We start from the raw sequence: 213,772 nt of genomic DNA, 5'->3' as shown, positions 1-213,772 counted from the left end.
TAAATGGCTCTAAGTTCAGCGTTCAATTCCCACGGCAGTCTGTAAGGAGTTTGTATATTTTCCCCGTGACAGTGTGGGTTTCCTCTGTGTGTTTGATTGACCATGACTGTTCTTGGCAAATTTTTCTACAGAGTGGTTTACCATTGCCACCTTCTGGACAGTGTCTTTACAAGACGGGTGACCCCAGCCATTATCAATACTCTTCAGAGATCATCTGCCTGGCGTCAGTGGTCGCAGAACCAGCATTTGTGATATGACCATCCACTGCCTGCTCCCATGGCTTCTCGTGACCCTGCTCGGAGGAGGAGTGACTGCAAGTGCTACACCTTGTCCAAGGGCGACCTGCAGACCAGCAGAGGGAAGGAGCACCTTACACCTCCTTTGGTAGAGACATTTCTCCACACTGCCAGCTTAATAAACCAATACCAAAAATTACTGTCTTCCCACAGAACTTTTGCTTTCATCTGTCTATCTTCTCATTTCCTCAGAAACAATAGTTAATAAATTCTGATTGGGGGGTCAGGGGGGCTACACCTTGCCCAAGGGTGACCTGCAGACTAGCGGAGAGAAGGAGTGCCTTACACCTCCTTTGGTAGAGATGCATCTCCAGCCCTCCACCCCAACTCGTTTTGATGTACATGTGACAAATAAAGCTAATCTCTCTTAATTATAAGTTTGAGGAAAGTGTCTCTCACCTCGTCCCGACAGAATGGAAAATCATTGATTGATTTACATGATTACTTCGAGGTTGCTGCTGTCAACATAAATTGCAACAGCAGTGAGGCTAGTGACCAGTTAATGTTTACTTTAGTGTCGGATATGAAGGTTGACTGTCGGCTAAGGTACTGGGAGAACACCTCCTCCCTCACTACATTCAGGGCCCTAAACAGTGCTCCCAGGTGAGGCGACATTTCACCTGTGAGTTTGTTGGGGTCATATACTGTCTCCGGTGCTCCCGATGTGGCCTCCTGTATATTGCTGAGACCCGACGTAGATTGGGAGACCACTTCGCCGAGCACCTACCAGAAGAAGCGGGATCTCCCAGTGGCCACCCATTTTAATTTCACTTCCCGTTCCCATTCTGATATGTCCATCCACGGCCTCCTCCACCATCATGATGAGGCCACATTTAGGTTGGAGGAACAACACCTTATACACCTCCAACTTGATGGCATGAACATTGAATTCTCAAACTTCTGGTATATGCCCCCCACTTCACCATTTCCCATCCCCCTTTCCCTTCTTCACCTATCTCCTTGTCTGCCCATTGCCTCCCTCTGGTGCTCTTCCCCCCTTTTTCTTTCTTCCGTGGCCTCCTGTCTCTTTCACCAATCAACTTCCCAGCTCTTTACTTCATCCCTCCCCCTCCAGGTTTCTCCTATCACCTTGTGTTTCTCTCTCCCCTCCCCCCAGCTTTTAAATCTACACCTCTACTCCTTTAAACACTTCTTTTCTCCAGTCCTGCCGAAGGGTTTCAGCCCAAAACGTCAGCTGTAGTCTTTTCTATAGATGCTGCCTGGACTGCGGAGCTCCTCCAGCACCTTGTGTGTGTTGTACTGGGAGATTTCTGTTTTCTGATTAATATTACCGTCAGATTTTTAATGTTCATCTGAAGGAGGTACCTGCAGCAGTGTAGTAATTTCTCTGTATAAGATGGAATCTGACAATCAAGAGTCATATGGTGAGGACTGAGCATTGTGGGCTGAATTGCTTGTCAACTGCTGGACTGTTCTACACTCATAGTCACTTCATTAGGTACACTGTACACCAGCTCGTTGATGCAAATATTCAATCAGTCAATCATGTGGCAGCAAATCAACGCGTGAAGGCATTCAGGCATGGTCGAGAGATGCAGTTGTGATCAGATCAAATGTCAGAATGGGGAAGAAATGTAATCTAAATGACTTTGACTGTTGGTGCCAGATGGGGGGAGTTTGAGTATCTGAGAAACTGCTGGTCTCCTGAGATTTTCACACACTACAATCTTCAGAGCAGGAGATCCCAACATGGGGTCCACGGACCCCTCAGTTAATGGTAGGGAATAATAATAAGAAAGGTTGGGAACCCCTGCTCTAGAGTTTACACAGAATGGTGTGAAAAATATCCAGTGAATGGAAGTTCTGTGGGCAAAATCGCCTTGTTGATGAGAGTGGTCAGAAGAGAAATGGCCTCTCTGGTTCAAGATGACAGGAAGGTGACAGTAACTCAAATAATCACGTGTTACAGCAGCGATGTGCAAAAGAGCACCTCTGAACACACAGCACGTCGCGCCTTGACGCGGATGGGCTGCGGCAGCAGAAGACCATGAGCACACACTGAGAGGCTGTATTATTAGGCACAGTACAGGAGGTACCTGATACAGTGGGCACTGAGTGTGTGTTCTATGAAACCAGACCACATGCCTTTGACATCTTACTGCAGATGGGATGTGCCGTAACTGAGCTTCGCGTTTGTCACTCGATTGTAATTAAATTAATGTGACGTGCAGAGAGAGTGATTTACTGGGGAAGTGGATCTCACATTTAACAGTAATATAACCTGTTCATATTAATGGTTTGTAGGGGCAGAGGTCACGTAGGTGTATTTTATAGGGATGTGTCTGTTTGATGGACAGGTTAATGGGTTTCAAGACAAGCTGAAGTGGGGAGATGTGACCCTGAAGACACACAGTCAACGTTTTAGGAATAGTTTCTTTCCTTCTGCCATCAGATTTCTGACTAGTCCGTGCACCCATGAAAACAACCTCACTCTTCCTCTTTTGCACTATTTATTAATACACATTTATTATATTTATAATAATTTGTTATGCTGCATTGTACTGCCGGCACAAAACAAGGCCCTTCTCCCCCGAGCACTGCCACTTGCCACTTACACTCCACACCTCATATCTACACCGACACACTCCTCTCCACAGACCCTCAGAGTCCTTCACCCCCCATACACTGCCTCTCGATACTTACACTCCACACCTCATATCTACACCGACACACTCCTCTCCACAGACCCTCAGAGTCCTTCACCCCCCATACACTGCCTCTCGATACTTACACTCCACACCTCATATCTACACCGACACACTCCTCTCCACAGACCCTCAGAGTCCTTCACCCCCCCATACACTGCCTCTCGATACTTACACTCCACACCTCATATCTACACCGACACACTCCTCTCCACAGACCCTCAGAGTCCTTCACCCCCCATACACTGCCTCTCGACACTTACACTCCACACCTCATATCTACACCGACACACTCCTCTCCACAGACCCTCAGAGTCCTTCACCCTCCCCCCATACACTGCCTCTCGACACTTACACTCCACACCTTATATCTACACCGACACACCCCTCTCCACAGACCCTCAGAGTCCTTCACCCCCCCATACACTGCCTCTCGACACTTACACTCCTCACCTCATATCTACACCGACACACTCCTCTCCACAGACCCTCAGAGTCCTTCACCCTCCCCCCATATACTGCCTCTCGACACTTACACTCCACACCTCATATCTACACCGACACACTCCTCTCCACAGACCCTCAGAGCCCTTCACCCCCCCCATACACTGCCTCTTGACACTTACACTCCACACCTCATACTTACACCGACACAGTTACTGTGTTTTCACGTGCCTTGCTGCTACCTGGAAAAGCTCCTCTTCCTGGTTTCCTGTCAGTCACCTTGTGTTCAGAAACTCCTGCACCTGGTGTCACTCTATTGAGATACAACACAGAACAGGCCCTTCCAGCCCAGTCGCCCAGCAACCCCTGATTTAACCCTAGCCTAATCACAGGACAATTTACAATGACCAATTAACCACCTTCGGACTGTGGGAGGAAACCAGAGCACCCGGAGGAAACCCACGTGGGGAGAACGTTTAATCTCTGTACAGGCAGTGGCAGGAATCGAACCCTGGTTGCGGGTACCGTGAAGTATTACGCTAACCACTGTGCTACCGTGCCACCCTTATGTATGTGCAATCCGACTAAACTAATCTTATCTATATATCTATGACCAAGATTCTGTTACGCCGCTGGCGTTTAGGGCAGCAATGAAGGTCCTCCATCTCTGGCGGTGCTCAGGGTTTCCTTCATGGTGTCAGTAGCTCATTCTTCACTACCTCCGGTTTGGTCGCCAGCTGCTTGACCATGGTTTTCGGTCGGGCACCGGACGCTTGGTCGAGTGGTCGGCGACTTGGGCTGGCTCCCTCACCGGACTTAGTCTGGTGAGGAGGGTGTGAGGACACCCAGCAGGACTGAAAAAAACAAGACCTGACAAAGGGCAGATGAGCTCCTTGTGAGCCGACGGCCATCTTCCGTGGAAGAGATTAAAGCGTCACCACGTATCTACGAATCGTATGCTATGCACCTAGTTGGAAGAGATATGATGAACTCGGGTGCTGCACCGTGTGCCTGGACCTGCTCAAGGCCTCTGCCTAAGGGAGGGCCCAGCTTGAAGAAGTGGTCGCTGCTGGAGGCCGACACAGTCTCGGGCTCGAGTTTGACGGGGGCCGCGGCAGGCAGTGCCAAGGCGGCCAGTGAGAACAAACTGGAGGAGAGGCTGTACTCGGTGCTGTCGCAAGATCGAAGAAGATGGAGGTGCGTAGCCGCCAACCCCACTGACTGACTGACTGACTAGTGTCAATCATGTAAATTTTGGGTGGAGACTCAGGAATACCATAACACTCAGATGTAGAAGGATTCGTCATTGCTGGAGTCTGACCTCTAACCTTTGACCTGTTTGGCATGGGTGACCCTACCCAAGAGCCAAAGTACAAGGCCTGGACTCCAGCCAACATGGCTCTTTGGGTCACTGAGGCACAAAAGCCTCCAAACCATGACAATGTTGTGGTCCTCGTGGAGGTTATATGACTGCACTCTCAGCAGCTACTTGTACATTGTGGTTTATAGTATTGCTTTTATATTTATACTTATTGTTTTTATGCTGCATCAGATCCAGAGTAACAATCATTTTTTGTTCTCCTTTACACCGATGTGCATACAACACAGAACACAGAACAGTACAGCACAGGAACAGGCCATTCGGCCCACAATGTTGTGCTGAACCAGCTAAAAAGCAAATCAAAAACACCCAAACACTAACCCCTCCTACCTACACCATGTCCACACCCCTCCATTTTCCTTACATTAATGTGCCTATCCAAACACCTCTTAAATACCTCTATTGAATTTGCCTCTACCACTGTACCAGGCAGCCACCACTCTCACTGTAAAAAACTTCACCTTCACATCCCCCTTGAACCTACCCCCTCTCACCTTCAATGCAAGCCCTCTGGTATTAGACACATCAACCCCGGGAAACGGATACTCTCTGTCCACCCTATCCATGCCTCTCATAATCTTGTAAACCTCTCATCCGATCTCCCCTCGGCCTTTGATGCTCCAGAGAAGACAACCCAAGTTTTTTTGAGCCTCCTTTGATAGTACGTGCCCTCTAAACCAGGCAGCAGCCTGATGAAACTCTTCTGCTCCCTCTCCAAAGCCTCTGAAGCCTCAGCATCCTTCCTACAGTGGGCTAACCAGAACTGTGCGCAATACTCCAGACGTGGCCCAACCAGAGTTTTATAAAATTATACCGAAGAATAACAACAAACTTCAGTCTTGAATCTTGAATTTCACTACTTACGTCAGTGACAATACACCTGATTCTGAATTTTACTGCACAGGAGGGGGATTTATTATAAATCACATTGGGAACAGAATTCTGAAATGTATGGTGTCCAGTAAGAGTTACCTATGGACAGAATTCCCAGGGATAAAGACTTCACAGAAGTCCAAGATGAATCCTGAAATTGTACTGGTGGCCTTAATTAGCAGCCAAAGTTCAAGACAAATTTATTATCAAAGTAGAGCACATATACTATATACAGCCATGAGATTCATTTTCCTGTAGGTAGCCACAGGAAAGTAAAGAAATACGACAGAATCCATTAAAAACACACACATAACAAAGGCGGGGTCTCGAAAGGTGAGTCTATGGGCTGTGGAGTTGGTTCAGCACTAGGTGAGTGAAGTTATCCTTGCCGGTCCAGGACCTGATGGTTGCAGGGCAATAAATATTCCCGGAGCTGATGGTGTGGGACCCAACTCTCCTGCACCTCCTGCCTGCCGCTCGTAGTGAGAAGGGAGGGAAACAGGTCAAACGCAGGCAGACAGGCCGGGCTCGGGCGGGAGGTCCTGGCTGGCACAGAGTAGTGGGGCTGAACACTGGTTTGTTTTCTGCTCTCGGGCCCAGACACTTTAATCTGGTTTGAAGTCCACTCCAGCGCTCTCTCTTCTGGCAATGGCCGACCTTCATCCACCTCAGGGTGTCATGTCGGCATACCTGAGAGTATGGACAATCACGATCGTCTAGAATATTGATTAAAGTTCTGTTTCCACTATATTGCTGCGTTAGGAAAACCCCTCCCATGATGGTACTTTCCACCACGTCACAGGGCTGGAGGGGAAGCAAGTTACCTTCCCTCAGGAGGAACTGCCTGAGTAAAAAGTTCCTCCTGATGGTTTTATTTATTCAAATATGAGTCCAGAGAGTGAATTTCTCAAGATTCAAGATTGTTTAATGGCATTTCCAGCACACAAGTCTAAGGAAAAATGAAATAATTGTTACCCTGGATCCGATGCAGCACAAAAAATATACAATAAGGTAAAGAACACAGTAATAATAAAAAGACAATATAAATACATTAGTTCATATACATGGATATTTCATGTCCATGAAATGACACTAGCCGCAGGAGTGTCTGTACATAAAGTGACTGGCAGGAAATGATAAAGTAGTGTAGGCTGGGGGTGTGGAGGGGTGGGTTAGTGGGTGGAGGTGTTGATCAGCCTTACTGCTTGGGGAAAGTAACCGTTTCTGAGTCTGGTGGTCCTGGCGTGGATGCCACGTAGCCTCCTCTCTGATGGGAGTGGGACAAACAGTCTATGAGCAGGGTGGGTGGGACCCTTCATGATGTTACCAGACCTCCTCTGGCAGCTTTCTGTATAGATGCCCTTGACAGCGGGCAGTCTGGTGCCAGTGATGCGCTGGGCAGTTTTGACCACTGAGCGGTCAAATACCTGTAGGACATTTGGCCGTGGAGTGAATCCTGACAAACCAGATCACCTGGAGGAACTCAGTGGGTCAGTCAGCATCTGTGGTGGGAAATGGACAGTTACCGATTCCCTTCATCTCGATGACGATGAAGGAGCAGGGTCTCAACCTGAAACCTCGGCCATCAGCTTCCCGCCACAGATGCTGCCTGACCCACTGAGTTCCTCCCGCAGTTGCTCCGGATTCCAGCATCTGTGGTCTCTCACGTCTCCTGTCTGAGGACGCGGGATGGGGTGAGGATGTCACTCACTGGAACGCAGAGCACCACCGTTCTGCTCTGCCCAGCTCAGAGGCATTGATGCAAATTGCAACATCGCAACCTGGATGAGAGGCGCAGAGATCGAACCAAACTTGGCATCTCTAAGTCTGACCAACCTGTTTCAACTCAAGAGATTCCGCAGATGCTGGAAATCCAGAGTAGCACACACACACACAACACTGGAGGAACTCAGCAGGACAGGCAGCATCTACGAGGAGGAATAGAGCTGATGTTTCAGGCCGAGACCCTTAATCAGAACTGGGGAGGAAGAAGGTGAGGGAGGGGGAATATTTTTCTCTAAGTAACTTTGGGCAAGGTGTTAAAGTGTGAGAATGTTAAAGTGTGAGAGATACAGTAAGAAATTGGAATACTTTGGGGTAGAGTGCAGAATTTGAGGGCTTGTAACGGAATTTCAGTTGGAAAGAAAGATAACGCATGAGATATGGAGAAAAGGTAGGAGACTGGGGTTAATTGGATGGCTCCTTTAAAGGGCAGACACGAAGATTACAGGCCGAATGGCCTTTGTATAAATATGAACACTGGATTCAAACACTTAAGTTCAAAGTTCAAAGTAAAATTTATTATCAGAGCACATACATGTCACCACATACAGCTCTGAGATTCTTTTTCCTGTGGGCATACTGAGCAAACCTATAGAACAGTAACTGTAAACAGGATCAGTGAACAACAAACTGTGCAAATGCCAATATAAATAAATAGCAATAAATAACGGGTATGAAAAAAAAACAAGATAAAGAGTAAGACAGTCGGTTATGGGAACACCAGAAATAGAACGTGTATAGTTATCTCCTTTTGTTCAAGAGCCTGATGGTTGAGGGTTAGTAACTTAGGGTCTAAACTGCGAGTAAGCAAGATAGCACGCCAGGCTGGAGATACTGTAAAGCCAGCCCGGCGAGCCGCAGGTAGGTAATGCAGAACACTCTAGGTGGAGTAACATATGGAAATATTACAAGCAGAGGTGTATGTTACCGTTTCGAAGCCAATGAGACAAGCGGATGAGTGTCACATGGGCCACCCCGCGAGTGGAGAACAAAGTAACGGAATGTGCTTGACTGTCACCAGCGCGCTGGGCTCTCTGCGCTGCTGCGGTTTTAACGCAGCGCGACTCAACCGCGAAGATTTCATGGACTGAAGCCAGGGAGGCAAGTTTCTAACAGCAACTGGTCGCCGGGGAGAGAAGGGTGTCCTCCACATCGGACCGTCCTGGAAGAGAAGGAGGCAGCAACAGATACGGGCGCGTAAGAGGCAGGGGAAGAAAAAATGTTTTCTCGGAAGAAAAGGGAATTGATCAAAACGCCTTCAATATCTATGAAAAACAGAACAGGAAGTCCCGTGTCGCACTGCACATCTGTAAGTCGCAAGCATCCTCCCTACTTCACCCGAATGTATTCAAATGATCTCTGGGTTGATTGCAAAATCCTCCGCACTTGCAATTTTGGCTGACAGGGCGAGGTTGCGTGGAAAGCAAAGAATTGACGAATTTGGCTGTGCCCTCTCCACTCTTAAGTTACAGAAAGAAAAGTAATGCCACGTTAGGCAAGACGTTGAGTTTTTCGACCTGTGAGCTTGTATGCGGGGGGTGGGGGCAGGTTTGGGAGAAGGATGCTGAACAAGAGGAGCGCTGGGAAAACGAGTTACAGTCCCTACACCATAGCACTGAGGGGCAAGAAAGCAAGGTCAAAAGCGGGTCTGGATGCACTACCCAACCGCCCAAAGGTATGGCTCACGGTAGGTAGAAGGAACTTGGGAAGTTAAACTCTTTATTCAGAGAGTTTAGTAACATTTTCATTCTTGCTTAATTCTTGGTAATAGATGTTGGCGGTGAACCGATGGATGGGTGTGCGATAATCTCAAATGGACAGCATTGCTGGGATATTATCGTGTCCTGATAAAGGGTCTTGGCCCGAAACGTCGACTCTGTATTCCTCTCCATAGACGCTGCCTGACTTGTTGAGTTCCTCCAGCATTTTGTGCGTGTTACTCTGGATTTCCAGCATCTCCAGAGCGTCTAATGTTTATATTAATTATCGTGCACTTTTACTTGGGGAAAAGGTTTTGCAATAGTTTAGCATCCGTGGCCTGGTTTGTTCACAGTTCCGACTACTGACACAATTCTACTACGAAGTGTGTAAACATCCCTTCCGGGAGTCCGTTTTTTTTCCGGTAGCAGTCAATTGTACAATCAACATATTCAATTTTAAGCCGCTTCTACCTACTGATGCGTTAAACAGTGTATTCGGCTAAAGGCACATCGGCGTGTGACCCTGGCAGGTCAACGTTGTCCCTACCTCAAAGAGACCGGTGATAGCGAGTCATGTCGTCGTTCTTTAAATAGACGTTTTATTTTGCATTTAGCAGCGATTTGCAAAGCTGGACAGAGGCTTTAAAATGCACACGTGTAGACGGTGGGCTAACTAGTTGGGAAAAAAAGCTAGTTGAAAAGTTGGTTCGATAACAAGAAATGCTCCCAGATCTAGGCCTGGGGACTAGCTTTCCACAGATGCCGCCTGATCTGTTGTGGGTTTCGGCAATTCTTGTTTATTTTTATCAAAATTGACATTTTTGAATTATAACGCACTGAATAAGATACAAAGTTCAAAGCAAATTTATTATCAAAGTACATATATGTCGTCATATACAACCCCGGGATTGATTTTCTTGCGAGCCCGGTGCTTTACAGTATCAGCAACACAGGTTCGATTCCCACCGTTGTCTGTAAGGAATTTGTACGTTCTTCCCGTGACCGCGTGGGTTTCCTTCGTGTGCCTAGTTTCCTCCCACAGTCCAAAGACCCACCGGTTCGAAGGATAGTTGGTCACTGTTAATTATCCCGTGATTAAGCTCGGATTAAATCAAGGGATTGCTGGGATGCGCGGCTGGCAGGCCAGAAGGCCCTATTCCACACCGTTTCTCAATAAATAAATAATTCACTAATTTAATGTGTATATTAAAATAGAAACTTCATATTGTTTCCATTTATGTCTTTAAGTTGATACACCAGCACCCACATATACTGTATGTGTGTGTGTGTGTGTGTGTGTGTGTGTGTGTGTATGTATATATATACATACACACACACTGTATAATAGATAGTATATAATATATAATGCTTAATATGTAATATATAGTATGCAACATATAAATTCATGAAAATGTAAGAAGACAAGTGTGGAATTTATTGTGTGAAAGACTGTCATCTGTCTATCTTAGGTTTTAAGATTGTGAATGAAATATTGTCTAAGGTTTTATTAATTTCACAAGAAGTTTGTAAGCCTGGAGTTTGTAGTGTGAGAGTGTGTCATCTGTCAATCACTTGTCTATCTTTGACTGTAAGATAGTGAATTGCCTAAAGTTTTAGTCATTTCAGATGAAGTTTGTAAGGCCTTGTTTTTTTACAGTTGTGCTGAATTTGGTTGGGTGTAGTTTCATCAAAGATGCAACCTCAGAAGTACTGTGGGTTTGCTTTGAGCGAAGCTTGTCAGTCACACTCTTAGCATTAGCTGCATTGACTAGTTCTCTTGGGAAGGCAGTTTTGTTAAGAGTTGTTGCAGTGAGGATATTTCCACTTCTGGAAGAGAAGAGAACACAGACTCCTCAAAATAAGATAGCTAGAACACAGGACGTTACACTACAGACCCTTCAGCCCACAATGTTGTGCTGACCCTTTAACCTACTCCAAGATCAATCTAACCCATCCCTCCTGCGTAGCCCTCCAGTTCCCAAGAAATCCAGCACAGGAATAATTTTACCCAAAGGGGGACTTAAGTGTAGAGCTCATGGGCGTGGAGAATCATTGATGGATGTGATGTATCCAAGCGGGGGTTGATCAAGCCTCTACAGGGGAATGGAAGAGTGGCCCATTCTAGGCAGAGGTGAGGAGGATGGGAGGAGGCACCTGTGGAGCATTGATCTGGCAGATGCACGTTGCCCTGAATGACTTATTTCTGCTTACCTTATGTAATCCTTCGCAATCCCGTGATGTTACTCAGGTTTAATGGGGTGGTCTTGAGCTGTCTCAAGGACTACATCATATTTTTAAAGCATGGCAAAGTCTTGATATTAGCATGTGGCTTGTGATAGCAAGGTGCTTCACCACACAGGAAGTGAGATCTGTTGAGCAGAGCAAGTTTGATAAAACATCTTACACATAGGCACAGTCAACACTATTTAAGGAAATGTGGCTGTCACAACTATTTCCTTATCTTGAAATCACAAAGAAAAAGTAGTTAAATATGTGTTGGCAGGTTATAGGTGAAGCCAGGTGAGGGAGGAGGTAGGTGGGTGAAGTCTGAAATTGGGAGCTGATGGGTGGAAGCTGTACACTGTTGAAGAAGGAGGAATCTGGTAGGAGAGGAGAGTGTGCCAGTTCCATTCCTCCCCACCCACCCACCTACCCCCTCACCTGGTCTCACCTATCACCTTCCAGCTTGTATTTCTTCCCCTCCTCCCGTTGCCTTATTCTGACTTCCACTCTGTTCCTTTGCATTCCCAGTGAAGGGTGTCGGCCCAAAACGTCGACTTATTCCTCTCCATAGACGCTGCCTGACCTGCTGAGCTCCTTTAGTATTTTGTGTGTGTTACTCTGGATTTCCAGCATCTGAAGAATCTCTCATTTTTTAAAAAATGTATACGAAATTTTTCCAGCAAAATTTGGCCTTAGGAACAACTGCAGTATGAATTACATTTTCTTTCACGTCCTGTGGTATCAGACTTTCTTTTTGAGTGTACGTCTGCCTGTTTGTGGAGTCAGCTGCCTGTGACTCTGAGATGGGTCACTGGTGACGAGCTAAACGGCAGCAATACTCAGAGTCAGCAGGTGGGAATTGAAAACCCATGTCAGATTTGAGGACCCCACACCACCATCCAGGTCAGGCTCTCTTCTCGCTGCTGCCATCAGGGAGGAGGTACAGGAGCCTTGAATTCCACACTGCCATGTTCAGGAACAGTTATTACCCTTCAACCATCAGGCCCCTGAACCAGCGTGGAGAACTTCACTCACCTCAACACTGAACTGACTCCACAGCCTATGGACTCACTTTCAAGGACTCTACAGTCCATGTTCTCAGTACTAGTTATTCATCTGTCTGTCTATCTGTGTATTTATTTATTTTGGTACTTGCACAATTTTTTTGTTTGTCTCTGCGTAGTTTTTTCATCAAATCCGATACATTTCTTTGTATGGACTGTGAAAGTCTGCAAGAAATTGAATCGCAGGGCAGTGTATGGTGACATACTGTGTTTTTGGTGACTGTAGTAATTTTATGTATTGCACTGTGCTGCTGCCACCAAAAAAAACAAATTTCATGACATATGTGAGTGATGATAAACCTGATTCTGATCTGGGTCTCCATTGTAGACTGAAGGGGCAGAGAGATGGGGAGAGGAGCAGGAAGCACCAGACAGACATTCTGTAATGATCAATAAACAAATTGTTTGGAATCAAATCACCTTGCCTGGTGTCTCAGGACTGGGTGAGTCTGCACCTGCCCCACCCCTGCCCCTGTCACTACTCCTCTGCCACCTGTTCCCCCTCTACCATCTCTGTCCCCAACATCCTGTGCACCCACCAGAATTACAAACTTGCTTACTGCTCCACGTTGACAAATACAGTACCATGCAAAGGTTTTAGGCCGCCGAGCCATATGTGTGTGTGTGTGTGTGTGTGTGTGTGTGTGTGCACCTAAGACTTTTTCACTCACCTACTAAAGCCCATCAGCCCTGCTGTGGCATAGTCCGCCCCCAGCAGCTTGCCAGAGCCCTCTGTTCTGAGCCAATCCTTCAAGCTGTTCTCAGGTGCAGCCTATCTTCTAGGCAAAGAACAAACAAGAGAAAATCTGCAGATGCTGGAATTCCGAGCAACACACACACAAAATGCTGGAGGAACTCAGCAGGCCAGGCAGCATCTATGGAAAAGAGTACAGTCAACATTTCAGGCTGAAGCCCTTCAGCAGGACTGATCCTAATTCTTTCTAGAATGAGGTCTTAGCAGCTTCTGTTGGCGTTTCTGGATTTTTACAGGATGGGGTTGCTGGCTCCTTGTCCAACCTCTTCCTTTCACAGCTGGGCTTGGGACCATCCATGGTGCAGATGACACATACATACTTTGATCATAAATTTAATTTGAACTTTGGATTCACACCGATGGCAGATATTTGGACGGTCTGACTCTGTGTCATATAGTTTTGAAGTCTAGAACATTTCACATTGCTTTTGAAAACAGGAAAAGTGAAGCTGTCAGTAGGTCATTGCAACATGACATCTGTGGAAATGTGGAAAATGATACCACAGCTGTCAACTGGCAGAAGTATGAACATCAAAAGTATGCAGCATGCATTACAATAAGCAAACAAAGCTGAAACTGTAACTTAAAACATAAGATAAATTAGAAGAATGATCTGCAGCTGTCCTTTGCCTGAGTGGATGTGAGTGAACCTATCAGTCGTGGTTTTGAGCCCGATGAACTGGTGAGGTTTTAACGTCAATCTCTCTCTCTCTCTGCTTGGTTACATCATCTTAGGTTAAGTAACAATGAGCCATCAAAACTGGGGTCAGTGCCTACAGTTTGGAAAGGAGACAATGTTAAAAGCTTCATGGTTATCCAAAGAGTTTTAAAATGGACATTGGTGCATTCAATATAGGGATATGCTTGATAGCTCTCCAGTGGAAAGTCATTGGCCCAAAATATTAACCATTATGCAGATAAGACCATAAGATACAGGAGCCATCTGGCCCATCGAGTCTGTTCCATCATTCCATCCTTGCTGATTTATTATCCCTCTCAACCAACTTCTCCTGCCCTCTCCTTGTAACCTTTGAGGCCCTTACTAATCAATTTGGGCCTATCAACCTGGGCTTTAACTATCCCCAATGACTTGGCTCCACAACTGTCTGCGGCAATGAATTCCACAGATGCACCACCATCTGGCTGAAGAAATATCTGTTCTTAAGGAATGTTGTTCTGTTCTGAGGCTGTGCCTTTTATCCTAGACTCCACCACTATAGGAAACATCATTCTCAAAGGCCCATTCTAGGCCTTTGAATACTTGATAGGTTTCAATGAGATTCCCCCTTCATTCTTCTAAACTCCTGTGAGTACAGGCCCGAGATCCATCAAACGCTCTTCATACATTCCTGGGATGATTCTTGTGAACCTCCTCTGGACCCTGTCCAATGTCAGCACATCTTTTCTTAGATAAGGTGATAGTACCTGATCTGCTCAGTACTTCCAGTGCTTGCTGCTTTTTCCTTTGATTTCTAGTATCTGCCTGATATGATTTGCATTGGGTTTTTGTTACAAGACATGGTGGATACCAGAACACCACGGGTAAAGCCCTCCCCACCATTGAGCACGTCAATATGGAGCGCTGTAGCAGGAAAGCAGCATCCATCATCAGGGACCCCCACCACCCAGGACATGCTGCCTTCCTGCTGTTGCTATCAGAAAGAAGGCACAGGAGACTCAGGACTCACACCACCAGGTTCAGGAACAGTTATTACCCCTCGACCATCAGGCTCTTGAACCAGTAGGGATAACTTCATTCAACTTCACTTGCCCTGTCTCTGTCCCACAACCTATGAACTCACTTTGAAGGACTGGTGTTTTTGATATTTATTGCTTATTTATTTATTTATTATTATTATTTCTTTTTTCTTTTGTATTCCACAGTTTGTTGTCTTTTGCATGATGGTTGTTTGCCTGTCTTTTTGGGTGCAATCTTACATTGATTCTCCGATATACTGAGTATGCCCACAAGAAAATGAAGCTCAGGGTTGTATATGGTGACATATCTGTACTTTGATAATAAATTTACTTTGAACTTCAACATTTATTAGGTTCAGTGGAATCGTTTGCTCACTGGTTGTGAGACAATTTTGCTATTTTGTTATTTTAATTCTGTTGGCTTGGACCTACGTCATTCTGTCCTTATCTCTCTCTCTCTCTCTCTCTGCTCCATTCGTTTTCCAACTGAAGTTCCATGAAAATGTACATATTCAGAGTTGGTTGATACTGTTTCAAAGAGATTGCACTGAATTAGCTAAAAAAAAGCACACATTGTAACACAAAACTCTTCATAAGGTTTGAGGTTTACCAAGACCTTCAATGGCTTTTACTTTATCCTGAACAATTGTCAGCTTCTAAGCAGCCATATATGTTGGATGTTAATAATTTAACTGCCCAAGAAGCTGCCAGCTGCTGTCCGTAAGCCAGCTTGGGACGCTAATGTGTGTGAAACGATCTGGCTGACATTGACAATGACAATTAACCATCTTGCAATATTTTATGGGAGGTAGCACACACAAAATACTGGAGGAACTCGGCAGGCCAGGCAGCATCTATGGGAAGGAATAACAAGTCAACTCTTTCTATCGAGACCCTTCATCTGGACCAGAATTAGGCCTTTCCACCATCGAGTCTCACAGCCATTTGATCACAGCTGATTTATTTTCCCTCTCAACTCCATTCTCCTGCCTTCTCCCCATAACCTTTGATGTCCTGACAAATCAGAACCTGTCAAACTCCACTTTAAATACACCTGATGATGGCCTCCATAGCCGTCTGGGGCAATGAATTCACTACCCTCAGCCTAAAGAAATTCCTCCTCATCTCTGTTCTAAAGGGATGTCCTTGTATTCTGAGGCTGTTCCCTCTGGTCCTGGACTCTCCCACTACTGGAAGCATCCTCTCCAGCACTTTGTGTGTGTGTGTGTGTTGCTTTGGATTTCTAGCATCTGCAGATTTTCTTGTGTTTGTGGTTTTATGCTAATTATTTGTTTCTCACCTTGGCAGGTCAGATGTACCCACCACATATCTTGGTTCTAAGCATAATATTGAAAGCTTACCTGATTTTAAAAAATCAGCAAGATATAATTTGCTCTGACAGAAGTATTTTAGTAAAAGTCATAATTACAGTAAAAACTCTATAAGCAGAAATAGACTTCTAGTACTTTAATACTAACACTGCGACAAAAATTAGCCTAGAAGAGTTTAAGCTGCTTTACATCTGCCTTCCCCTTCTCCTCCATAATCTCTTTCAGTGTTGACAAAGGGCCAGTCAATTTTGTTGTGTTATTATTTTATACTTGACAGTGTAAACTTTGCAACTAACATTTCTCAAGTTTAAAAAAAAACTTTCGAACCGTTTGCTTATCTCAAAGTTGGTGTGGTTATTTCAAAGGACAAAAACGCAGAAGGTGACACCAGAAACCTAACTTTCATCAATCACACAACCTACACCCTGTGGCCACTTTACTCAGTACCTCCTGCATCTAATAACGTGATTACTGAGTGTATGTTTGTGGCCTTCTGCTGGTGTCGCTCATCCACTTCATGGTCCAATGCGTTGTGCATTCAGAGATGCTTTTCTGCACACCACTGTTGTAACGTGTGGTTATTTGTGTTACTGTCACCTTCCCGTCAGCTTGAACCAGTCTGGGCCATTCTCCTCTGACCTCTCTCGTTAACAAGGTGTTTTCACCCATAGAACAGCCGCCCACTGGATGTTTTTTGTTTCATGCACCATTACTTGTAAACTCTAGAGACTGTTGTGTGTGAAAATCCCAGATCAGTAGATTGAGATCTCAAACCACCCCATCTGGCACCAACAATTATTCCACAGTCAAAGTAATTTAGATCACATTTCTTCCCTGTTCTGAACAACAACTGAACCTCTTGACCATGTCTGCATGCTTTTATGCCAAGAATTGCTGCCATTTGATTGGCTGATTAGATATTTGCATTAACAAGCAGATGTACAGGTGTACCTAATAGAGTGGCCACTGAGTGTATCATGTGCACGGGCTGAAATATTAAATTGTCACACAGGGGATTAAATACTTTGTTGGGTATTGTCTACAGGTGCATTCTCTTCCTGTTTGCCTTCACTTTTAGTTGAGAAAAACATTCAAAGAAATACAACAGATTTACTTCCGAAGAATTATACTTTACAGGGGTCCCCAACCTTTTTTGCACTGCGGACCGGTTTAATATTGACGATATTCTTGCGGACCAGCTGACGGGGTGGGGGGGTGGTGGTGCGTGTTCAAGTTCAACAGTGAGCGTGACAGGGAATGAGGAAAGGTGCAGCTGACTCATCTCGCCAAGTCATATCGTTTCCTCGCAGCCCGGTAGCACATGCTTTGCGGCCCGGTGGTCGGGGACCACTGCTTTATTAGATTTGCGTATAATCCTAAGTAATGACTCGGTGAGTATCTGTCTGATTAGGATGGTGGTGAATATTGGTTGCTTGGGTTGAGGCATTTGATGTTATGGTATTCGCTGAACTTGGTAATTAGCTTGCAGGCGTCTCACCAGTCAGGGTGACATTGTCAGCGCGCAGTTGTTGCTGTTCTCTCTGGGAGTGCTCGCGTTTATATAGATCACCGCTTGCTTGCCTTGGTCCTGATTGGCTACCCCTTAAGTTCCCCTTTGAATTCTATTGGCTTGCGTTGCTTTGGCTCTTAGGGGTTCGTAGACAGCATCTATTTCGATATGTTTGTTTACAGAGTTATCGGAAGAGAACCGCGCTTCTAAAAACGTTAGTGCCTGCTTCGTGTTTGCCTGTGCCAGAACCTCTGTGGTGTCCTTCTCATTCGTCAGACACTGAGATCAGTGACAATGAGTCATGTCTCTGTACCTCCACTCTGCTTATTTTTTCCTCTATCCTGGAGTCCATGGACCCTTCGGTAAATGGTGGAGATCCACGGCATAAAAAAGGGTGGGAACCCCTGCTCGAGAGCATAATGGACAAGCAGATTGGTTAACATCAGTTAATATAATTAATGGTGTGGTGCCAAGAATGAATGTTTGGTTCAAAAAGGATTGGCTAATGTAAGAATAAATGATGTAATTGAACTAAAATTTATGACTGTACAGACCTGCATGCTATTATCCAGCCGATAAAGTGTAACTGCTGTTTTGGGGATATTCTTGATTGAGTTTGAGATGTGAGGAAACTTGATAGGGTATTTCCTTTGTAGATCAAATGAATTGTATAGATTTGTGTGAGTGCATGTTTTTACTCTCTTCTTGCACTACTGATTTAATTTACTTTTGAAGTATATATTTCTACTTATTATAATTTATAGTATTTTTATGTATTGCACGGTACTGCTGCTGCAAATGAACAAACTTCACGACATACAGTACTGTGCAAAAGTCTTAGGCACATATATAGCTGGGGTGCCTAGGACTTTTGGGCAGTACTGTATTTGTCAATGTGGAGGGAGCGCAGAGCGAGTTTGTAAATCTGCTGGGAGCAAAGGATGTTGGGAATGGCGAGGTTGGAGTGCCGCGGGAGGGGTGCGGGACAGCTGGTAGAAACGTGTCAGGGGCAGCGGGGGGGGGGCGTGCAGATGCAGACACACCCAGCCCTGAGATACCAGGAAAGCTCATTTGATTCCAAACAATAGGTTTATTGATCATTACGGTGCTTCCCGCTCCCTCCCTCTCCCTTCCCCTTTTCCCAACAATGATTCCCTTCTCCCTGTCCCCCCCTTCCCACTCTCAGTCCACAGTAGAGACCCAGACCAGAATCAGGTTTATCACAGACATCCCACCTCTCCCGGAAGTTCCGGGAGTCTCCCGCATATGAATAGCGGCTCCCTGATGCCCGCAAATTATATACAATATCACGGAAATCAATTTTTTTGAGAGCGAGGGTGCGCGCGAGAGAGAGAGAGCGTGAGAGAGAAAGCAAGCAAGAGCGTGAGAGAGCGCGCGAGCGAGAGAGAGAGCAGAGGGAGAGCGCGCGAGCGACCATGAGAGAGCGAGAGAGAGTGCGCCATGGCAGAGCGTTCCAAAAAAATATATAAAATGTACATCACCCCAGACTACCCTAAAGTGTACCCCTGCCTAATAGGGGTCAAAATAATGACAGTGTTGCTCGCTGCACTGTTTGCAACAGTGACTTTTTTATTGCCCATGAGAGAGAGGTGTAAGACTGTAAAAGACATGTTGAGGTGAGTTTAACAGGTGCCATTCATTCATTAGCATAGCTAACGTTATTTAAACTAGCTAAGGAGGTACTCTGTTGCAGACATCCCACCTCTCGCGGAAGTCTCCCGCAAATTGATGGTGCTACCTCCCTGAGATGAGTTTTTGCAGGGTGGGATGTCTGTTATCATCACTCACATATGTTATGACGTGTTTTTTTTGTGGCACAGTCCAATACATAAAATTACTACAGTACTGTGTAAAAGTCTTAGGCACACTAGTTATTTGTGCCTGAAACTTTTCCACCGTACTGTATGTCAGTGATAGTAAATCTGATTCTATTTCTGAAGCTGCTTCAGAGAATGGCCAGACGTTTATGGGAAATTGACGAGAGGACCGTTAAATGCAGAGGCTTTAGGGTGACTATTCCCCACCAGTTATGGCTGTCATGACACGGCACAATAGTGTGGTTCATCATCCTGCTTTGATGAATGAATCACGGAGCTGTAACAACATCGTAACAGGCCCTTCATAGAAACACAGAAAACCTACAGCACAATATACGCCCTTTGGCCCACAAAGCTGTACCCAACATGTCCTTACTTTAGAAATTATCTGGGGTTACCCATAGCCCTCTATTTTTCTAAGCTCTATGTATCGATCCAGGAGTCTCTTAAAAGACCCTATCATATCCGCCTCCACCACCATCACCGGCAGCCCATTCCACGCACTCACCACTCTCTGTGTAAAAAAATGGCCTCTGACGTCTCCTCTGTACCTGCTTCCAAGCACCATAAAACTGTGCCCTCTCGTGTTAGCCATTTCAGCCCTGGGGAAAAGCCTCTGACTATCCACACAACCAATGCCTCTTATCATCTTATAGATTTCCCCTAGGCTACTGATCAGTGTCCTTCACTGCAGAGAAAACAGTCCCATCTAATCTAATCTCTTCCCATGACTAAAGATCACAATCAGCTTTAATATCACTGGCATATGTCGTAAAATTTGTCATTTTGCAATGGCAGTACATATAATGCATATCAATAGAGAAAAAATATTACAGTAATCATATATAATTAAATAGGTACAGCAAAAAATAGAAACAAAAATAAGTAGTGTGATCATGTTCATGGGCTCAATGTCCATTCAGAAATCTGATGGCAGAGGGGAAGGTGCTGTTGCTGAATCGTTGAGTGTGTGCCTTCTGCACCTCCTCCCTGATGGTAGAAATGAGAAGAGGGCACGTCCTGGGAGATGGATGTCAGCGGGGATTGTGGTCTTTCAGTCCTCCTAACCAGGCAATATCCTGGAGAATCTCCTTTACACTCTTTCCAGCCAATCACACCCCAAATGCGAAAGGAGTGTTAGGAACTGATTATGCTTATTGGTTGTCATTCTATTTCTAAATTCTAACAAGAAATTCAAAAGCAAAATTAAATCTTATGCAATCTGTGCCTTTAAAATTGGGGCGACCAATGGCATATTGGTTAGCACAATGCTTTACAATACCTGAGACCCGGGTTCAGTTCCCAATGCAACCTGTACGTTCTCCCCAAGACTGCAGTGGTTTCTTCTGGGTGTTCCGGTTTCCTCCCACAGTCCAAAGACATACTAGTTGTTAGGTTATTGGTCATTGTAAATTATCCTGTGATTTTTAAATCGGGGAATAGCTGGGCAGCATGGCTCAAAGGGCTGGAAAGGCCTATTCCGCACTGTATCTCAATACATAAATAGAACAGATAATTAACTTCTTATTTATCTGGTGTTTTCAATGATATATAACATATTAAAATAAAGAGTAACATCTGTTACAACATTTTAAAGATTAGCTTTATATGTCACATGTAGCATACAGTAAAATGCCTTGTTGGTGTCAACCATCACCACAGTCTGAGGATGTGCTGGGGGCAGCCCGCAAGTGTTGTTCTGCTTTTGACGCCGACATTACGTGCCCACAACTTACTGAGCCTAACTCATCTGTCTTTGGAATGTGGGAGCACCTGGAGCAAACCCATGCACCTTACGGGCATAGGCTGGAATTGGACCCTAATCGCTGGCACTGTAAACGGTTGCACTAGCCGCTACACTACTGTGTTGACCCCATGTCTGTAAGTGGTGTGTATCGGTGTTTCTGTTTAAAGACTTGGTCGTGAAGCCAATCTATTCCCAATGCAGAGTGGTGTCCGAAGACATATCCTACATGTTAGGCACACTGCCTTATACGGTTGGTCTGAGGATCAGGGTGGCACTGGTGGTGCTCTTTTATATTGGCACACCTCTCTGTGCCTCCAGGTGGCATGGGGGTAGAAACTTTCTGGAATTCCTTGTACTGCCCAAACAGAACCACCTTTTTACAATGAGATTGCGGCCACTGATAGTTCATGCATCATCAAAGCCCCCCACCATCCATCTTGCTGTTGCCATCAGGAAGGAGGTACAGGAGCCTTAGATCCCACACCACCAGGTTCAGGAACAGTTATTACCCTTCAGCCATCAGTCTCCTGAACCAGCGTGGATAACTTCACTCACCTCAACTCCGAATTGATCCCATGACCTGGGGACTCACTTTCAAGGACTCTACAACTCATGTTCTCAGTATTGTTTATTTATTATTTACTATTATTATTATTTGTTTTGCTTTTTGTATCCGCACAGTTTGTCTTCTTTCGTACATTGGTTGTTTGTCAGCCTTTGAGTGTAGATTTTCATTGCTTCTGTTGTATCTCTTTATTCTACTGTGAATGCCACGGGAAAGTTAATCTCAGGATTAATTTGGGATGTGATGACATGTACATATGTTGATAATAAATTTACTTTGAACTTTAAATTTTGATAAAGAAGTTGTATGGATAAGTGTTGGTGAAGATTAAGTTGACTTCAAAGGGTTTGGTTGCTATTGCATTTTTGCATGCTTTCTATTTGTTTATTGAGATACAACTCAGAATTGGCCCTTCAGCCCTTTGAGCTGTGCTGCCCAGCAACTGCCTAATTTAACCCTAGTCTAATCACAGGACAGTTTGCAATGACCAATTAACCTATCAACTGGTACGTCTTTGGACTGTAGGAGGAAACCAGAACACCCGGAGGAAACCCACATGGTCACGGGGAGAACATACAAACCCCTCAGAGGCAGTGACAGGAATTGAACCTGGGTCGCCTGGACTGTAAAGCGTTGTGCTAACCACTAAACTACAGCATCACTGATATAATTGTGCACACACTCAGTGTGTAGCTTCCTGCTCTTTATATAACAGCAGAGAAGGGGTTGCCAAAGATCCCAATGGATAGAGAACTAGAGAAGCAGGAAAACTTTGGATAAGGTGGGGACAGTTCGTGAAGTGTGGGTTTGCATCAGGACCTGACTCTTGGAGTCTTGGTTTGTGCTTTATGATTTCCAGTGGTTTTGTGACTCCCTCCTATTACATTAACAGGAACTGCCTCGTAAAGATGCTGTTGAGGTACCGGCTTCCCAGGCCGGCTCCTTCTCGGAACTACCTGCCGGGAACTCCTCCTTGTCCAAGCTCAGCTCCAGCCCGAGTGCCGTCAACACCCTCAAGCGACCCACCACCCTGAGCAGACACTCCAGCGCCGCCGGTTTCTCGCTCAGCTCCCCTGGCGCGTGGGGGGCCACGAAAGGCTATAAGACCTCTGGAGGTGGCACTTCAGAAAGCAACGAGGGCCTCGAGGTGGAGGAGATCACGCAGCTACTGCGTGACGTGGCGTGGTTTGCTGAGGCATTGGAGAAACTGAAGGACATGGTCTTAGAAGGTGAGTGGAGATCTTTAGAAACTGTGGCCTGTCTTACCAGATCCTATGACTCTAAGTGATGAAGGTGTGATCGTTTTATTTCATACAGTTTCCTGTGGTGTATTGGAATCACATGGGAGAGGATTCAGGGAAGGTTCATGAGAATGATCTGGGGAATGAAAAGGTTAATGTATGACGAGTGTTTGCTGGCTCTGGGCCTGTACTCATGGGAATTTTGAAAAATGAAGGGAGATCTCATAGAAACCTATTGACTACTGAAAGGCCTAGATAGAATGGATGTGAAGAGGATGTTTCCTATAGTGAGAAGGTCCAGGACCAGAGAACCTAGCCTCAAAATAAAAGGGTATCCCTTTAAAACAGAAATGAGGAGGAATTTTTCTTCAGCCAGAGGGTGGTGAATCTGTGGAATTCATTGGCACAGACAGCTGTGGAGGCCGTCATCGGGTATATTTAAAGTGGAGGTTGATGGGTTCTTGATTAGTACGGACGTTACCGGTTACGGGGAGAAGACAGGGGAATGGGACTGAGAGGGATAATAAATCAGCCATGACAGAATGGTGGAGCAGACTTAATGGGCTGAATAGCCTAATCCTTCTCCTATGTCTGATGGTCTTATGGTAAGAGCTCGTATGCCTTATGGTCCTACGGTAAGTGCTGTGGAGGCCAAGTCATTGGCCAGCCATGATAGAATGGTGGAGAAGCCTCTGTGAGCTGAATAGCCTGATACTGCTACTATGTCTTATGATCTTATGGTAAGTGCTCCATTTCCTGCTTTTTGTACGATTTTTTTTTGCATGCATTTCACTTTTCAGACCTCCACTGTATTTTGATACATGTGACCAATAATAAACCAACGCCAATTTTCCACTAGCAGCCAAAAAGTTAACAAATTTCACGACATATGCCGGTGATAATAAACCCGATTCTGATTCTGAAAATGCACCTCTCTTTTGTATCTGATTCTTAGCGGAGAGAGACTGCAGAGTGTGTCACACATCAATAATCTTCTCTCTTTAACAAATCTCAAGAGGATGAAGCAAAAACTTGTTTATTTCAGTTTTTCCATCATGTACGACATGGAGTCATGAAACACATGTTTCTTTATATTAGAACGGATAGCTCTTCTGGTAGGACTGGTGGTCAAATGACCTAGAAATCAGAGGTCAAGGATCAGCTTTGCCATTTACGTTTATATTAAAGGACTGTGTGCATGTTAGCATGCTTTTTCTTGTGCTGCAAACGATTCGGAGTAAAAATTATTTTGTTCACCTTTACACTTGTAAACTGGAAATGAGTTTAAACAATCTTGAATCTTGAATGTATTGGGAATTTGCTGTGGTGTGTGCAACAAAAGAAAAACAACATTCAAAATGATAAAGAATTGTATAAAAATTGCAAACAGGAGACAATCTGCCGATGCTGGAAATCCAAAGCAACACACACAAAATACTGGAAGAACTCAGCAGGTCAGGCAGCATCTACGGAAAAGAGTAAACAGTTGATGTTTTGGGCTGAGACTCTTCTTCCTGAGTCCATTCGCACTCTGATTTTAAAATGTTCTCCCTATTTAGAAAATAGTCCCCCTCTTTATTCCTTCCACTAAAGGGCATGACCATGTAATTCCCTACTCTGTACAGTATTCTATCTGCCACTTCCTGTCGGCTTCAACTGGTCTGACCATTCTCCTCTAACCTCTCTCATTAACAAGGTATTTTCACCTACAGAACTACCACTCACTCGATGTTCTTGATTTTTACACCATTCTCTATAAACTCTACAGACTGTGTGCATGAAAATCCCAGGAGATCAGCAGTTTCTGAAATACTCAAACCACCCTATATGGCACCAACAGTTATCCCACGGTCAAAGTCACTTAGATCACATTTCTTCCCCATTCTGATGTTTGGTCTGAACAACAACTGGACCTCTTGGCCATGTCTGCATGCTTGTACGCATTGAATTGCTGCCACAGGATTGGCCGATTAGATATTTTCATTAACGAGCAGGTGTATAGGTGTATCTAATAAAGTGGTCACTGAGTATATCTCTCTCTATACCTCCTCACCATCTGAGATTTAGCTGGCAACAGTTGTGTCAAATTCCTTCCGCCACATATCAGTGATGTAACTGCCAAAAGAGAGTGAAATAACTGCAAATGGGGATGTTTTGGAATGGCAGTCATTGCCAAATGTGATACAGTGATATTGCAGTGAGCCCTAACTTTTGTAAACTTGTAGAAGCAAAATAAAATCAGTCAGTATTGACGCAAAACCTTCCCAAAATTCTGCTCCTTATCAACCTTCTGTACATACAGGAGATATTCGCATGGTGAATTGAGGAGGATAAGTTTTTAGATTGAAAAGCTATCCAGGCTTTTAATGTGAGGATGCTGTCATGTCAAAACACATACATCAATTCTCTGCTTATCCCTATTCAGTGAGAAATACAATATAACAGAATCTCTGTCTTGGATTAACATTTTTCAACTGTAAGAATACAGCAGACACGAAAATGTCCCAGAGATGAATTTTGGGGCACTCCATTGCATAATGACTACAATAAAAACACAAAATTTTGTTGATGTAGACGAGGTAGTGTGGAGGAGGCTTGATCCCAAAGCAGAGCATCGGAGATGATTCAGCGCCAAATGATAACTTTAATAATAGATTTCAAAATAACAAGTCACAAGGGGCCACAAAACAAGAGAGAATATTGCTTGAGGCCAGTCGGTTCAATGAGCGAACAAGGACTGTGGATGCGAACTGGGGTTAAATAGGCTGCAGGTGAGTGAAGAAGGGATGTGGATGAAAACTGGGGTTAAATAGGCTGCAGGAGAGTGAACAAGGGATGTGGATGAGAACTGGGGTTAAATAGGCTGCAGGTGAGTGAACAAGAACTGTAGATTAGAACTGGGGTTAAATAGGCTGCAGGTGAGTGAACAAGGACAGTGGATGAGAACTGGGGTTTAAATAGGCTGCAGGTGAGTGAAGAAGGGATGTGCATGAAAACTAGGGTTAAATAGGCTGCAGGAGAGTGAACAAGGGATGTGGATGAGAACTGGGGTTAAATAGGCTGCAGGTGAGTGAACAAGAACTGTAGATTAGAACTGGGGTTAAATAGGCTGCAGGAGAGCGAACAAAGCCTGTGGATGAGAACTGGGGTTTAAATAGGCTGCAGGTGACGAGTCTGGAATGAGCAGCAGGTGAATCCTATCAGCTGAGTGGAGACTCGGAGGTACCTGCATGTGCAGGCTGGGAGCAGGTCACACAGGTGATTCTCAGCAGATCAGACAGAGCCCATGGAGGGAAAGGCAGAGTTGCAGTTTCATGTTGTTGACCTTTAGAAGCAGGAAAGGTCAGAGAATGACTGCTGAGGAAAGGGGGTGAGGAGAAAATATCAGTGACAGAGTACAAGGTAGAAGAGAGTAACAGACAGAAGAGGACAGGCAAAGTGAAAGAGGATGGCAATGGGGCATGTAACAAAATAGCTGGGTGCTTGACAGAGTTGAAAAATAGAAATATTGGGATCAACACACATAAAATGCTGGAGGAACTCAGCAGGTCAGGAGAGGAGAGGAATAAACAGTTGATAGTTGAGGCTGAAACTCTTCTTCAGGGCTGGAAAGGAAGGGGAGAAGATAACAGAATAGCAGGGGAGGAGGATAAGCTAGAAAGTAATAGGTGACGCGAGGTGGGTGGTGGAAGGGGAGTGAAGTAAGAAGCTGGAAGGTTGATAGGTGGGAAAGGTAAAGGGCTGAAGAAGAAGGAATCTGATGGAGAGGAGAGTGGTCCATGGACAAAAGGGAAGGAGAGGCACCGGGGGAGGTGATAAACAACTAGGGTGAAGAGGTAAGAGGGGAGTCAGTTTGGGGGAAGGAAGAAGAGGGTAAGGGGATGGTCATTATCTGAACTCACCGCAGGAAAATACTGCAGATGCTGGAAATCCAAAATCAAGATAGAAATATGTTGAAAATGATGGTTATCTAAAATTGTTGAGCCCGTTGTTATGCCTGGAAGGTTCAAACGTGATTGCTTGAATGAGTAACTTCAGTAGAACGACAAAAAGGTCCCAGATGATGGGTGGCAAAGGTGGTGGTTGGCACGCTGGCCTTCACCTGTCAGAGCGTTGAGTGGACGTGTTGTCAGACTTATGTACAAGGCATTAGTGAGGACTCACCTGGAGTACTGTGCTCAGTTTTGTTATAGGAAAGAAGGCATTAAGTTGGAAAGAAGGCAAAGAACATTTACAAGAGCATTGCTTGAGGTTGGGCAGGCTAAGACTATATTTATTGAAGCACAGCGGTGAGCTTATAGAGGTGTATAAAGGTGCATAGAAGTGGGGTGGCCCTTGAGGTGTCGGAGTTCAGAGTTCAGTTCCGGTGTCCTCTGTAAGCAAGTTTGTACGTTCCTTCCCAACAGCGCATGGGCTTCCTCCGGGTGCTCCGGTTTCCTCCCACAGTCCAAAGACGTACCAGTTAGTAGGTTGATTGGTCGTTGTAAATTGTCCTGTGGTTAGTCTAACGTTATATTGGTGGGTTGCTGGGCAGCGTGGCTCGAAGGGCCTATTCCGTGCTGTATCACTAAATAAAATAAATTTTTTAAATGAATTCATCAGCGGCATAGAGAGGGAAATTGCACACAGCTTTTCTCCCACCAGGGAAAGGGAATCCAAGTCTGGAGGGCTTAGGTTTAAGGTGAAAGTGAATTCAAGGGGACAGCTTCACACAGTGAAGGTGTATATTGTATGAGTTGCTAGAGGAAGTGGTTGAGGCAGATACAATAACATGTAAAATGTACTTGTATAGGTACATGGATAGGAAAAGTTTAGAGAAATATGGGCTAAACTCTAGCAAATGGGATAGCTACACTTCACCCAAGGGTGACCTGCAGGCTAGCAGGGGGAAGGAGTGCCTTACACCTCCTTTGGTAAAGACCCATCTCCACCCCGCCACCCTAATAAACCAACACCAAAAATGAGTTTCTACCCACAGAAGTTTAGCTTTTGCCCATTTTCTCATTTCCTCAGAAACAATATTGAATAAATATCGTAAAGAGAAATTTGCAAACTGTTTCCGATGGCTTAGAATATGAACTGTACCATTTTGACATTTTGAACCAATTTTAAATTACCGGGCACTTAGGAGAAAACCTGTTCTTAGTTACAAGAGTGTTTCAAACAGTGATTTGTCTTACTAAAGCAGTGAAATTATGGCTTGTTACACAAACCATTGTGTAGACTCATAATCACACACTTCTGGGCTTTAACATGATGCTTGTTCTTAGCTTGTAGTCCAATGGTTTGTCTGTCACTAATATAACAGGATTTCAAACACTTAGCGAAACTATTTACCAGTCCCATGCCATTATAGGAGTAATTTATTTTCCACTGCACAGCAGACAGCTTCCTACCCAAAACTTGATGGTCCAGTAGTTACTTATGGAAGCTGAAGATGATAAAGAATCCTGTGTATTACGACTATGAGAGCTTATTAAAGTAAACCTTGCCCAGTTAATTTGAGAGTCTGCATGGACGCATTCCGGCAGACACACTGGCCTAAAATATCTGCTCCCAATGGAGACAGGGTGCCGTTTGGAGTGGGGAATTATGGCTGGAACTGCCACTGGACTCTGGTAACGCTGTCATGTTCACCCACGCTGTTGCCAAGAGTGTCGTTGGGCCGTACTTACTAACTACAGATTCATATTCACATTTATTTATGACATGTACATCAAAACACATAGAGAAATGCATCGTTTGTGTTAACAACCAACAAGTCCCAAGGATGTGTGGGGATTGGGGGTGGGAAGTAGCCCGTAAGCCAGAGAGTGGTGAATCTGTGGAATTTGTTGCCACAGGTGGCTATGGAGGACAAGTATTTATGTATATTTAAGGCAGCGGTTGATAGATTCTTGATTGGATGGGGTGTGAAGGGATAAAGGGAGATTGGGACTGAGAGGGAAAATGGATCGGCCATGATGAAATGGTGGAGCAGACTCGATGGGCCAAAAGGCCTAATTCTGCCCCAATATCTTATGGTCTTATGCTCATGCCCAGAATGCTCAGCAGAACACAACAAGCAAAGAAACAACAACAGCAAAACAAGCTCCGTTCTTCCCTCCCACCGACACACTCACGTAGACAGTCCTCCAGCCTCAGGATAGGCCTCTGGGCCTCTGGTGGAATCGTGGACAATGGGCACTTGTTGGGGATGTTGGGGTACTTTGACTGTGCATGTTGGGTGGCTCAGTTATCTCCCACCTCCAGCCTCTAGTGGACTTTATTTTATATGATTATGTTTTGTTTAGAGATGCAACATGGTTACAGGCCCTTCTAGCCCAACAGGCCCAGGCTGCTCAAAGTGACTAATTAACCTACTTACCTGTACGTCTTTGGGATGTGGGAGGAAAATGGAGCACCTGAGGATTACCACAGTCATGGCAAGAACGTACAAACTCATTACATGCAGCAGCGGGAATCGAACCTGGGTTGCTGTAAAGCGTTACCCTAACTGCCACGCTGCCATGCCATGACTCTGTCCTGAGAAGATTACAGTACAATTAAACCCTTCTGAGAAAGTTTGGATGGCTCCAAAGCACCAGACTTAAAACCGCACTCTGAAGCTTGCTAAAACAAGCTTTATCGTGTCTCCAAGTATTTTACACGCCTAAGTTTATTTCTATCTGTCTTCCAAACTTCCTACTCAGGTGGAGTGGCGTGTACCTCTCAGATCAAGGAAAGTGTTGGTGAAGGGGTGGCAGATGACTTTATCTGCCTAGATGGTCCTTTCACGGTGTTCGGAGCACACTACAACATCAGACTAGGGATTGTACTTGTTTTTCTTTGGCGGTAACCCATCTGCAGATCACGGGCATGCTGTTTCCTTTGAAACGTTTCTCAGTGGATCAGCATTTCTATAAATGGGGAGGGAAAATATACTTAAGCACTTTATCGTGTCTCCAAATATTTTACAAGCTATAAACAGGACTGTACACAGGAAGGAACAGCAGATAACATAAACACTGTTGTCCAATGTGATGAAATAGCAGAAGATGAAAAATAAAGAATGCTACTGCTCTTGTTGGATTCACCCTCAAGATTCCAACCACCTGAGCAGCAGCCAATCAAAGTCATAGAGCACTGGTTAGTGCCAAACTAGATGGGCCGAAGGGCTTGTTTCTGGTTGTAGTCCATGGCTGTTATTCTATTTAGTTCTTCATCAGGACACTAGATGCTTTTCCACCACCTATAAGGCAGGAACATGGAAGCGGATTTATGGGTTTGGTGAGTGGCACTGACTACAAATAAGCATGTTAATCACTTATTTACAGTAAAAAATTCGACCAACCATTCGAGTGCCCCCAAGTTACACAAACTACAAAATCAAATATTCGACAGACATGTACCTAGCTAAAAGTCTGCATGGAGCATACCTTCCCAGTGGTCCTGTGAAGCGTGCTCTGGGGACACAGGAAAAGAAAGAGACCAAGCCTACCACACGCACTCTTTTATACCCCCACCCGCTCCCTGCCCAAGGTGCCAGGAACCAGAAATTCGCGCCGTGGCACACAAGCCAACCAATGGGAAAGGTCGACTCCAGCCTCCAGTGGACTTACAGATTCAGGCAGCACCTATGGAGGGGATAAGCAGTCGACGCTTTGGGCCGAGACCCTCCCCACACCCCGAATTTCTCATTTTTACCTCCACCGCTGTCAATCTCAGAGTTTCTGTATCCCACGCTCCCCGTTTCTTACCTCTTACCCCTTGAACAAGAGAAGACCTCACTAAGGTCATTGCCTCCTGAACCATCACCAGCCTCACTGACACTGGAGATCTGCCAGGAACTGCCACCATTCTCACAGGTCCCGTACCTCATGCTGTTCATTTCTACCACACCCTCCCCCACTATGATCTTTCTCCTGAGGAAGATCGAGTCTCTGGGGTACTTGCTGAGAGATAGCAGCTCTGTTATCCCTACATCAATGAACCCCCTTCCCCAAACTCAAACATGCCTTCTTCATGCGACAGAAAATTTACTTATTATAGCAACATTGTAAAGAAATGTGTTTAATAATCCTAAATCTCCAACAACAGACCAGCACAAGGTCATAAACACAAGAGATTCTGCAGATGCTAGAAATCCTGAGGAACATACACAAGGTACTGGAGGAACCCAGGATGTCAGGCAGCTTCCGTGGAGGGGAATAAGCAGTCGATGTTTCGGGCTGAGACCCTTCATTGGAACTGGAAAGGAAGGGGGAAGAAGCTAGAATGAGGTTGGGTGAGGGCTGGAGAGAGAGGAAGGAGTACAAGCTGGCAGGTGATAGGTGAGACCAGATGAGGGAGGTAAGGGGGTGGGAAATAAGAAGCTGGAAGGTGATTGGTGGAAGTGGTAAAGGGCTGAAGAAGAAGGAATCTGATAGGAAAGCCAAAGGAACATAGAAGACAGGGAAGGAGGAGGGGCCCCAGAGGGGGGTGATCGGCAGGTGAGGAGAAGAGAAGGGGTGAGTGATGAACTAGAATGGGGAATGGAGAGAGAGGGAGGGTGGGAAGACAGAGTGAGCAACTGATTCAAACTTGATAGTGCGGAGGGTGACACTGTAGTTGGAAGGGTCAGGGGTTCAAGTTTTACTCCAGTTGAGAAACCTTCTTTAAATATCCTCAAAGTGCAGGGCTAAAGCGTGGAACGTGCATGCATTACGTCAGTCCTGGCAGCTGTAAGGATTTTGAAAATTCATCGAATCTTAGTCACAAACAAGTAATTTTTAAAACAGAAACTTACAAGGACAAAATTATGGGATTATCCGATCATCATTAAAGTAAGAGAATATTTGCTAGAAAAATTCAGAGGTAAATTTAAAAGTGTCTCCTCTCTCTCCTTCCCTTAAATTGTGTTTTTCTGCTTGTGTCTGAACTAACTTGCACAATGGTGACCTTCAGCTTCCTCTGTGAAGCTCTGTGGTATGCCACAATGAAACAGGAAATACTCTTTCATTTGCCCTGTCAGTAAGCCACACAATAACTGGTTCAGAAGCAAACACCTCATCTAAAATGGTCTCCAACTCCGAATGATATTTTGCATCTCCACGGCTGGGCTCCTGAATCCAGAGTGGTTTTCATCATAAAAGCAGAGTGGTCAGCGTAACAGCATTACAGCTCCAGTGATCTGCCTTCAATTCCCGCCGCTGCCTGTAATGAGTTTGTACGTTCCCCTTGTAACTGCCTGCATTTCCTCTGAATGCCCCAGTTTCCCCCTGCTTTCCAAAGACGTACCGGTTAGTAGGTTCATTGGTCACATGGGTGTAAAAGGATTGACTGTGCACGGTCAGTGCAAAAGTAACAGGGTAATTATTTACATGAGAAAGTCTGCGGATGCTGGAAATCCAAAGCAATACACACAAAATGCTGGGGGAACCCAGCAGGCCAGGCAGCATCTATGGAAATGAATAAATAGTCGATGTTTCAGGAATGAGACTCTTCGTCAGGACTGAGAAGAAAAGGGGGAAGATGTCAGAATAAAAAGGTGGGGGGGGAGGGCAAGGGGGAACGAGCTAGAGGGTGATAGGCGAAACATGGTGGGGAAGGTCAAGGACTGGAGAAGAAGGAATCTGATAGGAGAGTGGACTATAGGAGAAGGGGAGGAAGAGGGGAAGCAAGAAGAAGAAATAGGCAGGGGAGAAGAAGAAGTAAGAGGTCAGAGTAGGGAATGGAGGGGGAGGGGAAATCTGTGAGAAATCTATATTCATGCCATCAGGTTGGAGGCTACCCAGATGGAATATAAGGTGTTGTTCCTCCACTCTGAGGGTGGCCTCATTTGGCACAAGAGGAGGCTATGGACAGACATGTTGGAATGGGAATGGGAGATAGAAATATTTGGCCTGGGAAGTCCCGCTTGTGGTGGATGGCGCAGAGGTGCTCGATGAAGCGGTCCCCCAGTTTACGACGGGTCTCCCCAATGTAGGGGAGACAATTTCTTTCTTGGCTGTGACTTATTTTGCTGTAAGGTCATTGTCAGTGAATGTGTCGGTCAATTGGATGTTACAGTTGTTTATTCTAGCCCTCGCCGCCATCTTGAGGGCAATTAGGGGTTTGCACCAATTCCCTTTGGGAAAGATGAGATGAGGCGCCTTCCTGGAGCATGGCATTCTGGGAATGGAGCTGCTTCCTGAGAACTGTTGGGTAGAAAATCGCAGAACTTTGAACCTTTGATGAAAATGGAAAAATGCTGCATTTGCCAGCTGGGTTGGGGATGGGGTGGGGGGAGGTTTGCACAGTTGTCTGTTGCCCTTCCTGGTGGCAGCGAGTGCCTAGAATCTGGTGCTGCAAGGGCCTGCAGTGCGTTTGGATGTGTTTGATGCAGACTGTGGCCGTGGGCCTGTACCCGCTGGAGTTTAGAAGAATGGCTGGGGAGTGGAGATCATTGAAACACACACAAAATGCTGGAGGAGCTCGGCAGACCAGGCCGCATCTATGGAAAAAATAGATGCCCGAAACATCAGCTATACTTTTCTCCATAGATGCTGCCTGGCCTGCCAAGTTCCTCCTCCATTTTGTTTGTGTCTATTAAGTAAGTTGTTCATGCTTGTTTATCCTGTATTATTATACCCAGACGGTTATTATGGATTGCCCTATCTGTGATAATGGGTCAGTTGGAATATACTTCATGGGACTCGGACTCTAAAACTGGATAGGGCTTGTATGGTGTCTTTTACGAGTTTATATTTTGAAATATGATAATGATTATTATTACTACTACTAGCTTCAACATTCCTTTAAAAATGTACGAGAGAATTTGTGTAAAGCCAGATTTCTTTGAATCTGATCACCTATAATCTGGGGATCCCCTGTATTGGGGGGGAGTGGGGGGGCACAATAGTTAGTGGTTAGTGCATGCTATTACAGCTTGGAGTGTTGGAGTTCAAAATTCAACTCCGCTTCCTTCTGTAAGGAGTTTGTACGTCCTGCCGGTGAACAATAGACGATAGACAATAGGTGCAGGAGTAGGCCATTCGGCCCTTCGAGCCAGCACCGCCATTCACTGTGATCATGGCTGATCATCCACAATCAGTATCCAGTTCCTGCCTTATCCCCATAACCTTTGATTCCACTATCTTTAAGAGCTCTATCCATCTCTTTCTTGAAAGCATCCAGAGATTTGGCCTCCACTGCCTTCTGGGGCGGAGCATTCCATATATCCACCACTCTCTGGGTGAAAAAGTTTTTCCTCAACTCCGTTCTAAATGGCCTACCCCTTATTCTTAAACTGTGGCCTCTGGTTCTGGACTCACCCATCAGCGGGAACATGCATCCTGCCTCCAGCGTGTCCAATTCCTTAATAATCTTATATGTTTCAATCAGATCCCCTCTCATCCTTCTAAATTCCAGTGGGTTTCCACCAGGTGCTCCGATTTCCTCTCACAGGCCAAAGACGTACTGGTTACTAGGTTAATTAGTCATTGTAAATTGTCCTGTGATTAGGCTGGGGTTAAACTGATGGGTTGCTGGTTAGTGCGGCTCATTGCGCCGAAATTGGCTCTTCCATGCGGTACCTCTAAATAAATAAATAAAAGTATTTTAAATTCAAAGCTATTAACTTGCACAGGCATTCAAAGGGTATTTTAGCTACAGCCCTGAAGAGGGGTCAGCCTGAAACATTGTCTGATAATTCATTTCCATAGCTGCTGCCTGACCTGCTGAGTTCCTCCAGCGTTTTGTGTGCTGATTTAGCGGACAGTCATGGCAGATCTAACTGAGTGATTTCGTGCCATTGATACTCACCTTGTTAAACTTGATTTTTCAAATAGAGAGCAGGGGACTAAGCCAAAAAGCTGAAGTAGGATGTAAACAACAGAAATTCTGCAGATGCTGGAAATTCAAGCAACACACATCAAAGTTGCTGGTGAACGCAGCAGGCCAGGCAGCATCTCTAGGAAGAGGTACAGTCGACGTTTCGGGCTGAGACCCTTCGTCAGGACTAACTGAAGGAAAAGTTAGTAAGAGATTTGAAAGTGGGCCTTTCTCTCTTCTAGAATCCTCACTTTCAAATCTCTTACTAACTTTTCCTTCAGTTAGCCCTGACGAAGGGTCTCGGCCTGAAACGTCGACTGTACCTCTTCCTAGAGATGCTGCCTGGCCTGCTGCGTTCACCAGCAACTTTGATGAAATAGGATGTGGTCAGATTTAAGTAAACTTGGTTTTGGTATAAAGATTTGTACAAAGTGGAACGGCGAGGCGAGGAGCCTAAATGGTGTCATATCATTTGGATTTGTGCATACGGAATCCTCACAGATTAATTCAACGCCAGTTAAACATAGAAAAACATAGAAAATAGGTGCAGGAGTAGGCCATTTGGCCCTTCGAGCCTGCACCGCCATTTATTATGATCATGGCTGATCATCCAATTCAGAACCCTGCACCAGCCTTCCCTCCATACCCTCTGATCCCCCTAGCCACAAGGGCCATATCTAACTCCCTCTTAAATATAGCCAATGAACTGGCCTCAACTGTTTCCTGTGGCAGAGAATCCCACAGATTCACCACTCTCTGTGTGAAGAAGTTTTTCCTAATCTCAGTCCTAAAAGGCTTCGCCTTTATCCTCAAACCGTGACCCCTCGTTCTGGACTTCCCCAACATCAGGAACAATCTTCCTGCATCTAGCCTGTCCAATCCCTCTAGGATTGTATACTTTTCAATCAGATCCCCCCTCAATCTTCTAAATTCCAACGAGTACAAGCCTAGTTCATCCAGCCTTTCTTCATATGAAAGTCCTGCCATCCCAGGAATCAATCTGGTGAACCTTCTTTGTACTCCCTCTATGGCAAGGATGTCTTTCCTCAGATTAGGGGACCAAAACTGCACACAATACTCCAGGTGTGGTCTCACCAAGGCCTTGTACAACTGCAGTAGTACCTCCCTGCTCCTGTACTCGAATCCTCTTGCTATAAATGCCAGCATACCGTTCGCCTTTTTCACCGCCTGCTGTACCTGCATGCCCACTTTCAATGACTGGTGTATAATGACACCCAGGTCTCGTTGCACCTCCCCTTTTCCTAATCGGCCACCATTCAGATAATAATCTGTTTTCCTATTTTTGCCACCAAAGTGGATAACTTCACATTTATCCACATTAAATTGCATCTGCCATGAATTTGCCCACTCACCCAACCTATCCAAGTCACCCTACATCCTCTTAGCATCCTCCTCACAGCTAACACTGCCGCCCAGCTTCGTGTCATCCGCAAACTTGGAGATGCTGCATTTAATTCCCTCATCCAAGTCATTAATATATATTGTAAACAACTGGGGTCCCAGCACTGAGCCTTGCGGTACCCCACTAGTCACTGCCTGCCATTCTGAAAAGGTCCCGTTTATTCCCACTCTTTGCTTCCTGTCTGCTAACCAACTCTCTATCCACATCAATACCTTACCCCCAGTACCGTGTGCTTTAAGTTTGCACACTAATCTCCTGTGTGGGACCTTGTCAAAAGCCTTTTGAAAATCCAAATATACCACATCCACTGGTTCTCCCCTATCCACTCTACTAGTTACATCCTCAAAAAATTCTATGAGATTCGTCAGACATGATTTTCCTTTCACAAATCCATGCTGACTTTGTCCGATGATTTCACCGCCTTCCAAATGTGCTGTTATCACATCTTTGATAACTGACTCCAGCAGTTTCCCCACCACCGAAGTTAGGCTAACCGGTCTATAGTTCCCCGGTTTCTCTCTCCCTCCTTTTTTAAAAAGTGGGGTTACATTAGCCACCCTCCAATCCTCAGGAACTAGTCCAGAATCTAACGAGTTTTGAAAAATTATCACTAATGCATCCACTATTTCTTGGGCTACTTCCTTAAGCACTCTGGGATGCAGACCATCTGGCCCTGGGGATTTATCTGCCTTTAATCCCTTCAATTTACCTAACACCACTTCCCTACTAACATGTATTTCGCTCAGTTCCTCCATCTCACTGGACCCTCTGTCCCCTACTATTTCTGGAAGATTATTTATGTCCTCCTTAGTGAAGACAGAACCAAAGTAATTATTCAATTGGTCTGCCATGTCCTTGCTCTCCATAATCAATTCACCTGTTTCTGTCTGTAGGGGACCTACATTTGTCTTTACCAGTCTTTTCCTTTTTACATATCTATAAAAGCTTTTACAGTCAGTTTTTATGTTCCCTGCCAGTTTTCTCTCATTATCTTTTTTCCCCTTCCTAATTAAGCCCTTTGTCCTCCTCTGCTGAACTCTGAATTTCTCCCAGTCCTCAGGTGAGCCACTTTTTCTGGCTAATTTGTATGCTTCTTTGGAATTGATACTATCCCTAATTTCTCTTGTCAGCCACGGGTGCACTACCTTCCTTGATTTATTCTTTTGCCAAACTGGGATGAACAATTGTTGTAGTTCATCCATGCAATCCTTAAATGCTTGCCATTGCATATCCACCGTCAATCCTTTAAGTGTCATTTGCCAGTCTATCTTAGCTAATTCACGTCTCATACCTTCAAAGTTACCCCTCTTTAAGTTCAGAACCTTTGTTTCTGAATTAACTATGTCACTCTCCATCTTAATGAAGAATTCCACCATATTATGGTCACTCTTACCCAAGGGGCCTCTCACGACAAGATTGCTAATTAACCCTTCCTCATTGCTCAAAACCCAGTCTAGAATAGTCTGCTCTCTAGTTGGTTCCTCGACACGTTGGTTCAAAAAACCATCCCGCATACATTCCAAGAAATCCTCTCCCTCAGCGCCTTTACCAGTTTGGTTTACCCAATTTACATGAAGATTGAAGTCACCCATTATAACTGCTGTCGTAGATGCAGAAATCATTAAAAAAACCTTCAGATGCTGGAAATCTGAAGTTAAAATGTTTTAATTGCTCATAAAATTACCTTCGGTTCCCAAACGCAGTGATTCAAAAATAGAGGATCCTGGAAACATCTCAGTGGTTGGGAAAATCCCGATGGATCATCATGAAGTAACAGAATTTTAAGGCTCTGAGATTGGACTGATCAGACTTTGGTAAACTGCAGGATAAACTGTGGATATGAGTCTAATCTGTGGAGAAATTAATTCAGGTGGGATAATAAGGAAACATTACTCTCTGGCTACTGGTCACTGGAATAGTTCATTGTCACATGCACAGCCACATGTATGCACAGGTGCAATAAAAGAACTTGCAGCAACATCATAAGCCTCCAAGTTCAGACAACATCCTGATAGATCTTGGCTGCCCTCTTTCTTGTTGAATACCGTCGTTCCTGTAGCAGGATGAACAAAACTGTGCAATACTCCAAGTGAGGCCTCGCCAATGTCTTATATAAATCTAGCAGAACTTACTGACGCCTCTACTCAGTGCGTTGACTGATGAAGGCCAGCGCGCCAGCCTCTAGTCGCCAAAGGAATTCGGTTAAGTAACTTGAGTGAACTTGATTGAAGCCCATGGGAAGCCTGAATACTTGCTTAACTCCCGTGTATTAAGAACCGCAGAGCCTTTTTGAGTTTCCGGGATGAAATCTTTTGGCAGGTGCTCCTAATAAAGTCATAAGACGTAGGAGCAGAATGAGGCCATTTGGTCATGGATGATTTACTATCCCTTTCAACCCCATTCTCCTGTTTTCTCCCCATAACTTTTGGCACACTTACTAATCCACTTTAAGTATACCCAATGAGTTGGCCTCCACAGCATCTGGCAATGAATTCCACTGCTTCATTACCCTCTGGCTAAAGAAATTGCTCTTCATCTGTGTTCTTAAGTGATGTCCGTGTATTCTGAGGCTGTACCCTCTGATCCTAGACTGCCCCAATATTGGATATATTCTTCTCTCATTTACTCTATCTAGGCCTTTCAATATTCGATCGTTTTCAATGTCATTCCCCTGTCGTTCTTCTAAATTCCAGCAAGTGCAGGCCCAGAGCCATCAAATGTCCCTCATAAGTTAACCCTTTCATTCCTGGGATCATTATCCACTGGATCCTCTCTAACCATCTGAAAATTGTTGCGATGATAAGACTTCTCATTTAAGCACCGTGACTGGTTTAGGCCAGGGGATCCCAACCTTTTTTTTAATGCCATGGACCATTTCCATTAAGCCAGGAGTCTGTGGATCTCTGTGCCAATGACAATCATATCCGTTCCATATTAAGTGAACGGAGGTAAATGGGATATGATGTCAACAGACAGAACTGATATGGAGGCATCTGCAGATCCTAACATTGACAAGTACTGCTAGTATTCATTGGCTTTCAGGATGCAGAACTTTTAATAAACTAGTTTTTTTTAAGTATCCAAAGCAACAAATAATGTCCTTTCTTGTGCACAACTGCATGCTTCGTGAGTCATCAAGTCGTTAGAAGCTTATCTGACTAGATTAGTGTTAGATGCAACTTCCTGTTGGCCGTGTTATGCAGCAGACAAATACATTTCATCTGTTGCTGGTTTCTGGTCATGTCATTTGCTCTAAGTGCTATGATTAGAGAAACCAAAAAGTGGGATCTTACTTGCTCAGGTTTCATCTCTTATTCGCCCATACAGAGAATTTGTAGGAAATCTGTGTGGCGAAACTGCGCTGTTTTATTCACCTTGTTTTGTTTTCACTCTGAGTCAACGTACCAAGGAGCAAACTCCCACACTGCAGGTCTGCGAGGCCAGTCTTCATGTCTGAGCCTAAAATGTGATCGACACAGGCCATTTGCCATTGATATCAGCGAGGATAACCTCAGTCCAGGACTGGAAGTGGGTGAAATGTGGGTCAAGTCAAGCTTCTCTTCATTTAACTATATTCATGTATACTGCCAAACAAGACAACGTTTCTCCGGACCAGGGTGTAAAGCACAGTAGCACACATAACACACATATATCTTGGAAAAGTAAGAATTAAATCTACAAATGAATTATGCATAGATAAACAAAGTAAAATGCAAAAATTAAATATTGTAGGGTACAGTGCAAATTATTTGGGGACACTTTGGATGTGATGCGACAGGGAGTTCAGAAGCCTAATGGCCAGGGGGAAGAAGCTGTTTCCCATCCTGAACGTTCTTGTTTTTAAGCGTTGGAGTCTCCTGCCTGATGGTAGAAAGTCAAAGAGGATGCTGGATGGATGGATGGGATCCTTGATAATACTAAAGGCCCTGCGTAGGCTGCGCTCCTGATAAATCTCCCCAAAAGAGTAGGGAGAGCACTATGATCCTCTCAGTAGGTACTGGGCATTTGAAGCAGTAGTCGAAAAACTCAGAATTAATCTGCAGATGCTGGTGTCAAAGCAACATTCACAACACGCTGGAGGAACTCAGCAGGTCGGGCAGCATCTGTGGAAACAATCAGTCGACGTTTCGGGCCAGAACCCTTCATCAGGACTGTAGAGGGAAGGGGCAGAGGCCCTATAGAGAAGGTGGGGGGAGGGTGGGAAGGAGAAGGCTGGTAGGTTCAGGTGAAAAACCAGTAAGGGGAAAGATAAAGGGGTGGGGGAGGTGGTAGGCAGCTGGGGGAGGGGGCAGAGTGAAATAGGGATAGAGGGAGGGAAGGGGAGGGAACTACTGGAAGCTGGAGAATTCTATGTTCATACCAAGGGGCTGGAGACTACCTAGACGGTATATGAGGTGTTGCTCCTCCAACCTGAGTTTAGCCTCATCATGGCAGTAGAGGAGGCCATGTATGGACATATCTGAATGGGAATGGGAAGCAGAGTTGAAGTGGGTGGCAACCGGGAGAGCCCGTCTGTTTTGGCGGACGGAGCGGAGGTGCTCGACGAAGCGGTCCCCCAATCTGCGTCGGGTTTCACTGATGTAGAGGAGGCCGCACCGGGAGCACCAGATGCAATAGATGACCCCAACAGACTCACAAGTGAAGTGTTGCCTCGCTTGGAAGGACTGTTTGGGGCCCTGAATGGTGGCAAGAGAGGAGGTGTAGGGACAGGTGTAGCACTTGTCAAAAAACTCAACAGGTCATGCAGCATCTGTGAGGGAGAGAGACACTAAATCAATGTCTCAGGTCTCAGGCCAGTGATGCCCATACTGTAAAAGTAAGGAGTTCGTACGTTCTCCCTGTGACAGCGTGAGATTTCTCTGGGTAGCACAGCTTCCTCCCACATTCTGAAGATGTGTGGGTTAAGGTTAGTGATCTGCAGGCATGCCACATTGGCACTAGAAGCATGGTGACACGTCAAATCAAATCCTCACTGATTTGATCTGAGGCAAACATTAAATCTTTCAATGTATCTGTGACAAACAAAACTCATTTGGAAACTTCTTGTCTGATAAGCTGTGTCTCTGGCTTGCATTTCTGGGCACAAGAGGGCCAATATTCCTCTCAAAATCCTTGGGGTTTTGCGTGGAATCGTGGATGTTTGGAATGATAAGGGAGCTTTTCACCAATTCCAGGGCTGTGTATGAAGTCCTGCTGGAGGTGCCACAGGACAGAATATTCCTGCCCCAACAAGGGCCACAGATGGACACACACGAGAACAGGAGCACATGGAAAGCCATGCAGTCCTAGTATCCAGGATGCCGACGGGGCTCTTGAAGAGAATTAAACTTTAAAGACACATCAAGGGATATGGGGAAAAAGCCGGAAATTGGAACTAGATGGGTGAATAGTTTAGCTCATGGGGGAGCTGCGGAGCAGACTCGATGGGCCGAATGGCCTACTTCTGCTCCTTTGTCTTGTGATCTTGTGACATCTTGCCCATAAGAGAGAGATGTGAATCAATTTGTTCTGCCTGGCAAGACAGATATACAGTGGATTCCAATTAATTAGGACACATCAGGACCAGTACATTTTGGCCCAACTAAGCGGCTGCCCCAATTAGCCAAAGTTTCATGGAAATAGTTAAAATGCTATAAAAAAAAGACAAACTACCATTTAACTGAGTAACAAGGTATGTATTTAAATGGAATACTGAACAACTTAGAACACTACCAACACTACTGCAGTACTAAACTATGTACTGTATTAGTTTGTAATAGTTATCAGTGGAGGAATTCACCTTGTGTACATCGATGTGTTCTTTTGATTGACTATAAATGAACAAAATCAGCAGACACCAAGTGACATATTTTTCGGCTAGTGTCAAATCTTTTCATAGCAACTTGGTGAGGGTCTGAATTTTTTTTAAAAGTCAAGATGAATAAAAATCACTGCTTTTTGAATCATCATCCGTCAGCCCCACGAAACACAAACACATGCAACTGATGTTATTTAAAAACTGAGTGCGGGGTAGTGCCTAATGGCCACAAAATTGCATGTGTCTGATGCTGGTTAGAAACTGTTCAGCAACAGTCTCCTGTCTGAGTTAAGCAGCATAGTGTCCCAAATAAGCAATGAGAATCTGGGCTATTTTCTCCATTAGTTGTTGTTCTTTAAGATTTGTGCCAAATAAGCTGCTGCCCTGACTAACTTTTGGCTCAGTTGACCAGAGTCCACGATGTAAAATTTTTGAGTTTTGCTGATTGATGGTATACAGGGGAGTGATTGCAACCATTTTGATGGCCTCCCACACCAGAAGACTTTGAGATATTATCTGAGCTCCAGATGAAGGTATGGGGCAGTTGGACATCTGGAATCACTGATGCTGCACTCTCACTGAAGCTGAAAGAGATATCAGCCATGGCATCGGCAGTAGCTAACAATCTGGCTTCCCACCTCCTGTCCTGCTATCTCAACCACTGCCCTGGCTGATTTTGGCAAACTTAGCAGTCATGAACTTGGGCCATAGAACACAGAACATAGAATAGTACGGCACAGTACAGGCCCTTCGGCCCACAATGTTGTGCCAACCCTCAAACCCTGCCTCCCATCTTAAGTCCCCACCTTAAATTCCTCCATATGTCTAGTAGTCTCTTAAACTTCACTAGTGTATCTGCCTCCACCACTGACTCAGGCAGTGCATTCCACGCACCAACCACTCTCTGAGTAAAAAACCTTCCTCTAATATCCCCCTTGAACTTCCCACCCCCTACCTTAAAGCCATGTCCTCTTGTATTGAGCAGTGGTGCCCTGGGGAAGAGGCGCTGGCTGTCCACTCTATCTATTCCTCTTATTATCTTGTACACCTCCATCATGTCTCCTCATCTTTGTTTTAACTTTGCCTTCAGTAACTTCTTTAGCACCAGGACATTCTGGAGCTTGGAAGATTTTCATGTTGAGGTTAATATTCAATAAGTAGGTTGGATAATCTAACTTGCAGTTCTGACATAAGGAGAAATAGAAAATCAGCTGGTTTTTCTTCTCAGAGGCAATTGCAAATAAAGTAAGCTTCAGAGAGTCGTAAAGTTAGTCGGCTCCATCGTAGGTACAAGCCTTCATAGAGTCCAAGACATCTTCAGGGGGCAGTGTCCATCATAAAGGATCCCCACCACCCAAGAAATTCCCTCTTCACACTGTTACCATGAGGAAGGAGGTACAGGAGCCTGAAGGCTCACACTCGCTGATTCAGAAACAGCTTCTTCCCCTCTGCCATCAGATTTCTGAATGGACATTGAACCCATGAACACTATCTCACTACTTTTTATTTTTGTTTTTGCACTGCTTAATTAAACTATTTAATATACATACACATACTTTGTGTAATTTATAGTTTCTTAGTATGTATTATATTATCATGTATCGCATTGTACTGCTGCCGTAAAGTTAACAAATTTCACGACATATGCCGGTGATTTGAAACCTGACTCTGATTCTGAAATAATTAGAGGTCGAAATATTCTGTATGAATTAATTCTGTGTAATATGTGTTTGTAAGGTTTGCAGCTGGATAGCCCACTGTGTACAGTACTATCTTACGCACATATGTATACAGGTAGCTAGGGTGCCCAAGGTTTGAGGTCGATTTCCATCCCAGTGAGGCTAAACGACCCATCCCGACAACTAGCTCTGCCCATGCCTGGTTTTAATACTCATTTGTCTAGATATGTAGCCAACAGGGGCTACACTTCATTAGGAGTTTGAGAAGACGTGGTATGTGAGCAAAGGCGCTCACAAATTTCTTCAGATGGACCGTGGAGAGCACCCGAGGGACCGCAGCACAGGATCAGACAGAACTCCAGAAAGTTGCAAAAGTAGCCAATTCCGTCATGGGCACTAGCTTCCCCGGTACAAGAACACCTTCAAAAAACAATGCCTCAGAAAGGCGTCCACCATCATTGAGGAAGCCCATCACCCAGGACATGTCCTCTTCTCATTGCCGCAAATAAAGTTGCTGCAGTCAACATTTCAGGAATAGCTTCTGCCCCTCTGCTGTCCGATTTCTAAATGGACAGTGAACCAAGCCATGAACACTAGCTTACTATCATTTTCTTCTTTTTTTGCTCTCTTTTTGCACTACTTATCTAATTTATATTTATAAATATATTTATTATTGTAATTTATAGATTTTTATTATGTACTGCTGCCACAAAGCAACATATTTCATGCCATATGCCAGGGTTATTAAACCTGATTCTGGTTCTGAAATTCTGCTACATGTGAACATGAGCTACATTATCTCTAACGATCAGAATCAGGGTTTAAGTTAGATTATGGATCAAAGGTAAATTGGATACGAGTTAGAATTAGTGACCATCACATGTACATTTTCTGTCATATAACACTGACTCCTTGTGCAATTGGATCCAGAGGCAAAGGACGAGCTGGTTCAGCTCACTGCTCCCCAAGGTTTACTCAGCTCTGCACTGAACTGAGGCTGTAGCCTGCAACCAGGGGCTTCTGAATCGGCTGTAGACTCGCTTTTGTGAACTTCATTTCTTTTATGTTTGCCTGATTTGTCTGCGCATTGGGTGTTCGATGATCTTCTTTTATTTTAATGGGTTCTATTGGGTTTCTTTATTTAGTGGCTGCCTGTAAGGAGACGAATCTCAAGGTTGTATAAAGTATACATACTTTGATAATAAATAAACTTTGAACTGGATGTAATTTTGTGAAATTGGTGACTCAGTATATTAGAGGCAATAGTTTTCCATCTGATCCATTACTGTCTCTCTCTATATGCTTCAAAATTTCTACTTGTACATAATCCTTTAGCACATAGCACACAATTAGTTTTTTAAGTTTACGCGGTTTCTGTTTCAACAATGTTTTCTGACAGAGGATTCCATATCCTAATAACGTTTGTGGAAAGTTTTTTTTTCACAAAGTTATTTTGGGGCAGCACGGTCGTGTAGTAGTTAGTGTAACGCTATTACAGCGCTAGCATCTCGGTTCGATTCCCGCTGCTGTCAGCAAGGATTTTGTACAGTACGTGCTCCCCATGACAGCATGGGATTTTTCTGGGTGCTCCAGTTTCCTCCCATATTCTAAAGATGTATGGGTTAGTAGGCTAATTGGTCTCATAGGTGGAATTGGGCGGTGTGAACTTGTGGGTCTGTTACTGTGCTGAAACTTTAAATAAAAATAAAAATAACATTTCCAATCTGCTTCAACAATGCTTTGTGGCGTAAGATTCCGTATCCTCATAACTTCTGTGCAAAGTTTTTTTGAGTTTAAGGAATTACAATTTATTTCATCCCATTACCATTTTACCAACCATTCATTCACTACACTGATTTTTTCTAAGCTTCAAGGACTTTTATTAAAAGGTGGAAAGGTCAAAAGCCGGGGGTCGTAGAATTAAAGTAATTGGTAGAAGATGAAAGGAAAGATAAAGAAAGTAAATTTGCCCACAGAGAATTGAGTTGCTCCTTGCATTTAAAACCAGCGCATTGACATGCACCTGAAGAGACTTGACCCACAGGCCTGCAGACTAGAGTGGGTGGAGTGAGGCTGGGTAGCTTTTGGTTGGCCAACACAGGCATGTTGGGTCAAGTAGCCTTTTCCTGTGTCGTAAGCATTCTCTGATTTTGAAACGTAGCATGAGCAGGGGACAAGTACATTCCCTTCACCCGCACAAGGTTCTAGGAGTTACTCATTCAACTGTTACGTCTCGACTCAGCTATGAGTGCAGGTCCCCTCTCTTTCTGTCTCAGTGCTACCGTGGTGGGCACGACAAGCAGCTATTGACCACTTAGACCTCATTCCGTTAACCCTGTAACTTCCTATTAACCAGTCAAATATATTTATCTCCTGTAACTACTTGTGTAATGAAATGACAATGCTTAATTAAGTAACAGAATGTTCAGCAAGTGGACAACGCTACTCCATTGGATCAATTCATTACGAAACCTTGCATAAAATGAGACTAATTAGCACAAAGGACAGCCCTAGTGTAAGATTGTTTGTAAACTGTTTTTGAATGCGGATGACGGCACGGTAGTGTAGTGGTTAGCATAGCACTATTACAGACCCACCAACCCAGGTTGAATACTGTTGCTGTCTGTAAGGAGTTTGTACGTTCTCCCCATGGCCTTGTGGGTTTCCTCCGGGTGCTCTGGTTTCCTCCCACAGTCCAAATACGTACTGCTTAGGGTAAATGAGTAGCGACACTTGTGGGCAGCCCCCAGCACACCCTTGGATTGTGTTGGTCATTGATGCAAGTGATGCTTTTCAAAGGTTCAAAGGTGCACTTATTATCAAAGTTTACAACTTGAAATTCTTCTTCTCCGGGTAGCCATGAAACCAAGGAAGAAAAGAAAGGCAGCACCATCATCAACCCCCAAATCCCCCTTCCCCGTAAAAAAAGAACAAAATGGAACAGGTACATCGACCCTCAAATCCCTCCTGCCCACACAAAAAAACAAGGAAGATCGGGTGATATACCCGGGTGATATAGCACAAAATATAAAAAAAACTGTAAGACTGAAAAAAAAGTCTACAGTCCAAGTCCACATCCCAAATGCAGAAAACGCAGGCAACATTCTCCGGGACCGGCAGTAGACCTTTCACTCTCCGTTGCAGAGCCATGAAAAGACAGGCAGCCCGCGCTCACCCTCTACATTTGCCTCAATGCTTCAGTCTCCCTCATTGATTTACTTGGTGAACAATAATGGAAGCTTTAATCAGCAAAACTGAGTCAGAACAATGGCTTGCGCCCCATTCTGTGACCTTCCCGCCATGAAGTTCGTGCACGCTGTCTCTTGTCTCCCGGAATCTTCTCAGAGACTGCAGAGCACTGAAGCACCTGAACGATCTCCAAGCTTCCACATTCACCTTGATGTTTCAATCTCCCTCGTCGCTTTAATCAGCGAACAATGGATGATGTATGTTTCGGTGTACATGTGACAATTAAAGCTAATCTTTCTATAACATTTTTCTGACCTTTTGAGGAAGACAAGTCACCGACATTTGTATCCGAGATTAGAAACAGTAATCAGCACGAAATTTTCTGTCCCTTCCCTAGCCTGACCTACATGAGACATTGTAGAGTCCGAAGACAATGATAAGGACTCCCAGGGTCACTGATCTCAACTGTACTTTACTATTATTAACTGGCCCTTTGTGTTCAGGGTTGACCACGGATGTTGTGTCCTTGCTGTCGATGTGATACGCGAGCCAGGGCAGTACGATTTTGGAGAGCAGGCTGTTGCCCATGTAGCAGGCTCCCCCACTCCGCACAGCTGATGAACCCAAAGGAACGGCAGAGACCGAAACAGTTTGGCACTGGTGGCATCGCGGGAATTGCCGGTCAGCGTTGAACTCAACATAGGACTGCCTCAGGGACTCCAGCTCCAGATTTTTCCTCAGGGGTTTACTTCTAAAGCCTTTCTCATCAATGGGTGCAGCTGCAAGGCAGTGAAGGTTTGTGATCGGAGTTTTCCTTCTCCTGGGTGAGCTGCCAATCATGGCTGATGAACCCCTATCTTTCCGAATCGATTGGTTTCAAGGTGCCAGTAACCTGCCTTTGCCCCTTCTCCTGTCAGGAGAAACAGTCATGCTGGGCTTAGTAGCTAAGCACACGTGAAGGCTTGGAGCTGGCCTTGCTTGTCAGAGGCTATTTAAGACGCACACCATTGGGAGCATTAATTAGGTAGTGGGAGATTATCCCCACTACCACCCTCGGGTATGACAACCTTGAGGAACCACAATGGTTTAACGGTGAAATTGAGTTGGCGATTGGTGAGAAATCAAATTTGGGCGTCCTTCTCTTCAGCTAAAGCAAGACAAGTCCAATTGAGTTGAATGTCCAGTGTACAAGTATGGTGAGATTCAGGTACAGTCGTCAAACAGGCTTGGAGCAGCATCAGTAGAGACAACGCACCAGACATAAACTATACATAAATGAAACGAGACAGTGAGCAGAGAGACAAACACACTTGGCAAAAACAAGACAACAGTGCAAGAAGGAAGACTGAATCAGAGACGTCCAGGTAGTGCAAGAGGTGGTCCGTAGTGTTCTGTTGCTGAGGTAAGGTTAGGGTTATGCAGGTCAGATTAAGACCCTGATGGCTGGGGGAAATTTGTAAGCAAATTTGATCTAACCCAAGCAACACACATCAAAGTTGCTGGTGAACGCAGCAGGCCAGGCAGCATCTCTAGGAAGAGGTACAGTCGACTTTTCAGGCCGAGACCCTTCGTCAGGACTAACTCAGTTCTGACGAAGGGTCTCGGCCTGAAACGTCGACTGTACCTCTTCCTAGAGATGCTGCCTGGCCTGCTGTGTTCACCAGCAACTTTGATGTGTGTTGCTTGAATTTCCAGCATCTGCAGTATTCCTGTTGTTTGATCTAACCCAACCGTTTTTATGCCATGGACCCTTACCATTAACAGAGGTGTCCGTGGAGCCCAGATTGGGAACCCTGAACTTAAGCCCTCGCTCTCTCCTCTTGACACCCGTTTGACTTCACAAAGAGAAGGCGGGAAGCATTTGACTAGGTACCAGAGGGGAGGGACTTGGAGGGTGATGGACTGAAAGTGGGCAACTGGGACTATCAGGGAGAATGCTGTGGTTGGCATGGGCTAGATGGGCCAAAGGCCCTGTTTCCATTCTGTATTACTGTAGGACTATGACCTAAATCAATGCAGATGAGAACAGAAGACGAGCGGGTGTTCGGTGTGGCCTGCCTGTGCTTGACCAGATTCGCTCTCCTTGTTCACTGCTCTCGGAAAAAGGTGTCTGCATTTGACTGCTCGCTCTCTCTCTCTCTCAGTCTCTCTCTCGCTCTGTCTCGCGTGCACTCTCTCTCTCTCTCTCTCTCTGACTCTGTCTCTTTCGCTCTCACTCTCAGAGTTTTGGGTCTTGGGCAAAGCTTAATCAATGCATTTTGTGGATTGGACTCCGCAGTTCATGTTATGATGTGTTTCTGTTTTCTGGTCACTCCTTTTTACTTGCTATTTTGTGTAGTTGTGATCGAGGCAGACCGGCTCTGCGGCCTGCAGTCAATGAACGACGCAGAGCTAAATTGAACTGAACTGAACTAAAGTGCACATCCCTAGACTGTTCCCATGACTCTGCGGTTTGATGTTTTATGTTGTGGTTTTAGCTCATCATTTGCCATTTGCGCAATTTCTTCTTTTTTTTATGCGTTGGTTGGTGGATGTTTTCTTTGAACAAATTCCATGGTGTTGCTTTGTTTTGTGGCTGTCTGTAGGAAGACAAGTCTCAAGGTTGTATACTGTATACATACCTTGATAATAAATGCACTTTGAATCTTAATAGTTGTTCCCAATCCACTGCTGCCAAGTCCTAGTCCTCATGATTTAATAACTTCTAAACCATCTTGCTCGCTTTCCATAATTATGTTAAATCTCAGTGAATTATGGTCATAACCTTCTAAGTGTTTGCCAGATAATGCAATCCAGCTCTGCCATTGGGAGCTCAGTCCCCTTTCAGTAACTATTGCTGCAGGGATGGGCACGTACATCTGCCATGCTGAGCTTTGGTTGTTAACTTCAACTGCTAACACGTTGGGACATCACTTCGTTTGCACATGGAACGCGATATAGCAGGCTAGGAGAGGATCTGGTCGAGATGACAACACATCCTGTTTCTGCACTATTTTTGTTGTCACCATTTCCTGTTTACCCCTGGTAGAATGCCTCACGTCTGACCGTTGGCATTAAGAGTTTAAAGTTCCCGTTCAAATATAAACAAAATATTACTGGAGAGAACTCATGCTTTCCTCAATAAATTCAACACCTGAGAAGAAAATATTATCAATGCCAAATAGTTAATTCAGCTTCCGTCAACCAAAACAGGAAGTCACTCCCTTCCTTTCTAAATATTTATGTTGGTAATTACTTTAAATTGTGTTTAGAAAGATGATTGATGCCAGCAATACTGGACGGAGTACTTGCCTTCAGTACTTGCTGTCAGGATAAAATTCTTAAGCCTCGATGTGGAATTGATATGCTCACTTTATTGAGTACACCTGTGCTTCTGCTTATTAATGCAAATATTTAATCAGCCAATCCTGTGGCAGCAACTCAATGCATAAAAGCGTGCAGACATGGCCAATAGGTTTAGTTGTTGCTCAGATCAAACATCAGAATGGGGAAGAAATGTGATCTAAGTGACTTTGACCATGGAATGATGGTTGGTGCCAGATGGGGTGGTTTGAGTATCTAAGGAACTGCTGATCTCCTTGTGTTTTCATGCACAACAGTCTCTAGAGTTTACAGAGAATAGTGCAAGAAACAAAAATCATCCAGTGTGTGGCATTTCTGTGGGTGAAAACGCCTTGTTAATGAGAGAGGTCAGAGGAGAATGGACAGACTGGTTCAAGCTGATGGGAAGGTGACAGTAACTCAAATAACCACACGTTACAACAGTGGTGCGCAGAAGAGCATCTCTGAACGCACAACATGTCGAAGTTACATGTAGGGCTACAGCAGCGGAAGACCACAAACATACACTCAGTGGCCATTCTTTTAGGTACGGGATGTATAATACAGGTTTCTTTGGCATCCATGATTAAATTCAGAACACCAGAATTGACTTCAAAAAGCTTTTATATATCGAACATAGAACATAGAAATTTACAGCACATTACAGGCCCACAATGTTGTACTGACCATGTAACCTACTCTAGATACTGCCTAGAATTTCCCTAGTATTTTTCTCTCTATTTTTCTAAGCTCCATGTACCTATCTAAGAGGCTTCTAAAAGAACCTATTGTATCTGCTTCCACCACTGCTACCGGCAGTGCATTCCACACATCCACTACTCTCTGCGTGAAAAACTTACCCCTGACATCCCCTTGGTACCTGTTTCCAAGCACCTTAAAACTATGCCCTCTTGTGTTAGCTATTTCAGCCCTGGGGAAAAGCCTCTAGCTATCCACACAATCAATGCCTCTCATCATCTTGTACACCTCTATCAGGTCACCTCTCATCCTCCATTGCTCCAAGGGAAAAAGGCTGAGTATCATCTGTGTTAAGGACACAATTGAGTGTGTTGTCATGACCCTACCAGACTGCTATATTTTTTTAGAAAAATTGGTTGCTTTTCAGGTTTGTTTGTTTTTAGTGAGCTTGGGACAGCCAGTTGCGGTTAAACCAGTAAGTCGTCCTTTTGAGGCAGTATCTATAAATAAACAATATTCTAGCAAGGCACTTACTGCGGCAATGTAACTGAGCTCAAACGAGAACCATCGCCACTGTCAAAATAATTCTTAAACTCATTTAGAAATTATTAATTACTTTAATGATTAAGTAAATTATGTCAACTTGGAAGGAGGTTTTAATTTTTATTAGACTTTATCAATCTATACATTAATTTGGATATACACCTCATGTCAAGGAATCATTTGCCCTCAATTTCCCTCATTAATCTCCCAACTAGACAGTTTCTTATCACCACAGCGACCCGAGCCTCACCCGATCAGAGATACTTCCTTTGTTCCATCCATCCCTCCCTGCAAATTAAAACTAACTTTATTCTCAATTTTGATGAAGGTTCTTTGACCTCAGAATTTTCTGTCCACAGACCCTGAGTGTTTTCAGCATTTTCCTGTTCGTTAAATGTTGCATGTTAACTACTTCTGAATTTGCCTCACCGCTCAAAATTAATGATGTAAGTATTCTGGTACAGCAATTGTAAAGTTTTAATATGTAAGAACATTGACGGTTTATCACAGGGAATTGTCTAGGAAGAAAATATGTAAAGGTCGGTTTCTAGTACAGAGGCAGAATCCAGCTCCTTGGCCCAATGTCTTTATTAACAACCACTGGCTATAAATATCGGCAGATGCGAGAAACCCCACTTTATGCTCAGTGGCCATTTTATTTGTTACACCTGCTCGTTAATGCAAATATCTAATTAGCCAATCATGTGGCAGCAACTCAATGCATTAGCGAGCAGGTGTACAGGTGTTTCGTTGTATAACGTGGACATAATTATAAATGTTTGGGGAAGGATGGAGGACCTACATCAGATAGAATCTCTGAACAGTTGTCAACAGTTCCTCCTTCTCTCTTTGCGGGCAGTCAGTTTGTCTTTGCTTTTGAATTATTGCCATTGAATCTCCTGTATTTTTCTGATCTTTTTGCAACATCAAACTTGAAACATCTCTGACAGTGAAGTCATCTTTGAAAACTCTGGAACAGAATAACCTCTCGATTCCGAGGCAAGGCTCGTATCAGCTGGGCATTGTTTTATGTAAAGCAAAAGCCGTACAAAATGTCTGATGATTTATAAAAGGAAATAACCAGTCGTCTTGACTTCCTGTTCTTCTGAGGTCTAGAGTCTCCAGATAGAAATGCAGGAAGAAGGTGTTTGTTCCAACTCAGCTCATTAATTCTCAGACTGTAAAAACTATGGGGTAGAAAACTGTCCTTTGTGAACACCTTTGCTTACACAGTTGGTACCATTTACCGCAGTTGACTTTCCATGCAGCTAGTTTGGACTGGTACACTTCTTCCCTGCCTGCATGATATAAGATATTGATTCCTTGCTATTGATCGTAGATTTCAAATTCATTTATTTATCACCTGTGGATCAAAATATACATTGAAGTTCGGTGTTTGCACAACTTATGGATGTGTTGGGGGCAGCCTGTGAGTGTCTCCACCCATTCTGGCATCTGAGTAGCATGCCCACAATGCTCGGCAGAACAACGCTAGCAACAACTATGACAGCAGTAAAACAAGCCCCTTTCCTCCCGCTCACCCATCGACCCATTGCTTGTGCACACAGTCAGTCCTCCAATGCCAGGACAGGCAGCCACGAGTCCTCCGGGCCTCCAGCCTCCAAAGCACTCATGGACTCGCAGACATTGGTCCTCTGATTTCCCCAGTGGAATGGCGGAATTTTTTTTTGGGGTGGGGGTCTCCAGTGAAACCTATCGAATGTTGAAAGGCCTCAATACTCAATAGAGTGGATGTGGAGAGGATGTTTCCTATAGTGGGGGACTCTAGGACCAGCTGGCACTGCCTCAGAATAGAGGGGTGTCCATTTGAAACAGAGATGAGAGGAATTTCTTTATCCAGAGAGGGGGAATCTGTGGAATTTGTTGCCATAGGCAGCTATGAAGGCTGTCATTGGATATATTTAAGCCAGAAGTTGATAGGTTCTTGGTTAGTCAGGGCATGATGGGGAGAAGGCAGGAGATTGGGGCTGAGCGGGGAAATGGATCAGCCATGATGAAATGACAGAGCAGACTCGATGGGCCAAATGGCCTAATCCTGCTCCTATATCTTATGGTCTTATAAGATACTGCACAATGGAGGATTCTGAATAGATACTTCCAGAGATTAATCTGATTTTATACTGTATTCATTACATGAATTTGACTTTTCCTATTGGCTTAAAGATAAACCTACATCAGGGGTTCCCAATCTTTTTTATGACATGGACCAATACCATTAAGTTAGGGGTCGTGAACCCCAGGCTGGGAACCCCGATCCTGCACAGAGGTAAAATGCTGTTGGTGCGTATTGACATGATCAAAATAGGAATGATGATAACAAGACAGTGTTGTAGGTTAGAAAATTACTGTTATTTCCTAATAGGGCAGGTGGTGGTGTTGTGGGATGCTATAGACAGCTGTTTCACCCCAGGGTAAGATACGTGCTCCTTAATGCTAACTAAAGTTAGAACTGGAATGTTGTCGGACAGGGCAGGGAGAACTGACCTTGATGAAGCTAAGTAGGCAGTGCTGCCTTTCTGTCTGGGATGGGAATTACAAGGCATCTGACCACAAGACCCTAGAAAGGATTGTGAGGGCTGCTGAGATGATCCTCGGGGTCTCTCTCCACCCATCAGAGATACTTATCAGGCGCGCTCTGTGTGTGTGCAGGGCCCTTAGCATTGTCAATGATCCCTCCCATATTTCCCACAATTGCTTTGACCCCCTGCCATCAGGCAGGAGATACCGTGGTATTAGGACAAGGACTGTTAGGATAGTAAAGCTTTCTCCGCCCCCCCCCGGCCATGAGACTACTGAACTCCCTGTCACTGTCCACTTATAAAATGCTTATAGTGATATTTTTTAACTTGCGTTGTAAATGCACTTTATGCCGTATGTCAATTTTCTGGAATATAGTTTAATCTATTTGTGGTAATAGTACTTTATGTGCTAGGTGTGTGAGTTATATGTACTGTGTGATACACCTTGGTCCAGAGGGACGTTGTTTCGTTTGGTGGTGTACTTGTGTACTGTTAAGCTGGCTGGTGTAGTGGCATCTGCACCGGGGTGACTCATCCCGGGTTCGAATCCGGCCGGCTCCTTACACGCATTGCATCATGTGGTGTTGAGCGTTGAATCAGCAACTCGGCCTCGTAAACCAGGCAAAAGCTATGGAAACAGCAAGGTTGCTGCTTATGCACCAGTGAGACGCATTATGTAGCAGCTATACGGTTGAATTATTTGAACTCGAACTAAAATGCGTTCTAATTGCCAGACATTATGGAGTTTCAAAAGAGTAAAAACAAATTAACCAAAATAAAGTTTGGATGAAGAACACAAAAGCTTTCTAAGTTTGCCCGTTGATTATGAAACAGGTGCTGATCGTTTATTAGTCTCCAGCTCCTTCGCCATTTAGTCAGGAAATATCAATTATCAAGCAGGTAAAATAGAAAAAAAAAAAATACAAAGCAGGAAATAGTCCAATGTAATTATTGGGCAAGTTTACAGGGACTTGATGAGGGATATTAAGCAATGCCTCCTTCTGTAACTTGTACTTAATAGAGTAACTCTTTGTGAACTAGAACAATTTTAAGGCAATAATATTCAAGAACAAAGTCCAAAATCAAATATTCACTATTTCTGAAGTTGGGGTCTGTTAGAGTAATCTTGTTCATGTTAAGGGTGGTGGTTAAGGTAAGATAATGGTGATGTTTATTTCAGTCCTGTGACTGATTAATTCAGATGTCTGGTCTTGCAGTTGTTCTAATGCATTAAGTTGGATAATTTAGTTATTTATTTGTTTATTTATTGAGATACAGGTTCTGGCCCTTCAAACCGTGGCACCCAGCAACCCCTGATTTAATCCCAGCCTAATCACGGGACAATTTACAATGACCAGTTAACCTATCAACTGGTACGCCTTTGGAGGGAACCAGAGCACCCAGAGGAAACCCACACGGTCAAGGAGAGAACGTACAAACTCCTTACAGGCAGCAGCGGGAATTGAACCCAGGTCATCTGTACTACAGAGCGTTGTGCTAAACACCCTGAATAGGGGTTCCCAACCTGGGGTCCTCAGACCCCTTGGTTAATGGTAGGGGTCTATGGCATAAAAAAACATTGGGAACCCCTGCCTGAGAGGGTCTAAAGTTGAGGTGAGCAGGTTCTTAATGGTCAAGGTGTTTCTGTCCAAGTATTGTGACCTATAACAGAAGCCAAAAGTCATAACAGGTGCCCTGTCGTCATTGTCCCTGGGTGGTTTATATGAATCATGTGGAATGGAACAGCACAATGAGTCTAAAAAATGCCTATTTCCTGCAGTAATTCCTATTAATCAACAAAATCATATTTCTTTGCAAGGCAATAAGTTGCATTTTTGTGGTGGAGGCATCCATTATTCAGGAAAAGTAATGTGCCTCTGGTAGGAATTCTTATTGGATCCAGGAATGGAATTTTCCTCCCTTGTATAACAAATTAAGGTGGAATTCCGTCCCAGAGCCAGAAATTTGCGTAGTTGAATTGGTCCCAAGTCAGTGAAGCAGTTTGCTACTGAATTAGAAACAATAGCTGGATTTCTACATCACTCCCACAGCAGCTTCTGTGGTTAAAAGATGTTATCAGGTTTGGTAAGAGGAACATTCACCATTAATAGAGTGGACTGAAGAAGAGATGAGAAACTACAGTCCTGTGCAAAAGCTCTTTGCAAGAAGCCCATTATTGATTGTTGCCGGGTAGCAATTATGAAACTGTCTCTGTTTCTATTTCCTCTTATTCTTGTCGGTCTGACTATAGCAGGCGTTAGGCACCCTGACAGCAGGTAGATCAGCACAGCAGCCCTTTTCACTTCCCCTTGTCACAGGAAGTAAGTGCTCGGTGTTGTAAACTTGCTTCGAGCTAAATGTAAGGGTGTAGTGTTCTTTGCAGGCCACTTTAAAAAGAAAACTTTAATATAAAATGAGAGATGTTTACAGATTTAGATAGGAATTGCAGTAGCTCCTTACAAAAATAGAATATTCCTAGTCAGCTCTGCTGTCTTCCTTGAGGGAAAGCCTTTTTAAAGTTGTCATCTCCCTCGTACTATTAAAAATATTTTGCAGCATGGTAATATAGAGGCTTTCGCAACGGTTTACGGAACTAGCGACCCGCGTCCGCTTCCCACCGCTGTCTGTGAGGAATTTGTATGCTCTCCCCGTGACGGCGTGGGTTTCCTTTGGGGTTCCGGTTTCCTCCCTCATTCCAGAGACGTGTGGGTTAGTAGGTCAGTGGGTCACATATGTGTAATTGGGCATTGCAGGCTCATTGGGCCGGAAGGGCCTGTTGCCCTGCTGTATCTCTGAATTTTAATTTTTTTAAAATGTACCATTAGTGCCATTTCTGATTTGCAAGCCAGGTCTAATCTCAGAAGGTAAAATCAGTATTTATTTGGAGATACGTTACTGAATAGGCCAATCAGCCCTTCGAGCCAGGCCGCCCAGCAACCCCTGACAACCTCCGACTTAACTCAAAAGTTACTCACGGGACAATTTACAATGACCAGACAACATACTAATTGACGCATCTTTGGACTATGAGAGGAAACCAGAGCACCCAGACAAAACCCACCCATTCCACGGGGGGAACCTACGAACCCCATGCAGAGAATGCTGGGATTGAATTCAGAACTCCAACTCCCTGAGCTGCAATAGCGTCCTGCTAACCGCCATGTTGCCGCGGCGCCCATTTGGTGTGTGGATGATTAATCTAGTTATCAGAAATGTCTGAGGATATTATTTTAAAATTGGAAATAAATGGCTGACATCTCTGTCAAAATAATCATCGTCATCATGTCATGTCATATGACATCATCATCATGTGTCATGTCATGTGACATCATCATCATGTGCTATGTTGTATGACGTGGATCATCATGGTCTCATGATTGTTCTTGACAAATATTTCTACAGAAGTGGTTTGCCATAGACTTCTTCTGGGCAGTGTCTTTACAAGATGGGTGACCCCAGTCATTATCAACACTCTTCAGAGATTGTCTGCCTGGTATCAGTGGTCGCATAACCAGGACTTGTGATGTGCACCGGCTGCTCACACGACCACCCACCACCTGCTCCCATGGTTTTGCGTGACCCTGATCGATGGGGGGGTGGGGGGTTGTAGGGCCAGCGGAGGGAAGGAGAGCCTTACACCTCTTTTGGTGGAGACGTTTCCCCATCCCTCCACCCACCTCTCAGAAGAAGACAGTGATTGTACAGGAGGTTATAACAGTGTACTTCAGCATATAAATGAACAGCAGTAATAAGTGAAAGAGGCTTCAGTAACTTAATAAAATTCGATATTCGTTGAAGGGTTATAGGGTTTGCAGGATGAGTCAGCTTTTAATTGCCCATCCCGAGCTACTAAAGCTTCACTTGTCACATGTGAATCAAATCATCGGAACATACAGTGAAATGTGTCATTTTGTGTTAGAATCAAGTCCAAGGATGTGCTTGTACTTAATATGAATTTATATTTATATAAATATTCTAATAAATGTGAGCTCTGTTCATTAAATCATTATTCAGTACATTTTGTAAGGATTTAAAAAATTGCATATACTGGAAACTGGAATTAAAAATACAACATGCCTCAGAGCAGAGTTGCTCTGAAGACATTTGCGAAAGAGAAACGAGAGGATTGAAGGGAACAGGCTGCCATGCCAAGTACAGAGACCTGCAGTCATCTACAACTTCTAAATCCCTGGGTTTTTACAAATCTATTTTCTGATATCATAACAAGCCTGGAAATTATGATTAGTGATCCGGGCAGATGATCTTGACATTCCTGTGTCGGGTGGAGACACACATACTGAAGGATGTACAGTGTATTCCCAGTATTTTCTGTATTTAATTTAGATATCCGGTACTCCAGCTTTGGCGACACTTACTCCAGCCACAGTTCCAGTGGCTGAATTGAAAGTGTATCCTGACATCTCGCACGGGCCGGACCCTCCTCCCATCCACACAACCCCCCACCCTTCAAAACTGCATCATAATCTTTAACTAAACATCACATGTTCGTTTTAATTTCAGGCAACAGCTCAAGAAGGGAGCTCAACACAGCCTTCACAAGAGCACAGTATCGTCGCGGTTAGCGCAACGGCTTTCACTGCCAGCGATCAGTGATCGAGGTTCAATCCTCTCCAATTTCTGTGGGCAGTTTGTACATTCTCCCCTTCACCATGCTGGTTTCATAGAACGTTGAACGGGACAGCTCAGCACAGGCCCTTTGACCCTCGATGTTGTGCTAACCTTCTGACCTTTGCTAAGAGCAATTGAACTCTTCCTTTCCACATAGCCCTCCATTTTCCTATCATCCTCATGTCTGTCTAAGAGTTCCTTAAATGTCCCTTATGTACCTGTCTCAACTGGGGCATTCCATGCACCCACCACTCTGTATAAAACAAACTTGCCTCTGAAACCACCCCCCGCCATAGTTTCCTCCAATCACCTTTATATTTATATAAGTAGAAGCTGTCAGGGTAATCCACACCTTCACCACACCCCACTGCACGATCCCTCACCACCACGACATACACATCTCCTAGCATCACTTTATGTACATACAGTCAATCAATATATATACAAATCATGTTTTATAGGATTGCTTTTATACTTATAGTGGTTTTTTAGCTTTTTATTGTGCTCTTTATGCTTATTGTGTTTTTTTATATTGTGTCAGGTACGGAGTATAATTACATTGTACTCAAGACATGAAAGTACAGGATATGAGGATTGCAAAGGAAGATAGTACTTTAGAAATGTTCTCTCCATATCCCCTCTTCTACTCCCCACTCTGGCCTCTTAGCTCTTCTCACCTGCCTATCACCCCCCCCCCGGGTCCTCTCCTCCTTCCCTTTCTCCTATGGTCCACCCTCCTCTCCTGTCAGATTCCTTCTTCTCCATTCGTGTGCTGCAGAATGACAATAAACTATCTTGAATCCTCTGAAATTTGCAACCCTATGGCGTAACTTACTTACAGCAGTGTCACAGAACATAGCATCATACAGGCAGCATTCACAAGTGAAATGATCCGGTGTTTGGACGATTTAAGGTTGAAAAGGTCGGGGTGTTGGGGCCACATCCGCAACGTCTCCTTGGCTGTGTGCTGAACCGAGGCCGTGCCTCCGTATCTGTGGATGGATTCTCGTTCGTGAGCTTCAGTTCTGAATACAAATTAGCTTGCTTTTATTGTTTGCTTGATTTTTCTTTCTCTCTCTGCACATTGGGTGTTTGACAGTTTTTTTGATGGTTCCTTTGTTTCGTGGCTGCCTGTAAGGAGACGAATCTCAAGGTTGTTTAGTGTATACGTACTTTGATAATAAACATGCTTTGAACTTTGAAATTAAACGTAACTTATACACAATCTTGATGAGAAAAAAACACAATGAGAGCAAAAAAGTCAATTTTAATGCAAAGTGGTCATGGTGTTGCTAAGCTCTGGTAATTAGGATTGTGAGAATTGGTTCAAGAACTGAATAGCTCTTAATACTTGATAGCGAATGTGGTTGATTGTGAGATAGCAGTTGGCGATGGATGGGTGAAGAGGCAGAAATAATGGTACATGGAGGTTAATGCAATAAAGTATGTGGTAATGCATTCAGGGTGGGTAAACAAGGAAAGAAAAGACACAAAAATACAGGATATAAGGAGTGCAAAGGAAGATAGTACTTCAGAAATGTTCCCTCTTCTATTCCCCACTCTGGCCTCTTACCTCTTCTCACCTGCCTATCACTCCTCCCTGGGTACCCTCCCCCCCCCTTCCCTTTCTCCTATGGTCCACTCTCCTCTCCTATTAGATTCCTTCGTCTCCAGCCCTTGACCTTTCCCAACCACCTGTCATCTTGTAGCGAGCCTCATTCCCCTCCCCCCCCCACCTTTTTATTCTGGTGTCTTCCCCTTCCTTCTCAGTCCTGAAGAAGGGTCTCGGCCCGAAACGTCCTTAGATGCTGCTGACAGGCTGAGTTCCTCCAGCATTTTGTGGGTGTTGCTTTGGAAGTGTAGTCACTGTTTTAATGTGAGGGGAATTAAACAATCTAGATGCACGGTGGAGAGTATCCTAACTGTTTACATCATGGCCTGGTGTGGAAACGCCCAGGAATGGAAAACTCTACAGAGTGTGGTGGATATGCCCAGTCCTTCACAGGCAAAGCTCTCCTCACCACTGAGCACGTTTACATGAAGCGCTGTCGTAAGAATGCAGCATCCATCTTCAAGAACCCCCACCATCCAGGCCATGCTCTCTTCTCGCTACGACCGTCGGGGCAGGAGGTTCAGAAGCTTAGGTCCCAGATCACCAGGTTCAGAAACAGTTATTTGCCCTCAGTCATCTGGCTCCTGAGCCAACGTGGATAACTACACACTCCTCAACACTGAACTGCTTCCTCAACCTACAGACTCACTTTCAAGGACTCTACAACTCATGTTCTCAGTATTACTTACTTTTTATTTGCATAATTTGTCTTCTTTTGCACATTGGTTGCTTGTCAGCCTTTGTTTATGTATAGTTTTCCATAAATTCTATTGCATTTCTTTATTGTCCTGTAAATGCCTGCAAGAAAATGAATCTCAATGTAGGATATGGTGACTTTGACTACAAATCTACTATGACTTCTATTGAATGATCAATAGGCTGAATCAGTCCAATAGTACGAGCTCTTGGGTGTAGTCAGACTAGTCTGGAGACACAGGATTTGATGGATTGCCTTAATAATTACCTCCTTTAGCATCTGAGTATTTGCTTAAAGTCCCCCCTTTTGGAAGATTGTCAACTGGTTGGAATTATTCATAAATTGAGCATAGCCTGAGGAGGAACTAGGTTTGATCTGCCTTACTAATTCTTTCATTCTCTACTTAATATACACTAAGTAAAAGAATGTTATTCAAACAATTTTAGTGGATTACTATTTCTGACAGACTGAGGATTTATGGGACACTTTGTAGGTGATCTCAGCAGGCAATAAATAATGAAGTCTGGAAATTGTAATTCTTTAAATGAACTAGATGAAGTCAAGCTCCATTTAAAGCACAGTTGGATAATTAATTTACCAGTGTGGAACTGAGTTATGAGGATTAAATTATATCAGGGTCGGAGTTACTGGTATTATCTTGAGTTATGATAGGTATGCTGAGTTCCAAAACTGTAGAAACAGATGTCCCACTCCTGGCTATTATAGAGGGATGGCAGCAGTTCTCAATGTTCCCTTTTTGATAATGGTAATTATTCTTCCAAGATATTTCATGGAATATTAATATATGAGTTATCAAAGAAACTTTACATGTGCGAGTGTGTTGGCTCAAGTAGCCTCAGCTCCACCCTCTCCTCTAGTGTTGTGTGTGTGTGTGTGTGTGTGTGTGTGTGTGTGAGAAGAGATTACCGTGGGACCATGTGGGTTTAATTCTGAGTGAAGGAGCTTCCTCCCACATCCCAAAAAAATGTGCTGCTTGGGATTAACAGCCTGTAAAATACTCCTAGTGTATATGGTTGGTGTGAGAATCGAGAGTGGAGGAAGGGGGTTGTTTATGGATATGTGAGAGATAAGAGGGAAAATAAATGTGGGAATGCTTTAAGAGCTAGCATAGACTTGATGGGCCGAATGGCTCCCTTCCATGTCATAAGGCAATGTGAAATATAGATATGAAAAATCTGTGATAATGTATTGATCTAGGATATAGTATTCAAAGACCAGAAATATTGCATGAACAAACCTTTTAACCCAATTTATCCATGCCAACCAAGAGTCCCATCAACTAGTCCATTCTAATCAAGAGGCTCATCAAATTCATTCCAACCAAGAGACTCATCAACTAGTCTATGTCAACCAAGAGAATGCCATCAACTGGTCCATTCCAACCAAGAGACCCATCAACTAGTCCATTCCAACCAAGAGTTCCATCAACTAGTCTATTCCAACCAAGAGTCCCATCAACTGGTCCATTCCAACCAAGATACTCATCAACCAGTCCATTCCAACCAAGAGACTCATCAACTAGTCTGTGTCAACCAAGAGTCCCATCAACTAGTCCATTCCAACCAAGATACTCATCAACTGGTCCATTCCAACCAAGAGACTCATCAACTAGTCTGTGTCAACCAAGAGTCCCATCAACTAGTCTATTCCAACCAAGAGACTCATCAGCTGGTCCATTCCACCCAAGAGGCTAATTTAACTAGACGAAGAAGCTCATTTAAATGAGACCAAGAAGCTCATTTAAACTATTCCTATTTCGAGCCAAAGTAGATTTACTATCAATGTACATAAATATCATCGCATTCTACTTTGAGATTAATTTTCTTGCAGACATTTACAGAAACATAAAGGAATACAATTGAATTTATCAAAAATTATACATAAAGACAAACCGCCAGTGTGCTAAAGAAGACAATCTGTGCCGATACAAGACTAATACATACCTACATACAAAGTTAATATGGTTGGCATGGACTCAGTGGGCCAAAGGACATGATTTTCTGCTGCATGACTCTACTCTCAGTGGCCACTTTATTAGGTACACCTGTACACCTGCTTATTAATGCAAATATCTAATCAGCCAATCATACAGCAGCACTTCAATTCATAAAAGCATGCAGACACGGTCAAATGCTTCAGTTGTCATTCAGACCCAACATTAGAATGGTCTTTTTTTAATACCTTTCTGTTAGATTTTTCCTGGACCTTCTTAACAACATTCTTTTTGCTGCCAAACTCTTGATATTATTGGAATTGAAACAATATGTCCTCACTTTTGAAAGCGCCTTCCTTCCCTTAAAGAGTGATTGTTCACGGAGATCTGGAATTGAGAGCTATTATTAAATGATCCCCACCCCTACCACCACACCCTAATCTTGCTCCTCAGGTTAAGGGACACCTGTTGACATTCATGGGGAAGAAAACTTGGGGAGGTAAAGGAATCTTAAAAGTACCTATATTGGAGCTCTATAAGGTCATATGAATGGACTTTTTGAGACCAGTAAATTTCTAGCCAAAAGAGTTGGATGCTTTAAAATACCCATGGATATTCTGTGGGACCTTCAGCATGTATTCTATGGTGCCACCATTGCCTGGTCCAATTATCTGTTGGAAGTATCTGATAAGTATCTATTGAAGCATACTGAATATTGAAAGGCCTGGATAGAGTGGATGTGGAGAGGACATTTCCTATAATGGGAGAGTCTGGGGGCAGAGGGCACCGTCTCAGAATGGATGGGTTGAGAGGGAAAATAAATGAGCCATGATCTAACGGTGGAGCAGACTCGATGGGCAAAATGCCTAATTCTGCTGCTATCTTTTATGGTCTTATGATCTAAGTCTGGATTTCTACGTGATTTCCAGGAAACCAGGATCATAGGGCCAAATTGTAGCTGCCAAAAAAGATTAAAAATGGAAAATAGCCTTTGGTTTAAAGTAAATCATCGAGTTGTGCTCATGTTGAAAGCTCTGGAATTAACTGATTCCCCAGTGGCTCCTGCTGCTAGTTTACAAAGTGGAAGATCTATTCTAGTCCTTCCTTGGCCACTTGCATCCTTGAAAATGCATTTAAAGATCTGAAATGCTAATAGCAAAGAGACTTCTACACAATTTTTGTTTTTAAGCAGCGTTGCTGATCTCACGGGTCAGATGGAGGACAGTTGGCTTGTTTACTGAATGTATTCAGATTCAGATTTAATTAGCACATGTACCTCGAAGCATACAGCGACTTCTGTTTGTGCTAACAACCAACACACCCAAGGGTGCACCAGGGGCAGCCTGCAACTGTCGCCACACATTCTGGCGCCAATATAGCACACCCACAATGCTCGGCAGAACAACATGAAACACAACAAGCAACAAAACAACAACATCAAAACAAGCCCTGTTCCTCCCTCCCACCCTCTTACACAAAACGCCAGGCAAGTTAAATTTCCACCTTCACTGTAAGCACTGAGGTCACTGGGACTGTTTGGTATAGGAATGGAATTGGTTGCAGGTTGGACCTGACAGGATTTGCAAGAGCCCCAAATGGGATCTGATGACTTGTGGGAACTTTTGGAATATCCCTACAGATTTTGTAGTAAGGTCTGGTGTTGCCCCTTGATATCAGATGCACTTGCCTTGGTGAGATTTGAAACCCACCCAATGGGATCAGAAGGACCTAGGGGTGGTGTGATGATTTGAAAGAGGCTAAGTCACTGGGTATATTTAAAGTGGAGGTTGATAGGTTCTTGATTGGTAACAGCATCAAAGTTAACAGGGGGAAAGCCGGAGGATGTGGTTGAAAGGGATAGCAAATCAGCCATAATGAAATAGGGGAACAGACTCAATGGACCAAATAGCCCTAGTTCTGCTCCTATGTCTTATGGTCTTATGTGGGAGGTGACACAGGGTGCATAAATGCCTATTTACTACATGCTTAAATTCAGGATCTCCCGTAGTGCTTTACGGTTCTGACCACGAGCTGGTGTCACAACAGTTGCGCATTACTGTGAGTTCTGACAGATGATGAAATTTTCCCAGTTCCTGTATCAAACCTATCCCCCATTCCCGATATAGAATTATAGGCACCACCTCTTCATTTTCAGGATGTTAGCTCTGTGGTACAAGGTTTACAAAGTATGGAAAACAAAACTTGGCTACTTACATTACCCTAGTTTGATTTATTAGCCAAAGGAGACTGGTCAGGTCTTGAAGCTATAAATCAAATTTCACCACTGGTTGGTTAATTTTAAGCACTGAAAAGCTTGGTTTCTGAATGGCTAATTTAGAAATCCCCCAGCCCACCTTATCGTCATTTTAGAAATGCATTACTGTCTGCTGTAGTTAATGCTGTCTGTGAACCCGACCGTGACAATTCTTTTGACTGATATAAATCACTAGTATCTTCACTGTGGCTGTTGCCAACTTTTTTGATCCATATTTCAATCAGTAATTTGCAATAACAGCATACATTGAGACTGGTGGCTTCTGAACACTGAAAACTGTACCTACACCATTTCCTCTTCAACATATCTCATCCTGTTCATTGCATTTCCTGTAACAGACGTCTCGCAATTGAAGGTTGGCAGCAGACATTCATTTAGGTGTCCTGTTGAGTGGATACTTTTACAAAGACTGATTAGTAAAGATTTAAAAAGATTGATAACATTGATCCGATTAGTAAAGATTTAAAAAGATTGATAACATTGTTCAACTAGATTTAAAAATAACAATATTATTATTTTAAAGTTACATATACTTGGCCAATTTATAGGTACCTCTTGTACCTAGTAACGTGGCCACTGAGTATGTTTGTGATCTTCTGCTGCTGTGGCCCATCCACTTCACGGTTCGACGTGATGTCCATGAGGAAGAAGTGCGGTTTAAGTGATCTTGTCTGTGGAATGATTGTTGGTGCCAGACAGGGTGGTTTGAGTATCTCAGAAACTGCTGATCTCCTGGGATTTTTGCATACAACAGTCTCCAGAGCGTGCAGAGGTTGGTGTGAAAAACCAAAGCACGTCCAGTGTCCACTTCTGTCGCAAAAATGCCTTATTAATGAGAGGGGTCAGAGGAGAATGGCCAGACTGGTTCCAAGCTGACAGGATGGTAACAGCAACTCAAATGATGACATGTTACAACAGAGGTGTGCAGAAGAGCATCTCTGAATGCACAACACATTGAACCTTGGAATGGATGGGCTACAGCAACAGAAGACCATGAACGTACACTCAGTGACCATTTTAGTAGGTACTGGAGGTCGCTAATAAAGTGGCCACTGAGTGAGTAATATCATTATGAGGCTTAATACATTCAAGGGTTATGGTTCTGCACTCTCAAAGTAACCGTCACATTCAGAACAAGGACGAAAAGACTTTTTTTCTCCCGGGGGATAATGAATCTTTGGAATTCATTACCCAAGAGGTTTGTGGGTGTGCATTTGCCAAGAATATCCAATGCAGAGATGGATAAATTGCTGTATGTAAGAGAATGAAGAGCATTCACTCACTTCCTTATTTACAAGTCCCTCCACACGAGTGTTCCCTCCAATTTGTAACAACCAGTGTGCTGAAAAATCTTGTGCAGTGCAATCTTTTGTCCAGCGACAACTTGAGCTCACTGAATTTTTAAATGGAATACACAGAATACACACAGGTGACACCAGTTTCTGCAGTTTACATGAATATCTCTCTTAGGTGTACATTCCTGACCACATAAGCTTTCGGTGTAGCAGTTTCTACTGTTTCAGTAAGCCATTCTGCTTTAAATGAATTAGCAGTTCATTTGTGCTTCACATCCTTGCTTCTTTGGAATTTGACCTAGAGAATCAATAATTTCTTCAACAAAGATAAGCCATTTCTAAAATCTGCAGACAAATCATTGCAAACTCCATGTTGCCAACACTGCCTGCATCAGAAACTGGAAGAGGAAATGTGATTGTGTACAATTATGAAATTACTTAATATGCCAATGAGGTAGAGGGTGACAACTTTTTCTGCGTAGTTTAAATTCCTTTGTGCACTAGTAACAAAAGATATGTGCGTGCGCACACCAGAGAGGGAACGTTGCTCCACACCTCTAACTTGCTCCTCGTTGATATGTGTTCTTCCATTTCTGGTGTCTTGTCTCTTCACCAATTTAATTATCCACTCCTGTGATGGCCTTGTCTTTTGCTGCCAGGACCTTCAGCTCTGGAATCACTCCCTGATTCGCTCCTCAAAAAACAAAATTAAAGACCTGTTTGTTATCATATGTACAAGTGCAATGAAAAAACTTTCAGGTAGCACCATCACAGGCACATAACATCAGAGGCTCAACATGCACAAGAAAAATTTAAAGATAAATTGTACAAAATTATACAAGAAAGAACACAATTAGAACAAAAACAGCTAAGTAGTCAAAGTTTGACTAATACTTATGGTTCTATAGATGTGTGGTGGAGAGTAAGTTGACTGACTGCATCACAGCCTGGTATGGAAACACCAATGCCCTCGAATGGAAAATCCTACAAAAAGTAGTGGATATGGATCAGTCCATCACAATTAAAGTCCTCCCCGCCATTGAGCACATCTACACGGAGCGTTGTTGCAGGAGAGTAGCGTCCATCATTAGGGATCCCCACCACCCAGGTCATGCCCCCTTCTTGCTGGTGCCAGAAGTAGGTACAGGAGCCTGAGGACTCAAAGCACCAGGTTCAGGAACGGTTATTACCCCTCAACTATTCAGCTCTTGAACCAGAAAGGATAACCTCACTCAACTTCACTTGTCCCATCAGCAAACTGTTCCCGCAACCTATGGACTCACTTTCAAGGACTCTTCATCTCATATTCTCCATATTTATTGCTTATTTTATATTATTGTTATCATTATTTCTCTTTTGCTTTGTTTTTGTATTTGCAGTTTGTTGTCTTTTACACACTGGTTTCCACTGTATGCTATTTCATTGATTCTATTATGGTTATTGGATTTATTGAGTATGACTGCAAGAAAATGAATCTCAGGGTTGTACATGGTGACATATACTGTACATACTTTTATAAGAAATTTACTTTTAATACTGTGGTGGTTATTTCAAAAACTGAATTATTGAAGGGAGGTCCCATCACAAACAAGGGAAAATCTGCAGATGCTGGAAATCCAAGCAACACACATAAAGTGCTTAAGGAACTCTGTATGGAAAAGAGTATAGCTGATGTTTCGGGCCAAGACCCTTCGGCAGATCTGGAGAAAAATAGATGAGGAGGAGAGTATGCCCCCCACCTTTAACTCTACTCCTCGACTTTTTGTCTCCAGTTCTGCTGAAGGCTCTTGGCCTGAAACTTCGGCTGTTTACACTTTTCCTCAGCTGCTGCCTGGCCTGCTGAGTTCCTCCAGCATTTTGTGCGTGGTGAGGGGAAGTAACTGTTCTTGAACCTGGCGGTGTGGGCCGTCTGGCTTTTGTACCTCCTGCCCAATGGTAGCTGTGAGCAGATGGCACGACCCAGGTGGTGGAGATTTTTGATGTTGCTTTCTTGAGCAGCTCTTCATGTAGGTACTACTGATGGTGGGGAGGGAGGGATGCAGGCAGAATGGATTGAGCTGAGTTCACAACTCCCTGACCCTTGCGTTCCTGCACATCTGAATTACTATACCAGGCCATGATGCAACCAGTCAGAATACTTTCAACAGTACAAGTATAGAAGTTGTCAAAGTGTTTGGTGACGTGCCAAATCTCCTTAGCCTTTTCTCCTCTTGGAAGTACTTATTGTAAACTTACCACTTAGAGCAATGTTAACATCTTTAGTGGCTCAACACTGAATTTTTGTTTGGTGAGGTTCTTGTGAGATGCCATGGTGCCTTCGTTGAAGATTAGATTAGATTAGGGTATGAGGAGACGCAGTACTCTTTTATTGTTGTTTAGTAATGCATGCATTAAGAAATGATACAATGTTTTTCCAGAATGATATCACAGAAACACATGACAAACCGACTTAAAAACTGACAAAAACCACATAATTATAACATATAGTTACAACAGTGTAAAGCAATACCATAATTTGATAAGAACAGACCATGGCACGGTAAAAGTCTCAGAGTCTCTCAAAAGTCCCATCATCTCACGCAGACGGTGAACCTCCAGTGCCGCCAACTTGCCGATGCAACATCCCGGAAGCATCCGACCACAGTCCGACTCCGAGTCCGTCCGAAAACTCCGAGCCTCCGACCAGCTCTCTAACATCGAGCACCGAGCACCATCTCTGCCGAGCGCTTCGACCCCAGCCCTGGCAACAGGCGATAGGCAAAGCCGAGGATCTGGGCCCTTCCCCTCCGGAGGTTCTCGATCGCGCAGTAGCAGCGGCAGCGAAGCAGGCATTTCAGAAGTTACTTCAGGTGGTCCTCCGTGCCTCTCACGGCTGTCTCCATCAAATCAGGATTGTGCACGGCCCCCTAGTTAACACATTACAATATCATTCGGAACGGCCGCACGCGCTGCGTTACGCCACCATCTTCTCCTCCTCCCTACTGTACAAAGGGAAGCGTGGTTGTGATGGCTCTTCAGCCATGTTCATAGGTGGTCGTGAACAGCTGCTGGTGTCATTAGGTTTGCCAGGTTGTGGTTTACCGAGGGGGCTTCTGTAAGAGCTTGCTCTCAGTCTGGGGTTTACCAGCCTGATACGGTGGCCAGGCCTTTGCAAATAGATGTTTCAGTGCACTTAGCGTGAAGAAAGCGCAGCAGAGAAATATTCCCATGCTTTCCCTGCGGGAACATAATGCTTTGAACGGAAGGGTAAACGAGCATTCTGACAGAACCGCTGGGGATTTGGGAGATGAGCTGCTGACAGAATCAAAACTTCTCCATAAATGAAAGGAAGACTTTGTGACCCTGGAATTTTCAGCCTATTTTTTGGCTCCATATGTACGTAGAGCAAATGTTTTTGTTTCCATCCCAGTTTATCCTGGTGTACAGCAGTCGTCATGGAAATACTGCCAAAAAAAAAAAATCAGGTGGGAGATTAATAGAGGTGGCACCTCTCTGTAGTTCTTTTCTACTAGGAATTAGAAGGCTGTTGCAAAGACATGAGGTGAGAATCCCTTTCCTAGTGAACAGTTACATCATGCCATCCCATGGAGACGGAGTTGCCGAGGTCAGATCTCAGCCTGTGGGTTGTTAGTTGATCTCAGGCCAGGGGTGGGAGGGTTAAGGGAGGGGCACGATCACTGCCTGGGAAAGGCCGGTGCTGATTTATACCCTGGGAACCCTGTTGGAGAGTGGATGTGTGTGAGGAAAGAACAGCCCACTTGGGGAAGATGGTGCCAGGGTGTGACTTCCTGCAGATCCACTCGTTACTTTGATTATAATCATTTTTCTCTTTTAAATCCAAGTTCTCTGTGTCATTCTATCATTTTACCGTGTTCGACCTCAGTGCACTGTTGTAACGAATGATCGATGTGAACGACAAGCAAGACCACCTTTGCACTGTACCTCGGTACCTATGACGATAATAAAAAATTACCAATTTAACTAGTGGCATCACCCTATGGCATGGTGGGTCAGGAAAAAAGCTGCAGGAAGTAACGAACTCAGCCAGCCCCATCTCGGCCTCGAGCCTCCCCAGCATGGAAGACTCCATCAAAGGGCGATGCCTCTAAAAGGCGGCATCCATCATTAAGGACCCTCACCACCCAGAACATGCCCTCTTCTCATTGCTACCTTCAGTAGCCTGGAGACACGCTCAACATTTTAGGAAGAGCCATCAGATTTCTGAACAGACAATCAACTCTTGAATACTACCTCACTATTTTTGCTCTGTTTTTGCACTGCTTATTTAATTTGATTTATCTTGCAAGCATTCACAGTAGAATTTTAAAAAATACAATAGAATCAATGAAAAACTACATGTTAGCAAAGACTGATCAATGGCCAATGTGGAAAAGGAGACAACTTCAAATACAAAAAAAAATGTTATACTGAATAAATAAATGACACAGAGAACATGAGTTGTAAAGTCCTTGAAAGTGAGTCCATCAGTGAGGTGGTTGAAGTTATTCACACTGGTTTAGGAGCTTGATGGTTGATAGCTGTCCCTGAGCCTGAATCTGGAGATGGTGCACTCACAGGGCATGGTCCCCCTCATAGGAAGCAGCGACCAAGGGTCTCGGCCCGAAACGTCGACTGTACCTCTTCCTGGAGTTATCCACTCTGGTTCGGGAGCCTGAACCTGGTAGGGTGACAGCTAAGGCTCCCGGTACCTCCTTCCCAATAGCAGTAATGAGAAGAGGCATGGCCTGGATGATGGGGGTCTTCGGTGATGGATGCTCCCATAGTCAAAGAGCAATACAGCAGGTATTGGCCAAACAATCCACACCAACAACGGAGCCCACCCACCTAGTCCCAATATCGTGTATTAGTCCCTTATCCCACTAAGCCCCCTGTCCCCAAGATTGTCTTAAATAAGACCATAAGACCATGAGACACAGGAGCAGAATTAGCCCTCCTGGCCCATTGAGTCTGCTCTGCCCTTCCATCATGACTGTTTTATTATCCCTCTCAACCCCAGTCTCCTGTCTTCTCCCTGTAACCTTTGACACCCTGACTAATGAAGAACCTATTAACCTCCGCTTTAAATATACTTAATGACTTGGCAATGGGGGATTCACTGCAGTTTGGCTAAAGAAATTCCTTCACACTTCTGTTCGAAAGGAACACCCCTCTATCCTGAGTTTGTATCCTTTGGTCCTAGACTCACCCAGTATAGGAAACTATTGTACCTGCCTCAACTATGTCTTCTGTCAGCTCATTCCATATACTCACTATTTTGCTGTCTCTTTACACTACTTATTTATTATCTTATATTGCATATTGTAATTTATGGTAATTTTTATGTATTGCACTATTCTGCTGCCACAAAGCAACAAACTTCAAGGTTCATGGTATATTTATTATTAAAATATGTATGCAGAATACAACTCTGAGAGTCATCTTCTCCAGACAGCCATGAAGCAAAAGAAAACCATGAAAGCCGTTCGAGAAACGAAACATAAGCCCCACCCCCATGTGCAAAAGACAAAACATGCAAATGGCAGCGAGCATCAAAGACTCCCCTCTCCCCCACATGCAAACAGGTCATGACATATGTCAGTGATAATAAGCCTGATTTGGATTCGGATTTCCCACCTTCTGCGTGTAAAGAATGCCCTCCAGTCCCTTTTATTTGTTTCCCCCTCACCCTTAACTAATGCCCCTCCTAGTTACTTCTTTACATTTATCGTAGAACGTAACGGAATTTCTGAAAAGCAACAATTCATTCAACCATTTAAACTTCGGCACTCACTTAACCTTAGCTTGCAACCTGACATCAATTCTGCCCTGCAGGTTAACCTACATCAACAATTAGTAACACACAAAAATTGCTGGAGAAACTCAGCAGGTCAGGCAACATCTATGGAGAAGAATAAGCAGTCAACATTTTGGGCCGACCTCGGAGACAGCCACAACCTTGACATACAGTTTGGAGGCTTGCGTGCCTCAGTGACCCGGAGGGGTACGTTTGCTGGAGTTGGGGCTTCATGCTTTGGCTCTTGGTAGGGTCACGCATGCCAAACAGGTCAAAGGGTAGAGGCCAGTCTAAGGGTGGCCCACCGGTCCTCCAGGTTCGGGGGTTCAGCTCAGGGCTAACAACCCTGACTGGTAAAACAAAACTGTTAGGGAAACAGCAATGAAGAATCCTTCTACATCTGAGTGGTCAAGGACAGTCAGAGATGGAGGACTTTCATTGCTGTCCTAAATGCCAGCGGCGTAATGGGCAGTAAGTAATTTTGGGCTGAGACCTTTTATCAGGCAACAATTGGAGGCTTAAAGAAACACTTAAGTTAGTAAGAAGTATAATACTTTCACATCAAGAGTGTTGAATAATCTGTGCACATTGTGATATCCATGGCATGCATATCTCTGTCGTGTCAGACTGTGAAAGCACTGCCGTCCTGACGAAGGGTCTCGGCCCGAAACGTCGACTGTACCTCTTCCTAGAGATGCTGCCTGGCCTGCTGCGTTCACCAGCAACTTTGATGTGTGTTGCTTGAATTTCCAGCATCTGCAGAATGCCTCGTGTTTACGTGGATAACTCCACTCACTTTTACACTGAACTGATTCCACAAACTACGGACTCACGTCCAGCGATTCTACAACTCATTATTTACGATTTATTTGTTTTGTTTTTGTAGTTGCACAATTTGTCTTCTTTTGCTCATTGATTGTTTGTCAAGTCTTTGGGTATAGTTTTTCATTGAATTATTGTTTAGCTAGGAATGTCCACAAGAAAATGAATCGCAGGGTACTATATGCTGACATATACGTAACTTAATAATAACTTTACTTTGAGCTTTGAACTTTTGGTTGTAAGGAAATAAAATGGGATTTTGCAAGAATGTCATCTGGAGAGCCTGGAAGCCTCGGGACACAGGTGGTGCAAGTGGTCGTAAATGTGACACCATTTTGGCATTGACGGTTTGCGGTCCTTCACTAACCACTTCCTCAGTACGAGGTGGAGCTCCGCGCCAGGGCAGGCTGGCAGGGAGGGCAATCCGCGGCATGGATCTCAAAGCAAACAGGGCAAGAGAAGTCGTGGGAGGGAGGACGATCTCCAGAAATAATATTCCTATGGGAAAAGAAAAGGCAGTTTAAAAAAAGGAGTTGACTCTGGACTTTTGCCAAACATCAGGATTGGCCATTTCTGAGGTCTGATAGATTGGGTTGCACCTAAATGCTTGTAAATGCATGGCTGAACTCCACATGGTCTATTTATTTATTTTATAATTAAAGCCCAGAGTGAGCAATAAAAACACTCCTTCTTCCCATACTATTATAGAAGACTAGGTTAAACGCCGGGCAGCAGCACTCTGAGATCCTGCGATCAATCAGCTTCATTGATTTCATGATCCGAAAGTAAAAGCAATTTTGTTTTAGATATTTCAGAATCAGAATCAGGTTTAATTTCACCAGTGTGTACGGTAAACTATGTTGTTTTGCTGGAAATAATTCGGAAAATGTGTAGCTCAGGTGATTGATGGTTAGGTTGAGTTGTTCTCCAATCTTGGCAAGATCGGAGAACAAGTCAACCCAACCATGTTGCTTTATATATATAAAAAGATATAAAATAGTTAAATATGTAGTGCAAAAAAGTAGTGAGGTAGTGTTCATGGGCTCAGTGTCCATTCAAAATCCAGATGGCAGAGGGGAAGAAGCTGTTCCTGAATCATTGAATGTGTGCCTTCAGGCTCCTGTACCATATCAATGGTAACAAAGCCAAGGGGCCATATCCTGGTGATGGGGGGTCCTTAGTGATGGGCGTCACCTTTTAGAGGCACCGCTCCTTGGAGGTGTCCTGGATGCTGGGGGAGGCTAGTGCCCATGATAGAGCTGACTGAGTTCACAGCTTTCTGCAGCTTATCTCGATCCTGTCCAGTAGCCCTCCCACCTGCTGTCCATATCGTACTGCCCTGACTTGCATGCTGGCTAGCGCAGACAGATTGAACGCACCATCCATTGTGGACCTCGACCGACGGAGGCCTCATAGTGTGCATGACTGGGGGGGAGACTTCTTTTCTTTAAACCAGGAGAAGGTCAGATGCTAAGACAAGCCTGGCTGAGAGTTAACTACACTAACATGGGCCAGTAATCAAAGCTGGGCCTCTCCCTTCAGGAAACATGACTGAGATGTTTCGAGTATTCTTCTATTTCTTCAGCAACTTAGGTTTGCATCAATGTGCTGAAAATTGGGGGTAGGAGATGGGTGTTGGGGTGGTGGGGGGGTGCTGTTGGTGAACACATTCACATCCATCAAGAGGGAGAAGAGTAGGCCACAAACTTCATGACAATATATTTGGCAGTCATTGTTTTGGGGAAGACCACAATCTGACAAACCATCATCATCATCATGTGCCATGTGTATGACATGGGCGATCATGGTCTTTCTATCTGTCTTTAATCTGTCTTTCCATCTCTTCTTATTCCTTTCTGTAGCCATGACCATGATTGTTCATGGCAAATTTTCCTACCAAAATGGTTTGCTATTGTCTGCTTCTTGGCAGTGTCTTTACAAGTCGGGTGACCCTGGCCATTATCAATACTCTTCAGTGATTGTCCGCCTGGCATCAGTGGTCACCTAACCAGAACTTGTGATGTGCACCAGCTGCTCATACGACCATCCACCACCTGCCCCCATGGCTTTACGTGAACCCTGTAGCAGGTTCTACACCTTGTCCAAGGGTGACCTGGAGGCTAGCAGAGGGAAGGAGCAACATACACCTCCTTTGATAGAGACATATCTCCACCCCGCCAGTTTATTCTGTGAGTGCTTGCAAGAAAATCAGCTTCAGTACTTTGATAGTAAGTTTACTTTGAACTTTGAACTAAAGCCTTCATTTAATTCTACCATTAAAGGTAAATTATACAAGTTAATTTATTAATGTTTGATGAAGATGCTGATTCTTTTATGTTGCTTTGGTTTGATTTTTTCACAAAATATTATAAATAGCGTTTGACACTGGTGGTGAATTAAGGGGAAAAAGGACAGGATATGACTTTTCAGTGAACTGTGGCATAGAATCTTTGTTCTGCCTCCGACCAACCATCTCCTGGCCTATTCAGGCACATGAGAAATGCACAGTTTGTTTATCAGTGAAACAGTCCTATTTTTTAATACTTGTGGCTTAATATGCAAAGCTGCAGGTTATTTGGAAATCTGTGTCACCGACAGGCACCTTAACCAGGCGACGAGAAACAGGAGACGATCAATCGTAGTTTTGGCCTTAAAATTACTTTGCCATTGCTGTAGTTTCCCGAAGGCGTTCCAGTGTACTATCTGTTCTTTAGATGCTTTAGTTAGTGAGTTAATGTTGTACCACACTTTACAGCCTTTATGTCTGCCAAGGTTAAACATCCAAGCTGTCTTCTCCAGGAATGGATCTAAAACAATACGTCTAGACAGGATGTCTAGGCCCTTCTGGGCCCTGTGTTGCTGCCTTGTCCCATGTTAGTGATGTAGCACGAGGCCGGATTCACTGGATGACATCCAGCATTTTCCTCTTAAAGCTTCGGGCGTCATTAGGTTGACGAGAAGCGTGAGACTTTCTAGACCAGTATCTCAGCAGAGACTGGGTGCATTTCAGGAGTATCCTGGTCTGGAGTTGCACACTGCACAGTGACCCCTTCAGGGGAAACTGCCCCCTTCACCTCTGACACCCAGCTTTGAACAGTGGCGGGAAGCAAACAACTGGAGCAACTCGGCGGGTCAGGCAGCGCCGATAGAAGGAAATGGATAGTGAGCATTCTAGATCACGGCTCTTCATCTGGACTAACAGAATGGAGGGGAGATAATCAGTGTAAGGAGGTGAGGGGAACGGGTAGGGCAAGAGCAGGCAAACAGTAGGTGGATTCAGTGAGGGGGGTTGATAGGCAGATGGGAGAGAGAAAGGTAATTCAAGATTCAAGATTGTTTAATGTCATTTCCAGTACACAAGTGTAAAGGAGAATGAAATCATTGTTACTCTGGATCCACTACAACACAATAAGATAAAAAAACACAAACTTTGGATGAGTTGCCTGGAGTTCTCCCTGAGGACCTGTTTTGCTCAGTTGTCAGACAGCTTGTTGGTGTGATAAGAATGACAGTAGCCAAGAACCTGGAGACAACCACCATGAGTGGGATTATATTAAATCATGTGTCATGTGGGAGAGAAGAAAGGAAACAGAGACAAAGGTAAAGATTTGACCGGGGAGATGTTATCTTTGTGTTAGAAATCGTGACTTGTTAAAATTTAATTCCTTTATCACTTGAATTATATTTAAGGCCCATTGTGATTTTAGATTAGTTGAAAACTTTTTCAACGTGGTTCCAATCGCAGAGTCATCAAGTCATATAGCATAAAAAAGGCCATTCAGCCCAACTTGACCATGCTGGCCAAGATTCCCATCTAAGCTCATCTCTTTTGCCTATATTTGGCCCAAGTCCCTTGAAACCTTTCCTATCTATGTGCCTGTCCAAATGCCTTTTCAATGTTGTTACTGTACTTACCCCAACCACTTTCTCTGGCAGCTTGGGGGCCATGTCATCCCCTTTGTTCAAACTCTTTGCCTCCTGCCATCAGCTATTCTTCTGTCCTTTACACTTCCTTTATACTTTGTCCTCCTTCATGCTTGTATACTGAAGAAAGACATTAAATAATCTTGAAGTGGTGAAGATGCTGGCTGCTTGCCGCTATTAATCCCTACAACGGTGTAAAGACTCTTACTTGTTTATTCCCTGCTTTTGTTGACCTTGACTGATCCTCCAGTTCTCCAAAACTTGATAGCTTGGATTCTTCTGTTCAGCAGCTCTGTGTTTCTTTGAGTCCTTTCGGAGCACTAGAACTAGAGGTCAGGGGTTAACAGTGAAAGGTGAAATGTCTAAGAGGAACTAAGAGGGTGGTGAGAGAACCTGCCAGCAGAAGTGGTGGATGTGGGTTTGATTTCAACATTTTGGATAGGTACATGGATGGGAGTGGTATGGTCTGAGTTTAGGTTGATAGGACGAGGCAGATTAAGGACCTGTTTCTATGCTGTAGTGTTCTATGGCTTTAGCAGCCAATTGAAAGGCTTTCCGTTGCTGCTCAAATAGAAAGTGTATTGTCAGTGCGCAGGATCATAGCTGTGCACCTGCTTTCTGTAGAGGTGAAGGGGTGAGTCACTCAGTAATGATTAGGAACTGCGCCATGACTCAGAGGAACACAGGGCTACAGAACACACTCGGCCCATCTTTCCTCTGCTGACTCTTTGAAAGAGCTGCCTCACTGCTGCCCAGTACGCTCCCTTTTTTCTAAAGCCCACAGTATTTTACTAGTCCAGAATTCCACTCAGAATATTTCTCATTATTCTTCTGCTGGCCTTTCTGGCAATGGATTCCTAATCACTACTTAAAAATTTTTTTCTCTAAGTAGATGCGGGCCATATCCTCTAACTACGGTTGCATCTGTCTGTTAAATTTTGATTGTTGTTTTCTTTGTAGTTTAACAATCAATTATCTGCATGTATTTTAAGTAGCTTTTATATACATAACAGTTCAGTATGCCTGTATCAAATCAAAATCAAATCCAATCAAGGTTAATTTCATTCAACCATACAAGGATACGGCTGAACAAAACAGCATTCCTCTGAGGCCAAGGTGCAAAGCACGCACAGCACTTTCAAAATAATGAACCAAAAAAAAAACATAGCCACGCCATATAACACATAAATAATCCAAGACCCTGAACGACATGTTCTGCAGATTGATGGGGCAGTCTCCCAGATGCAATCCAACCTGTCATTCCACCGATCCAGCTCTGGGAGGCAGCACCAATGGGGAAGGCTTTGCCACAACTGAGGCTCTGCAGCTGTCACACCTCGTGGCTGTGTAACGTATACTTCTGGAAGTTTATTAGCTTCTTTGTTCTGAAAGAGTATTTTCTCATTGGCTGATTTTACTGCAGTGTTGAAAAAGTATTTTCTAATTGGATTATTCTTACATATGAAATTTTCTTTCTTTGGATATAAAAGTAGCTGTAATATGCTCAGTGCCATTATGTTAGATCCTCTCTTTCAAGTAGACTCCCCCGGCACTGTTCTGTTCCTATTCTCTTCGTTCCATCAACACTTAATAAAATGATGGTGAAGCAGCAAGTTCCATGCCTCATTCCTGACTTCTAAAAGAACCTTGGATTTAAACAACAGAATCCGACACTACCAACTACACTTCCAGTGAAAGCAGTTCCTCCATCAATGTGAGTAGTGTATAAACGTCAGCATCTGTGAAGGGAAATGGGGGTGTCCTTTCACAGATTGACCACCTCTGGAGAAAGAAAGATGTCATCTCATTGTTCATTGCATCCCCTTTTAGACCAGAAGGTCTCAGATTCCTGCTCATTCTGTAGTTCGGCCGTACGGGAAAGAGAAAGGTGCACTATTGACCAAGATCTCCACACCTAGTCGCTGCTGACTCAATTGTCCCACTTCCGTTCGGTCCACGATCAGGTGATTGGGTGGCAGCCATAATACATTTAGCCTGAGATCCCGGATGTCTACAAGAAGAATCCCACCAGCATTCCAAGCTTGGCAGGAGTCAATACGTAAATACTCAGCGTTCCTTGATCTCCAAGGCAGGAGGCACGTTCTGGAGTCTGTACGTGACAGTGGTGGACCAGAGGACTGGACGTGCTCAGCAAAGGAAAAGGTGACCATAATACTAGATGATCCCTGGTTAGGAGAGTGGTGATGGTGTGAGACGTCGCTAGAACCTCTAATACCAATTCCAGTGTTCCACCTGCTTAAAGACATTCCAGTTATGTTGGAAAAGGCGGGTTAGAAATCTTTAGAAGTCAATCATCCATCATCAAGGAACCCCACCATCCAAGCCATACTCTCTTCTCGCTGCTGCCCTCGGGAAGGACGTACAGAATCCTTTGGCTCTGCACTGCCAGGTCAGGAACAGTTATCACCCTTAAACCATCAGGCTCCTGAACCAGCGTGGAATGACTTCACTCACCTCCATACTGAACTGATCCCACAATCTTACAGACTCGCTTTGAAAGACTCTTCAACTCATGTTTCAGTATTATTTATGTATTTATTGCTTATTTTGCACACTGTTTGTTTGTCAGTCCTTATTTGTATGTAGATTTTCATTAGTCCCATTGTGTTCTTGTTCTACTGTGAATGCCTGCAAGAAAATTAATCTCAGGGAGATGTACTTTGGTAATAGATTTACATTTAATTTTGAACCATACAGCTCATTGTTTAGCTATCCTTGTCCCCAGGAATAATAGCATTGGAATTCCCCAGTTACAGTGGATAAATTGAAAAATGTCTGACATTTAAGGATTCCATGTGGGAGGGAAGTTTCTAAGGCAGTATTGGTGTTTATTCTACTGATACCACAACTGTGTTCGTATTAAAGAAATATTTGAATTCGTTTGAAAAATGAAGTAAAATTTTTGTGCTAAATCCAGAATAATTGAATGTGTTTGTCTACTTTTCCTCCATTTAAAGCAGGAGTTCCCCACCTGGGGTCTGTGGGCCCTTTGCTGAATGGCATAAAAAAGGTTGGGAACACCTGAATTTTAAAGGATCTTGTATCCGTACAGCTGCCAATCTGCTTCATCTCTTCTGTCTTACTCTGACCTCAATCATACCTGTACACAGAAAAGAGGAGGCCTTCCCACAACATTGTGATGTTTGACTAATTTGTCAACCTGTTCCCTGGGAGTACCTGTCGTGAACCATGAAAAGCAGGTGATGTTTGCTCTGAACAACAGCTGAACCTCTTGACCATGTCTGCGTGCTTTTATGCATTGAGTTGCTAACACATGATTGGCTGCTAACCTCCTCCTTGATGGTAGCAATGAGCAGAGTCAAGTCAAGTCAAACTTATTTATAAAGCACATTTAAAAATAACCCATGTTGACGAAAGTGCTATACAAACCATAACAGGTAGCTAAAATCACAAATACAAGAAACACAGATATAAACAACAAGGCACACGGCTTACAGGCACAAAATAAACAACACATGAGCCTAGGCACAAGCCAAAAATCAGCCACATCAGGAAGATTCAAACGCGAGTGAATAAAGATAAGTTTTGAGCCTGGACTTAAAAGAGTCAAGGGAGGGGGCAGATCTGATAGGGAGGGGAATGCTGTTCCACAGTCTAGGGGCTACAACAGCAAAGGCGCGGTCACCCCAAACTTAAATATAGATTGTGGGATAGCCAGGAGCCCCAAGTCAGCCGACCTGAGGGACCTGGAAGTAGAATAAGGGGTTAGAAGGTCTATGATATAGGAGGGGGGCCGCCCATTTAGGGCTTTATAGATAAACAGGAGAACCTTAAAATCAATTCTAGACCGTACTGGTAGCCAGTGGAAAGAGGACAGGATAGAAGTAATATGGTCCTTCTTCTGGGCACCTGGCTGTGGCGTTCTGGAACAGTTGCAAACGAAACAGGGACGATGGACTAATCCCAGTATACAGGGAGTTGGAGTAGTCCGAGCGGGAGGATCTAAGGGCGCGGATGACTTTCTCGAGATCTTTGAAAGAGAGAAAGGACTTGATTTTGGCAATAGTACAAAGCTGGAAAAAACTGGCTTTTACTACTGCGTTAACTTGCTTGTCAAACTTAAAGATGGAATCAAATGTCACAGCAAGGTTTTTGACATGGGGTTTGACAAGGGTGGCCAGGTTACCAAGACTGTTGGTAATCACTTTGATGGAGTCAGGGGGGTCAAATAGGACAACTTCAGACTTGCCTTCATTCAACTGTAGGAAGTTTTGTGCCATCCAACACTTTATGTCCTCAAGGCAGTTCATGAAGCTGACTAGATTTGACTGGTCGTTTGGTTTCAAGGGGAGATAAAGCTGTGTGTCGTCAGCATAAAAGAACAGAAACTACATCAAAAGATCCCGACTTAAAAGGTCCCAACTTATGATCTTTCTAAATAACTCAAAATAAAACAAAAAGTGTGTCATGCTGAAAGTGGTGAAGCATATGTGAAATAAAATGACCTCCCCAGTAGTTTCCGTTTGAGAAGGAATTGTGTTCTGGCACGCCATGGTGAAGGTTCAGGGATCTCCAAGCTTCTAACGGCAGCTCAGAGGCTGTTCAATCTTTGCCCGGTGCAGCCACTATCGTTGCATCACATTGACTGACTGGCTGGCTGCATTCATCCATCAGAGTCATACCGAAACAGGACTTCGAGTCTCTCTGACCAAGTCCGCACCAACCATCAAACGTCTATTTACACTGATACCATTTCATGCCCCTTCCCCTCGTTCTTATTAACTCCACCCCCCCCACCTCCAAATACCAGAGGAGCCGTAATGGAGGAGCTACGGGAGCCTCGGGTCCAACATTACCAGCCTCAGGACAGTGATTACTCTTCACCCATCAGGCTCCTGAACCATCGTGGATAACTTCACTCACCTCAAAACCGAACTGATCACTGAGCACAGCCTCTGGACTCACTTTCAAGGATTCTACAGCTCATGTTCTCAATATTATCTATCTTATCTATTTATTATTTATTTGTACTTGCACAGTTTGTCTTTTGCACACCAGTTGCTTGTCAGTCTTCATGTGTAGTTTTTCACTGATTCTATTGGATTCCTGTATTCTGCTGTGAATGTCTGCAAGAAATGGAATCTCAGAGTCGTATATTGTGAACTGTATACACTTTGATAGTAAATCTACTTTGAACTTTTGAACTTTGTGATTCTACCACTCACCCTAAGATAGAGAGTAATTCACAGGAGTTGTTCAACCTGCCAACCCTCACGACCCAGGGATGTGGAGGAAACCCATGTCATCATGTGGGAGCATGCAAACTCCACACAGACAGACCAGAGGTCAGAACTGAACCCGGAATAATGGAGCAGTGAAGAATGGGAGACACATGAACTGCCAACCTTTGTTTTGGAAAGGTTCTGCACCCCAACCACTACCCGTGCCCCCACAAAATGGCGCTGTGTACGGCAGCCATGTTGGAGCTCCATACCAACTTCACAGTGTGCTGCTAATTTCTGTAGTTCTCTTTTGTTAATTTACGCTGACCCAATTGTGTTTCTAAGCTATATTGACTGTTCTGTTGTATGTCTTACTGTACAAACTATGTATTACATATTACAATAACTTATACATTCAGGCGGAGATGTAACGTAAAGATTTTTACTCCTCATGTACGTGAAGGATGTAAGGAATAAAGTCAATTCAGTTCAGTTCAAGTCTCCAGCGGCCACAGGGCAGGCAGTCCTCAAGATGGCCGACCCACTTTCCAGGCTCACGTTTTCATAGCACAACTGGTGAGGCTGTTGTGCTTCCAGCAAGTGGGACCATCTACTAAACTCACAAATCAAAGATTAGTTTAGACTAGATGTTTATTTGTGACGTGTACAGTACACCAAAACTTCGAAACATACAGTGAAACGTGTCACTTGCGTCAATGGCCAATACAGGCTGAGGGTGTGCTTGGGGGGCAGCCCACAAGTGTCGCCACGCCTCTGGTGCCAATGTAGCATGCCCATGAGGTACTAACTCTAACCTGTACGTCTTTGGAATATAGGAAGAAACTGGAACAGCCAGAGGAAACCTACGCGGTCACGGGAAGAACGTACAAACTCTTTACAGACAGAAGTGGGAATGGAACAACAATCATTAAGCCCTCCGTCAGTCGGAGTCGACCACAGGTGTTGCGAGCTGGCTGTCTGTGTGACACACAGGGTGGTACGATATGGAGGGCCAGCTGTTGCCCGCGTAGCAGGCTCCCCCTCTCCACGCAGCTGATGAATCCAAGGGGATGGCAGAGACCGATGCAGTTTGGCACCAGACCAAATGGGGCTGAGTGGGATTATTAATCAGCCAGGATCGAATGATAGAGCAGACTCGTTGGGCTAATTGGGGTCGAGGGGCGCTGCGGTTAGCACAACGCTATTTCAGCTTGGGGTGTCAGAGTTTGCATTCCTCTGGGAGGAGTTTGTACATCTTCCCCAAGGAACGCTTGGGTTTCCTCCGGGTGACCTGGTTTCCTCCCAGAGTCCAAATACCTACCGGTCGGTAGGTCAATTGGTCATTGTAAATTCATTAGCCTGCAATTAGGTGAGGGTTAACTCGGTGGGGTGCTGGCAGTGTGGTGGAAAGGGCTGGAAGAGCCTAATAAAAAGTCTATTTTTGCTTCTGTCTTGTGTTCTTATTCTATGCTAAATATAGCACACTCACCGAATGGGACTGGACCCGTTACAGCCAAGCTCAGCCCATTTGTTGATCATGAGATCATTGGTCACACAGAATCTTCCTGCCTGCTGCATCACCATGCTAATGAACCCAACCCAACGCGCCCCTGGCACATGAAGACGTCTCACTGGAATGCATCAGGTTCTGAATCCCATGCAATGAAACCTTTCTCCAAGGACCACCACCTTGTCATGGTGGAGAGGCTTGTGAGTTCCTGAGTTCCCTCGAGTGATGCCGCTTGGAGTTTAGCTCCTGGTAGGGCCACCCAGGGAGGTAAGGTCAAGGGAGAGGATCCAGGCAAAGAGCGATCAACCAAGGCCTCAACGGTGGAGCTGGTGGAAGATGAAGACACATCACAATGGCAGTGAAAATGGAGGAAGGCTGCAACAGTGAAGGGCCCCCAGTCACCTTGCACTCCACGCCACTGGACGCTGACCCCGATCGGACAAGAACCATGTGGTGGCTGCCCACGTATTAGCTTCCTCATGTTAATCAAACTCACACACAGGTGTTCTCCACTTCTGTTCAAAGTTCTAAGTACATTTATTATCAAAGTATGTATACAATATACAACCTTGAGATTTGTCTCCTAACAGGCAGCCACAAAACCAAGAAGCCCAATAGAACCCATTAAAAAAGAAGACCTTTAGAAGAACCTCTTCACAGAAGAACCTCAGTTCTGAGTGTTATTTGCTTAATGTTACTGTTTGCATGATTTGTTTTTTTTCCTGCACGTTGGGAGCATGACCGCCACAAAGCCGGTCCCAGCCGACCCAGGAGCCTGTTAGATGAAGGCCGCAGCCTCCATCCAGTGCAGAGATGAGTAAACCTCACGAGCAGCAAGCCAGTCCCTTTCCTCTGGCCCCTCCCTACACCCTGACCTTTTCAATCTGACCCGTCGCTTCAATTGGCCGGACAGCGGGTGGTTCCTCGCACTGGGGCTTGGGCCCCACTGCCTCGCCTCAGTTCTGCTGCTTTGAGTTGCCTCCAAATGTGCTCCAGCAATGGCCAAACTTCAGCATCTTCACCACCTGAGGACCCAGCAATAAGCTACCTCTTAGAGGGGTCGGACCGCTACTAAAACCCAGAGTTTTCACACAGACAGGAAACTTGTGACGTTCCCTCACCACCAGAAGCTCTCTGAACACGTTTGACTTTTTTTTACTGTTTACGCTGTTTGGCCTGTATTCAGGTGTGGTTAAATGACAATTAAACTTGAATCGCATTGAATGTTCCTCCAGCATTTTGTATGTCGCTTTGAATTTCTAGCAGCCGCAGAATTTCTCGTGTCTCTGCTTACTTCTAATACCACTGTGTACATTTTGGAAAAAAAAACACAATGTGGCTGAGCAAGTGGTGCTGCCCTAAGTAGTTACACAAAACATCTTTTCAGCCAAAAGAAGTTGTCAGAAAATAACAAGAGATTTAATGGCGCAGGTTGGATGAAAGAAAGCGACAGCTAATGGCTGAGAAGTGCATGTGACATCGGGAGGTCCTGACTAACTGATGCCCCCTTGTGGGGAAGAACTGTTCTGAAAATGTGGATTGGAATCAGAAACCGGTTTATTATCTATGGAGGGGAATAAACCCTTCCAGAGATTCTGCCTGACTTGCTTGAGCTCCTCCAGCATTTGGAACAGGCCCTTCCAGCACAAGAGCCGCACCATCTACAACCCACCTATTTAACCCCAGCCCAGTCACGGCACAATTTACCATGACCCATTAACCTACTAACCGGTACGTTTAGTAACCTAGTAACTGGTACATTTTTGGACTGTAAAGGAGGAACCCCCCCCCCCCCGCCCAGGTAAACTTACAAACTCCTTACAGATGGTGCCTTACAGGAGAGAAGAAAGTGAGAAAAGAAAAAAATAGGGAGAAAGAGAGGGTGAGAAAAGAAAGGTAGAAAGGGGAGAGAAGGAAGATAGGGGAGAAAGAGAGAGGGGAGACTGTATGAGGTTATTCTTACCCTTGACCATTAGGCTGTAATGAGCTGACCTATAGCCTGGGAAATGATGACTCATTCTTGTTAGACTGTTTGTGGTAACTTATTTTTTTACTGTTTCTACTTCTCTTCTAATATTTATATCTGTGCACTGTAATTTCCTTTAGGATCAATAAAGTACCTATCTATCTAAAAGAGAAAGAGGAGAGAGGAAAGGCCGGGGGGGGTGGGGGCGAAGAAGAAAGAGAGGGCAATCCTTTATCTGGCTGATCTACTGCCCTTACAATTACTAAACATTTAGAGCTGGATAAAGAGTTGCTGGCTTCGTCTTTAACCCTCACTGGCTAGGTAACACAGATGTCACCTAGTGTCCATCCATTGTTAAATATGGGTGCACTGAGTTTTCTAGTTTCAAGATTGTTTAATGCAATTTCCATTACACAAGTGTAAAGGAGAATGAAATAGTTGTTAATCTAAAAATCACAATAAATATAAACACTATGCATAGCTTATATACCTAGATTAATTGTATGTACGTAAAGTGATGCTAGATTTGGTAGTCGTTCATTGATTCTAGAAACATAGAAAACCTACAGCACAATACAGGCCCTTCAGCCCACAAAGCTGTGCCGAACATGTCCTTACCTTAGAAGTTACTAGGGTTACCCATAGCCCTCTATTTTTCTGAGCTCCATGTACCTATCCAAAAGATTCTATTATAGTTATGATTCTATAGATTTATTGAGTATGTCCACAAGAAAGTAAATCTCAGGGTTGTACCTGCAAGTACATTGATAATAAAGGTACTTTGAACTTTTGAATTACTCCTACCTCAGAATACTTCAGCAAAGAGATTCACTTGTCAGTGCTGTGAAGGGGAAGTATTGACTCAGGGCCTGGTTGTTTCTTTAAGTTCACTGTCTATTCGAAACTGTACTGAGCTTGTGACAAGCCACAAGCTCTGAGGCTCTTTGAGCAAAGTCTGAATAACAGGAAACCTACAGGGAGTTTCACATTGAATTGATTTGACTCATTGAAATATTTTGAATTTATGAGAAATTTTAGACATTTCTGTACTGGCAAGCTGATCCCACTGAGGCTCCATTAAGACCATAAGACATTAGGCCATTCAGCCCATCGAGTCTGCTCTGCAATTCCGTCATGGCTGATTTATTAATCCTCTCAACCCCATTTTCCTTCCTTCTCTGTGTATTAATCACGAACCCATCAATCTCTGCTTTAAATATACCTAAAGACATGGCCTCCACAGCCGTCCGTGGCAATGAATTCCTCAGATTCACCACTGTCTGGCTAAAGAAATTCCTCCTCATCTCTGATCTAAAGGGACATCCTTCTATTCTGAGGTTGCGTCCTCTGGTCCCGGACTCCCTCACTCTAGGAAATGTCCTCTCCACACCCACTCCATCTAGGCCTTTCAATATTCAATAGCTTTCAATGAGATCCTCCCAGTGACTGATATCTTACCTCTGTGTCTGAAGGTTGTGATTTTAAATCACACTCTAGATACTGTACCTCTTCGTCTTACAGCTCATTACGCTGCTGGGGTTTAGGGCAACAATGAAGGTCCTCCATCTCTAGCAGCATTCAGGGCTTACTTCATCATGTCAGTAGCTTCCTCTCGGTGTATACTACTGTCAGTGATGCAAGTCCCGGGTGGAGACTCAGGAATACCATCACACTCAAATGTAGAAGGATTCCTTATTGCTGTTTCTGTAACAATTTTGTTTTACCAGTCAGAGTTGTTAGCCCTGAGCTGAACCCCCAAACCTGGAGGACAGGTGGACCACTCTTAGTCTGGCCTCCACCCTTTGACCTGTTTGTCATGGGTGACCCTATCATGAGCCAAAGCATAAAGCTCTGACCAGGCAGCATGGCTCTCTGGATCACTGAGGCACACAAATCTCCAAACCCAATAACAAGGTTGTGGTCCTCTTGGGGGACTCTAGAGATTTGGCCAACAAATCCAAGCTCAGAGGGAGTGTGGTCTTGCCTGTTGTACCATCTTTCATAGGAGACATATTTAGAATAAGCTGTCAGAAACAGTGGTTGAGGCAACATTTAGAAGCCCTCCAGATAAATACATAGATATGAGAGGTTTAGCGGGCAATGGGCCTAACGTGGGAGATGGGACTGGCTCACGAGGCAACACAGTCATCATGGACGAGTTGGGGCAAAGGGCCTGTTCCATGCCCTATGACTCTATGTTAAATGAAGTCGTCTTCTGTCTGCTCAGATGGTCTTGTAAGATCCCACAACCTGGCTTGTAAAATCCTGATCTGTCAATACCTTTCTCTCAACCAATGTCACTTCAAAGGTAGTTGCCAGACCTCTAAAAGAGAGTCTAAAACTGAAGCTGGAGATGGAGTATATTATAAGTTAGAAAGCAAATTTCATTGTGTGAGACACAACACCTTATTATCTAAGCTGACAGGAACAGGTTTTTTGACTTACTTGAGAATTTCCTCAGAGTCAAACGTTTAACGAAAGGAGGGAGAATTTAAAGAGTGTTCCAGTTATACAAGGTTCTCTCTCTCGGAATGTAACTTTAAATAAACTCTTGTGCCACGGTAGTGTAGCGGTTAGCGCAATGCTACTGAAACTCGGAACACCGGGAGTTCGGAGTTCGTTTCCGACGTTATCTGTAAGGGGTCTGTCCCCAGGGTGGGCTTTCCCCAGGGTGCTCCGGTTTCCTCCCACAGTCCAAAGACGCACCAGGTGGGTTAGCTGGTCATTGTAAATTGTCCCGTGATAAGTTTAGGATTAAATCGGGGTTGTCGGGGGTTGCTATGGTGGTGGGTCTGGAAGGGCCTACTCCATGTTGTATCTCCAAACAGCTGAATGCATGGAGTGTCTGCTGACTTTCACGCATTGGTTCCCTTACACCGAAGATGGCAATTTGTTCCACAGGCTAAAGTGGACCATCAAGGACAAACAGGAATGTTCTGGTAGTATCTGAGGGTTTAATCAGCAGCCAGGAGGCACCAGGTGGATTATTTGGTCATGCAGGTCCGCCCACACTTACGAATGCCTAATTTGTGGACAATCTGTACTACGATCATTTTACATCACAAAGAAACGTTTTTTTTGTTCTAATTATGTTCTCTCTTGTATAATTCATGCTTGATTTCTGTTATCCTTGTGAGAGTTGTGTCTCGGATGCTGCCTGCCTTGTAGAAGGCTGTGCCTCTGAGACTGTGTGCCTATGCTGCTCCGGCAGACCAGTTTCTCCTGGCGCCTGGGGTGGCACAGTTAGCGCAAACATTTTGCAGCACCGGTGCCTACCAATCGAGTTTCGACTCCCACCACTCTCTGTTTGTGTATCCCTCTCGTGACCGTGTGGGTTTCCTCCGGGTGCTCTGGTTTCCTCCCACCCACCTTCCAAAGACGTATGGTTAGGGTTACTGAGTTGTGGGCACGCTACGTTGGCGCCGGAGGTGTGACACCCGTGGGCTGCCCAGCGCAATCCTCGCTGATTTCACTTTAACGCAAACGGCACATTTCACTGTAGGTTTTGTTGTTTCGATGTGTATGTGACAGATAAGGCTAATCTTTCTAATGCGACACAGAGTGCTGGAGGAAGATGTTATGGGGTGACAAGGTAGAGTAGTGGTCAGCCCATCGATTTAGAGTACCAGCGACCAGGGTTCAATTCCCGCTGCTGCCTGTAGGCAGCTCGTACGTTCTCCCTGTGACCGCGGGGGTTTCTCCAGGTCTCCAGTTTCCCCCCACAGTCCAAAGACATACCGGTTAGTAGGTTAACTGGTCATTGTAAATTGTCCTGTGATTAGGCCAGGGTTAAGTCAGTGATTGATGGATGGTACGGTTGAAAGGGTCTATTCTGCACTGTATCTCCATCAATACTGTAAGTAAACTCTGCAGGTCAGGTAGCATCTATGGAAATTAATAAACAATCAGTGTTTTGGGCTAAGACCCTTCATCAGGGCTGGAGAAAAAGGGGGAAGAAGACAGATTCTTAGCCTGAAACATCGACTTTTTTTTCCCTTTCCATAGATGCTGCCTGACCTGCTGAGTTCCTTCAACACTTTGTAAGGGTGAGGAACCCCAGTTTTTCCCAAAGTGCCAGAGTCTGAATCCAACAATTAGTCTCTCTTCAACTTACAACACCCGTCTCTCACGTGCTGCCTTCCCGATCAGAAACAGCGATCTGAAGCACGAATCTTGATTGATTGCTTTTGACCTTTGGACACTAAGGTCATTCCTGGTGCCCCCGTCACTGAGATAAGCTGACGACATGCCCTGAGATCAAACTTAAAGCTTCCGTGGTCTGCAGGGCCTTTCCACTCAAGTGGCAACATCTTAAAAGAATGTCCGAAATATTTTCTTGTGGTTTTTTTTTTGCACTTTTGTCCCAAATTAAGTTCCTTCCCACTATAAAACGTTCCAAATGTTGTGACCCCTGGACACTCTTAAGTTGATTTTGACATGCAGTCATTGAGAGATCCAGCATGTAATCAGGCCCTTTGGCCCATCGAGTCCATTCAACGTTCAAAGTACAGTTCATATAGGTCATCATATACAACCCTGAGATTCATTTTCTCCTGGGCATACTCAGTACATCCAAGAACCATTATAGAATCAACGAAGAACTGCACCCAATGAGGCAGACAAACAACCAATGTAAGAGACAACAAACTAAGCAAATCCAAAAGAGAATAAATAAATAAACAAACAAACAATAAATATCGAGGGCATGAGATAAATAGTCCTTGAAGGTGAGTCCTGTACAGTGATGGGGCAAGTGAAGTTGAGTTGGGTTGTCCCCACCAGCTCAGGAGCCCGATGGTTGAGGGGTAATAACTGTTCCTGAATCTGCCGGTGTGAGTCCTGAGGCCCCTGTACCTCCTTCCTGATGGCATCAGTGTGAAGAGAGCGTGTCCTGAGTGGTGGGGGTCCCTGATGATGGAGGCTGCTTTCCTGTGACTGTGCTCCAAGCTGATGTGCTCAATGGAAGGGAGAGCTTTGCCCGTGATGAACTGGGCCGTATCCATTACATTTTGTAGCAAGTTCTATTCAAGGGCATTGGTGTTTCCATACCAGGCTGTGTATATTAACATACCAGTTAATATACTCTCCACCATACATTTATAAGAGTTTGTCAAAATTTTACATGTCGTGGCAAATCTATACAAACTTATAACGAAGTAGAGATGCTGCCGTGCTTTCTTCATAATCACATTTACGTGCTAGGCCCAGGACAGATCCCCTGAAATGATAACACCGAGGAATGTAAAGTTGCTGACCCTCTCCTCCTCTGATCCCTGAATGAGAATTGGCTCATGGACCTCTGGTTTCCTCCTCCTGAAGTCGATAACCAACTCCTTGGTCTTGCTGACATTGAGTGAGAGGTCGTTGTTGTGGCTCCACTCAGTCAGATTTTCAATCTCCCTCCAATTGCTGATTTGTCACCACCTTCGATTCCGCCGCCGTCAGCAAACAAATAGGGCATTGGACCTGTGCTCAGCCTCACAGTCGTAAGTGTAAAGCAAGTAGAGCAGGGGGCTAAGCACACAGCCTTGGACATCGATTTCTTTAACGTCCAAAGAACATTGATTTCCCTGACTTCTGGATAGACCTTCCCTGCCTGACTGACCTCCTCCAGTATTTTGTGTGTGTTGCTTTGTGTTTATGACCCGTGTTCTTCAGTATTTTGTCTGTATCCAGTGTAGGCACATTTTTATAAAGTGAAAGGGAGCACTCAGTCCACCAAAGCAACCACGTGCTTATGTAAGAATCAGATGAAGGACCACTGCTCCATCCACAAAAAGTGGAACTTCCTGGGGGCCAAGCATTTAATTCCTATCCCCATTCCCATTCCGACATGTCAGTCCATGTCCTCTTCTGCCATGATGAGGCCACTCTCAGGTTGGAGGACCAGCACCTTGTACTTTGCATAGGTAGCCTTCAACCTGATGGCATGAATATCAACTTCTCCAACTACCAGTAATTTTTCCCTCCCCCTTTGCTCTTCTTCAATTCCCCACTCAGGCCTCTTATATCTTCTCCTCACCTGCCTATCACCTCCTAGTGCCCCTCCTCCTTCCCTTTCTCCCATAGTCCACTCTCCTCTCCTATCAGATTCTTTCTACTCCAACTCTTTACCTTTTCTACCTATCACGTCCCAGCTTCTTTCTTCATCCACCCACCTGGTTTCACCTATCACCTCGCTCGTCTTCTGTCCCCTCCACCCCCCCCACCCACATTCTTTGCTGACATCATCCTCCTTCCTTTCCAGTCCTGATGAAGGGTCAGACTGTTTATCCATTTCTATAGATAGATGCTGCCTGACCTGCTGAGTTCCTCCAGCATTGTGTGTGTGTGTGTGTGTGTGTGTGTGTGTGTGTGTGTGTGTGTGTTGCTCTGGATTTCCAGCATCTGCAGAATCTCCTGTGTTTATGTAAGAATCAGGCTGGATTTACAGCTGAATGCCACTTAATGAGTTTGCCTCAAAAAGGACAGACTTTACATGCCAATAGGGGTGAACCAGTGTTGACAAAGACTCACACGACCTAACAAAAAGCCATAAACTAGATCTTTGTTTTCCCTCTGAAGCCTTCCATGAGGGGCAAGTTGAAAAGTTCATGAGCATTGTATTAACTTTTTTTTTGGCCTCTGTCTCTCCTGAGGTTTTTTGAGCTGATTACATTGACATCAATGCAAATCACTTTGGTCAAAGTTCAAAGTACATATATGTCACCATATACAACCTTGAGATTCATTTTACTGCGGGCATACTTAGCTAATGTATGGATTGCAGAAGACAACAAACTGTGCAAATTGTAAATATAAATAAAAAGCAATAAATAATGAGAACATGAGATAAAGAGTCCTTAAAGTGAGACCATTGGTTGTAGGAACATTTCAATGATAGGGCGAGCGAATGTAGTTATCCCCTTTTATTCCAGAGCCTGGTGGTTGAGGGGTAGTAACTGTTCCTGAACCTGGTGGTGTGAGTCCTGAGGCTGAAGGCAGCAGTGAGAAGAGAGCATGTCCTGGGTGGTGGGGATCTCTGATGATGGATGCTGCTTTCCTATGACAGTGTTTCATGTAGATGTGCTCACTGGTTGGGAGGGATTTACCCATGATGTACTGGGCTGAATCCACTACCATTTGTAGGATTTTCCATTCAAGGGTGTTGGTGTTTCCATACCAGGCTGTGCTGCAGCCAGTCTATATACTCTCCACAACGCATCTATGGAAGTTTGTCAAAGTTTTAGATGTCATGCTGGATATCCGCGGACTCCTAAGGAAGTAGAGGCACTGCGTGCTTTCTTTGCAATTGGGCTTAGGTGATGGATCCAGGGCAGGTCCTCTGAAATCCATGGAATCCTTTGCCACAGGCAGCTCTGGAGGCCAAGTCTAAGTATATTTAAGGCAGAGGTTGATAGATTCTTGATGGGTCAGGGCATGAAGGGATATTGTGGGGGCGGGGGGAAGACAGGAGATTGGGGCTGAGAGGGAAAATGGATCAGCCATGGTGAAATGGCGGAGCAGACTCGATGGGCCAAATGGCCTAATTCTGCTCCTGTACCTTATGGTCTTATGAAATAGTAATACCCAGCAATTGAAAGTTGCTGACTCTTTCTACCTCTGATCCTCCAGTGAGGACCAGCACATGGGCCTCTTGTTTCCTTCTCCTGAAGTCTATATGCAGAAACTGACTCAAGGATAATGAAAACCAACACCAAAATGGAGGGCAAAGAATAGACCAGCTATCGCCTTACTGAATAGGTGTAGAGTGTAGGTGCTGGGGGTAGTGATAGGGGCAGATACAGTAGGGGTATTTAAGTCACTATTAGATAGGCACATAGACAAAAAGAAAATGGGCTGTGGATTAGATAAGGGTTAAATTGAATGAGGAGTAGGTAAGATTAGTTTTTTTTGTCACTTGTACATTGAAGCATATGGTGAATCATAAACACAGGGGATTTTACAGATGCGAATCGAGAATAACTCACACAAAATGCTGGAGGAACTCAGCAGGTCAGGCAGTATCTATGGAGGGGGAATAACAGTTTCAGGCCAAGGTCTTTCATCGGGACTGGAAAGGAAGTGGGGTGGGGGTGGGGGGATGCGCTGGTGAAAGTCAAAGTTTGTGCCACCGTTTCCAATGCACTGGGGGCGGGGGGTGGCCCGCAAGTTTTCCAAGATTCAAAATACATTTATTATCATGGTATATAGACAAAATACAACTCTGAGATTTGCTGTCCTGCAGGCAGCCATGAAACACGGTGGAACCCAGTCCTGGCACCAACATGGCATGCCCACCGCTCACTGATTAACCATACGTTTTTGGAATGTGGGAGGAAACCGGAGCATGTGGAGGTAACGGGGAGACAGCAGAGGGAATCGAACCCTTTTCACTGGTGCTATGACGCGTTGGGCTAATCGCCACGCTAGCGTGTCACCCTTTACATGTTGCTCAGGGAGACACGCTCCACCCAGCGTGCGAGCAAGGACCAGCCAGGTGCGGAGTTTAAAATGTAAACGGAAAATGCTGTAATCGCTAGTCGAGTCGAGAGGCAGAGTTAATGTTTCAGATCTTAGACCCTTCCCAGAATGGAGTACTTCGTTTCAGATTTCCAGCACTGCAGTTTTTATTTGCTTCCCTGGGTGGAGTTTAGACTATAAGACGTAGGAGCAGAATTAGGCCATTCATCCCATCAAGTCTGCTGCGCCATTCCATCATGACTGGTTTATTCTCCTTCTCAGCCCCATTCTTCTGCCTTTTCCCTGTAACCTTTGACTCCCTTACGAATCAAGCACCTAGCAACCTCCATTTTATAGATACCAAATGACTTGACCTCCACAGCCGTCTGTGGCAGCGAATTCGACAGATTCACCACCCTCTGGCTACAGAAATTATGCCTCATCCCTGTTCTAAAGGGATGTCCTTGTATTCAGAGACTGTGCCCTCTGGTCCTAGCCTCTCCCACTTCTGGAAACATCCTCTGCAGGTACGTCATTGAAAGGCCTCATTCCTCTAAACTTCAGCTAGTACAGGCTCAAAGCCACCGAACACTCCTGATACATTAACCCTTTCTCTCTGAGATCATTCTCACAAACCTCCTCTGGACCTTTTGCGAAGCCAGCACATCCTTTCTTAGATATGGAGCCCAGCTACGCTCCCACAGTCCATCTCAGCCTGAGCAAGTTTCAGGCCCTGGCCGCGATACTTGGTCTGGAAGCAGGGCTTTGACCCGAAATGTTGACTCTTCCTTTCCTCCCACAGATGCTGCCCGCCCCGCCGAGCTCCTCCAGCAGATTTTGTTGAAACAAAATGAACTTTATTCAAATAAAACATATTTACAAGAATAAACTGCCCAGAGCCTTTTCATTCTTCACATTCAGTCAAAGCTCTCCATTGCATTCACACACATCAACAGTACTGCTGCCCCTGGGGTGGGATAATAACTACTGCAATAATTTAGCGTTTCTTTCCCCAACCCGGCCCCTCCCTTTCCAGTAGCTGAATAACCCTGGGCGGTAGTCCTTCCCCACCGGGCTGCTCCAGGTTCCACCATCTGCGGTCCATCGTGTGTGCAGGTTTCAGCTCCTGTCCTGTGCTATTTTAACTTCTGCTGTTTACACTATACCTGCGGAGAGGCTGCATTTAAAGGGCAACACTGCTGCTTTGTACTCTGCGACCTTTGAAGCACGGTTATCAGCAGGAGGTTTGTGTGTGTTGCCAGCAGATGCTTACTCCCCTTGTGGGATTTGAAAACTGACACTAAACCTCTTCTCATTGAGGGCTTGGGAATACATCCAGTGAGTGGAGAAACTGAACGAAAACTTCGGGGTTTGGCTTTGGGGGTAGCATAGAAATTCACCTTGAGACTCATTTATTTATTTTTATCTAAAGTGGGTGGTTCCCGATGAAGGGTATCATCGTGAAATGTCAACCATTGATTCCCCTCCATAGGTGCCGTCTGATTTGCTGAGTTCCTCCAGCATTTTGTGTGTATTGTTTAAGATTTCCAGCATCCGCATGATCTCTTGTATCTATGATTTGCAGCCTCCACCCCGCTGTTTCAAACTATTAAATGATTCTCTGGTGCAATAAAATGACATTTGACCTCACATCTACCTCATTATGATCTTTTATCTTATTGTCTACCTGTGCTACACTTTCTGTGTTGCTGTTCTACTTCATTCTAAACTCTATTATTGTTTTACCCTGTTCTACCTCAATGCACTGTGTAATGATTAGATCTGTATGAAGAGTATGAAGTTGTTTTTCACTGTACCTCAATACATCATGTCGATTTCTCCTTCCAGTAGACAAATTCAGCCCCCCCTGTCTACTCCCCATCCTGACTTTTTTACTTGTTCTCACCTGCCTATTACTTCCCCCAGGGTCCCCTCCTCCCTCCCTTTCTCCTATGGTCCACTCTGCTCTCCTGTTTGATTCTTTCTTCTCCAGCCCTTGACCTCTCCCATCCGCCTATCACCTTCCAGCTAGCCTTGTTCCTCTCCCCCCACCATGTTATTTTGACATCTTCCCCCCTTCCTTTCCAGCCCTGAAGAAGAGTCTTGGGCTGAAGCGTCAACTCTTTATTCATTTCCATAGATGCTGCCTGACCTGCTGAGTTCCTCCAGTGTTTTGTGTGTGTGTGCTGCCCTCGACTCACGTGACAATAATAAACCAACTCCATTCAATTCTTCATCTCCCCCGATGCCCTGTATCCTTCACCTAATCTCAAAGAACATCAAACAGTACAGCGCGGCCCTTTCGGCTGACAATGTCTGAAGCCAACCCAAACCGACCTGCCCACACAGAAATGAATAGTGAGGTAGTGTTCAAGGGTTCATGGACCAATCAGAAATCAGATGGTGGAGGGGAAGAAGCTGTTCATGAAGTGTCGAGTGAGTGTCTTCAGGCTCCTCTGCCACCTCTCTGATGGTAGCAGAGAAGAGGGCGTGTCCCAGATGGTGCTCTACCATGAGAATGATGGATGCCCCTCCTTGGCGCACTGCCTCTTGAAGATGTCCTCGATGGTGAGGAGGGTTGTGCCTTGTGAAGAAGAACCCTCTGCTACCCATTTCGATGCTGCACATACAAGGCAGTAATGCAACCAGTCACAATGCTCTCCACTCGACATCGATAGGGGTGTTTGGTGACACACCAAATCTCCTCAAGCTCCTTATGAAGTAGAGGCACTGGCATGCCTTCTTTATGGTCCTGTCGATGTGTTGAGCCACAAGTAGTCTTGCGGTTAAATTCAGACACTTACAGTCGGAACCAGGTGATGCTCCACCATGATTGAAAGTTCTCGCTCCCTAACCTAGAGTCACTGATTTCAGCAGTAGGGTTACAACTCCTGCCCTGTTGCAGCTCAGACCCAGTTTGGATGTGCCGAGCCACCGGGAGGTTCATGCTGGGGAATTCAGGCCTCGACCAGCAGTGCTCTTGGTCTGGTGATGACAGGCTGGAGATCCCCAAAGGGCCACGGACTGCTCTGACTTAAGAACCAACATTAATTCTGTGGGTTTTTAATTCTAAGAAATTCCTCCAGCTGTACGGTGGAGAGCAATTTGGCTGATTGCATCACCTCGTGGTTTGGAGGCGCCAGTGCGCTGGGCTGGAAAGAGAGTTCCATCGCAGGGCCACTACCAAGGACACCTTCAAACGATGGTGTATCCATCATTAAGAACTCTTACCAGCTGGGACATGCCCTCTTCTCTTCAGGGAGGAGGTACAGGAGCCAGAAGACCCACACTCAATGTTTTAGGAACAGATTTCAAAGTTCAAAGTAAATTTATTATCTAAGTACATATAGGTCACCCTATACATCCCAGAGATTCATTTTCTTGAGGGCATACTCAGTAAATCCATAGAATAATAACCGTAACAGAATCAATGAAAGACTTGGACGTTCAACTAGAGTGCAGAAGACAACATACTGTCATCATTATCATCATCAGGTTCCATGCCCAGTTTGAGCTTTGACTGCCATGGCCCACACACTCCTGTTTCGGGTCAAGTGGATCAATTCATTGGTATTCATTTCCAGTTCTCTGGCTGCTGTCTCCATCATCATTTGTCTTTGTCTTCCTCTTGCTTTGTCCCCTTCAGTCTTTCCCATAATTACTATGCATTCTACCTCCTCTTTCCTAATCACATGTCCAATGAAGTCACATTGCCCTTTCATGATCTCATACATTATTTCTGTTTTTGTGCTTGCTCTGTTCATGACATCCTCGTTAGATATTTGTTTTGTCCATGATATTCTTTGCATCCTCCTCAAAAACCGCATCTCTGCTGCTTCAGTTGTTTCCTCGTGTTGCTAGATATTGTCCAACAAGCTTTTATAGATATGTAAAAAGGAAAAGACTGGTAAAGACAAATGTAGGTCCCCTGCAGACAGAAATAGGTGAATTGATTATGGAGAGCAAGGACATGGCAGACCAATTGAATAATTACTTTGGTTCTGTCTTCACTAAGGAGGACATAAATAATCTTCCAGAAATAGTAAGGGACAGAGGGTCCAGTGAGATGGAGGAACTGAGTGAAATACATGTTAGTAGGGAAGTGGTGTTAGGTAAATTGAAGGGATTGAAGGCAGATAAATCCCCAGGGCCAGATGGTCTGCATCCTAGAGTGCTTAAGGAAGTAGCCCAAGAAATAGTGGATGCATTAGTGATAATTTTTCAAAACTCGTTAGATTCTGGACTAGTTCCTGAGGATTGGAGGGTTGCTAATGTAACCCCACTTTTTAAAAAAGGAGGGAGAGAGAAACCGGGGAATTATAGACCGGTTAGCCTAACGTCGGTGGTGGGAAACTGCTGGAGTCAGTTATCAAGGATGTGATAACAGCACATTTGGAAAGCGGTGAAATGATCGGACAAAGTCAGCATGGATTTGTGAAAGGAAAATCATGTCTGACGAATCTCATAGAATTTTTTGAGGATGTAACTAGTAGAGTGGATAGGGGAGAACCAGTGGATGTGGTATATTTGGATTTTCAAAAGGCTTTTGACAAGGTCCCACACAGGAGATTAGTGTGCAAACTTAAAGCACACGGTATTGGGGTAAGGTATTGGTGTGGGTGGAGAATTGGTTAGCAGACAGGAAGCAAAGAGTGGGAATAAACGGGACCTTTTCAGAATGGCAGGCGGTGACTAGTGGGGTACCGCAAGGCTCAGTGCTGGGACCCCAGTTGTTTACAATATATATTAATGACCTGGATGAGGGAATTAAATGCAGCATCTCCAAGTTTGCGGATGACACGAAGCTGGGTGGCAGTGTTAGCAGTGAGGAGGATGCTAAGAGGATGCAGGGTGACTTGGATAGGTTGGGTGAGTGGGCAAACTCATGGCAGATGCAATTTAATGTGGATAAATGTGAAGTTATCCACTTTGGTGGCAAAAATAGGAAAACAGATTATTATCTGAATGGTGGCCGATTAGGAAAAGGGGAGGTGCAACGAGACCTGGGTGTCATTATACACCAGTCATTGAAAGTGGGCATGCAGGTACAGCAGGCGGTGAAAAAGGCGAATGGTATGCTGGCATTTATAGCGAGAGGATTCGAGTACAGGAGCAGGGAGGTACTACTGCAGTTGTACAAGGCCTTGGTGAGACCACACCTGGAGTATTGTGTGCAGTTTTGGTCCCCTAATCTGAGGAAAGACATCTTTGCCATAGAGGGAGTACAAAGAAGGTTCACCAGATTGATTCCTGGGATGGCAGGACTTTCATATGAAGAAAGACTGGATGAACTGGGCTTGTACTCGTTGGAATTTAGAAGATTGAGGGGGGATCTGATTGAAACGTATAAGATCCTAAAGGGATTGGACAGGCTAGATGCAGGAAAATTGTTCCCGATGTTGGGGAAGTCCAGAACGAGGGGTCACAGTTTGAGGATAGAGGGGAAGCTTTTTAGGACCGAGATTAGGAAAAACTTCTTCACACAGAGAGTGGTGAATCTGTGGAATTCTCTGCCACAGCAAACTGTTGAGGCCAGTTCATTGGCTATGTTTAAGAGGGAGTTAGATATGGCCCTTGTGGCTACAGGGGTCAGGGGGTATGGAGGGAAGGCTGGGGCGGGGTTCTGAGTTGGATGATCAGCCATGATCATAATAAATGGCGGTGCAGGCTCGAAGGGCCGAATGGCCTACTCCTGCACCTATTTTCTATGTTTTCTATCCTAAGCCATATAACATAACATTTCAGTACTCTGAGGTGGGTTGTCATACCTAGTTTAGTATTGGTCAGTGTACTCTTCATTCTCGTAAAGGTGTCTTTCGCCATCCCTATTCTTCTTTTGATGTCCATGTCGCACCTGCCATCTGATGTCACCCAGCTTCCTAAGTAGCAAAAGTTCTGTACTTGTTTTATGTCTTCCCCATTTATTCTCAGCCTGCAAATAGGATTCTCCTTCTTTTTGGATATCACCATACATTCTGTCTTTTTGTAATTGATAGATAGACCCATTTTTGCACTTTCTTCAAAAACTATATCAATTAAGTTTTGTAGTTCTTCCTCTGTACTTGCAATTAACACAGTGTCATCTGCATATCTGAAATCATTGATGTTTTCACCGCCAACTTTGATTCCCAAGATGTCTCTTATTTTTTGTAATATTGTTTCACTGTACACATTAAATAAATCAGGGGAGAAAACACACCCTTGTCTAACGCCTCTCTTGATTTTCGTAAACTGACTGACTTCTCCATTTATTCTTACAGCGGCAGTTTGTTCTCAGTACAGATATCTGATTAGGCGGAGGTCTTTCGAATCTAGATCTAGAGTTTCCTGTAATATTTCGAATAACTTATTGTGCTTCACTTTATCAAATGCTTTTGTGTAGTCGATAAAACAAACAAACAAATCTTTTTGCACTTGAATAGCTCGTTCTGATAGTATCCTTAACATCAATATCGCGTTTCTTGTACCTTTGTCTTTCACAAAACCACATTGTTCTTTACCTATTTCAGCTTGTATCTTACTTTTAAGTCTTGTCATCAAAATTCTTAGAAGTATCTTTAGTGATATGACTCATTAAACTTATGGTCCTATGTAATTCACATTCTATTGCTCCAGGTTTCTTAGAAAGATATTTTTTTTCATCTCTTCTGGTATTATTCAAGTCTCATAAATGTCATTGATTAAATCAGTAAGTTTTTCAATTTCATAATCTTCAGAAGTGATAATTTGTTCTATTACTAATTCATCAGGACTTGCTGCCTTTCCTTTCTTCATCTTATTTATTGCATTACGAACTTCAGATTTTAAAATACTTGGACTTTCAGTGTTCTTCTTAATTCCTGGTTTTTCGCCTCGATCGTCTTCATACAATTCCTGAGTATACTCAGTCCATCTGTTCATAATCTCATCTTTTTCCATGATAATGGTACCGTTCTTTGCTGTGCAAATACAAAAAGAAAGAAATAATAATAATAAATAAATAAGCAATAAATATCAAGAACGTGAGATGAAGAGACCTTGAGAGTGATTTCATAGGTCGTGGAGACATTTCATTGATGGGGCAAGTGAAGTTATCCCCGTTGGTTCAAGAGCCTGATAGTTGAAGGGTAATAACTGATCCTGAACTTGGGGATGTGAGTCCTGAGGCTCCTGTAAGTCCTTCCTGATTGCAGCAGTGGGAAGAGAGCATGGAACAGCATCTTCCCCTCCGTCATCAGATTTCTGAAGAGTCCATTGATCCTATGAAACACTACCTCATTATTCCTCACCCCTCTTCTCTGTCTATCTGTCTTTCTATCTATTTATTGTAAATTGTAATTTTTTATGTCTTGCACTGTACTGCTGCCACAAATCAACGCCATGTTTGATGAAATGAGCTATGTCAGTGATAGACTTGATTCTAAGTGCTTGCTGCAGGATTGTGATGCTGTGTGTGGCGGAATTGCCTGCTGACACTCACTGACATCGGGTATTTACTGAGTACAGCCCTACTCACCCTTTGAGCTGCACTGCTCAGCAACCTCTGATTTAACCCTAACCTTGACCCCAGGTTACATCACTGATGATGTGACCCAGCACACACCAGGTTAATAAAGGTGAGTAATGTTGGACAAGGTTAGTGAAAGTATGGGCCACATCAATGACCGATTAACCTATTATCTGGTACATCTTTTGACTGTGGGAGGAAACCAGAGCACCTGGAGGAAATCCATGCGGTCACGGGGAGAACGTACAAACTCCTTGCAGACAGCGGTGGGAATTGAACCCAGGTCGCTGGTACTGTAAGGCGTTGTGCCAACCACTACGCTACCGTGCTGCCAGATTACTGAAGGGAGTTGGCCTTGTAAGCCAGCAAGGAGGGGTACCACCGAGAGAAGAGATAAGCAGGTAAAGTGGAATTGGCGTTCGACGAGAAAAGTATTACAAACCATTACAAGCTGCTCTGTTTACATTTACCGATTACCTTCTCCACTGATTCTTACAAGTCAAGTTCCACTCCGAATAAATCGTATCAGAAATAGTTTGGGGGGAAAATCCAACAACTTGTATTTATAAAGTTCATCATCGGCTTGCTTTGTCATCAGACACTGGGGGCCAAAGGGGCTGTACTTTACTGCCCTACGTTCTTTGAGATTAGGTGAGGAGTACAGGGCATCTGAAGGCGGGATGAAGAATTGAATTGGAATTGGTTTATTATTGTCATATGTACGGAGACACAGTGAAAAGCTTGTCTTGCATACCGATCATACAGGTCAAATTATTACACAATGCATTGAGACAGAAAAAATGATAGAATGCAGAAATGAATTATAACAGCAACTGAGAAAGTGCGGTGCAGGTAGACAATAAGATACAATATCATAACGAGGTAGATGTGAGGTCAAAAGCCTGTTTTATTGTACCAGAGAACCCTTTAATAGTTTTATAACAGCAGGGTAGAAGCTGCAAATCACAGACACCAGAGATCATGCAGATGCTGGAATCTTGAGCAACACACACAAAATGATGAAGAGGTTACTCGGTAAGTCAGGCAGTATCTGTAGAAGGGAATAAACAGTCGATGTTTCAGGCCGAGACCCTTCATTAGGAAGAGGAGAAGGGTCTCGGCTTGAAATGTTGACCGTTAATATTCCCCTCTATTGATGCAGCCTGACTTGCTAAGTTCCTCCAGCACTTTGTGTGTTTTGCCTTGTGATAACAGCTGTCCTTGAGCCTGGTGGTATGTGCTTTTTTGTATCTTTTGCCCAGTCGGAGAGGGGAGAAGAATAGTGTCTGGGATGGGTGGGGTCTTTGATTATACTGGGTGCTTTACTGAGACAGCAAGAAGTGTAGACAGAGTCCATGGAGGAGAGGCTGATCTCCGTGATGTGCAGAAATGAAAGAAAGCAGCAATCCCTGATCATATCTCAGAGGCTGGATGAGATAGAGAAGGGTGAGGCCACTAGAGGCATTCGCAAACAAGCATGCAAAATTTTAAATCACTATGTCGTTAAACTGGAAAAACATTTCAGCTACAGCTGTTTGTAAGTCTGTCAGGTTTTTTTTGATGGTAAAGATAGCGACGTAAAGCCCAGAGGGTAGATAGAGGCTGCTGCTGCAAATGTGGTTTTAAACCTGGATTAGAAGGTGCACAACCATTACAACTCCATCATGGGCACTGACCTCCCCAGCATCAATGACATCTTCAAAAGGCGATGTCTCACTAAGGCGCCAATCATCATTAAGGCCCCCCCCCGCCCGCACATCACCCTGGACATGTCCTCTTCTTACTGCTACCATCAAGGAGGAGGTACAGGTGCTTGAAGACACACACTCAACGTTTCATAAACAGCTTCTTCCCTACCACCATCAGATTTCTGAATGGACCGTGAACTCGTGTAATACCTCAATACTTTCTCACACTACTTAGAGTCGTAGAGTCATGGAAAAGTACAACATAGAAAAAGGTCCTTCAGCCATCTAGTCCATGCCTAGCCATTTAAACTGCCTTCACCCATCGACCTGCACCGGGACATTAGCCCTCCCTATCCCTACCATCCATATACCTATCCAAACGTCTCTTAAATGTTAAAATCAATCTCACATGCACCACTGGCACGGGCAGCCTGTTCCACACTCTCAAGGCCCTCTCGAGTGAAGACGTTTCCCCTCATGTTCCCTTTAAACTTTTCCCCTTTCACCCATAACCCATGGCTTCACTCCTCTCTCCAGGGTGCTGGATCCTTTCACTGTTCCGTTGTTTGGTTAATTTAAACGCCGGCCCAGGTAGACCAAAAAGACAGAGTGTCGGTCGGGACAAGAGCTTGTTCTCCATGATGGTCATTTCTGTGGCACTGAGGCTACGAAGACTGCTAATATGAGGAACTGATAAGCTAGGCTTTGGGCCTATTCAGGGCTGCCCTGGGGTTCGGATCTGAGGCCTCAATTTTGGTTCGGAATGCTGTTGTTTGATTCAATGGTTTGCATGATTTATATACTTTTCTTTCTCTTGCGCATCAGGTGTTGGTCTTTTAGTTTTATTTTTATTCTTTTATTTCTTTAATTGGGTTCTTTCGTGTTTCTTGTTTGTGGCTAGCTGTGAGCAAACTAATCTCAAGATTGTATAATTTATACATTGTTTGATAATAAATGTACTTGAATCTTGAATCTCGACATCTAGTTGTAGTCCCTCGCAACCTCAGTGGAAGAACACTGCTTACATTTACCCGATCTATACCCCTCATAATTTTGTATACCTCTATACAAATCTCCTCTCAATCTTCTACGTTCCAAGGAATAAACTCAATCTTTCCTTTTAAGTCAGGTCCTTCAGACCAGCAACATCCTTGTAAGTTTTACTTATCTGATTTAATTTTTATATATATTATTGTAACATAGTTTTCTGATTATGTATTGCAATGTACTACTGCTGCAATACATCATATTTCACGACATATACCGGTGATATTAAATCTGATTCTGATTCTAGTTCTGAACATTACAACTGCCTGAATGCAGAGGGATTCCTTTGGGTATATCTGATCCTGCACCCAGGAACCAGCTTGTTACTCGCCTGTCACCTGCATTTTAATGAGATGAGCCCTTGAGGAGCCAGGAGCCGTTTATCTCCTTCCTGTCCTCGTTATCCTGAACATGTTAGTTTGCAGAGTTTATAGCTCCAGGCAAGGCCCAGCATGCATAGCTTGAACTCTCCTAGGCTGCATCTGTGTAACGTTGAACACAAAGAGCAGAGACTCCAGACTCCTTCAGCGATCTGGTCTCAATTTCCTGATATTCCTGGCACTGATCTCAATTGCAGTGACAGCCGTGTAGCAGAGGGTTAGCTACTCCTGCTAAGATGTGCCTGCGCGATGTGGTAAACTTATTGCTGAGTGATCTTGAAGAAGAGAAACAATCTTCTTGTCTCCATGATGCGTTGGGTAAGGTTTCACGGTTACATTCCTTGCAGAGGTTTGCTAAACACTGGTCCAGATCACTGTGTGGAAGATTGAAATGGTGTTAGGGCTGTGAAAAGCACTCGCATACACAATAGCACGGGAATGTAAAATTGGTTGCACAATTTTTAAAATGTCACTTGAAAAGTTTGCTACTTTAGACATTTTAAAACCTGTAATTGTTGGGGATTGCTTTAATGCATCTGGAAGGTTAGAAGAATATTTATTGATTATTTTCTTCGCTCAGTTTGTTGTCTTTTGCACACCCTCACTGTTGAGTGCAGTCTTTCATTGACCCTATTATAGTTATTGGATTTATTGAGTATGACTGCAAGAATATGAATCTTAGGGTTGGGTATGGCAGACATCCCACCTTCCCCGGAAGTTCCGGGAGTCTCCTGCATATTAATAGTGGCTCCCTGATGCCCGCAAATTATATACAATATCACGGAAATCAATTTTTTTTAGAGCGAGCGAGTGAGAGAAAGCAAGAGAGAGTGTGCGAGCGAGAGAGAAAGCAAGCGAGAGCACGCGCGAGCGACGAGAGAGAGCGTGCGCCACGGCAAAGTATTCCAAAAAAAGAAAATATAAAACGTATGTCACCCCAGACTACACTAATAGGGGTCAAAAATAATGACAGTGTTGCTCGCTGCACTGTTTGCAACAGTGACTTTTCTATTGCCCATGGTGGGTTAAGACTGTAAAAGCCATGTTGAGGTGAGTTTAACAGGTGTCATTCGTTCATTAGCATAGCTAACGTTATTTAAACTAGCTGGCTAGCTGCTAAGGAGCTACTCTGTTGCAGACATCCCACCTCTCCCGCAAGTTCCAGGAGTCTCCCGCAACTTGATGGTGCTACCTCCCTGAAATGAGTTTTTGCAGGGTGGGATGTCTGGGTATGGAGACATATATGCACTTTGATAATAACATTACTTTGAACTTTGAATGTTGAGAAGTTGGAGTTGAATTTTGGGAAAATTTTTGTAACTCACTTGTAGTTTTGGGATGTGTATGGGTACGAAAGGATGCCACGGTGGCGTAGCGGTTAGCACGACGCTATTACAGCTTGGGGCTTCCGGTGTTCGGAGTTCAATTCCAGCACTGTTCTGTAAGGAGTCTTCGTACATTCCCCCCAGTGCAATGCGTCAGTATTCCCCGGGTGCTCCGGTTTCCTCCCACAGTCCAAAGACGTACCGGGCAGGTTAACTGGTCATTGTAAATTGTCCTGGTGTCTAGGGTAGGGTTAATCGGGGTTACTGAGTTGCTGGGGCAGCATGGTTCAAAGGAATCACAAAATAAATAAAAGTGTAGTCAGTAAAAAATATATAAGCAGACTTGCAAGTCTGGAGTGCCATTCATAACATCAGGCAAGGCAAAGAAAGTTCTATGGAATCTTGAAGCGCAGTCATGGTTGTAATGTAGATGTCAATATGATTGCAGGAGTACAGAGATAATTTACGAGGATGCTACCGGGACTTGAGGACCTGGGTTATGGGGAAAGGTTGAATAAATTCGGACTTTATTCCTTAGATATGGAAGATTGACAGAGATATACAAAATTACAAGGGGTATAGTTAGGGTGAATGCAAGCCACTAGAGGTCATGGGTTAAGAGTGAAAGGCGATCTTTTTACAGGGAACATGAGGGGGAGTGTCTTCACTCTGGGTGTGGAGAGCGTGGAACAAGCTGCCAGTAGAAGTGATGGATTTGGGTTCGTTTTCAACATTTAAGAGAAATCTGCATAGGTACATGGATGAGAGGGGTATGGAGGGCTATAGTCAGGGTGCAGGTCGATGGGACTAGCCAGATTAATAGTTTGGCACAGACTAGATGGGCTGAAGGGCCTGTTTCTGTGCTGTAGTGTTCTATGACTCGGTGACTCTATAAATCATTGCCACATACGGCTATGGAGGCCAAGTCATTGGGCATATTTAAGGTGGAGGTTGATAGATTCTTGATTACTAAAGGATTCAAAGGTTATAGGGCGAGGGCAAGAAAATAGGGTTGAGAGGGATAATAAGTCAGCCATGATGAAATGGCGGAGCAGACTCGATGGGCCAAATGGCCCAAATCTGCTCCTATATCTTATGGTCTTGAGTCAACAGCTACTTTAAGCACAACAAAATCCAACAATGGCTAGATAAATCTGTTTATTATTTATTTTAAAATTTTTTATTGAGATACAGCACGAAATAGGCCCTTCCAGCCCTTCGAGCCGCGATGCCCAGAAATACCTTGATTTAACCCTAGGTTAACCACGGGACAATTTACAACGATCAATTAACCTACCAACTGGTACGTCTTTAGACTGTGGGAGGAAACCGGGGCACTCGGAGGAATCCCTCGCAGGACACAGGGAGAACGTCCAAACTCCCTACAGACAGGGGTGGGAATTGAACCCGGGACACTGGTACTGTGCTAACCACTGCACTACAGTGCTACCCTTTGTATCATGCAAACTGTGGGCTGAGTGCACCAGAAAGAGCTCTCCCGTTCTTCATCATTGTGCAAGGGGATTCATTTTACTGGCATGGGAAAACAGCTTCAGTAACTGATTCCAAAGACCTACTGGGTGTGAGCAATGGCCTAGATGTCAGTATTGGGGAGTGCTCTCCAATGTCCCCACCAACACTGCAGCCAATTTAAAACAGACAACTTGATGACTTCTTTCATTACCAATGCTGGGAACTTGCTGATGCAAGATGGAGTGGATGTGGAGAGGATATCTCCAATAGTGGCGGAGTCTAGGACCAGAGGGCACAGCCTCAGAATAGAGGGGTGTCTAGAACAGAAATGAGGAGGACTTCTGAAGTATCACCAGATAATCTGTCCTGTACCTTACAAAATTTAGTTTATGCACTTTACTTTGATTATTTAGAACATAGAATGGTACAGCACAGTACAGGCCCTTCGGCCCGCAATGTTGTGCTGCCCCTTAAACCCTGCCTGCCATATAATCCCCCATCTTAAATTCCTCCGTATACCTGTAAAACTAATTTGTAGGTTTTATCTTTACTTCCTAAGTTACTGTGTGTTATGTGTACTACTGTGCTTTTCACCCTGGTCTTGTTTAACAGTATTCATGTACATAGTTAAATGACGATAAACGTGACTTGAATTTCTTTAGCCAGAGGATGGTGGATCTGTGGATTTCATTGTCACAGATGCAATGTTCCCTCTCATTTGTAATGAACAGTGTGCACATAAATCTTGTGCTGCACAATTTTTTTTTGCCCAGTGACAACAACATGTGTACACTGAATAATTTCTTCAATAAAAACAGTATAAATAAGCCAGTTCTATAATCTGCAGACAAATCATTGGAAACTCCACGTTGTCAACACAGTCTGCATCAGAAACCGGAAAAGGCAACATACTTAACATGCCAGTGAGGTAGAGGGTGACAACCTTTTGTGCACAATTTAAATTTTTTGTGCACTCGTAGCAAAAGATGTGTGCACGTGCACGTGCTCACTTTAGAAGGAACATTGGGGTATAAATATAATATCAACAGAAACATTGCATGGACGGTTTTGGAGGCCAAGTAATTGGGTATACTTAAAGCCGGATGTTGATAGATTCTTGAATAGTAAGAGCATCAAATGTTACGGGGGAAGGCAGGAGAATGGGGTTGAGAGGAATAATAAATCAGCCATGATGGAATGGCTGAGCAGACTCATTGGGTCAAATGGTTTAATTCTGCCCTTACGTCTGACGGTCTTGTGGAATGCAAATTGGCCATGGCATTTCTGCAGTTACGGTAGATTCAATACTAGTTTGGATCTTCCTGCAGCTGTGAAACACACCATATAGATGCAAGCAACACACATCAAAGTTGCTGGTGAACGCAGCAGGCCAGGCAGCATCTCTAGGAAGAGGTACAGTCGACGTTTCAGGCTGAGACCCTTCGTCAGGAGGGTTGTAGTCCTGACGAAGGGTCTCGGCCTGAAACGTCGACTGTACCTCTTCCTAGAGATGCTGCCTGGCCTGCTGCATTCACCAGCAAGTTTGGTGTGTGTTGCTTGAATTTCCAGCAACTGCAGAATTCCTGTTGTTTGCATATAGATGCAAGTCTTTGATCAATGGACTGCTCTTGTGTTTCTGTGAACGCTTTGGAATGGATTTGTCATGTTACACTGGTGGCAGCGGTAGAGTATTGAGAACTGCATGTGAAAACACTAAGAGCAACCCTCTCATTCATGTGACACCCCCTTGTCCTCTGAAGATGTTCACATGGCAGAAGAAACTCCAGTGTCTGCTTACAGCCAAAGCAGATAGAATTAACCCTTTAGGCACCAGCAGCATAGAGACTAGTATCTACAGGAGCAACACAGCCAAAATGCAGCAGCAAATCAGCCTACACAATGTCCATATCTTTCCATTCTCCTCACATTCATGTGCCTATCTAAACATCTTTTAAAAGTCCCTAATATTATCTGCCTCTAGGCAGTGCATTCCAGCCACCCACCACTCTGTGTAAAAAAACTTACCCCTCACTTCTCCTTTGAAACTGGTAAATTATTACACCTGATTCTGATTTTAGTTTGTATAAGAGATTGGCTAATGAAGCTCTCAAATTAACTCTTAAAGAGAGCTTATCAGGCTCTGTGTGGGGCAAATTTCTTATTCGGCAAAACAAAGGTTACTAGGGACATGCCTAGAAATTAGGCTTGTGGGATTTTTGATGTGCTAAATGGGGAAAAAACAGTTGACATTTTGGGCCACGGGCCTTCACCAGGGCTGGAAATGAAGCCAGAATGGGGGGAGGCAGGAGTGCAAACTGGCAGATGATAGGTGAAACTAGGGGAGGGGGAAGGAGGGGAGAGGAAGTAAGAAGGTGGGAGGTGAAATGCAAAAGAGGTAAAGGACGAGGAAGAAGAATAGGAGAGGAAAGTGGACCTTGGAAGAAAGGGAGGGAGGAGGGACATTGAGAGGGAGGTGATGGACAGGTGTGGAGAAGAGAAGGGGTGAGAGGGTGATCAGAATGGGGAATAGAAAAAGAGAAGGAGGTGGTGGGGGTGGAGAAATTACGGGAAGTTGGAGAAGTCAGTGTTCATGCCTGTCACGTTGGAGGCTACCTAGTCAGGATATGAGGTGTTGCTCCTCCAACCTGGATTTGGCATCATTGTGCCAGTCGAGGCGGCCATGGACAGACACGTCAGAATGGGATGGGAAGTATCGTAGTATCTATCTTATTTATTTTTCTGTTCCTCAGATTTGTACATATCCAAATCCTTGTTTCGGTGCTTTGAGTCAATCGTCAATGAAAAACTACACACAAGTAATCACTGTCGTGAGCTTGGTGATGTGGGACCTGAGGCTCCTGTAGCTCCTCCATTACAGCCCCTCTGGTATCTGGGGGTGGGGAGAGTTAACGAGGATGTGGGGGGAAGGGATAAAATGGGACCAGTGTAACTCGGTGTTTTGATGGTTGGTGCAGACTTGGGTTAGATAAACTCTAAAGTCTTGTTTCGGTATGACTCTGATGAAAGGGGCCAGCCAACAAGACGATGTAATGCCAAAGCCAACAAGACGCAGGATCAGTTGGCTGCGCTGGGCAAAGATCGACAGGGCCCGGAGCTGTGGTTAGAAGGTCAGAGGTCGCCGGGCTGGAACACAACTCCTTCTCAAATGGAAACTATTGCAGAGGTCATTTTAGCCCACTTATGACCACTTTCAGCGTGTCACACAGAAGTTGTTTTATTTTGAGTTATTTAGAAAGGTTGTAAGTTGTTTTCAAAGAGTGTGCTGTGATGACATCATCACCTGAGGGGAAATACAACAGGGAAATAAAACTTGTGTGAGGGTGAATCACAAGTAGACTAATTTTCTGATAAGCACACCCTCCAGAACAGGCACAAGAAAGAACAAATTCAAAATGTCCATTTTCTAGGCACGTGGACAGGGTGAGGCTTGAGTGAACCGTGATGATTCCAGTCTAAGCTGTTTTTTACCACACCACTGCCATGCACGTTCATGGGGAAGAACGTACAAACTCCTTACTGACAGCAGCAGGAATTGAACCGCAATCTCACAGCAGACACTGGAATAGCATTATGCTAACCACTACGATACCATGCCGCTCTCCCAGAGTCTGATAAAAGTGGGATAGAATCTGTCCGTGAGTCTGGGGGTACGTGCATTTGTGTCTTCTGCTCAATGGGAGAGATTGTCCGGGGACGTTGATTATGTTGGCTGTTTTACCGAGGCAACAAGAAGTATAGACAGAGGCTGTGGAGGGGAGGCTGGTTCCTGCGATGTGCTGAGCTGTGTCTGGGGTGGGTAGGTTCTTTGCCTGACTGGGTGGGGCCAGAGCCTTGCACCTGGAAGCAGCTGAGCTCCCTCAGGACCGCCTAGTCAATCATGAACATAATTGTTTCAAAGAAACTTCTCAGGCCAGGTAAACTCACAACTACCAAATGGTACTTTTTTATGCCTGTGAAACTTCCAACCCAATGTGAATTACGGTGGCTGCAGACAAGCCCACTCATTCATCCTATCCAAGTCCTCTGATTGAAATGTTAATGAGGACAGGATTGTGGGCCAAAGGCTTACAACTGTTCCTAATTCAAATAGGTGTAAGATAATTATGTTAAATTGACTTTAAAAACAGTTCAATGTAGCTGCAGTTAGATAACAGTTTGTAGCGATGCCTGGAGGGTAATGACTTACTGAGTGTTATTACCAGTTGAATGGAGAATATATCCATTAATTGCAAAACACTGGCACCCAAAGGGCTATATTCAACAGGTGTGACTTCTTATTTGAGTCAGAGAGCTATCCTGCTCAAAAATAGACCCTTTGCAAAGTTTGGCAACAAAATGCTGGAAGAATTCTGCAGTTCAGGCAGTTTATACTTACTTTTAGGCCGCCGATAAGCAACTCGCTGGAGTCGTCTGCCCTGGGTCAGCATTGCAAGTTGTCCACAGGTGTATCCCATAAAAGAAAGGTCCTTCCTCTCCCAGGGATGAGGTCTTTGGAGCTTCTGTTGGTGTTTCTGCAGCTCTGGGTTTTTACAGGATGGGGTTGCTAGCTCCATGCCCAACCCTCTTCCTTCCTCTCGCAGCCGGGCTTGGCCATCCATGGTAGAGATAAACAGTCGATGTTTCAGGCCAAGGCCCTTCATCAGGACTGGATGTCGACGGTTTATTCCCCTCCATACATTGCTGCCTGGCTTGCTGTTTCTCCAGCATTTTGAGTGTGTGTGTGTGTGTTTGTGTGTGTGTGTGTGTGTGTGTGTGTGCGCGCGTGTGTGTGTGTGCGCGTGTGTGTGTGTGTGCGCGTGTGCGTGTGTGTGTGTGTGTGTGCGCGTGTGGTAGACGTTCCTCTGAGCAGGGTCGAAGTTACCATAAGAATGTAATACATGGAACTATATACAAATGTAAACTGATTGGAGATCTCTGAGTCCACAGGCACAGAAGGGACCTTGGCCACTAGCCTTCAGGAATTCTGGCAAATTTACTTTCACTGGCTTTCAGCCAGATAACTTCATCAACTGCTTATCGCCATGACAACCCTGGTGTCAGTCATTGAAAGATAATTCCCTATCTCCTTTTCATTCCCATCTCCCTGCAACTTAAAACTAACCTGATTCTCACTTTCCCACTTCTGACATAGGTTCCTCAACTCTGCTCCTCTGATACTACCTGACTTGCTAAGTGTCTCCAGCACCGGCTGTTTTCCCTAATTTCAGATTTCCCAGTTTTCCTCACCTGCCCGTCACCCCCCTCTGGTGGCCCTCTTCCTTCCTTTTCACCCGCGGTCCACTCTCCTCACCGATCAGATTCCTTCTTCAGCCGGAAAGCATGGAAACATTCAGTGAAACGCATTGCCTCCGTTAATGACCAACACAGTGCGAGGATGAGCTGGGAGCAGCCGGCAATTGTTGCCAGAATAGCAATTTAATAACTTCTCCTAACCCATAAATCTTTGGAATGAGGGAACGAGAACACCCGGTGGAATCCATACGGTCATGGGGAGAACGTACAAAATCCTTACGGACAGCAGCGGAAAACGAATCTTGATCACTGGCGCTGTAACACGTGTTCTACCGTGCAGGGACAGGCAATATAACTGGATGGTGGTCAACCAAGTTTTTTTTACAGCTACGCAGACTCTGAGCAGGAAATTTGTACGTGGCCTGAAAACTGAGCAGTACGTTAATGGAACATTATATAAGGGAAAATTCCAGCTGCGTAGCAGCAAAGGCTATGTGCGTGGGAGCATTTCTGTTACTGCGTGGCCACGCACCCGTGCAGCTTGGAGGGAACGGTGGTTGTGGTTAGGCTCAGGTCGGTAGCTGGGATCTATCTTCAATGAATTAACATTATGACCTAACTTAGTTACCCACTGGCTTCAACAGTAAAATAACATTGTTCCTGTGAGCTGTAAAATGCATTATACATGGCAGAGAGAGAGTGTGTTGCAAGTAATTGTAACATTCAAAGGGTATAATGCTGTTTGGATTGGTGGTGAGGTGGAGATATATCTCCATCAAAGGAGGTGTAAGATGATCCTTCTCTCTGCTAGCCTGCAGGTCACCCCTGGGCAAGATGTAGCAGCTGCAAACCACGCCCCCCCCCCCGGCCGATGAGGGTCATGTGAAGCCATGGGAGCAGTCGGTGCATGTCACAAGAATTGCTATGTGACCACTGACGCCACGCAGACAATCTCTGAAGAATATTGATAATGGCTGGGGTCACCTGTCTTGTAAAGACACTGCCCAGAAGAAGGCAAAGGCAGGGCTGGCTGGTGGCGCAACGACATTGGTGCCAGACCTGGGAGCGGAGGTTCCCTGGTTCGAAACTAGTCAGGTCCGCTCCTGAGTACGCTTTCCATCCGTGCCGGCTTGAGTGTCGAGACCGCAACTCGACCTCGTAAAATAAAACGGGAAAATACTGCCAAAATGTCTGTGTGAGGAGTGGCCAAAAAAAAAGAAGGCAATGGCAAACCTCTTCTTCAGAAAAAGTTGCCAAGAACAATCATGGTCATGGAAAGACCACGATCGCCCACGTCATACAACGCAGCACAAAATGAACGAACAAATGCTGTTTATCAAGAATCTATCTTGAAGGTATTACTCATTTTATATTAAACGGGGAATTGTTGAACCCAACATCCCTTTGTAATAACATAGGTCATTGGTATTTGTGTCTCATTGTGGTATTTGTATCTGTTGAATCTTACCGAAGGTTCAACCATCTGCTTTTACGTGAAGATGCATACAGTACTGTGCAAAAATCTCGGGCACTCAGTATAAGACTAAAATTGTTAGGTCAGGAAGTGCTGTGGTGTTCTGTGTTCTGTAACTTTTCGCTTGGTGAATTCCAATGTGAAGAGGTTACTGTTGTCTAACCTGAACCTTAGTTGAACTAAGGGAAAGAAATCAAAGTGGCAGTTCTCGCTCTCCGAGAACACAAATACCAGATACAAGAGGAGCACTTGTCCTCCTGCAGACTGATGCCCTCACTCCGGAAGCAATATTTCCCCAAAAAAACATTGCTGAAATATAACTGCATTAAGATCTGTCCCCAGGGAGCTGCTGTGATACCGTCAGTACATTGCAGTGTTGGGGGTGGGGGGGGGCGCGACCCTGATGCCCACCGTCCATGCCATTTCAAAGGTAGAGTACAACGTATTGACTAGTACATTGCATGTTTTTTTTACCAATAACAGTGGGCATTCTTGCAGGCATTCACAGTGGATTCAATCAAATACAATGGAATCAACGAGAAGCTACACATATTCGGACAAAAGTCCAATATGCAAAAGAAGGCAAATGAAGCAAAAATAAATAAATAACTATGTAATAAATAATAAAGAGAACGCAAGTTGTAGAACCCTTGAAAGTGAGTCCATAGGTTCTGGAATCAGTTCAGTGTTAAGGTGAGTGAAATACCCTCACTGGTTCAGGAGGCTGATTGTTGTACGGTAATAACTGTTCCTGAATAGAATCGGTACACTCCTGAAACCCTGGAGGAACTCAGCAGGTCAGGCAGCATCGACGGAGAGAAACGAACAGTCGATGCTTCAGGCCACGACCCTTCACCATTACAGAAGGGAAAGGTGTGAAAGTCCTCGAAAGGGTAGAGAAAATATTTTTCTAAAACAATTCCAGGGGTGGAGGGATTTCAGGTTAGACTGGACAACTTCAGAATTGTTGAAGCAAGGGAGGTCGAGAGGAGATTTGATCGCGGGAACCTGTTCCCATCAGAAGGCAATTAGATGAACAGCGGACACAGAAAGAAAACTCTTTGCAGGGAGAAGGTGAGGAAAGTGCAAACACACTAATGATCTGCAACCTATTCACGGTAACTTCTGTGGATGTAGCATCTTTCAGGGCATTCAAAGGGAAATTCGACTGGTTGGTATCCCAAAGCAAAGCTGTATGAAAAGAGGGAAATGAACTGGGACTGATAAAATTACTCAGAATTAGAATCAGGTTTGTTATCAATCACTAACACACAATACACTCTGTGGCCACTTTGTTAGTTACCTGCTGTACCTAATGAATTGCCCACTGAGTGTATGTTCGTGGTCTTCTGCTGCTGTAGCCCATCCGCTTCAAGGTTCAATGTGTCGTGCGTTCAGAGGTGCTCTTCCGCACACCTCTGTTGTAACGTGAGGTTATTTGAGTTACTGTCTCCATTCTGTCAGCTTGAACCGGTCTGGCCATACTTCTCTGACCTCTCTCATTAACGAGGTTTTGTTCTGCCCGCAGGACTGCCACTCACTGGATGTTTTTTTTGTATTTCACACTGTGTAAACTCTGGAGATTCTTGTGCGTGAAAATCACAGGAGGTCAGCAATTTTTGGGATACTCAAACCTTATCTGGCACCAACAATCGTTCCACAACCAAAGCCACTTAGAGCACATTCCTTCCCCATTCTGATGTTTGGATTGAACAACTGAATCTCTTGACTGTGTCTGTATGCTTCTATGCATTGAGTTGCGTGAATGACGGATTACTTATTGCTCGAAGAAGCAGGTGTACAGGTGTACTTGATAAAGTGGCCACTGAGTGTATGTCATGAAACTTGTTGTCTGGTGGCAGTAGTACAGCCAGCACAAGGCATAAAAATCGCTATAAGTTACAATGAAAATAAATAGAGCAAAAGGGGAGTAGCAAAGTAGTGTTCATGCGTTCCTGGACCATTCAGAAATCTGATGGCGGAGGGAAGAAGCTGTTCCTAAACCGTTCAGAGTGGGTATTCTGCCTCAGTCAATGCTCAGTGTTGGTTGGTGTTGTGTATTTAATATTTCAGTAATATCTGATAAATCTTGTATATATGTATTGGTTGATTAGGCATCCCTGTTATTTAAATAATTAATTACGGGTTAGATGTAAAAATGCGTGACTTGTATATGTCATCACCACATGATACATGCGTGCCTCGCTTCAAGACAAAGTTACACTTGTATATCGGACATCCATGTCTTCCTTTGTGTTAACTTAATGTTCTGAAGCTACAGAACATAATAGTTGGTCAAGATAGCACCGAGTCTCTGTCAAGGTCGTGGCTCAGATTTAGTGTTTTTTTTAAGTTTGTGGGGATGGGTTTAGGGACAATGAGGAGAGTTAGGGGGTCAGCTTAGGGTTTAGGCCAGGGATTTCCACCTTTTTTACACCATGGACCCTACCATTGGGAACCCCTGGTTTAGGGACAGGGATGTGGGGAGTTAGAGGTCAGATTAAGGTCTAGAGGCAGAGATATGGTGGAGTTACAGGTCAGGCCAGAGTCTAGGCCTCAGCTCTGCACTCTGCGTTCGAAGGCCAGCGACATGGACAGGAGTGTAGCAGAAGTAATAGTCCTGTGTAGCATACGTCTCAAGCAACAAAAGTGAAGCCACAACTTAGCTGAACGGAAAGCAACCAAGAAATGCTCCTCCTCATACTCTGAGCCGGCAACATTTTAATTAGAACTAAATTAGCTATCATTTTCAGACCACATGAATTCCTGTGGCTGTTTACATGATAAACAGACCATTCTGAGAAAACCAAGTAATGGTAAGAGGACCCTTTGATCTCCCGGAGGAGATTATCTCCCCCGGTGTGTAATGGGAGCATAAAAATCCTATATAGGACTTAAGCAAACACAGTGAGTCATTAAATGGAAAACAACAAGGCTTGCAAGTTTTTCACGTTCAGTTTGTTCATTAGTAACTGCTGAAAGTAACAATAACAAGCATTCGTATAGAATAATTTTCGCCCAAAGTGTATAGAATAAGCTGCCAGAGGATATGATCGAGGCAGGTAAGTTATGTGGATAGTAAGATTTCATGGGCCATATGCGAGCAAATGGGACTATCTCCAATGGGCCATATGTGAGTAAATGGGACTATCTCCAATGGGCCATCTGTGAGTAAATGGGACTATCTCCAATGGGCCATATGTGAGCAAATGGGACTATCTCCAATGGGCCATATGTGAGTAAATGGGACTATCTCCAATGGGCCATATGTGAGTAAATGGGACTATCTCCAATGGGCCATATGTGAGTAAATGGGACTATCTCCAATGGGCAGCATGGACGAGTTGGGCCAAAGGGCCTGTTTTCATGCAGTGTGACTCTTTGGCTCTTAAAATAAAACCACTGGAAATATTTTACAGGTCAGGCTGCATTGAAGCGGAGTTAATGCTTTGAGTTGATGATTTATCTCAAGAATTAGCGCAAACCCAATATATCAATTCTGCTTCAATCTCCATTGTTGCTGCCTGACCTGCTGAGTATTTCCAGCACTTTTTGATTTTTTTTTTGACTCCTTCTTTCTTTCTTACTTTCTTTCTATCTTTGTTTTAGATCGACTCTTGACCTCAAAACCAGGTATGACGTTACACCTCACTGTCTACTTGCATCACACCTTCTCTGTAACTGCAACCCTTTATTCTACATCTTGTATTCTTTTGCCTTTCCTCGTTCTACCTCAAAGCACAGTGTAATGATTTGGTCTGTGTGAAAAGTAAGCAAGACAAGCTTTTCACTGTAGCTCAGTGGAGATGGTCCATGGTGTCTAGCAATGACAGGAATCCAGTAAGAGAGAGTTTCTAAAGGGGAAAAGTCGTTGCAGTGGGGCATTTCCACTCTCTTCCCGTCAGAAGTCCAGGTCCAGTGGTATGAACAAGCATCACAAACTGGAGTGTTCCTGACCATGTTGTCTTCTGTGCATTGTTATGCCTTTCGCTCTCCACAAAGCCTTGCAGAACCACCTTCCCGGCCATTGGATCTCATCCGCCTGGTCCACCGGAGCTGAGTTTGCACGCTAGGACAGGCGTGTCCCTATCTCACCGGGGTACGAGGCCGCTGGCTACCGGCACCTGCTTTAGCCCGCTCGTCGAAGCGGTGTACCGGGGTGTGGCCGCTGTGGCGTGCAAACAGCTACTTGGGGCCACGGGTTATGAGCTGGGTGTCCAGTGGAGCCCGAAGGTGAGAGAGCTCCCCAGAATGCGCACGAGAAGCCCCTTCCGCAGAGGTGCTACACCCCATACAGCCCTGTACATCAGTGCACGTGACAATAATAAACAACTGTAATTCTCATTATAAGCCCCAACATCTCCAGTTTATGGTGTTTATGTGAAATCAATAAGCTATTTGTAATACCCTGTGCTCATTGTTAACTATGGACTGGCATTCCTTTCCAGAGAAATCCGAAGCTCGGCGTCCCGTGGCTCACGAGTGTCTTGGGGAAGTGCTGAGGATCCTACGCCAGGTTATTAATAAATACCCGCTTCTGAACACGGTGGAGACCCTGACCGCTGCGGGCACACTGATCTCAAAAGTCAAAGGTAAGACAAAAAAGAAACTCTCAGCAGGTATCAACCCAGGATTCACACAGTAACCGGTGCGCTTCAAATGTGCTGCGGACACTTAAAGGGGAAAATTAATTAAGAAAGCCTCATTGTTCAGCACCTGTCATCTCAAGCTTCAGGGAAAATACAGCGGAATTGTAGGTGGCACCTTTTATATACAGAGGTCAAGGGTTCAAATACCACTGAATGAAAGGTTGTGAATTTAACAGTTTACTGCAGGATGGAAGGTTATGTTTCTGAGTAACCCGACGGATACAGTTGAGATAAAAGGACTTAAAAGGGAAAAATAAACCTGGAGTAATCTAGGAGCAGTTGGAATTTGCTGGGACGTCTCCCCGAATTACTTTGCACCCCCGTCCAAAGTTTTGGGCCATTATGTATTCAGCTGTGATTTGATACAATGGCAAATGACACTGTGTCATAAGTTAAGATGGGATGGGTACAGAGGTATAGTGATTTAGTGAAAAACACTCACAGCCTGGATCTAGGGATACGAGTTCAAATCCTTGAATCCAGGCTGCTAGTCCATTTCAAAGTTCAAAGTAAATTTACTATCTATGTGTATATATATGTTACCATATATATAAGCCTGAGATTTGTTTTATTGTGGGCATACTCAGTAGATCCAAGAACCATAACAGAATCAATGAAAGACCGCACCCAACAAGATGGACAAGCAACCAAAGTAAAAAGTAAATTTTATTATCAAAGTACCTATATGTCACCGTATACAATCCAATTTTCCAATGTGCAAAATACAACAAACTGTGCAAATACAAAAGAAAAAACAGAAATAATAATAATAAATAAAAAAGCAATAAATATCAAGCAAACAACAGGAATTCTGCAGATGCTGGAAATTCAAGCAACACACATCAGAGTTGCTGGTGAATGCAGCAGGCCAGGCAGCATCTCTAGGAAGAGGTACAGTCGACATTTCAGGCCGAGACCCTTCGTCAGGACAACAAATATCAAGAACATGAGATGAAGAGTTCTTGAAAGAGAGTCCATAGGTTGTGGGAACAGTTCAGTTGGGGCAGGTGAAGTTATCCCCTCTGGTTCAAGAGCTTGATGGTTGAGGGATAGCAATTGTTCCTGAACCTGGTGGTGTGAGTCCTGAAACTTGATTACTTGGTACATTTAAATTCTAATAACTGATTACAAAATTAAAGCTGATTTCTGTAATGGTGACCGTAAACTTTGGATTGTCATGAAAATTTACCTGGTGTGCCAATGAGGGTCAGAGCAGGAAATGTGCCGTCCTTACTCAGCCTGATCTGTGTGTGACCAGCAAGGACGGCTTCTCGTACACTTCCTCAGCTCAGGGTAAAATGCCAGTGTTACCGGCAACCCTCTGTTGGATGTCTTTGTGGTCCAGAGTTCTGAAAGTCAAACTTTGAGGCGTGAAGCTGGCTGCTTATGGCCTTTTTATTACGTGTTGTAAAAACAAATAAAAATCAGCACATTAAAAGCAAGAGGTGAACAGGATAGATATTGAATAAAATATGCATAAATAAATGAATACCAGCATGTATTTACAATGTAAGGAGCATTATAAAAAGAAGTTTAAAATGTTTACAGTGCCATGCAGTGACAGGAATAATAGACAGACGGAGGGGGGGTGGGATGTAGGGTCTCGACCTGAGACATCAACTGCCCTCCCGCTTTCAATCATTTGTTCTTTGCTGATCAGTAAAATGAATTCCTTAATACTCATTTTCCAGCTACAGTTTATCTCCTTAAAAGATGCTTTTTTAAACAATGATGGGGGAACTCAGCAGGTCAGGCAGCATCTATGGAAATGAAGGGCCTCAGCCCAAAATGTTGACAGAGTAACGAGATTTTTACGCAACGATCCCAGGCGCGTAGTTAACTTGACACTCGAAGGTTGAAAGTAACAATGATTTATTTGAAGAACATTACAGAGAAATAACAAATGACTTAGAATGTATTTTCTCGAGAGGTCTAGAGTACACAAATCACTCGTTCATTTGGAGCCCAAAGTTCAGGACACAGCGATGGCAAACTTAAATAGTGCATATAGCACAGGAATGCCGTGCGTATCATAATCAATAATCTAAAAATAAACTAAAATAATTGCACAAGGAACCCACATTCAAAATGCAAGCAGCACAAAAAAAAAACAGGAAAGCTTAACGGTCAAGCCAGTCACTTAACAAGTTCTCGTTGAAACAAATCAGTGATACCGCGGTGTGTCAGAGCACCACGGCCTGACGCTCTGTGCCTCGACCTGGTCTGAAAGGTTCATGACAGACTGTTGATTCATTTCCATAGATGCTGCCTGTCCTGCTGAGTTCCTCCAGCATTTTGTGTGTGTGTTGCTCTGGATTTCCAACATCTGCAGAATTTCTCGTGTTTATTTTTAACCAAGACTTGATAACTGAAATGGATAGGTACATGGATAGTAGGGATATGGAGAGCTATGGTCCTGTGCAGGTCAATGGGAGAAGGCAGTTTAAAAAGTTTCAGCATGGATTAGGTGGGCTGAAGGGCCTGTTTCTGTGCTGTACTTCTCTTTGACCCTATGACTCTACTATTGTAAAATGTTCATAACACTTACAATATGGATGAGTAAAACTGATATAGTTCAAAGTAAATTTACTCTCAAAGTATGTTTATGTCACTTTGAGATTTATTTTCTGCAGGTCTTCACAGTAGAACAAAGAAATACAATATAGTCAATGAAAAAATGCACATAAACAAAGACTGACAAGCAACTAGTGTGCAAATTGGCACCACTAGCATAACGGGTAACACAACACTATTACAGCTCAGGGCAGTCCAGAGCTTGGAATTCAATTCCGGTGTCGTTTGTAAAGAGTTTGTACGTTCTCCCCGTTAATGCATGGGTTTCCTCTGAATGCTCCTATTTCTTTCCACAGTCCAAAGGCATACCGGCTAGTAGGTTAATTGGTCATTGTAAATTGCTCTGTGATTAGGCTAGTGATAAATAGGTGGGTTGCTGGGCCGGAAAGGCCTGTTCTGCACCATATCTCTAAATAAAGTAAATAAAAAATGAAGACAAACAGTGCAAGTACTAAAATAAACAAATAATAACAATGATAATAATAATAATATGCGAAGAGAAACCAGAAACAATCCAACACATTACAGGATCTTGTAGCGGTTTAACTCAATCTGATTACTTAGATTTGAGGTACAATCAATGGCAAACATCATTCACCAAAATCTTGCTTTAAAATGCAAACTCATAAAAGACCATATCTTACTATAAGTACAAGCCTGATCCAGTTTTTAGAGTCAGGATCCTGCAAATTATATTATGACTGATCAGTTATCACAGATAGGACAACCCATAATAACTGTCCAGATATAATAATACAGGGTAAACAAGCAAGAACAGTTTATTTAATGGATAAAGCCATTCCAAACACATATAACTTACAAAACTCAATAAGTGAACAACGCCAGAGAAATGCTGAATTAAAAGAGGAAATTGAAAGACTATGGAACATGAACAGGGTATACATTGTCCCAATAGTAATAGCTACAACTGGTATCATCCCAAAGGCACTACATAATAGTATTAAACAATTAGGGCTACACAGTAATATCTATGTAACTCTCCAGAAAGCAACAATACTAAACACCACTAGAATAGTCTGAAAATTACAGCAATTGGGAAATAAGTGTCCTTAGCTATGCCTGTACCTCGTGGTTTTACCAGCTTGAGCTGAGAGAAAATTAAAAAAATAATAATGATAATAATAGAGTTGGAGACCTCTTCCCAGAAACAGGGGAGTTCCTTGTGGCAATACAGAACCAGATGATTAACACCCAAAAAAAATTAAAAATACATAATAAAAGACCAACAAATTCAAGATGATAAATGCAGAAAATGCCAAAAGAAACCAGAAACAATTCAACACATTACAGGATCCTGCAGTAGTTTAACCTCAATCTGATTACCTACATAGGCACATTCAAGTGGCAAACATCATTCATCAAAATCTTGCTTTAAAATACAAATTCATAAAAGGCACCGTACCTTACCATAAATACAAGCCTGATCCAGTTTTAGAGTCAGAATCCCACAATTTATACTATGATCAATCTGTTATTCCAAATGCCCATAACTGACAGGAATCAATGTGAAAAACACCAGAAATATGCTGAATTAAAAGAGGAAATTGAAAGACTATGGAACATGGACAGGGTATACATTGTCCTGATAGTAATATCTCCAACTGGTGTCATCCCAAGCAACACACACAAAATGCTGGAGGAACTCAGCAGGCCAGGCAGCATCTATGGAAAAAAGTACAGTTAACATTTCAGGCCGAAACCCTTCAGCAGGACTGGAGAAAAAAAAACTGAGGAGTAGATTTAAAAGGCGGGGAAGGGGAGAGAGAAACACAAGGTGACAGATGAAACTTGGAGGGTGAGGGATGAAGTGAAGACCTGGGAAGTTGATTGGTGAAAGGGATATAGGCCTGGAGAAGGGGGAGTCAGATAGGTGAGGATAGAAGGCCATGGAAGAAACAAAAGGGAGACAGAGCACCAGAGAGAAGTGATGGGCAGGCAAGGAGATAAGGTGAAAGAGGGAAAAGGGGATGAGGACTGGTGAAGGAGAGGATGTGTGTAGGGGGGACATGGCCAGAAGTTTGAGAAATTGATGTTCCTGCCATCAGGTTGGAGGCTACCAAGACAGCTGTTGTTCCTCCAACCTGACAATAGATGAGGCCATGGATAGACATATCGGAATGGGAACGGGAAGTGGAATTAAAATGGGTGGCCACCGGGAGGTCCCACTTTTCTGTTGGACGGAGCATAGATGCATGGCGAAACAGTCTCCCAATCTATGTCAGGTCCCACTGGGAGCACCGGACACAGTATATGACCCCAACAGACTCACGGGTGAAGTGTCGCCTCACCTGGAAGGACTGTTTGCGCGGTAGTGAGGGAAGAGGTGTAGTGTCAGGTGTAGCACTTGTTCCACTTGCAAGGATAAGTTCTAGGAGGGACACCACTGGGGAGGGACGAATGGACAAGGGAGTCATGTAGAGATCTTTGTGGAAAGCAGAAAGGTGGGGGGAGGGAAAGATGTGCTTGGTGGTGGGATCCCGTTGGAAATGGCGGAAGTTCCGGAGAATTATATGCTGGATGCAGAGGCAGGTGTACTGGTAGGTGAGGACAAGGCAAACCCTGTCCCGGGTAAGGTGGCAGGAGGATGGGGTGAGAGCAATCTTGTGTGAACAAGTGCTGCACCTGCCCCTACACCTCCTCCCTCACTACCATTCAGGGCCCCAAACAGTCCTTCCAGGTGAGGTGACACTTCACCTGTGAGTCTGCTGAGGTCATATACTGCATCCGGTGCTCCTGGTTATTGTTGTTGCTTTCAGGACATTGTCTAAAATGACTGCATTCAGATACATTCTCTACCTGCTGGAGCCTGTTGTAGGACAGTCTTCTCGTACATTATTCCGTGTCACTACCCGAAGTGAAATGCTGGGGCTTTATAAGGCATTTTGTCAGACTGCACTTGAAGTATTGTGTGTAGTTTCGAGCTCCTCGTCAAAGAGAAGATGTGCTGGCATTGGAGAGGGTGCAGAGGAGGTTCACGAAAATGATCCCAGGAATGAAGGGTTAACATATAAGGAACGTTTAATGGCTCTGGGCCTGTACTCACTGGAGTTTAGAAGAATGAGGGAAGATCTCATTGAAACCTATTGAATATTGAAAGGCCTAGATAGAGTAGATGTGGAGAGGATGTTTCCTGTAGCTGGGGACTCCAGGACCAGAGGTCACAGCCTCAGAATAGAAGGATGTTCCTTCAGAACAGAGATGAGGAGTAATTTCTTTAGTCAGAGGATAGTTAATCTGTGGAATTTATTGCCAAGTAATTGGGCATAATTAAAGCGGAGGTTGATAGGTTCTTGATTAGTAAGGGCATCAAAGGTTACGGCGAGAAGGCAGGAGAATGGGGTTGAGGGATATTAAATAAGCCATGGTGGAATGGCAGAGTAGACTTGATGGGCCGAGTGGCCTAACCCTGCCCCTGTGCTCTATGGTCCTTTTGGATTTTAGACTCATTCTCTTATGAAGCTGCTTTGCTGAGATCAGCTAGTTCACTCTGCGGGTGAAAATAAGGTTCATTTGCCGTGTCAATCAAACACCAAGAGCAAACGACAACAACTCACAACTGAAGATGGTGATTAAACTCTCCTGGGAAGGGCTGAATAGCAGGAAATTAACTCTAATTCCATAATGCTCTCCAAACAGAATGGTTGGGTGTGGTGATCATTGAACCCTTGTTCCTCACCACCGGTACTGTTAAATAAATCGGCTACTACGAGGGGGCATGATTTTTAAGGTGATTGGAGTGAAGTATCAGAGGTAAGTGTTTTACACAGAGAGTGGTGGGTGCACGAAAGACCTTGCCAGGGTTTATTGTAGAGGCAGATACGTTAGGAGCATTTACAAAACTCTTACATAGGCACATAGATGATTTTTAATAGTCAGATTCAGAATCAGGTTTAATATCACTGGCATATGTAGTGAAATTTGTTGTCTATGCGGCAGTACAATTCTGTTTATAATGATGGAAAAAACTGTGATTTACAGTCAGTGTATTAAATAGCTGAATTAAATAAGCAGTGCACAAAAAAAGTAGTGAGGTAGTGTTCATGGGTTCAGTGTCCATTCAGATATCAGATGGCACAGGGGAAGAAGTTGTTCCTGAATCGTTGCGTGTGTTCCTTCGGTTTCCTGTACCTCCTCCCTGATGGGTGGCAATGAGAAGAGGGCATGTCCTGGGTGATGAGGGTCCTTAATGATGGATGCCACCTTTCTGAGGCATCACCTTTTGAAGATATTCTGGATGATGAGGGGGCTAGTACCCATGATGGAGCCGACCGGCTTCACAACTTTCTGCAGCTTATTTCGATCCTGTTCAGTAGCCCTCCCGTACCAGACAGTGATGCAGCCAGCTAGGATGCTCTCCACAGTACCTCTGTAGAAATGGAGGGCTATGTAGGAGGGAAGGGTTAGGATTGAACTTTTGAGTAGGTTAAAAGGTCGGCATTGTGTCGTGATGTTCTATGTCTAAATGGCATCTCAGAACACGAATAAATATCTGAATAAATATCTGAACTCGTCTAGCCATATACATATCTTCAACAGAAGGCTGGGCAGTTTCAGAATAACTCTAAATTTTTACAATAACTGCTTTTGTTCCTGGAGACAAGAGAGAGACAGCAGCTTAAGAAAACGTGACACAAAAGCTGAAAGCACTAGGAATGTACAGCAGGCCAGGCAGCGTCCTTGGAGAATGAGGCGGTGATAATGGTCCAGCATGACCTCAGTGCAGTTTTCTCTCCATCCAGCAAACTGCCCACCAGTTTAAAACCAGTGAACCCAGCGGGTCGAGCAGCATCTGTGAGATACTGTCACTGTCTTAGGTAGAAAACTTGCATTGAGACGTGAGGCAGAGACTCGACTCAAAGCTTGGACAATCGCTGACCCCCCGCCCCCCTAGATATTGCTGTCCCCAGTGAGGTCTTCCAATGGTTCGTTTCTTGCACGAGACTCCAATATCTGAGTCTCCTTTGTGCCCAATTTAAAGTTGTTCCAATGTATTGAATATGAAATGGAGCCCTTTCTCTCTCCTGAGGGTGCAAGATTGAATGGCACCTAGAGTCATAAAGCACAAACAGGCTCTTCGGCCTATATAGTCTCTACAAACTAGTATTCTACCCAGTCCCATCTACCTGCACCTGGACCTCCGTACCTCTCCCATGCCTGTACCCATCTAAACTTCTCCTAAATGTTGAAAACAAACCAACATCCACCAGTTCCCCTGGCAGTTCATTCCACATTCTCACTACCCTCTGAGTTAAGAGGTTCTCCTTCATGTTCCTCTTAAACATTTCACCTTTCACCCTTAACCCATGACCTCTAGTCTTACACAACCTCAGTTGAAAAGGCTTGCTTACATTTACCCTCATAATTTTATATACCTCTATTAAATTCTCCTCATTCCCTCATTCCCCTCGGTCCAGGGAATAAAGTCCTAGCATATTCCCTATAATTCAGGCCCTCAGGGCCTGGCAATGGGATCTGTGTGCTGCTCAGGAACAAGGTTGAAAGTAAAACTGCCAATGTTCATTCAGACCTTCATGAAAACCTGTAGTTTGGTGCGTGTTCTTCACTCAGTGCCGACAACCTGGCTTCAGTTCCCTGAAGTGTAGTCGCACAGCAAGAGGCCGGCTGAGTTGGTACCAGGTCCTAGTCATGCAATCCAGCCAGTCTTTCAATCCTTGCCCTTTCCCTTTCACCCTGCCAATTATTCCCCTCATTTCATCGGAATCTGGTGGGATAGGATGAAGGGGCAGAAAGGTCTACTTCCATTCATGGAGACACAGGACATTCTGCAGATTCTAGAAATCTGCTGCAGCAGTAACAACACCACCACACACACATATACACACACACACACACACACACACACACACACACACACACACAACACACCACACACACACACACACACAACACAACACACCACACACACACACACACAACACCACACACACACAACACCACACACACAACACACCACACACACACACACAACACACACAACACCACACACACACAACACCACACACACAACACACCACACACACACACACACACACACACACACAACACCACACACACACAACACCACACACACAACACACCACACACACACACACACACACACACACAACACCACACACACACAACACCACACACACAACACACCACACACACACACACAACACAACACACCACACACACACACACACACACACACACAACACCACACACACACACACACACACACAACACAACACACCACACACACACACACACACACAACACACCACACACACACACACACAACACACACAACACCACACACACACAACACCACACACACAACACACCACACACACACACACACACACAACACCACACACACACAACACCACACACACAACACACCACACACACACACACACAACACAACACACCACACACACACACACACACACACACACACACACACACACACAGACAGAGCAGGTCAAGCAGCGCCTATGGAGGAAAGCAAACAGTCAACACTTCAGGCTGAGACCTCAATTTATCTATCTTATTTATTTATCTATCTATCTATCTTATTTTATTTAGAGATGCTGTCCGGTAACAGGTCCTTCTGGCCCTACGAGGCCGCGCTGCCCAGTTACATCTATGTGACCAATTAACCTGTTGGCCCATACGTCTTTGGACTGTGGGAGGAAACCGGAGCACCCGGAGGAAACCCACGCGGTCACGGGGAGAACGTACAAACTTATTTTCTTAATCTTCCTGCAAATGCCCGCAAAAAAATGATACTCAGGGTAGTACAGGGTGACATATACGTACTTTGAACTTTGAAGTGTTTTCTTCTGCCATTGTGCCAGGTCTCCAAGCAATCCCATCAGCCCTTCGCATAATTCCTCTCTCTCATGTCGATTAACACCCCCTCATTTTTCCATCCACACGAGGGGCCATTTACCGTGGCTGATTAACGTCTTTGGGATGGGGGAAGAAACGGAGCACTAGAGGGAAGCTCAAGTGGGCGCGGCGGTCTGAAACGGGGTCACCCGAGCCCTTCCTGCGATATCACTGCATCACCTACACGTGTCGCAAGTATATACATCGTCAGTGAGACCGCACTTGGAGTATTGTGTTCAGTTTTGGTCACCCTGTTGCAGGAGAGGTATCGAAAATTACACCACAGAAACAGGACCTTTGGCCCATCTAGTCTGTGCTGTACCATTTAAACTGCCTACTCTCATCGACCTGTACCGGGACCATAGCCCTTTATCCATGTACCTATCCAAACTTCTCTTAAACATTGAAATTGAGCTCACATGCACCACTTGTGGTGGTAGCTCGTTCTACACTCTGCCGATCCTCTGAGTGGAGAAGTTTCCCCTCATGTTCCCCTTAAACTTTTCACCTTTCACCCTTAACCCATCACCTCTGGTCTAGTCCCATCCAATTTCAGTCTAAAAGCATGCTTGCATCTACCCTATCTATACCCCTTATAATTTTGTATACCTCAATCAAATCTCCTCTCAATCTTCTACGTTCCAAGGAATAAAGTCCTAACCTATTCAATCTTTCCTTATAACTCAGGTCCTCCAGTCCTAGCAATGTGCTTGTAAATTTTCTCTGTACTCTTTCAACCTTATTTACATCTTTCCTGTAGGTAGGTGACCAAAACATTGTGAAGTTGGAGTAGTTTATGAGGATGATGCCTGGACTCTGACTTATAGAGAAATGCTGGCCACACTGGATGTTCATTCCCTGAGCTGCAGAAGAGTCTCTCTGGGAAGTCTGAAGCATTTATTGGGAATGTGTGTAACTAAACTTGGCAAAATATTTTACTAACTCATCAGATTTCCCAAATCAAATAAAAATAACAATTAAGTATTAAAACAAGGGATCTTTGTTTTGTCATGTGGAGTCAGAAATGAGCTTCACTAAGGTGTAGTTCTCCCAGTGCAACTTGAGGTTAAGCATGCTGCAGGGAGGGTTACCTCTGTTGTAACTCTTGCCCTGGGCTGTAACCAGTGACCAGATCTGTCAAAGTGGCCCTCTCTAGAAACCTGGGAGAAGATTACAGGGTGGACAGCTGATAGATTGCAGGGAGCGATGATGGACGTTCAAACCCCCTGGCGATCTTGGTTTCTTAGGCAGGGTTAATGACTTGTTTGAAGTAATTACTGCAGGTTATAATTGTGCAAAAATGTTACACTGTCAGAAACACAGGAGGTTCTGCAGATCAGAATCAGAATCTGGTTTATTATCAACGACGTACTGTATGTTGTGAAATCGGTTGTTTTTGCAGCAGCAGTACAGTGCAATACAAAAAATATAATTTAGAACAAGAAATATGTAAAAATAATTAAATAAGTAATGCAAAAATATAGTGAGGTAGTGTACATGGGTTTATCATCTGGTCAGAAATCTGATGGTGGAGGGGAAGAAGCTGTTCCAGAATATTGACTGTGTGTCCTCAGGCTCCTGTACCTCCTTTCTGATGGTAGTAGTGAGAAGAGGGCGTGTCCTGGTTGGTGGGGGTCCTTAATGATGGATGCCAACTTTCTGAGGCATCACCTTCTCAAGATGTCCTTGGTGTTGGGGAGTGTTGCACCCGTGATCGAGATGGCCGAGATTATGACCCTCTGCAGCCTTTTCCGTTCCCCTGCGGTGCTCTGCGTTTTCATAAACGTTTTCAGATGCTGTAAAGCTTGAACAACACACACACACACACACACACAAAATGCTGGAGGAACTCAGTAGGCCAGGCAATGCTACGGAGAGGAACGGACGGGAACACTTGCTCAGAATTTTTGCTCATTGAAACGTGTGCTTCTTCCTCCTTTAGGCTTCCATTATGAATCCAACAATGAAAATGACAAAAAAGAGTTTGAGAAGGCAATTGAAACAATGGCAGTGGCATTCAGCAGCAAGTAAGTAGATCACAGATTCACGCGGATCGAGTTAGCAGCAGCACCATGTATGGAAAAGAGTCAGAATTCAGGAACTGAATCCGATCTTTCCTGTTTTACTGTTTTAACCCTAGGCTTGTCGAGCCATCTCATGACTGTCTCTCGTGAACATTAAGTTCAAAGTAAATTTATTATCAAAGTACATACAAACCCTGAGACTTGTTTTCTCATAGTAAATCCAAGAACCATAATAGAATCATGAAAGACCCCACCCAACAGGGTGGACGAACAACCTGTGTGACAAAGACAACAAACTGTGCAATATAAATACAAGTGCAAATAAATAAATACATACGTAAATAATTAAGCCAGCAAGCAGGAAATAAATATCAAGAACATGAGTGAGTCCATAGGTTGTGGGAACAGTTCAGTGATGGGGCAATTGAAGTTGAGCGAAATTATCCGCACTGGTTCAAGAGCCTGATGGTTGAGTCACAGAGTAATACAGCATGAAAGCAAGCCATTCGGCCCAACTAGTTCATGCAGTGTCAAATTCCTATCTACGCTATTCTCATTTGGCTATATTGGCGAGACCCGGCGCAGACTGGGAGACCGCTTTGCTGAACATCTACGCTCTGTCCGCCAGAGAAAGCAGGATCTCCCAGTGGCCACACATTTTAATTCCACATCCCATTCCCATTCTGACATGTCTATCCACGGCCTCCTCTACTGTAAAGATGAAGCCACACTCAGGTTGGAGGAACAACACCTTATATTCCGTCTTGGTAGACTCCAACCTGATGGCATGAACATCGACTTCTCTAACTTCCGCTAAGGCCCCACCTCCCCCTCGTACCCCATCTGTTACTTATTTTTATGCACACATTCTTCCTCTCACTCTCCTTTTTCTCCCTCTGTCCCTCTGAATATACCTCTTGCCCATCCTCTGGGTTCCCCCCCCCTTGTCTTTCTTCCCGGACCTCCTGTCCCATGATCCTCTCGTATCCCCTTTTGCCTATCACCTGTCCAGCTCTTGGCTCCATCCCTCCCCCTCCTGTCTTCTCCTATCATTTTGGCTCTCCCGCTCCCCGTCCAACTTTCAAATCCCTTACTCACTCTTCCTTCAGTTAGTCCTGACGAAGGGTCTCGGCCTGAAACGTCGACTGCACCTCTTCCTAGAGATGCTGCCTGGCCTGCTGCGTTCACCAGCAACTTTGATGTGTGTTGCCATTCTTATTTGCCCGTGTTTGGCCCATATCCATCAAAACATTTCCTGTCCGTGTGTCATGCCAAGTTTCCTTCAAGTATAATAATTGTACCTGCCTCAACCACTTTCTCTGGCAGCTCATTCCATGTATGCATTGCCATCTGTGTATATTTTATGTATGTGTATAACAATGTTCCCTCTAACTTGTAATGACTAGTGTACACAAAACTCTTGTGCTGTGCAATTTTTTTGCCCAGTGACAACAACATGTGAGCACTGAATAATTTCTTCAATAAAAACAGCATAGATAAGTCAGTTCTAAAATCTGCAGACAAATCATTGCAAACTCCACGTTGTCAGCACCGTCCGCATCAGAAACCGGAAAAGGCAATGTGATTGTGTACGATTGTGAAATATGCCAATGAGGTAGAGGGTGACAACCTTTTGTGCGCAGTTTAAATTCCTTTGTGAGCTAGTAGCAAAAGATGTGTGTGCATGCACATGTGCTCACCTTAGAGGGAACAATGGGATATAAATATAAATATAATATCAATCTGAATTTATATTTATGCAAGTATCAAAATGCTGGAGGAACTGAATGGGCCATACAACGTCTGTGGACTATATTTCAAATCTAGACCCTTCACCTTGGCTGGTCCTAAAACACTGGCTGCCCACTTCCTCCTTAGATGCTGCCTGACCTGCTGAGCTCCCCCAGCAGTTTTCTTTGCTCCAGATTCCAGCATCTGCAGACTGCGTTTGTATTTTTTTCTCCTTTTGCAAGTGCTACGCCTGAATGCAATTGCAAGCAGTTTAATGATAAATATGGAAAAGTAATGTTTCGTAACTGAAAATCGGTACGTTGCGTCTGCACTTGCTGGGTTTGCTGCTGAAAGTCGCTGACAGGACAGCGTAGTAGTTAGTGTAACGCTATTACAGTTGGGGGGCGTTGGGGTTCTGAGTTCAATACCGGCATCCTCCATAAACAGTCTCTGTAATTCCTCCCACAGTCCAAAGACGTACTGGGTAGATTAAATGGTCATTGTAAATTGTCCCTTGATTAGGCTAGGGTTAAATCAGTGGTTTCTGGGTGGGCAACTTGAAGGGCCTATTCCACACCGTGTCTCTAAATAAATAACTCTTCATTACGTGCCATGTTGTACGATGTGGGCGATCTTGGTCTTTCCATGACCATGATTATTCTTGGCAAATTTTTCTTACAGAAGTGGATTGCCATTGCCTTCTTCTAGGCAGCGTCTTTACAAGACGGGTGACCCCAGCCATTGTCAATACTCTTCAGAGATTGTCTGCCTGGCATCAGTGGTTGCATAACTAGGTCTTGTGATAGGCACCGGCTACGACCATCACCAGCTTCACGTCACGCTGCTTGGGCGGGCCAGTAAGGTGCTACACCTTGCCCAAGGGTGACCTGCAGGTTAGTGGAGGGAAGGAGCGCCTTACACCTCCTTTGGTGGAGACGTATCTCTACCCCACCACAATGGTTAATAGAAACCACCTTTTATGTCATTCTTGTGTTGCTCCTGACCAGTTAACTTTAATCAGATCTTCTTGTCTATGTATGGTCCTTAATGTGAACAGAGCATACAGCACTATGCTCACGTCTTGGGCACATATGCCTAAAACTTTTGCACAGCACCGTGGTATTTTGGTAGAGGGCTATCTCCACCATCCTGCCACCCACAAACAAACAAATGAGTAGCTTAACATTTTTTCTGCTAGATTCTTCTAACTGTTGGACTGATCCAGCCTAAGGTGTTTCAGTATTTGTCTCTGCTTAATTTCTGTCAGCTTTTGACCTCAAGATCTGAACCCATTAACACAAGTCAAACGACAGTCTCCCATTTCAATTACATTCAGAAAGTAAGTAGACACCAGCAAGTGTACAAGAGGAAGTGCAAAATGTGGTTAATTTCAGCAGACAGATTGGTGCTAGCATTAGGTTCATCTGCGGATCGGGTGAGGAAGCCGACCCTCATAGAGGGTAGTCCTATTGACTCGTTGAGGGACAGGCTGATGATAATGAGTCCAGAGCCTTCTAGACTACTGGGCCTTTCACCTGAAGGTTGGATTAGGAAGTAACATTTTAAAAGCCATTAAAGGGTGCAGGGAGAGAGACCAGAAAGGTAGGTGGCTTTAAAACGTTTCATTAGTTTTTAGATTTTAAAAACATTGATTTTTTTTTAAAATGCATGCTTTTGTGTTTTCGTAAACACAAGAGGTTCTGCAGATGCTGGAAATCTCGAGAAACACACACAATGTGCTGGAGGAACTCAGCAAGTGAGGCTGCCCATATGGAGGAAAGGGGCAGTCAGAGTTTCAGGACCTGAAGAAGGGTCTCAGCCCAAAATGTCAACTGTTTGTTCCCCTCCACAGATGCTGCCTGACCTGCTGAGTTCCTCCAGCATTTTGTGAGCGCGTTGCTTCGTGTTTTCAGTTTGTTTGCAGGAAGTGGCTGGTAAGAACTGAGGACTGACGTAGAGGCAGGAAGTGGAGTTTGTGGCCAAATTATCAAGTGACAATTCTTAATGATGAGGAGGTGTGAGGCTGTGTACTGGAGGTGTTCAAACCATTTGCAATGTAAACAGGCAGATTTCCTGCTAATCTAGCCTCCTTTCTTCTATGTGCTGTACGGACTGTAATGGCTGTTCCCTGAGATGGGATTCCATTGCCTGCATTGAAACGCTGAGCTCTTGCTTTTGGTCTGCCTGCCCACTGAGATATCCGTGGAGGAATCCTGCCGACTGGCACGTTCAGCAGGAGTGCATGCTGAGGGATGCACTGAGACCTGGTGCAGCCGCCACAAGGTCTCGGTGGGGAAGGGCCACCACGTAGGGTCCTACTGGAGAGGGAGGGGTTGGGTTGGGTGAGGAAACCCTCAGTTATTGTCGTAGTGAGCCACCCCAAGGAGCACCTGTGCTATTGGTTTTAATAAAACACTACTTAACACATTGAGCGCAAGAATGAAAATACATTGCACGATTTATTCTTACAAATATTTTTTATCATCAACAGTTTATTTTGATATAATTGCCACTTTATTAAACATCTCCTGTACCTAATAAAGTGATCACTGAGTGTATATTTGTGGTCTTCTGCTGCTGTAGCCCATCCACTTCAAGGTTTGATGTGTTATGCGTTCGGAGATGCTCTTCTGCACACCACTGTTGTAACACATCTTTATTTGAGTTGTTGTCACCTTCCTGTCAGCTTGAAACAGTCTGACCATTCTCCTCTGTCTTATCTTATTATCAAGGCAGTTTTGCCTACACAACTAACACTCATTGGATTTTTTAAAATGTTTTTCACACTATTCGCTGTAAACTCTAGAGACTGTTGTGTGTGAAAATCTCAGGAGATCAGCAGTTTCTGAGATACTCGAATCACCTTGTCTGGCACCAACAATCATTCCACAGTCAAGGTCACTTATATCACATTTCTTCCCCACTCTGATGTTTGGTCTGAAGAGCAACTCAATCTCTTGACTATGTCTGTGTACTTTTATTCATTGAGCTGCTGCCACATGATTGGCTGATCAGATTTCTGCATTAACAAGCAGGTATACCTAATAAAGTAGCCACAGAGTGTATATGAAAATATAAGACCATAAGATATAGGAGCAGAATTAGGCCATTTGGCCCATCGAGGACAAATCATGCAAATAATTTTTTAGCAGTCAACAAACAATACTCCTTGACTCACACTGATAGGGACATATGTTTGTATGTTTGTTTAATCATTCATACATATAAAAAGTACATAAAAAGTATAAAGAGTGCCTATAAAAAGTATTCACCCCCCTTGGAAGTTTTCATGTTTTCTTGCTTCACAACATTGAATCATGGTGGATTTAATTTGGCTTTTTTGACACTGATCAACAGAAAAAGACTCTCTTGTGTCAAAATGAAATCAAAATTTCTACAAATTGGTCTAAATTTATTACAATTATTAAACACAAAATAATTGACTGCATAATTACTCACTCCCTTCAAGTCAGTATGTAGTAGATGTGCCTTTGTCAGCAATTACAACCTTGAGTCTGTGTGGATAGGTCTCTATCAGCTTTAAACATCTGGAAACTGCTATTTTTCCCGATCCTTTACAAAACTGCTCAAGCTCTGTCAGATTGCATGGGGATCGTGAATGGACAGCCCTTTCAAGTCCAGCCACAAATACTCAATTGGATTGAGGTCTGGACTCTGACTTGGCCACTCCAGGACGTTCACTTTGTTCTTTTTAAGCCATTCCTGTGTAGCTTTGGATTTATGCTTGGGTTTATTATCTTGCTGGAACACAAATCTTCTCCCAAGTTGCAGTTCTCTTGCAGACTGCACCAGGTTTTCCTCCAGGATTTTTCTCTACTTTGCTGCATTCATTTTATCCTCTACCTTCACAAGCCTTCCAGGGCCGGCTGCAGTGAAGCATCTCCATAGTATGGAGTCCCCACCATGCTTCCCAGAAGTGATGGTGTGCTTGGCTTATGCCAAACATAGCGCATAGTCTGATGGTCAAAAAGCTCAATTTGGGTTTTATCAGGCCATAAAGAGTTCTTCCAGCTGACTTCAGAGTCTCCATACATGCTTTCTGGCAAACTCTATTCAAGATTTCATGTGAGATTTTCTCCGCTCCCAAACAGTGGCTTTCCTTTTGCCACTCTCCCATAAAGCTGTGACTGGTGAAGCACCCGGGCAACAGTTGTTGTATGTTCAGACTCTCCCATCTCGGCCACTGAAGCCTGTAACTCCGCCAGAGTCGTCATAGATCTCCTGGTGGCCTCCCTCACTAGTTCGCTTCTTGCACAGTTACTCAGTTTTTGAGGATGGCCTGCTCTAGGCAGATCTACAGCTGTGCTATATTCTTTCCATTTCTTGATGATGGACTTAACTGTACTCCAGGGGATATTTAGTGACTTGGAAATTTTCTTGTATCCATCTCCTGACTTGTGCTTTTCAATAACCTTTTCGTGAAGTTGCTTGGAGTGTTCTTTTGTCTTTGTGCTGTAGTTTTTGCCAGGATACTGACTCACCAGCGGTTGGACTTTCCAGATACAGGTGTATTTTTACTATATTCAATTGAAACACCTTGACTGCACACAGGTGATCTCCATTTAACTGATTGTGTGACTTCTAAAACCAACTGGCTGCTCCAGTGATGATTTGGTGTTTCATATTGAAGGGGGTGAATAGTTATGCAATCAATTATTTTGTGTTTTATATTTGTAATTAATTTAGATCACCTTGTGGAGATCTGTTTTCACTTTGACACAAAAGCATCTTTTTCTGTTGATCAGTGTCAAAGTGAACGATTTAAATCTCCTATGACAAACAATAAAACATGAAAACTTCCAAGAGGGTGAATACTTTTTATAGACACTATTTATTGAGATACAACACTGAATAGGTCCTTTGAGTCATGCCCCCTACAATCCCTCAATTTAATTCTAGCCTAGTCACGTGACAGTTTACAATGACCAGTTAACCTACCAACTGGTATGATTTTTTTTTCATTTATGGGACATGGGTGTCGTCAGATAAGCCAGAATTTATTGCCCATCCCTAGTTGCCCTTGGGGAGGTGGTGATGAGCTGCCTTCTTGAACTGCTGCAGTCCCTGAGGTGTAGGTACACCCACTGTGCTGTTAGGGAGGGAATTCCATGATTTTGACCCAGCGACAATGAAGGAATGGCGATATGTTTCCAAGTCAGGATGATAAGTGACTTGGAGGGGGATTGCCAAGTGGTGGTGTTCCCAGGTATCTGCTGTTCTCGTTCTTCTAGATGGTAGTGTTCGTGGGTCTGAAAGGTGCTACCTTAGGAACTTTAGTGTACATGTCTTTGGGTGGAAACTGGAGCACCCGGAAGAAACCCATGCAGTCACGGGAAGAACATACAAACTCCTTACAGACAGCAGTGGGAATTGAACCCGGGTCACTGGTACTATAAAACGTTGTACACTACACTACTGTACCGCCCAGTAAAGACACCACAGGAATGCAAGTAGTTTTTAATTAAGCTTTCTTGCATTGGTGTATTGGGAAATGGCACTGAAATCCTGCTGTTGCTGCATATGCACTTGGAAAAACCCCTCACCTGATCAGAACAATACTTGTGATCACTACATGGCATGACTGTCGAGAGCAGGATGTGGCTCAGCTATGGTTCCTTGTAGTCACATCACCTACAACAGTTCAGGGCCATTAAAGTTCAAAAGTTCAAAGTATGTATGCCGTATACAACCCTGAGTTTCATCTTCCTGCAGACAACACAGATTAACGAAACACCATGGAACCCATTCGAGGAAAATGTCAAAGAGCTAACATGCAAAAAAAGGAACAAATCATGCAAACAGCAAAAAGTCAAGTGCATAACACACAGAATATGAAACATCAAACCACAGAGTCCTTGAAGCAGACTAGGAATGTTCAGTTCAGTTCAGTTCAGTTTGTTGATTGCAGCCTGCTGGGCCAGTCCATCCTGATCAAAATCACGCAAAATAGCAACAAAAAAGGAGTACTTAGAAAACAGAAACACATCCACATGAACTGCTGAGACAAATCCACAAACCACGCTAATCAAACCTTGACCAAGTCCGAAGTCTTCGACACCTCCCTCTGGCAGCGGCACTAACTAGATGATCGGGGTTCAGTTACCGCCACTGTCTATGAGGAGTGTGTATGTGTGCCCTGTGACTGCTCCGGTTTCCTCCCACATCCCAGAAAGGTGAATGGGTTCGGGGTAGTCGGTTTTGGGCTTCCTGTGTTGGTCCAGAAGTGTGGCGACACTTGCAGGCTGCCCCCAGCGCACCTTCAGCCTGTGATAGTCATTGACATAAACGACACATTTCACTGTATGGTTTGATGTTTAAATGTACACGTGACAAACTTTAAAACCTGTAATCTTTAGTGGAACGCCCATTGTTTTGTTACTGGAGAACACTAAAATTAATCATAGAGGAGCCGAAGATCTATTGTGGATCAGTTCAACGTGTATTGGAAACTTGAACACTGTTCACATTATTTTTCCGCCAAAAGATAATTGCACTGCTGACATTTTGTAACACGAAGAATCGGAGGTTCCATTAAAAAAAACTGGCAATGGAGGTAGCCCTGAAGTCTACGCTGAAAGCCATATTTTCCGTATATTCAGCAAGGGGGAAGAGAGGACTACCAATGAGTATTGGTTTTAGACCATAAGACATAGGAGCAGAATTAGATCGAGTCTACTTTGCCATTCAGTCATGGCTGATTTATAATCCCTCTCAACCCCATTCTCCTGCCTTTTCCTAGTAGCCTTTGACGCCCTTACTAATCAAGGACTTAATCAACCTCTACTTCAAATGTACCCAATGATTTGGCCTCTACAGCCAATCATCGCAATGAATTCCACAGATTCACCGCCGTCTGTGTGAAGAAATTCCTCCTGCTCCTCTCTCTTCTAAAGGGAACACCCTTGTATTCTGAGGCTGTAGCCTCTGGTCTTGGACTCCCCCACTATTGGAAATATCCTCTCCACGTCCACTCTATCTAGGCCTTTCAATACTCGATGGGTTTCAATGAGATCCCTCCTCATTTTTCTAAACTACAGTCCCAGAGCCATCAAACACTCCTCATACATTTCCAGATGGTGGATGAGCGGAACATTACTCTAGACAGTGCCAATCCTCTTGGCTCTTCATTTCCTCATCTCAATGTGAGGTTTGATTCCACTGGTTATAACTTTCCAAAACCTCTGGTCATAAGTTAGTGAGAAATATGATTCATCCCACAACCCTAATTCTGCCCTGTTTTCCTCTCCACAGACATTGCCTGAACTGTTGAGTTTTTCTAACATTTTTTAGGTTTTTCTTCAGATTTCCAGCATCTGTATTTTCATCTGGATTATTTCAGGTGCTGATTTCAGAGGAAAGGACTGACTGAAGAGCATTAAACCAGTCCATAAGACATAGGAGCAGAATTAAGCCATTCAGTCATTGGGACTGCTTTGGCATTCAGTCATGGCTGACTTACTTTCCCTCTCAACCACATTTTCCTGCCTTCTCCCCATAACCTTTAACACCCTTACTAATCAAGAATCTATCAACCTCTGTTTGAAATATCCCCTTTGACTTGGGCTCCACAGCAATCTGTGGCAACGAATTCAACAGATTCATCATCCCCTGGCTAAAGAAATTTTTCCTCATCTCTGTTCTAAATGGATGTCCTTCCATTCTGAGGCTGTGTCCTCTGGTCCTGGACTCCCCCACTATAGGGAAGTTCCTCTCCACATCCACTCTATCTAGACCTTTCAATAGGTTTCCTTCCCTTGAAGCAGAAAGAAAGGATTCAGGGAACAAGTCAGCGTATGCTACTCTTTGGGTTCTCCCTGATAATTGGTTATGAAGAAATATTTGTTAGACTTAGATTGAAGGCCTTTCTGAACTGCTTGGTGTGTAATTGAACGAGAATACGTAAGAGGAAATTTTTGCTTTTGAAAAGTGAGGCTTGTCAACTGCTATAATTGTTGCTTCCTCTTTGGCAGTGTCTCGGAATTCCTCATGGGCGAAGTGGACAGCAGCACCCTGTTATCATTACCACTGGTGGATAAGTCCAGGGTGAGTTGACGGAATGGATCCGCGTTATACAAGAACCGTTGCGCGTGTACACAAACCACTTCTGAAAAGCTCTTCGTCTAATTGTTAGGAATTAATTTCTGAAAGAGCTTTATAATTTGTGTGCCTGGGGGATTTTACTTCTGCTCAAGTGTCTTGAAGAATGGTTTAAGTAAAGATGGCGTTCGGGTTGTAGTTGAATTCATCAGATCTGCGTGCCATCTTCCAAAGTTTACATCTCCTTATTAAATCAGATTTTCCCTGGCGCGCTGTCATTGGTTTTAAACTCAGTGACCTCCTAATGACCCCATGGAAATTTTTAACGTCCACAAAGCAATTAAATAACAACCTGGCTTAGTCAAAGCAGAGTCATACTTCACAGTCAGATTTGGGTTTTCATTCTGCAGAATTTCGAGGTTTCTATTTTGCAAAACATTTTGGTGGTGAAATTTCATTTTGTCTTCCTCTTCTGTCGACCATTGGACATTCCCAAACAATAACCAGTCATTAGGGGAGGTACTGAGGCAGTACAGATCCTGGCCTTGACTCCGCTCGTGATAGGCACAGACTGGGGCAACATGGTAGCATAGCAGTCAGTACAACACTGCTCTAGCTCCTGGTGTCAGAGTTTGGAGATCAATTCCGATGTCTTCTGTAAGGAGTTTGTACGTTCTCCCCGTGACCACGTGGGTTTCCTCAGTGAGCTTCAGTTTCCTCCCACAGTTCGAAGCCAGTAGGTTAATTGGTCATTGTAAGTTGTCCTGTGATTAGCTTAGTGTTAAGTAGGTGGGTTTCTGGGCAGCCCGGCCTGTTAGGCCACAAAGGCCTGTTCCGCGCTGTATCTCTAAATAAAAATGTGGGCGCCATGGTAGCGTAGCGGTTAGCGCGGGGCGTCGGAGTTCAGAGTTCGATTCCGACATCATCTGTAAGGAGCCTTTGTATGTCCTCCCTGTCGCATGCGCGAGTTTCCCCTGTGTGCTACGGTTTTCCTCCCACCGTTCTCAGACGTACCGGGTAGGAGTTGGTATGGTCTCCCCGTGACCACTTGGGTTCCTCTGGGTGCTCCTGTTTCCTCCCACAGTCCAATGACGCACCAAGTAGGTTAATTGGTCATCTTAAATTGTCCCATGATTATGTTATAGTTCATCAAGGTTGTGGGGTTGTTAGGGCAACGGCTTGAAGGGCCGGAAGAGCCTACTCCGCGCTGTATTGCTAAATAAATAAATAAAATTCCGCCAGAAAAAGCGAGATCTCCCAGAGGCCAACCATCTTAATTCCACTTCCCATTCCCATTTCGTTATGGCCATCCATGGCCTCCTCCATTCTTCTGATGAGGCCACACAGGTCGGAGGAACAACATTTTGTATTCCATTTGGGTAGCCTCCAAACTGATGGCATGAACATCGATTTCTCAAACTTCCAGTAACGCCTCCCACCCCCCTCTCCTACTTCACCATTCCCCATCCCCTTTTCCCTCCCTCATCTTATCTCTTTGCCCGCCCATCGCCTCCCTCTGGTGCTCCTCCCCCCTTTTTCTTTCTTCCATGGCCGCCTTCTCTTTCACCAATCAACTTCCAAGCTCTTTACTCTATCCCTCCCCCTCCAGGTTCCACCTATCACCTGGTGTTTCTCTCTCCCTTACTCCACCCCCCCACATCTTTTAAATCTACTCCTCACCTTTTTTCCTCCAGTCCTGCTGAAGGGTCTTGGCCTGAAACGTCGACTATACTCTTTTCCATAGACCCTGCCTGGCCTGCTGATCTCCTCCAGCACTTGGTCGGATTTCCAGCGTCTGCAGATTTTGTGAAATAAATAAAATTGATTCGCATCAGACATTTGCATTAGCCGAGAAAGAGCAGGTATAATGGACATTAATATCAGGGCAGCGGCACATTTGTATGGCCAATTGTCCATAGGAACATTTGTCATGGCACGTTGAGCTGCTCGTTCAGGCAATGGATTTCTGGAGCAACACACACACAAAGTGCTGGAGGAACTCAGCAGGCCAGGCAGCATCGATGTTTCGGGTCAAGTCCCTTCATCAGGACAGGAGAGGAAGAGGGAAGATGCTAGAAAACGATGGTGGGGGGAGGGGAGGGAGGAAAAGGCAGAAGGTGATAGGATCAGCCAGGGGTGTGGGGAAGGGGGGATGGAGGAAGAAGCTGGAAGGTGACAGGTGGGAAAGGTGAAGGACTGGAGAAGAAGGAATCTAATAGGAGAGGAGAGTGTACGATGGGAGAAGGGGAAGAAGGAGGGGCACCAGGGGAAGGTGATAGATAAGTGAGAAGAAGAGGTAAGAGTACAGTGGGGAATTGAAGAGGGAAGGGAGAGGGATGAAGAAGTTGCCAGAAGTTGGAGCGGGTGTAGCCTCAAGGCAGCAGAGGTTTGAGATCAGAGGTTGGAGGCTACCTACATGGAATAGGAGGTATCCTTGTCCAAACTGAGGGTGGCCTCATCATGGCAGATAGAGGAGGCCATAGACTGACATGTCAGAATGGATAGGGAACAGATGGGTCCTTAATGATTGATGCTGTCTTCTTGACACACCACCTTTTGTAAATGTCCTCAGTGATGGGGAGGGTTGTGTTTGTGATGGAGCTGACTGAGCCTACAACTGTCTGCAGTCTCTTTTGATCCTGTGCATTGGCATCTCCATACCAAGCAGTGATGCACCAAGTCGGAATGTTCTACCTATAGAAATCCGCTAACACCTTTGGTATCTCCTCAAGCTCCTAATGAAGTTCAACTGTTGGTGTGCCATCTTCATGATTGCATCAATGCAGTGGGCCCAGGATAAAATCTCTGAGATGTTGGTGCGTAGGAACTAGAAGCTGTTCACCCTTTCCACCGCCGATTCCAATTTCCTCTTCTTGATGTCCACGATCACTACAAAGATTGCCGTAAAAATTCATTTGGCTTTGTGTCGTCCTTCGGGGAAGCAAATCGGCTGTCCTTACCCAGACAGCACATGTGACTCCTGACCCACCTACGCTGGGCTCTTGGTTGCCTCCTCAGTCCAGGGCAGTTAGACATGAACATTAAATCTAATGTTGACAATGCATCCACATCCTGTGAAGGAACAAGTGGCTACCACGAGGGAAAACATTGTCTTGCTGGAAGACTGCTCCAAAAGTGGAGTTAAAAAAGAATCAGCGTACTGGCAAGAGGGGCAAGATCCAGATGGTGGCTGGATGTGACACCAGCTCTGGAGCTTTGTTGAAATATTCCCATTGGCAATGGCTGAGAACAGACAGCTGAGAGCCCCAGGTATTTTATTGTCTATTGAGTATAGCATAGTGGGCATTGGACAGGTGCATTGATGGCAAAGGTTTAGAGCAGGGGTTCCCAACCTGGAGTCCTTCATAGTATTGGTCCATGGCATAAACAAGGTTGGGAACAACAGGTTTAGAGAGATATGGGTCAAATGAGGGAAAGTGGGACTATGTTAAATGGAAATCTTGTTTAGCATAGACGAGTTGGGCCGAAAGGCCTGTTTCTAGAACACAGAACATAGGGGATCACAGCACAGTACAGCCCCTTCAGCCCATGATGTTATGCCAACCTTTTAACCTACTCTGAGATTTATCTAATCCCTCCCTCCTACAGAGCCCTCCATTTTCCAATCATCCACATGTGCATTTAAGAGTTTACTAAATGCCCCTAATGTACCTGCCTCTGCCACTATCCCGACAGTACATTTCATGCACCCACCACTCTGCGGAAAATAAATGCCATCTGACATTCTTTCCTCCAAACACCTTAAAGTTATGCCCTCTCACATCAGCCATTTCTGCCCTGGGGAATGGTCTCTGGGTGTATCCACTTCATCTGTGCATGTTTCTGTGTTCTATGACACTTTGATTTCTGCCTAAAATACTTCTTATCGAGAAGTTGGGTTTTTTTTTGCTTCTTTGAGCATTTTGACACAGTGAAGTTTCAGTGCGTTAAATGTTCGTGTCAGAGTCAACAAACTGTCCTCTTCGGCTGGCTGACGAACGCAGTTCCAGGGCCACAGCTACCCAGCACTATTACACTGTGTCCTTTCACAATCTCCACTTTAAGGCCAGAGCAACAGGAAGTGAACTACAGCCTGGCTTGGCCAAGATGTTCCTCAAGGGTTTTACATTCTTGTAAAGATAAAATGGTGCCTCCCTCGTTGCTTCCCTCCATTGTATCTCGTCGTTGTGGAGTGCGATGCAGCTCACAAGTGCCAGTTATATTCTCCCGCTTCACCCAAGCGAACGTTGCTCCTGTAGAAACCAAGAGGCTTCAGGTAACCAGTTCCAGTCTTTACCAGTGACCTCATTGGATGTGGATTACGAGTTAGTTTATTTGCTTCTGACCTCAGGAGTGCTAAGCTTGGTTCCAACGCCTCAAAACAGGCCTTGGCTGTGAGCGGCCTGGCCTGCAGGCTGTAGCTGGTTCCGATTCAGTGAGAGGCTTTTTACCTGGGAATATCTCCTGCTTCTGCTCTCTGAGGTGAGGAATACTCGGCCATAACTGCACTTGTAATCTTTGTAGGGCGGTGCTCCCTGTTACTGTTGAACAGTGGGATCGATGGGATTGATCTGGCAGAAACTGAGGGTTTGCTTTGGTCTCGTGTCTCAACCAGTTGGTGTATTCATCAATCCTTTAATAAAATCTAATTCATCTTGTTTGTCTTTGCAGTCAATGGAGAATCTGTGTGGTGGGATTGCTGTACAAGGTGACGCGACGCAGGTGAAAGATGAGTTCAGTGACTCAGGTAACGCACTTGCTGTGCCATTTTGTCTGCATGGATTGAATAGTGAGCAAACAGCATAAAAGAAGAGGTGAAAGACTGCTGTGGTGTTTAGAGTGAGGGATGACTCAAAATGTGAACAAGGCACTTAGAGGAGGTGAGGGGAAATTTCTTCTCTCAGAGGGTGGTAAGGCTGTGGAGTTCTTTATCACGGCAGCCAGATTGACCACGGGGGATGTTTACAAAGACGGAATGTTTATGTTTACAAAGGCAGGACTGTAAAAAGGCCCCAAAGGATCATTGGGGACCCGAGTCACCCCGACCACAAACTTCCAGCTGCTACCATCTGGGAAACGGTACCGCAGCATAAAAGCCAGGACCAACAGACTCCGGGACAGCTTCTTCCACCAGGCCATCAGACTGTTTAATTCACGCTGATACAATTATATTTCTATGTTATATTGACTGTCCTGTTGTACATACTATTTATTATAAATTACTATAAATTGCACATTGCACATTTAGACGGGAGACGTAACATAAAAATTTCTATTTCTCAGGTAAATGAAGGATGTACGTAATAAAGTGAATTCAATTCATGTTCAAGTTTATTCTCATTGAACCATATACATGCACACCAGCAAACGAAGCAGCGTTCCCCCAGACCAAGGTGCCCAACACAGTGCATGTAACCCACACACAACACAGAAAGTAATATTGCCGCAAATAAATTAACTACTTATTTATTTATTTAGATGAGCTGCATTTGTGACAGTGGTTAAAAAGTAAACAGTATAACGCTACTGGCGCTTCATATGTGATGAGACCTGGGTGGTGGCAGGGTGTTCAGCAGTCTCACGGCCTGGGGGAAGAAACTGTTCCCCATCTTAACCGTCCTTCACCAAATGCTACAGTAATGTTTGGTTCCTTGAACATCAGGGCTACTTTCCCCTTTTAAGAAATGCTCCAGTCTTCTAATTCACTCAGTTAATTGTCAGGGAACCCATTTTCCAACCCTGCCCTTTTATTCTATGGAATACTCCCTTGCCTGGTGCTTGATCATGTTCACGTACACCTCATGATCCTTCATTGATCCACTCTTACCTCATCAATAGACAATAGACAATAGGTGCAGGAGTAGGCCATTCGGCCCTTCGAGCCAGCACCGCCATTCACTGTGATCATGGTTGATCATCCACTATCAGTATCCAGTTCCTGCCTTATCCCCATAACCTTTGATTCCACTATCTTTAAGAGCTCTATCCATCTCTTTCTTGAAAGCATCCAGAGACTTGGCCTCCACAGCCTTCTGGGGTAGAGCATTCCATATATCCATCACTCTCTGGGTGAAAAAGTTTTTCCTCAACTCTGTTCTAAATGGCTTACCCCTTATTCTTAAACTGTGGCCTCTAGTTCTGGACTCACCCATCAGCGGGAACATGCTTCCTGCCTGCAGCATGTCCAATCCCTTAATAATCTTATATGTTTCAATAAGATCCCCTCTCAGCCTTCTAAGTTCCAGAGTATACAAGCCCAGCCGCTCCAATCTTTCGACATATGACAGTCCCGCCATCCTGGGAATTAACCTCGTGAACCTACGCTGCACTCCCTCAATAGCAAGAATGTCCTTCCTCAAATTTGGAGACCAAAACTGAACACAGTACTCCAGGTGTGGTCTCACCAGGGACCTGTACAGCTGCAGAAGGACCTCTTTGCTCTTGTACTCAATTCCCCTTGTTAAGAAGGCCAGCATGCCATTAGCTTTCTTCACAGCCTGCTGTACTTGCATGCTTGCTTTCAGTGACTGATGGACAAGAACACCTAGATCTCGTTGTACTTCCCCTTTTCCTAACTTGACTCCATTTAGATAATAATCTGCCTTCCTGTTCTTACTACCAAAGTGGATAACCTCACACTTATCCACATTAAACTGCATCTGCCATGCATCTGCCCACTCACCCAGCCTGTCCAAGTCACCCTGCATTCTCATAACATCCTCCTCACATTTCACACTGCCACCCAGCTTTGTGTCATCAGCAAATTTGCTAACGTTACTTTTAATTCCCTCATCTAAATCATTAATATATATTGTAAACAGCTGCGGTCCCAGCACTGAACCCTGCGGTACCCCACAGGTCACCGCCTGCCATTCCGAAAGGGACCCATTAATCACTACTCCTTGTTTTCTGTCAGCCAGCCAATTTTCAATCCATGTCAGTACTCTGCCCCCAATACCATGTGCCCTAATTTTGCCCACTAATCTCCTATGTGGGAGTTAACAATTTCCTTCATCAATCTTCACTTGATCAAGTGATTGTTGAACTATCTGTGATTATCGTAGATAACTGTTTCCCTAATTGGCCCATACTTGTTTGGATTTGCTGTATTGCACTTCTTTTGAAAAAAATGGTAGAACATTTTTAATTCTCTAATCCTTGGGCATTATCCCTATCTACTGATGTTTGGACCATTATGGCCATTACTCAGAAAATGCTGGAGGAACACAGCATCTATGGAGGGGCTTTTCATCAGGTCCTGAAGAAGAGTCTTGGCCCGAAACGTTAACTGCTTATTCCCCTCCATAGGTGCTGCCTGACTTGCCGAGTTGCTCAAGGTTTCCAGCATCTCCAGAATCTGTTGTGATTATGGCCAATATGATCCCTTGCCTCCCTTAGTAAACTATGATGCACATGATCTACCCAGATGATAAATCCACTTTAATCTTAGCTAGCCCTTCTCAGAACTCTTCATAGCCCTGATCAAACTTAATCTGAAAGCCCCGTCTTTGATTAAGAGAAGTTTGAATCAGTGCATGAATGGTAGGTGTAAGGAGGGATATGGTCCAAGTGCAGGTTGATGGGAGTAGGCAGTTTAAATGGTTTGGCAAGGGCTCGATGGGCCGAAGGGCCTGTTTCTGTGCTGCAGGTTTCAGTCGCTCAATGACTCTCTAAGTAAGCTGCCCGCAAAACATTGCTGTATATCGCCAACCCCATTGTGGTCAGTATTGTTCATGTACAGTTGATCATAAATTCTAGTGCATTTTGTTATTTTCCTGTAAGTGTCTGGAAGAAAATGAATCTCAAGGTAGTAAATGGCATGTACTGTATGTACTTTGATAGTAAACTTCTTTTGACTTTTGACTTTGATTTTGAAGTAGTTGGTGGAGATCTGAAACACAAGGATTTTATGTCTTTATTCCCTGAAGCCAGAAGCTGAGTATTGCCCAATCAAGCGGAAAAGTAGCCCCAATGGACTACACGTCTACTTACCCCAAGTAGCTGTAACCAAAAGCCTTGTTTCTCATTTTGGATTGCAGGGAGCCCTTCCACGGAAGAGGTGGATATCATCCTACAGCGGTCCGAGGGTGGAGTTGAAGCTGCTTTGCAGTATGCCAAGACCGTCTCCAAATACATGAAGGATCTCATTACCTACCTGGAAAAGAGAATGGCTTTGGGTGAGGGGCTGCCGAGTTTGTTAAATCAGTGTAAATTTTTTCTATGGTAATTCCGAAATCCCTGCTGTTGCTGGGCAGAACCATCGTATAAGTGAGGCCCTCTCTTGGTCGGGGGTTGACCATGGATGTTGCATACTTAAGCAGTCCTGGTGAAGGGTCTCAGCCCAAAACGTCGACTGTTTACTCTTCTTCCATTGATGCCTGGCCTGCTGAGTTCCTCCAGCATTGTGTGTGTATTGCCTGAATTTCCAGCTTCTGCAGATCTCTTTATCTCCTTTGCTGCCTATCACCCCCCTCTGTTGCTTTTCCCCCTTCCCTTTTTTCCTCAGTGCACTAAGCGGTTCCAGTTCTACAGAGCAACACACAGAAAACGCTGGAGGAACTCAGCAGGTCAGGCAGCATCTATAATAATAATGGCTTCGCCGGTCTAAGTAGACAATGAAAGTGCCCGGTTCTCCAGGGCGCAGAGCTGGGCGATGAATATGGAGATCCTGAGCTGCCCAGACATCAAGATCCCCCTCTCGGCCTCGCGGATGAGGCCCAAAGGAATGCGAAGCAGTACATTTGGCATCAGCTTGGCTGCAGGAGCTGCCGGGAGGTGACGTGATACGTCATCCAACCGCCTTAGGGGCCCCACTCCGGATTTGTGTAGGGTTTACTCCTCAGCCTTCTCTTCTCCCGAAGATACCCACAAGGCAGTAGGATCCGTAACCCTGGATAGGGGCCCATACCGGGTACTGTCCGCCGGAGCCAGCTGAGCCCGGGACTCGTGTGAGGCAGGGTTGTCACGCCCTGTAGTAGTGACATATGGAGCCACTACCCACTACGTAGGCAGCATCTATGGAAAGGAATAAACAGTCGATGTTTCGGGCCGAGACTCTTCTTCAGTGCTGGAAAGGAAAGGGGAAAGACGCCAAAATAAAAAGGGTGGGGGAAGAGGAAGGAGGATAGGTAGAAGATGACAGGTGAAGCCAGGTGGGTGGGAAAGGTCAAGGGCCGGAGAAGACAAGTTCCTAGGAAGGATATGTAGTTGTGTTAGCAAGTCTGGGTGAGTACATGGTTGAAGGGCACTCCCATGAGAAATCAGCCACATTAAAGTGGAAGATGTTACAAAAACTGCTGTGTTCTTCCTGTGTTATAACAGTGGTGTCTTTTTAATTCATACAGAGCTGGACTTTGCCAAAGGCCTGATAAAATTGATCCATACTTGTAGGCAGGCTATCACTCATGAGGTAAGGAATCACAGTAATTAGCGTACTGGCAAGTAAGCAGAGTTGTGTGGATATTTATTGCTGAATCTAAAACCTGATTTAAAATTCAATCAGCACGAACTATCATGGTCAAACAGCAGTTGAGAATGATGACAAGTAGTTGATTATCCAGTTCACTACGTGTATGTACCTAACACTTTATTGTAAATTCTGTTGTTGCTTTTCCCTGGTGCTACCTCAATGCACAGGTGTGAAGAAATGGTCTGTATGGCTGACATGCAAGAGAAGTCAATTTGGTAAATTGGTTTATTATTGTCACTGTGCCTTGGTACATTCATTTGTTCATCATGTTTTATGTTGTATGACGTGGGCCATCATGGTCTTTCCGTGACCATGATTGTCCTTGGCAAATTTTTGTACAGAAGTGGTTTCCCATTGCCTTCTGGGCAGTGTCTTTACAAGACAGATGACCCCAACCATTATCAACACTCCTCAGAGACTGTCTGCCTGTTATCGGTGGTCGCATCACCAGGACTTGTGATGTGCACCAGCTGCTCGTATGACCATCCACCACCTGCTCCCATGGCTTCACATGACCCTGATCGAGGTGCTAAGCAGTCACTACACCTTGCCCAAGGGCGACCTGCAGACTAGCGGAGGGAAGGAGCGCCTTACACCTTCTCTAGTAGAGACGTATCTCCACCCCGCCACCCAACTTGAACCTTTTTAATATGTATCCTAAGTACAAACCTTTGTAAATAAATATCTGAGAAGAATAAATATATAAGAATATCCAATCCTGAAGAAGAGTCTTGGCCCAGAATGTTGACTTTCCAAAGATGCTGCCTGACCTGTTGAGGTCCTCCAGCATTTTGTGTGCGTTATTAGAAACAACCCTCAGCTTTTGTGATTCTGTTTCCGATCAGTTGAGCCTAAAACAAATCTCAGATTTGAATATAAGCCCCAGAGAGCAGAATTTGAGTCAGAATCAGGTTTAATATCACTGGAATCTGTCGTGAAAGTTGTCGTTTTGTGGCAGCAGTACAGAGCAGTACATAATAAAAAAAATCTATAAATTACAATAAGAAATAAATATATATACACACACACACACAAAGGAGCAACACCATCAAATTGACGTCTATCCCAGGTGGACGAGGACGTACCTCAGGCCGAGCCCGAGGCCGACTCCGGGAACTATCTGGGCTGTGCTGCCCTCTGTGGCACGGGGGGTTCAGGACTCAGGCCCAGGTGGTGGGTGACAGTCCAGTAGGGGTCTTGGGCTGGACTCCTCATTAGACACAACACACCTTGATGATGATGATGATATATATATATATAAAATATATAAATTAAATAAATAGTGCAAAAGGAGAGCAAAGAAAGAAATACATAGTGAGATGGTGTGCATGGGTTCAGTGTCCATTCAGAAATCCCATGGTGGTGGGAAGAAGCTGCTCCTAAAGTACCGAATGTGTGTCCTGTAGCTCTTCCTTCGTGGTAGTAATAAAAGGAGGGAATGTTCTGGATGATGGGGGGGGGGGGGTTCCTTAATGATGGATGCTGCCTTTTTGAGGCATCGTCTTTTAAAGGTGTCCTCAATGCTGGCCTGCTGAGATCCTCCAGCAAAACGTGTTACTAAGAACAATCCTCAGGTGCTGGAGGATATCTTTAAGAGGTGACGCCTGGCGCAGGTGGTGTCAGAGTTGTCAAACCAGCTACAGAAGGACAACGTAGCATTTTCATACATGACGGCATTGTGACTAACCCGTTGTGTCTCTTTAAATAACTCCTCTTTGCTTTACTTGTGTCTCTGTAGTATCACGTGCCCTTCCTGTCTATCTATTCGCTGGCACTGGAGCAGGACCTGGAGTACGGACAGAGCGTGATGCAAGGCGCCAACATCCTTCAGAATCAAACCTTTCTCCAGGTAAAACAGAACTGCACCCTGTGAATCTGTAATGGAACAGAGAATGCTCTGTATGAGGAATTTATGTTGAAGTTGTATAAGACATTGCGGATGCCTAATTTGGAGCATTGTGTGCAGTTTTGGTCACCCGCCTACAGGAAAGATGTAATTAAAGTTGAAAATTTACAAGTTGGGTCTGGAGGACATGAGTTATAAAGAAAGATTGAATGGGTTAGGACTTTGTTTCTTAGAACATAGAGTACCGGGAGGAGATTTGACAGAGATATACAAAATTATGAAGGGTATAGATAGGGTAAATGCAAGCAGGCTTCTTCCACTGAGGTTGGGTGGGTCTACAACCAGAGGTTATGGGTGAAGGGTGAAAGGTGAAAAGTTTGAAGGGAGCATGAGGGGAAGCTTCTTCACCCAGAGGGTGGAACGAGCTGCCAGCACAAGTGGTGCATGTGGGCTCAATTTCAACGTTTCAGCGAAGTTTAGATAGGTACATGGTTGGTAGGGGTATGGTGGGGTTATGGCCCCGGTGCAGGTCAATGGGTGTAGGTAGCTAAAATGGTTCAGCAAGGACTAGATGGGTTGAGGTGCATGTTTCTGTGCTGTACTTTTCTACGGCTATGAGAATGTTGGGAAATCTCAGCAGGCCAACGGCATCTGTGGAAAGAGAAGCAGAATATGGTTCAGAATATGGCCTTTAATCAGAAGTAAGAAAGAAGATGAATGATTGAAGAAAGAAACAAGATTATCTGAACAGGAGAGAAAGTGAGGGAGGGTAATCAAAGTTCAAAGTAAATTTGTTATAAAAGTATATGTATGTCACCATATACAACTGTGAGATTCATTTTCCTGCGGGCACTCTCAACAAATCTATGGAATAGTAACTACTGTATAACAGGATCAATGAAAGATCAACTAGAGTGCAGAAGACAACAAACTCTGCAAATGCAAATATAAATAAATAGCAATAAATAATGGCAGCATGATATAATGAGATAAAGAGTCATTGAAAGTGAGTTCTTTAGTTGTAGGAACATTTCAACGAAGTGACAAGTAAGTGTAGTTATCCCCTTTTGTTCAGGAGCCTGATGGTTGAGGGGTAGTAACTGTTCTTGAACTTGGTGGTGTGAGTCCTAAGGGTCTTGTACCTTCCAGAGATTCACCATCCTTAGGCAAAAGAGATTACCCCTCATCTCCATTGTAAAAGGACACCATTCTATTCTGAGGCTGTGTCCTCTGGTCTTAGACTCTCCCACCATATATATGCCACCCTGAGATTCATTTTCTTGCGGGCACACTCAGCGAATCCAAGAACCGGAAAAGAATCAGTGAAAGACCGCACCCAACAGGATGGACAAGCAACCAATGTGCAAAGAATAACGATCTGTACAAGTACAAGAGAAAAATAAATAACTAAATAAACAATAAATAATGAGAACATGAGATGAAAATTTTTGTAGCACTGTCTGCTACTGTAAAACAATAAATTTTCCATCATATGTCAGTGATAAAAAATATGATTCTGATTGTCATCCTAATGTTGAATTAATGAATAATAATTGATAATTCTGAATAGTCATGAGCACCACCTCACAAACTTGCTGGCTTTTTCCACTACTTGTATTTTTGTATATTCCTTATTGTAACTTGTTTATTTGCTCTGTATGTATTAGCAACCCCTCATGCCGCAAAACAACACATTTCACGGTGTCAATAATAAGAAGCCTGATTCTGATTCTAATTAGTGTTCAGAGGGAAGTTGTAGGACTATTTGCACTTTTAAAAATACTGCTACATTAATTCTCCTGATCATAAAATTAACCTGTAGAACATATTAATACAATGGCATTTCATTGACTTTAAATAGAGTTTTTCAAAGCAGATTTCAGTCCAGATATACTTTAGGGCTTTGCTAGATTTACACTTCTCACACCCAATTTACAGGTAGCACTTTTGGCAGTCAAGATAGTTCATTAGTTTCACAATGAGAAAATGTGAGAGACAGTTTACAATGAGTCAGCCACCTAATATGTGTTAAAGGCTGCTTTGTTTAAATGTACATTGCACCTTTATTTTATGAGTCTATAGTGATACCCTTGGGTGTCCTTGCCAGCATTTGTGAGGCTGTGGGATAATTCATTGCACCAACATTCCAGGAGGAAGTTGGTGAGTGAAGAACAGACCGTGGAGAGGAGAGGGGTGAAACAGTGGAGGAAAGCAGTCAAGGATGAAAGAAGGTGTTGGAGAATGTTGGGGAGTTGTGGAAGAGGAATAGGGAAGTGGGAAGAAAAAGAGGGAGCAGGAATAGGAATGAGAAAAAGGAAGAAGATTAGTGATGGGGAAGAGGAATGGGGAGAGTGAATATGATCGGGGAGTGGAAGAGGATCTGGAAGTGGGAAGAAGAACGGGATGTGAGAAGAGGAATGGTGAAGGAGACAAGAAAAGGGGGACGTGGGAAGAGAAACAAGGAAAAGGAAGAGAGAAACAGGAGGAGGAAGGGGAAGAATTTAAGTGTCTTCTTCATCTATACCACAGCTTGCAACATTTCATGGGCAGAAGATTAATCTTTACATCTGATAAATACAAAATATAGAATCAGAATCAAGTTTAACTTCTGATTTATGTTGTGAAATTTGTTGTTTTGTGGTAGCAGTATGAAGGTTCAAAGGGTCAAAGGCTATTTTATCAAAGTATATACACAGAATACAACTCTGAGGTTTGTCTTCTCCAGCTAGCCGTGAAATACAGAAAAACTATGAGAGTCTTTGAAAGAAAAGACATCAACTCCACCCCCCCTGCCTGAAAAAGAAAAAGAAACCAAACTGGCAAACCCCAAAGCCAGTTGCACAAAACTATCAGATTGCCCACCAGAAAATGGCAACTAAAACATCAAACCCCAAACCCCTTCGTTTTTACACAAAAAACTAACAGATTGCCTACATGGAAAATCACCAAAAAGAACATCAGACCCCAAATCCCCAACCCCTCCCTCATCTTAACAGTAACATATCACCCACCCGCAAATTGGCAACAAGAAAGAAAACACACAAAACTGAAGGAGGCCATATATATACTACAGTCCACGCCAGTAATTACATGTGCCTTGGAACTTCGAAAACATCCTCCGTCAGCATCGAGGAGAGTGACAGCTCGAACTCAATCCTTCTGCGTGGAGTGACTGTTGACCTGTGGCCTCCTGACCTCTGGCCCAATGCGGCCTCCCATGTACCGTAGCCACTGACCCAGCCTCCCATGGAGAGCGACCAGCAACCCGGCCTCTCCTGCATTTGCCTCAGTGTTTCCATCTTCCTTGAGGCTGCAATCGGTGAGAAACGGACTTGATCATGGACCCACAACCTGTCTCTGGTCTTCTGCTCGAGATAGCTCGTGCTTGTGGTCCTCTCCTGGAATTTGCTTGAGGACAGCAGAGCATTAGATCACTCGACTGAACTCCAAACTGTAAATCACAGGCTCCAACAGTTTCCGAAACACAATTAAGAAAAAGTGAAATAATTGACTATCTGGAAGATGTCACCTGAGGAATCGTTGTTCACTGGTGCCATCTTGACCGGTGTCATGTATTGCAATATACACGATACAAAACTGTCAAAATGTCAAATGGTAGTGCAAAAAAAGTAGTGAGCTAGTGTTTGTGGGTTCAATGTCCATTCAGAAATCTGATGACAGAGAGGAAGAAGCTGTCCTTGAATTGAGTGGGTGCCTTCAGGCTTCTGTACCTCCTACCTGATGGTAATAATGAGAAGCGGGCATGTCCTGGGTGATGCAATCGTTAATGATGTGAGACTTCAGTGACTTAAATGGAACACAGGAAAGCAAATTTCAATACTGTTTCATTTCTGAGTCATGTATTTACTGCAGGCAGCCTAGAAGCAGGTTCACATTTCTCGCACCCAGCCACTAACCCTTTGCAGTTGCGATAACCCATCAGTTTCACAATGAGGAAACACCTGATGACAAACGGCTTACCGTGAGCCAGCCACCTTGATGTTCTCAACAACATCCAACAGCATAAAGCAAGCTTTCTCTCCATCCCTTCTCACTTTTCTGCTGATCCACCTGGCTCCCATCACCCTATCACTTCCCCCTGCCCCACTCTCTGCCACCCTCTCCATCTGCCCATCAACCACACGATCCTCCCAACTGGTGTCCTCCCGTTATTCCCTGTGCTGACTTCCCCTCCAATCAGATTCCTTGCCCTTCAGCCCTTTGTCACTTCCACCTATCACCTCTCAGCTTCTAGCTCTATTCCTGCTCTCTCCCCACCCCTCATCTTCCTATCACCCTCCTCACCTGGATCCACCTATCAACCGCCAGCTCTTGCTCCACCCCTTCCCTCCACCAATTTCAATCTTAAAAGTCTCTCCCTATCCCTCGATCTCATGGTTTTATAAACTTTATCAGATGTACCCTCAGTTCTGATGCTCCAGAGAAAACAAGTTTGGCCAATCTCTTTTAGTTTACACCCTCTAAACTGATACCAACCCTCCACAGCTTATGAAAACCTGAGGAATGCAAAACCTATGTGTACAAACGAGTGTTTGGGTGTGGGTGGGGTGGATTTCCCGGCTGCTGTGGGGCTGCAGATATCTTCTGCCAGGTGGGAATCTTGGGCCCAGCACATTTGCAATTACAAAGAAATCACGACAGTTCCCCTACTTCACTAGGAGTTTGCAGATATTCTGCATGACGTTTAAAACCAACATCTGTCAATGTGTGGTGGAGAGTATATTGATGCTGCATCACAGCCTGGTATGGAAACATCAATGCCCTTGAATGGAAGATCCTACAAAAAGTAGTGGATACAGCCCAGTCCATCACGGGTAAAACCCTCCACACCATTGAGCACATCTACATGAAACATTGTCACAGGAAAGCAGCCTCCATCGTCAGGGACCCCCACCACTCAGGCCATGCTGTGTTCTCGCTGTTGCCATCAGGAAGGGCTGTCTACAAGAAGGGCCAGAGCCGTCTCTATTCCCTGAGGAGACTGAGGTCCTTTAACATCTGCTGGACGTGGTGGCCAGTGCGATCATGTTTGCTGTTGTGTGCTGGGGCAGCAGGCTGAGGGTAGCAGACACCAACAGAATCAGCAAACTCATTCGTAAGGCCAGTGATGTTGTGGGGATGGAACTGGACTCTCTGACGGTGGTGTCTGAAAAGAGGATGCTGTCCAAGTTGCATGCCGTCTTGGACAGTGTCTCCCATCCACTACATAATGTACTGGGTGGGCACAGGAGTACATTCAGCCAGAGACTCATTCCACCGAGATGCAACACAGAGCGTCATAGGAAGTCATTCCTGCCTGTGGCCATCAAACTTTACAACTCCTCCCTTGGAGGGTCAGACACCCTGAGCCAATAGGCTGGTCCTGGACTTATTTCATAATTTCCTGGCATAATTTACATATTACTATTTAACTATTTATGGTTTTATTACTATTTAATTATTTATGGTGCAACTGTAACAAAAACCAATTTCCCCTGGGATCAATAAAGTATGATTATGACTATGTACAGGATTCTCAGGACTCACACCACCAGACTCAGGAACACTTATTATTCCTCAACCATCAGGCTCTTGAACCAAAGTGGATAACTTCACTCGCCCCATCATTGAAATGTTCCTATAACCTATGGACTCACTTTCAAGAACTCTTCATCTCATGTTCTTGATAGTTATTGCTTATTTATTTATTATTATTATTTCTTTCTGTTTGTATTCGCACAGTTTGTTATCTTTTGCACACCGGTTGAACCCCAAGTTGGTGCAGTTTTTCATTGCTTCTGTTATGGTATTATTCTATAGAGTATGCCCACAAGAAAACGAACCTCAGGGTTGTACTTTGATAAATTTACTTTGAATGTTATTGCTATAATCACCACTTAACTAACATTTTGAATATAGTCAGGTATATTTACAAAATTCCATATTGACAATGGTAGCACATCCCGACATCCCTTTAGAGTCAGTTCCAAGAAGGTGAAGACTACAAACTCCAGACGCCCAAAATATACATCTTTTGTTATAGTGTTGGAACGGTGGCCCCATGAATATTCTACCAACCAGAGGGTGAAGAGTCAGAGCAGTTCTGTCCTGAACTGTGCCTTGGATGGCAGCGCTGCACCTTAACAACGTGCTAATAGCTGAAACTTCCACCTTTTGTCTTTCCCTGTGTAGTATCAGTGGGACAGATTCCCCTCCGAATGTCCCACACCCAATGGTTGGTTTCACTGCCCATGAAGTATCAGTTTGAAGTTAAATTGTTTACGGGTTTTAATACCCGAAGACAGGTTCTCATTTTAGTTAATCCATTATTACCTTACCTACAATTTCATAACTCCAGAGGCAACCTGTACGTGTGTGAGAGCTGTTCGCGCTGAACATGTGTGCTGGTTTTATCTTTACACAGCCGTTAGCTGGAAGAAGATTGGATCATGAAAAGCGCAGAAAAGAGATTAAAGAGCAGTGGCACCGGGCACAGAGGAAGCTGGTACGACAATCTACCTTGTACATAACATGGCGTGTAACTTGAGCACCATGGTAGTGTAGCAGTTAGTGCGACGCTGTTATAGCTCAGAGCGTTTCAGATTCCACCCACTGTCCAAAGGTCATTGTAAAATTGTCCTGTGTTCAGGTTAGGGTTAAATCAATGGGTTGCTGGATTATTGGACTGGAAGGGTCTGTTCTATGTTCTATTTCTAAATTTAAAAAAATAACTGAACCTAATCTAAAATTAACCTCAATTATTGTCAATATCCTAAACTACAAACTAAATGTAAAGTTCATAATTAATTTGTTTGCTTGTGGGAGTTCCAGACCCTTCATTTATGGAATTAGGATTCAGACGCTACCCAGCAAAAGGATTTGATGTTTGTGGTGATTTGATTCATCAACCTTGTTAATTTCTGAAGTCTTCGATTTTCCCGGAGAACCTGGGTTCATGGAATGTGCAAACTCCATGCAGGCAGCTTGCTTCTACAATAATGGCTCAGAAATCTAGAATTCTACACCTCCATATTAAGGTTAAAAATATCTAATGGGTCTGTTTGCATAGGCTTATGTTTCATACAAGAGATTCTGCAGACATTGGAAATTCAGAGTAACATTCACAAGATGCTGGAGGAACTCAGCAGGCCAGAACCCATGAAGGATCTCAGTGCAGAATGTTGTCTTTTTATTCCTCTCCATAGTTGCTCAAGGTTTCCAGCACCCACAGAATCTCTTGTGTCGCAGTATTGAAAGAAACATCTTAGCACATCTGGTGAAATCGCAGAGTTCCATCTGACCTTTGAGGCCTGGACCAACGATATCTGCACTGTCCCATATGTGCTTGGGTTTTCTCCCACAGTCCAAAGGTGTACACATTAGTAGATCATTGTAAATTGTCCTGTGACTAGGCTGGGGTTAGATTAGCTGGGCTGTGCAACTCAGTAGGCGGGAGTGTCTGTTCCACACTGTATATCTAAAATATTAAAAAATCACCTGGCCTTTCCCTTTCAGCAAGAAGCGGAGGCCAACCTTAAGAAGGCAAAGCAGGCATACATGCAGCGTTCCGAGGAGCACGAAAAGGCCAAGATCCTGACGGTGAAAGCCGAGGAGGACCAGCACAGCACAAGTAGCAGTAACACCAGCAAGACTCTGGACAAGAAGAGGAAGACGGAGGAGGATGCTCGCAACAAGGTACGTCCCGGAGAATGGATAGGAACCTTCTCCTGTTGAATGCAGGGGGCACAGTGACATAGACACGTACGCCTTTGGCTCACCATGTCTACACCAACCCCTCCCTTCCTACCAGTCAACTACAACTTACTGCCTACCACTCAGCTACTCCAACCCCTCACTTCCTACGACTCTTTGGCCAATTGCTCCTTGATTACATTTTGACTCACCATGTCTACACAACTATACCAACTCCTTGCTTCCTACCACTCAACTACAATTTACGTTAGACTTTGATGCTATCAACTGGCACATCTTTGGCCTGTGGGAGGGAACTGGAGAACCTGGGTTCATGGAATATGCAAACTCTACATAGGACGCTTGCTTCTACGATAATGGTTTATAATCTAGAATTCTACATCTACCCAATAAGTTTAAAAATTTCATTGGGTCTACTTACATATCTTATCTCTGATCTTTCAGATCCTCTTTTGCCACACACTCCTCTGCAGCAGCTCTAAACTTCTGCAGAGGTTACTGGTAGTTACACTCAGTGGCCACTTTATTAGGTACAGCTGCACACCTGGTCATTAATGCAAATATCTAATCAGCCAATCATGTGGCAGCAACTCAATGCATAAAAGCATGTAGACATGGTCAAGAGGTTCAGTTGTTGTTCAGACCAAACATCAGAATGGGGAAGAAATGCCCGCTTCACTGCCGCTGCTACTGTGTGGTCTGGAATCTCCAGAGGAGAAGGCCCCGAATCCTTGTTTTGGCGGCCGGGGAGAGGTCGAAGGCGCTCGGCAGAGGATGGTGCTCGGGAGGCTGTATCGGAGGGGCTAGTCGGAGGCTCGAAGTTTTCAGATGGACGGACTCAGTGTCGGCTGTGGTCAGGTGCTTCCAAGGCATCGGCAGTTGTCAGTGCCTGGAGGTTTATGGCAGGGAGTTTCTCCCTTTTGCCACCTGCTGTCGGGGACTCAGGAGTCGATTGGGACCTTGAGACTTTTTTTTACCGTGCCCATGGTCTGCTCTTCATCAAATTATGGTATTGCTTTGCACTGCTGTAACTATATGTTATAATTATGTGGTTCTGTCAGTGTTAGTCTTTGGTTTGTCCTGTTTTTCTGTGATATCACTCTGGAGGAACATTGTATCATTTCTTAATGCATGCATGCATTTCTAAATGACAATAAATGAGGACTGAGTGTTCTCGTAATCTAAATGTGATCTAAGTGACTTTGACCATGGAATGATTGCTGGTGCCAGATGTTGATCTCCTGGGATTTTCGTGCACAACACTCTCCAGAGTTAACAGAGAATGGTGCAAGAAACAAAAAGTATCCAGTGAGCAGCAGGACATGGGAGAAAATGACTTGAAAATGAGAGAGCTCAGAGGAGAATGGCCGGGCTGGTTCAAGCTGACAGAAAGGCGACAGTAACTCTAATAATCATGCATTACAACAGTGGTGTGCAGGAGAGCGTCTCTGAAATCACAACGTATCAAACCTTGAAATGGATGGGCTACGGCAGTGGTAGACCACAAACATACACTAACTGGCCACTTTATTAGGTTCACAAGATGCCTGATAAAATGGCTACAGAGTGTATTTGGCATCTGCCAAGTGATACTTAAAACATTCCATAGTACTTTGTGAGTTCCGTTTGCACAATGGCCTTGCTGTTAGTTTTGAAGGTAAACGTAGCAACCATGTGATTTGGAGCACGATCTCGTTTGCAGATGAGTTGGTGGTAAAGAAAGCAATTGCAATGCTAGCATTCATTTCAAGAGGACTAGAATATCAAAGCAAGGATATAATTCTGCGGCTGTATAAGGTGTTAGTTAGACCACACTTGGAGTATTGTGAGCAGTTTTGGTCCCCTTATCTAAGGAAGGATGTGCTGGCATTGGAGAGGTTCCAGCGGAAACCCACAAGAATAATCCCAGGATTACCATGTGAGGGTTGCCATATGAGGAGCATTTGGCTCTGGGCTTGTATTCGATGGAGCTCAGAAGAATGAGTGGGGATCTTATTGAAACCTATCAAATATTGAAAGGCCTAGATAGACTGGATGTGGAGAGGTTGTTTCCTATAGTGGGAGAATCTAGGACCAGAGGGCGCAGCTTCAGGATATAAGAATTCCTTTAGAACAGAGATGAGGGGAAATTTCTGTTGCCAGAGGGTGCTGAATCTGTGGAATTCATTGCCACAGTCGGCTATGAAGGCCAAGTCATTGGGCATAGTTAAAAAATGTTGATGGCATAATCATGTTCCTATATCTTATGGTCTCATTTATTCACAATGTTAGCTCAACACATGAGACACAAAATGTACAGCCCCATAACTGTTTTTTTAAAAAATCATTCTTAATGGTTTTACTTGTCAAGTTACAAAGAGAGCTATCTGAACCGAAGGTCGCCAGTGTTAAGTGCTGTACAGCAATTTGATAGGCTTCAGGTGCTCTGAATATTGACAGTTCACAGGCAGTGAAATCATTCAGACCACAAACCGGATCAGAACTGTTATCTCACTGAACAGAAAGCAGTCAACTGTAAACATACAATTGTGATGAATACCATGTGTTCATCAGTCTTATAGTTATGCTTGGGTACTATTGGGAACTGGGTGTCTACCTCTGTCTATGGAATGACAGCTTCCAACTCACTGTATACCGTCATGTTCTGCCTAGTGCCGAAAGTGCAAGCTTCTGATTACATACTGGGATGTTGGCAGGTTTGGAGGACCTGAGTTATATGAAAAGATTGAATAGGTGAGAACTTTGTTCTTTAGAACGTGGAAGTCTGAGAGGAGTAGACTTGACAGATGTGCACAAAATTATGAGGGGTATGTAGCTCGGGTAAATGCAAGCAAGCTGTTTCCTCTGCGTTCAGGTGTGACTACAACTGGAGGTCGTGGGTTAAGGGTGAAAGGTGAAAAGTTTAAGGGGAACAAAAGGGGAAATTTCTTCACTCAGAGGGTCATGAGAGGGTGGCATGTGCTGCCAGCACAAGTGGTGCATGCAAGCCCGATTTCAACGTTTAAGAAAAGTTTGGCTAGGTACATGGACGGTAGGGGGATGGAGGGCTATCTCCTGATGCAGGCCGATGGGAGTAGGCAGTTTAAATGGTTTGGCATGGACTAGATGGGCTGAATGTCCTGTCTCAGTGCTGTACTTTTTTATGATTCTATGACTCTTTATTAAAGTGGAGGCTGATAGGTTCTTAATTAGTCAGGGCATCAAAAGTTATGGGGGAAAGGCAGGAGAATGGGGTTGAGAGGGATAATAAATCAGTCATAACAGAATGGCAGAGCAGACTCTATGGGCCAAGTGGCCTTATTCTGCTCCTATATTTTATGTCCTTGTTAATGTTGTAGTACTACTTTGACACCAAGTCCTGTAACAATAGTTATTATGTACAGTGGCCGTCTCACTTTCATATGATTTAACAGAGGACTTACGGTGACAATTTACCAGGAGCCAAGAGTCCTGGGTCACTGACCCAGAGAAATGAGTCTGAATCAGAATCAGGTTTAATATCACTGGCATCTGTCATGAAATTTGTCGTTTTGTGGCAGCATAACATTGCAATACCTAAAAAAGCTATTAATTACAATATGAAATCTAGTACTGCGCAGAAGTCTTCAGCGCGTGTAAAAGACTCTGTAAGGCGAAGATGCTTCCAAAAATAATGAAGTGAAAAGTTTCTAGATATCAAAACAATTTCTATAAAGAGCAGTTAACAGAAAACAACTAAATCAAATCAATAATTTGCCTTTAAAACAGCATCAATGTTCTTGGGTACACTGTTGTGCAATTTTATAGGAAAATTGGCCGGTAAGTTGTTCCAAGTATCTTGGAGAACTTGCCATAGTTCTTCTGCAATCTTTAGCTGTCTTGCTTGCTTCTGTCTCTCCAGGTAATCCCAGACAGCCTTGATGATGTTAAGAATAGGGCTCTGTAGAGGCCATACCGTCTCTATGTACATATATATTTCTTTCTCTCTCTCTTTCTCTGTCTGTCTCTATCTCTCTCTCTTTCCCTCTCTCTTCCATCTCTCTCTCTCTCTCTCTCTATATATATATATATATATGGGACTTGCATTGATGTTGTTCCATTGGTTTTGTTGCTTGTGTTCTGCCGAACAGGGTGGGCATGCTGTGTTGAGGTGGGAATGTGTGGTGTCACTGGCAGGTCGCTCCCAGCACATCCTTGGGTTGTGTTGGTGATGAACACAAATGATGCTCTTCACTGTATCTTTCGATGTATATTTGATGAACAAATCTGAATCTGAATCCTCTCCTTGCTGGCATTTACTCTCCTCAAGGATCAAGGATGACTTTTATTTGCCATATACATTTACAATGTACTAGGAATTTGCCTTGGTGTGTTGGCATTATGTGCAACAGAAAACAACATACAAAATTACAAAGAATGGAGATTTATTAGAGGCTAAAGTACAGATATGGAATAAAATGTGTGTAAATACATAAATACCAGCATGTATTTACAATGTAAACAGCATTATAAAAAATGCTTTAATGTATTTACTTTGCATTGATGGGGATAAAAGATAGAGGGGGGGTGGGGGGAGGGCTAACTAGAATGGTTGATCAGATTAACTGCCTGGGTGAAGAAACTTTTAGGATGATGTGAGTTTTTTTTGTTTTAATAACCCTCCAGTAGGGAACTTTAGGAAACGGCAGATTGTAGGGTGGGTAGTGTCCACAATGATTTTCCTGCCTGTTTCTTTGTCCCGAACACATACAAGTCCTGCAGTGATGGTGGACTGCAGCCGATGACCTTTACGTTTAGCTCCTGTTGTTCCTTGTCTAACTGCAGGCGTTTGCTCCCCACAGGCCGATGAAGCAGAAGCAACTTATAGAACGTGCATTGCGGACGCCAAGACGCAGAAACAAGAGCTGGAAGATGTGAAAGTGAACGTACTGCGGCAGATCCAGGAAGTCATTCGACAGAGTGACCAGACGCTGAAGTCGGTGTGTGTCCCGCCATCCCCCTGCAGATTTAGTATCAGTGTTTCCGCTTGGTTGGAAGGAGAAAATATCAATCAAATTAAAATTAAATTTAACATCAAAATACGTAACGACCCACATATACTACCCTGAGATTCATTTTCTTGCAGGTATTTACAGGAAAATAAAGAAATACAATAGAATTTATGCAAAATTATTGCAAGCATAGCATGGTGGTATAGCGGCTATCACAACGGTTTACAGAACCAGCGACTCGAGTTCAATTCCCGACGCTATCTATGTGGAGTTTGTATGTTCTCCCTGTGACCGCGTGGGTTTCCTCCTGGGACTCTGGTTTCCTCCCACAGTCCAAAGACATACCAATTGGTAGGTTAATTGGCCATTGTAAATTGTCCTGTGATTAGGCTGGTGTTAAATCAGGGGATTGCTGGGCAGCGCGGCTCAAAGGGCTGGAAGGGCCTATTCCGCGCTGTATCTCAAAAAATAAATAAATCGATAAATAGATAAAGACTGACAAACAACCAATATGCAAAAGAAGACCCACTCGTGCAAATAGTTGAAAAAAATTATACTGAGAACATGAGCTGTAGAGCTCTTGAAAGTGAATCTATAGGTTGAGGTGAGTGAAGTTATTCTCCCTGGTTTTGGTTCTGATAGTTATAGGGTAATAACTGTTCTTGAACCTGGTGGTGTGGGGCCTATAGCTTCTGTACCTTCTTCCCGCTGTAGCAGTGAGATGAGAGCATGGCCTGGGAATCCCTGATGATGGATGCTGCTTTCATGTGGCAGCTCTCCTTGTAAGTGTGCTCAGTGATGGGGAGCACATTTCCTGTGGTGGACTGGGCCGTACCCTCTACTTTTGATGTAGACCGTAGATCAGGCAGTCACAGGAAGGGAGCATGCTGGTCAGAGTTCGCCCTGGGGGTTAAAGTGTACGCCTGCCTGTGTGACAGCACAACAGCGGCACTTCCCACTCCATCTGCCTCTGCTGTCCTGTCCTGTCCTTGTCTAATCTGCTCGCTGCCACCTTGTGTACCTCGGCCTCACAGTCACCAGCCACTTAGTGATGCTTCTGCAGAGTGAGTGAAGTCAAATGTAAACAGACAGGGAATGCGTGTGATACCATTGTCAGAATTATCACTGGCGCGTGGGTATTGACCACACAGTAGGAGGCCAGTAGAGCAGGGTGTGAAAAGCATCAAAACCAGATAGGATTTATGTTTATAAATGAAGACATTAAACACTGCAATATGGTAAGGATCCCGACTGAATTTTTTAAATACAGAAGCAGTTCTTTCAGCTTATACTGTACGTATGCCAGCTCCAGTAAGCAATCCTAACAATTAAAGTTAAAGATTAAAGTCTATCACGAGCCTTGTGGCCCATCAGGCTGGTACTTATGCCGGTTTCTGTGGCGTGAAGCGACTGAGAGTATGAGACTCCTCCCACCCCTGGATAGGACGCCAGTCTATCGTGAGATTAACCCCCAGCATTTTTGCCAGTACCCATTCTCAGACGGGTGGACTAATGTGTGGTTAAGTGCCTTGCTGCCTCGGCTGGGGCTCGAACCCACGACCTTCAGATTGCTAGTCCAACGCTCTAACCACTTGGCCACGCGCCACACAACCCTAACAATCCTATTCCTTTACTCTTTCTCCACCCCCATTCCGTATCACAGCGAAAGTGGTGGATACAACCCAGTCCATCACAGACACGGCCCTCCTCACCACTGAGCACATTTACGTGGAGCGCTGCCACAAGAAAACAGCATCCAGGACCCCCTCCATCCAGACCAAGCTCTCCTACAACCGTCAGGCCCCTTAACCAGTGTGGATAACCTCACTCACCACAACACCGAACTGATTCCACAACCTATAGACTCACTTTCAAGGAATCTTCCGCTCATGTTCTCAGTGTTACTTATTGCCACATCATTACGTGCCGTGTTGTACGACGTAGTGTGGGCATGTTGGCCAAGTGGTTAAGGCGTTCGACTAGCGATCTGAAGGTCGTGAGTTCAAGCCCCAGCGCGTTGTGTCCTTGAGCAAGGCACTTAATCATACAGTGCTCTGCGACGTCACTGGTGCCAAGCTGTATGGGTGCTAATGCCCTTCCCTTGGACAACATCGGTGTCGTGGAGAGGGGAGACTTGCAGCATGGGCAACTGCTGGTCTTCCATACAGCCTTGCCCAGGCCTGCGCGCTGGAGAGTGAAGACTTTCCAGGCGCAGATCCATGGTCTCGCAAGACGAACAGATGTACGGCGTAGGTGGTCGTGGTCTTCCCATGACCATGGTGACCCCAGCCATTATCAATACACTTCAGAGATTGCCTGCCCAGCGTCAGTGGTTGCATAACTAGGACTTGTGATATGCACCAGCGACCATCCACCACCTGCTCCCACGGTTTCACGTGATCCTGATCGGGGGGGTGGGGGGACTAAGCAGGTGCTACACTTTGCCCAAGGGTGACCTGCAGGCTAGCGGAGGGAAGGAGTGCCTTACACCTCCTTTGGTAGAGACATATCTCCACCCCGCCATCCAAATTGCCTTCTTTTGCATGTTAATTGATTGTCAGTCTTTTCTTATGTATAGTTGTTCGTTAATTCTATTGTATTTCTTCATTTTCCTGTAAATGCTTGCAAAAATCAGACTCCGAATCAGGTTTATCAGCAATGACATATGTTGTGAAATTTGCTGTTTTGCAGCAGCGGTACAGCGCAATACATAAAATATACTAAAGTTACAATAAGAAATTTGCATTAAAAATTAAATAAGTAGTGCATAAATAGAGGAAAAGTAGTGAGATCGTGTTCATGGGTTCATTGTCCATTCTGAAATCTAATGGCAGAGGGGCAGAAGCTGTAACTATAACTTAGAGTGTGTGACTGCAGGACGCTGTACCTTCTCACTGATGGTAGAGATGATAGGAGATGTAGAGATGATAGGAGATGAATTTCAGGGTATTATTCAAAGTTTGTGTGCAGTATTCATCCCTGAGATTAGTTTTCCTGCAGCCACAAAACAAAGAAACACCATGGAACCCGTTTGAAGAAAACATCAAACACCCAATATACAAAAAAAGAACAAAAACGAGTGAAAGTTTCAGAATATAAAACATCCAACCATAGTCACTGTAAATAGTCTTGAAATATGCAGTTTAGTTCAGTTCAGTTTGGCACTGTATCATTCATTGAATGGAGACCGCAGAGCCAGTCTGCCCTGATCAAAATTGCGCAAAATAGCAATCAAAAAAGGAGTAACCGGAAATTGAGAATACATACTATATAACATGAACTGCAGAGTCCTAAAAACGAGTACAATCCACAAACAGCGCTGATCAAACCTTGTCCAAGACTCAAGACCCCTGCACCTCCCTCTGCAGCAAGCGAGAGGGAGACTGGTCAAACATAGGTAGATGGCGCTGAACACCCGCTCACCTTCTGCTCTCGTCCTCGTTGATTTCAATCTCGCTCGACACCTTAATCGACGAGTTGGTAGAGATTTGGAACCGATTGTGGGTCTGGCATTAGGCCACACATTCCATTCCCAGTCTCGCTCTCAGCCCTGCCGAATTCCCTCGGAGACAGCAACAGCGACAGATCGCTCAGTCGGCCCAAAATTACCTGACTGAAATGTAAATGACAGGCTCCAATCACACACAGATCAGTAGCAGAGGTATATTTAAAATAAATAGTTTCATGGACTATCTTCAGGACTTGGCCAATAGTCGCATTGGTCACTGGTGCTATCTTGCCAAAATCTGGTAACTTTGATAATAAATTTACTTTGACTTTGGCTTTGATAGCCTTGCAGTTTATATTTCTTCAAGTGTCTAACCAGTCCCCTTTTGAAACCCCCGAATGACTGTGTTTCCCCTGGGATTTTCAGATTCTACCTCCTTGGTAAAAATGGGATTGTCATTATCTGTTCATGCTATTTTCCAGTGCTTCAAGACGAAATCCAAATTCTGCCCACTTTGTACTGACCTCTCTGTTGGAATTTTCAGGCCACCATCTCCTACTACCAGATGATGCACATGCAGACGGCCCCTCTGCCAGTGCACTTTCAGACCCTGTGTGAGAGCAGCAAACTCTATGACCCCGGCCAGCAGTACGCATCCTACGTCAAGGACCTGCAGATGGAGACTGAGACTGAAACACATTATGATTTTGAGTCCTATTTATCACAGATGACCTGGTATGTACCTGTTTGTTTATTTATCCATTCATTGGGATTCAGTGCGGAGTCGGCCCCTCCAGCGCTTTGAGCCGTGCCACTCAGCAATTCCCCAATTTAACACTAGCCTAATCACAGGACAATTTGCAGTGACTAATTTGCCTACCAACTGGTAGGTCTTTTGGACTGAGGGAGGAACCCGGAGCACGCAGAGGAAACGCATGCGGTCACAGGGAGAACGTACAAGATCCTTACAGGCAGCGGGGGGAATTGAACCCAGGTCACCCGTACTGTAAAGCGTTGTGCTAACCACTACACTACCGTGCTACTCCAAAGACCTCGCAGTGCGTTTCTTTTGACTCTGCCACTTGCAGGAGAGGGACTTACGAAAAGCCATAAGTGTAGAAGACTATAAGACAGAGAAGAATCAGGCCATTCAGCCCATCATCTGTGCTCTTCCATTTGATCATGGCTGATTTATTATCCCTTTCAACCTCATTCTGCCTTCTTCTCTGACTTGTTCCTTTTACTCGTTCTCAGACGTGGTCAGTGCTGGTCGTACCTACAACAAAACTCTTGCTAATTTGGCAAGTCTGGGTCTTTGATATTCTGGTCTATCAAATATACTTCAAGGCACTTTTACCTGGAACACGGAACATGGAGCACTACAGTGTGGTACAGGCCATTCGGCCCACAATGCTGTACTAGCCTTTTAACCCACTCTGAGATCAATCGAATCCTTCCCTTCCACACAGCCCTCCGTTTTCTATCATCCATGTACCTCTCTGAGAGTTTCTTAAATACAGTGGATTCCAGTTAATTGGGACACACCAGGGTTAGTACATTTTGGCCCAATTCAGCAGTAGCCCCAATTAGCCGGTTTCATAGCAATTGTTATAAAGGTATAACATAGACTAACTACCATTCAACTTAGTAGCAAATTATGTATTTAAATGAAATGCAGAACAAATTAGAACACTCTCAATGCTACTACAGTACTATAAAATTGTGCAACACACACAAATTGCGGGGGAACTCAGCAGGCCCGGCAACACCTATGGAAAAGGGTAAACAGTCGACGTTTCGGGCCGAGACCCTTCATCAGGACTGGAGAGAAAAGATGAAAAGTCAGAGTCAGAAGGCGGGGGGAGGAGAGGAAGAAATACAAGGTAGTAGGTGATAGGTGAAATAGGGTGTGGGGGGGTGAAGTAAAGAGCTGGGAAGTTGATTGGTGAAAGAGAGACAGGGCTGGAGAAGGGGGAATCTGATAGGAGAGGACAGAAGACCAGGGAAGAAAGGGAAGGGGGAGGAGCACCAGAGGGAGGCGATGGGCAGGTAAGGAGAGAAGGTGAGAGAGGGAAATGGGAATGGGGAATGGTGAAGGAGATGGGGATGGTGGGGCATTACTGGGAGCTTGGGAAATCGGTGCTCATGCCATCAGGTTAGAGGCTACCCAGATGGAATATAAAGTGTTGTTCTTCCAGCCTGAGTGTGACCTCATCGTGACAGTAGGAGAGGCCGTGGGCTGATATGTCAGAATGGGAATGGGAAGTAGAATTAAAATTGGTGACTACTGGGAGATCGCACTTTTTCAGGATTGGTAAATTCAGGAAAAGCTCAGTAATTGTTAAACAGAAGCCTTATTTAACAATGGGCTGAGTGAAGTAAAAGCATTTCAGGATGTATATTGTATACATTTCACTGACATTACATGTACCTTTGAACCTTTGGAGTTTATTAATCATAGGTGCTAGTTAACTCAGAACCGTCTCTGTTTTATGTTTCTTCATTCAATGACACCCTGAATCTTGGAGAGGTGCTTCTCTTCTCAGTGTTTTGTTTTAGGGGAGAGTAACAGCAACTTGAAATGAAATGGACAGTGAGTATCACCTTCTGCTACTTTGTGAGTTTAGAACCCAAGGTAGCTTTGGATTGGGAAAGGCCTTCAGATTCAGCAACCCATCTTCTAGTCACAGATCAAGTCTGAACACAGGACACTACAGCATGGGCCCATGATGTTGTACTGACGTTTTAACCCTTCCTTCCCACATAGCCCCCCATTTTCCTATCATCCAAGTACCTATTTAAGAGTTTCCATAAGACTATAAAAACAGAATTAGGCCATTTGGCCCATCGAGTCTTCTCCTATCGAGCCCCAATCTCCTTCCTTGCTGCTACATCTCTTCAGGCCCTGACCAATGAAGAATATATCAACCTCTGCCTTAAATATACATAAAGACTTGGCCTCCACAGCTGCCCATGGCAAAGAATTCCACAGATTCATTCGGGTAAAGATACGCATTCTAAAAGGACGTCCCTCTATTCTGATGTTGTGTCCTCTAGTCTCAGATACTCCCACCATAAGCAACATCCTTTCCACATCCACTCTATCAAGACCTTTCACCACTGGATAGGTTTCAATTGGATCACCCTTCACTCTTCTAAATTCCAGTCAATACAGGCCCAGAGCCATCAGACACTCTTCAGATGACAAGCCACTCAATCCTGGAATCATTTTGAGAATCTCCTTTGAACCCTGTCCAGCTTCAGCACATCCTTTCTAAAATAAGGGGCCCAAAACTGCTCACAATACTCCAAGTGATGCCTCACTAGTGCTTTATAAAGTCTCAACATTACAACCTTGCTTTATATTCCAGTCCTCTTTAAATGAGTGTTCTCATTGCTCTTGTCTTCCTCACCACAGACTCAACCTGCAAATTAACCGTCAGGGAATCCTGCACAATGACTCCCAAGTCCCTTTGTACCTCAGATTTTTGTAGTCTCTCTCCATGTAGAAAATAGTCAACACTTTAATTTCTTCTACCAAAGTGCATGACCATACACTTCCCGGCACTGTATTCCATCTGCCATTTCCTTGCCAATTCTCCTAAACTGTCTTAAGTCCTTCTGTAGTCTCTCTACTTCCTCAAAACTACCTGCCCCTGCACCTATCTTCATATCGACTGCAAACTTTGCAACAAAGCCATCAATTCCATCGTCCAAATCATTGACATATTGCGTAAAAGGAACTGAACACAACACTCCAAGTGTGGTTGTTAGGCAATTTCCTTTTCCACACAAGACTCAGACCCAGGTATTCGTTAGGAGACTCTTTATTTACATGACATGGAGAGCTGTCCCTCCTGAGATTAACAGCTCTACTTCAGTCAGTACACGCACCCTCTTTATGGTTTGTTCAACAGTTCCATATTTGGTATCGTTCTAAGCAACCTAGAGGGAAAAACACCTAAATCACGTAGCCTCGTGGTCTACAACTGTAGGCCAGAGTGCATCATCACGAATTTTTATATCTATAGCAGTAGGTTAAAGGGCAACAGCACATAATCTTAGGTCTACAGCAGTAGGGCAGAGGGCAGCACCACAGTTTTCTGCCGATCCAGGCATTAAGCAATACAGACACACAATTCTATAGTCTCGCAAAGGTATTTACCCGACCCAGTTGGCCAAAATCCTCCTCCAGGGTTTTATAGAGCTGCAATATTACCTCATGGCTCTTAACTCAATTCCCCGTCTAATAAAGGCTAACATGTGATACACCTTCCTAACCACCCCATCAACTTGCAGCCTTTTCAACTGCTTCCACCAAACCTGTCGTTTCCATGAAATAAAGGCACTGAAGTTTTCTCTGACCCATCAGTGCCGGGCAGACACAAAATGCTGGAGGAACTCAGCAGGTCAGGCAGCGTCTATGGAAATGAATAAACAGTCAATGTTTCAGGCCAAATCCCTTCGTCAGGACTGGAAAGGAAGGGAAAAGATGCCAGAATAAAAAGGTTGAGTGATGGGAAGGGGGACAAGCTGGAAGGTGATAGGTGTACCCAGGTGGGCGGGAAAGGTAAAGGGCTGGAGAGGAAGGAATCTGATAGGAGAGGAGAGTGGACTGTAGAAGGAAGGAAAGGGGAAGGGCACCAGGGGCAGGTGAGAGGCCTGAGTGGAGAATGGAAGAACAGAAAAGGAGAGGGGAAAAGAGAAAAATAAATTACCGGCAGGAGAAGTCGATATTCATGCCATCAGCTTGGAGTCTAACCAGAAGGAACATGGGATGTTGCTCCTCCATCCTGAGAGCGACCTCATTGTGGCAAAAATGGAGGTCATGGACCGATCTGTTGGAACCGGAATTGGAATGGAAAGTGGAAATTAAAATGCTTGGCCACCGGGTAATTCCACTTTACTCGGATGAAGCTGAAGGGCTAGGCAAAGCTTTACGCCAGGTCTCACCAGTGCAGAGGGGCACCAGGTACACTCGATGACCCCAGTAGGTTTGTTGTTTTTATTTTATTGTCAGCACTTGGGAGTGGCTCGGCAGCGCAGAAGTTAGCACAACACTATCACAGCGCCAACGACCCAGCCTCACTTTCACCACTGTCTGGCGCATTAACCAGACACCATAGCAACAGCAGCTGCTGGAGGAACTCAACCAGTTAAGCATCGTCTGTGGAAAGAGAAGCCAATCAACGTTTCAGGACAATAACACTGAATCAGAAACATCTCTGACTGGCTGAGTTCTTCTGACGTTTCCGTTTCTTGTTTCTGGTCTGACATCTTCAGATTCCCCCCCCCCCCCGGCGCTGTGATCCTTTACCACAGGGATCTCCTGCCCTTTAAAACTGTCTTCAAAACTAGCTACTCTCCCCTTTGAAGTTACAAATATTTTGAGAGTTACTCAATTATAATTGCTGTGAATAATATCAAGTTTTACTCTTTTTGAAATGCTGGTGCAGCAATGTATCTGAAGACACAGTTATCCTCATTTTGCAGGTCCCCCCATGTGAGGGCCCGTAAGGGTAGCTTCAACGCTCAGGACTTTCCTCCGAACACGTCAAACGAGGTTCCGAGCCAGACGTCCACAGATGAGCCAGGCAGCCCAGAGGGTACCCTGACCCAGAAGGAGGTGCGGGGTGGAGGCCTCCCTGAGAGAAGAGGTAAGTCGTAATAACCAGGTGTAAACTGTGCTGGCACTGCGCTATATAGAATTGATAAAACTCAGTACAGGTGAGTCGCCTAGGACGGGGAAGAGGCAATATTGCTTTAAACAGAATGGCTGTAAATTTCAAAAAGTTCCAAGTTCAAAGTAAATTTATTATTTATTACCATATATCACCTTTGGATTCATTTTCTTGTGAGCTACTGCGGTAAATACAAAGAAATCAATGAAACTCCGTGGACAACAATGGTAACGTATCAGGTAGCTTGATGCTATTACAGCTTGGGGCGTTCCAGACTTTGGAGTTCAATCCGGTGCTGTTTGATAAGGAGTCTCCGGACATCCTCCCTGTGGAATGTGTGGGTTTTCTCCGGGTGATCCACTTCTCTCCCACGTTCCAAAAACGTACTGGGTAGGTTAATGACTTGGCCGCCGCAGCCGGCTGTGGCAATGAATTCCACAGATTCACCATCCTCTGGTCAAAGAAATTCATCCTCGTCTTCTTTCTAAATGTACGTCCTGCGAATGTGAGGCTGCTCTCTCTGGTCCTAGACTCCCCCACCATAGGAACCATCCTCTCAAAATCCACTCTCTCTGGTCCTTTCAACATTCAAAAGGTGACCTAGCTGCTTGCAAAGATAGATCATCTTTGTAAGCAGCTAAGTCAGAAGAAATAGCATTTCCCACCATTAAATTTACATCTTCCTGAAAGCAATTCCCATCAAACTCTGTAACAAAGGAAGAATCCTCAGATTTGCTTGTGGTTTGTGGTCAGTAACTTTCACTGCACTGAACACTTCAAACACACTTTGGCAGAAGGGGCTTTTCCAAGTTTGGAGTAAGGTCTTGGAATTCCAGTCACATAGGGGAGGAAGGTAAGATGTCCGGCCCACAAATTGTTGGGAAAGAAATACTTGGTGGTTCTACTTGCCTTAGCCAGCTATTGAAAACTAAACATCGTTCCAGTTATGTTTCTAAACAGTCATTTGAAAATAATTCAAAATTTAATTAAACTTTAAATAAAAACTTATCTTTAAAAAAGTAAAGCATTTTAAAACATTTAAATAAATACAAACAATTAAATGAAATATGATTGCTAATAACTTAATCCCTCACAGCCATTCTTCTCCATTGAAATCAGTGGAGAATAATTCCTAACCTGATGTTGCATCACGTATGATGGAGACTTGCCAGAGCTTCAAATGCTGGAGTGCATTTGGTGAATTCCAGCTGAGAGCAAGTTCTGGGTTTGTACGTTTGAGCATGCTTCTGTGGAAATCTGAACTCCCGGCCTCTTACACAGGAAAAGGAGCATCCTGCAATATTTGTCCCACTCTATGTCATCTCATTCCCAAAAAGGAACTGTGAGGATCATCCAATCTACAACTTGTTATTAATGTACACAGGAGCTTCTGCAGATGCCGGAAATCTTAAGCAAAGTCCTGACGAAGAGTCTCGGCCTGAAAAGTCGACAGTTCATTCCCCCCTCCCCCCCCCGATAGGTGGTGCATGACTCGCTGAGTTCCTCCAGAATTTTGTGTGGGTTGCTAGACGCACTTTGAGTCTTTGTGTGGCACAGTGGCTTAGCAGTTAGTGAAATGCTACTATAGGGCCAGCAACCTGGCTTCAATTCCGCTGCCGTCTGTAACCGTGAGGGTTTCCTCCAGGTGCTCTGGTTTCCTCCCACATTCTAAGCAATTATGTGTTAGCTCAGATTAGCAAACTGAGGTCATGCCGGAAGTATGGTGACACTTGAGGGCCATCCCCAGCACATCCTAGGATTGTGTTGGTTGTTGGCATAAATGATGCATTTCACTGTATGTCTTGATGCACTTGTGACAAATAAAGCTAATCTTTATTTTGCAATTGTCAGGAGGATATACTCCCCCTCTGATAATCAGTTCTGGGTGCTGAGCATCAATATAAATAATGCGATTATATTTGGAAAACATTGAAATACGCTTCTCTCTCCTGAGAGTTATGTGCTGATATCGAGAGAGTAGTGTTAATTGAAGAAACAAGATTTCCACTGTTCTGACAATATTCACCACCCAGACTTTCATGCTGGGATGGTACCACCACAGACACAAAGCTCTGAGGGGCTGGCTCAGAAGATGATATGCTGTGTAACCTTATTTTGATATTCAAATTGAAATGAATTAAAGGTGGTGACAAATCTGGAAGGAGACTGAAAATCTGGCTGAATATAACAAAAAACCCTGACTCAATGTCAGAAAGATCAAGGAGCTGATAATTGACTTAAGGAGAAGGAAACCAGAGTTTCGTGAGCCAGTCCTCATCGGAATATCAGAGGTGGAGAGGGTCAGCAACTTTAAATTCCTTGGTGTTGTTAGTTCAGAGGACTTGTCCTGGGCCCAGTACGAAAGAGCAATTACAAAGAAAGCATGGCAACACTTCTGCTTAGGAGTTTTCAAAGATTTGGCGTGACATCTAAAACTTCAACAAACTTCTATAGATGAGTAGCGGAGAATATATTGACTGGCTGCATTGCGGCCTGGTATGGAAACACGAATGCCTTTGAATGGAAGATCTTACAAAAAGTAGTGGATACGTCCAGTCCATCACTAGTAAAGCCCTCCTCACTACTGAGCACATCTACATGAAACGTTGTCACTGGAAACAGCATCCATCATCAGGGACCCCCACCACCCAGGTCATGCTCTCTTCTCGCTGTTGCCACCAGGAAGAAGGTACAGGAGCCTCAGGCCTCACACCATCAGGTTCTGGAACAGTTATCACTCTTCAACCATCAGGCTCTTGAACCAAAGAGCATGTTCACTCAACTTCACTTGCCCCATCATTGAATTGTTCCAACAATCACTCAACTCACTTTCAAGGACTCTTCATCTCATGTTCTTGATACTTATTACGAATTTATTTATTATTTTAATTCTTTCTTTCTTTTTTTATTTGCACAGTTTGTTGTCCTCTGTAAAGTGGTTGAAAGCCCAAGTTGGGCAGTTTTTCACTGAGTCTGTTACTGTTCTATAGATTTATTAAGTATGCCCACAAGAAAGTGAATCTCAGGGTTGTATAAGGTGACATATAATAATAAATTTACTTTGAACGTTGGATGGAAGGATTAGAACATGAGGGTGATTTAAATGAACCATTTGAAAGTGTACAGCATTGTTTTCCACTTGTGAAAGCATTGAGAGATAATGATGATGATTTCTGTATGAGGATGCCAAGTGCTGGAGTCAAATCTGTGAATAACTCAGTAAAATGTTTGGTCCTTTCAGGGGTTCGAAGTCATCAGGTGCACAGGTCCTGGCCCACGACCATGAGTGACACCGAGAGTGTGGGTGGAGGAAATAGCCTGGATTCTCCCTCTTCCACCTCAGGTTGGTTTAGCAAACCTACGGAGAACATTCACAAAGACAAACTGAATCGGAATAGGATATTGTTATTAATTGTTATTTGATTTAGAAAGCAGAGCCAAACTGAAACATTTGAGACCCTGAGGGTACATGCAGAGAGGGTGCTTTCTCCTGTGGGAGAATCAAGACTTAAGCGTCATTGTTTAAAGCGAGGCAAAGATGAAGCACATTTTTTGCTGAGTTTTTAAATACAGTACCGTGCAAAAATCTTAGGCAGACGTGTGTGTGTGTATGTATATACAGAAAGAGAGAGAGAGCTAGGGTGCCTAAGACTATTGCACAGTACCGTATTTTGCAATGTGGAGCGGATAATGAGCTTGTAAATATGGTGAGAGCAAAGGATGTTCTGAATAATGAGGGTGGAGTGCTGTGGGAGGGGTGTGAGACAGGTGGCAGAGGAGGAGTGCCTGGGGGAGATGCACCCAGCCCTGAGACACCAGGCAAGGTCATTTGGTTGAAAGTAATTGGTTTATTGATCATTACAGAATGTCTCTCTGGTGCTTCCAGCTCCCTCCCCTCTCCCTTCCCCTTTTCCCAACCATGATTCCTCTCTCCCTGCCCGCTTCCCACTCTCAGTCCACAACAGAGACCCCTATCAGAATCAGGTTTATCATCACTCACATATGTCATGATTTTTTTTCGATAGCAGTACGGTGCAATACATAAAATTACTACAGGACTGTGCAAAAGCCTTAACTGCCCTAGCAGTATACATGTGCTTTTGCACAGTACTCTATATTTAAGGCAAAGGTTGTATTTATTATTGTCGGTACATATATTGTGCACAATCCATAGGCATTGTTTCATTACACAGTGCATTGAGATAGTACAATAGAAAACAATAACAGAATGCAGAATGAAGTGTTACAGTTACAGAGAACATGCAGGTAGACAATAAGGCGCCAGGCCATAACAAGGTAGACTATGAGGTCAAGAGTCCCATCTTATTGTACTAGGGAACTATTCAATAATTTTATAACAACGGGACAGAAGCATTTCTTGATGCTGGTGGTACGTGCCTTTTAATTTTCTACCCAAAGGGAAGGGGGAGAAAGAAAGAATGTCCGGGGTGGGTGGGATCTTTGATTATTCTGGCTGCTTTACTGAGGCACTGAGAAGTACAGACAGAGTCCATGGAGGGGAGTCTGGTTTCCATGATGTGCTGAGCTGTGTCCACAACTCTCTGCAGGTGGCAGAGCAGTTGCCGTACCAAGCTGCGATGCTCCATCCTATTCTATGGTGAAGAAGATGGGAATGCAGAAATTAGGTTACAGCTGGATCAGTCTAATTTATTAAATAGTGAAGTTGGCTTGAAGGGACAGTAACCTGACTCCTGCTCCTGATTCATGCTTGACTTATTCAGCTTTATTTCTCTATGCCTTCACTTCCTACTGCTCGTTCAAAGCACATTGTTCTGCCAGGGCCAGGTGATTCAAAACTCAGGCTTTCGTGCTTCTACACAAGGTCGTTAAGAAAAGCACTTCCTTGGGCTGAACCCTTGTGGACGACCCCAAGGTCCGTGATGCCCTCTTGTCTTGGAATCCATCTGCTGCTTGCCAAGGCTCAGCATAGAGTCACAGAGCGGAACAGCATGCTTACAGGAAAAACCAGTCCGTACCAACCACAGTGGCCACCCACCCAGTCCCCATTTCCTGCCTTTGCACCATAACCCTTTCTGCCCTACCTCTCCGTCTACCTATACAAGTGCTTCTTCAATAATACTTCCTGTGACACATCGTTCTGTATACTCACCACCCTTTGTGTGACTCTGAAAAGAGTGTTTCAATGTGACATCTAAAGGCAACGCAGGACATTTTGTGCTGGATTTACACAGGTGAAGGTTAGGGTATGACATATAAGTATGTCCCGGTACGAATTGTTCTAAAACAGTTCCTTTCTGGGCAGCCTGATATGGGACAGAGTTGCTGAAAGTACTCAGCAGGTCAGAATGCATCAATGGTGAGTGTGAGGAGGGGAGAGAGAGAGAGAGAGAATGATAGAAACATAGAAAACCTACAGCACAATACAGGCCCTTCAGCCCACAAAGCTGTGCCGAACATGTCCCTACCTTATAACTACCTAGGCTTACCCATAGTCCTCTATTTTTCTAAGATCCATGTACCTATCCAGGAGTCTCTTAAAAGGCCCTGTCATATCCACTTCCACAACCGCTGCTGGCAGCCCATTCCAAGCACTCACCATTCTCTGCATAAAAAAACTTAGCCCTGACATCTCCTCTGTACCTACTTCCAAGCACCTTAAAAATGTGCCCTCTTGTGCAGGCCATTTCCCCACATGATGGGGAGAGAGAGCAAGAGAGAGTACGTGCCTGTGAGAAAGAGAGAGAGAATGTGTCTGAGAGAGAGAGAGAGAGAGACTGTGTGGGAGAAAGAAAGAATGTATTGAGTATAAGAGCTGGAACGTTATGATGAGGTTGTATAAGGCATTGGTGAGGCCGAATCTGGAGTATTGTGTTCAGTTTTGGTCACCAAATTACAGGAAGGATATTAATAAGGTTGAAAAAGTGCAGAGAAAGTTTACAAGGATGTTGCCGGGACTTGAGAAACTCAGTTACAGAGAAAGGTTGAATAGGTTGGGACTTTATTCCCTGGAGCGTAGAAGAATGAGGGGAGATTTGATAGAGGTATATAAAATTATGATGGGTATAGATAGAGTGAATGCAAGCAGGCTTTTTCCACTGAGGCAAGGGGAGAAAAAAACCAGAGGACATGGGTTAAGGGTGAGGGGGGAAAAGTTTAAAGGGAACATTAGGGGGGGCTTCTTCACACAGAGAGTGGTGGGAGTATGGAATGAGCTGCCAGACGAGGTGGTAAATGCGGGTTCTTTTTTAACATTTAAGAAAAACTTGGGCAGATACATGGATGGGAGGTGTATGGAGGGATATGGTCCGTGTGCAGGTCAGTGGGACTGGGCAGAAAATGGTTCGGCACAGCCAAGAAGGGCCAAAAGACCTGTTTTCTGTGCTGTAGTTTTTCTATGGTTTTCTATGGTGTGGGAGAGAGAGTCAGTGAGTGAGAGAGTGAGAAACAATGTGAGAAAGAGAGAATGTGAATGTGTGAGTGAGAGAAAGAGAAGGTGTGTGTGCGTGTGACAAAGAGAGACTGAATAAACGTGTTAGGTTTGTCAGACCTGGACAAATTATAAAATTTCAAAAACACGATGAAGAGCAAAAGGGAAGGTTTGCGATACAGCATTAAACCATAGAAGCCATAGAAAAACTACAGCATAGAAACAGGCCTTTTGGCCCTTCTTGGCTGGGCTGAACCATTTTCTGTCTAGTCCCACTGACCTGCACACGGACCATATCCCTCCATACACCTCCCATCCATGTATCTATCCAATTTATTCTTAAATGTTAAAAAAGAACCCGCATTTACCACCTTGTCTGGCAGCTCATTCTATACTCCCACCACTCGCTGTGATGGATGTTGGAAGTTTAACATTAAAATGGTGCTGGAAAGACTTATAAGGTCAGGTACAGATACGTCTGTGGAGAGAGAGAGAGAGAGAGAAAAGAGATTTAATCCCTCATCATGAAAAATCTGAAATATTAACTCTAATTTTGTTCTGTACAAACATACCTGATATGATGAATATCTTCAGCATTTTTTGCTTTTGTCAATTCCAGCGTCTGCAGTTTTGTTTTTCAGTCTCACTCCTGATGTGAGAGGAGTCGGTAATAATCCCTCCACTGTAACAAATCTCCACAGAGGTTCTGTTCCTCTTCATGCAGTGTCCATGGTGAAGTGATGGCCAAGTATCCGCTAATGACATTTAAAATCACTGTGATGATCATCATCATAGCTTGTCACACCAGACAGTCAGCCACTCTAGTGTTGTTTGGTTGATGTTGAGCAGGTCAGTGGCAGCTAAATCAGGTCAGAGTGGGCAGTTGCGCAGAACCTGTTCAATGTTCTGCACCCTTTCGCCACGCTCACAGGATTCGCTGGTCTTTAAACCCCACTTCACCATATTGTCTCCCGTCCTACAAACTCCCGCTCTCGCTCTGCTGAGAGTGCACCACTTTTGTCTGTCAAGCAGTGCCCCGTCTGGTAACATTTCTGTGGGGTCTTGCACTGTATTGTTTGGTGGGGTTCTGGCTTCTGTTTGTTACCAGAGGTCAATCCTGTATATTTGGGGGGGGGGGGGGATGTTCCGTGAGGTAGTTCCTCCACTGTAGCAAAACTTTTCCTCGATTTTAGGCGGTTGGAAACTGGCACATGATGGTGTAGTGGGTGCCGTGGATCTGAGTTCTGTTTACCTTTTTCAATTTTTGTTGTAGTGTGTCTTCGGATCTCCGGGGGAGCAATGCCTGCAAGTCAGTAAATGATGTTAGTGGGTGTGGGGCGCAGTGTGCCCGTGATTATTCGGCAGGCTTCGTTAAGCAACCGGTCTATTTTCTTCGCATGGGCTGATCTGCCCCACACAGGTGCTCAGTATTCTGCAGCTGCATAGCAGAGTGCTAGGGCAGTTGATCTCAGTGTGTGAGCATTAGCTCCCCATTTCGTGCCTGCTAATTTTTCTCAAGAGAGAATTGCGAGAGCCTGCTTTCTGTTTCAAATGTTTTTATTGTGAAGCAACATCAGCTTAACCACAACCGACAATGTCCTAAAGTACAATGCCTCTTTTTTCTTTTCTTTCTTATAACAACATAATGAAAGTCAAATGAATGTATGTATAGTAAACAAGTAAAAAGCAGAGGAAACCCTACCACCCCGTCTCCTTTCCCCTTCCCAGCCCTCACCCCTCCCGTATGTGCTGTTTAGGTCCTACCACCCCCCACACTTATTTCAGCTGTCGGTCTCTTCTAAATACAACAGTAATGGTTGCCAGATTTTTTCAAATTCCTTGAGTCTGTCCTTGATAACGTACCTTATCCTCTCTAGATGCAGCCAGCCATTGTCTGAGTGATGGAGTTTCCTCCTTTTTCCAGAACATCAGTACAAGTTTCTTTCCATTAAGTATGCCATAGGTCAGGAGTTGTTGCTGGGTAGCCTGGAATTTATTTGACCTCGCAGAAGTTCCAAAAATTATTAAAATGGGGTCTGATATTATCTGTACCTTTAGTACCTTCGAGAGGACCTCAGATATTTGCTTCCAATACTCTTGTATCCTGGGACATAAGGCATAACTATGTAACAAATTTTTCTCCGAGGACTTGCATTTCTCACACATTGGGGACACCTCTGGGAATATTTTATGAATCCTTACTTTTGAGTAATGTAGTCTATGTAGAATTTTAAATTGTATTAAACAATGCCTGGCATTGATGGAAGAGGAGTTAACTTACTCCAAAGCCTCATTCCAACGAGAGCCAACTTTCCCTCGGAGTTTTTGGTTGTGGGTGGCAAATGAGAGCGTCCTATCCAGTGTCACGCCCAGGTAAGTTGGAGTCGGATGGTGTTCGAGCTCCTTCCCACACCGGAAGATCTTGAGTTTCCGAGCTGCTTCTCGATTCCTCAGGTGGAATGCACACACTTGAGTTTTTGATGGATTTGGGTTCAGAGACCATTTTTCAAAATACTGCTTCATTGCTTCGAGGACTGCTGTAAGTCATACTTCAACTTCTTGGAAGGAGTTAGCTTGTGTTGCTATGCATAGGTCGTCTGCAGAGATAAACCTGCGTGTGTTAGGAGAGGTTGGTTGGTCATTTGTGTAAACATTAAATAGTAGAGGTGCCAGGACTGATCCCTGTGGTAGTCCGTTCTTTTGTGGATGCCACCTACTCTTAATTCCATTCATTTCTACATAAAATCTGCGATTTTCTAGGAGACTTCTTATTACTTTGACTGTGGTTTCATTCTTTAATATTTTAGATAATTTCAGTAGAAGGCCTCTGATTCACAGTGTCGTATGCTGCTGTTAAGTCAGTAAATACTGCCCCTGTAACTTGTCATATTTCAAAGCCATCCTCAATATAATGGGTTAAGTTCAGGACTTGACCGCAGCAAGAGTGGCCTGGCCTGAACCCAGCTTGGTCTGGTGTTAGAATCCTTGACACGAGCAGCCAATGTATGATTTGAACAACAAAACTTGGTGTAAAGTAACCCAAGCTATCAACATAGCTCCATGTTGGGACATGCATTCAGTGGCCACTCACTAGGTACACCTGTACACCTGCTCATTACTGTAAATATCTAATCAGCCAATCATGTGGCAGCAACTCAAAGCATGCAGACACGGTCAAGAGGTTCAGCTGTTGTTCAGAACAAACATCAGAATGGAGAAGAAATGTGATCTAAGTGACTTTGATCGTGGAATGATTGTTGGTGCCAGATGGGGTGGTTTGAGTATCTTCGAAACTGCTGTTCTCCTGGAATTTTCACGCCCAGCAGTCTGGAGTTTACAGAGAATGGCGCAAACCCGCCCCCCCCCAAAAAAAAACACACTGAATGGCAGTTCTGTCATTGAAAACTCCTTTTTAATGAGAGAGGTCAGAGGAGAACGGCCAGACTGGTTCAAGCAGACAGAACAGTGACAGTAACTCCAATTACCACATGCTATAACAGTGGTGTGCAGAAGAGCATCTCTGAACACTCAATACATTGAACCTTGAAGTGGATGGGCAGCAGAATATACACTGTGGCCACTTTATTAGGTACAGGAGATAGCTAATAATCTCGTATGAGTTTAATTTCTTTAAAGACATTAAGTTCACCAACAGCCACAAATACACTGGTAACATTATAAAGGTTAGATTCCAGAATTTTCAGATGCATATTTTTATCTGTTACCCTTGATTAAAAATATATGTATTTACAAATAATTCAACATTATCAGCAAAGCCATATCTCTGTTCTTTGGATCCACAGGTGATTTCGTTCGAAAGTTGCCCAGTATTCCTTCCTCTGGAACCATGTCTAGCAGTGAGGACGTGGAGGATAAAGACAGCAACACAAACTTTGAGCAAAGTAAGTTAAGTACATTTAGTTCGGAGGCCCAGTGAGAAACTTGGATTATACCATATTTGTGAAAAGCCAAGGTCATTGGCAAATGTGAGAGGTCGCAGAAAAGGTTCTGCAGATGCTGGACATCTTGGAGCAACACACACAAAATGCTGGAGGAACTCAGCAGGTCAGGCAGCATCTTTGGAGAGGAATAACCCACTCAGGTTGGAAGGACAACATCTCCAACTAATTGTCATGAACATCAATTTCCCTAACTTCTGGTAATTACTCCAAATCCCCTCTTCTCTCTTTTGCTATTCCTCACTCTGCTTACTCTCTCATCACTTCTCCTCAGCTGCCCATTACCTTCTCCTCCCCTGTCTCCCATGGCCCATAGTCCTCTCCTATTAGATTCCTTCTTCTTCAGGCCTTTACCTCTTCCACCTATTTCCTCTCAGCTTCTTACTTCATCTCCTCTCTCCCACCTACCCTCCTTCCGTCTCACTTGGTCTCACCTATCTCCTGTCAGCTTGAACTTCTTCTCCACCTTCCCACTATCTTATTCTATCTTCTTCCCCCTTCCTTTCCAGTCCTGAGGAAGGGTCTCAGCCCAAAACGCCAACTCTTTATTCCTCTCCATAGATGCTGCCTGACCTGCTGAGTTCCTCCAGCATTGTGTGTGTGCTGTACAAGAAGAGTGCAGATGCCGTGATCTGGAGCACAAGCACACTGCTGGAAGAATGAAACAGGTCAAGCAGTGGGCTGGGGGTTGGGGAGGAATTATCGACGTTTTGGGTTGAAATCCTGCATCATGGCTGTTGACATCTGGCCAAACCTCAGTAACAGTCAATACCTCTACAACACACACAAAATGCTGGAGGAACTCAGCAGATCAGGGGGCATATATGGAAGTGAATAAAGAGTCGACGATTTGGGCCGAGACTCACCTTCGAGACAGGAAAGGAAGGGGGAAGACGTCAGAATGTAAAGGTGGGGGAGGAGAAGGAGGCTAGCTAGAAGGTGATAGGTAAAGCCAGGTGAGTAGGAAAGGTGAAGGGCTGGAGAAGGAGAAATCTGATAGGGAAGGAGGGTGGACCATAGGCAAAAGGAAAGAAAGAGGGGACCGGGGGAACTGTTAGGCAGGTGAGAAGAGGTAAAAGGCCAGAGTGGGGAATAGAAGAAGACGGGAGGGGGTGGGAAAAATGTTTTTACCGGAAGGAGAAATCTATATTCATGCCATCAGGTTGGAGGCTATCCAGAGGCTATGAAGTGTTGCTCCTCCACCCTGACGTTGGCCTCATCTTGGCACAAGAGGAGGCCATGGACCGACATGTCAGAATGGGAATGGGATTGGGAATTAAAATGTTTGGCCACCGGGAAGTTCTGCTTTTGGCAGATGGAGCAGAGGTGCTCAACGAAGCAGTCCTCCGGTTTATGACGGGTCTCACCAATGTAGAGGAGACAGCTGCATCGGGAGTCTTAGCATTGCATCTAAAGAGGCAACTCCAATAGTGAGTCGATCACCTAGTGGTTCCTGAAAAATGAATGGATGATGCCCCCAAATCTTTGGGGGTTGGTTCTGGTGCGACATCGAACCAAGGCTTTTGATGCATCTCACCATGATCATTTATTTCTTTATTTATTGAGCTATATCGTGGAGTTGGCCCTTCCAGCCCTTCAAGCCACACCACCCAGCAACCCCCGATTTAATCCTAGCGTAATCACAGGACGATTTACAATGACCAATCAATGTCTTTGGACTGTGGGAGGAAACTGGAGCACCTGGGAGAAAATCCATGTAGTCATGGGGAGAACATATAAACTTCTTACAAACAGCAGCGGGAATTGAGCCTGGGTCGTTGATATTGAAAAGCGTTGTGCTAACCACTACCGTGCCATCCCAAGTACTTGATTTACATATCCAAAATGTTGGAGGAACTGAGTTTGTCAGGCAATATCTATGGAGGGGAAAATCAGTCAACGCTTCAGATCGAGACCCTTCATCATTTATTCCTCTCCATAGATGCTGCCGAGCCTGCTGAGTTCCTCCAGCATTTTTTGCTTGTGTGTGTGTGTTGCTCAAGATTTCCGCCATCTGCAGAACGTTTTGACTACCAATGTAGCCGATAGATTTTTGATTGTCCCTTGCAGAAGTGGCAACATTTTATTTCAAGATGAGCTGCAGTTCAGTGCAGCGTGGCCAATTCTGACTTTGGAAAGGCTGGTATCTGTCGCTATTTACTAATTTGCCTGGAAACTTATTTCCAAGCAGGTATCAACGGGATGGCTCCAGAGATAGCCGTGTCCACTGGTCCCTTCAAGAATGTGGGCCTCTCAAAGGCTGCACAGACACATCGTCTCAGGAAGCTTCGCACACCGTCCAAGTGCAGAGAATGTGACAGTTACGTGTACTTTCAGGGAGCTGAATGCGAGGAGGTGAATAAAGAAAAATATTTTGTTTTACAAGAATCACGAGGAGCGTAGGAAGGAAGAATGTACTTTTTTCCAGGCTTGGGGAATCAAGAACTGGATTTAAGTTGAGAGGGGAAAGATTTAAATCAAAAATTGAGGATTTTTTTTACACAAAAGATAGTAAGTGTAATTACAAAGAAAGCACAGCAGTGCCTCTACTTCCTTAGCAGTTTGCGGAGATTAGGCATGACATCTAAAACTTTTGACAAACCCGCAGATGTGTAGTGGAGAGTACTTTGATTGACAGGCTGCATCTTAACCTGGTATGGAAATACCAAATGCCCTCGAATGGAAATTCCTGCAAAAAGTAGTGAATTCGGCCCAGTCCATCACGGGTAAAGCCCTCCCCACCATCGAGCACATCTACTTGAAACATTGTCGCAGGAAAGTGGCACTCATCATCAGGGACCCCCGCCACCCAGGTCATGCTTTCTTAACGCTGTCATCAGGAAGAAGGTACAAGAGTCCTGGGACTCACACCACCAGGTTCAAGAACAGTTATTACTCCTCAACAATCACGCTCTTGAACAAAAGGGGATAACTTCACACAACTTCACTTGCCCCAACACTGAAATGTTCCCAAAGCCAATTGACTCACTTTCAAGGGCACTTAATCTCATGTTCTCGATATTTATTTGTCTTCTGCACTTGGTTGATCGTTCATTGATTCTGTTATAGTTATCGTTCTGTAGATTTGTTGAGTATGCCCACAAAAAAATGAATCTCACGGTTGTATATGGTGACACATAAGTACTTTGATAATAAAATTTACTTTGAACTTTGATGTATACGGATCAGGCGGCCAGAGGAATGAGGCAGATACGAAAAAGACTGCTGGACAGGTACACAAAGGTTCATTTTATTATCAAAGTATACAACTCTGAAATTCTTCTCCAGATACTCACGAAACCAGGAAAGAAAATAAAAGAAAAGAACGGCAGCATGATTATCAACCCCCAAATCCCTCCTTCCCCGCACAAAAATGAACAAAAACAGAACAGGCACATCGACCCCCAAATTCCCCTTCCCCCACACACAAAAAAACAAGAAATATGAGGTGAAAAACACAGAATATAAAAAACCTATAAGAGTGATTTAACAAAAAAGTCTATAGTTCAAGTCTGCATCCAAAACACAGAAATCCCGGGTATTAGGAAAACTTTTGAAGGTTATGGACCAAACAAAGACATGTGACGCTAGCTCGGAAAGGCATCTTGATCTACTTGGTGGGTTTATTGTGATTCAGTAGGTTTTCCATTAACTCTGTGATTGACACCTCAATAATTTGCTTTAATAGGGTTTTAACTTGAAAACAACATTTACCTTTTGATCTTTTCTTAATATCCTTGAATGAGGCATGGAAACAAAGAGACATAATTTTCGAAGGAACACAATGGCACAGCTATTGGAGTTGCTGCCTCCTAGGTTAGTTGGCCCCTGTAAGTTACCTCTGGTGTGTAGGCGAGAAGCAGAATCTACAGGACTTGATAGGAAAGTATTCAAGACAAAGTAAAAATTTTATCATTTCATGTCACCCCGAAATTCATTTTCTTGCAGGCATTTACAGGAAAATAAAGAAATACAACAGAATTTTGAAAACTATACATAAACACAAAAACTGACAATCAACCAATGTGCAAAGCAAGACAAATTGTGCAAATTAAAAAAAAACAATTAATACTGAGAACGTGAGTTGCAGAGTCCTTGTAAACTAAGAGACTGTTGTGCACGAAAATTGCAGGAAATCAGCAGTTTCTGAGATACACAAACCACCCCATCAGGCACCAACATTTATTCCACAGTCAAATTCACATAGATCACATTTCTTCCCCCATTGGGCTGAACAACAACTGAACTTGTCTGCATGCTTTTATGCGTTGAGTTGTTGCCACATGATTGGCTAATTAGATATTTGCATTAACGATTTGGTGTACCTAATAAAGTGCCCACTGAGTGTATATGAGAAGGTGAGTCTGTAGACTGTGGAATCAGTTCAGAGTTGAGGTGAGTGAAGTTATCCACACTAGTTCAGGAGCGGGACGGTTGAAGGGCAGTAACTGTTCCTGAACCTGGTGGTGTGGGACCTAAGGCTCCTGTACTTCTTGTCCAATGTAGTAGTGAGAAGGGAGCATGGCCTGGATGGTGGAAATTATTGAAGACGGATGATGCTTTCTTGTGGCAGTATTCCTTGTAAGTGAGGAGAAAGATGTTTAATGCTGAATTAGTATAAATGTGTGGTTGAATTTGAGAGTTGTTTTGTTGGGCTGAAGGGACTACCTCTAAGCTATATGATGCCATGACTAATACCAGTAGAATATTATTTTATGGTGCACAGTATGTGGTTGATAATACTTCCTGAAGCCCATCACCCCTACTAGAGCATAGACTGCTGACAGCTGCTCACCAGATCCACTGTCCTGGGCCATTCTTTCAAATTGTCTCCAGGTGTACCCCCACCTTAAATCTTCCAGGTGAAGATTCTTCCTCTCCCGGGGATGAGGCCTTTGGAGCTTCTGCTGATGTTCCTATAGCTCTGGGTTTTTACAAGATGGGGTCGCTAGCTCCTTGCCCAACTTTTCAAAGTTCACAGCCGGGCTTAGGACCGTGTATGGTGGAGTTTTGATAATACTAGATTCCAATTTTGACAAGGATAACTTCAGTGCATGAGGCGAAGATTAGTGCAAACTATTCCCACTGGTAAATACGGTATGAATTTGACGGAGCACTAATCGAATCATACTTGCCCTACAGTGCAATTTGGCCTGCCACAAGAAGTGTCTGGAGACTCTGGCGATCAAGTGTGGCCGCAAGAAGCTACAGAGGAAACTGAGGCTGTTTGGCCGGGACTTCACTCAGACCTCGCGCGAGAGTCTCGATGGAATTCCATTCATTATCAAAGCGTGCATCTCTGAGATCGAGCGCAGAGCTCTGAGTATGAAAGTAAGTAAATCCTCTCTAGATGTTGGAAGTGATCCCTAATGCATTCAGCATACATCCAAACCATTGTGTTCAAAAAAGGTAGGCGACGTGGTAGTGCGGCCATTAACATAATGCTTTACAGAGCCATCAATCTTGAAATTATGACTGGGTTACAATTCTGTAAGGAGTTCGTGACTGTGTGGGTTTCCTCCGGGTGCCCTGGTTTCCTCCCAATTACCAAAGACATGCGAGTTAGGATTAATGAGTTGGAGGCATGCTATTTTGGCACTGGAATGTGACAACACTTGGGGGCTATCCCCAGCACACCCTTGGACTGTGTTGGCCGTTGGTGCAAATGACTAGGGCAGCAAGGTAGCGTAGTGGTTAGCACAACGCCTTACAGTACCGGCGACCCAGGTTCAATTCCCACCACCACCTGTAAGGAGTTTGTACGTTCTCCCTGTTACCGTGTGGGTTTCCTCCGGGTGCTCCGTTTCCTCCCACATTTCAAAGATGTACCAGTTGGTATGTCAATTGGTCATTGTAAATTGTCCTGTGATTAGGCTAGGGTTAAATCTGGGGTGGTTGAGTGGCGTAACTATTTGGGCCAGAAGGGTCTGTTTCCGCACTGTATCTCAATAAATAAAAATAATAATAAATAAATAAAACTCATTTCACTGTGTTTCAATGTACATGTGATAAATAGAGTTAATCTTAATTTTTAAAGATTTTCTTTGAAATAATTAAACACTGATGGGTCATTCGGTCCTAAAATTGCTCCATTATCCAATAACTGAGTTATTTAGTCATTCATGCAACACCAACTCAGGATTTCTTGCTGTTGAATGAATGAGTTCTCAAACAAATGTAGTCAGTGTGATGGAGGTTTGCACCCATTTGTTTGGATGTTCAGGGGGGTTGGTAAATTTATGGGTCAGATCGAGTCTGAGGTTGCCGGCTGTGATTCTCACACCTGCCGGGGCCAGACTTATGTGTCTCTTGCCCCCTCTGATCCAACGGTAGAGCCGATGCTGAGGTAAAGCCTTGCTATCTGTCAAGTTCATTCTTGACTCTAAGGTTTTATATCTTTCAGAGACATTCAACAACTCTTATTTTTAATACTTAAAATATTTAAGAAAATCAGAAAAACTTGAAGGACAAATAAATAGAATTAACTTAACGTTAAATTAACAAAGTTAGAAATAATTTTCTTTCCTCCTTGCCTCCTTATCTAAATTCTTGGAATCCCAGTTAAAAGCCTTAGGATGTGCTGGGTTTGACCTGGCATGGGATTCAAGTGTTGAACTCTCAGCAGAATGCTGGGGGATCCCATCGGGACTGGAATTATCTATATGAAGTCTAGCAATGAAGGGTACTGATAGATTCAGCCCATTAAAGGTGTTAGAAAGCCGGAAAATCTCAATACCCAACACAAGGCCACTGGTTTGGATGGCAGCATGATTCTGCCCAACACCTTCACAAAGGCAGCACAATACCTCCATGAAGGGGCACGTCAGCTGAACTCATTCCTAATGTCATTTTAAGTTGTATTGATTAACACGCGTAGAACTGAGTTGATTGACAAGTGCATGTTAGCGAAGTCGTTGGCGCAACGCTTTACTGTGCCAGCGATCGAAGTTCAATTTCCGCCACTGCAAGGAGTTTGTACGCTCTCCCCGTGACCGCACAGGTTTCCTCCGGGTGCTGCGGTTTCCTCCCACTTGCCAAAGACACGTGGGTTAGGGTTAGTAAGTTGTAGGCGTACTATATTGGTGCCGGAAGCATGGCTGTCCCCTCAGCACTTTGTCAGACTGAGTTATTTGTTGACAGAAATGACACATATCACTGTATGTTTCAGTGTTTTGAAGTACGTGTAAGAAATAAAGTTAATTGTTGCAGCTTTCTGTCTGTGAGGCAATTGATTTTATTGCGTTTGCTATTCTTTTCCTCACCAAATCCCAGCCCAACTTCCTCCTTTGTCTCCAAGGTGATGCTTTCTGCTTCTTCGCTGGGGTGGCATCTCAATTTCCTGTATCTTCCAGACCCTTCAGCACTCCCTTTTCCTTTCATGAGAGACAGCTGCTGCAGTTGTAAAACTCCATCTTCCCCAGAACACACTGCTGAAATTCCACACTGTCATCACAGAGAGCATCCTCACCTCAGCCATTACTGTCTGGTTTGGTGCAGCATCCTCTCACAGTAAGCGGAAATTACAGCGGGCTGTCAGGTCAGCAGGAAAGACCACTGGCTGCAGTCTACCATCACTGCGAGACTTGTACGTGTCCGGGACAAAGAAGCGGGCAGGAAAATCGTTGTGGACACTACCCACCCAACAATCTGCCTTTTCCAAAACTTCTCTTCTGGAAAGCACTACAGCTCTCTTCTGGAAAGCAAACAAAAACTTCACACCATCTTCCCCCAGGCAGTTAATCTGATCAACCATTCCAGTTATCCCCCCCCCCACCCCCCTCTATCTATCACTGCACTGTAAACACTTTAAACCACTTTCTATAATACTGTTTGCATGGTAAGTACATGCTTGTTTTCATGCATTTATACACATCTTATTCCATATCTGTACTTTAACCTCAAAGTTTATTTTTATATAATCCTTATAATTATTGAATGTTATTATTTTTTGTTGTTGCCTGTCATGCCAACACGCCACAGTGAATTCCTAACGCATGTAAATGTATATTGTGAATAAAGTTGACCCTTGACCCTTAATCTTGCCTCTTCAGGGCATCTACCGTGTGAACGGTGTGAAGACCCGTGTTGAGAAGCTGTGCCAGGCGTTTGAAAATGGAAAGGAGCTGGTGGAGCTCTCGCAGGCATCTCCGCACGACATCAGCAACGTACTCAAACTGTACCTGCGACAGGTGATGAGGGGTCTCTGATTCATAAGATCCCATCTTATCGGGGATCATCTAAAAACAGCATCTCTGAGCTTTACCAATAAGACATCCAATGAGGAAGGGTTGAGTGAGCAAGGGTTTCTTTCTTGGGAACGAAGGAGGGTGAGAAGCGACTTGATACAGATGTATACGTTATAAGAGGCATAGAAAGATCGGACAGCTAGTGACATTTTCCCAGGGCGAAATGACTAATCCCAGCCTGAGTAATTTTAAGATGATCGGAGGAAATTATAGTAGGGATGTTGCAAGTAAATTTTTTTAAAGAGGGTAGTGAGTGCATGGAACACACTGCCAGGCATGGTGGTAGAGGCAGATACATTAGGAACGTTTAAGATGCTCTTAAATCGGTACATGGTTGAAGGAAAAATGGAGGGCAATGTGGGAGGGAAGTATTAGATTGGTTTGGAGTAAGCTAAAAGAACAGCACAACATTGTGGGCCGAAGGGCCTGTACCATGCTAAACTGTTCTGTGTTTTCTACATTTTTATAAAATCATTTTATCTTCCTGTATATTGCTGAATGTTCCTGTGATTATACCAGACAATAGGTGCAGTAGTAGGCCATTCAACCCTTCGAGCCAGCACCACCATTCACTGTGATCATGGCTGATCATCCACAATCAGTACCCTTTTCCTGCCTTCTCCCCATATCCCTTCACTCCGCTATCTTTAAGAGCTCTATCTAACTCTTTCTTGAAAGACACCAGAGAATTGGCCTCCACTGCCTTCTGAGGCAGAGCATTCCACAGATCCTCAACCCTCTGTGTGAAAAAGTTTTTCCTCAACTCCGTTCTAAATGGTCTACCCCTTATTCTTAAACTGTGGCCTCTGGTTCTAGACTCCCCCAACATTAGGAACATGTTTCCTGCCTCTAGCAGGTCCAATCCCTTAATAATCTTATATGTTTCAATAATTGGACAGCGTTCTAAAGCTCTTGGCCGAACGATAAATACTGATGTTTTACAATCCTGAATCTCGTGCAAATAGAAATGTCTAATGAAAATGGAGGAAATTAATGATCTGACAACCTCTTACACATTATCATCAATTCTTAGGATGTCCATGACCTTCCTTGAGGGTGAAACAAACTGACTTGTGTGTCTGACGTTAGCTTCCAGAGCCGATAATGTTGTTCCGCCTCTACAACGATCTGATGGGCCTGGCCAAGGAGAGTATGCAGTGCACAGGGGACGGAGGAGGCAAGGAACCATCGGTCGACAAGGAGGACTTACTTCTGGTGTCGCGACTGAAGGACCTGCTGAAGGAGCTGCCGCCTTCCAACAAGGCCACGCTGCAGTACATCATCAGACACCTCAGCAGGTGAGTTCAGACCTGGCACAGGTTCCTGATTCCGTCCGGCCGTTGCTAGGGGCATCTTGAACTTTGCCATGTAGTGGTAAAGAGAATGGGAAGGGATTTGCTTTTGATCATCTAAACGCACAGTACTTGCTGTCGAGAACATAAATGTGTAAAAGTTGAATGCAATTGGCCAGAGTACTGGGGCTCTTCATTGACGGATTCTGGTTATTCAAGATTCAAGTTTATTTATCACGTGTCACAAAATGCGTCAGTGATTTGTCTTACCAACCAACACACTGTGCTGGGAGCAGCCCACGAGCGTTGCCACACATTCCGGCACCAACATAGCATACCCCTCAAAGCTCAGCAGAACAATACAGAACACTACAAAATATAACACACTAACAACAACAGCAAAACAAGCCCCGCTCCTCCTCCTCCTCACTCACACACACGCACAGTCCTTTAATCCTAGGATAGGCCTCAGTCTCCAGACTCGGGCCTGCACACATCAGGCTTCGACCTCTGCACTGGAGTCACAGAGATTCGTAGACTCGGCTCTGGCCAACAGACCTCGACTTCTGGACCTAGGGACACTTTTGTCCACTCTCTGCCAGTACAACATCCACAACGGATTTTCCATGTCCGTGTTGCTGGTCTTTGAATGTGGAGTGGAGACTCAAGACTACAGCCTGACCTCTAATTCCTCCACATCCTCCTTTCTAAAACCAAAACCTGACCCCTTACTCCCCTCTCTGTCCCCAAAACCATCCTCACAAAATAAAAAAAAAATTAAACAATTAATAAAACAACTAAACTTGAGCTGCAACTCAATAGCATTTGCTGCTTGGTGCCATCTGGAAAGACTCATGGCAATTCCTTTTGGAATTCCACTGTGAGGAGTTTGTACGTTCTCCCCATGACAATGCAGGTTTCCTCCAGGTGCTCTGGTTTCCTCCCACAGTCCAAAGATGTACCAGTTGGTAGGTTAATTGGTCATTGTAAGTTGTCCCCATGGTTAGGCTGAAGTTAAGTCGATGAGTTGCTGGGCAGCTTGGCTTAAAGGCCAGGAAGGGCCGATTCTATGCTGTATCTCAATCAATCAATCAATCAATCAATAAGAAGCAAGCCAGGATAATATAGAGAACTGTCCCCACATGGATGAAAGAAAACTGGAGGCTGTGTAGGAGGGAAGGATTGGCTTGATCTTGGAGTAGGTTAAAAGGTCGGCACAACATTGTGGGCTGAAGGACCTATAGTGTGTGGTACTGTTGTTCTGTGTTCTGTGCTCTGATATTTCTGTCACTATATGAATAACTTCTATCGCTTACGTTTAGAATTTCAGATCTTGAACAGCAGAATAAGATGTCTTCTAGTAACCTTGGAATCGTATTTGGGCCCACGCTGATGAGGCCCAGGCCGACCGAGGCGACTGTGTCCTTGTCGTCTTTGGTTGACTATCCTCACCAGGCTCGGATTGTGGAAACGTTGATCACCTCCCACTCAGAGATATTTGAAAGTAAAACAGAGTTCAGCACGGCCTCAGATGAAGATACGCTGGATGACGCACCACCAAGTGATATTTACAATGAGGTAGGACCTTTCTCCGAAGGATGTGAATTTCTTCATTGCTTGAGAGGTGGACGTTGTCTTACAAGGTCGTTATCCATCCCCCTTGAATTTCTAGGGGATGAAGGTTTTCTCATGATGCTGTTAAGTCGGGAACACCAGGAATTTATTATTGATAGAGTGCAGAATAGACTCGTCCAGCAACCCCCGATTTAACCCTAACCTAATCTCGGGACAATTTACAATGAGCAGTGAACCGACTAACCACTGTGTCTTTGGACTGTGGGAGGGAACCAGTGTACTCATCAGCAGTACAGGGATGGTGATGTGTTTCCAAGCCTGGACAGAGTGTGTCCTGGAGACAGGCTTGCTGGCTATCCTGTGTGTCTGCTGCCAGATCTTCGAAGGGCTGTAGATCAGAGGGTGAAACATACCTACTGCCAAATTCCAGTTGATCGTTGCCGAGGCACCAGGTACACGAGCACTCGCTTGTAGCAGTATCACAGACACGTGGATTCAGACAATATTATTGGTTTAACACTAGAGCCACATTTCCCATGTCAAGTTTGTGGATTGGACTCTGTAGTTTACGTTCTGATGTGTTTCTGGCTTTCTGGTTGCTATTTTGTACGACCTCGATCGGTTGGGGGGGGCGGTGGGGGACTGGATCTGTGGCCTGAAGTTGATGAACAGCACAAAGCGAGATTGAACTGAGCTCAGCTGAACTGAATATGCTTGGACTGGTTTGATGTTTTATGTTCTGTGTTTTTTTAGCTCCTTTTTTTTGCCATTTGTGCGTTGATTTTTTGCTTGTATTTCTTTTTTTGCACATTGTTCTTTTTTTGTGTGTGTTGGGGTTTGATGTTTTTCTTTGAGTGGGTTTTCTTTCTTTCTTCCGTGGCTGTCTGTGGAGAAGACGAATCTCAGGGTTGTATAATGCATGCACACTTTGATAATAAATGTACTTTGAATTTTTGAGTACAGTGAAAAGCTTGCTTTGCATACTGTTCATATCGATCAATTGATTGCACAGTGCTCTGAGTTAGTACAAGGTAAAACAACAATAGATAATAAATCTACAGAAAAAGTGCAATCCAGCTAAACAATAAAGCACAGAACATCCACATGAATTATACAAGTCTGCAAATAAAAAATAGAAGAACACACACACAAAATGCTGGAGGATCCCAGCAGGTCAGGCAACATGTATGGAAAGGAATAAACATCAATGTTTTGGGCCAAGACTCTTCTTCAGGACTAGAAAGGAAGGGGGATGACTCCAGAACAAAAAGGTGGGGATGGGAAGGAGAAGCCTGTGGGTGGAAATAGTAAAGGGCTGGAGAAGAAAGAATCTGATAGGGGAGGAGAAAGCAGATTCCACTTTCCCTCTTCCTTTTCAATCCTGATGAAGGGTCTCGGTCTGAAATGTTGACAATTTATACCATTCCATTGATGCCTGACGCTTTGGATTTCCAGCATCTGCAGAATCCCTTGTGTGAATAAGAAAAGAAAATGGGCTAATTTAGCACCTCTGGCATCTCCCTGGCATCAGACACACATCCAATGACATTATCCAGTGTGCTGTAGCCTTTAGTCAGTTCACCAGTCAAACCTAGCTGTTAAATGTAAGTCACAAGACAAGAAACAAACCCCAGAGGGGTTCCTGAACTGAAGGATCCTGGTAGGCCCAAAACGTCCACTGTTTATTCCCTTCCATAAATGCTGCTTGACTTGCTGAGTTCTTCCAGCATTTGTATGTTGCTCAAGATTTCTAGCATCGGCAGAATCTATTGTGCCTATCTTTCAAATATTACCCTTTGTTTCCAGCCATTTAGCAATTCTGGATCCAAGTTATCCCCCTCCCTTAGATCCCACGACTTCATGTTAACTAGCCGGCCACATGGGACCTTGGTCAAAAATTTATTATCTACCTCAAGTACACTGCCTTGATCCATCCTCCTTGTTTGAGCCTCAGAAAATTCAACCGTTTGTCAGATGCAATTTAATAAATCCATAGTAACTGTTCCTGATTAAAGGGTTAATGCATGAGGAACGTTTGATAGCCCCGGGTCAGTACTCGTTGGAGTTTAGAAGAATGAGAAAGAATCATTGAAACCCATCAAATATTGGAAGGCCTATTTAGGGTGGATGTGGAAAGGATGTTTTCTATAGAAGGGAGTCTAGAACCAGAGGGCTCAGCTTCAGAATACAAGGACTTCCTTTAGAACATTTCTTGCGGGGGGCTAAGTCTTTTAATATATTTAAAGTGGAGGTTGATAGGTTCTTGGTTAGCAAGGGTGCCAAAGGTTATGGGGAGAAGGCAAGAGAATGGGGTTGAGTGGGATAATAAATCAGACATGATAGAACGGTGAAAACTTGATGGGCCAAATGGCCTAATTCTCCTACTATATCTTATGGTTTTAATAATACGTGCCTTTCTAAATTGTTTACATTTCAGAGAGGATCCTCCAAGGCAAGTGTGGGATCAGGGAGTGATGTGCTTTACCTCGATGAGACTGGGGAGTTCGACAGAGATAGGCTGTACTCCGATACACACTGTGGTGAGTATATTATGAATGGCTATGCTTACTTATTTTCAGCAAATATCTTTTCTCTTTTGTGTGAAGAAAACTGAGAGGTGAGTTGACAGAGGTGTATAAGATGATAGGAGGCATAGATCAAGTGGATAGTCAGAGACTATTTTCCAGAGTGGAAATGGCTAATAGGTGATTGGAGGAAAGTACAGGGGAATATCAGAGGTAAGTTTTGTTTACACAGAGAATGGTAGCTGCATGGAACACACTTCTGGGGTGGTGGTAGAGGCAAATGCATTAGGGACATTTAAGAAACACATTGATGATTGGAGGTCTATGAAGGAGGAAAGGGTTAGATTGATTTTAGAGTAGGTTATATGGTTGGCTCAGTGTCATAGGCTGTACTGTGCGGTACTGTTCTGAGCTCTGTTCTAACTCAAAGCTTGCTCTTCTGACTGACCAGAACAGGTTGTACATTGCAAGGTGGGCAGAGATCATAGATGATCTGATTTGAAAACCACCAGGAAATGTAGCCTTGCGTTTTCATCACAGTGAAGTTATTTATTCGGTGTTAGAAGCAGGATTGGAAGTTGATTGAAAGAGTTTCTAAAATGCCCCTGATGAATCTGCCTTCCCCATCACCCTTGTCAGTGCCTACCGTGCACTCACCACTCTCACTGTGTAAAAACAAATCTACCTCTGACATCCGCCCCCCCCCATACTTTCCTCTAAACACCTTAAAATTATGTCCCTTCGTATTAACCATTTCCATCTTGGCAAAAGTCTTTAGCCATCCACTCGATCTATGCTGCTTACCATCTTGTACACCCCCATCAAGTCACCTCTCATCCTTCTTCACTCCAAAGAGAAAAGCCCTAGCTTACTCAAACTTTCCTCCTATGAAATGATCACTAATCCAGGCGGATTCCTGGTAAATCTCCTTTGCACCCTCCCTAAAGCTTCCACATCCTTCCTACAATGAAGTGACCAGAACTGACTATAATACTCCAAGTTTTATGGAGCTGCAACATTATCTCACGGCTCTTGAACTCAGTCCCCAGACTGATTGAAGCCATCATACCACATACCTTCTTAAACACACTACCAACTTGCATGGTAACTTTGAGGGATTTCTGGACTCAAGATCCCTCTGTTCCTCCACACTGTTAAAGAATCTTACTTGGTCTTGAAGTTCAACCTTCCAAAGTGGATCACTCCACACTCCTCCTGACTGAACTGCATCTGCCGCTTCCCAGCCCAGCTCTACATCCTATCAGTATCCCATTTTAAGCTATGAAAACCTTTTACACTATCCACAATACCACCAACTACCGTATCACCTGCAAACTTTCTAACCCACTTCCTCGTCTAAGTTATTTATAAAAATCACGGGCAGTAAGGGTCCCAAAACAGATCCCTGCAGAACACCGCTGGTCACTGACCTCCAGGCAGAATAAACTCAATTACTACCATCCTCTGCCCCCTGTGGAAAGCCAAATCTGAATCCCTGTAGCCAAATTTCCCTGGATCCCATGGCTCCTGACTTCCTGCGTGAGCCTACCTTGAGGAACCTTGTCAAAAGGCCTTACTAAAATCTATATACACCACATTCACTGCCCTATCTTCGTCAACTCTAAGAAGTTGTGTACAACGAGCAAGGACTTGCTCAATGCAAGCTTACCACTCACATTTATTGGGAATTCGTCATTCACAGGAAATAATTGCAATTCACAATCCCGATCATGAATGGTGCTCAGTGTATGGGGTTACACTAGGCAGTGTATCCTTGTCGTGTAGCGTGTGTGGCCCAGGACATCTAACAGCATCATAGACCTGTTATTACTCAATCTCAATTTTCCAATTCAGTTAATAGATCTGTGCTCTGAATATGATTCCAGACACAGGACTCTCTGTGGCAGCATAGAGGTCATAGGTTAAGGGTGAAAGGTGAATTGTCTAAGGGAAACATGAGGGGGAACTTCTTCACTCAGAGTATGGAACAAATCGTTTGATGTGGTAGATGTGGGTTCGATTTAAGAGCTTTGGATAGATACATGGATTGGAGGGCGATGGAGGGCTCTGCTTCAGGCGGGTGGGACTGAGCATAATAATAGTGTGGCATGAACTAGATGGGCCAAGTTGTCTGTTTCTATGCAGTATGACTCTGTGACTCTATCTTATTCACCAGTGGCTGCCCGTTTCTTAATGAGATCAATGACTTCACTTGGAAAGTAATTAGATGGAAAGAAATTTGGGGCTGTTAGAAATGTGACAGGTTGCTACATAAATGCACATTCTTCCTCTTATTTAATACATTGAACAGCAGAAGTGTAAACATGAGCTGCAGTGGATTATGAATCTCATTGAATCCTGTCTTAAACTCACCCGTTTTACCACTAATACAGAGTTAGTTGGGTGGTGGGGTGGAGACACGTCTCTACCAAAGGGGGTGTACGATGCTCCTTCCCTCCGCTAGCCTGCAGGTCACCCTTGGGCAAGGTGTAGCACCTGCTTAGCCCCCTGATCAGGGTCACATGAAGCCGGGGGAGCAGGTGGTGGATGGTCGTGTGAGCAGCCAGTGCATATCACGTCCTGATTATGTGAGCACTGACACCAGGCGGACAACCTCTGAGGAGTATTGATAATGGCTGTGGGGGGGGGGTCTCCAGTCTTGTATTGACACTGCCCAGAAGAAGGCAATGGCAAATTACTTCTGTAGAAAAACTTTCCAATAGCAATCATGGTCAAGGACCATGACTGCCCACATCACACCACATGGCGCATAATGAATGAACAGAATTAATAATAAATTAATTGAAAATAATTTTTGCTTCTTATTGGGATATTTATGATTGCTTGGTTGGTTTGAACTTAATGGTAAAGCACAGTGTTTAATTTCTGATGTCATCTCTTGTGGAGTTACTCATATCTTGACGTTATTGGCAGTGGATTTCAAATGACAATATTTACATGATATTAATAACTATGCACTGTCTCATTACAGATAACTCTTCGGAATCTCGTGAGCGTTCGCTGGGCTCTGACTATGAGCTGGAAGATGCGGCCTCTGAATCTGGTACAGGATCTGAGGAGAGGACGCAGAGAAACCAGAAGGGGAGTCTGCTGAAGCAGGAGAGTGTGGCTAGTGCTGACGAACCCCCGCTGGGGAACGACAGCGGAGAAGACGAGTCTGTCTCAGAGGAAACTGAAAGAAGTCAGACTCAGAGCTCAGACAGTGACCTGGCACAGACTGAGCGACAAGTGCCCGAAAAGACTCGAGAAGGTGTAAGGTCACCTCCTCAAGTGGAGAGAGATGGGCAGAATCTGCCCGGCGCCAACAAACCAGACCCACCGAGTGACTCCAGCCAAAGCCTGGCTGATTTTAACACAAACCAGTCAAATAACGTGGACAGAAATACCTGGCTGCCTGCTCACCTCAGGACGCCGCTTCAGGTCAGGGAACAGCGCACGCAGCTGCCGTGGGTCTGGATGCGTCATGGAAAAATAGACATTGGTCTTGAAAGTCGAGACCCGGAATTTGTCTAATCATCTTTTATCACGTGCTTATAGAGCAGTTGTCCACCAGCAAGCACCCAAGGTACTTTGTAATGGGACAGAGAAAGGACTGTGTGCAACCCAATTTCATTATACTTTCACTGACTCAATGGTTCATATTTTGAAGCCAAAAGATACAACCCTCTGCCAATAGATACATCTGGACATTGTCCTGAATAAAATGTGAATTCATGCAGGGAATCTGAAAGTTGGACAAATCCTCTCAGTTTGCAACAGTGGAGATGCAGTGCAATAATCAAAGTTCAAAGTACATATATTCACAATGTACAACCCTGAGGTTTGTTTTCTTGCGGGCATTTTCAGTTAATCCAAGGACTATAATAGAATCAATGAAAGTTTGCACCCAATAGGGCGGACAACCAACGTGCAAAAGACAACAAACTGTGCAAATACAAAAAGATTTTTAAAAAAATACTGTAAATAAGCAATAAATATCGAGAACTTGAGATGAAGAGTCCTTGAAAGTGAGTCCATAGCTTGTGGGAACAGTTCAGTGATGGGGTGAGTGAACGTTACCCCCTTAGGTTCAGGAGCCTGATGGTTGAGGAGTGAAAACTGTTTCTGAACCTGGCGGTGTGAGTCCTGAGGCTCCTGTACCTTCTTCCCGATGGCAGCAGCGAGAAGAGAGCATGTCCTGGGAGGTGGGGATCCCTGCATAGATGTGCTCAATGGAGGGGAGGGCTTTATCCATTATGGACTGGGCCATATCCACTACTTTTTACAGGATTTTCCATTCAAGGGCATTGGTGTTTCCATACCAGGTTGTACTAATTTACTTTGAACACACTGAAAGTCTTTGAGAACCAGAAAAACGGTCTACCAGATCACATGAACAAGCATTGACAGCAGATATCTGCACCTCCTAATCCATTAACTGAAGCCAGTACATGCAATACCAGTAATGGATTATTAGGATATGGCTTAGGTTTTTAGAGTGCTTTGCATCTGGCTTTCTCTCAAAGGTTTTAGATCCACAATGGGCCTTTGCAGACTTTTTTCCGCTGTTCGATCACAGTGAGCATCAGAACTTTGCCCAATTCTATCGTCCAACATGCACATGTCCTTTCAAGGACAGGGAGGAGGGTCAAGAGCATAAGTTTTATAACTGTCCACCAGCCCAGGAGTGCCCAAAACCAGTCGAAGCACGCTGATGAATTCGGATTGCTGAATGTAGAGCAAGCATAGTGCATTCCACATCTCTGTGTCTTGTAGACGTCGGCTGGTCGGGTGGGTGGCCACCTATCACTTTGACCACCTCTGTGCAGAATTCAATCCCTATTGTCTTTGTAGTAACCTACTGCCCAGAGATAAAAAAGGACTTGGCACAGTGGTTTCCAATCAAAACTTAGATTAATAAGTTCAATGTTATTTTGACCCAATAAATGACTTCAAAGTCTCAATAGTAATTGAAAAAAAACAAAATAGCAGAAGTACTGTAGATTGCATTAAGCATGGTAAGAATCTCTCTATCCATGAGATACTGTTTCATTAAAATAATAGCATAACTTAGTGCAAAGGTTAAAACTGTTGCTTTATGAAACCATATTGTTGGGCAAATATATAGAAAGGACAACCATTTTAAATTTTATTTGTGAGGTAGAAATACTACAAACCTGCCAAAGGCAATTGTGGAGTCAGAGATGGTTACATTTAAAGGAAACCCCTTTGGTAGAGACGTATCTCCACCCCACCACCACTAAATGGACACAGTTGTGTCAGCTGCCCATTATTTCCCCAGATCCATCATTGGGAACATCTCTGGCCAAGGAAATGACTTTAAGGGCTTGGACAAGTGGGCCATAAGGGGCCTGTTTCTGTGCTGTACATTCCTATGAGTCTATAAAATTGCAGCCTTTAACGAAAGGCTGACCATCAAATACCTATCTATACCAAGAGACATAAGAGACTGCAGATACTGAAATCCAGAGCACAAAACAAGCTGCAGGTCAGGAACAGATGCTCCACAGATGCTGCCTGACCGTTGGAAATATCTGGTGGCCAATGAAAGAGCTTGTATTTAATGCTAGAAGCATTGATGAGGCCACATGATAGGAATTAATCCTTAAGCATCTGGAGTAGCAGAAGTAAGTTGTGATGACGGCTGAAAAGAAGGTGAACGAAACTTTCTATTAACAGTGGAAGGATTCAGAGCGAGAATAACCGAGCAGAGGTCGTATCCAGTTCCTCCACTCGACCGCCTTCAGTTTGAAGAGGGTCCACATCCACAAGGAAATCTTGAAGAACCATTATTAGCAAGGTTTATATGTACACCTGAATAAGATACTGTAACGTATCTACATGATTCTGCTCTTCTGTTGTTCAGTACTCTGCAAAAGCCTTGGGCACGTATATATAGCTAGGGTGCTTAAGACTTTTGCACAGTACTGTAGTAATTTTATGTATTGCACTGTACTGCTGCTGCAAAAAAAAATCATGACGTATGTGAGTGATAATAAACCTGATTCTGATTTGGGTCTCTATTGTGGACTGAGAGTCGGAAGAGGGCAGGCAGAGGGGAGTCATGTTTTGGAAAAGGGGAAGGGAGTGGGAAGCACCAGAGAGACATTCTGTAACGATCAATAAACCAATTGTTTGGAATCAAATGACCTTGCCTGGTGTCTCAGGGCTGGGTGTGTCTGCACCCACACCACCCCTGACACTGCTCTATCACCTCTCCTGCGGCACTCCACCCTCACCATTCCCAACATCCTTTGCTCATATCAGATTTGCAAACCCGCTCCACGTTGGTAAATACAGTACTGTACTGTGCAAAAGTCTTTGGCACCCCAGCTACATATATATGTTAACATATAACCATATAACAATTACAGCACAGAAACAGGCCATCTTGGCCCTTCTAATCCGTGTGGAACGCTTACTCTCACCTAGTCCCACCAACCCTCAGTCCATAACCCTCCATTCCTTTCCTGTCCATATAGTTATCCAATTTAACTTTAAATGACAATATCGAACCTGCCTCAACCACTTCTGTTGAAAGCTCGTTCCACACAGCTACCACTCTCTGAGTAAAGAAGTTCCCCCTCATGTTACCCCTAAACTTTTGCCCTTTAACTCTCAACTCATGTCCTCTTGTTTGAATCTCCCCCACTCTCGATGGAAGAAGCCTATCCACGTCAACTCTATCTACCCCCCTCATAATTTTAAATACCTCTATCAAGTCCCCCCTCAACCTTCTACGCTCCAAAGAATAAAGACCCAACTTGCTCAACCTTTCTCTGTAATTTAGGTGATGAAACCATGTTCTTAAGACTTTTGCACAGTACTGTAGATGAACGATTTTTTTGCAGTATGAGTCTGTCATTTGTTCGGTGTTAGGAAGCATTGACTGCTTATTGAGTAACTTGTCTCCAAGGAATAAAACGTTGTTTAGCATGTGTGTGTGTGTTGGGACATAGTCATGGTTTAATTGAGCATAAAATGGAGCAAGTTTTCTGTGCAAATGTACCATGAAAATGGAAGCAAAGGGTTGGAATAGAACCACATCAGTTTTATCCATTTCTATCACGAGCACTGGATGTAACTGGAATATTTATCATGGGAAAAAAGTATTAAATGCACCGGTGTGTCTTGTAAAGTTCACAGTTTATAATAAATTTATATATACTGAAATTATGGTGAAGGAAAGCCTGTCTTGTCCAACTTGTACTTTTAGAGAAAAAAATCCTTTTGTACATTCTGAAGTTTGTGCATTGGAACATTAATGAGCATTGATTTCCTTGCAAAATAAGTATTTTTTTAAAATTAATCTATTGTTTATCCCCACTGTTATGTATCAACCTCCTGTTCTAATTCAGCAATAAGAGCAACCAGTTCAGAAACCTGGGAGGGTGACTTATTCCCATGATAATAATTTGCCTTAAACTTAGAAAGATCTCCCAGGGCATCTCATAGGAATGCTGCTGGGGAACAAACCACACAGGGCAATGTTGGGACAGGCGCAGGGCACTTAAATGAGGAGAAAAGTCAAAGCGTTGAGCACAGAATTTCAGAGCTCAATCCTGCATAGTTTAACTTGCAGCCTATAACGGTTAAAATCGAGGTTACTCGAGGAACAATTTCCATAACTATTAAGATCCTGAACTCCCTGTGAGGGTAATTTCTATCACTTTGTGTTGGGGTACTGGAATCCTGGTTTATACTCTGCTTATTCTGAGTCACAAAAATAATCCATAAGACGTAGGAGCAGAATTAGGCCATTCAGCCCATCGAGTCTGCTCTGCCATTACATCATGGCTGATTTATTATCCCTCTCAACCCCATTCTCCTGTCTTCTCCCCATAACCTTTGATAATCTTATTAATTAAGAACATATCAACTTCTGCTTTACATATACCCAGTGACTCGGCCTCCTCAACCATCTGTGGCAAAGAATTCTAAAGATTCACCACCCTCCGGCTAAAGAAATTCCTCCTTCTCTCTGTTCTAAAGGGATGTCCTTCTATTCTGAGGCTGAGCCCTCTGGTCCTAGACTCTCCCACTCAAGGAAACGTCCTCTCCAGGTCCGCTCTGTCTAGGCATTTCAATATCCAATAGATTTCAATGAGATTCCCCATTAAAGTCCGTTAAAATAACTATTATATAACTGCACATGCTGTATCACACAAGATGAATTACATTTGTATTTAAACACAATATTTAAGCTTTACTAATATGGCACTTCATTGCTTTTAATGTTCGTACATCAGGTATTCAGCAGGACCTTAGTAAAGATAGTTTGCTTTTACTTTGTTTTATTAGTCACGGTAGCGTAGCAGTTAACGCGACTCCATTACAGCTCGCGGGCGTTCTGGAGTTTAATTTCAATTCCGGCACCGCCTGTAAGGAGTCTTATTTGTTTTCCCCGTGACCGCGTGAATTTCCTCCTAGTGCTCCAGTTTCCTCTCGCGGTCCAGGACATTCCGGTTGGTATGTTAAGCTGTCATTGCAAATTGTCCTGCGACTAGGCTAGTGTTAAACAGGCGGGTTGCTGACGGTGCGGCTTATCGGTCAGAAGGGTCTGTTCCACACTGTACCTCTAAATAAACAAAAATGAATACATTTGCTTCAGGCTCGTCTTGTTTTTGAGAATACAAGCATTTGTGCACTGGCATGTACGCTTGCAAATGGGTACATGTAGCCTCACTGTAGTACAGTTATGTAATTATTCAGTTACATTACAACTGGGACCTTGCCAATTAAGTTTTTAAAAAAATTCCCAGCTGCATATTGTTTAATTTGTACATACCATTGGGACATTTTTATTGGATTTTAAATGTAAAAGGAACTGTTCAGTGTGAGAGTTCTACAAATCTTTATTTGGTGATGTAAATAAAAGATATTTTCTGCCTGGATTGTTTTAATTGTAAAAGCGAATTTATATTTCTGATATTATACTTCACAATGTTTAATAACAGATGTGTCTGTCATTATTTTCAGCTTGAATGGTTATTATCATTAATTAGGATACTGCACACCTCTTCATTGAATGCCAATACATGTGCCTTTTTCATTTAGTCACTCCAATGTTGACAAAGCAACCACAGATTCTGCCGATGTGGAAATCCAGAGTAGCACAAGCTAGATGCTGAAGGAACTCAGCTGGCCCGGTAGCACCTATGGAGAGGAATAAAAAGTTGATTTTTGGGCCAAGGCCTTTCAACGGGGCTGGAAAGGAAGGGGTCAGAAGTCATAATAAGAAGGTGGGGGGAGAGTGCGAGCTGGCAGGTGTTAGGTGAAGCCAGGTGAGGGGGAAGTTAGGTAGGTGAAGGAGAGGAGATAAGGTGAGAAGCTGGGAGGTAACACTTATCTAACTTCCCCCTAACCTGGCTTCACCTATCAGCTGTACTCCTTCCCCTCCCCTCACATTCTTAATCTGGCTTCTTCCCCGTTCCTTTCCAGTACCACTGAAGGGTGGCTCTTTATTCCTTTCCATAGATGCTGCCTGATCTATTGAGTTCCTCCAGCATTTCAAAGATTCAAAGTATATTTATTATCAAAGTATGTATGCAGTATACAACCCTGAGATTCTCCTTCCCACAGACAGCCACAAAACAAAGAAACACCATGGAACCAGTTCAAAGAAAGCATCAAACACCCAATATGCAAAAAAGAAAAAATCACGCAAATGGCGAAAAAAACGAGTGAAGAACACAATAGAAAACATCAAACTACAGAGTCATTGAAACCACTTAGGAATGTTTAGTTCAGCTCAGTTCAATTTAGTGCTGTGTTACTCATTGACTGTAGGCTGCAGAGCCTGTCTGCTCCAATCAAGATGGCAATAAAAAAGAATAACCAAATAAAAATGCCTATAACTCATCCACAGAACATTTTCCTTTACATTTCGTATGTATATACAAAATAAAATTACAACACCTTAATCCTAGCCTCTTAATCATCTTCACTTTTAATCATTTGACCATTGGTCCCATGTCTCATGTGGCCCGCCATCAAAAAATATTTTTCAAATACTCCTGCGAAGTGCACAGGACTGTTATATCATATTATAGACATCGCAGGAGGGCAGGTTGTCAGTGAGTTAAGCAAATGCTTAACACATTCTGATACTCGAGGTGCGTTTTTCACAAGCAAAGACTTTTCAGCTCAGAACAAATTTCACGGCGTGTGTCGGTGATAATAAATTGACTCCAATTTTAAAAACATGCCAAATTCTGAAAGTTTCAGGAAAAGTTAAGCAAAAGAAGCTGAGATACTAATGTAAGTGCCATCATAATGAAGGCAGGACAGCGTCTCTACTTTCTTTGAAATTTGTGCAGGTTCAGTATATCATCTAGAACTTTGACAACTTCTAGATGCACCGCAGAAGCTATCCTGACTGGTGCATCACGGTCTGGCATAGGAAGTCATTCCTGCCTGTGGCCATCAAACTTTACAACTCCTCCCTTGGAGGGTCAGACACCCTGAGCCAATAGGCTGGTCCTGGACTTATTTCCTGGAATAATTTACATATTACTATTTAATTATTTATGGTTTTATTACTATTTAATTATTTATGGTGCAACTGTAACGAAAACCAATTTCCCTCGGGATCAATAAAGTATGACTATGACTATGGTCTGGCATAGAAACACCAATGCCCAAGAATGGAAAAGCCTACAAGAAGAAGTGGATACAGCCCAGTCCATCAGAGGCAAAGGCCTGCCTGCTACTGAGCACATTTATAAGGAACGTGACCACATGAGAGAAGCATCCATCAAGGACACCCCAATATCCAGGCCGTGCTCCCTTCTCAATGTTGCCAATGAATGATCATCATTGTTATGTGCCGTGACGTGGGCAATCATGGACTTCCATCTGGTCCTTAATCTGAAAAGTTCTAATAAACTCTTCAAAACTTTTGCCTTTCCATCCTTTGATACGAATGTCCAGCGCTACCAACCGCAATTTTTTTTCTTCCATCAATTTTTCCCATCACTGCAAGATGTTCGGGTTTTTTTCCTCAGCATATGACGCAGAAATTCCACCTGCCATTTCCTGATTGATGATTTCAGCTCTCTCCTTATTCCGGCTTTCCACAATGTCCTTCCATGATATTTTCATCATTCTTCTCGAAAACCACATTCCTGCAGCTTCAAGTCTTCGCTAACACGAGGAATTCTGCAGATGCTGGAATTTCAAGCAACACACATCAAAGTTGCTGGTGAACGCAGCAGGTCAGGCAACATCTATAGGAAGAGGTACAGACTGGGAGATCGTTTCGCTGAACACCTACGCTCTGTCAGCCAGAGAAAGCAGGATCTCCCAGTGGCCATACATTTTAATTCCATGTCCCATTCCCATTCTGATATGTCTATCCACGGTCTCCGCTATTGTAAAGATGAAGCCACACTCAGGTTGGAGGAACAACACCTTATATTCCGTCTGGGTAGACTCCAACCTGATGGCATGAACATTGACTTCTCACTCTTCCGCTAATGCCCCACCTCCCCCTCGTACCCCATCCGTTATTTATTTATATACACACATTCTTTTTTTTTCTTTCTCCTTTTTCTCCCTCTGTCCCTCTCACTATACCCCCTGCCCATCCTCTGGGTCCCCCCCCTTTCATTCTCCCTGGGCCTCCTGTCCCATGATCCTCTCATATCCCTTTTGCCAATCACCTGTCCAGCTCTTGGCTCCATTCCTCCCCCTCCTGTCTTCTCCTATCATTTTGGATCTCCCCCTCCCCCTCCCACTTTCAAATCTCTTACTAGCTCTTCCTTCAGTTAGTCCTGACGAAGGGTCTCGGCCCGAAACGTTGACTGTACCTCTTCCTGTAGATGCTGCCTGACCTGCTGTGTTCACCAGCAACTTTGATGTATGTTGCTTCAAGTCTTCCCTCATTTTGCTCTGATGTTGTCCAACATTCGCTTCCATATGTTAGTGTGGAATGAATGTAGAACATCAACACCCTGAGTTTTGTACCCATAGAAATAATGTTATTCCTTAGTATCTTTCTCAAACCCTCGAACCTGCATTTAGCAATCCCAGTTCTCCTTCTAATTTCAGCATCAGCTCTACCATCTGATCTTCCATTGGGTAGGAAGTACAGAAACATAAGGTCCCACACCACCAATTTCAGGAGCAGTTATCCTTCAACCATCAGGCTCCTGAACCAGAGTGGATAACTTCAATCATCTCAACTCTGAACTGATTCTACAACCTATGGAGTCACTTTGAAGGACTTTACAACTCATGTTCTCGATGTTATTTAATTACTCATTTGTATCCATGCTGTTTGTCTTGTTTTGCATGTTGGTTGTTTGTCGGTCTTTGTGTGTTGTTTTTCATTGATTCTATTGTATTTCTTTGTTTAACCGTGAATGCCCGCAAGAAAACTAATCTCATGGTAGCATATGATGAGTACTTTGATAATAAATTTACTTAGAACTTTGAAATGATGTTGTTAAATTAACAAATTTCATGACCCATGCCAGTGATAATAAACCTGATTCTGATTCTGAGTATTAAAACAATAGCCAGGATTCTGTAACCCAAGCTCAAAGTCTTCACTAGGTCTCCAGACTGGGGGGCTGAAAGGAAGTGCCTCAGTGTGAGGTGACAAGAGATCAACGAACAATGTGCCAAAAATTAGAATATTGTGATGAGAAATAATTTTAAAATGGTGCTGTGGTTACAACAGAATTGTAACCGCCCAGTAGGAACTGACCAATGTGCTCCTCAGTAATCTGAGGCACTGAAGGAAGTGTCCTAACCATGTGGTAGTGAGATTTGTCGTTTTTTTAATCGTTGGCTATTGCCTGGCCTGCTAAGTTTCTCTGGCATTTCATGTGTGGAAAATGCAGAATCTCTTGTGTTTACTGTATGTTATATTTCCCTTGTGTGGGCACGTGGCCAAGTGGTTAAGGCATTGGACTAGCTACCTGAAGGTCGTGAATTCGAGTCCCAGCTGAGGGAACATGTTGTATCCTTGAGCAAGGCACTTAATCACACACTGCTCTGCGATGACACTGGTGCCAAGCTGTATGGGTCCTAATGCCCTTCCCTTGGACAACATTGGTGTCATGGAGAGTGGAGACTTGCAGCATGGGCAACCGCTGGTCTTCCATACAACCTTGCCCAGGCCTGCGCCCTGGAGAGTGAAGACTTTCCAAGCGCAGATCCATGGGTCTCGCAAGACTAATGGATGCCTTTATATTTCCCTTGACTATACAATGCAATCTGTCATACTCCAGAGCTTGGTGCTGGATTGGCAGATTTTCTGGTCTTTTGGATGTTATCTTTAATAGCCCCAACACTCTTTTAATTCATTTTTTACAGATGTTACACTATCGAGTCCGGTGCTCCTGATATGTGAGTGAGTCCCGTCATAAACTGGGGGACTGCTTCATGGATCACCTCAGCACCATCTGCCACAAGTGGGACTGACTTCCCGATGGCCAGGCATTTTAATTCTGATTCCCATTCCCGTTCCGACGTGATGTTCCATGGTATCCTTTTGTACCAAGATGAGGCCAACCTCAGGGTGGAGGAGCAACGCCTTATATTCCGACTGGTACCCTCCAACCTTTTTTTTTAGTTCATTTGCGGGATGTGGGCGTCACTAGCTAAGCCAGCATTTATCGCCCATCGCTAGTTGCCCTTGAGAATGTGGCGATGAGCTGCCTTCTTGAACCGCTGCAGTCTCTGAGGTGAAGGTCCACTGCAACCTGAAGGTATGAATAACGATTTCTCCTTCCAGTGAATGAATTCCCTCCCCCCCCACCCCGCCATTTCCAACTCTGACCTTTTACTTCTTCTCTCCTACCTATTATTTTTCCTGGGTCTCCTCCTTCTTCCCTTTCTCCTATGGTCCACTCTCCTCTCCCACAGATTCCTTCTTCTCCAGCCCTTGACCATTCCTACCCAACTTGCTTCACCAATCACCTTTCAGCCAGCCTTTTCCTTTTCCCTTCCCCCACCCCACCTTTTTATTCTGGCATCTTCCCCCTTCCTGAAGAAGGGTCTCGGCCCAAAACATTGACTGTTTACTCTCTTCCATAGACGCTGCCTGACCTGCTGAGTTCCTCCGTCATTTTGTGTGTGTGTTGCTCTCGATTTCCAGCATCTGCAGACTTTCTTGTGTTTGAGATGTTACACAATGTGAGAGTAAATTTCCCTGGGAATTCACTCAGTTCAAAGAGAGCATGGGAACTGGCAGAGAGAAATTTTGCACGTCCTTCCCTTGAGCCATGCGGTTTTCCTCCAGATGCTCCGGTTTCCTCCCACGGTCCAAAGACGTAGTGTTTAGTGGGTCAACTGGTCATTGTAAGTTGTCCCGTGATTAGGCTAGGGTTAAGTAGGTGGGTCGCTGGGCGGTGTTGCTCGTTGGGCTGGAAGAGCCTGTTCCACACAGTATCTCTAAATGAATAAATGTCACCTAGTGAGCCAGAAGCCAAGTGGTCAGGTGGCGGATCGATACTGTGCCTCCATTCCCTGCCTGCTCATGTACTTGCTCAATGTTGCTGCTGTTCCTACTTCCACCACCTCCATTGGCAGTGCTTTCCAGGCACCTATCACTCCCTGTGTTAAAACTGTGCCTCGCAAATCTCCTTTAAACACTCCCCCCACCTTAAATCTATGCCCCCTCATACTTAATACTTTATACTTTATTGTCGCCAAACAATTGATACTAGAACGTACAATCATCACAGCGATAGTTGATTCTGTGCTTCCCACTCCCTGGATTACAACCATTAAATATTAAAAATATTAAAAATAGTAAAAATTATTAAATATTAAAAATTTAAATTATAAATCATTAATAGAAAATAGAAAAATGGAAAGTAAGGTAGTGCAAAAAAACTGAGAGGCAGGTCCGGATATTTGGAGGGTACGACCCAGATCCGGGTCAGGATCCGCTCAGCAGTCTTATCACAGTTGGAAAGAAGCTGTTCCCAAATCTGGCCGTACGAGTCTTCAAGCTCCTGAGCCTTCTCCCGGAGGGAAGAGGGACAAAAAGTGTGTTGGCTGGGTGGATTGTGTCCTTGATTATCCTGGCAGCACTGCTTTGACAGCGTGCGGTGTAAAGTGAACATTTAACATTTCAACATACTTAACATTTCACTTTGGGGAAAAAAGGACTGACTTTCTACCCTATCTTTGCCTCTCATAATGTTATATACTTCTATCAGTCATCAGTCTGATCACCCCACCATCAGATGCTCCAGAGAAAGTTATCCATGTTTGTCCCACCATTCCTTATAATGAATACTCTCTAATCCAGGCAACATCTTGGTGAACCTCTTCTTCACTGTCTCCAAAACCAGCACATCCTTGCTATAAAGGGGAAACCAAATTCCAATACTCAACACCCAATACTCCAAATGAAGTCTAACTAAAGTTTTATATATCTGGAATATAAGACCACAGGATATAGGAACAAAATTGAGCTATTTGGCACATCGAGTCTGCTTAGCCATTCTTTGTGACCGAAAACAACAGGAATTCTGCAGGTGCTGGAAATTCAAGCAACACACACAAAAGTTGCTGGCGAACACAGCAGGCCAGGCAGCATCTCTAGGAAGAGGTGCAGTCGACGTTTCAGGCCGAGACCCTTCGTCAGGACTAACTGAAGGAAGAGTGAGTAAGGGATTTGAAAGTGGGAGGGGGAGGGGGAGATCCAAAATGATAGGAGAAGACAGGAGGTGGAGGGATGGAGCCAAGAGCTGGACAGGTGATAGGCAAAAGGGATACGAGAGGATCATGGGACAGGAGGTCCAGGAAGAAAGACAAGGGGGGGGGACCCAGAGGATGGGCAAGGGGTATATTCAGAGGGACAGAGGGAGAAAAAGGAGAGTGAGAGAAAGAATGTGTGTATAAAAATAAGTAACAGATGGGGTACGAGGGGGAGGTGGGGCATTAGCGGAAGTTAGAGAAGTCGATGTTCATGCCATCAGGTTGGAGGCTACCCAGACGGAATATAATGTGTTGTTCCTCCAACCTGAGTGTGGCTTCATCTTTACGGTAGAGGAGGCCGTGGATAGACATGTCAGAATGGGAATGGGATGTGGAATTAAAATGTGTGGCCACTGGGAGATCCTGCTTTCTCACTTCACCTGTGAGTCGACTGGGGTGATACACTGCGTCCGGTGCTCCCGATGTGGCCTTTTATATATTGGCGAGACCCGATGCAGACTGGGAGACCGCTTTGCTGAACATCTACGCTCTGTCTGCCAGAGAAAGCAGGATCTCCAGAGCCAGCACATCCTTTCTTAGGTAAGAGGCCCAAACCTGCTCCCAATATTCCAAGTGAGACCTCACCAATGTTTTATAAAGTCTTAACATTACATCCTT

The 213,772-nt window shown here is 44.2% G+C and overlaps 1 protein-coding gene across 4 annotated transcripts; it reads left to right on the top strand.

Annotated features, from left to right (window-relative positions):
* The first annotated feature begins 8,446 nt into the window (after positions 1-8,446).
* Positions 8,447-206,363, top strand: LOC134337411 (rho GTPase-activating protein 45-like). Of its 4 annotated transcripts, none has more exons than XM_063032386.1 (23): positions 8,447-8,751; positions 22,765-23,101; positions 118,775-118,918; positions 130,410-130,494; positions 140,214-140,286; positions 144,952-145,027; positions 148,320-148,457; positions 149,625-149,689; positions 151,488-151,598; positions 158,020-158,100; positions 159,111-159,290; positions 164,129-164,266; positions 168,271-168,461; positions 173,220-173,383; positions 176,649-176,750; positions 183,620-183,718; positions 185,964-186,130; positions 188,918-189,106; positions 191,827-191,964; positions 193,111-193,319; positions 194,636-194,891; positions 197,326-197,428; positions 200,406-206,363. In XM_063032386.1, the coding sequence occupies exons 1-23, from the start codon at positions 8,662-8,664 to the stop codon at positions 200,945-200,947; spliced, it is 3,678 nt and encodes a 1,225-aa protein (XP_062888456.1). In that variant the 5' UTR covers positions 8,447-8,661; the 3' UTR covers positions 200,948-206,363. The 4 variants fall into 4 exon arrangements, with proteins under 4 accessions (XP_062888456.1, XP_062888455.1, XP_062888453.1 ...); XM_063032385.1 differs by lacking the exon at positions 8,447-8,751 and adding an exon at positions 8,800-9,117; XM_063032383.1 differs by lacking the exon at positions 8,447-8,751 and adding an exon at positions 8,800-9,129.
* Positions 206,364-213,772: the final 7,409 nt, after the last annotated feature.

The sequence above is a fragment of the Mobula hypostoma genome, chromosome 24, assembly GCF_963921235.1.
Source record: "Mobula hypostoma chromosome 24, sMobHyp1.1, whole genome shotgun sequence".
In the NCBI taxonomy this organism is placed as follows: domain Eukaryota; kingdom Metazoa; phylum Chordata; class Chondrichthyes; order Myliobatiformes; family Myliobatidae; genus Mobula; species Mobula hypostoma.
This window is presented reverse-complemented; position numbering and strand designations above follow the sequence as displayed.

Bases quoted from the DNA above. Each gene is read 5' to 3' on its own strand.
- LOC134337411 (XM_063032383.1), top strand. From the start codon at position 9,004: ATGCTGAACAAGAGGAGCGCTGGGAAAACGAGTTACAGTCCCTACACC. The intron at 130,495-140,213 runs GTAAGTAGATCA...CCTCTTTGGCAG, and splicing joins GCAGTGGCATTCAGCAGCAA to TGTCTCGGAATTCCTCATGG. The intron at 173,384-176,648 runs GTAAGTCGTAAT...TGGTCCTTTCAG, and splicing joins AGGCCTCCCTGAGAGAAGAG to GGGTTCGAAGTCATCAGGTG.